The sequence below is a fragment of the Dasypus novemcinctus genome, chromosome X (assembly GCF_030445035.2).
Source record: "Dasypus novemcinctus isolate mDasNov1 chromosome X, mDasNov1.1.hap2, whole genome shotgun sequence".
In the NCBI taxonomy this organism is placed as follows: domain Eukaryota; kingdom Metazoa; phylum Chordata; class Mammalia; order Cingulata; family Dasypodidae; genus Dasypus; species Dasypus novemcinctus.
The window spans coordinates 89918025-90206382 of record NC_080704.1 but is presented as its reverse complement, the minus strand read 5'-3'; the positions used below and the strand labels follow the sequence as shown (position 1 = coordinate 90206382).

The 288358-nt window shown below is 36.8% G+C and overlaps 1 protein-coding gene, 1 non-coding gene and 1 pseudogene across 3 annotated transcripts; 1 reads left to right on the top strand and 2 right to left on the bottom strand.

Moving 5' to 3' along the window:
• Positions 1-33470: 33470 nt before the first annotated feature.
• LOC111761186 (U6 spliceosomal RNA) lies at positions 33471-33577 on the bottom strand. The gene has a single exon (XR_002794619.1). It is a non-coding gene; the product is annotated as a U6 spliceosomal RNA (small nuclear RNA).
• A 53828-nt stretch (positions 33578-87405) lies between these two features.
• Positions 87406-231319, top strand: BRWD3 (bromodomain and WD repeat domain containing 3). Of its 2 annotated transcripts, XM_058291985.2 has the most exons (41): positions 87406-87758; positions 87884-87942; positions 88150-88179; positions 88577-88636; positions 101761-101911; positions 103162-103260; positions 122849-123009; positions 126596-126817; positions 137092-137192; positions 137734-137804; positions 138373-138473; positions 140426-140466; positions 150517-150621; positions 151616-151769; positions 155868-156002; positions 157041-157169; positions 158134-158359; positions 160291-160458; positions 161952-162135; positions 162951-163044; positions 164714-164863; positions 166175-166251; positions 167699-167867; positions 168715-168828; positions 181458-181565; positions 202079-202203; positions 202890-202972; positions 205383-205494; positions 206440-206501; positions 206684-206839; positions 207662-207782; positions 208798-208923; positions 209014-209092; positions 214931-214987; positions 216172-216312; positions 217546-217620; positions 218979-219131; positions 221293-221456; positions 221809-221906; positions 222463-222621; positions 225591-231319. In XM_058291985.2, the coding sequence occupies exons 1-41, from the start codon at positions 87728-87730 to the stop codon at positions 226343-226345; spliced, it is 5406 nt and encodes a 1801-aa protein (XP_058147968.1). In that variant the 5' UTR covers positions 87406-87727; the 3' UTR covers positions 226346-231319. The 2 variants fall into 2 exon arrangements, with proteins under 2 accessions (XP_058147968.1, XP_058147969.1); XM_058291986.2 differs by lacking the exons at positions 87406-87758; positions 87884-87942; positions 88150-88179; ... (1 more) ...; positions 101761-101911; positions 103162-103260 and adding an exon at positions 110509-110635 and having other exon boundaries at positions 225591-229751.
• On the bottom strand, positions 96768-96866 carry LOC111761187 (U6 spliceosomal RNA; annotated as a pseudogene).
• Positions 231320-288358: the final 57039 nt, after the last annotated feature.

The window sequence follows — 288358 nt, the reverse complement described above, 5'->3', positions numbered from 1 at the left end:
GGTTGACAGCCTCTTAGAAGACGCCCCCCGCCCGGTCGCCCCCACCAGCTCCTAGCTCCCCTCCTTCCGCGCGTTCCGTGCCATCTGCCCCTGCTACTCAAGATGGCGGACTTCCGCCTTCTTCATGGTCTGCTCCCACACCCCGAAATGGATTTCCGCCTTCCTCTTGGCCTGAGCAGACTGCCACCAAAAATGGCGAGTTTCCACCTTCCGCCGCTGCCATGCCCCCAGCTGCTGGGCGTGAGCCTGCCCCCTGGCCCGGATTTGGGCCTCCTGGCCCTCCTCCCCCTCCTCCTCAGGCATAGCAAGGGCCTCTCGGCCATGCATAAACACTGGGGACCATCATACTTACCTACACCTATGCCTATGGTCTACTGGAAAGACCCAGAAACTAATGCCTGGAAAGGGCCCAGTCCCCTCCTCACCCAAGGGAGAGGGTTTGCTTGTGTCTTTCCAGAAAATGCCTCACAACCATTCTGGATCCCAGGCCGAAACATCAAACCTGCCACCGCAGCTGAAACTAGGGAGGAGGAAGTGCCACCGCCTGAAGGCCCTACAGCATCGGGAACCCCACAAAATGCCTCCCAGCCGCTCTGGATCCCTGGGAGAAACATCAAGTCTGCCACCGGCCAGCAGCAGGTCCCAACAACGGATGATGAGAGCACTCACCCATCGGATGGAGAGGCTGAACGTGGCCACAGATCCAGTTCATGACACCCTCCTCCTTGGACAGCTAGTACAACTTGCTGTCTGCACCTTGGCTTCAAACAAGAAACCTAAAAATCTACACTCTCTCCTGCTTTTCATGTTAGCCCTGTTCCCCTCCGCATCCTCCCCCCCCCAACGTCGAGAGCCCTGGCATATTAAAAACAAAGGGGGAGATGTGGGAGGAGGGGCACCCGGCTTGCCTCAGTGGCAAACAGTGTGGCAAGAGGTGACACCACCTCTGCCCACTGGGCCTAGACAAGGTGACCACGCGTGACTAGGCCTTTGCTGCTAACGGCTAGCCGGCACCGCCCTCCCCCTTCCTATCTCCCGCCTAGCTGAGCTCTCACTTCCCCCCTCCCTTAAACCTAATCTCTTAGTACGCTGTTTGCCCAGCAACAGCTTAAAACCACCTATCAGCTTAGTAACAGTGTCAGCCTATCAAGAGTTAACACATACTCTACTGGCCAATCACTAGCCCAATGCCAGAACATTGCCTTATATGGAAACAGAATTTGCCCTAGCCAATCAGAACCCACCACACCACTCCCCAATCCTATAAATCTGCATCCCCTTCCGCAATAAACCAGACTTGTGCCATCAGCCTGTCTCCGCAACTCCTTCCTGGGCTGTGCGCCCTCCACAACTTTGGAGCCCCCAAGGGAAGCCTCAGCGGCCGTACGAGGCTTTCTTCCCCACGCCAGGGACCCCTCTCGTCCCAAAACGGGACCCCACTCATCCTGCAACAGGGACCCCATTTCGTCCCTCAGAAAACCCTGAGAGATCTACAACAAAGCTTCTAGAACTCATAAATGAGTTCAATAAGGTTGCAGGTTATAAGATCAATGCGCAAAAATCAGTAGCATTTCTGTATACCAATAATGAGCAAGATCAGAAGGAAATCAAGAAACAAATACCATTCACAATAGTAAATAAAAAAATCAAATACTTAGGAATAAATTTAACTAAAGAGGAAAAGAACTTATACACCGAGAACTATTCAAGACTGTTCAAGGAAATCAAAGAAGACCTAAATAAATGGAAGAATATTCCTCTTTCATGGATAGGAAGACTGAATATTATTAAGATGTCTATCCTACCAAAACAGATCTACGCATTCAATGCAATCCCAATAAAAATCAACACAGCCTTATTTAAGGAACTAGAAAAACTAACTATGAAATTTACTTGGAAAGGAAAGAGGTCCCGAATAGCCAAAGACAATTTGAAAACGAAAAATGAAATTGGAGGAATCATACTTCCTGACTTCAAAACATACTACAAAGCTACAGTAGTGAAAACAGCATGGTATTGGCATAAGGAGAGACAGACAGACCAATGGAATTGAATTGAAAGTTCTGATATAGAACCTCATATATATAACCATATAATATTTGTTAAAGCCACCAAACCCTCTCAACTGGGAGAGAATGACCTATTCAACAAATGGTGCCTGGAGAACTGGATAGCCATATGTAGAAGAATGAAAGAGGATTACCATCTCACACCTTATACAAAGGTCAACTCAAGATGGATCAAAGACCTTATTATAGGAGCCAAGACCATAAAGATCTTGGAAAGCAGTGTAGGGAAACATCTACAGGACCTTGTAAGAGGAAATGGCTTCATGAACATCACACCAAAAGCACAAGCAGCAAAAGAACAAATAGATAAATGGGACTTCCTCAAAATTAAAGCCTTTTGCAAGTCAAAGGAGTTTGTCAAGAAAGTAAAAAGGGAACCCACACAATGGGAGAAAATATTTGGCAACCATATATCTGATAAGAGACTTATAATTTGCATATATAAAGAACTCCTATATCTTGAAAATAAAAAGATAAACAACCCATTTAAAAAATGGGGAAAAGATTAAAACAGACACTTCTCCAAAGAAGAAATGCAAATGGCTAAAAAGCACATGAAAAAATTCTCCAAATCTCTCGCTATCAGGGAATTGCAAATCAAAACTACATTGAGATACCATCTTACTCCCATAAGATTGGCAGCTATGAGAAAAAAAGAATACAAATGCTGGAGAGGATGTGAAGAAAGGGGAACACTCATCCACTGCTGGTGGGAATGCAGAAGGATCCAACCATTCTGGAGGACAGTTTGGCAGTTTCTCAAAAAACTAACCATAGATTTACCATATGACCCAGCAATACCACTGCTGGGTATATACCCAGCAGAACTGAAAACAAGGACACAAACCGATATATGTACACCAATGTTCATAGTAGCATTGTTCACTATCGCCAAAAGTTGGAATCAATCCAAATACCCATCAACAGACGAGTGGATCAATAAAATGTGGTATATACACACAATGGAATACTACTCGGCTGTAAGAACAAATACACTACAAACACACGTGATAACATGGATGAATCTTGAGAACCTTATGTTGAGTGAGGCAACCCAGGCATTGAAGGACAAATACTACATGATCTCAATGATATGAAATAAGCAAGCTGCCTCAGAGAGCTAGAGACTGGAAAAGAGGCTTACAGGAAATCGGGGGGTGGAGGAAGGATGTGAGCCGACGTCTGCAGGAGTGGAATCTATGATGAGCTGGCGGTAAGTATGAGCACAAAGAAGGGACAAAATGGGGGCAAGAGGTTGCCTTCAGGTGGGGCTTTCTGGGTTTGAGGGGTCTGGGGAAGGGCGGAGGGTAATATTGTCCAAAAATTGGGGGGAGGGTGGGGCAACATACGAACATAGGAGAGTGTCAGGTGTTCGTTGAGAGTAAAATGTTGAGAAAATCGAATCAAAATATAATTAGGAGGGTTACCTGTATAGGATGCGCAGGGGGGATGGTTTGATGTGGGACAGACTCCAGGGGAATAGCTGAAGGCTCATTTTGCCAGGGTGGGTTGTACCACTGGGTAGAGACCCAAGAAGTGAGAGTTGGGGTGGACCCACATCCTGGGGAGGACTAATGCCATCAAATAGAGAGAACTGTATCTCTCGTGAGAAAGGGTGGCTCCCAGGGCATTAGGGCAGTTGAGAAAGTCAGGCCCTGAACACTGCTGCAAGTATCTCTGGACATGGCTTCTTGGGAAATGGAGATTGGCTGGTGCTGTGGGCCCCAAGGGGAGGGGAAAATGGATGTTGAATGGATGGAACCAAGGTAAATGTGGGGGCAAGAGAGGAGTTGTGCGAGAGTACACGAGGATGAATATAAAACATGTAATATTACACCAAAAACATATAGGGGATGACAGACTAATAATGTAAGCCATAATGCAAAACATAGGATAACTAAAAAATTTAGAAAATTGTACATCCTAAAGTATGGACCACATTGTAAGCACAGATGTCACCTTGTTTGAAAGCTATTGTTTTGGAATCTGAACATCAGTTTTAGGAAATATGATATGAATAAGTTAAAAGATTATTGCTGTGGAAGGAAAAAGGTTTTATGGTGGATCTGTGGGAGTACTGTATATTGTATATATGAATTACTGTGATCTAAGACTCTTGTGAAGAGAAGCTCAATAATTAGAAAGAAAAGAAAAAGATAGGATGTAGAAATTTTTCCAATTCAATATGTACTCTTGATCTAACCTTTCAACTCATCGCTATATTCCATTTTACTAGTGAGGGAAACTGACATTATATTGGGATTCACTTTACAGGAAGTTTTGGATCACAGAGTGGTTCAACAATGGCGGTGGAGGAATACTGATATGGGATGTTATTGACAGGCTATATATGGTTGACAGGGAGTTATAAAGGGCATATGTCCAGGGTACATGGTAATGTTTAGATATGCTAACAGTGGAAACAATTAAAAACAACAGCTGGGGGGTACTGAGTTACTGGCCGGCGGGTCTCTGTCGTGGTACCTGGGGGAGCAGCAGCAGTCCCCCAGGTGCAACGGTAAGAACAAGGAAGGAATGAGGGCCCAACAGTGGGCTCCTGATACTAATGGCTATGCTTGTGAGCCTATATACCTGCAATAAGAACAAGGCCTAGAATAGCATTGTGCCTGGGAGTTTCCTCCTGACAGCCTTGATGTTACTCAAATGTGGCCACACTCAAAGCCAAACTCAGCATGTAGATGCAGTGCATTCCCCCCAGCATGGGACATGACACCCGGGGATGAGCCTCCCTGGCACCAAGGGATCACTACCACATACCAGGTGAAGATGCAACTAGAAAATGACCTTGAATTAAAGGTTCAATGCGGATCAGCGAATATCCCTGTCTACATATAACAACATGACTTCAAAATGCTGCTTGACCTGATGTAAGGGGGAAATGGAAAGGAGAAATGAGTTTATAAGGCTACGAGTCTCTAAAAAAGAGTCTGGAGGTTGTCAGAAGGAATGCCCTTATGCACAACAGAGCAGAGTCTAAGAGAACAGATAAAGTAGATAAAACCCCAGGTACTGGTTCTTTTGAGGGATAAAGAGACCCACGGGTTCTATGGTCATGGCAGACGGGGTTCACTGCCATGGCAGATGGCCCTTCTTTGGAGCTGGTGTTTCTGCGTGATGGAACTGGACTCAGAGGGGATCTCTTTTCAAAAGACTTGCATACTACTTTACTGGAATTTTAGTTGGTGCTGGGGTTTAAGATATATTTAAGGGATTTGAATCTCTGGACTGACAATATGATACCCAGGCCCAGAGCCTCAATGGATTTCAGCTCCTACACTCTGATTTATTGGACTTACCCCGCTCAGCTAACATGGAGTTGAAGAAGGTCAACCACCACTCCATGGAGCCAAGAGTGCCTATGTCTGAAAGCAGGAGAATTGCATCCAGCATCCATGTGAAATCTAAGCCCCCTCTTGATATTGATGTGGAGTGGACACAACCATTCCAAGGTCCACAGGATGGAAGAATAGAATATGGATTAGTGTGGACTTACTGATATTCTATTCATGAACTATTCTGATTAGTAATCGAAGAAAATGTGGCTTTGGTGTGGAGAAAGTGGCCATGGTGACTGTAGGTGTGGGAAATTGAAAGAAGAGATGAGATGTGGAGGCATTTTCAGGACTTGGAGTTGTCCTGAGTGATGCTGCAGGGACAGTTACCAGACATTGTATGTCCTCCCATAACCCACTGGGTGGAACGTGGGAGAGTGTGTGCTATGGTGTGGACCATTGACCATGAGGTGCAGCAGTGCTCAGAGATGTATTCACCAAAGGCAATGAAAGTCTCATGATGATGGAGGAGATTGTTGCTTTGGGGAAGGAGTGGGGTGAGGGGGTAGGAGGTATATGGGACCTCATATTTTCTAAATGTAATATTAAAAAAATAAATAAAGACACGGAATAAAAAGAAATGGCTGAGGTGGGACAAAATCCTGCCTCAGTGAGCTTGTTTGGGAACCCACAAAACATGAGACTGCAGGACATCGATCCTGAGAGAACCCGAGAAAAAGTGATAGCTCAAAGTAAAGCTGAAGGTTTCTGCCCCTCCCTCAGGACAAGAAGATGTGACTTTCCCTGAACCGCACTGGTCTTACAACTGCATGAAAAACTCTCTGAGAGTTGGAGGGTTCTGATTAAGGGTGGAGAGGGGTCCTACAAGTGCAGGGTCAATTGTCTGGACCACCCTTTTTGAGCTTTGAGGAGCATAGCAGCTGGCTTGAGGAGAAACCAGTAAGAGAGGAGAGACAAATCTGCCAAGGCAGCATGATTTACTTAACCGCTGTGGTTTGCCTCTACCTAAGGGAGGGGGAAAGTAGGAAGTACTTGATAGGCTTCAATATTAGTCAGCCAAAGGGGTACTGATATAAAATACCAGAAATTGATTGGTTTTTATAGAGGATATTTATTTGGGTAGGAACTTTCAGATACCACATCATAAAGCGTAAGTTACTTCCCTCACCAAAGTCTATTTGGAATGAGATGGCTGCCAATGTTTGTGAGGGTTCAGGCTTCCTGGGTTCCTACATTCCAGGGGCTTCCTTTACTCTGGCTTCAAGGTTCCTTTCTTCCTGGGGCAGCCTTCTCTTTTCCTCTGTCTGCTGACTTTTCAGGGCTCCAGTTTAAGTCTTCATCATCAAACTCCAAAATCAAAATTCCATCATTAAAAGCCCTCAAATCTGTTCTTTGCCATGCCATTTATCTGCGAATCCCCACACACAAAGGGGTGGGGCTCAAGTCCCTAATCCTAACTCAATCATGCACAGGTACAGATCAGATTACAAGCATAATCCAATATTTCTTTTTGGAATTCATCAATTAAATCAAACTGCTACAACTTCAAAAGGCATATTTAATGTTCCCAGCAAATGTGGGAGCTCTCTTTCAAAGAGACTGAGAGTCATTATTTCTGCAGTAATTTGTTTCACCAGGGTCACATTTGAATTCCCAAGGGGAGCAATCACATGGGCTTCCTGCTGCCATGGGAGAGAGGGAAGAGAGGAAGGGAGAAAGGGGTAGGGACTGATTCCTAATCAGTTTATTAAATTTCAAAGAGTGGATCCTGCACCTGGAAGGAGACTGTTTTGAGAAGCAGGTTGACCCAGAAGGAAGATTTGGCTCAATATAAGAGTTTCAGCCTTCATTTAAAAGGTCTCTAGTTCAGTTCCTAGTTCCTCTTAGAGTTGTTATCCCCTGGGATATTAGGTGCTCCTTTGAGACAGGGAAAACATAAGTATTACCCTTGTATTAGCTTCCCTTGGCTCTCTTATTTTTCCTAAATAATAGCTTAAGAGGGAAGTCTGGTGTTTTTTTGTTTTATTGATTGGATGACTACTTCCTTGAGGGTTTTTGTGTTTTTTTTTCTTGTTATCTTGTCGTTCCTTCTTTTTTTATCCCCCCATTTTTTCCTTTTATTCTCTTTTTTCATTTTTTTCCCACATAGGTGCTGCCAGCTTGTTTCTCATTTACTATGCTTCCTCATCCCCAATTTAATCTATTCTGTGTGTACTGATTCTGGCTACAAACAGTATCTCTTTTCCTTTCTACATCTTTCTACCTCCACCTTCTGTTGTTGCTCATGCATAACAACTCTATTTAGCCCCCAATTTTGGATTTTATATCAAACATGTCTATTTTCTATCTTCTATTAACTCTTTTTGCTTTCCTCTCTCCTGATCATGCTAGCTTTTATTTTTTTAATTTTAATTTTATTTTATTTATTCATTTTTTAAAAATATTACTTTCAAAAAATATGAGGTCCCCATTCACCCCCACCGCCCCCACCCCACCACTCCCACCACAGCAACACTCTCCCCCATCATGACACATCCATTGCATCTGGTGAGTACATCTCTGGGCATTGCTGCACCCCATGGCCTGTGGTCCACACCATAGCCCACACTCTCCCATGTTCCATCCAGTGGGCCATGGGAGGACATACAATGCCAGGCAATTGTCCCTGCAGCACCACTCAGGACAACTCCAAGTCCTGAAAATGCCTCCACATCTCATCTCTTCCTCCCATTCTCCACACCCAGCAGCCACCATGGCCACTTTTTCCACACCAATGCCACATTTTCTCAATTATTAACCACAATAGTTCATGAATAGAATATCATTAAGTCCACTCTAATCCTTACTGTATTCCTCCTTCCTGTGGACCTTGGCTTGGTTGTGTCCATTCCACATCTATGTCAAGAGGGGGCTTAGATTCCACATGGATATTGGATGCGATCCTCCTGCTTTCAGTTGTAGGCACTTTAGGCTCCATGGTGTGGTGGTTGACATTCCTCAACTCCATGTTAGCTGAGTGGGGTAAGTCCAATAAATCAGAGTGTAGGAGCTGAAGTCTGTTGAGGCTCAGGGCCTGGCTATCATATTGTCAGTCCAGAGATTCAAATCCCCTAGATATATCTTAAACCCCAGCTCCAACTACAATTCCAGTAAAGTAGCATGAAAGACTTGTGAAAAGAGATCCTATCTGAGTCCAGCTCCATCCTGCAGAAACACCAGCTCCAAAGAAGGGTCAATTGACATGGCCATAGAACCTGTGGGTCTCTTTAGCCCTCAAAAGAACCAATACCTTGGGTTGTATCTAGCTTTTAATTCATACTATATTCTTCTCCACATTCATTTTCCAGTTTCATTGTTGATATTCCACATTCTTATTCCAATAACTCTACACTGCTTACATGAGTATAATATTTATTCTTCTAGGACTTCTACAGTCTTCTGGTTACATTCACTATCAATACTACTATTATACTTTTTATTTTCTTAATTCTGTTGCTTTTCCTGGCCCTAATCTTTTTCCTTCAAGGAAACTCAGAATACAAGGAAAAGAATAAGAGGAACAAAGTGTCAAAGAGAAAACTTAACACACATACAAAAATAGCACTTAAATAAAACCCAAGACCTGAGGAAGAAATTAATCAACTGAACAAAACAACAAAGATAAAATGATGAGCAGAAAGCAACAAAAAATTACAAACCATTCCAGTAATCTAGGAAACATGGCCCAATTCTAAGAACAAATTTAAAAACAGTAAGAGAAGCAGAACATTAAACAACTAATCAAAGCTCTCCAAACAAATATCATGGTCTAACATAATGAAGTGAAGGGAGAGATTAAGGATATTAAGGAAACACTTGGAGAGCCTAATGAAGAAATTGTAAACATAAAAAAGATAAGGGATATGCTGATGATAAATGGCACCATTCAAGAAATCAAAAATACACTCTCAGCAAGTAACAGCAGATATGAAGAAGCAGGGGAAAGAATTAGGGATGTGGAAGACAGTACATCTGAAATCAAACAGATTGTAGATTTGATATGTAAAAGGATAGAAAAAATCCAGCAGGTGATTAGTGATTTGAATGATAACAAAAAAATGTACAAACAAAAGCACTATAAGATTCCCAGAAGGAGAATATAAAGGAAAGGGTACAGAAGGGGTGTAGAAGGGAATAATGGCTGAAAACTTCCCAAACATATTGAAGGAGATGGATGTACATGTCTTGGAAGTAGAGCATACCCCAAATAGTATAAATTCCAACAGGCCTACACCAAGACATATACTTGTCAAATTATCCAATGGTCAAGCCAAATAGAAAATACTGAAGGCAGCAAGAGAAAAGAGAATGATCATATACAAGGGAAGCTCAGTAAGATTAATTGTTGATTTCTCATCTGAAACCATGGAGGCAAGAAGGTAGTGGTATGACATAGTCAAGGTACTAAAAAAAAAAAAAATGTTTCCAGCCAAGAATTGTCTATCCAACAAAGCTGGCATTCAAAAATAATGGAAATTAAAAATATTCACAGATAAACAGAAACTAAAAGAATATGCCATTAAGAAATCTGCCCTTCGAGAAATACTAAAGGAAGCTCTGCAGGAGGAAAGAAAATAACAGGAGAGAGAGAGTTGGAGGAGAGTGTAAGAACAACTTAAAAGAAAGAAGGGAAATAAAAATAACTTATTACATACACAAATCCAAAGAAAATATGGCTAATGCAAATAATTCCTTGAGAGTAATAATACTGAATATTAATGGATTAAATTCACCTATCAAGAGACAGATTAGCAGAATGGATAAGGAAATATGACCCATCTAAATGCTATCTACAAGAAACGCACCTTAAACCCAGGGATTAAAAGTGGTTGGAAGTGAATGGCTGGAAAACAATCTTATAAGAAATAATAAAAAAGGACAGGAGTATGTATACTTACATTGGACAAAATAGTCTTTAAGTGGAAAACTATTTTGAGACAAAGATGAACACTACATATTAGTAAGAGAGGTTATATTTTAAGATGAAAGAACAATCATAAGCATTTATGCACCTAAACAGGACACCTCAAAATATGTGAGGCAAACACTGGAAAAACTAAGTGGAAGAATAGATGCCTCTATAATTATAGTGGGGACTTTAATACAGCATTATCAACATCAGAGAGAACATCTCAACAGAGAATCATTAATGAAACAAAAAATTTGAAAAATATGTGAGAGTATCTGACCTAATAGACATAAACAGAATATGTATACATGCAAATACAGTAGAATATTCATTCTTCTCAAGAACACATTGATCATTCTCCAAGACAAACCACATGCTAGGCCACAGAGAAAGTCATAATGAACTCAGAAAGATTGAAATCATACACAATAATTTCTCTGACCATGGTGGGATGAGGTTGGAAATCTGCAAGGGTTAGAGAATCAGATTAGGCACAAATATATGGAAGTTAAGAAACACACTCTTAGACAAACAATGGGTCAAGGAAGAAATCTCAGAAGAAATCAGTCACTTAAACTAATGAAAATGAAAACACAATATATCACAACTTATAGGATACAGCAAAGCTGTACTGAGAGGGAAATTCATAGCCATTAATCCATACTGCAAAAAAGAAGAAAGAGCTAAAATTGAACACCTAACTACACACTTGGAAGAATTACTAAAAATACAACACGCTAACCTTAAAGGTAGAAGAAAGAAATAGCAAAGATAAGAGCAGAAGTAAATGAAAGACAAAATAAGAAAGCTCTAGAAAAAATAAACAAAACAAAGAGCTAATTCTTCGAAAAGAAAAATAAAATGGACAAATCCTTAACTAGACTAACAAAAAAAAGAGAGAAGATGCAAATAAACAAAAAAAAATGAGAAAAGGTATATCACCACTGACTCGGCAGAAATAAAGACTACCATAAGAGCCATAAGAGGATACTTTGAAAAATTCTATGCCAACAAGAAGGAAAATTTAGATAAATGGACAAATTCCTTGAAGTACATAAGCAGCCTACACTGAGGGAAGAAGAAATTGGTGTTCTCAACAAACCAATCACACCCAATGAGAGAGAATTAGCCATTAAAAACCTCCCAAAACTGCAGACTTGGCCCAGTGGTTAGGCCATCCGTCTACCATATGGGAGGTCTGCAGTTCAAACCCTGGGCCTCTTTGACCCATGTGCAGCTGGCTCATGCACAGTGCTGATGTGCACAAGGGGCGCCATGCCATGCAGGGTTGTCCCCGCATAGGGGAACCCCATGTGCAAAGAGTGTGTCCCATAAGGAGAGCTGCCCAGCACAAAAGAAAGTGCAGCCTGTCCAGGAATGGTGCCGCACACACAGAGAGCTGATGCAACAAGATTATGCAACAAAAAGAAACACAGATTCCCGTGCCGCTGACAACAACAGAAGTGGACAAAGAAGAAGATGCAGCAAATAGACATGGAGAACAGACAACCGGGGTGGGTGGGTGGGGGGTAAGGGGAGAAAAATAAATAAATAAATAAAACTTAAAAAAAAAACACTCCCAAATAATAAGATCCCTGGGCCAGATGGATTCATAGGTGAATTCTACAAAACATTCCAGAAAGAACTAACACAGTCTTACTTAAACTTTCCTAAAATTCAAAATAGAAGGAACATTGCCTACCTCATTCTCTGTTGCCAAAATTACCATAATAACAAAGCCAAACAAACACACAATTAGAAAGGAAAATTACAAACCAATCTCTCTAATGAACATAGATGCTAAATCCTCAATGAAATACTTGCTAATCATACTCAAAAACAAGTCAAATGAAATATACAACATGACCAAGTGGGTTTCATCCCTGGTATGCAAGGATGGTTCAACATAAGAAAATCAGTCAAGGTAATACACCACATAAACAGATTGAAAGAAAAAAATCACATGATCATATATATAGATGCGGAAAAAGTTATTTGACAAAATAAAGCATCCTTACTGATAAAAACACTGCACAAAATTGGAATAGAAGGAAACTTTCTGAAAATGATCAGGGATACATATGAAAAACCCACAGATAACATCATTTACAATGGTGAAATCCTAAAATCTTTCCCTCTAAGATCAGGAACACAAGGATGCCCATTATCACCCCTCCTATTTAATGTTATATTAGAAATACATGCTTGAGCTCTGAGACAGGAAGCAGATATAAAAGGCATCCAAATTGGAAAGGAAGAAGTAAAAATTTCACCATTTTCAGATGACATGATCCAAAACATACAAAGCCCTGAGAAACCTACCACAAAGCTTCTAGAACATATAAATTATTTCAGTAAATTTGCAGGTTATAAGACCAATGTGCAAAATTCAGTAGCATTTCTGTACACCAATAATGAGCCATTTAGGGGAAATCAAGAAAAAAAAATACCATTTACAATAGTAAATAAATAAATCAAATTCCTGGGAATAAATTTAACTAGAAGATGTAAAAGAATTATTCACAGAAAATGACACCACACTGATTAAGGAAATCAAAGAAGACTTAAATAAATGGAAGACTATTCCCTGTTCATGGAGAGGAAGATTAAATATCACTAAGATATCTAACCTACAGAAAAAGATCTACAGATTTAATGCAATCCCAATAAAAATCAACATAGCATTTTTTACTCAACTGGAAAAGCTAATATGACATTTATTTGGCAGGGAAAGAAGCCCTGAATAGACAAAAAAATGAAATCATTTCATTTGAAAAAGAAAAATGAAACCAGAGGAATCACATTACCTGACTTAAATCACACTACAAATCTATAGTGGTCAAAAGAGCACAGTGTGGGCACAAGGATAGACATACTGACCAATGGAACCAAATTGAGAGTTCTGATGTAGATCCTCACATATACAATCATTTGATATTTGACAAGGTCACCAAATCCACTCAAATGTGTGAGAATTACCCCTTAAGCAATATTGCTTGGAGAACTTGATATCCATATGCAAAAAATGACAGAAGATTACCATCTCACACCTTATACAAAAATCGACTCAGGATGGATTAAAGACCTAAATATAAAAGACAAGACCACAAAGACCTTAAAAAACAATATAGGGAAGCATCTACAGGATCTTCTAATAGGAAATGGCTTCATGAACTTCAAACCCAAAGCATGAGCAGCAAAAGAAAAAATAGATAAACGGGACCTCCTCCATATTAAAGCCCTTTACACCTCAAAGGAGTTTACCAAGAAAATGAAAAGACAGCCTATGCAAAGCGTGAAAATATTTGGTAACCATATATCTGATAGGAGTCTAATATCCACATATATAAAGAATTCCTACATCTCAAAAATAAAAAGACAACCAACCGACTTAAAAAAATAGGCAAAAGAATTGAACAGATGCTTCAGGAAGAAGAAATACAAATGTCTCAAAATCACATAAAAATATGCTCACCATCACTAGATATTCAGGAAATGCAAATCAAAACTACAATGAGATACTGTCTTACAAACTTTAGACTGGAGGGCATTTAAAAAATCAGAGGATTACAAGTGTTGGAGAGGATGTGGAGGAATGGACACCCTCATCCACTGGTGGTGGGAATGTAGAAGGATTCAGCCATTCTGAAGGACAGTTTGGCAGTTCCTCAAAAAACTACCTATAGATTTTCCATATGACCCAGCAATTCCACTCCTGGGTTTATACTCAGGAGAGCTGAATAAAAGGACATGACCCAATGTATGCACACCAATAATCATAGCACCACTACTCACTATTGTCAAAAGTTGGAATCAGCCAAAATGCCCATAAACAGATGGATAAACAAAATGTGGTATACTCCTACAATGGGATACTATGTAGCTGTAAGAAGGAATACAGTACTAAATCATGGGATAACATGGATGAATATTGAGGATCTTTTGTTGAGTGAAGAAAGCCAGGCATTGAAGGAGAAATACTACATGAACTCTCTGATATGACCTAAGCTAATCAAGCTGTCTGAGACAGCCAGAGACTGGAAAATAAGCTTACAAGAAATAGGGGGAGGAGAGGAAGGATGTGAACCAATGCCCACATGGGTGAAATTGATGATAAAGTGGAAGTAAGAAGTTGTGTAGTGAAGGGATAAGATGGGGGCATAGAGATACTATTGGGTTGGGCTTTTATGGCTTGAGGGTTCTAAGGTTGGGAAGATGGTTCAGATGGTCCAAGCAATTGGAGGGAGGTTGGGGTGGCAGGTGAACACAGGACATTTTGGGTATGTTGTTAAAAGTATAATGATGAGAAAAAACTTTAGAAAATATAATAAGGATGTTTACTGGTTTAAGGTGTTTGATGGGGGCATCTGGCACAGGGTGAACATGGAGCAGATTTCTAGGGAGTGTGTGAGTGCTGATTTTATCATGGTGTGTTATATCAGTGGGTAGAGACCCATACAATGAGCAGGAAGTTGTTATGCCCCCATCCTGGGGAGGCCTGATTTTCTCAAACAGAGGGGAGTGTATCTCTCGAAGACATTGGTGTCTCTCAACAGAGGAGGACAGAATAGTGTGTTAAGACTTCAACATTGATGCAAGTATATAGGAATCTTCTACTTCAAGCAGAGAAGCATGGTTGTCACTGTGGGCCCTGAGGGGAGGGGGTAAGTGTAATAGAATAGTTGGAAGCAGAGTAATTGGGGGGTAATGGAGGAATTCTTCATGATTCTGCAATGATGGATACAGGCCATGTTAAACTTCAACAAAAATTTATAAAAGTGTACAGTATAAAATGTAAACCATAATGTAAATGAAAATGGAATCACGGTTAGTAGCTATGTTTCAACATCTGTAAATCAGTTGCAGCAAATGTAACATCCAAAGACCATTGCTGGGAAAGGGAAAAAAAGGTTTGATCCTGAGTATATATGAGGTTATACTTGAAGACACAATTTAAAAAATATGTAGACACTGAGGAAGAAATGGACAAGATTTCCTTGCCACTGTATGAACAGGGCACCACCTATTATCGTGAATGAAAAGCAAAATATCAAAATGAATTTCCTTAATGTATCTTTCATTTTTTAATACCCCAATTATTTTTCACTTTATTTTAGTTTTTCTAGATTATTACATATTCTTATAAACTTTACACCTATCATTACCATTTCACTTTCCTATTAATTGAATTTGGCAATATATTTGATCTCATTTTTGAAGAAGTTTTGGAACACAGAGGGTTTCAACTGTGGGAGGGGAGGAGTACTGATGTAGGGTGTCATTGACAGGGGATGCATGGATGGGAGGGAGTTATCCAGGGTATGCATATAGGGTATATAGCTATGTTCAGATGTTCATTGGGTATTGACATAGGCGGTAGAGTTTCACATGACAGCTGAGGGAATGTTGAGTTCCCATTCTGGGAAACTCTCATACTCCCCAAAGGAGCAGCCATAATCCCCTAAGTAAAAGGGCAAACACCAGTGAAGAAGGAAGGTCTGATGATGGGCCCTTGGTACTGATTACTATGCTTATGAGTCTGTGTTCTTGAAATTTCATCTAGACCCAGAGCTGCAAGGTGCCTAAAAGTTACCTCCTGAAGGCCTCCATATTGCTCAAATGTGGTCACTCTAAGCCAAACTTGGCATGTAAATGCATTACATTCCCCCAGCATGGGACATGACTCCCAGGGATGAGCCTCCCCGGCACCAAGGGATTACTACCAAGGACCAGCTGATGATGCAACTAGAAAAAGGCCTTGAATAAAAGAGGGAAATGGTAAAGGCAAGTGAGTTTATATGGCTAAGATACTTCATAGTGAGTTGGGAGGTCTTCGGAAGGGTTGTGCTTACACACGTCTCAGCAGGGTCTCAGAGACAGACAAAGTAGATACAATCTCAGGTAGTGGTGCTCCTGAGGACTATGGAGACACCCAAGCCCTGTGGTCATGAAAAATGGCTCTGGAGTACAGTGCCTTGTCAGTGGGCCCTACTTTGGAATTTTGCTCCTCAGCATAATGGAGTGGGACTCAGATGTGCCTTCTCTATGCATGGCTCTTCTGTCACTTTTACTGAACTTGTGTTTGGTGCTGGGGTTGGTATATGCTCATGAGACTTGAATCTTTGGACTGTCTCTGTGCCAACTGGACCCTGAACCTCAGCAGATTTTTCTCTGGTTCATTGGACTTACGCAGGTTAGCTAACAGGGAACCAAAAGAGTCTACAGCTGCAAGCAGGAGAATTCCATCCAACAGCCATGTGGGATCAAACCCCCTCTCAATTTAGAGGTGGAATGGACATCACCATCCCAGTGACTTCAGGTTGGAGGAATAAAATATGGATTAGAGTGGACTTATTGTTATTGTACTCTAGAAATATTGTGACTCCAGCAATGGAAGAAATTATATCACTGATGGGGAGACAGTGGCCATAGGAGTTGCCGAAGGCAGGGAGAGGGAAAAAGAAGTATGTTTTTGGGGCATTTTTGGGATTTGGAGAAGTTGTCCTCAATTACATTGCAAGGGCAGTTTCAGGACACTATATATTCTGCCATAACCCACTGAATGGACTGGGAGAGAATGTAAACTACAACATAGGCTGAAATTCGTGTTTGTAGCAATGCTCCAAAATGTACTCATCAAATGCAATGAATGTACCACACTAATGAAAGATGTCAATGTGAGAGGAGTGAGGAGTGGGGGGAGTGGGGTATATGGAACCTCTTATATATTTTATCCCTCCCTTTTGACTTGCTTGTTGTCCATTCTCTGTGTCCATTTGCTGTGAATTCTTCTGTGTTTCTGTATTTATTTTTATTTAATCCCTCCCCCCACATGGCTTGCTTGTTGTCTGCTCTCTGTGTCCATTCACTGTGCACTCTTCTGTGTTTTTACTTGTGTCCCTTTTTTTGTTGCATCACTTTGCTGAGTCAGGTCTCTGTGGCTCTTGCAGACCAGTGGCTCTCTGCAGCATGTGGGTGAGCCTACCTTCACAAGGAGGCCCTGGAATGTGAACCCAAGGCCTCCCATATGGTAGACAGGAGCCCAACTGATAGAGTCACAGCCTCTTTCCTCTTATATTTTTTAATGTAACATTTTGTGTGATCCATGTGTCTTTAAAAAAAGATAATGAAAAATAAAAAAAATTAAAAAGGAAGGTAATGACCAGTATGAATTATGACCATGGGACCAGTTACAGAAATAAGGATTGTGATGATCATGAATATTTTCCTTTTTTCACCTTCTATTTATTTATTTATTTATGTATTTATTTATTTTAAAGAAATTTTAGATTACATAAATGTTACATAAAAACTATAGGACCTTTCCTTTCTCCCTACTCCCTCCTCCTCCCCCACTTTCCCACATTTACAACATCCTTTGTTATTGTGATGCATTTCTTACAATTAATGAATACATATTGAAGCTTTTCCACTTACTGTGGATTATAGTTTCTATTATAGTTTACACTCTGTCTCACACAATTTTGTAAGTTATGTCAAAATATATAATGGCCTGTATCTGTCATTGTAATATCATGCAAGATAATTCCAAAGTCCACAAAATACCCCCATATTACACCTACTTTAGCTTTTCCTCAGCTGAGAGCTTCTGGTGGCAACTGACTTTATATCAGTGATACAATTTATTTCATTGCTAGAATCAGTATAAATCTATAGTAGAATAACTGTAATTCTACTCTAATCCATTGTTCATTCCCAATCCTGAGATTTTTGGATGGTGATGCCCACTCTGCCTCTAATTAAGGGGGTCTTAGATCCCATGGGGTGATTAAATGGAGCTATCATGCCTGCAGTTGCAGAATCTCTTTGTTTCTTGGGATGAGTGTTGTCCATCAGCATAACCTTGTTAGTTGTCCTCAGTTAGTTCAATCAACTGGAGAGTAAGTTTTGCAACACTGCTGAGATTCAGGGCCCAACTGGCACATGGATGGTCCAAAGATTTAAGTCTCTTGGGCCTATACCTATCAAGTATAGTATTAAGTATAGGTTCAAATAGAAGGGGTAGAAGAGCCCTGTATTCTTCCCTGTTTTCTTAAGAGTATGTTTGTATAATATATGTACACAAATCAAGTACCTTTGTTTTCTTCCCTATCTTATCCCTTTACAATATGATATAAATTTTATCATTTTCATGTTGTAGTTTTTAATTTATAGGATTTAAAGTTTAAGAATGAATACTGGGGAGTGGATGTGGCTCAAGCAGTTGAGCATGTGCTTGTCACATGGAAGGTCCTGGGTTCAGGCCCCAAATCCTCCTAAAAACAAAAACAAACAAGCAAAAAATGAAAACTGAAAAAACCAACTCAAGTAGCCCATGTGTCTCTGTGGCTGAGGCCTGGCTTCCCATATATGGGATCCTGGATTCAATCTCTGGCCATGGTACCTGACAAAAAAAAATGCTACCCAAGGAGTTTTACCCTATTCTGGTTGGGTTTAGTGCATTTCTGGTTGTATGCAAGATAGTTGGGTATGGTTAAGCAAATATATATATATATATATATAAATATATATATATATATGTCTGTTATTGATTTTAGATATTAAGTATGGTTTAATGCGGTCACCCCTCGGGCTGAAGTGTGGTTTGCTGGCCTGGCGGGGGGGCAGCCGCGGCAGGCCAAGCTGCTGCCCCCATAATAGGGTGGCTGGTCGGACTCACCGCCACCCCTGAAGGGAGCTCAGCATGGGCGCAGAGTGCCCTCGGGTCTCCCCTTCTAGGAAGCCATGCTTCCGCGGCTGCCCCTCCTCCTGGATGGCGCCACATGATGCCTGTGGGGCGGCACCCTTCTTCTTCTTTCTCCCTGCGCAGGCGCAGGGCGGAAAATTCCAGTCTGCCCTTTTCCCCTCTCCCGACAGCAGCAACAGCCAGGCGTGGGCGGAAAAATCCAGTCTGCCCTTTTCCCTCCCCCCGACAGCAGCAACAGCCAGGCATGGGCGGGAAACTCAAGTCTGCCCTCCACCCCAGCAACAGCAGCCACCAATCCCTAAACCCTGCCCCTTCCCCCAGCAACAGCGACAGCCAATCCCTAACCACCACCCCTCCCCCACCCAGCACCTCCCACTGACCTTTCTCCGGCAACCAATCAGAGCAGGGCATGGCTTCGACCGATCAGCCTTCCCCAGCCCCTATAAAACTGTTGCCTCTCCCTCAATAAAGTGGACTTGCGTGTTTACCTTGTCTCCGCAGTAGTTTTTCTGCTGTGCGCCCTCCAGTCCTGAGAGCCCCCGACAAGGGCCTGGCCTCCCTTGTCCCCAGTTCGTCGCCTGCTTCTCCGGGCGACCCCTTCATGACCGGCTTTTCCGGGCGACCCCGTCAGCAGAACCGCGCAACCCCTGTGAGACCGACCCCTCGTCTGCGGCTGGACCGACCCCTCGTCCCAAGTGGGACCGACCCCTCGTCCCAAGCGGGACCAACCCCTCGTCCAAAGCTGGACTGACCCCTCGTCTGCAGCCAGACCCCACCTCTACCGACCGAGCAAGCCGCCGCAGTTTAACGTGATGTGTGTGGCTGCCACGTTGACAAGGGGTAGACTGTAATGGTTAGGCTAATGTGTCAGCTTGGTCAGGTAATGTGGCCCAGTTGTTTGATCAAGGAAGCACTGTGCTAATTGTACTACAAAGTTATTTCATGGACTTAAATCATCAGTGAATTGACTGCATGTAAGTCTAATTACATCTACAACTCAACAGAGGCAATTGCCTTCAGCATTGAGAGACTTTTCATCTAATCATTTGAAGAACTTACAAAGGAGAAGTGATTTCAACATTCAGAGAGAGAAATCCCATCACTCCTTCAGACAGACAGCTTCTCCTGGCAAACTCAGGAAACACCTCATGGAACTTCCTGGCTTGCAGCCTGCCCTAAGAATTTATTCTCATGCACCCTCACAGTTTCAAGAAGAACTTTTTATAAAATCTCATATTTTCTGATATATTCGATCATTTATGTTTCCCTAGAGCACCTTACTAATATATGCCTCTAAATGTATGAACTTTGAGGACGTCATGTTGTGTGACATAACTCAAACAAAAAAGGCCAAATATTGTATGATCTTACTGATATGGAATAATTAGAATAAGCAAACTAAAGAGTCAGAATCTAGAATACAGAATATAGATTACAAGGGGATGGGGTGGGGACATGGAATAGGAAGTTAATGCTTAAAATGTACAGAGTTTCCATTTGGAATGATGGAAATGGTTTGGTAATGGATGTTGGTGATTTTAACACAATAGTGTGATCATAATTAATAGTATTAAAATATATATCTGCATATGGTTTAAAATGGAAATGTTAAGTTGTATATATAATTCTTTAGGACTGTTTAAATACAAGCTCATTGTATCTTTAGAGATAGTTTTACTTCTTCCATAAAATCATGATTATTTATTTTAATTTCTTGCCTAATTGCCCTAGCTTGAGCCTCCAGTATAATGTTCAATAGACATGGTGAGAAGAGACAGCATTTTCTGGTTTTTGATCATAAGGGAATAAAATTCAGTCTATCATTAAGTATGATGCTAGTTCTGGGTATTTCATAGATGTCATTTATCAACTGAGGAATTTCCCTATCATTCTTAGTTTGTTGAGGTTTATTTTTTTATTATGAATGGGTATTAGATCTGTTAAATAGTTGTTCTGCATCTTTATGAGATGATCACCGATGTTTATTCTTAATTCTACTAATATGTTATATGTATTAGTCTGGCAGAGGGGTGCCGATGCAAAGTACCAGAATCTGTTGGCTTTTATAAAGGATGTTTATTTGGGGCAAAACCTTACAGTTTCAAGGTCCTAAAGATTCCAGCTCAAGTTTGCTTTCTTGCCAAAGACATTTGTCATGTGTTGAAGCAAGATGGTAGCTGACCTCCTGGGGGATTCAGCCTTCCCCTCTGAGTTTCCACTCTCTCAGCTGCCGGTAGGCATAGGGCTTTTTTCTCAGGGCTTCTGCTTTCCCCTGGCATAGGGCTCATTTCTTCTATATCTTCTATATTTTCTTCTATATCTTCTATATTTTCACTTTCCAAGATCAAATGCAACCTATCAGACGAATGGCTCATCTCTCCCCTGGGCCCTGGGATAAGAAATGACAGAGGTCTCTCTCTTTCCACGTGTCTTCTTGAGTGAGTGTCAGTTTATATCAGCCCACCAAGGGGTGGGTTATGCCTTACTGATGTAGCCAAATCAGAAGCCTTAAATTGCTTTTATCAAACAAACTTAATCGGAGGCCCCTCACTGCATTTAATACAAGTGAAGTGTATCACACCCAGAGGAATAGTTTCTAAACATAATCTTTCTTTATGGGATTCACAAATATTCTCAAACTGTCCAGTGAATTACATTAATTTCTTTTCAAATATTAAACTTAACTTATATTCCTTGGATAAATTCCACTTGATGATGGGGTGTAATCCTTTTTTCATGTTTGGATTCAGTATGCTAGTATTTTGTTCTGAATTTTTGCATCTGTAGTCACAATAGGTTTTGTCTGTAGTTTTCTTTTCCTGGGGTGTGCTTATCTGCTTTTCATTTCAGGGTAATAGTGACTTCATTGAATGAGTTAGAAAGGGCTCCATCTTCATTTGTTGGAAGATTCTGTGAAAAATAAACATTACTTCTTCTTTAAATGTTTCATAGAATTCCAGAGAATTCTGGGATTTTTATTTGGAAATGTCTTATTACTAACTCAATCTCTTTGATTGTTATAGGTCTATCGAAAATTTCCCTTACTTTTTTTCTTTTTCTGCCATATTCTTTCTTTAGGATCACTACTTTATTTTTGCCCTTTCTGTTACATGGGATGCACACATCAGGTGTTAAAAGGTACAATGCATTCTACAATTGAGCATCACTTTCTGTAAATGATCAGGCAAAGAAATTACAGCATTTTTTAGGAAAAAAGTAGCTAAAATGGATTTAAATTGTTTAACATGATTAAATCATACCTAATATTTGATACTGCATGATTCAATACAGCTATATGGTACAATTATACAAAATGTGTTAACATCAAAAAATATAACCAAAATTAAGGTAGCAAACAAAACCTACATAATGTATTATTACCAGAAAATTATTCTGAATTATGCATGTAATTGCTCATTCTTTACTTTTAAAATTTATTTATTTTTCTTTATTTTTAAAGAAGTTTTAGATTACATAAAATTTACATGGAAAATATAGGGGATTCCCATATATTCCACCCCTTCCCTTCTCACAGTTCCCCCTATTAATAACATCTTTCATTAGTATGGTACATTTGTTACAATTGATGAACACATACTGAAGCATTGCTACTATGGTCTATATTTTACATTATGGTTTATACTTTGCACCATACAATTTTATAGGTTTTGACAAAAGGTATAATGGCCTGTATCCATCATTGCAATGTCATGCAGGACAATTCTTCAAGCAAAGTTATCATCCCCCAGGAAAAGCACACATAGCATTACTAAGCATATCCCCTAAAAGTATGCGATATGCACATTTGGAAAATACAAACCTTTAAAAAAATTGTAAAAAACAGGTGACCTTCATACTTTCAAGAATGTGAAAAAAAGTCCCATGATCTAAGTATCTTTAAATTTTTTTTAATTTTAAAAAATTTTACAAAGAAAAGAAGTACTTATTTGCACAGTTGCATAAAGAATTGTTTTTTGATGCAGATTTCATTAACTGTTCTCCAGTTGGAACCACAGTTTACAAAAACACTGTGCTTTTGAAATGAGATTACAGAACAAATGAGCATCTTAACAATATCATGTTATTAAAGTTATTAAAAAAATTTTATTTTATCAAAACATGACCCATAGGTGTGTAGGATACTTTTTCAAATTCTTTTTTTTTATTTGAGAAATTGTGAGTTAACAAAACAATCATGAAAACTATACATGATTCCCATCATCACCACATCACCAATACCTCACATTGCTGTGATACATTTGTTACAAAAGATGAAAGAACATCATCAAAATATTACTGCTATCTATAGTTTATAGCTTATATTTGATCTATTTTTCCCACAGACTATCCTATTATTAACAACATGAATTAATATTGTATATTTGCTGTAGTTCATGAGAGATCATTTTTACAGTTGTACTGTTAACCACAGTCTGCCATTCATCACAAAGATCTCCGGGTTATATGGACTTGCTCAATCCATCCAAAGTGTACACTCAGTGGCTCTCAGCTTCATCACAGAGTTGTGCTTTCATAAGTTTAGTACATTTCAGATCATTTTCTTTACTCCAAAAGGAAAAATCCCTTACCACTTATATCATCATTGATCCTTAGCATTGATATAGTACCTTTTTTGCCATTGCTGTGAAAATGTTAACTATAGTCCATATGTTACATTGGTTATATTTTTCCAATTATCTCCATATTAACACCTTGTAAAACAAGAACATTCTTGTATTTGTACTATTAACTATCACCATCATCTACCATTGAAATCACTATAAGTACCTAAATTAGCCTCTATCTTTCAATTAACATTAAGCTCCCTAGACGACCCCTTTCAGCCACAATCACATTTATAAATCAGCAGTGTTTATTTTACTCACTATGTGTTACCATCAACTCTAACCATTCCACACATTTACAATCCCCCATAATAAATATTCTACATATGTTAAGCATTAGCTCCACCTTCTCAACCCACATTTTAACTCCTAGTAACCTATGCTCTTTAATCTATCCCCATGACTTTTTTTTAATTGATTTTGTAAAAATATACATTAAAAAAACAATATGAGGTCCCATTCAACCCCACCACCCCCACCCCACCACTCCCCCCTACCACCAACACTCACTCCCATCATCATGATACATCCATTGCATTTGGTAAGTACATCTCTGGGCATCTCTGCACCTCATGGTCAATGGTCCACATCATGGTCCATACTCTCACACATTCCATCCAGTGGGCCCTGGGAGGATTTACAATGTCCGTTGATTGCCCCTGCAGCACCATCCAGGGCAACTCTAAGTCCCAAAAGCGCCTCCACATCTTATCTCTTCCTGCCTGTTTGGTTCATACTAGTGAAACCATACAATATTTGTCCTTTTGTGTCTGTCTTATTTCACTCAACATAATGTCCTCAAGGTTCATCCATGTTGTCATATGCTTCCCAAGTGCATTTCTTCTTACAGCTGAATAGTATTTCATCATATGTATATATCATGTTTTGTTTAGCCATTCATTGGTTAATGGACATTTGGGTTGTTTCCATCTAATAGCAATTGTGAATAATGCTGCTGTGAAGATCCATGTGTAAATGTCTTTTTGCATCCTTGCTTTCAGTTCTTCTGAATATATTCCCAGTAGGGAAACTGTTGGATCATATGGCAGTTCTATATTTAGCTTCCAGAGGAACCATGAAACTATACCACACAAAGGCTGCACCATTTTCCACTCCCAACAATAGTGAAGGAGTGTTGAAAGATTTTTAAAAAATTATTTCCTAGAAAAAAAATATTCAAAAGAGAGACATATTTATTACCAACTACACTCCTGCAAGATGATATCGGAGACTGAGAAGTGTATTCCCTCTCTTCTCACTGGTTGTTTTTGACCTTAGCATGTGTTAAGATGTGTGATTTCAGGTTAGTTGACTAAGCAAACTTATCACAACCATTGAAGGGGCACAAATAGGGCCTGTCTCCAGTATAGATATGCACAGATGAGTACAAACTGCCAGGAAAAAGCAATTCCCACAGCCTTATAATGTGCACTGAAAGGGCTTCTCTCAAGTATGAACCAGTTGGTGTCACTTTAATTTTGAGCTCTTAACAAAAATTTTGCCACAGATGTGGACTCTGTGACCGTGGATGTGTGGATATTTTTTTCATTGTAGAATTATCCCTGAACATCTTTGTACACTCTTCATGACAGCAGACTATTGTCCTTACAGCATCTTCTGTAATTTTCATAGGCTTAAATATAGCAAATGTTGCCAGTTGTTTGGGATCTGAGAGGTCAATGCCAGGTATTCCTCCAGAAGGAAGTTACTTTCCTGTCATGTACTCTGAATAATTAGGAGGTGAATTCTCCCAAATGATCTGTTCTTCAATCACTGTCTCATAGTATCTTTTGGTTTATTTGAGGACCATGTAGTGATGGAGAACTCACTCTCCAGGGTCTTGATCTGCACCTCCTTCTACATCCACTTCTTGTTGCCCAGCTCTGTGTGGCCACTGCCCACTGCCCAGACATGACTGCCCAGGTAACACTTTTTGTGGCCACCTCTATTTCTTTTTTCTTTTTTAGTGTGGTACATTCATTACACTTGATGAGTATATTTTGGAGCATTGCTACACAGCTTGGCTTATAGTTTATGTTGTATTTTACACTCTCTACCAATCCATTCAGTGCGATATGGCAGGATATATAATGTCTTGCATCAGTCTCTGCAATATCATTCAGGACAATGTCAAGTCCCAAAAACGCACCAATATCACATCTCTTTTTCTGTCTCCGGGCCTTCAGCAAATCCTTTGGCCACTGCCTCCACATCAATGATATCATTTGTTCCATTGTTAGAGTCACAGTAATTCTATAGTAGAATTCAATTAAATCCACTCTAATCTATATTTAATTCCTGCATCCTGAGGACCCTGGCATGGTGATGTCCACTCCACCTCTAAATCAAGAGGGGACTTAGATCCCACATTGCTGATGGATGGAATTATCCTGCTTTCAGCTATAGACTCTCTCGGGTCCCTGGTTTGGTGGTTGGCTGTCATCACCTCCCTGTTAGCTAACCTGAGTAAGTCCAATGAACCAGAGAGTAAGTGGTGCAATACTGCCAAGGCTCAGGGTCCAGGTGACATATACACTGTCCAGATATTCAAGTCTCCTGAGCATACACTAAACCCAGCACCAACCACAGGTTCAGCAAAAGTGACAGAAGAGACATGTATAGAGAGGGCATATCTGAGTCCCACCCATCACACTCAGGAGCAAAAATTCCAAAGTAGGGCCCACTGGCAAGGCATCAAACTGCAGAGTGATTTGTCAAGGCCATAGGCCCTGGATGTCTCCATAGGCCTCAGAAACACCCCTACTTGGGGTTAAATATACTTTGGTTGTCTCTGAGATCCTGCTGAGATGTGCATAAGCGTGACACTCCTGATGATCTCCAGACTCATTTCGAAGTCTCTTAGCCACATAAACTCATTTGTCTTTTACATTTCCCCCTTTTGTTCAAGGTCTTTTTCTAGTTGCATCATCACCTGGGGCTCAGTAGTAATCCCTTGGTGCCAGGGACACTCATCCCTGGGAGTCATGTCCCACATTGGGGGAATGTAATGCATTTACATGCTGAGTTTGGCTTAGAGAGTGGCCACATTTGAGCAATATGGAATCTCTCAGGAAGTAAGTCTTAAACATCCTGCAGCTCTAGGCCAAGTTCAAATTTCAGGAACACAGGCTCATAAGCATAGTCATCAGTATGAAGGGCTCATCATTGTATCATCCATCTTCACTTGTCTTGGCCCTTGTACTTGGGGATTGTTGGTGCTCCATTGGGGAATGTGAAAGAGTTTTCTGGAATGGGAAATCAGCACTTCCTCAGTTGCCATGTGATAAACTACCATCTATGTCAATACCCAATGATATCTGAACAAATCTATATACCCTATATGCCTGCACTGGAGAAATCCCTCCTAACCATGCATCCCCCACTAAAGACATCACACACCAGTGCTCCTCCCCTGCCATAGACAAACCTGTGATCCAAAACTTCTTCAAAACTGAAGTCTAAAATATTGCCAAATTCAATTAATAGAAAAATGATATAGTAATGATAGTTTTAAATATTAGAAATAGAATACCAAAGAATTTAGAAAAACTAAAATAAAGTAAAAAATAAATTGGGGCATTAAAAATGAAAAATATAAAATTTTTTGACATTTTGCCATTCATCACTGCAATAGGTGTTGCCCTGTGTGTACAGTGGCAAGGCAATCTCTTCCATTTCTTCCTCCCCATCAACAAACTCTTATTTTTATTATGTCATCAAAAAATTTTAGATTACAGTAAATCACATGTAGAATATAGGGAACTCCCATATACCCAACATAAAATCCTTTTCCCCCTTCCCCAGTAATGATCTTTTTACATGTGGTTGATACATTTGCAGCAACCGATGTACAGATATTGAAACATAGCTACAAACCAATGTTCCATTATGGTTTACATTATGGTTTACATTTTAGACTGTGCACCTTTATGAATTTTGGTGATATTTAACATGGTCTGTATCCATCATTGCAAGATCATGCAGAACACTTCCATTGCCCTCCGTTACCACCTCTTCCAATGATTCTTTTTCTCTCTCCCCTTCCCCTTTGGGCCCACAGTGAGTACCAAGCTTCACTCTTGAAGGACAAGATTCATGGATACTTGCAACAATACTGAGGGCTTGACACACTAATCTGTCATCCCCTACTGGGAGCCTCCCATGCTTTTGAGAGATACTGACCTCTCTGAGAATATCAGGCCTCCACATGATGGGATCATAACACCTTCCCACTCATTATATGGGTCTCTGCCCACTGATATAATACACTATAACATCATGAGCACTCACACACTCCCTAGAAGCCTACCCCAGGTGCACCCTGTGCCAGATGCCCTGTCAAAATCCTTAAACCAGCAACCATTCCTTATTATATTTTCCAAATAATTTTTTTCAACATTGTAGATTTGACCACATACCTGACCTTATCCCATGTTCACTTGCTGCCCCAACCCTCCCCTATATTCCTTGGACCATCTGACTCATCCTCAAAACCCAGACCCCCCTCAAACTGGCAAAACCCAACCCAAAAGTATCCCTATGCCCTTGACTTAAACCTTCACTACACAGCAACTTGCCACCACTTTATCACAGATTTTGTCCATGTGGGCATTGGCTCACAAACTTCCTCCTACCCCCCATTTCCTAAAAGCTATTTTCCAGTCTCTAGCTCTCTGAGACAGCTTGATTTGCTTAATTCATATCAGGGAGGTCATGTAGTATTTGTCCTTCAGAGTCTGGCTTGCTTCACTCAACATAAGATCCTCAAGATTCCATGTGTTACTACTGTATTCCTTCTTATAGCTGAGTAGTATTCCATTGTATGTATATACCACATTTGGTTTATCCATTCATCTGTTGATGAGCACCTGGGTTGATTCCAACTTTTGGCAATAGTGAATAATGTTGCTATGAACATATATCATTTTGTGTCCTTGTTTTCAGTTCTTCTAGGTATATACCCAGCAGTGGAATTGCTGGGACATATGGCAAATCTAAAGTTAGTTTTTTGAGAAACTGCCAAACTGTTCAGAATGGCTGGATCCTTCTACATTCCCACAGAATTGGATGGGGTTTTCCATTCCTCACATCCTCTCCAACACTTCTGGTCCTCTGTTTTTGTAATAGCTGCCAGTCTAAAAGGTGTAAGATGGTATCTCATTGTAGTTTTGATTTGCAGTTCTCAAATAGCTAGTGATTCTGAGCATCGTTTCAAGTGCTTTAAGCCATTTGTACTTCTTCTTTGGAGAAGCATCTGTTTAAATCTCTTGCCCATTTCTTGAATGGATTGTTTGACTTTTTATTTTCAAGATAGACAATTTCTTTATATATGTTGGATATTAGGCTCCCATAAGAAATATGGTTACCCAATATTTTCTCCCATTGGTTAGGTTGTTTTTTCACTTTCTTGATAAACTCCTTTGAGGTGTAAATGGCTTTAATTTTGAGGAAGTCCCAGTTATCTATTTTTTTCTTTCTCTGCTCATGCATTGTGTGTGGAATTCATGAAGCCGTTTCCTATTACAAGGTCTTGTCAATTTTTCCCTATATTGTCTTCAAAGTTCTTTATGGTCTTGGCTCTTATAATTAGATCTTTGATTCATTTTGAGTTGATATTTGTATAAGGTGTGAGATGGAATTCCTATCTCATTCTTTTGGATATGGATATCCAGGCCTCCAAGCAACATTTGTTGAAGAGACCATTTTCTCCCAATTGAGTGGGCATGGTGGCCTTGTCAAATATCAGATGACTGTATAAGCAAGGATCTATATAAGAACTCTCAATTCAATTTCATTGGTCAGTATGTCTATCCTTGTGCCTATACCACACCATTTTAACTGCTATAGACTTGTAGTATGTCTTTAAGTCAGGTAGTGTGATTCTTCTGACTTCATTTTTCTTTTTAAATATGTCTTTGGCTCTTCAGTATCACTTTCCCTTCAAAATAAATTTCAAAGTTAGTTTTTCTAGTTCATGAAATAAGCTTGTGTTGATTTTTATTAGGGTTGCATTAAATCTGTCATTCAGATTAGGTAGGATAGACATCTTATTGATATTTATTATTCCTATCCATGAGCACAGAATTTTCTTCCATTTATTTAAATCTTCTTTTATTTCCTTGAGCAGTGTTGTGCAGTTTTCTGTGTATAAGTCTTTTGCATCTTTAGTTAAATTTATTCCTTGATATTTGATTTCTTTATTTACTATTGTAAATGGTATTTTATTCTTGATTTCCTCCTCAGATTGCTCATTACCTGTGTACAGAAATACTACTGATTTTTTGCATTGATCTTTTAACCTGCGACTTTACTCATTTCTAAGTTCTAGAATCTTTGTTGTAGATTTCTCAGGACTTTCTTTGTATAGCATCATGTGGTCTGCAAATAATGAAATTCTGACTTCTTCTTTACCAATTTGGATGCCTTTTATATCGTGTTCTTGCCTCAGTGCTCGAGCAAGTACTTCTAACACAATGCTAAATAGGAGGGTTGATAGTGGGCATCCTTGTGTTCCTGATCTTAGAGGGGAAGATTTTAGGATTTCAGCATTGTAAGAGATGTTACCATGGGTTTTCCGTATATACCCTTTATCATGTTCAGAAAGTTTCCTTCTACTCCTATATTTTGCAATGTTTTTTATCAGGGAAAGGTGTTGTATTTTGTCAAATGCTTTTTCTGCATCTATATACATGATCATGTGATTTTTTTTTCATTTAATCTGTTTATGTGGTGTATTACATTGATTGATTTTCTTATGTTGAACCATCCTTTCATACCAGGGATGAAACCCAATTGTCACGTTGTATAATTTGTTTAATGTGTTGTTGAATATGATTAGCAAGTAGTGTGTTGAGGATTTTAACATCTAGGTTCATTAGAGAGATGCATCTCTAATTTTCCTTTCTTGTGTCCTTGTTTGGCTTTGATATCAGGGTAATGTTAGCATCATAGAATGAGTTAAGCAATGCTACTTCTACTTCAGTTTTTTGGAGCGATTAAGCAAGATTGACTTTATTTTTTTTCTGGAATGTTTGGTAGAATTCACCCGTGAAGCCATCTGGCCCAGAGCTCTTCTTAGTTGGGAGAATTTTAATGACTGATTGTATTTCTTTACTTATGATTGGTTTGATGAGATCATCAATTTCTTCTTTCGTAAATGTAGGATGATATTTGTTTCTAGGAATTTTCTATTTCCTCTAAATTGTCCTTCTTGTTGGCATATATTTATTCAAAATATCCTCCAATGTTAGACTTCATTTCTGTGGCGTCCGTAGTGATATCTCCTTTCTCATGTCTTATTTTGAGCATTTGCTTCTTCTCATTTTTTTCTTTGTTAGTCTAGCTCAGTGTTTGTCAATTTTATTGATCTTTTCAAAGAACCAGCTCATTGTCTTGTTAATTTTTCCTAGTGTAGTCTTATTTTTCTATTTCATTTAGTTCTGCTATGATCTTAGTTATTTCCTTCTTTCTTCTTCCTTTGGGTTTAGTTTGTTGTTTGTTTACTAATTTCCTAAGTATGTAGTTAGGTCTTCGATTTTAGCTCCTTTTTTAATGTATAAATTTATGACTATGAATTTCCCTCTCCATACAGCTTTTTCTGCAACACATACATTTTTTGTATTTTTTAAATTTTTACTTTTTAATTGCTCGGTCATAGATGAACACACATAATATGTGTATAGTAAAGTTTGTGAACTTACAGGGGCGTCATGCATCACCCCACCACCAACTCTTTGCATTGTTGTGAAACATTTGTTATAAACTATGCAAGAGCATCATCAAAATGTTACTACCAGCTATAGTCTTTATCTTACATTTGGTGTATTTTCCCCCCAACCCATATTATTTTTTAATATATTTCTCTTACAGATATTGTGAACTTGCAAAACAATCATGCCAGTTGTGTACATTTCACATACAACTCCACACCCTGGTGTAACATTTGTTATAGATTATGAGACAATATCATCAGACTATTACCACCAATCATGGTCCCTAGCACAGTTTTTCCATACACCTCCATTTTCAACATATTACAGCCTTTGCATTGATGCAAGAATATTATAGTATCACTGTTAATGACAGTCTACAGTCACATCAGTTTTAGTTTTCTCATGCTTCTCTATATTCTGATCATTCTGCAATAGTGATATACATCTGCTTTAGCTCACAGAAGGACTCTCTTGCATTTGTACCCTTAACCACAATTCTCAACCACCACTGGATTCACTGTGTTATTCAGTCCCTAGATTATTCTTTAACTTTCTTTCTATTGACATTTACTTCCCCAGACTACCTTTTTCAGCCAGAGTTCCATTTATAAAACAGTTGCTACATGCTATAATGTGTTACTATCAACTATCTCCATCTCCACATTTTACAGTCAAGTTAATTTAAACTTCTACATACATTAAGCATCCACAGTTCTTCTCAACCCTCCTCTTACCTCCTAATAACCTATACTCTGGGTTTTAATTCCATGTGTTTATTATTTGTATTTAGTTCATATTAATAAGATCATGCAATATTTGTCCTTTTGTGTCTGGCTTGCTTCACTTAGTATAAAGTCTTCTAGACTCACCCATGTTATCACATATGTCTCAATTTCATTTCTTCTTACTGCAGTATAGTATTCCATCATATGTATATGCCACGTTTTGTTTACCCATTCATTGGTGGACAGACACTTGAGTTGTTTCCATCTTTTTGCAATTGTGAACAACACTGCTATGAACATTAGTGTGCAGATGTCTATTCGTGTCATAGTTTTTAGTTGTTCTGGATATATTCCTAGTAGAGGAATTGCTGGATCATATGGCAGTTCTATATTTAGCTTCCTGAGGAACTGTAAAACTCTCTTCCACAGAGTCTGCACCATTTTACACTCCCATCAACAATGAAGGAGGTGGCGGACTTGGCCCAGTGGTTAGGGTGTCCATCTACCACATGGGAGGTCTGTGGTTCAAACCCTGGGCCTTCTTGACCCATGCGGATCTGGCCCATGTGCAGTGCTGATGCACACAAGGAGTGCTGTGCCACGCAGGAGTGTCCCCCGTGTAGGAGAGCCCCACGCACAAGGAGTGCACCCTGTAAGGAGAGCCACCCAGCATGAAAGAAAGTGCAGCCTGCCCAGGAATGGTGCCACACACACGGAGAGCTGACACAAGATGATGCAACAAAAAGAAACACAGATTCTTGGTGCTGCTGACAACAACAGAAGCAGACAAAGAAGCAGCAGCAAATAGACACAGAGAACAGACAACCGGGGTGGGTGGGGAAGAGGAAATAAATAAATAAATCTTTTAAAAAAACCGTGGAGGAGTGTTTCTATTTCTCCACATCCTCTCCAGCATTTATTGCTGTCTGTTTTTTAAATAATGGCCATTCTATGTGGTGTTAGATGATATCTCATTGTTGTTTTAATTTGCATTTCCCTAGTAGCTAGTGATATGGGACATTTTTTCATGTCCTTTATTGCCATTTGCATTTCCTCTTTGGAGAAATGTCTATTTAAATCTTTTGCCCTTTTTTAAATTGAAAGCTTGCTCTTTTATTATTGAGTTGTGTGAACCCTTTATATAGAATGGAAATCAAACACTCAGATTAGTGGTTTCCAAATACTTTCTCCCATCAACTGGGCTTCCTTTTGACCTTCTTGTTGAAGTCCTTTGAATCACAGAAAACTTTAAGTTTGAAGATGTTTCATTACATTTCCTTCTAGAAGCTTCATTGTACTTCCTTTTATATTTAGGTCTTTGATTCATTTTGAGTTAACTTTTGTATAAGGTGTGAACTAGGGGTCTTCTTTAAAATATTGAATGCTTCACAATTTTGTGTGTCATCCTTGCACAGGGGCCATGCTAATTTTCTCTGTATCATTCCAATTTTAGTATATGTGCTGCCAAAGTGAACACTGCAACCCATTGATATGTTTTGTTTCATTTTCATTAGTTTCAAGGTAGTTAGTGATTTCTTTTGTGATTTCATCCTTGACCCACAGTTAGTCTAAGAATGTGTCACTTAACTTCCATATCTTTGTGCCTAATCTGGTTCTTTGGCCCTTGCAGATTTCGAGCTTCATTTCACTGTGGTCAGAGAAAATATTTTGTAAGATTTCAATCTTTCTGAATTCATTGAGACTTTCTCTATAGACTAGCTTGTGGTCTATCTTTGGAAATGATCCATGCATACTTGAGAAGAATGTACATCCTGCTGTATTGGAGTGTAATGCTCTGTATATGCCTATTAGGTCCAGATACGCTAATATATTATTCAAAGTCTTTGGTTCTTTACTGATTCTCTGTTGAGATGTTCTGTCTAATGGTGATAACGGTGTATTAAAGTCCCCACTCTATTTCTAGAGCCATCTATTCCTCCACTTAGTTTTTCCAGTGTTTGCCTTATGTATTTTGAGGTGTCTTGGTTAGGTGCATAGATGTTTATGACTGTTCTTTCTTCTTGAAAGATTACCTGTTTTATTAATATGTAGTGTCCATCTTTGTCTCTCACAATTGTTTTGCATTTGAAGACTATTATGTCCGATATCATTATAGCTACTCCTGCTCTTCTTTGGTTATTGCTTGCTTGTAAGACTGTTTTCTAGCCATTCACTTTCAACCTCCTTGAATCCCTAGGTCTAAGGTAGATTTCTTTTACACAGCATGTAGATGGGTCATATTTCCTTATCCATTCTGCCAATCTCTTTCTCTTGACAGGTACATTTAATCCATTAATATTCTGTGCAATTACTCTCAAGGAATTACTTACGTCCACCATTTTTTTTTTGGATTTGTGTATGTCTTATGTTGTTTTTATTTCTCTTTCTGTTTTTTAGTTTTTCTTACACTCTTCTTCAACTCTGTCTCTCCTGTTTTTTTCTTTCCTCCTGCAGAACTCCCTTTAGTATTCTTTAAAGGGTAGGTTTCTTATTGGCATACTATCTTAGCTTCTGTTTATCTGTGAATATTTTGAAATCTCTGACCTTTTTGTATGCCATCTTTGCTGGATAGAGTATTCTTGTTTGGAAACTTTTTCCTTTTAGTACTTTGACTATGTCATACCACTGCCTTTTTGCCTCCATGGTTTCAGATGAGAAATCAATCTTAATCTTATTGAGCTTTCCTTATATGTGATGGTTCTCCAACTCTTTCTGCCTTCAGTATTTTCTCTTTTTCCTCAGCATTGGATAATTTGACAAGTATGTGTGTCTTGTGGTGGGCCTGTTGGGATTTATACTATTGGGGTGCATTGCACTTCCTAGACATGTCTATCCATCTCCATAATAGGTTTGGTAAGTTTTCACCCTTATTTCATCCAACACCCCATCTGCCCCCTTTCCCTTCTCTTATTCTTCTGGGATGTCTAGATGCATATGTTTGTGCATTTTTGTTGTCATTCAAATCCCTAAGTCCATGCTGGATTTTTTCTATCCTTTAAGCTATCAATTCTACTCTGATTTCACATGTACTTTCTTCCACATCACCAATTCTTTCCTCTGCTTCTTCAAAGCTGCTGTTATTTGCTGAGAGTGTATTCTTGATTTCTTGGATTGTACTTTCATCATCACCATATCCATTATCTGTTTGAGTATGTTTACAATTTCTTCAGTATGCTCTCCAAGTGTTTGCTTAATATCCTTAATTTCTTCCTTCACTTCATTAAGTTGGTCCATGATAATTGTTTGGAGAACTTTGATTAATTGTTCAATGTTCTGTTCCTCTTCCTGGTTTTTAGCTTGTTCATTGGATTGGGCCATGTCTTCCTGACTATTCGTATGGTTGTATTTTTCTTTGCCTTTTGTTTGCTTGTTTGCTTTATTTTAACAAACTTTATTGTCTTTTTTTAAAGATACATAGATCACATAAAGTGTTACTTTAATAAATATAAGAGGTTCCATATATCCCATTCCCCATGCCCCCACTCCTCCCACCTCAACAACTTCTTTAATCAGTGTGGCACATTCATTGCTTTTGATGAATACATTTTTGAGCTCTGCTTCCCTGCATGGATTATAGCATAAATTGTAGTTTACACTCTCCCCAAGTACATTTAGTGGGTTATGGTAGGATATATATAATGTCCTCCATCTGTCCCTGCAAAAAGCTTGGAATTTTTTATTGCTGTCTGGTCATCATTTTTTCTTGATGAGTTTGTTCAGTTGATTAGCTTCTCCATCTTGTCTCAGGTTTTATTTAGGTGTTGTTTTTGTGTGTGTTAAGTTTTCTCTTTGACAATTTGTTCTTCTTATTATATTTCCTTGTTGTTATTTAAGTTCCCTTGAAGGAAAAAGATTAGGGCCAGTAAAGCAAAAGAAGTAAAAAAAAGAAAAGATACAATAGTAGTATTAATAGTAAATGTTAGTAGAAGAATCATACAAGTCCTTGGATAATGAATATTAAACTCACATAAGCAATGTAGAGTTATATGAATAAATAAGTGGAGTATGTACAATGAGATGAGAAACTGAATATGGAGAAGAATATATTATGAATTAAAATGCCAGCATGATTAGAAGAGAGGGAAACAGAAAATAAAGGACAATAATATAAAAAGTTAATAAAAGATAGAAAATAGAAGTGTTAGAAATAAAAAGCCAGAAAAATTCGGGGCTGAGCAAATAAAGGTTATATTTAAGAGCAACAACAGAAGATGGAAGATTGAAATATATAGGAAGGAAAAGATAATATTGGTACCCAAAATCACACAGAAAAGAAGAAATTGAGGATGAGGAAGCTCAGCAAAGAAGAAACAAGCCAGCAGCACCTAATAGAAAAAATAATAAAGCAAAAAGGATAGAGAATAGAGAATATAGAGGAAGGAAAAGTAAAAAAAAAAAAAGAAAAAAAAAAGACCAACCCTTTAGCAAGGACTCAATGAAACATTAAGAATAACCAGTCTTCCCTTCCTCACCACTGTGAAGTTCGTCAGGTTGCTGGTGTTCACCAATCACCCTGCAGCTTTCTCACTGCAAACCTTGAAGTGGGTTTCAGTGAGTAAACCAAGCCAAATTTTGTAACAAAAGTAATCTTTTTTCTTTCTTTCTTTCTTTTTTAGAAAATTTAAGAGACTCAAGGGAAGCTAATACAAGGATAATATCTATGTTTTCCCTCCCTCAACATTTCAGCCAGATGTTTAAAATCCCAGTGGATCACTACCCTAAGAGGAGCCAGGAACTAAACCAGAGACCTTGCACAAGTCAAGGCTGAAAGTTCTCCACTGAGTCAAATTCTCCCTCTCAGTCAAAATGCTCCTCAAAATGAGTCCCCTTCCCAGGACAGGATTGACTCTTTGCAATTGAACAAAGTGATTAGTAATTTATCCTTTCCCCTTTTTCCTGTCCTCACTTCCTTCTCTGCCAGGGCAGCAGGAAACTCCTCTGAGACTCAAATGTGACCTTGGTGAACCAACTCACCACAGAAAATAATGACTCTCAGTCTCTTTGAGAGGAAGCACCCACACATTGCTGGGAACCTAAATATGCTCTTGGAGACCTAACAAGCAATTCCTACTGCTCCCTCCTACAGGTGGGTTGCACTGAACTAGTTAATTACCAGAATCCACCTTTTCCCAAACCAATTTTCCCTATCCCAGGGTGTTTAGGTAAATCAGGCTACCTCAGCAAATTCACCCCTCTCCTCTTCCTAGTTTCTCCTCAATTCTGCTGGCATGCCCCTCAAAGCTCAAAAAGGGGGGTTCAGACAACTGAACCCACACTCATAGTACACCTCAGCACCCTTCACCATAACCCTCCCACTCTCAGAGTTTGCCAGAGATTGGTGGGGTTCAGGTAATGCCAGGGTTTGGAGTTCTGGAATGCCACATTTGGGGAACTTGGGTTTGGGGGACATGGAGTTTGAGGAATGGGGGTTTAGGAATCACAAGTTTGGATAATTTGGGTTTGGGGGATGTAGGTATAGCAGTTTGATATGGATTCCCAAAATAGATACTGGATAATGTTTGTAATCTGGTCTGTACCTGGGCATGATTAAGTTATGATTAGGGCTTCGATTGGACCATGTCTTCAGGGCATTGAGTCCCCACCCCTTGGTGGATGGGGACTCACAGATAAAAGGCATGGCAAAGAACAGAGTTGATAGTTTTTGATGTTGTAGTTTTAATGTAGTAGTTTGATGCTGAAGCATTAAGGTCGAGGCCTGAAATGTAAGCTCACAGAAGGGAAGCAAGCCACAAAAAGAGAGGAACCCTGAGCCCAGGAAGAAGAAAACCCTGGGAAGGGAAGAATGATGATTCCAGAGAGAAGCAAGACCCTGGAAGGGAGGAACCCAGGAAGCCTGAACCCTCACAGATGTCGACAGCCATCTTGATCCAACACATGAAAATAGACTTTGGTGAGGGAAATAACTTATGCTTTATGGCCTTTTTTGTAAGCTCCTACCACAAATAAATGTCCTTTATAAAAACTGACCAATTTCTGGTATTTTGCATGAGCACCCCTTTGACTGACTAATACAGATTTTGTTACCGAGGAGTGGGGAAGTGTTTTGCAATTATCAAAATGCTTTTATAAATGTGGAAGGGGTATTTTTTGGAGGAATTGTGAAATGCTTGGAAGAAAAGCTCTACAGGGCTTTGAAGAGACTCTTGATAGCAATATGTATGCTAAAGAGACTTTTTATGATGCCATAGAAGTAAATGGTGAAACTATTATTGGAAACTGGAGGAAAGGAGATCTGTGTTTTAAAGTTTCAGAGAACTTAGCATAATTAATTCCTGGTGTTTTATGGAGGGGAGAATTTGGAAATGGTGGGCCTGGGAATTTAGCTGAAGAAATTTCCAAAGTAAACTTGGAGAATGTGGCTTGGATTCTGTGTGCAGCTTATAGAAAATTGCTAGATGAGAGAGATATAATGAGGACTGAACTGTAAGGCACAAAGAAAACAGAATCTAATTCTGGAAATAAAACTTCCAGATGAAAGTGCCCCATTGGATGACTTAACTAAACCTGGAACTGGTAAATCAAGATTGAAGATGCAGTTATCTAGAAAAGACTTGTGGAAAGTCTTACTGTCTGATGGCTTGGACCCCTGCTTCTTGCATGCTAAACCAACAAGGTTTTTGAGAGAACTGTTTGAACAAAACCACTGTCAGCTTGGACTAAAAGGGACATGGGAAGGAGAGATTGAAGGAGAAGCAGCTTTAAGAGTAAAACCATGGAAGTTGAGATCTGGAATTAAGACAGCACCTTGGGCCAAGAGAGGAACCCTATATATGTGTACAGAGAGGGTGAGTTTGCACCAGCAGTTGAAGAGGGTGGATGTTCCCACTGAATGTTCTGGGAGTGTTTTGTTGCACCTGAGTATAGAGTTGGAAGAGCACCTTCCCCAAGGCTTAGGGCTGTTAAAGCCAGCACATCACATGTCTGAGAGGGGTGGACCTGTTCCCCAAAGGTTAGGGAAGGCCAGGTTTTCAACTCATTGCTCTGATAGGGTTGAACCTGCATGCCAAATATTAGGGAAGGCCAAGTGGTCAACTCGCTGCTCTGAGTAGATTGAACTTGTTTGCCAAAGGCTAGGGTGAGTGTTGTCTTCATATCACTATACCAGGGGTTTTAAGACCCTAATCCAATATACTCATAGTGGAAACAATTAAAAACAACAGCTGGGGGGTACTGGGTTCCTGGCCAAGGGGGGCTCTGTCGTGGTCCCTAGGGGAGCAGTGGCAGTCCCCCAGGTGCAATGGTAAGGACCAGGAAGGGATGAGGATCCAAAAGTGAGCCCCTGATACTAATGACTATGCTTGTGAGCCTATACACCTGAAATAAGAACAAGGCCTAGAGCAGCACTGTGCCTAGGAGTTCCCTCCTGACAGCCTCCATGTTACTCAAATGTGGCCAGTCTGGAAGCCAAACTCAGCATGTAAATGCAATGCCTTCCCCACAGCATGGGACATGACACCCTGGAATGAGCCTCCCTGGCACCGAGGGATCACTACCAAGTACCAGCTGATGATGTAACTTGAAAATGACCTTGAATTAAAGGTTCAACGCGGACCAGTAGAATATCCCTGTCTACATATAATAGCAGGAGTTAAAAATGCTGTTTGACCTAAAGTAAGGGGGAAATGGAAAAGACAAATGAGTTCACATGGCTTTGAGTCTCTAAAAAGGAGTCTGGAGTATTGCCCTTATGCACACCTGAGCAGAGTCTCAGGGGCAGATAAAGTAGATACAACCCCAGGTATTGGTCCTTTTGAGGGCTAAAAGGACCCACAGGTTCTATGGTCATGGCAGATGGGGTTCACTGACATGTCATTTGGCCCTTCTTTGGAGCTGGTGTTTCTGCAGGATGGAGCTGGACTCAGATGGGATCTCTTTTCAGAAGCCTTTCATGCTACTTTACTGGAATTGTAGTTGGTGCTGTGGTTTAAGATATATCGAGGGGATTTGAATCTCTGGACTGACAATATGATAGCCAGGCCATGGGCCTCAACAGACTTCAGCTCCTACACTTTGATTTATTGGACTTACCCCACTCAGCTAACATGGAGTTGAAGAATGTCAACCACCACACCATGGAGCATAGAGTGTCTACAACTGAAAGCAGGAGGATTGCATCCAGTATCCATGTGGAATCTAAGCCCCTTCTTGACATAGATGTGGAATGGACACAACCAAGCCAAGGTCCACAGGAAGGAGGAATACAGTAAGGATTAGAGTGAACTTAATGATATTCTATTCATGAACTATTGTAGTTAATAATTGAGAAAATGTGGCATTGGTGTGGAAAAAGTGGCCATGGTGGCTGCTGGGTGCTGGGAAGGGGAGGAAGAGATGAGATGTGGAGGCATTTTCGGGACTTGGAGTTGTCCTGGGTGATGCTCCAGGGACAATTGCCGGACATTGTATGTCCGCCCATGGCCCACTGGATGGAACATGGGAAAGTGTGGGCTATGGTGTGGACCACAGGCCATGGGGTGCAGCAATGCCCAGAGATGTACTCACCAGATGCAATGGATGTGTCATGATGATGGGGGAGAGTGTTACTGTGGGGGGAGTGGTGGGGTGGGGGTGGTGGGGGTGAATGGGGACCTCATATTTTTTGAATGTAATATTTTTTTTTAAATGAATAAATTGAGTAGAATTTTGGGGAAAAAAAACAAACAAACAAAATTACACTAAAAAGGAAAAAAGACCCTAATCCAAAGATTGGGCAAGATGTTGCAATCACACCAACACTCTTGAAGGGTGAGTCCTGGAGGTTGGTCAATACCCAGATGCTTGATGAAGGCAGAACCAAGAAAAGGGCCTTTGAGCAAGCATGTGGAAAGGGTGAGTTCCCATAAGTCATCAAGGAGAATAAACCATCATCTTAAGAATGACTCTTAGACTGAAATCAAACTGAGGATGCCCTGCAGGTTTACTGAACTGTAGAGGACTCATGACTCATGTCCCCCCTCCCCCCAATTTCTCCTTATTGTAATTAAAATGTTTATCCTTTGTCAATTTGTGTATTGGAAACAGATTAATTGTTTAAGTTTCAGAGGTCTTTAGCAGACCAGACTTTTCCCCAAGACAAACTCTATTTATTTAAATTGATTGTTATATGATTTAGTACTTGCATTGTTACTGATTTAAGGTTTTTTCAAATATGGTAATGTCTTTTTGGAATTCAGAGGGTGGAGTGTAGCAGTTTGATGTGGTTACGAATTCCAAAAATAGATATTGGATTACGTTTGTAATCTGGTCTGTACCTGGGCATGATTAAGCTATGATTAGGGCTTTGGGTTTTTGATGTTGGAGTTTTGATGTTGGAGTTTGATGCTGAAGGCTTAAGGTGGAGCCCTGGGAAGTAAGCACACAGAGCAGAGAGAAGCAAGCCCCAGGAAGAGAGGAACCCTGAACCCAGGAAGAAGTAAACTCTGGGAACAGAAGAAACCTGAACCCAGAGAGAAGCAAGACCCTGAAAGTGAGGAACCCAGGAAGTCTGAACCCTCACAGATATCGGCAGCCATCTTGATCCAACATGTGAAAATAGACTTTGATGAGGGAAGTACCTCATGCTTTATGGCCTGGTATCTGTGAGCTCCTACCCCAAGTAAATACCCTTTGTAAAAACCAACCAATTTCTGGTATTTTGCATCAGCACCCCTTTGGCTGACTAATACAGTGTTGTTCTGGGAACATGAGTTTCAAGGAACGTGGTTTGGGGACCATAAATTCAGGGAATGTGGGGTTCAGGGAATGCTGCCATGTGACTAGTGGGATTAAAGGAATGCTGCCTCTACCTGTCTTTTTAAATCTAACATGTGTCTTATAGATAGCACATAGTTGCATCTTGTGTTGTTGTTGTTTTTAAATTTAGTACTGTAAATCTACCTTTTGTTTGGATTGTTTAATCCATTAACATGCAACAGACTATTGGTGTTCTTACAGAGATATAGTAAATTTTCTTAAAAAATATTTCTTCACTTGCTGTATGTTCTGAGTACAATTTTCAGAGGCTTAAAACAAAAATTTTAAAGATAATTTCACCAATTAAATGAATCTTTTGCAGTGGATAATGTCCATGGAGCTCCTTACACCAGGATTCATGCACAAATCTTTTAAAAGGAACAGTTTGAAAGTTGTTTATATATTAATTTCTCCAATTATTTTTTTACACTTTTTAAATACATTTTGTAGCAAAAGACTTCCATTGTTAAAGCTGAAACCTCCTAAAGAAGTTTAGAAAGCATATTCATCTCCAAATGCATAACTATTCAGTAGTCTTATCAAGATTCTAAAAAAATTGGACCTCCAGTAATTTTGGGGGATTGGGAGGGTGCACAAAGAAAACATAAGCTAGAAATCTGAAATAGAACCACAAGGACTGGATTTAGTGATCAACTCCAGCCTTTTATAGCTAAAGACAATAGATACCTAGGAAGAAAAAGGGACTAGGCCAAAGCCACTTAACATGTCTCTGGCAGAATTTGCCATAAAATTAGTCCAAGGGAAAATGACAGAGTATAATAGTTAAATTCATAAGCATTGGAAAGGGATAGACTTGAGTGCATATCTTGCCAATTATTAGCTATGTGACCTTGGCCAAGTGACTTTGTTTTTCTATACTTCAGTTTCCTCACCTGTAAAATGGGACTAATATTACCTTTTTAAATAGGATTAACATTCAACAAATAAAATTGTAGTTACTATTACAGTAATTCTGGCATAAAAATGCCACCATTACCACCAACAATCTCTTTAGCAGACAACCCTTCACCAAAAAATCAACTTAATATAAATATTAAATTAATTTCTGTAAGATATTGAAAATTACTTCTATAGAGATATATTCCATTTCCCCATTTTTGATTGTGATATTGTCATCATATATAGTTCATCTATAAGTGTCAAAAACATATTCTTGTAATCATTAGCTCATATCATTTTATATCTTTTAAGGAAGCCTAGAGAAAAATGGATACCTGGTATATATTTGTAACTTTTGTTAAATTAAGCCGCTTAGTGATCATTTATGCATGTCTTCATTTGTTTCTATAGATTCAGGATTCTGGATTCATTTCTTTATCCTAATACAGCTTTGTGTCCACCCACCTCCTTTGCACTATTATTGATAAATATTTTGTTTCTATGTGTTATATATCCAACAATACATTTTATACACTTTTAAAATCAGTTTAGAGATTAGAGGTAAATAAATATGCCTTTATACTTTCTTTTATAATCATATAATTACTTTTACCAGTTGTTATGGATTGATTTGAATCTCCCTAAAACAAATGTTCAAGTTCTAAACCCCTGTCTGTGAATGTAACCTTATTTGGAAATAGAGTCTTTGAAGATATTGTTACTTAAAAAAGGACCAAACTGGATTAGGGTTGACCCTAATCCAAAATGACTAGTGTCCTCATAAGAAGGGGTGAGGAGAGACAGATAAGGGCACAGGGGAGAATACCATGAGACTATGGAGACTAAAAAGAAGGCCATGTGGAGATCGAGGCAGAGATGCATCTTTTGGCCCAGGAACACCAAGAATTGCTGTCAAATTGCAGAAGCTAGAAGAGCCAAGAAATGATCCTATTCTACAGGCTTCAGATTGAGGATTGCCTTGCCAGTACCCCAATTTCAGACCTCCTAAACAATAAATTTCTGTTGTTTTAAGTAATACAGTATTTGTTATTTTCTTATGACTGCCCTAGTAAACTAAGGTACTAGTGCTCTCTGTGTGTTTATGCATGTGTGTTTGTGTAGTCACTGTCTGTAGCCACTTGTTTTCCCTTAGTATTTCTGGTAAGACAAGTCTGCTAGCAAAAAATTCTCTCAGATTTTGTTTTTCTCAGAATGTGTTTATTTCATCTTTGTTTTTGAAAGACAGCTTTGCTGGATATAGGCTACTTAGTTGACAGTTTTTTTTTCCTTTTTTTCTGAGTGCTTTGAATATATTACTCCACTTAATTCTAGTCTCCATTGGTTCTGATGAAAAGTCAGGTTTTGATCATTTGGAAGTTCTCTTGTAAGTAATGAGACATTTTTGTCTTGCTGCTTTAAATATGTTCTTTCTTTAAAATACTTCTTTGTTAAAATATTTGTTTTTTTGTGTGTGAGTTTCTTTGTGGATATATTTGCATTTATCCTACATGGAGTTCATTGAGCTTGTTGGCTGCATAGATTCTGGAACTTCCATTATTCATCTGTTGTTAGTGTGCTAAAATATGTCTCACAGGTCTCTGATGCTCTTTTCATTTTTTTAACAAATCAATTTTATTGATACATACTAATAAAGCATATATCCACCCAAAGTGTACAATGAGTGGTATTCAGTGTAATCACATATTTGTGCACTCATTACTACAATTATTCTTAGAACACTTCCACTATTCCAATAATAATAATAAACAAAAAACAAACAAAACTCTCAATCTCTCTATGCTTCCCCTACTGTATATAGCTGCTATTATTTTTCCTTCTCTCTCGTATATTTTATTTATTTTTTGTAAACACCATCTGATATTTGCAGTATCATCTATATTCGTGTTTTACATGATATTTTACTATCTTATACAGACGGGTTAAAGTTTAGTTTTCCTTCTAATAACATACATAAACTTATACTTTACCTTTCAACCACTTTCAAACCCATACAATAGCACTGCCATTTTCAAATACCATGATGTGCTTTCACCATTTCTATTCTTTTACAAAGATTCACAAACAACTTTTTTACCAATTCTGCACAAATTAACCCTCAGTTTTCCATTCTATGTCCTCATTATACTTTCTGGTGACCTATATTCTAGTTATTAGTTCCATGACTTTACATAATATATGTATTTTATTATAACACAATCATACAGTAGTTTTCCTTTTGTGCCTGGCTTATTTCACCAAACATAATGTCCTCCAGGTTCATCCATGTTGTCATATGCTTCAAAGCTTCATTTCTTCTTACAACTGCACAATATTCCATCATGTGTATACTCCACAATTTGTTTAGCCACTCATATGTATAGTTCACAGTTTGTATACTCCACATTGGTTCATGGACACCTGGGTTGTTTCCAATTTTTGGCAATGGTAAATAACACCACTGTGAAAATTAATGTACAGATGTCTGTTCGTGTTGCTGCTCTCAGTTCTTCTGGGTATATACCTAGTAATGGTTTTGCCAGGTCACATGGCAAGCCTATATTCAACTTTCTTAGGAACTGCAAAACAGTCCTGCACAGTGGCTATACCATTGTACATTCCCACCAACAGGGAATAAACATTCCTATCTCTCCACATTCTCTCAAAAATTTACAGTTTTTGGGCTTTTTAAGAGCAGCCAGTCTAGTAGGTGTGAATATGCTGTCTCATTGTAGTTTTGATTTGCATTTCCTTAATAGCTAGTGATGGTGAATTTTTTTTTTTTGTATTTTTCTATGCCATTTGTATTTCTTCTTTGGACAATTGTCTTTTCAAGACTTTTGCTCATTTTTTAATCATGTAGTTTGTCTTTTTATTGTTGAGTTGTATGATGTCTTTATATATCATGGCTATTAAACACTTATCCTATATGTGATTACCAAATACTTTCTCCCATTGAGCTGACTGCCTTTTCACCCTTTTGACAAAGTCCTTTGAAGTGTAAAAGTATTCAATTTTGAGGAGGTCCTATTTATCTATTTTTTCTTTTTGTTGCTCATGCTTTGGGTCTAAGGTTTAAGACACTTCTGCCTACCACAAGAACTTGAAGATGTTTTCCTACATTTTCTTCCAAGAATTTTATGTTTATTGCTTTTATATTTAGGTCCTTGGTTCATATTGAGTTAATTTTTGTATAAGGTGTGAAATAGGGGTAACTTTTCTTTCTTTTGGATATGGATATCCAGTTTTATAGCACCATTTGTTGAATACACTTTTCTGACTCAGCTGGGAGGGCTTGACTGTCTTGTTAAAACTCACTTGAATGTAGATGTGAGAATCTATGTCTGAGTTTTCAGTTCCATTGGTGAATCTGTCTTTATGCCAGTACGATGATGATTTTAACACTGTAGCTAAGTAATATGATTTATAAAGTACAGAAGTGAAAGTCCTGAATCTTTGTTCATCTTTTTATAAGATCTATTTGGCTATTCAGGACCCCTTGACCTTCAAAAATTTTTTGATAATTGTTTTTTTTTTCCATTTCTGCAAAAAAAATTGCTGGTGTTTTGATTTGTATTGCTTTGAAACTGTAAATCAGTTTGAGTAAAATTGATATCTTAAGGATATTTAGTCTTCCAATCCATGAACATGGAAAGTCCTTCCATTTATTTAAGTCAGCTTCAGTTTCTTTCAGCAATATTTCATAGTTTTCTGAATATAGGACCTTTATGTCTTGGTTAAGTTTATTCCTAAATATTTTATTGTTTTAGTTGCTATTATAAGTGGAATTGTTTTTCTAATTTCCTCCTGGGATTGCATGTCAGTAGTGTATAGAAATGCTATTGATATTTGCATATTAATCTTGTATCCTGCCGCTTTGCTGAACTCGTCCATTAGTTCTAGTAGCTTTGTTGTGGATTTTTTAAGGATTTTCTAGGTATAGAATCATATCATCAGTGAACAGTAAAAGTTTTACTTCTTCCTTTCTTATTTGTGTATCTTTTATCTTTCCTAATTGCTCTAGCTAAAGTCTTTAGCACATCATTGAATAACAATGGCGGCAGTGGGCATCCTTGACTTGTTCCTGATCTCAGTGGGAAAGATTTCAGTATTTCAACATTGAGTACAAAGCTAGCTGTAGGTTTTTCATATATACATGTAACCATATTCAGAAAGCTTCCATTTATTCCTATATTTTGGACTGTTCTTTATCAAGAAAGGGTGCTGTATTTTGACAAATGCCTTTTCTGCATCATTCTAGAGGATCATGAGATTGTTCTTCTTCAATTTATCAGTGTGGCTTATTATACTAATTGATTTTCTTGTGTTGAGCCACCCTTGCATACCTGGAATAAAATCCACTTGATCATGATGTATAATTATTTTAATGTGTGTATTAGTCTGCCAAAGGGGTGCTGATGCAAAATACAAGAAATCAGTTTGTTTTTATAAAGAGTATTTATTTAGGGATAGGAGCTTAGAGCTGCCAGGCCATAAAGCATGTTACTTCCCTCACCAAAGTCTATTTTCATGTGTGGGAGCAAGATGGCTGCCAATGTCTGCAAGGGTTAAGGCTTCCTGGGTTCCTCTCTTCTCAAGGCTTGCTTCTTTCCAGGTGTAGTGTTCCTCTCTTCCCTGGGCTCCAGTTTAAGGCTTCAGCATCAAACTCCATCATCAAAACACCAACATCAAAACCCTTCCAACTCTGTCCTTTGCCATGTCTTTTATCTGAGAGTCCCCATCCACCAAGGGGTGGGGATTGAACGACCTACTGACTCAAGAGGTTTACAAACATAATCAAATATTTATTTTTCAAATTCATCAATAATATCAAACTGCTACAAAGTGCTTTTGGATTCTGTTGCAAGTATTTTGTTGAGAATTCTGCATCTATATTTATTAGAGATATTGGTCTGTAATTTTCTTTTTTCATAGTATCTTTATCTGGTTTTGTTAGTCAGGAGTTGTTGGCTTCATAGAATGAGTTTGGTAGTGTTCTTCCCAGTTCAATTTTTTGGAAGAGCTTGAGCAATATTGGAATTAGATCATCTTTGAATTATTGGTAGAATTCACCTGTGAAGACATTTGTTCCCAGGATTTTGATCTTTGGGAGGTTTTTTATTATTTCAAACTCTTCACTTGAAATTGGTTTGTTGAGGTCTTCTATTTCTTCTAGGATCAGGGTAGGTGGTTTGTGTGTTTCTAGGAATTAGTTCATCTCCTCTACATTGTCTAGTTTTTCCAGAATACAGTTGTTCATAGTATCCTCTTATGATCTATCTTATTTCTGTGGGTCAGTTGTAATGTCTTCCCTCTCATTTCTGATTTTGTCTTCTCTCTTTTTTTTTTTGTCAGTATAGCTAAGGGTTTGTCATTTTGTTGATCTTCTCAAAGAACTGACATTTGGTTTTGTTGATTCTCTTGGGTTTTTTGGTTCTTGATTTCATTTTTTTCTACTCTGATCATTTCTATTCCTTTTCTTCACCTTGGTTTGGGATTAGTTTGCTGTTCTTTCCTTAGTTCCTCAAGGTGTGCAGTTAGAGTTTTAAATTTTAACTTTTTCTTCTTTTCTAATGTAAGTACTAAGGGCTATGAATTTCACTCTCAGCACTTCCTTTGTGATGTCCAATAGATTTTGATATGTTTTGTTCCAACTTTCATTCATCTCAGAATATTTGCTGAATTCTCTCTTTTTTAAAAGATTTATTTATTTATTTTATTTATTTCTCTCCCCCACCCCAGTTGTCTATTTTCTGTGTCCATTTGCTGCGTGTTCTTGTTTTGGTCCACTTTTGTTGTCAGCAGCATGGGAATCTGTGTTTCTTTTTGTTGCATCATCTTGCTGCATCAACTTTCCATGTGTGCAATGCCATTCCTGGGCAGGCTGAACTTTCTTTCGTGCTAGACAGCTTGCCTTACAGGGTGCACTCCTTGCACATGGGGCTCCCCTATGTGGGGGACACCCCTGCATGCCACGCACTCCTTGTGTGCATCAGCACTGCATGTGGGCCAGCTCCACACGGGTCAAGGAGGCCCAGGGTTTGAACGGCAGACCTCCCATGTGGTAGACAGATGCCCTAACCACTGGGCGAAGTCCGCTTCCCCTGAATTCTCTTTTAGTTTCTTCTTTGAGCCACTGTTTAAGATTGCATTGTTTAATCTCCATATTTTTTATGTATTGCCTCAATTTATTTATTTTTTCTATTTTTTTAAATGTTGCATTAAAAATATATGAGGTCCCCATATACCCCCACCCCCTTGCCCCACTCCTCCCACATAAACAACCTCTTTCATCATCATGGGATGTTCACTGCATTTGGTGAGTATATTTTGGAGCACTGAGGCACCCCATAGACAGTGGTTTACATTGTAGTTTACACTCTCCCCCAGTGCACCCAATGGGCCATGGCAGGACATACAGTGTCCAGTATCTGTCCCTGCAGTACCACCTAGGACAACTCCAAGTCCTGAAAATGCCCCCAAATCATATTTCTTCCTCCCTCTCCCTAGCCTCAGCAGCTACTGTGGCCACTTTTTCCACATCAGTACTACAATTTCTTCCATTACTAATCACAATATTTCCATAGTAGAATATCAGTCAGTCCACACTAATTCATACTCTATTCCTCCATCCTGTGGACCCTGGATGGTTATGTCCACTCCACCTCTATATCGAGGGGGGGCTTAGATTCAACATGCATGATTAATCTCCATATTTTTATGAATTTTACCTTCTTTGTCCATTATTGATTTTCAGCTTCATACCATTATCATCAAAGTGTTTTGTATAATTTCAATATTTGTAAATTTTTTGACAATTGTCTTGAGACCCAACTTATAATCTATCTTGGAAAAGGATCCATGAGCACTTGAAAAGAATGTATATCCTGCTGTTTTGAGATACAGTGGTCTATAGATTTCTCTTAAGTGTACTTCATTTATCTTATTATTCAAGTTTTCTGTTTCTTTATTCTCTGTTTGATGTACTATACAATAATGATAGTGATGTATTGAAGTCTCTATCTATTATTTTAGAGACATCTATTTTTCCCTTTAGTTTTGCCAGTGTGTACTGCATTTATCTTGGGGCACTCAGGTTAGGTGCATAAATATTTAGTACAGTTACTTCTCTTTGGTTAATTACCGCTTTTATTAACATATAATGGCCTTCTTCATCCCTTATAACAGTTTCACATTTGACATCTATTTTGTCTGATATTTGTATCATTACTCCATCTCTGTTTTGGTTACAATTTGCATGAAATAACTTTTTTGAACCATTCACTTTTGAGCTGGTTGTGTCCTTACATCTGAGTTGGGTCTCTTGTAGACAACATGTAGATTGTTTGTTTTTTTAATTAATTCTATCAGTCTATGTCTTTTGATTGGGGAGTTCAATCCATTAACAATGTTATTACTGTAAAGGCATTACTCATTTTATCGAGTTTAACTTTGGCTACCTGTTGTCATATTGTTCTATTGTCTTTCTTTTTATCCATTAATTTACCCTCCTTAATGATCTTCATTTCTCCACTCTTCTCCACAACCCTTGCTCTTGTTTTTTCCTTTCAAGGCTGCAGCACTCCTCTCTTGTAATTCTGGTCTTTAGATAACAAATTCCATCAGTTTTTTTTTTATTGACTTTGTAATAATATTACATTAAAAATATATATGTGAGGTCCCATTCAACACCACCTCCCCCACCCCACCTCTCCCCCCCCCCAGCAACACTCATTCCCATCATCATGACACAGCCATTGGATTTGGTAAGTACATCTTTGGGCACCTCTGCACCTCATAGTCAGTGGTCCACATCATGGCCCATACTCTCCCCCATTCCATCCAGTGGGCCCTGTGAGGATTTACAATGTCTGGTGATTGCCTCTGAAGCACCATCCAGGGCAGCTCCATGTCCCAAAGACGCCTCCACCTCTCATCTCTTCCTGCCTTTCCCCATACCCATCAGCCACCATGTCCACTTTTCCCAATCCAATGCCACCTCTTCTATGTGGACATTGGATTGGTTGTGTCCATTGCACCTCTATGTCAAGAGGAGGCTCAGATTCCACATGGATGCTGGATGCAATCCTCCCACTTTCAGTTGTAATCACTCTAGGCTCCATGGTGTGGTGGTTGTCCTTCTTCAACTCCATCTTAGCTGAGTGTGGTAAGTCCAATAAATCAGATTGTAGGTGCTGGAGTCTGTTGAGGCTCAGGACCTGGCTATCACATTGTCAGTCCAGAGATTCAAATCCCCTAAATATATCTTAAACCCCAACATTAACTGCACCTCCAGCACATTAGCATGAAAGTCTTATGAAGGAAGATCCCATCTGAGTCCAGATTCATCACACATAAACACCATTTCCAAAGAGGGGCCATCTGACCTGGTAGTTAACCCCATCGGCCATGACCATAACTCCCATGGGTCTCTTTAGCCCTCAAAGGAACCAATATCTGGGGGTTGCATCTGCTTTATCTGTCTCTCTGACTCTGCTCAGTTGTGCATGAGTGCAATCCTTCTGCCAGCCTCCAGACTCTTTTTTAGAAACTCGTAGCCATATAAACTCATTTCTCCTTTCCATTTCCCCCTTACTTTAGGTCAAACAGCATTTTAAAGTCATGTTATTTTATGTAGACAGGGATATTCTGCTGATCCGCATTGAACCTTCCGTTTAAGGTCATTTTCCAGTTGCATCATCAGTTGGTAGTTGATAGTGGTCCCTCGGTGCCAGGGAGGCTCATCCCCGGGTGTCATGTCCCATGCTGGGGGGAAGGCATTGCATTTACATGCTGAGTTTGGCTTCGAGACTGGCCACATTTGAGTAACATGAAGGCTGACAGGAGGAAATTCCCAGGCACAATGTTGCTCTAGGCCTTGTTCTTATTTTAGGCTTATCAGCTCACAAGCATAGTCATTAGCATCAGGGGCTCACTGTTGAACCCTCACTCCCTCCTGGTCCCCGCCGCTGTACCTGGGAGACTGTCGCTGCTCCCCTAGGGACCACGACAGAGCTCCACTGGCCAGGAACCCAGTACCCCCCCTGCTGTGGTTTTTAATTGTTGCCACTATGAGTATATCCAAACATTACCATGCACCCTGGACATATGTTCTGTACAGCTCCCTGTCAGCCATATATCACCTGTCATTGGTATCCCATACCAGTATCCCTCCATTGCCATTGTTGAAACACTCTGTGATCCAGAACTCCCCAAAATTTGAAGCCCAATATAATGTCATGGTCCCTTACTAGGGAATGGGATATAGCGATGGATTTAAAGGTTAGATAAATAACTTGGATAAAGTTAGATAAAGAACTTAGATAAAGAATGTTGACTTGAAAAAATTCTACATCCTATCTTTTTCTTTTTTTTTTTTTCCCCTAATTATTCAGTTTCTCTTCACCGGAGTCCTAGACCACAGCAATGCATATATATAATATACAGCACTCCCATACATCCACCACAAAACCTTTTTCCTTCCACAGCGATACTCTTACACCCTATTCACATCATATTTACTTAACGTGATGTACAGAGTCTGAGACATTAGCTTTCTAACAAGGTGACATCTCCATCAGTTTTTATTTGTCTGTGAAGACATTGAACTCAACCTCATTTTTGGAGGACAGTTTTGCTGGATATAGAATTCTGACGGGCAATTTTTCTCCTCCAGTACCTTAAATACATCATACCACTTTCCTCTCTCCTCCATGGTTTCAGAACAGAGGTTGGTATTTAATGCTATTAAGTTTCCCTTGTATGTGATGCTCTGCTTTTCTCTTGCTGCTTTCAGAATCCTCTCATTATCTCTGATATTTGTCATTCTGAATAGTAGGTGTCTCAGGGTAAGCTATTTGGATTTATTCTGCTTTGGGTGCATTGTCTTGGTTATTGATATTTATATCTTTCATAAGAGTTGGAATGTTTTTTGGTCATTATTTCCTTAAATATTCTTTTTGCCCCTTTTCCATTCTTTTCTCCTTTTGGACACCAATAATAAGAATATTTGTGTATTTTGCATTGTCATTCAATTCAGTGAGTCTCTGTTCCATATTGTGCTTTCTATTCTCATTCTATTCTCCTGTCTTTTCCAGTTCAGTTATCTACTGTCAAAATCACTAATTCTGTCTTGAACAATTAAAATCCACCCTTATGTGCCTCTGATGAATTTTTAATCTCATCCATTGCATCAAACCTCTAAGTCCTGTTAGCTTACTTTGTAGGTTTTCAAGGTGCTCTTTTTGCCCACTCATCATTTTCTTAACATCCTTTTTCTCTTTAGTCATATTTTCTTTCAATCCTTTAAATTGATTTACAAGAGTTGTGTGATTATCACCGGTTAATTCTTTTAAATACTGTATCTCCTCAGGATATTTGTTTTCTTTCCTTTGGCTAGGCCATATCTTCTTGTTTCCTAGTATGGCTTGTCATTTTTTCCTGATGACTAGGCATCTGAGTTATGTTGGTAAATTTACTCTGATGGCCAATTTCTCTCCATTTAGTGTGTTTTTTTCCCCACAGCTCTTCTTTGATATTTTTTCAACTTTTTCTAGGTCTTTAAAATTCCCCAGTTTAAGTTATCAAAATCAGACCAGGGACTCACTAATGGGGCACAGATTTTCTCCCAATGGTCAGGGTGCAGAGAGAATGAGAAACAGTTTTTGTCCATGCAAGTTCTAGACTGGCCAGCAGATGATACTCATCAGCACACCTTTTCACTGATATCTTTCAGTCTAGGCATCCCTGTGTTCCTGTGTTGAATATCCAGAGCAGACATTCAGAGCACGCTCTGCTGGCTGAATTCACTGAAGAAAACCCCCTGTATTACTCAGCCAAAGGGGTGCTGATGCAAAATACCAGAAATGGGTTGGTTTCTATAAAGAGATATTTATTTGGGGTAGGAGCTTACAAATACCAGGCCATAAAGCATAAGTTACGTCCCTCACCAAAGTCTATTTCCACTTGTTGGAACAAGGTGGCTGGTGATATCTGCCAGGTTCAGGCTTCCTGGGTTTCTATCTTCCCAGGTCTCATTTCTCTCTGGTTTTAGGTACTCTGTTTTCTCCATAAGGTCCACTGTAAACTATCAGGCTGGATCTGTTTGTTTCTCTGTTGTTTCTGCCATGTCTACCAAGCCATTTCTATTTCTTTGTGTTCTTCTTCTGTCTCAGGTCCTCTCTTCCTGGGACTTGCTTCTCTTTTGTCTGTGTGCTTTATTCCTGGGATTCCAGCATCAAACTCCAAATCAAAACTCCAACATCAAAATCTTCAACTCTCCTCTTTTGCCATGTCTTCTATCTGTGAGTTCCCACCCACCAAGTGGTGGAGACACAACACCATACTGACGTTGCCCAATCAAAGCTCCAATCATAATTTAATCATGCCCAGGTACAGAACTGTTTATAAACATAATCCAATATCTATTTTTGGAATTCATACCTATATCAAACTGCTATGCCCCCCAACTCCCCCTCCCTTTTCCCTTGAAACAGCTGATTGGGAGGAGGATAACTGTTCCTCTCTCAGTCAGCTGCAATGAATTAGGGGTTTTACCTCAGGTTGGGGGTGGGGGATGGGAAAATTTTCCAGCCATCATGGCTGTTTGGTAACTCACATTCCTCATTCCATGTTCTTCATCTCTCTGTTCCTCACCCTCCTGGGATTTATGTAGCACTGTCCTGGTTTGCTGAACCCCAAAGCATGTTCCTCAGACAGCTTTTGGCTCTTTCTGTTGTTTTTACAAGATAATTGAGCCCTGCCTGCTAGTCTGATGCCATCTTCCCACAATCTTCCTCTGTTCATTTTTCTTCATTCTTCTTTCTCTCTGTTCTTTGGACTGCATAATTTCTATACATATATCTTCAAGTTTGTGAGTTCTTTTTCCTGTCAGTTTAAATCTACTCTTAAGCCCCTCTAATGAACTTTTAACTTCAATTATCATTATTTTCAAGCGAAGAATTTCCCTTGGTTTGTTTTTATAATTTCCACCTCTTTATTGATATTCTCTTTTGATGTGACATTGTCATCATATCTTCCTTTACTTCTTAATCATGTTTTCCTTTAGTTCTTTAAACATATTTATAATAGCTACTTTGATGGTTTTTTAAAATCTGACATCTATCACAATCACTGGCAGTTTGTGTTGTCTGTTATTTTTTACCTCATATGTGGATTATATTTTCCTGTATCTTTTTATTTATTTCAAAAAAAGTTTTACTGAAACCTGGACATTTTAGATTACATTACAAATTGTAGCATCTCTGCATACTGACACCCACATTTGGGGCTTATTTTTGTTATTTGTTTGTTTACTTGTTTAATTACTGACTGGATTATTTTAGTGAAATCTAATTAATGCATCTCCTGACACATTGGGAAGCTTCTGGTTTTGTTCCTCAGGGGTGCATCCTTGAGGAGCTTCACTGTCCCCCAGGATGAGAATAGTTTTCCCAGGGCATTCTTTGTCTGATATCTCTATTGTTTTAAAAAATGCCCTGGGAAATAAATTGCTTCACCATCTGTTACAATCAAATTATGGCTACTTTGAGGTGATATTTCCCTAGGTCAGTGTTGCTGTTTTCTCTAACCCTAGGAGGGTTCTTCCTATCAATCTCTTTCCTCCTTTTATTTCTAGTAAACTAGCTTCCATACAGTTTAGCCTATAATTCCAACTAGTCTATCAATCTCCCCCAATTGCCATTCATAACAACCTCCCCTGTTTTTTTGGTCTTTATTCATTTATTTAATGTTACATTACAAAAAATATGAGGTCCCCATATACCCCCACCCCGCTCACCCCACTCCTCTGCCCATAACAACTTCCTCCTTCATCATCATGAGACATTCATTGCATCTGGTGAATACATCTCTGAGCACCGCTGCACCTCATGGTCAATGGTCCACACCATTGCCCACACTCTCCCACAGTCCACCCAGTGGGCCATGGGAGGACATACAATGTCTGGTAACTGTCCCTGCAGCACCACCCAGGACAACTCCAACCCCCAAAAATGCCCCCACATCACATCTCTTCCTCCTACTCCCTACCCCCAGCAGCCACCATGGCCACTTTCTCCACACCAATGCCATATTTTCTTCGATTACTAATCACAATAGTTCATGAATAGAATATCAGTAAGTTCACTCTAATCCATATTTTATTCCTCCCTCCTATGGACCTTAGAATGGTTGTGTCCACTCCATATCTATATCAAGAACCTCCCCTGTTTTTGAGAGTGCCTTTAGGCTTGAATTTATCTGCACAAATGCAAATAAAGTAAGTTCCTTTGGGGAGAGATTAAGAAATCTCTTATGTTCTGCTTCTTCCTCTGAACAAAACTTTTGAGCCACAGTTCTGCTGCATGAGGCAGGAAAATTTACACACTTCTGTGTTAGTGCCACTAGTGCTTTAGGAGCCGAGCACTTGGTTGAGAAGAGAGTTAGCAGCCCCAAGTGTCTTTATCTTAACTCTTTTGGTGTGAATTTCTCACCTCATGATTTGGGGCAAGTGTGGTCAGGGTCCCAGTGTTGTTTGGACTTCTAGCCTGAAAATTATGAGACAATAAATTCTTGCTGTTTAAGCCAACCAATTGTGTGGTATTTGTCATATCATCTCTGGCAAACAAAGACAATATTTATGTTGTTATTGATGTAGTTGGATTTGTATCTGCCATTTTCATTTTGTTTCTTTATGTCTCATGTTGTTTCTGTTCCTCTGTTCCTCCTTTCCTGATTTCTTTTGCAATAAGTGAATATTTTCTAGTGGCGCTTTTAAATTCACTGCATGATTTTTTTCTCAATTTTTAGAAGTATTTTTTTTTCTTAGTGGTTTTCTAGAGCAGGGATTCTTAACATTTTTTTGTTCTAAAGACCCTTTTGCCACTCAGGTGAAAACCATGAACCCCTTCTCAGAATGCAGAGGCATATAATTTTATGACACTCAACTAGCGTTGAGTCTAACAACTACTGTAATTTTGAAGTATGGATAAGCATAAGCAATTTTTCAAGATATGCAACAACTGTAATGTGTAATGAAATGAATACTATTGTAATTTATTGTATACATTCATAAGTGAAGGAAAAGCTTAATTTCAGTTAGGGGTCAGAGAAAATAAATAAGTTGAATTATTTCAATTCAAGCTCACAGCCTCTCTGAAATATTTTTGGATCCCTGGTTAAGAATCCTTGATCTAGAGCTTACCACATATCTCTCAAGTTATCAGAATCTACATTAATATTGTACTAATTTATTTCCTTTGAGATACAAAATTGTTACTCCCATCTAGCTCTCTTTTCTCTTCTCCCTTCTATACATCCTACACCAATGCAATATGTTAACATAAGTTATGAAATATTTTATTTAGATGTTTATGTCTTTTAGTTTCACAATTTTATTTTTTTAAAAAGCAGAAAAAAGGAGAGATCAAATATCATATTTATAGTTTTATGTGCTACTCTTCTTGTTTATTACATTAACTCTCCATCATAGGATTTTCTCTCTACTTTTTTGTCTTCTTGGGGAACCTGCTAACTTTTTAACCTGGATCTTCCATTAAAATGTGACTTTTAAAGATCCTGAATAAAACAAATGATATGGAAGAACTTATAATATTGATAAAAAGACAGTGGCCACCAGAGGTTCTCAGGGGAGAGAGAGGAAAGAAAAAGTGTAACATGGCGTTTTTGAGACATTGCAATGATGGATACAGAATATATTTTGTCAAAACCTTTATAATTGTGTGGTTCAAAGTGCAAATCATAATGTAAACTATAATCCATGGTTAGTAGTAATGCTTCAATATGTGCTCATCAATTGTAACAGATGCACCACACTAATGAAAGATGTTACTGGGAGAAAGTGGGGGATGAGCTTGTGTATATGAGAATCCCTTATATTTTCAATGTATCATTTATGTAATCTAAAGCTCCTTTAAAAAAATTAAAAAATTATAAAGTGATGAGAATAGAGTGCAGTATTACAACGTGTTCTATTACTTCTTGACTTAAATCGTCATATTCATATATTCAGTTATTTCTCAGTTTGCAACAAGTTACTCTGATTAATAAATAGCAATTAAGAAAATAGTATAAAAATTGAATTGGGAACATACTATTTAAAAGTATTATTTAGGAGATAAATATCTACTTAATGTAACAAGTAAATGCAGTGTTTTCCTATCTAAATCCATTTTTCCTTTAGTTTATGAAATTTGTCTTCCCTTCTCAATTAAGCCTTTGTTCCTAGTGTTAAAGATTGATTTTAACTGTTAAAAAATACTTCAGAGAATTAGGCTAATGCTAACCATCAAGTAAATACATTTTATGTGAACAGACATTTTAATAACTTCTGTTATTAAGTATTTATGGTTAAGAAAATGGCAGATAAGTTGTGTCTTTTTATTGATGTATTTCTTCTTATCTCCAAATTATTGACAAGTCTGCAAATGGATGTGCACAGTTTAATTTTTTTTTTCTTTTGCATTGTGGCTTTTTCAGTAGAAGGCACTGGAAAAACAGTGTCAGGAGAAAGGGTTTTGTTTCCTGCTTCTGTTGTGTTCCATGGGCAGGCTTCTCCTGCACTAGGCTCCTGAAGCTGGTGCATCTTTCTCACTTTTTCCAGTGCTTGGTTCCCATGGTGCATGGTGTCAGATGAACCAGGCAGCTTCTCCTGGTATTGTTACCAGATTCTGTCCAGGTTTTTGACTATGGTGCAGAAATGAATTTCAAGACCACATTGGGGGAAGCAAATGTGGCTCAACAGATAGAGCATCCACCTAATATATAGGAGATCCAAGTGTTCGATACCAAGGGCCTCCTGGCTCATGTGGTGAGCTAGCCCATGAGCAGTGCTGCTGTGCACAAGGAGTGCCGGTCCACACAGGGATGCCCCCGTGTAAGGGTGCTCCCCATACAAGGAGTGTCCCCTGCACAAGAGAGCTGTCCTGAACAAAACTGCATCCCACCCAGGAGTGCAGCCACACACATAGAGAGCTGATGCAGCAAGATGATGAAACAAAGAGACAGAGATCCCCAGTGGTGCTGATGAGAATACAAGTGGACACAGAAGAACACACAGTGAATGGACACAGAAAGAAGACAATGGGGGGGGATAAATAAATAAATCTTAAAAAACAAAAAGACCATGTTGGGTGAGTTAGACCAGTAATTTTTTCTGATAGGGAGGGAAGAGAAATAAGAGAAAATAAGAAATCATGGGTCCCAGGTAGAGAGAAAGGGGCTGAAAAATGATAAAGCAGTCTGATTCACAGGCCACAATTTCCCATTATAGAGATGCCCAGGTTTTACTTGTGTGTTGATCCATGTGGAGGGACATGGTAAGAGCAGGGTGAAGAAGGCAGGAACAGACACATGGACAAGCACCTGGTCAGGGCAAAGGCAAGAGAGAGTGAGTTCAGGCCTTGTGCCTGCTTTCTGAACTATTATCCCACCCCTTTGCTAATGACATAGGAGGAGCCCTAGCTATTTACTGTGTTGATTGATTATCCCACCCACCAATCCCCCATGAGGGCACAATGATAAAGAACTTGGGGAATATCCAGGACTTCTCCTGGCTTCTGGAGTAAATCTTGTTCTGAGTGGCAGAATCTTTGGGGGGGGGGGGTTTCCAGCAGCCATCTTTGGGCTACTGATGTCCACTTGGACTTCTTGCTAGGTTCCAGATCCATCTATTGATTCCCTATCTTACTAGCAAGCTTCATTCCCCCTCAGAGAATTTACACATTTATTTTTAAAATTGCTGAGGGTGATGATCATTCTTCTGTAGCTATTTCCTGCTGGTTAGGGGCAGTAGGCCCTACCTGACAAAGTGTAAAACCTTCTTGCTATTCTACCTAGGTTGCAGGAAGACAGATCTAGCATCTTGGGCAAAGCTGGATAAAATCCCCATATGGTTAACAAGATGTTGATTCTGGAAGAAATATACTTGATTAGAATTTTGAGACTATATGGTCCCACTAAGGGCATACAAGACCACAAAAGTAGAAAAGGTCAGGTGCCTGCAAAAGCTGCATTTTCCAAAGTTGGTGGGAAACAATATTCTTCTTTCAGTTATTTTATGCTATTGGTTAACTCTAGGGAGAGATTGCAATAGGCAACAGGGTTAGGTATAAATTGCCAATCCCAATTCCTATGATAGGGGACAGGAATGAGAAGAGGCATTGCCCTTTTAAGTTAAGCTACAGGAGATGAAAACAGACAAGGTTTCTTAAGGGATGTCTGGTTTGCCCTCCCTTTAGCAATAGGCTTTTGGGATCATGTTAGAGGGAGGTAACAGCTGACTTTGACACAGACCCTACTTAGCATTTTCCCTTGAAGAGGTATTTCAGGCCATCAAATGACAGCATTGTGCATTCCATTAGTTGCTTCTGGTGAGCTAGTACTTCTTTGGGCAGCTGGCTTCACTCAGGATTAGTGCACCAAGCTGGAAATTCCTTTAACTTTAATAGCTGTGGGAGTAATCAGAACTATAAAGTTCCTTCCATTTTAGCTCGAATTGAGAATGAGGCTTTTTTCTGCTAAGTTTTGATCAGAACCTGGTAAGATTGCCCATGGGCCATCTCAAAGGAGCTAAGCTGAAGTGGGTTCTTGCCACCTCATTTGCTGTTTCTCTTCTGGTGGGAACATGTTTAGCCCTGGTAGGATGGCATGTAGATCTGCCAGTCCTTGAAATGGTATGAGTGGAAAAGGTTTTGAAATAAGGTCTAGGAGGGAAAACTGGGGTAAGTATGTTCATTAACTACTTAGAAAATGAAGTTTACCAGGACTTTTAACATGTTCAATGTTTCACTGCATATGGTCTAGATTAGAAAAGATATCACTGTAGTCATCAGGCATATATCAAGAGTAGGATATAGGTACAGTACTTAATACTAATTAATGTACTACCCAATGCATAAGTTTCTCTTTGAGTTGCAATTAATAGATTCAAGTTTCAGGTTTGCAATATCTTACATGTTGTCTCTCCATGGGAGCAGGTCATAATGTCAACTCTGTTTAAGTTCTACTCACAGTACTCTGGTGATCATTGCTCAACTTGGATGTTCTTCACACAGCCAGCATGCTGAAGCACCATTGACTCAAGAGAGAAGATAGGAAGGTAGGTTCTAGTATTCCACTGCCCTGGTGCATAGCGTCCTTCAGCACTATGAAAATGTGCCAGTCTGTAGGTGATATCCATTGTACATTGGGCTATATTGATCCATTGTTGGTTGCTGCAGGAGTTTGAAACTGCAACATAGATTTTTTGACTTAAGGAGCACAACCAGAGATGTAATATATACCTTTATTGCTTTAGGGGTCTGTGACCAAACTAGCCGATAACTCATGAGGAGGTAACCTGCCGTGTGTTGAAGGTCTGGTTTGAATGCACAAGAGAGTTTGACAATGCTGATGTCTATCACTTGATTTTTGTACACTTTTAAACACTTCCAGTGCAATGTGTAACACAGCAAATGAACTTTTTAGAACTTTGCTTCTTACTTTTACACTTTTGCCATGAAAATATTCATTAGCAGGTATTTTACATTAGCAGGAGTGGAAAAACTACTTATTTCTTTTTAAAAATTGAAACTGAGGATTCCCAATGGAATCAAGGTAACTTTTTATTACCACCACATGAATATGCACATTGAGTTGGCTTCCAGACAGGTTTCACTGCTATGAAGTTACTTTTTACCATTAATATCAATTTAGGTTTCTAGTTGATAATGAGTTAGAAGATGCTTTTACAAACTCTTTATGATTGACCACAACCACATAGACTGGTTAATTTACTTTAGATTACAATTAGCAAATAACAAAATTTACTTTAGGCATTTAAATAACCATAAACAAAGGCAAGGGGTGACGCTAGGCTTGAAGTGACCATAACCAAAAGTAAGTACAGTTTAGAATTTACACTTACAATAGTAGGTTTAGTTTAAATCTACCCCATTGCGTTGTCAGTTATTCTCTTTCTGGATTTTTATAATATAAAGGCATTTATAAATTATCTTAATGCTTAATTTCTAGTAAGTTTTTACTTTAAGGTGAATTGGGTACCTTTATTAACTAAGTCACAAACTTTTTTTTTTTGCTTTTATATTCATTTTTATTTCCCTTATTTGTGAAAATCTTATACATTACAAAGTCTGGATCATTGTATTAACTTTTTTTGCTTATCTTGTGACTTTGTTTCTTTTTTTTTTCTTTTTTATTATATTTTATTAAAGGATGCATAGATTACACAAAATGTTACATTAAAAAACATAAGAGGCAAAGAAGCGGCTGGGCAGTGTTGGAGGCTCTTCGGGACGAGGCTGTTTCAGGATTTTTGCAGGTCAGGAGGTATCTGGACATCAATTTGGTGGGAAGGTAACAGAGAAAACACGTCTATAAAATATACACGGAGGTCCGGGTTGCACGCAGAAAGTTCCCTCCTTGGGTGGGCGGAGCCGCGGCATCGGGCGCTGCCATGGCAGGGGGTGCACCCACGGCGGTTTTTTTTTTTTTTTTTGTGGAGGCTCTGCAGTACTGGGGAATTCATAAGCCCTGAGCAGCCTGTTGGGGGGTTAATAGGACAGGAGGTGCTTGCAGACTGATTTGGGGAGACAAACGGGAGTTTTATGGCAAAGTGGGGGGAATTTTTGATTGCGGACACAAACAATAGCGCTTCTGCCTAGAGCCATGCCCCCCCCAAACTCGGCTGCCCATCTACAGTGGACTTAAAGTGATAGCAATAAAGAGAAGCCCCCAGGGTCTGGCAGGGTGGGAGACGTTTGGAAGCTGATTAGGGGAATATTTTGCGAAGCGTGGGAATTTTGGGTTTGGACTCTGCTATTAGTGTTTCCGGCCAGAGGCCCTCCCCCAGACCTGGCTATTGATCTGTGTCATTAAATTGGCTGCAGCCTAGAGGCACCCCCAGGTGGCCATTCTGGGGGATCACAGGGTGGGAGGGGTCCTGAAGTCAATTGGTGATATATCCACAGAATAGACCCCAGTGAGTGAGTGAATTGTGGGGTACAGAACACAGGATAGAGCTTGTGGATGTGACCTCACCCATAGGGCTGGCACACAGCTGTGGGAATTCCTGAAGGCTGTGATGCACTGTGGTGCTCCCAGGCTTCCTGTTAACCGGACTTGAGGTTGCCAGGTCTGAGTCCCCTAAACCCTGGTGACCCACACCCCAGAGACTCACACCTCTTGAGTCCTCAATATCTCAGACTTTCCATCCCTGAATCCATCACGCTCTGAGGTCCATCTGAGGTCCTTGAATGTCCTAGCCCTCAACGTTTGTGTTCTTTCTTTTTTGTTTTGTTTTGCTTTGTTTCTATTTTTATTCTATTTTTACTTGTTATTTTATTTTTTTAATGCTCTGATTGCTAACATTGCATTATCCCCTAGTCTTTTCTTGCAGCGAATCCCCCAAAGTCTTTTTTTTTTTTAAGTTATTTACGGTGATTTTTTTTATTGGTATTGTGGCTGTGGTGGTTGGTGTATATCTTTTTTCTCTTTTCCCTATCTGTTCTCCGCCCTTTACCCATCCCCTTTTTTTTTCTACCTTTCTTCTCTCTTTTTTTTTTCTCTCTCTCTCTTGTCCGCCATTTTCTTCTTATTCTATTTTAACTTAAATATACAATAGGTGCTGCAGGGAACACCTCACATTTGCTGGGTTTCCTCATCCTCCACTGCCTCATTTCTGTGTGAATAGATTTTGGCTATCTACACTATCCCCTTTCCCCTACATCTTGATAGCCTCCATCATCTACTGTCTCTCCTATATTCCACCTCCCTTTCTTTGATCCACAAAGTGTCTAACTCTTAATTTCTAATACCTTTGTTCTGTTTTCTGTCTGGTATCCACTCTTGAAAATATTACCTTTCTTTTCTCTTTCTCTCTCTCATGAAAACAATAGCTTTTTAGTTCATACCATATTCCTCCCATATTCAGTTGTCTACCTCATTATAGGTACTCTACCTACTGCTATAACGCTACATAGTTTACATGAATCTAACCTGCATCCTCCCAGATCTCATATTGTTGCTTTGTTAACATATACCACCAATACTACTTTACAGTTTTTCCTTGCTTACACAATTACCTTTCCCTGGCACTAATACTTTCCTTTAAAGTGAACTTAACCAGCAATAAGAAATTAGAATAAGAAGAACAAAGTGACAAAGAGAAGATATAACACTTATGCAAAAACAACAGCTAATTAATCTCCAAGACTACACAAAGAAGCTAAGGAACTGATTAAACCCATCAGGATAAAATGATGACCAGACAGCAACAAATATCTACAAACCAAACCAGTAATCAGGAAAACATGGCTGAATCCAATCAACAAAATAAAAATCAGGAAGGGGAGCAGAAGTTTGCACAAGCAATGAAAGATCTCAGAACATTTATCACCAACAAATTTGATGAAGGAAAGGAAGAGGTTAACAAAATGAAGACAACAGTTGCAGGGGAAATTGCAGACATACGCAAAAAGATAACAGATATGATGGGAATGAACACCACAGTTCAAGAAATCAAAAATACACTTGCAGCAAATATCAGCAGACTAGAAGAGGCAGAGCAGAGAATTAGTGATGTGAAAGACACTACATCGGAAATCAAACATATAGTAGAAGTGGTCAAAAAAAGATAGAAAAAATCCAGCTAGGACTTAGGGACTTGAATGATAATGCAAAATGCTGAAACATACGTATTATAGGCATTCCAGAAGGAGAAGAGAAGGGAAAGGGGTCAGAAGGAGTGTTGCAGGAAATAATGCCTGAAAACTTCCCAAATCTACTGAAAGAGACAGATGTACATATCCAAGAAGCACAGCGCACTCCCCTGGCCATAAACCCCAACAGGCCCAACCCAAGACATATACTTGTCAAATTATCCAATGCTCAAGACAAAGAGAAAATTCTAAAAGCAGCAAGAGAAAAGAAAACCATCACATACAAGGGAAGCTCCATAAGGTGAAGTGCTAATTTCTCATCTGAAACCATGGAAGCAAGAAGGCAGTGGTATGATATAGTCAAGGAACAAAAGGAAAAAAAATTCCAACCAAGAATACTCTATCCAGCTAAAATAGCATTCAAAAATGTTGGAGAGTTCAAAATATTCACACATAAACAGAAACTGAAAGAGTATACTAACAAGAAACCTCCCCTTCAAGAAATTCTAAAGGGAGTTCTGCAGGAAGAAAGGAAAAAAACAGGACAGGCAGAGTTGGAGGAGAGTGTAAGAGCAGCAAAAAAGACAAAAATAGAAGGAAAAATACAAAAAAATATGACAAACACAAATTCAATCAAAATGTGGCTAACACAAATAATTCCTTGAAAGTAATAACACTGAATGTCAACCGATTAAACTCACCTATCAAAAGATTCAGACTGGGACATTGGATAAGGAAATATGACCCATCTATATGTTGTCTACAAGAGACACATCTTAGACCCAGAGATTCATGGAGGCTGAAAGTGAATGGCTGGAAAACAATCATACAAACAAACAATAACCAAAAAATGACAGGAGTAGCTATATTAATATCAGACAAAATAGACTTTAAATGCGAAAAAATTGTGAGAGACAAAGAAGGATACTACATTTTAGTGAAAGGGACAATCTGTCAAGAAGATCGAACAATCATAAATATTTATGCTCCTAACAAGTGCGCCTCTAAATGAGGCAAACGCTGGAAAAACTAAGTGAAAAAATAGATGCATCTACAATTATAGTGGGGAATTTTAATACAACACTATCAAATCTGCACAGAACATCTCAAAAGAGAATCACTAAAGAAACAAAACATTTGAACAGTATATTAGAGGAGCTGAGTCTAATAGACATATATAGATCATTACACCCAAACACAGCAGGATATACATTTTTCTCAAGTGCATATGGATCATTCTCCAAGATAGACCATATGCTAGGCCACAAAGAAAGGTTTAATGAATTCAGAAAGATCAAAATCATACAAAACAATATCTCTGACCACAGTGGAGTGAAGATGGAAATTTGCAAGGGACAGAGGCCCAGATTTCACACCAAGATTTGGAAATTAAACAGCACACTCTTAGAAAAAGAGTGGGTCAAAGAGGAAATCTCAAAAGAAATCAATGACTACCTTGAAACAAATGATAATGATAACACAACATACCAAAATTTATGGGATGCAGCAAAAGCAGTACTGAGAGGGAAATTTATAGCCATAAATTCATATATCAAAAAAGAAGAAAGAGCAAAAATTGAAGAACAGCACTTTTGATGGAATTAGAAAAACAACAACAAAGTAACCCAACAGGAAGAAGAAGGAAGGAAATAACAAAGATAAGAGCAGAATTAATGAAATAGAAAATAAGAAAGCACTTGAAAAGATAAACAAAACCAAGAGCTGGTTTTTTGAGAAGATCAACAAAATTGACAAACCTTTAGCGAGACTAACAAAGAAAAAAAGAGAAAAGATGCAAATACACAAAATAAGAAATGAGAAACGCGATATCACCACTGACCCCACAGAAATAAAGACTATCATAAGAGGATACTTTGAAACACTATATTCCAACAAAAATGACAATTTAGAGGAAATGGACAAATTCCTAGAAACACATAAGCAGCCCATATTGACGAAAGAAGAAATTGATGATCTTAAAAACCAATCACATGCAAAGAGATAGAATCAGACATTAAAAACATCCCAACTAAGAAGAGCCCAGGGCTAGATGGCTTCACAGGTGAATTCTACAAAACATTCCGGAAAGAACTAACACCAATCCTGCTGAAACTATTCCAAAAAATTGAAACAGAAGGAACATTGCCTAACTCATTCTATGATGCCAACATTACCGTAGTACCAAAGCCAAACAAAGACACCGCAAGAAAGGAAAATTACAGACCAATTTCGCTAATGAACCTAGATGCAAAAATACTTAACAAAATACTTGATAATCATATTCAACAACACATTAAATGAAATATACACCACGACCAAGTGGGATTTATTCCAGATATGCAAGGATGGTTCAACGTAAGAAAATCAATCAATGTAATATAACATATAAACAGATTGAAGGGAAAAAATCACATGATTTTATCTATAGATGGAGAAAAAGCATTTGACAAAATACAGCACACTTTCTTGATAAAAACACTCCAAAAGATCGGAATACAAGGAATATTTTGAACATGATAAAGAGTATATATGAAAAACCTACAGCCAACATTGTTTACAATGGAGAAATCCCAAAATTCTTCCCTCTAAATTCAGGAACAAGACAAGGATGCCCATTGTCTCCACTCCTATTTAAGATTGTCTTAGAAGTACTTGCTCGAGCACTGAGGCAAGAACCAGATATAAAAGGCATTCAAATTGGAAAGGAAGAAGTCAAAATATCATTATTTGCAGATGGCATGATCCTATACATAGAAAACACTGAGAGATCTACAACAAAGCTTTGAGAATTCATAAATGAGTTTAGTAAAGTCGCAGGTTATAAGATCAATGCGCAAAAATCAGTAGCATTTCTGTACACCAATAATGAGCAAAATCAGGAGGAAATCAAGAAAAAATACCATTCACAATAGTAAATTAAAAAATCAAATACTTAGGAATAAATTTAACCAAAGAGGTAAAAAACTTATACACTGAGAACTATACAAGACTGTTCAAGGAAATCAAAGAAGACCTAAATAAATGGAAGAATATTCCTTGTTCATGGATAGGAAGACTGAATTTTATTAAGATGTCTATCCTACCAAAACTGATCTACACATTCAGTGCAATCCCAATAAAAATCAACACAGCCTTCTTTAAGGAACTAGAAAAACTAACTATGAAATTTATTTGGAAAGGAAAGAGGCCCCGAATAGCAAAAGACATATTGAAAAAGTAAAACGACATTGGAGGAATCACACTACCAGACTTCAAAACATACTACAAACTACAGTAGTGAAAACAGCAAGGTATTGGCATAAGGAGAGACACAGACCAATGGAATCGAATTGAAATTTCTGATATAGAACCTCATATATAGAGCCATATAATATTCAATAAAGCCACCAAACCCTCTCAACTGGGAGAGAATGGCCTATTCAACAAATGGTGCCTGGAAAACTGGATAGCCATATGTAGAAGAATGAAAGAGGATTACCATCTCACACTTTATACAAAGATCAACTCAAGATGGATCAAAGACCTAAATATAAGAGCCAAGACCATAAAGATCTTGGAAAGCAGTGCCGGGAAACATCTACAGGGCCTTGTAATAGGAAATGGCTTCATGAATATCACACCAAAAGCACGAGCAGCAAAAGAACAAATAGATAAATGGAACTTCCTCAAAATTAAAGGCTTCTGCACCTCAAAGGAGTTTGTCAAGAAAGTAAAAAGGGAACCCACACAATGGGAGAAAATATTTGGCAACCATATATCTGATAAGAGACTTATAACTTGCACATATAAAGAACTCCTATATATTGAAAATAAAAAGATAACCCATTTAAAAAATGGGAAAAAAATTTAAACAGACACTTCTCCAAAGAAGAAATACAAATGGCTACAAAGCACATGAAAAAATGCTCCAAATCTCTAGCTATCAGGGAAATGCAAATCAAAACTACAATGAGATACCATCTTACTCCCATAAGATTGGCAGCTATGAAAAAAAACAGAGGAATATAAATGCTGGAGAGGATGTGGAGGAATCGGAACACTCATCCACTTCTGGTGGGAATGCAGAAGGATCCAACCATTCTGGAGGACAGTTTGGCAGTTTCTCAAAAAACTAACCATAGATTTGCCATATGACCCAGCAATACCACTGCTAGGTATTTACCCAGCAGAACTGAAAACAAGGACACAAACCAATATATGTACACCAATGTTCATAGCAGCATTGTTCACTATCGCCAAAAGTTGGAATCAACCCAAATGCCCATCAACAGATGAATGGATCAATAAAATGTGGTATATACACACAATGGAATACTACTCAGCTGTAAGAACAAATACACTACAAACACAAGTGATAACATGGATGAATTTTGAGAACCTTATGTTGAGTGAAGCAACCCAGGCATTGAAGGACAAATACTACATGACCTCAACGATATGAAAGAAGCAAACTGCCTCAGAGAGCTAGAGACTGGAAAATAGGCTTACAGGAAATTGGGGGGTGGAGGAAGGACGTGAGCCGTCTGCAGGGGTGGAATCTATGATGAGCTGGCGGTAAGTATGTGCACAAAGAAGAGATAAAATGGGGGAAAGGGGTTGCCTTCGGGTGGGGCTTTGCGGGTTTGAGGGGGACTGGGGATGGGCAGATGGGTAATATTGCCCACAAAATTGGGGGGAGGGAGGGGCAGCATAGGAACATAGGAGAGTGTCAGGTGTTGGTTGAGAGTAAAATGCTGAGAAAATCGTATCAAAATATAATTAGGAATGTTACCTGTTTAGGATGCTCGGAGGGGATGGTCTGATGTGGGACGGACTCCTGGGGAATGTCTGAATGCTCATTTTGCCAGGGTGTGTTGTACCATTGGGTAGAGACCCAAGAAGTGAGAGTTGGGGTGGACCCACATCCTGGGGAGGACTAATGACATCAAATAGAGAGAACTGTATCTCTCAAGAGAAAGGGTGGCTCCCAGAGCATTAGGGCAGTTGAGCAAGTCAGGCCCTGAACACTGTTGCAAGTATCTCTGGACTTGGCTCCTCGGGAAATGGAGATTGGCTGTAGCTGTGGGCCCCAAGGGGAGGGGAAAATGGATGTTGAATGGATGGAACCAAGGTAAATGTGGTGGCAAGAGAGGAGTTTCGCGAGAGTACAAGAGGATGAATATAAAACATGTAATATTACACTAAAAACATATAGGGGACGACAGACTAATAATGTAAACCATAATGTAAAACATAGGATAACTAAAAAATTTAGAAAACTGTATATCCTAAAGTGTGGACCACATTGTAAGTATAGATGTCACCTTGTTTGAAAGCTATTGTTTCAGAGTCTGTACATCAGTTTCAGGAAATATGATATGAATAAGTTAAAAGATTATCGCTGTGGAAGGGAAAAAGGTTTTATGGTGGATGTGTGGGAATACTGTATATTGTATATATGAATTACTGTGATCTAAGACTCTTGTGAAGAGAAGCTCAATAATTAGGAAAAAAGAAAAGAAAAAGATAGCATGTAGAATTTTTCCAAATCAATATGTACTCTAGATCTAAACTTTAAACTCATCGCTATATTCCATTTTACTAGTAAGGGAACCTGACATTATATTGGGATTCACTTTACAGGAAGTTTTGGATCACAGAGTGGTTCAACAATGGCGGCAGAGTAATACTGTTATGGGATGTTTTTGACAGGCTATATATGGTTGACAGGGAGTTATACAGGGCATATGTCCAGGGTTCATGGTAATGTTTAGATATACTAATAGTGGAAACAATTAAAAGCAACAGCTGGGGGGGTACTGGGTTCCTGGCTGGGAGGGGCTCTGTCATGGTTCCTAGGGGAGCAGTGGCAGTCCCCCAGGTGCAATGGTAAGAACCAGGAAGGAATGAGGGTCCAACAGTGGGCTCCTGATACTAATGACTATGTTTGTGAGCCTATACGCCTGCAATAAGTACAAGGCCTAGAGCAGCATTGTGCCTGGGAGTTTCCTCCTGACAGCCTTCATGTTACTCAAATGTGGCCAGTCTCAAAGCGAAACTCAGCATGTAGATGCAGTGCATTCCCCCCAGCGTGGGACATGACACCCGGGGATGAGCCTCCCTGGCACCAAGGGATCACTACCAAATACCAGCTGAAGATGCAACTAGAAAATGACCTTGAATTAAAGATTCAATGTGGATCAGCAGAATATCCCTGTCTACATATAATAACATGACTTTAAAATGCTGTTTGACCTAATGTAAGGGGGAAATGGAAAGGAGAAATGAGTTTATATGGCTATGAGTCTCTAAAAAAGAGTCTGGAGGTTGTCAGAAGGATTGCCCTTATGCACACCTGAGCAGAGTCTCAGGACAGATAAAGTAGATACAACCCCAGGTATTGGTTCTTTTGAGGGATAAAGAGATCCACAGATTCTATGGTCATGGCAGATGGGGTTCACTGCCATGTCAGATGGCCCTTCTTTGGAGCTGGTGTTTCTGCATGATGGAACTGGCCTCAGATGTTTTCTCTTTTCAGAAGACTTTCATGCTACTTTACTGGAATTGTAGTTGGTGTTGGGGTTTAAGATATATGTAGGGGATTTGAATCTCTGGACTGACAATATGCTAGCCAGACCCTGAGCCTCAACAGACTTCAGCTCCTACACTCTGATTTATTGGACTTACCCCACTCAGCTAACATGGAGTTGAAGAAGGTCAACCACCACACCATGGAGCCTAGAGTGCCTACAACTGAAAGCAGGAGAATTGCATCCAGTATCCATGTGGAATCTTAGCCCCCACTTGACATAGATGTGCAATGGACACAACCAATGCAATGTCCACAGAGAAAATATGGCATTGGTGTGGGAAGGGTGGCCATGGTGGTTGCTGGGTGCGGGGAATGGGAGGAAGAGATGAGATAGGGAGGCGTTTTCAGGATGTGTAGTTGTCCTGGGTGGTGCTTCACGGACAACTACGGGACATTGTAGATCCCCCCAGGGCCCACTGGATGGAACGTGGGAGAGTGTGGGCTATGATGTGGACCATTGACTATGGGGTGCAGCGATTCCCAGAGATGTACTTACCAGGTGCAATGGATGTGTCATGATGATGGGAGAGAGTGTTGCTGTGGGGGGAGTGGGGGGTGGGGGCGGTGGGGTTGAATGGGACTTCATATTTTTTTAATGTAATATTTTTTAAAAAAATGACTAAAAAATTAAAAAAAAAAACATAAGAGACTTTCATATACTCCACTCCCCACCCCCGACTCTTCCCACATCAACAACCTCTGTCATCAATGCAGCACATTCATTGCATTTGATGAATCCATTTTGGAGCACTGCTACAAAGCATGGATTATAGTTGATATCGTAGTTTATACTCTCTGCTAGTCCAATCAGTGGGTTCTAACAGGATATATAATGTCCTACATCTGTCCCTGCAATATCATTCCGGACAACTCCAATTCCTGAAAATACTCCCATATCACACATCTTCTTCCCTCTTCCAGCCCTCTGCAATTCCTGTGGCCACTGTCTCCACATCAATGATACAACTTTTTTCCCATTACTAGAATCACACAGTTCTACAGTAGAATACCAGTAAGTGCACTCTAATCCATTTTTCATTCCTCTATCCTGAGCATGTTGGGATGCTTATGTCCACTCCACCTCTAAATCAAGAGGGGGCTTAGAGACCACATAGCTGATGTATGGGATTCTTTTGCTTGCAGCTGTAGACCCTCTCATTTCTCTGGTATGGTTGTTGAACATCCTCACCTTCCTGTTAGCTGACCTGAATAAGTCCAATGAACTGGACAGTAGTGTTGCAACTCTGCTGAGGCTCAGGGCCCAGGTGGCACATGGACAGTCCAGAGAGTCAAGTCTCCTGAGCATACATTGTTGTAGAATTTGAGAGAAGTTCAATTATTTGAGTATAGAGAGGCCAGGACTCAGGAATGATTTTGAGAAGGAAAAATGGTTTATTGATGGCCAGCCAGACTCGGGAGCTTTCTGTTTGAATCCCGAGCCCTGAACAAGATTTTCAAACATCTTTTATACAGAGAGGAAAGGCCGAATGGTCCCTTTGTTTCAGTTCTCAATAGGCTTCAATTAGCATATATATCTTCCACATCTTAGGTAAGCTTTTAGCATGTACTCCAGATATTCTAGATAAGCTTTTAGCATATTTGGTTTTTGCATTTCCCCTAAATACTTAAAGTTTATAGCCCTTGCAATGTTAAACTGTCTCCTGGGACTGGAGCCATTGCCATTGTCCCTAAGGGCAGGACTGCAGCCTCTTACCGTTCCTCACCCACAAGTCACAGATAGTTTAGATTATCTCTGAAGAGACAAAGAGCCTGCCACCCATAGCCCACATCATTTCCCCCCTTTGCCAAAGTTTAACTTGCTCAGCTTTGGCATAATTACTGTTGGAGCTATGAGGTGGATGGCTGTTTGTTGTTTTGATTGATTATTTATCAATATTTAATGTAGCATCCAGGACTGTTTTTAAGAGTTTAGAAGATTTCATTCTGGACAGCAGAATCCTGGGGCGGGAGCCTCCTGCAGTCATCCTGCGGCCACTGGCGCTCACATGGATTTCCAGTCAGGTTCCAGATCCATCTATTAATTTTATTTTACCCTCAAAGAGTTTACACCTTTAATTTAAAAGGGGTGCTAAAGGGAGATGGATCTTTTTTCTGTAACTGCTTCCTGCTGGCCATGGGCTGTAGTCATTGCCTAATAAGGTGTAAAACTCTTAATTTATTCTAACTAGAGGAAGATGGATCTGGCATTCTGTACGAAGTTGGATAAAGTTTTCTTATTAACTTTAATAACGTTTAATAACGTTAATAAGATGTTCACTCTGAAAGAAACAAACTTAATTAAAAATTTGGAATACCCATTTTTAAAAGAGGACACATTGGATTACAGAGATAGACAAGGTTAGGTGCCTATAAAGATGGCACTCCTTAAAAGCTGGTGGGAACAGCATATATATTCTTTTTTAAGTTATTCATCTTTAGAGAGAAATTGCAACAGACACTTAGCTTTGTCTGAAGACACATTCCAAGCTGTTCAATGATTGGCACTCATTCACTCTGTCAGATGCTCCTGGTGAACTGGCACTCCTTGGGCAACTGGCTTCACTCAGGATTAGAACACTAAGTTGGAAATTCTCTTCATTTTCACCTGTGAGATTGATCAGAACTAAAGAATAAAGGTTTTTTTACACCTTGGTTTTAATTGTACAATTTCTAGCAATTTTGACTTGTTCAATAGGTGACTCACCATCAGCAAGCAAGCCTCACCTTTGCTACACAGCAGAGTACAGTAGAATATAGAAGTTGACTGAGACTGGCTGAGACTGCCACCTTATTCTATAGACATGTTATTAACTGTTTAGAAAATTATTTTACCAGGAATTTAACATGTCTAATATACTTCTGCACTTGATCCAAAATAGAAAAGATAACATTACAATTATTAGGCATATATTTAGTACAGGATAAAAGTACAGCACTCAATATTAACTAATGTATTACTTAATGCACAAGGATTCATAGTTGCAATCATTAGTTTTGAGTTTCAGGTTTGTAATACCTTACATGTTATCTCTCCATGAGAGCAGGCCATAATGCCAATTGTGTTTAAGTTTCACTTACCGTATCCTGGTATCATGGCTCCACTTAGCATGTTCTTCAACGCAGTGAGCAAGTTGAAGCATCCTTCATCTTAGAGAGATTTTCCAGTATTCTACTAGCCTGGTGCATAGTGCTCTCTGGCACCATGGAACAGTGCCAGTCTGGAGGCGATATCCATTGTACACTTGGCTGTACCGAGTCATTATTGGCTGCTGCAGGAGCTTGAAACTGCAATATAGTTTCCATCGACTTCAGGAGCAGAACCAGAGACTGATATAGCACATATTTTAATTGAGGGGTCAGTGATCAGCCTAGCCAATAACTCACATGGAGAGGCCACCTGTAATGTATTCAAGGCCTGGTTTGAATGCACAAGAGTTTGACAATGTTAAAGTTTATTCTTTGTTTTTATATATATTTTAAACAACTTAATGCAACACATATCAAATGACTGTTTACTTACACAATTTTACTATGAAGATAACAGTAGGTACTTTACTTTACCTACTGAAAAATAAAATATTATTTTTCATTGTTAAAATGAAAACAGAATATTTCCAATAGAATCAAGACAACTTTTTATTACCATTTACTTAAATGTGTACTTTGCAGTGGCCTGCAGACAGGTTTTATTATCACAAAGTTATTTCTGCTACCAATACCAATCTAAGTTTTTTAGTTAACAATGACTTCTACAACTAGAACTATTTAAACATTTTCAGTTTGGAAGATGTTTTACACTCTTTATAATTGACTATAACCACATTGACTAGCCACCTCATGTTTAAATAAACTTACTAAATTACAATTACCAATGAAAGAAATTTACTCTTTATTTAAGAGAGCATATCTACAATCTTTTTCCTTTAGCCTAATTTCACCAATGTGAACTTACAATTTTCATTACTGTAAAGATTTTGTACATATAATGTTAATTTAGTTTATAAATTAACTATGGGAGATTACACTCAAGTTAAATAAAATTGAAACCATTATAGTTTATGCAAGGAATGTTCTCTTTTTCCCTTACAGGAAGCTAAAAACTACTTTTCTTTGTTTAAATTATGAAAATTAATGATTTAAAAGCATACTGACTACCAGGTTTTAAAACACATTACACAATTATTTAATTTTTTTTTAAATCATAACCCAGGAAAGATCTCTCCATAGTTTTTATGGACTTTCCTTTACTTACTGAAATTTGTTAATAGATCCACTAATTACCTTTATTTTGTTGGAAAGAAATCTTCTGAAAGAAAATAAGGCTCACCAGATTGTGGAGAAGAATTTATTCCCAATCTTGTAAGAAAGTGCGCAGAGCCAGATATGGCTGGTGCCCCGAACAAAGAAAAATGACACAATTTATACCCCTAAGCCTAGCATGCAAGCTCTTCCTCTGTTTTTCCATAGATTGGATACTTCAGAAGTTACAGCTTATCTGAGATCTAACCTTCCCATGCAAAAGTTTGTGATTTAACTGCTTCCTCTATCACATTCCAACCATTTTAGTTTTTACCTGCTCCCCTTTGTCAAATAAGGAATAGAATTTAGTGCTGAAATGGCATCGACTTAGTCCTTCTTGGGCATCCTTCCACTGCCCATAGGACTGGCCTAAACTGGTCTCCTCCACTGCTGTCCAACCCGGGAGTGGGAGACTGAGGCAGCAGGCCGCCAGGTTACACCAATCAACAATTTTTTTTCTTTACGTGAAAATTAACCTAATCTTTTATTTATTTATTTATTTTTTATTTTATGGCTGACTAAAGGTTTAAACTGGGAAATTACAGGGCAAACTGATTCTTAATTCCCTAGCCTAGTAGATAGGTTTAATCTGCCACACCTAGTCTTGCCTTTAAAGCTCTTGCAAAGAGGAGGCCCTTTCCCAATTGTTTCTATAATCAGATTTCTATGACTTTTTCATCCTGCTTTAGTTTAATTTGGGCTTTAAGAATATTTACAAATATAACTGCATATTTAATTTTTAACAATTTGAATAGAGCTCTTTTAAGAATTTTTATTTGTTAATTTGATATTATCCTGATGTATGAAGACACACTGAGAATTTTTTTAAAAATGGGCAGACAGAGAGTTAGACACAAACACAACTCATTGATATTACTTATAATTTGCATTATTTTATATACTGTTTAGCTTAATTAATTAGGGGTCCAGAAATACATATTACTTATATAACTGCATATTTAACCTCAACAATTTCAGTAAATAGGCAGATATAAATAGTTTGAGACAAAAACATAACTTTAATTACTTTAAACTTCTAATCTTTACAAAACAAGTGTGACTGCAAACATTTCAAAGACTCCTGAAACTTTCCTTAATTTGCACTATGACCATGCAGTTTACCACAAGAATTTTCCTTCTTACTTAATGGATTGTAATAACCAAAATGTTCTCAATGCTTTAGCACCATTTTGTTTTAGAACTTTATATTTTACTTTGAAATTAGCAGAATTTTGGATAAACAACAAGATTAATCTTATATATTTACTGAGGCTATTTGAAGACTCAGGGAGACAGACGTTTCTCTCATGAATTGCCACTCTTAGGGACACTGACCATCCAGGCAGGAGACTTCTCCCCCTCCACCCCTCTTTTGATTTTGGAGATAATAAAATTCCAGTGGTCATTTAACCTTATTCCATCAGGCAGCAGTTTAGTTCACACTTGAATTCATGAGAGAAAGGGTTACTAATACCAGGACAGGAGACAGTGATGTCCCAGCTCTTCTCTGGCCTATAGGGGCAGAAGCTATTATGAAATAACCATAGGCAAAGGCAAGGGGTGAGGTTAGCCTTGAAGTAACCATAAACTAAGGAAAGGTAAAGTTTAGAGTTTACACTTAACTAATAATTTCAGGCTAAATTCACACAGCTATAATTTCAGTTATTACCTTTCCACTGTTTTATAATATAAATGCATTTATAAATGATTTTAATGACAAAGTCATCTTCTGTTTCCTTAACAATAAAAACACATTCCATATATCCCACATACTACGTTACCAGGCAAACTTCTTACAACATATAATTGCCATTAATACTAAAAAGCTTATTAAAATAATGAACTTTTCTTCACTTTAAATACTTAGCATGTAATACCAGAAACAGTTTCTTTGGAAGCAAGTTGGCAGGGGAGGCTGGCTGCCAAATAAATTTGTTATAAAATTACCTTTTATTATTATTATTATCAATTCAGTTTTTGTTTAATAATGACTTTCTGCAATTTTCCATTTAAATACCTTAATTTAAACAATGGCTTGTAAAACCTTTATAATTATTTATACCTTTAAGACAAATTTTACCTTCACAGAACACATTCTCTTACTTAAAGTTACTACAATACCTTCTAAGAACCTGGGCAGAATGCAAACGTATTTTGGCTTTGACACCCTAAGGACGGAACTTTACTGCATTTATTCTGATTCTGCTTTTCATCCCCTTCACTTCCCCCCCTTCCAGGCAGTCGGGTGCACAACAAACAGGAATGCGGCTTATGAATAGAAGGGTGGACTCACTGGAAAGGGGCAAGCCGCTCCCCCCTTTCCAGCTTTCAGCCAAAATGGGCAGACAGAACCTACTCAAATTTGGCAACTCTCCCGAGGACCCAGCCACCCTGACTGGGACATCCCCAACAAACTTGGGTGCGTGGCGTGGACAGAGATGGCCTCCAAGCCCCAGCAAAGGGCCAGACCAGAGACAAGACAGTAGAGCATGCACAAACATCTAGACTCCGCAAACATCCAGACTCCTCAGCTTTTGCCCCAGAATCATTTCACCCCCTTGCCAATGGCAAGGGAGGGCTCCAGCTCAGCTGTAATTCTACTTTACATAAGGACACAACTCCAACACTAGCATTGAGCTGACACAGACAGAAGCACAAAGGTCACTAATCTGACCCACAAGTTTATATATTTATTTTCACCATGGCTGCCCCCACAGCCATCACAAACCTCAGAACACTTAACATTTGGTATAAAGCGAATTCATTCACAAATTAGCACCACAACAAAAGATTTCAGCTAGACTTTTCCACTGTTTAACTTTACACCCAGACCAAGCTCCACTAGAAAAGCCGATCCATTTTTCTGTAACCAAGTTTGTTTGTTTGTTTGTTTAATCCAGACCAATTTCCAGGACATTAGGACTTGAACCTATAAACAGCCCTTCCTATTAAAATCAAGCCTCCACTCCATTAGTGGATATAAGACTAGTACCAGATTCTAACATGCAGTTAGACAAACCCAAAACACCAGGGCTTTTTCCTGGTTTTTCTCCAGGACATTAGGACTCGAACCTATAAATAGCCCTTCCTATTAAAATTGAGACTCCACTCCTTTAGTGGATATAAGACCAGTACCAGATTCTAACATGCAGTTAGACAAACCCAAAACACCAGGGTTTTTCCCTGGTTTTTCTCCTTTTCCCAAGCCTAGAGAGAACAGCTTCCCCCCAACCTTCTGGGGCTACTAGGGTTCTCTCGGGAGGTGATCAGCCTCCCCTTCCTAGCAATTAAAGCTAGGGCTTTCCAGACTCTGCTCACCCGGGGAGTCTTACCTTCTTCCATGTTTGGAGTTCTTTTTCGTTCCCAGAATCTTTCTCTTCAGACCTTCCATTGCCCTCGATTTTTGTCGGGAAGATTCTGGTGGAGCCCACATCTTTTCTGGATTAAATTTAATCCAGGGGCGCCCAGATTTGGGGTTCACCTGAGTCCTCCTGGCTTCCTCGGGGATTTGGAAGGGGCAGCAAAATGCTACCGTCTCTGGCCTTTGTTTGTTGTCCCATCTGGGTTGCCAAAAATGTTGTAGAATTTGAGAGAAGTTCAATTATTTGAGTACAGAGAGGCCAGGACTCAGGAATGATTTTGAGAAGGAAAAATGGTTTATTGACGGCCGGCCAGACTTGGGAGCTTTCTGTTTGAATCCCGAGCCCTGAACAAGATTTTCAAACATCTTTTACACAGAGAGGAAAGGTCAAATGGTCCCTTTGCTTCAGTTCTCAATAGGCTTCAATTAGCATATATATCTTCCACATCTTAGGTAAGCTTTTAGCATGGACTCCAGATATTCTAGATAAGCTTTTAGCATATTTGGTTTTTGCATTTCCCCTAAATACTTAAAGTTTACAGCCCTTGCATTGTTAAACTGTTTCCTGGGACTGGAGCCGTTGCCATTGTCCCTAAGGGCAGGACTGCAGCCTCTTACAGTTCCTCACCCACAAGTCACAGATAGTTTAGATTATCTCTGAAGAGACAAAGAGCCTGCCACCCATAGCCCACATCAACATCAACCTCAGTGCCAACCATAGGTGCAGTAAAAGTGATAGAAGAGGCATGTGTAGAGAGGTCACATCTGAGTTCCAACTCCATCACATTCACTGCACAAATTCCAAAGTAGGGCACACTGGCAAGGCACTGAACTCCAGAGTCATCTGCCATGACTGTAGTACATGGGTGTATCCATAGCCCTCAGGAGCACCATTACCTGGAGTTTTATATACTTTGGCCATCTCTGAATTCCTGCTGAGGAATGCATAATTGCAACCCCTCTGATGAACTCCCAACTCATTTTGAAATAGTGAAAACAGCAGACACAAGAATTTTATAAGGACAAACTTGTGAATTTTTTCTGCTTTTCCAGCAGTTGAATCAATTCCACTTGTGATTTATACATTAAATCCACTCACAAGACAGTATTGATATTTAAAGACTCATTTTTAGGTTACCTTTCACCATTATCCAATTTGTAACAGGTGAACAACAAATCTGATTTCCTAGGCATAAGCAAACTGACAAAGTTAAACACAGATTAGAACTTTATACTCTTAGCATTTCTGGGAACTCTTTGATTTTAATTGATGGCACATGAGGTTTCACATTTTCAAGGAGTGGTTTAGTATCCAGTTTGGATCTTGATCTCTATTCACACCTTTTATAGGCACAGCTGAGTTTAAACTGAGAAGGCTATTTCTAACAGGGCGTTAGTCAAAGTTTGAGGTTTATTTCTTCATTTCCTTAAAGAGATATAACATGAGGTTTCTGGGTCTCAGATCTATCTTTCCTCTTTTCTTACACTGATTTAACTGGAATTCAGATTTTAATACAGAAGCCCTGTAAGAAGCACAGTAAGCTGGTCTTGGCTACTGTGGTCCTATAGACCAGCAGTAGACAGAATTTCCTGATTCTTGGAAGACACTCCTATGGGGAATTTGCTGGTATGCTAGAGGCTGTGCCCATTATTCTAGGAAGAATAAAGAAGTACATTTTAGGTAACCAATCTGGTGTCCCAGAGTCCTAGTCTGACTAAAGCTTTCACTCCTCCACATAATTTGGAGATGATGCTCTCTTCTCTGTATCCTGAGAAATAAATTTCAGAGCCTGGCCTACAGGCATCTCTGTGGGTGACTTAGGTCCTGATGGATGTACGATAATTATGGATTTCAGACCAATGTGGCCAAACAGAGTTGGAGGGAGACGTTCTGAGCTGTTACCCCAAATCAAAGTGCTTGAGATAAGTGTAAGGGAATATTTGGCTGCCCACTCAATGTAAGGGCCCAAGGAATGGGGGCCATTCAGAGTTTACTGCTATGGTTTTCAGCACTGCTGACATTCCAGGGTCCGAGACTGGCTGCACTGTTATCCAAACAGAAGTGTCTGAAATCTCAGGGAATGTTTGGCTGCTCTCTGAATCCCGCCACCCTGGTAATCACAAAGCCCCTGCTGTCAGGTGTTTCTGGGCAGTTCTGAACTTGGAAGTCAGACCAAATAGATTGGATATCTTTCAAGCAGAATGTCTCCTTCCTCCTATTCTCCCAGAGGTCTTAGAGTCCTAGTTTTATGACTTTACTGTCTAGGAATTTCCCAGTTAGGCCAGCCATTAAAAGGCCATTAAGTGATTAGAAATCAATTGTTCTAGCTAACAGGCCTTGGGGCACTGAGGCAATCACTTCCTTGGTAGCAAAGGCATTTTCAGTTTTAGTTTTTGAGACATTCCAAAGCAATCTAACATAAATCTCTAGTGAGAAATTTAATAGCAAGAAGTAGGAACGTAAAAACATGGCTAAAATTAATTATACATGGGTATCCTGGCCTGTGACCCCTGGGAAATGGAACTCCCATGGCATCCATCTTTGGCCCTGCCCTCCCCCTCCGAGAGAGGTGGGCCTGCAATGGCATGGACACACAAGCCCTGGGCTCCCTGGCTCTCTGACACTGTCTTGCACATCCTAGGGAAGAGAGGGGGAGAAGGCAATGGCCACCAGCCCTGAGGGCAGAGCTTATTGCTACTAAAAGTGCTTGACCCCACTTGACATAGATGTGCAATGGACACAACCAATCCAATGTCCACAGAGAAAATGTGGAATGGGTGTGGGAAGGGTAGCCATAGTGGCTGCTGGGTTTGGGGAATGGGAGGAAGAGATGAGATGTGGAGGCGTTTTCGAGACGAGGAGATGTCCTGGGTGGTGCTTCATGGACAATTACAGGACATTGTAGAGCCCCCCAGGTCCCACTGGATGGAACGTGGGAGAGTGTGGGCTATGATGTGGACCATTGACTAGGGGTGCAGTGATACTCAGAGATGTACTTACCAGGTGCAATGGATGTGTCACGATGAGGGAAGAGAGTGTTGCTGTGGGGGGAGTGGGGGGTGGGGGCGGTGGGGTTGAATGGGACCCCATATTTTTTTAATGTAATTTTTAAAAATAAATAAATAATTTAAATTTAAAAAAATAAATAAAAGTGCTTGAAAGAATGGTGCACTGAGCCCCTGCCTTTTGCCCCAGCCCTCCTGGCTGTGGTCAAATCTAACAAGCCTGGGTTTGCAGCACAGATGCAGAGAGTTCCAGTGACACAGCCTCTTCACTCCTGGGGTTGCATCCTGTGGGGCTCATAGGCAAATCCATTTAAAATGGAGAACCAAAGGAAGGTATTAAACAGGTGATAGGCCATTGTTTCACTCACCAATAACCTGGGTGTGGCTCACCAAATATGTTACTAGATTTTGTCTAGGTTCTTGACTATGCTGCAGAAATGAATTTTAAGAGCATGTCAGGTAAGTTAGGCCAGTAATTTATTAAGATGGAGAGGAAGAGAAATGGGAGAGAATAACAGATCATGGGTCCCAGGTTGAGAGAAAGGGGCTGAACAGTGATAAAGCAGGCTGATTCATAGGCTACAATTTCCCATTATAGATTATAAATGCCCAGGTTTTACTTGCATGTTGATCCATGTAGGGGGATATAGTGAGAACAGGGTGAAGACGTCAGGAACAGGCACATGGACTGGCACTGGGATAGGGCAAAGGCAAGAGAGAGTGAGTTCAGGACTTGTGCCTGTTTTCTAAACTGTTAATTATCCCACCACTTTGCTAATGACATAGGAGGAGTCCAAGCTGTTTACTGTTTTGATTGATTACCCCACCCATCAATTCCCCATGAGAGCACAATGATAAAGTCCTTGGGGAATATCCAGGGCTTCTCCTGGCTTCCAGAGGAAATCTTGTTGTGAATGGCAGAATCTTGGGGGTGGTCTTCCAGCTGCCATGTTGGGCTTATTGATGTCCACATGGACTTCTTTCCAGGTTCCAGGTCCATCTATTGATTCCCTACTTTACTAGCCAGCTTCAGTCTCTTCCCTCCTGCTGGTTTTGTAGTACACTGCCTCTGATGAGACACCTCCCTGTGAATATCTTTCCCAGGACCCTTAGAGGGCAGATTTCAGAGGGTGGGTTTCTAGTAATTACCAGAGGGTGGACTTCCAGCAATTTCCAGAGGTTGGAATTTCAGGAAGCTCTGACTGCAAGGCACCATAGTGTCTTTCCTGCCATCCAGTGTGCCTAGGCTCATTGTGATGTCTCCAACAAGGTCGGATTCTTATCTCTGGACAGAGAATGAAGGGGGAGGGTGTTTTATCTCAGGTCTAGGAATAGTGGAAATTAAATTTTATTATATCTGATATTATAGTACATATTGTAACTGCTATTCCTATTTCTTTAGAGTTTAGTCTTCATTAGCTAATCCCTGATTACTCTAATCTCCTATTATTATTAATCATTCTCTTAAGCTTTTCCTGTTCAAATTATTGGGTGGTTTTTCTCTCCTGAATGCTCCCAGACAGATATAGATGTAAACACTGTTATAACAATACTACATAAATTTTGAAATAAGATGCAAATATATTCTCCCATTACTTTCAGCAATTCCCATGAACTAGGCATGGCAAGTTTATTTCATTTTACAAGTGAGGAATAAGGCTCACAGCATTTAAGTGACATGCAAAGTCAGTCATCTTTATCATCTGTAAAATGGGGATAATAATATATCCTACCTCCTAGGATCCTTGTAAAGATTAAATGAGGTAAAATGCTCAGCACATGGTAAAAGCTGGACAAATGTTAACTTTTATATATGCTATGCTCGAACTGTACAAATTATTTAGGCACTCTGGAGTTTTGCTAAAATACATGCATTGAGTTACTAGGTCTATATATCTTTCCATTATCCAATTTTTTTCTATAATTATATTAATTTTATCAAATACCATAGCATGTAACCAAAGATAAAGCTATCATTTCACAATTACCTTATGAGGTTTTTGTTCCTTAAGAGAAAAAAGTGGCCAGAATGAGAGCCAACCAGTGGAGGCTAAGCTTACAAGCGCATAATGGAATTCTAGGTCCACTGTGGTCAATTGCGAGCTGAGAGTGAAGAAATCAAGTTACTAAGAATACAGCCCTATATTTAGAAGGTGATCTGCAAGTTTGAGTATTTCACCATAAATAATTTCAGCTTAATCAGCGTTTCTAGTCTTTTAAGAAGATGTTTCTAGTCTTCTATTAATTACTTATTTTGATCAAGGCTAAGATGGGAACAGGATATTAAGAGGAATTAGGCCATCTGATCCATCCTCTCTACCCTAGCTCCCCTCAAGCCTGAAAATGCCCACCCAAAGTTATCCCTAGATGCCCATCTTACCCCTACCCTGTAAAAATATTTACCTCCACTTTATCACAGCTTTCACAATCTAGGCGTCAGCTCACAATACAATGCGTAGGAAGGTGTACTCACATCCTGGGGAGGCCTGATGTTCTGAAGTAGAGGGATCTGTGTCTCTCAAGAGAATTGGTGGCTCCCAAAGGGGGAGGACAGTCTAGTATGTCAAGTCCTCAGCATTGTTGCAAGTATCTGTGAATCTGGTCCTTCAAGTAGTGAAGACTGATTGTCACTGTGGGCCTTGAGGGGAGGGGAAAACAAGTATAGAATAGATGGAAGCAGGGTAACTGGGGGGCAAGTAAATTGTTCCACAACATCATGCAATGATGGATATAGGACATGTTAAATTACATCAAAAATCTATAAAAGTTTATAGGCTAAAATATAAACCATAATGTAAAACATAAGGTAACTGAAATTTAGAAAATTGTACAGTCTAAAATATAAACCATAATGTAAACCGAAATGGAACCATGTTTGATAGCTATGTGTCAATATCTGTACATGAGCTGCAGCAAATGTAACATGAACATGTAAAAAGATCATTGCTGGGGAAAGGGGAAAAAGGTTTGATGTTGGATGTATGGAGTCCCTTCTATTGTTTATGTGACTTTACTGTGATCTAAAACTTTTTTGAAGACAAAATTAAAAATTAGAAGAAAAAAAGAAAGATCGTAGACACTTTGGAGGAAATTGCCTTGCCACTGTACATACACGGCAACGCCTATTACAGTGAGGAAAGGCAAATGTCAAAAACAAAATTTTACGATATTTTTCATTTTTTAATACCCCAATTTATTTTTTACTTTATTTTAGTTTTTCTAAATTAGTATGGGTTCTATTTTTAATCTTTAAGCCTACCATTACTATTTCATTTCTCCTATTAATTGAATTTGGCAGTATTTTAGGCTTCATTTTTGAAGAAGTTTCGGACCACAGAGGGGTTCAACTATGGCAAGGGAGGAAGGCTGGTGTGGGTGTTATTGATGGGGGACACATGGTTGAGAGGGAGTTCTCCAGGGTATGTATATAGGGTACATAAAAATGTTCAGATTTTCATTGGATATTTTCATAGTGGTTACATTTACAAATGACAACTGAAAGAGTGCTGAGTTCCTAGCCAGGAGAGCTCTATCACATTCCCCAAGGGAAGAGCAACAATCCCTGAAGTGCAAGGGCAAAGACCAATGAAGAAGGATGGTCCAATGATGGGCCCTTGATATTGATGATTGTGCTTATGTGCCTGTGTACCTGAAATTTGAACTAGGTCTAGAGCTGCAGGGTGCCTAAGAGTTACCTCCTGAGAGCCTCCATGTTGCTCAAATGTAGCCACTCTCTAGGCCAAACTCAGCATGTAAATGCATTAACTTTCCCCCAGTGTGGGACATGACTCCTGGGGATGAGCCTCCCTGGTGCTGAGGGATTACTACCAATCACTAACTGGTGATGCAACTAGAAAAAGACCTTGAACAAAAGGGGGAAATGTTAAAGACAAATGAGTATATATGGCTAAAAGTCTTCAAAACAGAGTTAGGCAGTCATCAGAGGGGTTGCACTTGTGCATGTCCCAGCAGGATCCCAGAGACAGCCAAAGTAGATACAACTCCAGGTACTGGTTCTCCTGAGGGCTACGGAGACACACAGGTTCTACGATTATGGTGGTTGGCTCTGGAGTTCAATGCTTTGTCAGTGGGCCCTACTTTGGAATTTGTGTTCCTGAGTGTGATGGAGTTGGACACAGATATGAACTTTCTACGCATGCCTCTTCTGTCACTTTTACTGAATCTGTGGATGGCATACACCCAGGAGACTTAACTCTCTGGACTGTACATGTACCAGCTGGGCCCTGATCCTTTGTAGATTTGCAGTCCCCACTCTCCAGGTGTTTGACTTGCACGGGTCAGGTAACAGGTATGTGAAGATGGTCAATCACCACACCTGGGAACTGAGAGTGCCTACAGTTCCAAGCAGGAGAATCACATCCATCAACCATGTGGCATCTAAGCCCCCTCTCGATATTAAGGTTGAGTGGTCATCACCAACAATGGTCCATAGGATGGAAGAATAAAATATGAATTAGAGTGAACTTACTGGTATTCTAGTATAGAACTATTGTGACAAGTAAAGGAAGAAACTGTAGCATTGATCTGGAGAAAGTGGCCATAGTAGTTTCTGAGGGCAAGGAGAGGGAAGAAGAGATGAGATATGGGAGCATTTTGGAACTTGGATTTGTCATAAATGGTATTGCAGGGACAGATGGGGGAACTTATATATCCTGCCACAACCCAGTGAATGTACTGGGGTGGAGTGTAAACTACAATGTAAACTACTATCCATGTGGTACAGCTGTGCTCCAAAATGTACTCATCTAATGCAATGAATGTGCCACAATGATGAGGGAGGTTGTTGATGTGTGAGGGGTGGGGTGAGGGGTGCTGTGAGGGATAACTGGGAACCTCTTATATTTTTTAATGTAATATTTTTTATGATCTCCATATCTTAAAAAATACAACTTAATAAAAAGAGGAATTAAGGAAGGAAAGAGAACCAGTTTATTATATCTGTGCCAATTATTCTGCAGACCATTTAGATTTTAGTGACCAAATATCTACAAAGTGCTTGGGGTATATATTGAACAACAAATGTAGGCCCAAACCTCTATAAAACTATCTCACATAAAAATATGAAATTGTATCTACATACATATATATACAAACACATATATAAATACCTGGCTAACGTACTTGAGCAGTATTTGAAAATACAATTGACAATTTTCCTACAGGATTGGGAAGAGTTGTCATGTGTTACACTTTATGGCTCACTGAAAATTTCTCATGCAACACTTATCAGAATTGAGGGAAATCTTTATAAGTACGGTTTCTCTTTATCAATTTGAGCCTTGCACTCCGGGACGGTAAGGTACAGCATTTTATTTGGTACAAAATTCATTTTAAAGAGAAACAAATGAATAAGTATGGGCCTGTTTTCCTCCCTTGGCACAAAACCCTTTAGCAGGCAGCCTCCATTCCATAAGGGAGGGGGAAAAAACCGCTTTGCTCTGAAAAAAACGAAGTGGGCAACTGTGTTAAGCGAGGCCCTCACAAATTCCCCAAGCTCAGGCCCAAAAGAAGAGTCCTCAACCGGAAGGGGCCCGACCGCCCCCACAGGAACGGGAAAGCTTCGAGGAGAACGCCACCACAGAGTTTTATGGCATTTGCCAGAGCGTCCTACGTCAGAGTCTTCCCCCTCCCCTTCCCCTGAGCATTACCACGGCAACAGTCTGCCCTCCGCGAGAGCCGAGGCCAGGCAGCTACATTAGCGCCCCTGGCGGCTGAAGACCAGCGCTGCAGATCCCTCTCACCATTTTTATCCCTCCCCTCTCTCCACCCCCTCCACCGCCCCTTTCAGCAGCTCAGTCACTTTGGCTCCTCCCTCCTCTTCTCCAGCTCTTCTTCCTCCTCCGCCTCCTCAGCTCTGGGGCTAAAAAACCTATGGGTCGAAACGTGATGCGATGAATCCGAGAGAGACCGAAACTGGGACAAGGACTGCGGCGGCAGCGGCGGGATTCCTGGACATGGGGGCTTAACCACAATAGAGGCAGTTCACCCCCGCCCCCCGCCAGTCCCTCCAGAGCGAAGCCCCCAAACCCACTCGGGAAAAGGATGGCGGCGGCCCCTACCCAGATAGAAGCCGGTAGGTAACTGTGTCTAGGGGTTATGGGGATGTGACTTAGCAAGAAGACTGTCAGTTTCTTTTAAAGAAGCTTGCATTTCTCTTCTTTACCTCCCTCTTAACCTCTTTTTCCCCCTCTTTCTCAGAGCTGTATTACCTGATCGCTAGGTTCTTGCAGTCCGGACCGTGCAACAAATCCGCTCAGGTGAGGGGGAGAAGGAAATCTTGGAGTCGGGGGGAATGGTCCCAATGGGCAAAGAAAACAAGGCAGCGGGGTAAACGGTTCCTCTGAGGTTGAGGGAAAGGCCGGCCTTGACTAGTCCTGCCGTCAGCGGCCGGGTTCGAAGTGGGGAGGGAAGAACGGGTTGATGGCCTGAGTTGCTTCTCATATCCTTGTTTCCCTTTTGCTCAGGTGCTAGTGCAAGAGCTCGAGGAGTATCAGGTACGAAATCCCTTCGGATAGGGCTGGGGAGGGTTGGGGAGATACTGGAGGAAGGGGAGGGCAAGTCAGGGTGGACGGCAGGATCTGGACACCTATAGCTGTTATCACTGAGATGAACTGCCTTCACTCAAAAGCCTTGGACAACGCTGGGGTTTTAACTTACCCTTATGCCTGTAGGAGGTGTTTTTTCAGGATTTCCTTCCCCTTCAGCACCCCCCCCCCCCCCCACCACACGCACATACACTCCTCCAGTTCTGAGGCTCAGTCGCTATCCGGCCTAGGGAAATAAAGACTTAGAAGGGTCTAGGACCGGACCCAGGCTGTGTTGGGTTGATAGGAAGCGGAGGCTTCGCCTTTATCGTTTGCCCCCTACCCCTTTCTTTTCCCCCGGCCCCAGCTGATTCCGCGGCGCTTAGACTGGGAGGGGAAAGAGCACCGAAGAAGCTTTGAGGATCTGGTGAGTAAAGTTTTCATTTCACCTCAGTCCAACTCTCTCTATTCCCTCCGCACCTTGTTTCCCCAACCCGCTCCTGATCCCTCAGACCGTACCGCGATAGAACTCGGTGCCGGGCCCAGGAACGACTGCCCCTTCCCCCCCTCCCTGCAAGGAGAAAGGTTACTTTGCCCTCCCCTAGGCCTTGCATGATTCCACCTGAAAACTTTGAAGAATGTGAGTTCCTTATCAGAGGTGCCGAATTGTGGATTATGAATATGTTACAAACGTCGGGGAAGGCCCATTGTAGGGGGAAGAGAGAAACCCGGGGGTTATCTTGGGGCACGTACCAAGGACTGACGCTGACCAATGACAGCGTTGGTAACAACCTGGAGTTCCGGATCTGTGGAAGAAAACCGGTTTCTGGTTGGTCCTGGCTTGAAATACGGGAACTGAAGCCAGGCTTGGTCTTTATTTGGGGGGGTGGGGGGGAGTGGTGGTTCAAGAGCGGAGTTGATAGACCCAGGGCTGGGAAAAACGGCTTAATTCAAAATAATAAGAAGCTTTTAGCAAATTACACTATTTACAAGTTTTAGACGATAGACTACCGAATAAAAGCAAAATCGTATAGCTTAGGTCTTATAAAATAGCTTATTATCCATCAGTAAATTACATTTGTACAGATGCATTTTTCACTAAATAAAAGCTATGTATTATGACCTTTTTGAGAATTGTGAAGCACGATTTTGGGTTTACAAAGAGACAACAATGGTCATATCTTAAAATAGAATATACTTTAGTAAAGGACCAAAAGCATTGGATTGGCTGTGTTGTTTCTCTGGCAAATGTAATGGTATAAATACACCTTCAGTTTATTATTGATATATCAAAAAAGGTGATTTCAATTTATTTTTTTGAGTTGGCTTGTGTGAGTCTCTGGCACAGTGAATTGGAGGGAAATGAAAGGAGAAAAAAGTGATGTTAATAAAACTTAAATTCAGCTATCCTTCAAATAAGACAGAATAGGGAAAGTTAAGGAGAGTTTGGAGGGGTATGGTAGACTTTAAATGTAAATAAAATTATTTAAAATTTGCAATAGATTATTTAAATTCCTTTGGTGTTTCTTTTGATATTTCTCTTTGTATTGAGAGTGAAGCCACATATTAATATATCTACTGACTAATTTTTTTCTTATTTTTGCAAATCATAGAAAATGGTATAATTATTGTGATAAGGATAAGTTTGATTGTGATAGTAATGGTAAAAATTACTCAAATGAGTGAAAATTATTTTGAGAAACTCACATATATTGCCAGGTTATTTTAATATGTAGTCCAGACTTTTTGATGAACTTAAGTCCTCCAAAAAAAAAAAGGCAAAGGCATCAGTACCTACCAATAACTGTTTTTAACACTTTATATTTCTAACTTGATTTTGAAGATACATATAGTTTTATATTGAGTTGTTTTGAAAATGTTTTTGTTTCCCTTTGTCCATATCACAAACTACAAGTATCTCCAGGGAGACAGTGGCACACATTTAGGCAAGTGACAAAAGGAGAGTTAAATTTTTTTTTTCAAAAACTAAGTTGACAATGATAAAAACATAAAAATAAATGAACATCAAAATAGTTAAGATACAGAGGCTCCTTACCAACACTTGGTTTACTAAACTTTTCCTTTCCTTATGTTGTAAAGGCATATTTTTACATAATTTTAACCAATGTCTATTTTATGTTCTATATTTTCTTAATGTTTTTATATATACTTATCTGTGCATTTGAATAGTCATTATTATAATGGCAAGTTGTATTAAGATGCTATAATCTAAATGTGGCTAAAAGGGGAAATTATTAGTTGTACTAGAATAAATCTATGGAACTACACAGCGTAAACAGTGAACCCTAAGTTAAATCATGGACTATATAGTTAATAGTACAATTATAAAACTGTACTATTATCAGTTTTAACAAATGTAGCACACCAATGCAAGGTATTAATACTGGGTGGTATATGGTAATTATGTATTTTATATATTTATTGTTCTGTAAACCCATAAATTCTCTAATAAAAAAAATGGAAACCCCACCCCCCAAAAAATAGATTTTCAAATATATAAATCATTGAAAAATACATATTTATTTAAAAAATTCATTCTTTAGGACTAATGTGCCTGCTGGATGAATCGCATATCTTTTTCATAACATTGTAGTATAAATTATCTAAGAGGAATTAGAAGTAAAACACATATAACATATGTGCAACAACAGTTGTAAAAGTCCTGCAAAACTCAATAAATTTAGGGATCGAGGGTGGCACAAGTGATTGGGTGCCTCTCGCACATGGGAGGTCCTGAGTTCAGTTCCCAGTGCCTCCTAAAAAAAAAAAAAAAGATGAACAGAGAGCAGACAATGAGTGCAAACAAGAGGAGGTGGGGGTGGGGAAGAAATAAATAAATTAAATCTTTTAAAAACAAAACAAATTAAAAAAACCAATACATTTGATATTTTGGAAGATTTTACTCACCCCAAAACTTGACTTCTTAAATTCCTTTAAATTTGAAAATTGTATTTTCCATTTAATGTTTGTATAAGATCTGTTGTATTCTCCATTAAATGCTTAACAGGTAGTATTCTAATCTTCCCCATCACCATACAGAGTAGGTGTCATCATTCCTATTTTACAGTAGGAAAAATTGAAGCTCAGAGAAAAAAATGCTTGCTGGAAGTCACACAGTTAATCAGCAGCAAAGCTGGGGATCAAACTCAAACTCTTTGCATTTACCATGCTGCTTCAAAGCTGTGAGGAATAGGTTCTGGCTGACTCTATTTATGGGAAATCTAAGATATAAATAAGTAAATTAAGTGAATTAAAGTATGTTTTGTCTCTATAAAATGAAAGATGCTATCTTAGATTTGAACTCAACTTCCATGTCAGTGCTTTGGTTAATTCTAATTTTTCACTAATATCTTTGTGTAGTTACGTGGTCTTTTTCTTCTTTTTTCCTTCACTTTTTTTTTTCATTTTATTTTCTTATTTTTTTTAAAGATACTTAGATTACATAAATGTTACATAAAAATTGTAGGGGATTCCCATATGCCCCACTCCCTACCCCTCCCACACTTTTCTATATTAACAGTATCCTTCATTAGTGTAGTACATTTGTTAAAATTGATGAACAAATATTGGAGGATTTCCACTAAGTGTGGATTATAGTTTCCATTATAGTTTAAACTCTCTCCCTCACAATTTTGTAAGTTATGATAAGATATATGATGACCTGTATCTGTCATTGGAGTGTCATTCAGGACAATTCCAATGTTCGGATATTGCCCCCTTATGACACCTGTTCTTCCCTCTCCCTCCCCTCAGAACCTCTGGTGGCCACTGCCTCCAAATCAGTGTATAAGTTCTTCCATTGCTAGAATCAGAAGTCCGTGACTGAATACCAGTAAGTTGACTCTAGTCCTTCGTTCATTCCCCAATCCTGAGACGGGGCTTAGTTCCCATGGCACAAGATAGATAGGACTATTTTCCTTGCAGTTGCATACTGTCTCTGTTCCTTGGGAAGGTCGTTGTGAATCATCTTCTCCTTGTTAGTTGTCCTGGGTGAGTCCAATGAACGGGAGAGTAGGTGTTGCAACTCTGTTGAGATTCAGGGCCCAGCTGGCACATGGACAGCCCAAAGATTTAAGTCTTTTGGACATACACATATCAGCTCTAATACTAACTATAGTTTCAAATAGAAGGGGCAGAAGAGCCATAGGTAGGGAAAACACAACTGAGTCCAACTCTGTCACAGTGGGGAGCATGAATTCCAAAGTAGGGTTCCCAGACAAGACCCGAAACTCCTGAGCTGTCAGCCCTGCCTATAGTATATAGATATCTCCAGAGCCCTCAGGAGCCCTGCTATTTTAGGCAATATTTACTGTGTCAGCCAGTGAGATCCTGCTGAGATGTCTATAAGCATAACCTCTGAAAAGACCTCCCGATTTACTTTGAAGTCTCTTAGCTATATAAACTCATATGTCTTTACCCTTTCCGCATTTTGGTCGAGGTCTTTTTCCAGATGCATTTCTAGTTGGTGTTTGTAGTAATCCCTCCGTGCTGGGGAGCCTCATCCCCAGGAGTCATGTCCCACACCAGGAGGGAAGGTCGTGCATTAATATGCTGAGTTTGGCTTAGAGAGAGGCCAAGTTTGAACAGCAAGGAGGCTCTCAGGAGGTAACTCTTAGGCAACCTATATACTAGGCTAAGTTTCAATTACAAGAAATCCTGGTCTTTATTCCTTAAAGAGGAATTACCAGGTAAAATGGGCTCATCAGTTTTATTGCCTTTGTCATATATTGCGGATTATGCTCCAGAAGATGATACTAAGTTTTAATGTCACCATTTATGCACTTAGTGTGGGTTTTTTAGTGTTTTTCATCTTTTATTATGGCTTCAATAAGTGACAATAGCCCTAGTTGACTTAATTACCATTTTTTTATTAGTGAAGCTAAACTTTAGCTAATTATTTTTTAAATTATTGTTAATCCATTTGTATGTCTTTACATATCCTGTATTTTAATACTTTATCTTTTCTAATTCTTTTTTGTTTTTAAATTTTGTTGTATGTACTTATTATTTTCTTCACCCAGAGAATTTCTTCTATTGTTTGAACATTATCTGCAATTGCGATAAGTAGTATCTTTTGTTTTGTTTTTGATTTTTATACTGTACCCTTAGGTTTTTATTTTTGCACATCAGTATTCATATTTTCTAGGATTATACCTATTTGATCACCATGGTCTGTTTTTAATCAAATGTCTGTTTTCTACTTATAGATCTTTTTTTTTAAGGAATGGTGGGGCAGGGTTGCATGAGAATCTGAACAGAAGGAAAAAGGGAAGTATAATGACTGAGAATTGAGTGTGCAGTGTTAGATTGATTGTTAGATTCATCAGTTGAATTTTTAATTAAAATTATTTCACATCTGACCTCTGGTTTTGAGTGCCTTCATTGTGAGAGAATTGGAATTTTCCTTTGGTTAGGTATTTTTTAAAGTGCTGATAGAATAATGGATTTATACAATGTGATTTTTGATTTAGCTACATGCTTTGGGTTGAAATTTAGGGCAAAGTATTAATAAACAGTATAATCTTGATTTATTTAATGTATTATGTTATAAAGTATTTCAAACTTAATTGGTGTAAGTTTAAAACAGGAAGAGTACAAATACATAATTAAGAGGTGAGGGAGTGTAAACAAGGATAACAGCATGCTGAATTGGGGTTGAATAGTGGCGGATACTGCATATTTGAAATAAAAATTTTGCATTTCTGTCCATATGTATATTTTCCACTCATTTGAATTGATTTTCATACCACTTAACTTATTTATCCAGAAGAATACTAAGATAAAGGTAAGTTGGATTTCTTCATTACTAGTTAATATTACATATTCTAGAAAACTCCCACTTTTCTTTCTTAAATGGTCATCTGATTTAGTGTTTTAATTATAATTTAGAACACAAGGGTTGGTGCCTTTTTAATAAAGCTACTGGCAAGCAAGTATTGACATTAAGATCTGAAGTGCCTTTAAAAAATTGAGTCCATACATGGTTGTTTTTTTTTTTTTTCAGTTTGTTTGAACTATAAGGCTTTTGATTATGGCTTTCAAAATAAAACATTGTAAATTAGTTTTCAGAAGTTTAAGTAACGGTATAGGGAGAATGTTGAAATAGTGGTATTGTTTTTGGAGTTTGGTTGGAGCATTTTTGCTTTATTTTCTTCTCCCTAGTTAACTGTTATTGACAGCATAATAGAATCAGATTTGCTTGTTGCAAATAATATTAAGGCAGATATTTTAATAATTATGGATGGTCTTTCATTTATCATGACTATTGAAGTGTTGCCTATTTTATTGCTTCCTCCTTGGAGATTTATTGGGGACAAGAAACAAAGCAATCAGGGTTATGTGTGTATTTAGATGAACAATTTTGTTCATATATAAATTTTATAATTTGAAATGATTTGGAAACTTCTTTTCAAGACATTTAAAGAACTTGGAATCATTTTAAGGGGACTCTTATTGTAAGACTGAATCAAAGGCATAATTATCTTTAGTTGTAGTATATATTTTTACATTTATTCAGCATTTTTCACTCAGATTTGAAAATACCAGTTTGTGCTTACATTTGGAATGACATAGATTTTACTGCTCTTGTTTTGCATATAAAATATTTGAAGCAATTTTATGTCTAATTAAAAAAAACTATCCAGATTGTATATTCATTACTGACTTTAAAAGATTACATTCATCTATGATGACAGATGTTATATGAATTTGCATCTGCTTACGACACATTCAAGATTAAAAGTCTTTTCACATTACCTCATTTGATACTCACCATCAACTTTAAAGTACTGTATTTAAATTGCAGACATACCTGTATGTGTTTTCTCTTACCTAGCTACAGCTGTTTTTCTACAATTTTTAGTAACAGCTTAAATTGTCTATTAGAACAGGGGCATGATCTTTGAATGCTGTTATCATAGATACTGCATTCATAAGTATAGAAGAAGTTAAAGCATGTAAGACTTATTAACTGCCATGTGCCATAGTTGAGGAGAACAAAATATATTATGGGAAAGCAAAAAGCCTGTGCTTTACAATCCCAGTTCAGTACAGTATAGCTGATAGGTATTATGGCAGAGAGTACTGACTACTGACTTGCTTGAACCATGTGTACACTCTGGCTTTTATCTATTTTTCTGGATTAATCCTTAACTTTTTTTCTACCACACTTGAGGTCTAGGTACATACCTTCAATGATTAAAATTCTTTACCATTAGTCCTTGGAAAACTGGTATCTCAGTGCAAATGAAATGGTATTATGAGAGTGAAGAGAGCTGCTTTTAGGGAGAAATAATTTGAATTGGGTGAATTTTCCTTAAAGAAATTTAAGATGAAATTCTCTTTATTACACTTGTATATTAGAGGGTTTTTTGTTGTTTTGGTTTTTTCTAATGTTGATTACTGGTTGATTAATAACATTTTTTTTTCTTTTGTAGTACTTTAAGGCAATTTAGTGTTTGTGTCATATTTTAGAGATGTTCTTCTTGGACCTTTTGCACAATGGGATTTTGTAAGAGGTAGAAAAGACCATAAGGTTTATTTTGGAAGATAGTCTTTAACTTACTGAGTACCTCTGGGGAAATTCTTAACTTCTTTGAGATTCAATTTCCTCATCTATAAAATGAAAATTCTTACTTGTTTTACAAGGTTGTTTTGTGTGGACCAAATGAGTTAAATGTGAAAGGATGTATTTTATTAATTGTATAATGCTGAGCCAATGAATTGGTTATTACATTTTAAAGGTAGGACAGAGAAGTTGAATGGCTAGCCGGGAAATCTGGAGAGCTATGATCCCAGAATTTATATTTTCTTAACTAGCTAGTTATCACTTAATTTTCCTAATATTTTTAGAAGATGAGGAGCACATAAAACAGTATTATACTGGAGTCAGTGTAGCTCAGTGGTAGCACTTGCTTTGCATTTACAAGGTCCTGATAACTCCTAAAAAAACAAAACAAAACGAAACAAAACAAAAAGTAAATAAGAAAGTATTATAATCAAACCCAAAATGAGTGTTTTGAAATGCTTCTGTGTTCACTCAAATAAAAACATATGATCGTATGTCAAAAGGTATTTAGTGTTATTTGTATTTTTATAGATTTTGTAAAAATAAGCTATTCAAGCATAGTGTTTACTTCTTTTTAAAGAAGTGGTAGGTCTTCAGTGTGAGTCTTTCAGATTTCTTACTGCAGCGATCCTCAACTCTTCTGATTGATCTTTTTTTCCTGCAACTTATTCTCTATACATTATTATTTAAAAAAAATTTTTTTTTGACAGTGAGTGTAACTCAGTGGTTGAGCACTTGCTTCCTATGTATGAGGTCCTGGGTTCAATCCCTGGTAACTTCTTAAAAATTTTTATTAAAGAAGTTATGTGTTCATAGAAGAATCATGCGTAAAATAAAGGATTCCCATACACTTCACCACCACCAATACCTTTCATTGGTGATGAACATTTGTTACAAGTGAAGAGAGCACTTATTAATAATTGTACTTTTTGTTTTTTACAATAGTCGTCAATATTTATTGAGAGATTCTAAAAATAAGGAATGCTTCATGAATTTATCCTTGCTCAGGGGCCATGCTAATATTTCTGTATTGTTCCAATTTTAGTATATGTGCTGCCAAAGCTAGCATTATTTTGTATACAAAATCGATAATTATTTTCTTGTACTTTAAATTATATTATTGAAGTTATTTTCCATGTACTTTAGTATCTACTGTGGTGCTTTTTATAATTAGTAGGCTCTCAATTACTATTTGTTCAAAACTCTTAACTTTTGTTAGAAGCATTTCATGATATATTGATATTTTTAGGCTTATTTAATCTGCTCTTATACTGAGTTCTTTTTTTTTGGTGGGGGGGGCTTTTTCTACTGAGCCTTTTCTGGAATATGGGTAGGTTCCCCGACCTTGAACTGATTCCACCTGCCCTGAAATTAGTGCCCTGAGAGTACTTGAGTCTAGGTGGGTTGCTCTGGCTATCTCATTTCTGGGGAAATTTTAAAACTAAAAAAAAGAAACAGAAAAGCTTTGAACAGTGATTAACATTTTCAAAGTCTTAAAAGTATTAACACTTTGTGGCCCACCTCTGCTAACCAGTAGTATTACTAAAAAAGAAATTCCTGCCTGTTCTCTTTCCCTTTCTTCCCATTTGTCCCCTTTCCTTCAAATTCAGCACACATTAAAACCCAGCATTAAATTATAAAGATGTACTAAGATTATTTAAAATAATATTTTACTGAAGACTACCAAGAAAATAAACAGTAAATTTGTTTTGCTTTCTTCTTGTCTTGTTTTTTTGTGCAAACATGTATTTTTTTCCCTTCAAAATTAGACCATACTCTGGATAGAGTTTTTAATTGCTTTTAAAAAACAAAATAAAACCAAAAAATACCTTATAGAGTAGCACTTAAACATTGTGGAGTTCTTATGTGCTAGACATTGTGCAAAGTGCTTTTACTGGATAGGGATGCTATTTTCTTTGCCTTGGAATCCCTTTGTCTCTCTTGTGAACTACTTATCCTTCAATTGTGAAATTGGACATGAACCCTAAATCTGAATTAGGTACTGTACTTCTTTGCTTCCTTAATTCTGTGTAGTAATCTCTGAGTACTTAGAGGTTTGATTTTTTTTTTATTTATAATTTTTTACCCCTATTGTGATTGTTAGTCCCCTTAGGGCAGCAGTTTCACCTTTCCTTTACATTCCTGTCCTCTAAATGTCTGAATGAATGTGCGTGAATGAACGCTTTTGGTTTTGTCCTAACCAAATCATATGAGGTGGTTATCATTACCCCTATTTTACAAATGAAAAAGCTCAGGCTCTGAGAAGTTAAATAATCTTGCCAGAGGTCACCTTAGGAACTGGACATGCTGGAACGATTTGAATCTAAGTCTGGTTTCCCCTATATTATCTTTCCATTATATCACAACTGCCAGGAAAGAATAACAGTAAATTTTAGAGCCTGAATAATTCAAGCTGTCAGACTTAAAATTATCTGTGCTTCTCTAAACTACACTGATATTTATATATATTAAGCCTTACTCTAGTTTACTAAATCTGTTTTGTTTTCTGTTCCTAAAGATCAAGAAATCATGTGACTAACTTTTTGTGTGTGCTTCTTCTACATTCCCCCCAAGTAAAAAATCTCTGACAAAAATGTACGTTCCATTTTATTTGTATATGATCCCAGTTTGATTGTTCATCCCCTAACTCTTTGGTCATGGTCCTAGTTAGAAAACAAATACATACACACACATATACACACACACAATATTCTCTGTTATATTTGTTTTTCTGAGTTACTTTTCAGACCCTATTATTTCTGAAAACCAGGGTAAAAATGATATTATTTCCATCTGGAAATTAGTATTTCAAATGTAGCAGCTGGTGTAGGCCTGGCCTCTTGGGATTGGGTACCTTTTGCATTTTACTCAGTGTTCATCTTAGTTCCCTTTAGCTGGTTAGGATGAGTAGGATCAACTTAGTGAGCTAGCTCTCGGGTCTTCTGATTTGTCATAATTATTCTGAAGTGTGGTTATTCACTTGTTAGACTTGCTTTTTAGGTTAGCCAATCTTGGTAGTGAGGAGGCTTTTAACCTAGTATTCATTTAATTTATTTCAGTTTATTCAGATTTAAAGTTTTTATGTCCTCACAGTCTGTATTCATTATCGCTACCTTTATACTTATTCACCTACCCTTAATAGGGTAGTAGTGGAAAGAGCAGTGGGCACACAGATCCAGATTCCAGTCCCCTTATTGTGACAATTGGACAAGATTGTCACTTCTTGATTTCTTTTCCTTTCTGTAGAATGTGGAGTTAGGTTGATTATACATAAGGATCTTTCCAATTTCAAAGATTCTATAATTTAATTCCTCGGAAGTGTTTTATAGAATATTATAGAAGTTTGTGTTCTACTCTTGAGCTTTGTTTATAGAGAATGCTTTCCTTCTGCAGATGTCAAAGCTCTTGGTGTAGGTGTTACTTGTTGGCCATTATATTCCAGAGAGAAATATGGTTAAATGACTTGTCCTTGGCCAGCATGACACACTAAGTTAGAAGAAATTAGAATGCTGAGTTTTAAATGAAAACAGTGGCTTCTAATATTAAACCATACATTTTAATAGAGGATTTAAAAATATATACTTTATATTATATATTAGATTTATAAACAATTTTAATACAGAATTATAAAAAACTTGAAAAGTAACTGAGTGGCTAAGAGTTCTTATGCTAGAAAAGATCACTTTAAAAAAAACTCCAGCTTTAATCAAAAGCAAATGGATTCAAGTAAATGTTTACCACTTATAAGTTCTGAAGTTCGATTTAGAAAAAACTGTTATTGTAAGAACTATACCAATATAGTCTAGAAACTTGTGAATGTTGTTTAAAGAAGCTAGCATGTTCAAACTCCAAGTATTATTTCCATTGTGCTGATAGAATTTATGTTTCTGTAGTACTATTTTGTAATCACATTTTTATTGATTTTAGAGGAATGTACTTTTTGAATGGAACTGCTTAGAAATTGAGCACTTTTCTATTATATAGTGTGGAAATAAAACTTAAGAAATTTATTGACTATGGTTTATAAGACAGATCTTCAAGGAGGATCATTTAAGAGTAGTTAAACCTTATTTTAGTTGCTAAAGATATAGATTGATGTATAACCATTGATGATTCTGTCCTTTTGATTTATTACTGAGAAACTAATGAAAATTTTATATAATTAACTGAAAATCAAATGTAATTTTTCCTATATGATGAAGTAAGGGAGGTGCCTTTAAGATTTCATTTAAAATGCAGTTTTGACATGTGTTCTATGTTGGATAATTCTGAAAGTTCTAATTTGAGAATTCTCATTTTCTGGATTATATATTGGAGATCTGTTACAATTTTCTAGTTTAATTAGTTCTTTTGGTAGCAATTTAATAACTCTTGGGTTGGTTAGGGAATGAAGAAAAGAAAATAGAAGAAAATTTCCAGTAAAAATATCAACTACCACTGTATGAAAAACTCTCATCTAGCATTTACTTGCTGAAAAAGTAATGGCTGAAATCTATAGTTTAATTTATCTAAGACAGTATTGGGGAAGAAAGGCATAATCTATAGATATTAATATACAGTATTTTAAGGCTTTTTCTTTAATCTATTTTCATTTAAGAGTATTAATTATTTTTGTATATAGGCATATTTAGGAAGTGCTCTAATGTGGCAGTTATGAATTGTGCACTAAAGTTTTAGTATAGCAGTATCTGTAGGTACATGAAATGTTTTTTAGATTGACCCATCAGCTGCTTTGATTTAAATGTTACCTGTATATATTATTGAAAGATGGTTCTATATAGTTACTTGCTTAGAAAACAAAATTAAAGTTGAGAAGTAATTGAAGTAATTTGCTTGATCCTCCATCCCTGTCTAGAAGATAAACCTCATAGATTCAAGTCTAAAATAATCAGATTAAGTTTCCATTTTTCCTGAGCATCAAGACAATTGCCAGGCCCGGGTTATTTCAGTAGACTAAAACTGTTTTACTGGAGGAACTTAACAAAAGATAATTGACAGGAAATAATGAAAAATAAATGATATTTAATCACGATATATTTACTTCCTCCCAAATACTGAGTACATGTTAATTTGTAGTTGCTTGACCAGTGTTCTCTAAGAAGAAAAATGCATCCTGATCTGTGAATCTTAAGATCTTTCATCTATGAATTGATATGATAGAATTGCATATAGTTCGACTTCATTTTTTTATTCATTCATTGATTCATTGATTCATGCAACAAATAATTATTGAGTACCTAATTTATACCAGGTCCTTTTCTGGAGGCTAGGCATAAAGCAGTGAAAAAAAAACCGCGAAATTTCTTCTCCCATGGTCATCACTAGGGTTGAGTTATAGAATTAGAATTTTGTGTTATATTGTTTTCTCCACCTGGTGATAGTATATTGCTCTGCGTTCTCTGTGATGGTAAACATTTTTGTATTTTACTGTAGCACTTATAAAAATTGACATTTTTGGCAGAAGTAGATTTCAGGACCATATATCAAGATAGGAATGTGGATGTTCTTTTCAGCTTGCCTTGTTAACATTCTAGTTTTCTCTATTTACTGTTTTAATAATTAGTTATTTATTAAACACATCAGGAATTTGAACATTAGCTCAGATAAAAAATGGAAAACAGTTTTTTGTTGTTATTGTCTCATTCCTATTGATATATGTAGCCCATCTCCAGAAATTGACTTGTATTTTTAAAAAATGTATTCATGTTACAATGAATTTTGGCTATATAACTCAGTTTTTCAGAGCATGGTATTTCTAAAATCATGAAGTGCTGTCATTTCAATGTACTTAATTCTTATAGCTGTTACTCAACTTTGGTTGAAGTATTAAATGCTTAAAATTTTATTATCCTGATTCCATATTTTAAAATTGTGCTTTGCTCCATGATGGGATAGTTTGGTAGTGGAATAGACTAATGTTTTTAAACCAAATTTTTTTCCTATGTTTTATTTATGCTTTTTAGGTGGCAGCCAATGCACACATTCCTCCAGACTACCTCCTTAAAATCTGCGAGCGGATTGGTCCCTTACTAGATAAGGAGATTCCTCAGAGTGTTCCTGGGGTACAGACATTGCTAGGTGTTGGTCGGCAGTCTCTATTACGGGATGCCAAAGGTAAGAGTTTCACAGTTCTAAAGCATAGATATTAGAGGAAGGCATGGAGAGCAGCATATTTTAAAGTGAATGTTCCCATGTCTTTCTAAATAATCATTTTCTTCTAGTTTTTATTTTGATAATTTGTTTTTTTAGCATATAAATAAATTTTTAGAACTTTAAAAGCAGCCTTTCCTTTGAAACAGTGACTACTATTTCAGGTAAAGATTAAAATCCCTTTGCAACACTGAGGAGTAGAGATCTCCACAATTGCTGCTTTGATTACTATAGTATAAATGCTTAAAAGAGTTTTTCATTACATTATAATGTTCTTACTCTTTATGAGTCCTCATAATACCATCTTACAATACCAATATAGTCACATTGCACATTTCAAAAGAGGTAAATCTCTATTCCTGAACTTTTTAATCTTTTATGTATTTTTTCCCAAAATTTTACATGGAACCTCAGTATGTAAAATATATAAAGTGCTATTTCATGAACATAAAAATGTGAAATTAGGATTTAAGGATTTCTTTTGGAGTAATAAATACTTCAACTGTAACAACCAATTTGTATCTATATTTTGTTTTATTAGTGTGATATTTTTAAAAATCCTAATTCACACAGATAAATAGTTGCATAAATGAAAAATTTTTAAACATCTCTTTTTGTAATTTAAGGAAGTTAAGGAAGGGTTAGTGGTATGTTTGTTTCAAAGCTGAATATTTAATGTTTGCTTGGATTCTTGGATAGAAACATAAAAGTGAGACAAAAAATATAAATACAGTCAAGTATCATCGGACATACATTGTCATTACATGTTACATATGGCATGACTAGCAGGTACTCTGTTACATGAACATATACCAAGTATAAGTTGACTGAATTTTGCCTGGCACACTTGTACTTTAAGTAGTCCTTGCTTAAACAGTTTTATATTAGTGGGCATATATATGTCTAAAGATCAAAAGGACCAATGCAAACTTAAAACCTAATTAATCAGTGATATATGATTCACATGCATGCATAAGAAAAGCCTTAATTTGAGATCAATCAAGAGATAAAATATCTGGTGATATGTTAAGGTGTTGTTGGATACTAGTCATAATTTGGGTTTATATCATGTTTAAATGTATGCATGTTATTTTTGTTGTGGTTTCAATAGTTAAAAGTATATTTCAACAAATGAAATTACTGTCAAACTAAAGTACAATTATAAAAAAGCAATACTACTGTTTTCTGACCTAACTTTTAATAATTTTGTGTAGACTGTAAGAATATACTATGGAATGGGTCTGCTTTTGCCGCTCTTCATAGAGGCAGACCTCCAGAACTACCTGTAAATTATGTGAAACCTCCAAATGTGGGTGAGTAATAGCCATGTGTTTTAAACATATTCTCGATTCATTCCCTCCTGAACTCACTAGAAAGCCAAAATAGGTTCCAGAATTAAATGAAGAATAAACAAACTGCTTACATTCTTGAGCAATTTCATGGCCTATATTTTTAAAACATTTTTACTTAAAGCAAATGTAATCATGGTTTTGTAAAAGGCAGCATTTTTTTTCTTTCTTAGCAAAAGCATTTCCTTTTTTATATAGTACATGTATTTGTAAACATGGATGTCTGTTTACTTCTCAAAGATTTTATAGGAAAGTACGTAAAGATAGAGTTCAAAAGGAAACCAAAGTACATTCTACTTTTATGTTTGCTAACTTTATAATAATCTTATACATTTGTAATAAGGTTATACATTTGTATTTATCTTTATTAAAAAGCAAAGTTTTGTAGAGTAGTATTGGTTTGAAAACCTTGTAATTACAATAAAATTTGAAAGTAAACTGCAGCTGAGCTAGTTTGTCAGTTCAGAAGTAATTTGTAAAGTGTTTCATGTCTATTTGAAATATATATTTGGAAGAACTGGTATTGTAACTATTACCCATCATTTAAAAGTTTCAAAAGTTTTCTTAATTATCATATTCTAAACAATTTTTGAAAATTCTTCTTAGAATTGGCAACAGGATGGCTTGTTTCTTCTAATTTGAGACTGACATTATACCTCGGGAATTAATATATATGCATACTCTTCTAAAGTGACTCAAGGGCATAATAATAAATAATAAAGACTCTGTTTTTAAAATTTTTTCTCTTTATTTTCAGTTCAATTGACATATAGCCACGTCCTATAATTACTTAATAGGTCTGTAATTTAGGATGCATACAGCTCAGTAGTCTTATATTAATTCTAAAAACAAGTTAACATTTACATATTCCCTTAAATTTTTATTTAGCATTGATTGGCTCTTACTAACCTTTGTATGGTTATTTGTCACACTTAAGGTAAGAATTCACTTGGAAGTAGGAAACCTTTGTCTCTAGTTAATATGCAAATATAAATTGAACTAAGATTGTCTAATTTAAACTCTTTTTATCTGGCTGAGGTGACTGGGTTTGTACCAGGAATAGTTCGTCATTTTCCCTCTGTAATTTTGTATAGATTCTATATTTTCCCCATGAATTACTCTTTTGCCAGGCCTTGCTTTTGCTTGTCCACCTCACTAAACTTAATACCTTCCTCCTTTTTATACTCACATAATTGTGCTTAAAACAAGTTGCTTCTGAAGAAGTCATTACTTTTATCTATCTTGAGAGGAGCAAGGGATGCTTGTCACACCTACAAGTAATTAGAACTGGAATATAAACTCAGAATCATCTGTTTTATAAAGCTGGTATGAGTTTCTTGCCTCTACATCCATTCTGGAATCAATATTACATTAATACTTAGGATTAATAAGTTTAATATCTTCATTTGAAAGAAAACATTTTATTATATGGAAATTATATAAAAAGTATAATGAAAGTATAATGAAAAAATATTTTATCTGTTTAGTCCTATTGTGAACGTTTTTTCCATTCCTTATTACTCCTTGTCAGTCTTTTAGCTTTTTCTTTCAACATATTTATGGAACATTTATTTATATTCCACAGAGGGAAGCTATGAAACAGTACTCGGTTTGTTGTAAAAAGCATTCTAAAACTTCTGTGTAAAAGAACCAAATCAAGTTAGAATGTTTAGAAAAGGATAGAAGAATATAAAGATTTGGGATATTTATTTCGAAATTATTTTAAGCAAACCTTGCAGAAAGGGTGTTTTTTATTTTTATTTTTGGCTATAGTTTAATTAATATCCTAGCAATTAATATATTCAATGTCATGAGTATCAGTAGCCTTGTAGGACATACAAGTGCTATTTATCTTGTTCTGTAGCTATGAGTTGTGAGTTGGGATTGGCATCAGTCTTGAAGACTGTAAAGCTCTTACTTTGTGAGGTTAAATTTTGAGAGACATAATTTGATCCATAGTAGCATCATAACCATGGAAGAGATAATTCTTCTGCTTTGTGCTTTCCTGGAATTTTCAGGTTTTACTCAAATTCACTTTTGCTTCTTTTCTGGCTTATAAGATTTTAAATCTATATTAATTTTTTTTGATGATAGATCCTTTTTGGGAAATCCCTCACCAAACATCCCACAGAAAAACCTACTAGACATAATAAGTCTAGATTTAATGAGTCACTTCCCAGTGTTTTTGCCATAGTTAATTTCTTAGTCTTTTATTTTCCTTTGTGCTTATAGGAGCCAATATATTTACTGTATTTTAACCAGTCAGAAGGTTGCATATAGCTACTCAATTTTCTGATTTAAAATTAGTAAACTAAAACAATGTTTTCTATAGATGAGAAAATACTAAACTAAGATTATTTTAGGCCTGTTAAGGATAGCTTGTCTCCTGACATTTCTTTGTATCTGAAGGTGAGGCTATTGATAGTGATAGGTATAGTGCAAGAAGCCTGCCTGATCTGTGAACAATATTCTTTTCTGCCCTTTATGTATAAAGTCTTAAGACTATTATTTGGTCAGTAGTTATTTGCTGAGCCTGATACTATTCTTGATTCACTCTTTTTTTTTTAAGTAAACTTTATTTCAACTTCAAAAAAATAAAAGACAGAAGGCAGCTTAACAAATTATGGAAGCATTACTTTTAAAAATTCTGTCCAGGCACATTTATTTTTTGTAATCCTAAAAAGAAACTCAATTGTTTCTCCAATGAGGTGTCCCATAGAACATTATTTTGGTACTCCTGTGTCCTTCATTCCCCTCATAAAGCTGGCCTAGCAAAGTTGGGTTGATATTGTTCTTTGAAATAGCCTTTTTGGTTTTCTAAAGCCTTTTTGGTAGAGACTTTGAAATTTTCTAGGTTGTTTCTGTCATACTGACTATCTAAAACAATATTTGAAAGCAAATTTATTCAAGCTTAAAACACAATATAGTCTTATTTTTTATCTTTTAACAAATGAAATATGGCTTTTATAGATATGAAGTTAGCTTGACCTATGGATAAAACAATTTAAGTTCTTACCTGTGAAAAGAAAATCTAGTTTGTCTTTCAATGACATTTACCAAAGAACTGTAAATATTCTATTATATATGTATAATTCATATTAAAGTTTAAAAATTAAAAGTCAAGAAATTACACAAGAATTGATGAACACTGGGTTTTGCACCATTTATTATTAGGTTTTGTTTGTATCTTTCAAAGGTAAAATTGCTTAAGATTCATGTGACTCATATGTATCAAAAAATCAGATACCACCGGTTTTTTATACTTTATTTTTATCTGAAACTTGGTTCCAAGTTGATGATAAACTCTTTTTTTTCCAGTAGATATGGTAGTTACCACTTTTTGGTTCAGTACTATATCTCTTAGCATCATTGATTAGAGTATTTTCTGTGATATAAGCAATGCATTTCAGTGAGCTACTCATCTTTCTTGACAGTGACTGTATCTTGTATTTAGGGATGTTCTGGTTTAGGCTCAGTGTTGTCCATTGTGCTTTTGTCAATACTAAACTGCTGAATCTATTGTGTAATTTTTTAAAAATGCACATTGTTAAAGCCTAATCAGCTGAAGACCACCAGGGACTAGTTTATAATATGACAAAATCAGATTTATTGATTCACACTGAGGGAGTCTACTCCAGAGGGAAATGATTTTGTAAGGTTTTATCTACCACTGAAGGATTCTGAGGAGCATGTCACGGCAGGCAGCATCTGGATCAGTGGCTCTTTCTGAGGCAGATTGGGAGACCTGAGGATTGGCTAGGAATTGAGTGCTGTCGTTAGGCAAAGGCAGTTTAGGAATTGGGTATCTTCAGAAAGAATGAAAATAGCAAAGCAAGTCTTGGGGGTGTTACTGGTAAGAAAGTAGAAATCACTCAACAAGGGGATCCCTATGACATTTTAAAACTGCTACGTGACCTTGGGAGAAACAGTGTTTCCTGTTAACTTCACAGATTTCTTTATCTATGTGTATCTTCCCAGTCTGATTAATGGCAGGGCTGTTTTTTAATTTTCAGTCCAAGCTGGTATTCACTCTTTCAGTTCTGACTAAGTTTTAAATCTTTCAACATGTAGTCTAATCTTTCAGAAACACTTGGTCAGTATATAATAGTTTGTTATTAATAGTATTTAAGAACTTTTTTGGATGTTTATAGTACATTGAGTTTAAAATATGTTTTAGTCTAGAAATATTTTCTGATACCAGTTCAAAGTTCCATGCCTATGTAAAATAGTTTTAATACAGGTTTTTCTCCACTGTAAATAGAGAATGGATGGAATAGACTAGTGGTCTAAAAACTCTGATTTGACCATCTTAGAATACTTTCGGGATCTTAGTGAACTTTCCAGTGGAACCCAATTTTGTAGCCACCAGAGTTTCTGTTGATTGTGTTAAGTGCCTTTTGAGGGTACAAGTAAGATCGAGGGATATAATATGGAGTTTTTGCTGTTAAAGTTATTTTCTTCTTCAGGCTCATTGCAGATTGTTTTCTATAAAGTCATTAAGTAGACAATGTTGAAAAGTGGGAAGAATACTGAACTAGAATCAGGAGACCTAAATTGAACCTAGGCTCTGTCATTTATTGGTCCTTTGATGTGATGCAAGACACTTAGTTTCTTTGGACCTTAATTTCCTCATTTACAGTGAAGAAAATGATTGTCTTCAAATCTCAGATTACTGTGAACTCAAATGAGGTGAATTACAGTATAAGCTTTAAAATGTTATACAAATTACATTTGTAATTATGGCACATACTGATAGTAATGTTTCTTATGATAATAAAATCCAATATTTGATTTATCTTCATGAAAAGACTATTTAACTCACATGTAGCTATAGTGGGGTTCTACTTTAATTTTCAAACTTAATATTAGATCAAAGTCTTTTGCCTCCAAATCCAGTGTTCTTTCCACTAAATTACCTCAACAGATCAATTAATATGCATTTCATAGTTGTCATAATGGAATCTGTAGTCAACCTCATATATTATAAATATGTATATTTATATACACATATTTGGTGCCACTTTTCCAAGTAGTTTTGAGCCACTTATTTATGTTTAGAGTCACAGTTTTTACTTTGTTATATCTGTTTATATAAGACATGATAGAATATGGTGAGAACATGTAAAAGCTATCATTTTATTCTATCATTTGAGCCCCAACTTTATTAGGTACAGACCCTTGAAAAATAAGAGGTGTTTTTTTTAAAAAGAGAAGGGCCCTCTTTGCACTATGTCCTGCAGCCTCCTGAAGGCACTTCACAAGTGACTCCTACGAGCTGAGCCAGTACCAAGTTCAGCACTTCAGAGTGACAGTGAAGAACAAGAAAAATTGCTGAAGAAAAGCTGTATGTTGAATGCCAGAAATCTTTCCTTTTACACAACTGAAGAACAAATCTATGAACTTTTCAACAGAAGTGGTGACATAAAGAAAATCATTGTGGATCTGGATAAAATGAAAACAAAAACAAAAAAAGCACGTGTATTCCGTTTTTGTGGAGTACTATTAAAAAGCAAATTGAGAAAATGCCATGCATACATAAATGGAAATCTTTGGATAAAAGGATAATTTGCATAGAATGGGACTAGGCTTTAAGGAGGACCTGCAGTATACCCAGTGCAAATCTAGGGGGGAAATCTAGTGGCCTGATATGAGTCAACTATCTGCAAGACTGATCCTGGGAGAGGAGGCTATGGAAAACTGACACAAAACCAGTGAGTGGGTAAGATCCTCGTTAGTGAAAAACTCTCTTCTTGACCTGCAAACCAGCCCATATCTACCATTCTTTGATCAATGTCTCTACCAAGCTAGAAGCCTGATTTTTTTAAAATTTTGAGTTTGTATAAGATAAAGTTTAATAAATGGAGTTTTGCTATGTAGTGTATAGCCTTACTCTACATTAGAAACAGCTGTTTGACAACTGAGTTTGTTTTCTATGTTGAATTTCTAATCTTTAAAGGCAAACTTAGAGTCAACAGACCTATCTAAATAGTTGGTACAAAAGTTAGCCTTAGACAGTCCCCAGGTGATACCACTTACTTCCATACTTTATATGGTCCATCAGGAAGTTGAGGTGCACTACTTGAAGGGTTTTAACCAAAAATGTTTTTCAAAAGATGCACAACTTATATCTAAAGCTAAAGAAAGCAAGAGTTCATATTATCAAGAACTTCAGATGCCCCAAATTGGGGGGGTTGGTAGGAATTGTGATGAAATAACAAGGGATGAGGGATGAGTTAAAACATTGCCTTGAGATTATGAAAGTTGCTGTGAGGGCCATCAGATTTAGTTTTTTCATTTTCAGGATGATATTGGGAATGGAGTGTGTTTAAAAAGAACTAAAAAAATGGAAGAAATTGTATCATTGATATGGAGATAGTGGCCACTGAATGGACTGGGGGAGAGAGTAAAATACAATGTAAACTATAATCCATGTGGTGTTGCAGTGCTCCAAAATGTATTCACCAAATGAAATGGACGTGCCACAATGATGAAAGAGGTTGTAGATGTGAGGGGGGGCGGAATATAAGGGAACCTCTTATTTTTTAATGTAACATTTTTTTGTGGTTTACATATCTTTAAAGAAAAAAGACAAATTAAAAAAATTAAAAAAAGAGCTTGAAGATGGAAAAAATTACTTAGCAAAAATGAGCTTCCCTCAGGAAATGACTTTTTCAGCCAATTCTTATATTGGAAATATGTTTTGTTTTTATCCCATATCAAATGAATTGTTCAGAGCCTTAATAGTGAGCTGATGTTCTCTACAGAGAGGGAAGTCTAGAGCATTTATTATGCATTTGTGAGGCAAGAAGTGATTTGTCTGTAGTACTCTGTGTGGGCTGTTGCTCACTTGAAAACATTAGTATAGTATAGTTTTCCCTGATAAAGGTGGAAGTGATTTGTGAAAGTTGGGGGGCTAAAGTAACTTAATGTGAACTTCTTTCTTACATGTTACAGTAACTTAGGTTTTCTCATGAAATTCAAACTGTTTATTGAATTTTTAAAAGAGTGATAACTAGTTGTTAAGTGCTTAGGAAGAAACCATTTGCAAACATTTAATTTAATGAGGATATACTATTTGTTTTTCTAATTTCTCTTTACACTATAGTTTCAATTAATGTATTTTTATATTCTTTTGTAGTAAGCATAAATCAGATTTCTGCAGGCCTTAAAACCACAGAGTGGTTCCTATTTGAATTATCTCTTCTGTGACAGGTCACCTTTCAATAAAGTTGGACCAACTTATAAAAAAATAAAAAAGAGAGAGAGAGAGAAGGGCCTCTTTGTTGAAGTTTGATGTGATAAGAGCCTAAAGTTTGTGGTGGGAGATGAAACTGGAAAGGTAAGTGGAGGCCCAATTATTCTGAAACCTCCATATCGGGTTGGTGAACTTTGAATAAAGGGCGAGATAGTAAATGTTTTCAGCTTTTCAGGTCATTTGGCTCTTTCACAACTGCTCAACTCTGTTATAGTAGGAAAGCAGCAAAAGACAATATGTAAATGAATGGGGATGGCTATTTTCCAATAAATCAATTTACAAAAACAGTTGGTGGGCTGAATTTGATCTGTGGGATTTTATTCAGGATTTTAGATTTTATCTTGTAGGTACTGAGAAACTATTAGGTGTTTTTGAATAGGACAGTTATATGGTCAGATATTTATTTTGAAAACATAACTCAGGTGACAGTATAGTTTAAACTGGGGAGGAGAGAGACTTGAGGAGAAAGGCACTAAATCAAAGGGGAACCTATTATTATAGATATAGACAGGGGATGATAAGTCTGGTAGCAGTAGAAATGGAGATTACTTCATTGATTATAGTGAGAATAGAATTTGTTTGGACATGGGACATAAAAGAAGAAGAATAAAAATATAATCTGGAGTTAGTAACAAAAGCTGAGGAGAGAAGGTATATAGGAAGCTTTTGATGGAAGGATAATAAGCTTGATTTGAGAAATCTCCTACACTTGTGGTAAATCCAGGTAGAAGAGATGGATATCTATTAGATAGTTGAAAATGTGGGCATTTAACTAAGGTGAAAGGTAAAGGTTATAGATAAAGATTTAGCATTAATGTGTGAGTAGGTATGATCACTCAGGGAGAAGGTGAAGATGGAGAAGAGAGCCCAGGATAGAATTTGAAGAAACCATCATCATTTCAACAAAGGTAGGTCAGGATAGATAAAAAACAATATAAGAAACTGAGAGGCAAGTTTAAGAGAGGCAGGATGTGAATCAGGAATGATATATCTTAAGAGAATAGATTTGAGCAACATTCCCCATAAAACTTTTTCTACAGAATTTATAGTATCAGTAATTGGAAGGTGAAATGATAATCAAAATTACTTAGCTTTCTAAAAATACATTTTACTCAATTTGGCAAATACTTGTTGAACACTAAATATATGCAAAGTATTTTTCATAGTGTTGAGGGTAGTCTTTGCTGTCAAGGAATTTATTATTTGATTGGGGAGGTTTAGATAGAGGCACAGATGTGATTATAGTACCGGGCATAAATTAAGTGATTTATTGGAAATATGGAGTATAATAGGTGTTCAGGAAGGAGAGATGAAATTCACTAGAGAAACAAGGAAAGACTTTAAGGAATAAATGGCCTGAGAAAGGAACTTTGAAGTGTTAACTATAACTTGAGGGTTGGAACATTCCAGGTGAAAGAATATAAGGGTAGGTCAGAGAAGAAGGTATGTTGGATTTCAAGTGGAGAATTTATGTCTTAGAGGACTAAGAATTATTGTTGGCTATTTTAAGAAGGGTCCAGATTAATTAATTACTTAATTGCCCTTTGCCTCCAAGGAACTGATTTAGTCAGTACATGATACATGAGACAACAATCCCTGTGCTTAAAGTGCTTAAAATCTCAGAGAGATCAGAGATATGCACAAGTAATTAATTACAAGGTGGACCATGATAAGGTCCAGAAGTGAAGCAGAAAAGTTCACTTTTGATGAAAGTGATTAAGAAAGGTTTTATAAAAAAAGGAGATACTTTTAAGCTGTGCTTCAAAGAATAGGAAGGTTGTTTTCAGGGTGAAATGGCAGAGGTGGGGTAAAAGGCTAAAAGAATAGCACAGCAAAGGTGTGGGGATGGTAAACTTGGAGAACTTTGGTTTAATAAGACTCAGGAGACTGCCTGTGGTCATGTCAGATGTCCTCAGTTTTATTTGTACTTATTTTGTGTGTGCATGTGTGTATGCATTCATACTGAATTCTATACAATTTTATAACCTGTATATGCATCACCATGGTAAAACTAAAGTACAGTTTCATCACCACAAGGATCCCTTATGTTACCCTTTTATAATTATACCTAACTGCCTGCTGTCTGATCCCTCTACCGAGTCCTGTCAAATAGTAATCTGGCATCAATTTCTATATATTTGTCGTTTTGAGAATGTTATTTAAATCGAATCATATAGTATCTACCCTTCTTTCATTCAGTAATTCCCTGAAGATTCATCCAAGTTGTTGAGTGTTTCAATAGTTCATTCATTTTTTATTACTGAATAGTGAATAGTCACTAATTGAAGGATGTTTGACCTGACTCCAGTTTTTCAGTATTATGAATAAAATTGCTATGAACATTCATTATGTATTTTTGTGTGAATATAAGTTTTCATTTCTCTAGGATAAATGCTTCAAAGTGCAATTGTGGGTTGTGTGATAACTACATGTTTAATTCTTTAAGAAATTTCCACATTGTTTTCAAGAGTGGCTACAGCATTTTACATTCCCAATGTCATTGTATGTGTAATTCAGTTTCTCTACATCCTCACCAGCATTTAGTGTTGTTACTATTTTTAATTTTAGCTATTCTAATGGGTGTGTAATGTGATTATCTCATAATTTTAATTTACATTTCCTTGATGACTACTGATATTGAATGGATCCTTTCATATACTTATTTGCTGTTTGTATATCCTCTTTTGTGAAATGTTTATTCATGTCTTTCATCCATTTTCTAACTGAATTGTCTTTTTATTTTATTGTTGGGTTTTACTATTTCTTTATATATTCTAGATACAAGTTCTTTCTCTTTTGATCTTCTTTGCATAGGCTTTCACAGAACAAATGTTTTTAATTTTGATGATTCCAGTATCAACTTTTCCTTTTATGGCTCATGCTTTTGTTGTCAAGTCTGAGATTTTTTTCCCTAGTTCCACATCCCAAATATTTTTCTATGTTTTTTCCTACAAGTTTATAGTTTTATGTTTAAAATTTTTAAAAAAATTCCTCTACTTTTATATTTTATGTTTTCTTCTATGATCCATTTTCAGTAAATTTTTTATAAGATGTGAAATTTAGGTGAAGCTTCATTGTTTATTTGCCTATAATGTCCTGTTGCTTCAGCTCCATTTGCTGAAAAGGCTATCTTTCCACCATTGAATTTGATTTGCCCTTTCGTCAAAAATCATTTGAGAATATTTGCTTAATCCTCTATCCTTTTTTAGTTTATACCCAAGTATTTAATTTTCTTTGGAAAGATCGTAAATGGTATTGTTTTTAGTTTCAGCTTCTGCGTGCTCATTGTAAGTATATAGAAATGTGATTGGATTTTGTGCTTTGATCCTTTTTTTCTTGTGACATTCAAGCCTTTCTTGAAAGCATATTCCATCCTGCTTTTTAAAGTACAATTCAGTTTTTGGATTATATGATTTGGCAGATTTGTGTTCTAAATTGGTTTGGCTAGAATGTAACACTTGGGATGAAACCTGTGTTAGCCATTGGGGAAAATGTTAATTTAAAATTTTTCTCTCATTTTCAGAAAAGCTATTTTAGAATATTGTTTAAGAGATTAGCCTTTAAAGCCAGATTTTCTTGGTTTGAATCCTGGTTCTGCTACTTACTAGCTTTGGGATCTTGGGCAGTTTACTTAACACCACTATGCCTCAATTTCCACATCTATAAAAAAGGAATAATTATAGTACCCACTTCATGGTGTTATATAAATTAAACATGTGAAGTACTTAAAACTTTCTGGCACATAAATAGCCATTTTATTATATAAAAATGGATTTTTTAGACTCTAGTCAGTGAAATATGATTAAGACTTTTCTATAACTATTTTATCATTTCCTTTTGGATAGGGAACTGTATCCTATAGGGTCACCAGTCTAATATTAAACAATAATCTCTTCCCCACCCTTTGCCCCCATACTAGAATATTAGAGAACTGAGACCATAGAGACGAAAGGAAAGGGATGAGGAACAGAAACTAAAGCTTTAGTGAATGAGTACCTGCTGTGCTAGAAATTCTACAAAATTCATTTTCCTTAATTCTCAAGATAAATGATATTAGGCCTATTTTATAGATAAGAAAATTTGGGCCATTTATTATTTTCTCTGTACTATGTTGTGTTTTTACTTCTCCATTCTTCCAAATAGGGGAAATTATTAAAGCCAGAGGCAATTCTGCTAGGATTATTCTACTCTTTCCTATTGGCCTACTTGCCTGACACTTTGATTTTCCCAGAGGATTTCTATGTATTACATTCTATGCCCTACCCACATCGCCCCCGCCCCACACAAACTTACAATCATGTGCCCAAGATTTAGCATTTAATATTGAGTCATGTAACTGCTTGGTTGTGATAAACACTGCTGGTATATTTAAACATAAAGTACTGACTGATAGACAGCTATGATATAAGAGAAAGAGCATTGGATCCAAGACCAAGCCCCTTCTCTGTCACTTATCACCTGTTAGGCTTTGGAAAACTTGTTTCACCAGTATGTACCATGCTTTTTTTATAAGTGAAAGGAGGATGTTTTAGTTTGCTAAAGGCTGCCAATGCAATATACCAGAAGTGAGTTGGCTTTTACAATGGGATTTATTAATTTACAAGTTTCAAGTTCTGAGACTGAGATAAATGTCCAAATTTAAGGCATCAGGTGAAGCTCTCTCCCTGAACTTTAGCTGCCAGCAGTCTTGGACTTCTGCCATGTGACAGGGCTCTGCCGCTCCCTGCCTTCTCCTCTGTGCAGTGTTGCTTTCAGCTTCTTGCTCTCATGGCACTCTCTCTGCTTCTTGGGTTCCTCTGTCTTTGTGGCCTTCTTTCTTTGTCTGTGACTTTTTATTCCAAGGTTTATAAAAGATTCCATTAAGAGGATTAAGACCCATACTAGGTCATGGCCTACTGAAGTGATCTAATCGAAAGGAAGGTCCCCTAACTGAATCTAATAAAAAAAAGTCCCATCTGCAATATGTTGACATGCACAGAAATGGGTTAACAGGATTTTCTGTGGTCCACAGAAGACCCAAACCAGCACAGAGGTTTTGGACTGAAAATTAACCTTTAAAATCTCTTGGTGCTCTGGTACAATTCTGTAACAGTTCCAAGAGAGAAAGAGAGAAAAATATTGTTTTTTGTAGATTGTTTCCAGGAACCACAGAAATGCTGATTAGCTCAGAATTTTCGCTAGTGTTGGTTTGCATTTTCTTATTGTCTCAGTCAGCTGTATATCTCATCTCCTGTATTTCTTACCTTTAGAATTAAATAGCAGCAAAGCTTAGTTACATTTTAAATGTAAATATTAGAAATATTGAATTTCTAATTGTATCTGTGGGCAAATATCTCTACATGTGGTTTATTCAAATTCCTGTTTGAACCTATGCTTTCTTAAAAAGAGGCCTTTTCTAATGCACTGTAAGTTTGGATACTGTTATTTATAGTTGTATCCCAGCAAAAGATGATATGGAGTATGAGATTCTATAAGAAGTACTAATTTTATTTTTAGGATGGAAGCTTTTTGACTTTTTTTAATAGATGAGCAAATTGACTAGAATTCTTAATATACTGGTAAAAGTACCCAGTTTAAAAATAATGACATGCAAGATAGCAGGTATAACATAGAAATCCAGATCCAGAGTAGAGGAAGTGACTAGTAATTCGCAAGAGAAAACATCAGGGGTTGGGCAGAATATTTATATTAGGTATAATACAACAGAATGAACTAGAAAATATAACATGACGAGATATAGAACTTTGGATGGGATTAATGATTAAAATATGGTAAGAATGGCTATATTTGGTCTTAAACAGATCTAATAGAAAGGTGAGAAGTAGCAAGTTAAATGTATCTAGACATCCACAGATGAAAATGTGGCTATACAATGAAAACAGTGAGTAGAGATAAAAGGGAGTGAGAAATCTGTATGAGATTATACTACAGACTGACTGAATGAACAGTATGGATGATGATTTCCTAATGGAGAGGCAGAGAAACAGGATACCCAGATCAAACTATACTTGATACCTGCCCCCCTACAATATTAGCTGTTATGCTGGGCCATATGAAATTGCTGTTTTTATAGGTAAAAAAAAGTCAATATTGGAAATTTCATATGGTTCAACCCAATAGGAATACCTGAAAGGAACTTTAAAGTTCTAAATAGCATATAGGGAGGGTTCCTATAGATTTATTATATGAAAATAGATGGCATAGTATTTATAGGTAAAATATAAGACCTAGAGATAGACATATTTTGCTTTAGTTGTTTTTATCAAAGAGAGCAGTCTATAAAGAAGAAGGGATAGAGCAATCATGGTTAAAGAAAACAAACACCAAGGTATACAAGTACTAGTACTTTAAGAGGCTCCAGTCAATTAAATATTGGTGTACTGAAATGGTATTCACTGGAAGATATTCTCGGTGAAGTAAGAGTAGATGGAAGAAATGCAAATAATTCAATGAGCAAGTATGAATTTAGCTTTAACCCTAGGCAAAATTGTAAGCAGTCTTTAATGTCAAATTAACTGTATTTTCTCTATTTGTTCTGATCATTAGATAATATAAGGCAGCTGTTTTAAGAAACATAATGCAGTCTTTGCAATCTTGAGCTGTATTCATACTAGTGTAGTCTTCTGATCGAGGGAAGTCATCCACTGTACTCTGTCGTGATCATACCACTTAAATATTTTGCCTGTTTCTTGTTATTTTAAGAAGATCAGATATTGGTGAATTAGAGACTTCCTAGAGGAAAACAACCATGGTAATGGTTATGGTGAAGAAGTGTTTTTCTTATGGGGTAGTAGGAAAAAGAGGTGTCTATATATTATGCCTGTGAGTATCTTCACATATTGAGAGGACTAAAGGAGCAAATGATAGCTATCTTTTAATATTTCATGGGTTACCAGGATTACCATGAAACAAAGAAATTTAATTTTTTTCTTTTAAAATGTAGCACCCAAGTGTAGAACCTGTAAAACTGTCTGAAACTTCCAGGAAGAGAGAGAAGCCCAATTGAAGGTAGAGTCTCCTAAAAATTAGAGTGGCTCAACAAATGAATTAGTCAGTCTTGAAATATCAGTCTCTTCTGTACCAGAATAGTTTCGGCAGAGGCCAGATTAGGTAAAGAAAGGATATTTTTTTGGGAAGAAGGGTTGGACTAGAACTGGTGGTTCCCAAACCTGGCAGAGTATCAGGATCATGTGGAAAGCTTATGAGAAAAGCACATTTTGAGAGCTGTATATATTTCTGTAGATCACTTTTCCCTATTAAAGTATTTTACTCATTCCTGAAATGGGTAAGTGATACAATCTTTACCAAGTAGAATGCAAATTCTATGAGGAATCTTAAATGACTTGTTTATAAGATAAAACCTCCAGTGTCTAGCACAGTGTCTTACCTCATATGTTTAAAGAAAGCAATTATTTCTTTGATAGCTGTTTATTGATCTCTATGATTTTACAGATTTGTAAGATAAACACAATAAATGTATTGTCCTTTTCTTGAATCTTTAAAAATTTTGGTCTGTCACTGAAATTAAATGGGTCATATCTTATATCCTGTGGTTGGTTAGAGAATAATTTAGAAAATCAACCTACAAAACTATAAAAGAAAAAATAGGAGACACAATGGATTATGAATGGAATATTTCCTGCCTAAATACATTTTATACATATATAAATGTATACATATATAAATATATAAATTTGACTAATTGAGTTAAATTTGTCAACATTGCTAAGTACAAAGAAGTATGTCTTGACATCAAGACTTAAGTTACTTTTTCTCAATAGGAAAGTTCTAATATTTTAAGAAACATTTGGGTGGTATCTCTACTCAAGGGAAAACATTCTGTAGCTAATGGTTGGAACATAACTGTAATCATCTTAGCTTCTTAGACAGAAAGGAATGATAACTATCATTAACTATAATGTACTATTTTTTTTTAGGTACTGAGACCAGGGATTGAACACGGGATCTTGTATGTGGGAAAGCGGTGCTCAGCCACTGAGCTATACCGGCTCCCCTGAATTCTTTTTTTCATTTGTTTGTTTTGCTTTTAGGAGGTACCATGGATCAAACCCCGGGCCTCATACATAGGAAGCAGGTGCTCAACCACTTGAGCTACATCTACTCCCTTATTATTTTTTAAATTTTTTATAATGGTAACAAAAATACAACATAAATTTTCTCATTTAACTTTCAAGTTTAAAATTTAGTGGTATTAATTGCATTCACAATTTTTATGGTACTTTCACCAACCTCCATTACCAAAACTTTTTCAACACCCCTCTACCTTTTTGGCAGTTGCTCCCCACTCCCTCCCTCTTTAGTGTACTATTTTTCAAAGATTGCCAAGTCCTAACAACAGTAAATGGAGAAACAGGCTTTTTTTTTTTTCCTAACTGAAATTTTGCTCATTGGTTGCCCTATTTTAACCAATGCTTTTAGAGTTGTATTGGCATTTTCTCTTTTTTATATTGTGGAGCTAAATTCCTCAATAAACAGAGAACAGGATAACATTATGTACCCTATATTGTGCTTTGGAAATAAATAATTAAGGTAATTAATTATATATTCTAAAACTCTTGTACTAATTACATAATCATAAAGAATTACTATAGATTTTAATGGGTTTAATAGCGGGAATATAGTAATAACATTATAGTGACTGTAGCAGACATAAGGTTGTGGATTTTTATTCCTCATTTATTTGTAGTTATTTTCCACGCTAATACTCCATTCTCTTTTGTTATGGTGGAAGTTAAATTGCTTATCTCTAAATCTGCATGGTGCTTATAATAGAAGAAACTATTCATTCAAATAGAACAATTGTTGGAGACAATACAACATGATAATGTTTTAGTATGCCCGTTTGTGTTTCCCTTTATTTTATTGTTACTTCTGAGAAAAGGAAAAATGGCTTTGAGCACATACCCCTTTCCCAAAGGAGCTATATAGTTTTTATGCTAAAAGAATTAGATCTACTTCTTCCTAGTCAAATATTCAAGGGTTGGTCAAAAGTGGACCTTTTAAAATTATATCTATATAGTCAGTTATCAGCCATTAACAATTGGGGAAGATGTTCTTGAAAAAGCACTTGGATTATTCATTCTGTTATATATGTGAGTAAAGCAAAAATCTGCAGTACTGAAAAATAATGGCTAAATGAAGAATCCATGCAAAAGAGTATTGACGGAATTCCTTAGTGTATGGCTCATAGGGCTGTAGACATTACCAAATAACTGAGAAAAATATGTAGATATTATTTCAGGTGCTGGATTGCTGGATGAATAAACAAAAAACTCGTGGAGGTGGGAGAAGATATATTTGTCAATGTTTCTGTCAAATATTCAGCAAATCTTACATTAGATTATTTTGAATGACTGTTAGCGATGACTAGGGAAAACCTAATAGAAAACATGTATTTCAGAGTGTTAAGTGAAAATTTACCTATGTTTTAAATACAAAACAGTTTCATTTCTTGTTTCTTTCTAGTATTTATCCATATATTTATGCATATTTTTGCATTATTTAAATCATAGTATACATATAATTTTGTGTTTATACCTTTTGCAGTTTAATTCCTAAATTTCCCAAGCTGCTATAACTTTCATGTTTTAATAAGTAATGCCTACATAATAGTCCATTGAACATTCCATAATTCAATTAACCATCTCTTGGCCTTGCACTTTTAGGTTATTTGCAAACTACTGATTTTATAAATAGCATTCCAGTAGATACTTTGTACGTGCAACTGTTTTTATTTTTGTTTTGTTTAATTTTTGTTTTGCTAATCAATTATGTCCCTAGGATAGAGTCCCAGGAATGGGGCAATGGGTGTGCATATTTTCATGTCTCTTGAAATGTATTGCCAAATTATTTTCCAAATGGATCATATCACTGTTTAGTGGTACTAGAATGTAGGTATATACTAGTTTCCAGTTGTAATTGTCAACATTAGGTTTTAGAAATTTTAAAATGCTAATTTAGTGGTTATAATGTTGTGCCTCATTATTTTCATTTGAATTTTGTTTATAACTAGTAAAAAAAAGTTGAACTTTTTCTCTGATTCCATTTTTATTTGTATTTCCTGTATGGTGACTTATCTGTAATTTCCTTTAACCACTCATTTGTTGGGAATTGATGGTGTTCTCATATCTGATAAGTTTTATATGTATTTTAAGATATTGACATTGTCATATTTATTGCAAATATTTTCCATTTTTTCTTTTCAATTAATTATTAGTTTTCTTTGTAAAGGACTTTTAAAAATTATATACACTATAAAGATGCATAGTATTTTAGTAATTGTTACTGATTTAACCGTTTTGACCTGAGATACTAATTCTTAATGGGGTAAAGTGGATTTTGATTACATACTAAGTTGTGTTCCTTTGGCTATTAAGGGACTCAGATATTGGTTGGATGAATGAATGGATTGATTTCCCTTCTGGTAGCTATTTACCTCTCCTCTGTGTCTTTCTCTTGCTCTTTCTCTTTTTCTGCTATGCTTCCCAAAGTTGTTTTGTTTTGTTTTTCCTTCTTTTTGATGTTTTTTTTTATATCTTCAAGCAGTCGTTCTCAACCCAGGGCAAATTTCCCAAGAGATATTTTTGGTTGTCACACTTGGATTCTGTGTGTGTATTACTGACTTCTATTGGGTAGAGGTCAGGGATCCTGCAAAACCACATACAATGGATAGACACCCCCTTACAACAAGGAATCATCTGCCCTACATGTCAATAGTTCTGCAGTTGAGAAACTGTGCCTTAAAATAACACACCTTTTCCTCCATCCACCTTTAGAGTGTGGATAGCGCATAATAAAACAATAGTAATGGTTGTTTGAAGGTACTCAACAATAAGAAATATTTGACTGGAAAAAGAAAATTATAAAGGCCCAGCGTTAGGGTACCTGCTCTTCCCATCGTGGACTTATAGAAATTTCTAAGGATTGAGATGGGGAACAGCTACCAAGAAGAAATCCTTTTAACCTTTCAATGACACTTAGACATAGTCAACCATTATTTGCTCAGCATCATGCAGTATTACAAAAATACTCAGATCTCTAATGTGTTCTTATGATCTGCATTTAAGGTTTTGCTTATTTTGCTATTTATCCCTCAGTTTTTCTCATTTTTGTCAGTTCAAAATGGTCAGTGAACCTACTTTTGCCTAAGAATTCATTGCTCTTAATATTGTGAGATGTTGAAAGGTCTCATACTTTTTATTGTGGCATGGTTCTAATTGTACTAATGTAGCTAGAACTCAAGTTTTGCCTTAATTTTGCCTTGCTTAAACATAAAGCTATTATTACTTATATTATTTATGAAGTGAGATAAAATGTCACATTTCATGAACGTGACTTTGAACATATAAGGATACTATGTTTTTGTTAAAATATAAGGTGTGTGGTGTATTTTCAATGTATAAGGGAAGATTGGAGGTAATTTTCAGGGCAAGTGAGTGGTTGGAAATCCTTACATGGGGTTTAAAATCTCCAGTTCAGGGAAGTGAGCAGCATCTAGCTGGTATTTTGAATAGAATTTTGCAGATTTATTCTGGATTTCTGGCTGCTTTTTAAGAAAATTAAGAAAAAGCCAGAACAAACAAATAAAAAAACAAGAGAGAGAATCTAAGATGAACTTCTAGGAGATGAGACTTCCAAAGTTCATTGATGTCTAAAGGTAGAGCCTCCAGATTCAGAAACCAAAAAAACAAACACACACGCACACGAACAAAAAAAACAAAAACAAAAAGAGGAGAGCTTACAAGCAAGCCTAGAAAGGATTGTTTGCTACTTAAAACTGAAGTGGTGCCATAACTTCTCTTCTCTTTTTACTGTAGAGGTCTTTTGTATTATTCTCTTAATTTATAGGGACAACTAGGTATGGGGGTGAGGGGCTGAGACATGAGTTCTTAAAATCCCTTATAATTTTTAAGATGCATTATATTCATCCAAATGTAGTTTTTATTTCCTTATGGTGCAGTAATATTTATCTATATATTTCAAGTGTCAGTGTCTTGTGACCATAGTGAACCAAGAAAGACAAAAAATGGGGATATGTTTAGGAAACCACAGTAAGGCAATCAGAAAAGTCAGGCCCCTGGGATTTAACAGAACATAATTCTTTGGAACAGTGAACTTGAGTTTATCAAATCATGAAATTTTAGAATTTAGACTTCTCACAGGATAGAATTGCTTTGGTGTGTACACCTGGTTTTGCCTTATCTTAATATACACTTAACTTCATTAAGTTGGTTTTACTTTTAGGTTTTAAAAAGTGAATCTCCTATTTTTTCCCAGTGAATATCACCTCTGCCAGGCAGTTAACCGGATGCAGTCGCTTTAGTCATATTTTCCCTTCATCTGCTTACCAGCATATTAAGATGCATAAGAGAATTCTGGGGCACTTATCATCTGTCTACTGCGTAGCATTTGACCGAAGTGGGAGAAGAATTTTTACAGTAAGTTTTAAATTTATGATACTTTAGCACGTTAGAGATTTATAGTGATTGAATCTAGACATTATGGCCTTGTAATATATATATATATTTTTTTTTCCAGTTTATCAATTTTTATTTCTTTCATTGCTTGTTCTTTGGTTGTGAAGTCTAAGAAATCATAACCTACTAGAATTTTTTGAGGATATATCCCTATTTATTCTTTTAAGGAGTTGTATAGTTCTGGCTTTTACATTTAGGTGTTTGATCTGTTTCAAATTAATTTTTTTTCTTTATTTTCTTTTAAATGTTACATTAAAAAAAATATGAGGTCCCCATATATCCCCCACCCCCCTCACCCCACTCCTCCCACATTAACAACCTCTTTCATCTTTGTGGCACATACACTGTACCTGGTAAGTACATTTTGGAGCACTGCTACACCACATGGACAGTGGTCTACACTGTAGTCTACACTCTCCCCTAATCCACCCAGTGGGCCATGGCAGGACACACAGTGTCCGGCATCTGTCCCTGCAGCACTTCAACCTTTTTGGACATATGAATGCAGAAAAAGATAAGTGGAAATTGAAAATCTTTTTTTTTCCATTCTGTGTAAGTAAATGTGTGAACCATGAGGTCCACTATCTTTGGGGAAATTTAATTTAAAAACGTAAATCTTCAAAGAGCTTCGTATTCCAGAGATGTTTGATTTTTATGAAACAAGTTAAATTTCTCAATTTTGTTTCATTTCATCAAACATTTATTACAATGCATTTTGCATTTGTTGCTTAGTATAATTCCTGCCAGTTTTGCTTAATTAATGATTATATTATCCTTATGATTGAATGGTCGAACTATACAGTAATAAAGATTAGTTATTTTATATATTTTTCTTTGGTTTTAGTACTGCTTTTTTAGAAATTTTATTTTGAAAGAAACTTTAAATTACATGAATGTTACATCAAAAGTATTGGGGCATTCCCATATACCCCACCCCCTCCCTCTCCCACACTTTCCCCCATTAACAACATCTTTCATTAGTGTGGTACATTTGTTACAATTGAACACATATCGAAGCATCGCTACTAACCATAATCTAAAGTTTACGTTATAGTTTACACTGAGCACCACACAAATTTATAAGTTTTGAAAGAATGTATGATGGCCTGTATCCATCATTGTAGTGTCATGCAGGATAATTCCAGTGTCCCCAACGTGACCCATGTTAAACCAATTTTTTCCTCTCACTCCCATCAGAACCACTGGTGGCCACTGCCTTTATATCTGTGTTACAAGTTCTTCCATTGCTAGAATAATAAGTCTACTTTCATCTATAGTTGCATTTTCCCCTTATGTTTGCTCATTCTTCAAACTTGATGATTTGGGGATAGTGATGCCCACTCTGTTTCTGATTGAGAGGGGGCTTAGACCCCGTGGGACTGATGGATGGAACTGTCTTGCTTGCAGTAGTAGATACTATCTGTTTTTTGGGATGGGCATTGTCCAGCATCATCCTTTTGTTAGTTGTCCTGGGTGAGTCCAATGAACTGGAGAGTAGATGTTGTTGCAACTCTTTTGCAATTCACGGCTCAATCAGCATATGAACAGACTGAATACATCTGGGACATATATTCAATGAGTAAAGTGCTAAATATAGGATCAAATAAAAGGGGCAGAAGTGCCATGTGTAGGGAAATTATAAATGACTCTTACTCTGTTACTTTGGGGAATGTATGTTCCAAGGTAAGGCCTACTAACAGGTTGCCGAATTCCTAAGTTTGTCCTGCCTATAGTTTCTAGAAGTCTCTACACAAGATCTTAAGATGTCTCAGGAAAGGGGGCCTGAGGCATTGTTTACTGTGGCAGTCAATGAGATCCACCTGAGACTTGGGTAAGCATAACCTTTGGAATGACCTCTCCATACACTTTGAACTCTCCTAGCCATAAAAATTTATTTGCATTTAATATTTACCTCTTTTTGTCAAGGTCTTTTTCCAAATGTCTCTCTAGTTGGTGCTTGATAATCACCCCTTGGCGTCATATCCCACGGCGGAGGGTGGTGGGGTAGGGAGTACTGCGATTATATGCTGAATTTGGTTTAGAGAGAGGCAAATTTTGAGCAACAAAGTGGTTTTCAGGAGGTAACTCTTAGGCAATATATAACACTAGGCTAAGTTTCAATTTTACAAGAACAAGGTTCATAAGTACAACCATCAATATCAAGGGCCTGCCATATTGATGGTTGGCACTTTCACTAGGCACTCGCCGTGTACTTGGGGGATTCTTGCCACTCCATTAGAGAATGTAGCAGGACTTCCCAGGATAGGAATACAATATTCTTTCAATTATTATGTGGGTCTCCACCCACCAATGTACCACCTTGTGACCACTTGAACATATTTGTATGCCATAGAGGCATCCCCCAGGTGCATCCTTCCTCACACATCCCCCCAACACCAACACCAACACCAACACCCCACACCAATGATCCTCCTCTGCCATGGTTGTGGCCCTTCTGCAATCCAAAACTCCTCAAAATGAAAGCCAACAAAAAGTAACAATAATAAAATAATTAAACAAAAAAAATTAAATTTTTTTCTATTGTGTCTTTCATCACCATAAGATGTTTGTTATGTACAGTGGCAGTTTCTTCTGTATGTTCCCCAGTCTCTTATTTTTTTTTTTGCTTTATTTTCTAAGAAGCTTTAGGTGATAGAAAAGTTACATAGAAAATATAGGGGATTGTCATATACTCAACTCTATCCTCCTTTCCTACTCTTTCCCCTATTAATAACATCTTACATGAACTGTTTATTTTTTAAATTGGGTTTTTATTGATAAGATCATGCTGTATGCTTTGAGTACAAAATTGTAGCACTCTAATATTTCTAAGAGGCTTAGTCTCATTGTTTCAGTACTATGTTAACAGAAGTATGGGTAATGGCATAATTTTATTTTTATATTTTTATTCTACAAAAAATGAAATGGTTTGTACTTAGGGAAGTTATGACTCCTCGTCATGATTCCACATGGCAGCACCTCAGCAGTTGGATGTTAGTGATGATAACGAGGATGATGGTTGCCATCTTTTTAAAACAGATAATTATTAAATAACTTATTCAGGATATTAGGGTGGAATTGCTTTTAACTTTTTGAAACTTTTGAAATTCTCAATATTTTTACCAGATATTATTAACAGCCTCATGTTTACTGAGAAATGCATATAGTCTTTAGATTATAGTTTTTAAATGTTTGTAGAGAAAAATTTTCAAGTTTTTTATAAAAACAGGATGTCAGGCCTAAGAAAGGAAATAATCAGAGATATTTAGTGGCACATCACATAAAAGTGAGTTAAAATATTTTGATTGTCTGCCTCAGTAGTAGTTCTGAGTTGTTCTTCTCAAATGCATTGTCAGTTTGGATAATGCCTTGTAAGTGCTATCATTTGGGCATCATTTATATTTAGCACTGGATCCACGCTATAGACAGAGGAAACTAAAAAGTAAAGGCTTATAAGTAAAATGAAATCCTTCCTTTGTCTCTTTTCTTCGGTGGGGGAGGGGTGATCTATGCTTCACCGTAAATCTGTCCTTTTGTGTTACTATAGGGTTCAGATGACTGTTTGGTGAAAATTTGGGCTACAGATGATGGGCGCCTCCTTGCTACACTTCGAGGGCACTCTGCTGAAATTTCTGACATGGCGGTTAACTATGAAAACACTCTCATTGCCGCAGGCAGCTGTGATAAAGTTGTAAGAGTGTGGTGTCTTCGAACTTGTGCACCAGTTGCAGTCCTTCAGGGACATTCAGCTTCTATTACTTCAATACAGGTAAGGAAAATGAGAATATACCTCCCTAACATGTATAAGATGAAAATTCTCTCAGTTGTATCAGTCAGAGTCCTTCAGAGAAACAGAACAAACCATGTGTATGTCTGTGTGTGTGTGTGTGTGTGTACTAAGATTCATTATAAAGAATTTGCTCATAAGTTTGAAGGGCCTGGCATATCCAAATTCATAAGGCAGGCCAGAGCCTGGAAATTTTGGTGTGAGTGATGAATTCTTAAATCTGAATTTCTTAGGCTGTAACCTCAGGAAGAAGTGGAGGATATACTCTTGAGGCAGAATGCCTTGTGGTCTCTTGAATGGAGCCCTCAGTTCTTGCTAGACCTTGGACTGATTGAATAAGGCCTACCCACATTGCTGAGGGTAATGCCCTTTACTTAAGGTCAACTGACTGTAGATGCTAATCCCATCTATAAACTAGGCCAATATTTGACCAAACAACTGGATGCCATAACAGCCAAATTGACACATCAAATTAACCCTCACAGTAGTGCAAAGAATAACAACAGAGAGATGTTGCTTCCTTAAGGGCTTTGCTCTGATCCTGTAGACAGATTTTTTTTAAGTTCCTTTTCCTATAAATCTATTCCCTTTAGAAATAAATAAAATGGTATGACAGAAGTTCTTCAAATTTAGCGTGAAGCATGTATCTCATTTGACAATTTGCCAAGAAGGGAGAAGACTTGTAAATGCCTTAAGGAGTGCACTAATACCTGTTTGTCAGGTTATAAACAGGTTCAAACTTGAATATTAGCATATTTTGTGGTAATATTTAATGCAAGAAGTTTGTCAGTCACATTTGGTGAGTGTGTGTATGTGTGTCTGTGTTTCTGCGTGTGGATTAATGATAGAGAAAATTTTATTAGTTTCAGTGATTTCATATTTTAACTTGCTGTTTGACATACAATATCATAATGTAGATACATTAGTTTCTTTTAAATACTTGTCTCTTTAGTGTTTTTATCACATGTTGACAATGAAAGTCCTGGATGCTCTCAAAGAACTTATATATATATATTTAATTTATTGAAGTCTATCACTCATCATAAGCATACATAAACAATAAGTATATAATAATAGTTGTGAACTTACAATATAATCATATATAACATCATACGGACTCTCATAACTCACCCTACCACCAATACCTTGCATTGTTGATAAGCCTTTTAAACTGATTAAAGAGCATTGTCAAAATATTACTACTAAACAAAGTATTTCCCCCCAGCCAATCCTATTATTATTATCTTTATATCATTTATATATGAATATACATAAACAATTAAGTGTATGGTAAAAGTTATGAAATTACTAAGCAAACATGCATAACATCATACAGGGGTCACATACATCGACCCTCCACAAAGACCTTGCATTGTCATGAGATATTTGTTACAAATTATGAAAGAATATTGTCAAAATCTTACTACTAATCATAGTCCTTATCTTACATTTGGTGTGTTTTTCCCCTAACCCACTCTATTATTATTTTTAAAATATATTTCTTAAAACAGAAGTTGTGAACTTATAAAACAATCATGCTATGTACAGAATTCCCAAACAACAACCCTCCATCAACACACCACAATGTGGTGTGTCATTTGCTACAGAAAAAATAATATCATCTGATTTTTAATATGTCCATAGTGTACATTTGGTTCACATTTTACATACTGCCTCAGTATCAACACAGTACATCTTTCGCATATTATATATTATATTATATTGTATTATATTGTATTGTATTATATTATATTATATTATATTATATTATATTATATTATATTATATTATATTATTATTACTAATATCCACAGTCCATAGGTCACTCCAGCTGTATTTTCCACCTCTTCTCCACATGCCCAACACCCTGCAGTAGTGATATGCATCTGCTCTAGCTAACAAAGGACACTCTTGCATCTGTACCATCAACCACAATTCTCATCCAACTCTTGGTTTACTCTGCTGTTCAGTTCCTAGATTATTCTCTAGCATTCTGTCAGTTGGCATTTATATAATTAGACTACCATTTTCAGTCACATCCCCATTTATAAACTAGCTGTTACTGACTGTGTTACCATCCATGCTATACATGTCCACACTTCTACAGTAAAGCTAATTAAAATTTCTCACCAGGTCTTGAAAATATTTTCCAAAAATTTCTTCTAGAAGTTTTATGGTTCTTGTTTTATTTTTAGTTTTTTTGATCCATTTTGAGTTAATTTTTGGATAAGTTGTGAAATAGGGGTCCTCTTTCCTTCTTTCAGCTGTGGATATCCAATTCTTTCAGCACCATTTTTTGAATGGATTGTTCTGTCCAAGCTGTGTGAATTTGAAAGGCTAGTCAAAAATCACTTGGCCATACCTGTGAGGGTCTGTTTCTGAACCATAAATTTGGTTCCATTGGTCTATTGTGTCTGTCTTTAGGCCAGTACCATGATGTTTTTACCACTATAGGTAGGTATTATGATTTAACTCTGGAAATGAAGGTTCACTTTTCCTTTTTATGATGTTTCTGGCTATTCAGGATTCCTTAACCTTTCCAAATAAATTTAATGATTGTGTTTTCAATATTTTCTTTAATGTTGGTGGAATTTTTATCAGAATTGCATTAAATCTGTATATCAATTTGAGTAGAATTGACATCTTAATGATATTTAGTCTTCCAGTCACTGAGCATGGAATGTTCTTCCAGTTATTTAGGCCTTTTTTGATTTCTTTTCACATTGAGTTGCAATTTTCTGAATAAAATGCTTTACATCATTGGTTAAGATTATTCCTGACTTTGAGTTTTATCTGTCCTATTTTATTTTCACCACACTTTTGACACTTTTAGTTACTTTTATTGATATAATCTTCATTTCTAGACTCTCTTCCAGACCCCTCTCTCCTGTCTTTTCTTTTCAGGCTCTAGCACACCCATTAGTATTTCTTGAAAATCTGGTCTCTTGCTTAGGAATTCTCTCAGTTTCTGTTTATCTGTGAATATTCTAATTTCACCCTCGTTTTTGAAAGACAGTCTTGCTGGGTATAAGATTTTTGGCTGGAAGTTTTTCTCTTGTAGTATTTTTAATATATCAAACCACTGTCTTCTTGCCGGCATGATTTCTGGTGAGAAATCAGCACTTAATCTTATTGGATATCCCTTATACGTTAAGCATTGCTTTTCTCTTGCTGCTCTCAGAATTCTGTTTGTCTTTGGCATTTGACATTCTGATGTGTCCTGGAGTTGGTCTATTCAGATTTGTTTCTGAGGGGAGTACGTTGTGCTTCTTGGACATGGATATATATGTCCTTCAGTTGGGTTGGGAAATTTTCTACCATTATTTCTTCAAATTTTCCTTCTGCCCCTTTTCCTTTCTCTTCTCCTTCTGGGATACCCATGATATATATGTTTGCATGCATTTTGCTGTCATTTAGTTCCCTGAAGCCTTGTTCAGTTTTTTCCATTCTTCATGTGTTCTTTTGTATGTTCACTTTCAGAGGCCATTTCTTCAAGCTCATCAATTCTTTCTTCTGCTTCCTCAAATCTGCTATTATATGATTCCAGTGTTTTTTAAAATTTTTTATTCCATCTTTCATTCCCATAAGATCTGCTATTTAGAAAAATATATATGCTTTCAATTTCTTCTTTGTGCTCATCCAATGTTTTCTTAATATCTTTAATCTCTTTAGCCATCTCATTGAATTTATTAAGGAGATTTGTTTGAACATCTATTGATTAGTTGTATCAACTCCTTTAAGTCATCTGGAGGCTTATCTTTTTCCTTTAACTAGGCCATAGCTTCCTGTTTCTTGGTGTGGATTGTAATTTTTTGTTGGTGAGTCTTTGCATCTGGCTTACTAGAGTATATATTCTGGGTGCAGTTTTTCTCTTTAGTTTAGTACTTCCTGCCCTTTCTCTCTTGCTGGTTGTGCAGTAGGAGCCAAGCATGTAGTTGGTGTTGTAAGCTGTGGAGACTCAAGCTGCCCTCATTGCACAGGGTACCAAAGAAGCTTCTTCCAACTTTCTCCCTTGCTAGGATAGGGACAGAGTCACAGCTGTGTGGAATAATCCAAGTGCAGGCCTAGACTGTAGTTGCCCAGAGAGACTGATGAAGCTTCACATCCCTTTTTCCCTCCCTGGGGTGGGGATGAAACTTCAGGTGTGGGCAGCCATCTATGCAGTGCGGATCCAAGATGATCACAGTTGCCCTGGTAGACTTCTGATTTTCAGTCTATGCCAGCCAAAGTTACCTGCATTTGCCTGGATATGATGGTGCAGGGCTACTCAGCCTCCTCCCTGCCAGAGGCGGGGAAGCCTAGGCTAGGGCTGCAGGCTGATCTACCTGAAAGAAACTGGTTCTTGTGGACACTGAGAGTTTCAGTCAGCCCAGCTTCCCCTCAGGCTGGGGGTGGAGTCAAAATGGTGGCTACTGACCTCTTTCTAACTTGGGCTGATTCACACTGCCGCTGTTCCCAGAGTTATATCCTAGCCAGCCAAGTCTACCAATCAGTAGCCAAAATCAGCAGCCAACCGTCTCTTCCTCCCCTGTTTCTGGGAAATGGAGCTTCCAATTCCAGCCACAGAATAGCTCCTGGGGCAGCTCGTGCCGCCAGAGCAGGATAATCACCAGCCTCCTTGGCTTGGCCGGTAATTTCCTGGAGAGGCAGGCGCAGGTCCCCGCAGCTTCCTCCCTGCTAGATATGGCACTGGAGCCTAGGCTAGAGTTGCAATCTGTTCTGGATGGAAAGATGACAGTCCCCACCAGCACTGTGATTTTCAGTCTGCCCTGCTTCCCCTTGTACTAGGTGCGGAGTTAAGATGGCAGCTCCCGGCTTCTTTCTGACTTGGGGAGGCTCAGACTCAGCTGTTCTCAGGATTATACTTCAGCCTGCTGAATTTTCTCATCAGCCACTGAAATTGTTGCCCAACCATCTCTTCCTCCCACATTTTGGGAAAGTGGAGCTTTCAATTATAGCTGCGGATCAGCTCCCGAGGTGACTTGTGACTTCAATGAATGTTGGGCACTGGCCTCCGGGGCATGGAGCGCTCTACTTATGAGTCTTCTCTCTAGATGGGCAGTCTCCTCCTTCACTCTTTCAAGGATGTGGCAGGATGCTCTTCTGGTCTCCTGGAACCCCCAAACAGGTGCTTTAGTTTGCTCCAGAGAACTCTGGGTGTTTGCTAACTTCCCTGTAGCAGGAGCTGACTTTAGGAGCTCCTTACTCTACCACCATCTTGCTGGTTCTCCTTTTAAAGAACTTTTATTCAATAGACCTAGCTAAGCAGACCTTTTGTCCTCTTTGTGTTGGGAGCAAAACAGAGGAATGCTCTTGAATCTCTTTCACTTTGGTCAAGGAGACTGCTTCTGTGGAGAGATAATTACTCCCACTGGTTTTCCTTGTTTTTTAGTTGAGAATAGGTATGCTAGTCAATTTTTAATGTATTATTTAAATAACATTTCACCTATTTATTTGTAGCTAGCAAGAATTGGGGTCAGTGTATTTTGAATTTGAAAAATGTCATGTCAAAATTTTACCAGCTGAAATTATTTCATGGATTTTGTTTTGGGAGATTACTAGTCACTTGTCTGTTGACCATCCCATCTTTTTATTTCTGGAATTTTGAGATAGTCTCATACAACAAAAAAAAATTTATTTGATTATACTGAAAAATATTTGGATACTCTTTAGCTCCTTCACTGTTTAATTAGCTGGTTTTATCTCATTTTGTTTACCTCTATACAGAGTTTAAGTATTCTAGTCCCCTAGAGATCCATGGACTTTTTCTCTGTCACACTTTCCCTTAGTGATTTCGAATCTTATAGCTTTAAATGTCATTTATTGGCTGATCGCTCTCCAATCTATAGCTCCATCTTGGACCTCTCTTTTAGCTACATATTTATGTATTTATCTGCCCAATAGGCATCATCACTTGTATGTCTATTAGGCATCTCAAATTTAACATATTCAATTTTTTTTTGTTTTAAATTTTATGAAATTTTCAAACATACACAAAAGTAAAGAGATTCTTAAACTTCAATGTAATCATCATCTACTTTCAGCAATTAACGTTTTGAAAATCTTGTTTTATCAATCTCTTCCCCTACTGTTTTATCTCTGGAATATTTTAAAGCAAATCCCGTACCTCATTTTATTTATTTTACCAGATGCATTTTATAATATCTCATATATATGGAAATTTTATTTAACAACAATGCTACCACATTTAACAAAATTACCAATATTTCTTCATCATCATCTAAAACACAAATCATGTTCAGATTTACCCATTGTCTCAAAAACATCTTTATAATGTAGATTGGTTTTAACTGATATCTAAAGAAGGTCCACTCATTGAATTTGATTGATGTTTCTTAAGTCCCTTTTAGTTTGTAATCTTTGACTCCCCTCAGCTTTTTCATGCTTTTTATTTGTTGAAATAAATTGTTCAGTTGTTCTGTAGAATTTACCACACACGGAATTGGGATAATTGTTTTTTTATGGCATTTAATTTTCTCTATCCCCTATTTTTCTTGTGACCTGGTAGTTAGATCTAGAGGATTGGTCAGATTCAGTCTGAATTATATTGGTGTTACTTCCTACTGCATCACATCAAGAAAATCATAATGGTTGTTTACTTTTTAGTAATGCTAAGTTTGGTCATTGGGTTCAGTAACTATCCATCTGGTTCAACCATTATGCTTTACATTTTAAAAAAATCATTGTAGTGACATACAAGATACAATAACCCATTTTAACCACTTTCTTGTGCACAATTCAGTGATATTAATTACATTCACAATATTGTGCTATCACCACCATCTATTACCAAAACTTTTTAATCACCTCAGATAAAAACACTGTGCCCATTAATCAATACCTCCCCATTAACCCTATTCCCTTTAGCCGCTGGAAACCTCTAATCTACTCTCTGTTTCTGTGAGTTTGCTTATATTAGATATTTCATGTAAGTGAAATCATACAACATGCATCCTTTTATGTCTTTTTTTTTTACCAACATGATATCTTCAAGATTCATCCATGTTATAGCATATATCAGAACTTCATTCCTTTTTATGGCTGAATAATATTCCATTTTAAGTATATATCTCATCTTGTTTATGCATTCATCTATTGATGGACACTTGGGTTGCTTCCATTTTTTGGCTATTGTGGATAATGCTGCTATGAACATTGGTGTACAAATAACATTCAAAATTGAACTCCTTATCTTTCTTTCATAAAACTAACTGCTCCTTCCAAAGCTTCCCACTTCTTAGGGAGACTTTCTCTAACCACCGTACCAGTCTATTTTAAATTCTAACTCTCGGAAACGGACTTGGCCCAGTGGTTAGGGCGTCCGTCTACCACATGGGAGGTCCGCAGTTCAAACCCCGGTCCTCCTTGACCCGTGTGCAGCTGTCCCATGTGCAGTGCTGATGCGCGCAAGGAGTGCCCTGCCACGCAGGGGTGTCCCCTGCGTAGGGGAGCCCCACGCGCAAGGAGTGCGCCCCATAAGAAGAGCTGCCCAGTGCAAAAGAAAGTGCAGCCTGCCCAGGAATGGCGCCGCCCACACTTCCCGTGCTGCTGACGACAACAGAAGCGGACAAAAGAAGCAAGACGCAGCAAATAGACACAGAGAACAGACAACCAGGGGAGGGGGGAGGGAATTAAAATAAATAAATAAATCTTTAAAAATAAATAAATAAATAAATAAATTCTAACTCTCTCCCCTGTCTCCCTGAACACTGTTTTTCCTTGTTTTAGTTTCCCTGCTGCTAAAACAAATACCATACAATATGTTGGTTTAACAACAGGAATTTATTGCCGTGTGATTTCAGAGGTTGGAAGGGTTGCTTCCTCTCAGTTCGGTATCTTCTGGCTGGCTAGAAATCTTTGGGATTGGCTTTCCTGTCCAAGGGCAATAGACATTGCAGTGTCTTATTTCTCTTCTGGATTCTTTTCACTTCCAGCTTCGGGCAGCTCCTTGTGGCTTTTCTTTCTCTCTGTGTCCGAATTCTGTGCTGCTTATAAAGGACTCCAGTAAAGCATATTAAAAAAGCACAAAATGGTTCACTTAGGTTACACCTTAACTGAAGTCACATCTTCAAGAGTTCCTATTTACAGTGGATCTACATACAAAGGACCAGAGTTTGGGACCTGAACATGCCTTTTATGGGGGAGGACATCTTTTAGTCCCCAATACTACCTTTTTCTGCTTTATTTTCTTCCATAGTAATGATCACCATTTGTCATACTGTATGATTTCCTTATTTATTTGACTGTCTCTATTAACATTATGGTATATTATCCTTCTAGCTGCTTTCTTTCTCTTTGTTTTCTTTCTTTCTTTCTTTCTTTCTTTCTTTTCTTTTTTTTCCTCTTCCTTCCCTTTCTTTCCCTTTTTTTCCCTTCCCTTCCCTTTCCTTTTCCTTCTTTCCTTTCCTTTCCCTCTTTCTTTCTTTCTTTCTTTCTTTCTTTCTTTCTTTCTTTCTTTCTTTCTTTCTTTCTTTCTTTCTTTCTTTCTTTCTTTCTTTCTTTTCTTTCTTTCTTTCTTTCTTTCTTTCTTTCTTTCTTTCTTTTCTTTCTTTCTTTCTTTCTTTCTCTTTCTTTCACCAAATTGATATATTGTGGTAAAATGTTAATGATGGTTACTTCTGGGGGTGGAATTATAAGTAGTTTTTGTTCTTTTTTGCATATTTCCTAAATTTTCTACATTAAATGTGTATTAATTTGTACATCAGAAATGAACACAAATAAATGTTTTTTTTTCCTTTTCTAACATAATTTCTCATTTAAAAACAACCCAATTAAGGTACATTTGAATGGGCAAGGCTTTCCCCCACTGCAATTGATGAAGCACTTTAAATATAATGGGGATAATAAAAGTTTCAGCATTTCTTCTAATTTAATAAAATTATTTTATTTCACATTTAATTGTCTCATTCCTATAGATCAGGGATTAGCAAATCTATGGGCCAGATAGTAAATATTTTGGATTTTGTGGGCTATATGGTCTCTATTGCAACTGTTCAACTCTGCAGTCATAGTGCAAAAGCACCCATTAATAATACTGTAATCTGGCTGTGTTCCAATAAAACTTTATTTAAAAAACAGGCAGCAAACTGGATTTGGCCTATGGAGCATAATTTGTAGATCTCTGATGTAGTTTATGAATTAAGGTTTCTAATGCAAGGTTCTCTATATTAGAAATGAAAATATAGACCCACTACCTAAGTAAATTTTTTTGCTGTAAATATATTGTTAATGGATAATATTAATTGACAATTTTTGTTTGAATTCAAGTCTGTAGTCTTTAGAGCTTGGGTTTACAAAAAAGAAAACTAAGTAAATAATAACTAATCTATGAAAATAGTTTTCCATTGATTTGAATTGGAAATGCATTCAAATCTTATGTATCTGGATCCTTTATCATCATTTCAGTGGAAATTGTTCATTATCTCTATTTGGGATCTTTAAAAATCCAAAACTCAGCATACTATAGAGCCTGGTATAAATTTAATGTTTTTCTTGTCCCAGGTATCAGAAGCCCTGTGCTCTTCCCTCCTGTGATTCTTGTCTGAAGAAGTATAAAATATCTAGAATCAGAGTCTGACAACCTTGCTTACATGATAAAGGCCATGGTTCAACAGGGGTATAGTAGCTCCTTTGAGTTGTCAATTGAAGTGTATTTTTTCTTAATCTATTTTGTCCATGATGATATGAACAAAGATTTGACCTATTTTATATTATCCATGAAAACAAATTAAAATGGGCTAGATTTAGAAAGGACAAAGTTATTGTCATATCATTGCAATGGAGTTTCAGAATAAGATTAAAAGATATCATTGCAGTGGGGTTTCAGAATAAGATTAAAGCAATTAACTTCCTAATCATTGTTTTAAATTTACTTTTGATGACATATCGTATGAACTATAAAAATTCCAGTTATTGCTCTATAAGTTTTTATTTAATTATTAGTGACTTTATATATTCTCCATTAACAGTAGTGAGACAAAAATATTAGTGTGGTGTCAAGTGATTTTACAATAATTATTTTTTAGGACTAAAGTATTTTATCCTAAATTCAGTTATTGACTTATTAAAAAATTATTTTTGAAACATTATCATTAATCTAAGAAAGTTAAATTCCTAATCCCTTGAAGCTGAAATTCTTAAATAAGTTATTTAAAATATGTATTAAAGTTATTATAATTTTAAAGCATGGTATATTTGAGATGTGTTTTAACATGAAAGATTTCTTCTTTCTTAAGTTTTGTCCATCAACTAAGGGCACAACCAGATACCTCACTTCTACTGGTGCTGATGGAACAATATGTTTTTGGCAATGGCATGTAAAAACAATGAAGTTTAAGTAAGTATGGAAGTAGTTTAGAAATTTTCGGAAATATCAGGCATATCCATTTTTCTTTAGTACCTTGAGGGATTGTTAATAGTACATGTATTTTAATATAAATAATATATGTATGCGTGTATATATTTATTTATATATCTATATATAAATTATATATTTCAATTGGAAATAGAGATTTTCGAATAAAATTTTTGTGAAATCAATGTTGAAGAGACTTATTTATATATAAAATTTTCATAAGGGGTATTTGTTTCATTTCTTACTTTGGTAAGAAGACTTTTTTAATTTCTCATAATGGTAATGGTAAGTAACATGGTAATTTGTTTGAAAAGCTGTAGTAATAATACTAATGTTATAAATTATACTTGCAAGGTTAAATGCATTTTTTAACCTGCTAGTAGTAATTATAACTATTGACCACTTCAGGTTTGTAATTTCTGTAGTAGTGATGCTAAATCTGTTAGTATCAAGTAATGTGCTAACATTCTTGCCCATTAGATGAGAATGATGAAAAATAAAAACAACTTACTTTTCTCTTTAGAGATCGCCCGGTGAAGTTTACTGAGAGATCCAGACCTGGAGTTCAGATATCTTGTTCGTCTTTCAGTTCTGGTCTGTATAAAAATTGAATGTTTCTAGTGCCTAATATATAATTCAGTTGTAAAAGAGATTTTTCAATTCTTTGAAGAAAAAAATACACGTTTGAGTGTTAATGGAAGCATACCAAAGTGGAAACCATACTTACAACTTTTTTGAATGCTAATTAATATATAATAGCAGTTTAGTTTTTACACTCAACTACTGTAGCCACTATAAAGGGGATTTTGGATATGGGATATCGTAAAAATAATTTTGAATCCTTACGTTTTCATATAAAATATAAAGAAATGAATTTCTCAAGGCTGTGTGTGACCTTTAATGCTTATGATCCAAAGGCCTGTGTTTAGTATATACTTGGTGGATTTGTTGGGGGAATGGTAAAGTTGTCCCTTAAATATTTCTCTTTTATTTCTTGAATTTTATTACTTTTTTCTCTGAAAACTTAGTATACATTTACTGGTTAGAGGACAGTCTTGTGTTTAAGCCCTTTTATTTATATAGGGTAGCATACAACTAGAAAAGCAATCACATAGTTTTTACAAATCCTTCACATTCTTTTTTTTTTTTTTTAATCCTCCAGGTGGTATGTTCATTACAACAGGTAGCACTGACCATGTGATTAGAATATATTATTTGGGTTCTGAGATCCCTGAAAAAATTGCTGAATTAGAGTCACATACGGTAAGAACAGAATGAGAAACTTAAATATATTGTTTTCTTTTTTTAACATACCTGGAAATTAGGTTCATATTTCTTTTTTTTTTCTTTCTGATATGTACACTTCTTTAGTATAGTTCAATGTTAAATGCTTTATGAGAAGATTTGTGTTTTTTTTTAATTAATGAAGGTAAATGTGAAATTCTGGGTTTAGTATTGGATTTAGTATTGAAAATGAGTTCAATTTGTATGGAGAAGGATTATTTTTCAGGAAACTTGGAGCCACTGTTGCTTAGTTATATCCCTGTCTTTCATATCTCTATTCTGCTTTCTTTCATTTCCTTTTTCTCCAAATCACTTCTTTGTTGTGAGTTTTGGGAATATTTCTATTTCATCTTTCTGTACATCTCACATGCCACATTGTCAAAGCTTTATAGTCAGGTATTCAGAGTACTCAGCTTTGCAAGTCCTAATGTTACTGTTCTAATAATTGTTGACACTTCATTTGCAATAGTTTACTGCACATTAATAAAATACATTTTCCTTGAAATACAACTTTAACAAAAAATATGGTTTTTGAATTGCACAATCAACCATGTTCTTGACAATTATGTTAAAATAGACCCCTAACAGGAATCTAGAGATTTTTAGAAAGAGTCTCCTGTTCTTTGTCTTATCATAAAAAAATAATTGGACAATCTTTTTATGAAGACTTACCAAGCCCAACTGGTCTTTTAACTTGCTTTTATTTATTCCTGAACACTAAAATCCTGGAATGTCATTTAAATTGTGAAAGAGGAAAACTTAGGAAATATTTAAAGATCTTGATCTAAGACAGTCTAGTAGGAAAAGTTCATTTGTGATAGAGCATGCAAATGGGGGCATTTTTGCAATTACCACCTAAGCAGTGTGTGTGTGTGTAAGTTTGTGTTTGAAAGTGCTATCAAGTCTTTTGAAAGCTGAGAGAGATGAGGGGAAAATTGAATGGGAAAGAATTGAGTGATGAAGGATCAAGAAAAATTGGTAGAATTTTATTTGCACAGTTCTACCTAAGAAGGCAGAAAAAGTAAACACTCCCTGTTGGAATTAGTAGCTGTTGTTAGTGACTGAAAATAAGATTTCCCTTCAGAACATCTAAAACCAAACATTGCAGCTGGCACAGAGAATCCAGAATCTCTCAGATGAAGTACCACCGTAGTGTCTTAGAGCAGTAAGAATAATAGATACCTATGAACATATGTAAACACTGTAATAATTTTTTAAAATGAAAAATAAATATTAAGATATTTAGTATGTGAGCTTTTTATTAAAAGTTAAGTTCAAATACAGTTCAATAATTGAATTTGTTCGAAAATGTGTCCAGCATTTGGGGATAGGTTTTAGCTTTATTATCTAGCAATAAAGCAAAGGAAAGTGCACATTTTGGTTTACACTTTTATCTTCTCACCACAACTGTATATATCATATTTTTAAAGGTCTGGGTTAATCCTTTTAAAAGAAGATTCAAAAGCAGTATCTAAACTACAATACCTACATACTGTCAGATGGATTCATTGTAAAATAATCAAATCATGTGGAAAACAGTAAATTTGATTTTATGAAGTTTATAAAAACTAAGTCAAAAATTTAAATACTGTTAAATCTGTTGTTTTAAAGTGGTGTCTTAGATTAGTGTGCAGATTTATTATGGGGGATGGAGCAAGTTAATACCTATTTAGAATCATCTGGCTCTTGAGATTATGGTTTCAAGGCAGGTCTACTTATATGGTTCGTCTCAAGTTATTCTTGGTTAATTAATGCATTGTTTAAGTGTTCATTAAAATTCATTTTTAAAATTAGAGGCTTTTTAACAGAAAATTTTAGCATTAAAAATATCTGCTTCATAATTTTACATGTGAATTTGAGGCAAAAAAAACACTTGATTTGGTTTACAAATAAATAAATTCTAACAAAAAATATGTTGTTTTATGTCTTAGGACAAAGTTGTTGCTGTTCAGTTCTGTAACAATGGAGACAGGTAATTATGTAGTATATATCTGTTTAAACATATGTTTGACATGTTTTATGACACTGTTCCCTCAGAAGTAGTTCACTCTGCTATAGGCCTTATTTCTGTCTAGCCATTTAGGCTCAAAGGCCTCGTCTTTCTTTAATGACATTCTTAGGCCATCCCTTCCAAACTCCCATCCCGTTCAAGTAGTAATATAAGTCCTACTTTCTGATTGATTTTTGATTGTTTGTTTATTTTTCTCTTTCAGTTTCTGTTACCATCCACCTTTGTCAAGGACTCCATTATTTAACTCATGGGATAATGTCCTAGCTTCTTTGCCTTCAGTTTTCTTTCCCCTTCTGATGCAACCTCTCCAGCTCTGCCAGATCAATATTCCTGAAACATTGCTCTGTTCAGAAATCTGTGGTGACTCCTCTTTGCCAATGGAATAGAATTTAAATGTTTTATCCTGGCATTCAGAGTTCTCAACAACTTGAAATAAATCTGTATGGTTTTCATTTCTACTATTCCCCTATATGAATCTTTAGATCCAGCCTTTTTGATTTACTCATTGTTCCTGTTACATCACATGTCTATTTTCTCATCCATTCCTTTGCTTATTTATTTCCTCATACCATTCTTTCCCAGAAATGCCTTTCCCTACCTTTTCCTTCTCTCCTTCTCTTTTCCTCCTACTTTTTGTCTCTTCCCTTCCCTACTCTTTCTTTTCTTATATAATGCATATCTTCTTTTAAAATTCAAGCCCTACCTGAAGCCTTACCTGACGGCTCTAGCTATTAGCTATCTTGTCTTCCTTTGAGCAGCTGCATCACTTATTGTCTCTGCTATCCATTTGACACATACTTCCTTTATCTGTAAAATTTCAGAGGTTATATACAAATATCCATGTACCTTAAAAAAAATCTCTTATCCCAAAAAGGTGATAATCTTCTGCCCTGGGCTAAAAGTTTGCCTAGAATAGACCTAAAATCTTAATCTCTTTACATGAATTTGTATCCATAAATATCTATAAAAACATTTTGTGGGTGAGCATGTATTTTAAATTTTTAAAAAAATTTTTGTCTTGTCTTTATTGGAGAAGTTGCAGGTTTACAGAAAAATCTTGCATTAAATACAGAGTTCCCACATGCCACCTTATTACTAATACCTTGCACTAGTGTGGTACACTTGTTAAAAAAATTAATGTCCTTTTTTTGATACTTGGATTACATACATGTCACAAAAAATAGAGGGGATTATTCCCATATGCCCCACTCCCTATCCCTTCCACATTTTCCCATATTAACAACATCTTTCATTAGTGTAGTACATTTGTTACAATTGATGAACACATTTTGGAGCATTACCACTAAGCGTGGATTATAGTTTACAAATTATGACAAGATATATAATGACTTGTATTTGTCATTGTCATGTCATTCAGGACAGTTCCCAAGTCCCAAAAATGCCCCTATATTACACCTGTTTTTCCCTCTCCCTCTCCTAAGAGCCTCCAGTGGCCACAGCCTTCACATCAATGATAAATGTTCTTCCATTGCTAGAATCACAATAAGTCTATAGTAGAATAACAGTAAGTCTACTCTAGTCCATCATTTATTCCTCAATCCTGAGGATTCTGGCATGGCGATACCTACTCCACCTCTAAATAAGAGGGGACTTAGATCCCATGGGACAGATGGATAGGCCTATCTTGCATGCGGTTACAGACTCTGTCTGTTCCTTAGGATGGTCGTTATCCATCATCATCTCCTTTTAGTTGTCCTGCGTGAGTCCATTGAACTGGAGAGTAGGTGTTGCAACTCTGTTGAAATTCAGGGCCCAATTGGCATGTGGACTGCCCAAAGATCGAAGTCTCTTGGACATATACCTATCAAGTATTGTACTAACTATATATTTGAATAGAAGGGGCAGAAGAGCCATGTGTAGGTAAACCACAACTGAGTCCAAATTTAATAAAATATAACATTTAAAATTTAATAAATGTGGGGAACAGATGTAGCTCAGTAGTTGAGTGCCTGCTTCTCAAGTACAAGGTCCTGGGTTCAATCCCTTGTACCCCCAAAAGAAAAAAAAATTAATAAATGTTAAAATTTAATAAAAGAACATTTTCAAAATTATACTTTTAACTATGGTTCACCATTTACAAAAGGTTTCATTGTGTTGTGCAGTCCTATTGTTTTAAAAAACTTTATTCTAGTAACAGTACAACCTAAAATTTCCCCTTTAACCTCATTCAAGGATATTATTCTGTGCTGTTAATTACTTTCCCTATGTTGACTACCATTGCCACCATCCATTTTATTTTTAAATATTATTTCCAGGAAGTATGGTGAAGACAATGATGAATTTGTTCATCTTTATTAAATGCTGGTAGAGTAAATCATGATGGTCCACAAAAAGTGGTGTTTATGTGAGGAATGAGAAAACCTTAAGTAATTTTTAAGATTGATTTATTGCAATGCTTTGAGTACACTTGAGGGCTTTTATAGCTATTCTTTTATGGAGGACTCTGAATTTTTAAATTTCTTACCTCCTTTCCAAAGGAAGAAATGCATTATTTTACCTTTATTTAAGGGGGAAAAAACCCCACTAGTTTCACTAATAATCAAAGGAATGCAAATTAAAATAGCAGTAACATAATTTTTAAAAATAATCCAATATACTAAAGAATAATATACAGTATTGCCAAGGGTTTAGGGAAAATAGAGAATTTCCTACAATTTTTGATGAGATTATGTAGTTAAAATTAAAAAAAAACTTAATGATAATAATTTGATATATTTATCAAAAGGCTAAAAATATGCTTACCCTTTGACTCAGCAAAGATATCTATAGGGTTGTACAAAGATATTTACAAAGATGGTGTTCACAGCATTTTTTGCAGTTGTAAAGACAGGAAACAGTATGAATATTCATCATTAGGGAATTTAATAAATAAATCTTGGTATTTATGTATAGTTGATCCTTTTTAAAAATGATTGTAAAGAACTGTGGGAAGACAGCAGTGTAAGAAGTTCTAGGCTTCTGTCTTTCTACCATAACAACTATTAAACAGATAGGAATTGTCTGAATCAACTTTTTGAAATGCCTAGAATCAAATAGAACACTGTATAGCTTCCAAAGAAGAACACAAGGAAGATTATGGTAAATTAAGGTAAATAGCAGTGAATTGCTTTCTACAAACTGTGGTTACTGGTGCCCAATCCCTACTCTCATAGCAGGCCACAGTGGGGTCCATCCAGACCCTGGCATAATTTGCTGATTCCAGAAAAGAAGATAAAAATCCACATACACAAGAATTGGGGTTGGCATAGGCTGATGACAGCTTTTAGCTTCTTCGCATCTGTTGGGACTTGACTCTTGGGGCAACCGTTGTTCCAACCCACCCTGGGCAAAGGCAAAAGGAGATTTAAATATGGTGTGCTTCCTCAGAGCTTCAGAGGACATTTGAAGGTCTGCATTTGCTGGACAGGTCAAGAAAGCACCAATTTGGGGAGCCCAGAAAGAAGCTCCTTGTTCCCTGCCTGATTACTTCTTCATTCCCTCTCCAGGACAATTTGGAGCCTGCCTGCAGTCCCTTTGTGGGTCCCTGGCCTTGTTCCCACTGGTTAACACTAACGTGGGAACCTCCTCTCCAGCTCTCTCCTCTCTTCCCCTGAATTTATCCTCCAGGCAAAAGCAGCTTGACATAAGGAAACAGTAAGAAACAATTGGGGAGTTGCTGAAGGCAGGCAGAGGGAAAAAGAAGTGTGATATTTGGGCGTTTTCAGGACTTGAACTTGGAGTTGTCCTCAATGATATTGCAGGGACAGATGCAGGACATTGTATATCCTGCCATAACCCACTGAATGGACTGGGAGAGAATGTAAACTACAACATAAACTATAATCCATACTCTGTAGCAATGCTCCAAAATGTATTCATCACATGCAGTTAATGTACCACACTAATGAAAGCAATTGTCGATGTGGGAGGATTGGGAGGTGTGGGGAGTGGGGTATATGTGAACCTCTTATATTTTTTATAGAAACATTTTATGTGATCTATGTATCTTTAAAAAAAAGAATAATAATGAAAAAATATGGAAATCACAATGGATTAGGAAATATCTTAAGATCAATGAAACATAACAGCAAAACTTACGGGGTGCAACAAAAGGCAGTAGAGAAGGAAATATATAGCTCTAATTGCTTACATTAAAAAAGATGAGGGAAGTGGATTTGGCCCAATGGATAGGGCGTCCACCTACCACGTGGGAAGTCCAAGGTTCAAACCCAGGGCTTCCTGACCCATTTGATGAGCTGGCCCATGGACAGTGCTGATGTACGCAAGGAGAACCGTGCCATGCAGGGGTGTCCCCCACATAGGGGAGCCTGAAGCACAAGGAGTGCGCCTCATAAGGAGAGCTGGCCCGGGTGAAAAAGTGCAGCCTGCCCAGGAATGGCACTGCACACATGGGGAACCAACACAGCAAGATGACACAACAAAACGAGACACAGGTTCTGGGTGCTGCTGACAGAAGTGGACACAGAAGAACACACAGCAAATGGACACAGAGAGCAGACAACTGGGGGGCGGGCAGGGAAGGGGAGAGAAATAAAAGAATAAATCTTAAAAAAAAAAGAATAAATCTTTAAAAAAAAAAGAACAATGATATCAAATCAGAGGTCCTACCTCAAAACTGGAAGAATTAGAAAAAAGAAGAGTAAAGGTGTAAAGTGAGCAGAAGGAAGGATTTAAAGATTAGAGCAGAGATAAATTTATAGAGAATAAATAATAGACATAACCTATAGTTTGTTCTTTGAAAAAATCAATAAAATTGACTAATCTTTAGCAAGACTGACAGAGAAAAAAGAGGACACACAACTAAAATCAAATGAAAAGAGGAGCATTATTGACCCCTCTGAAATATAAAGGTTTATAAAAGGATACTATGACCAACTGTACACCAACAAATTAGATAACCAATTTGAAATGGAAAAATTCCTAGAAATGTAAACTACCTATTCTGAATAAAGAAAACATAGAAGATCTCAACAAATCAGTAATTAGTAAAAGAATGAATTAGGAAACAAAATCTCCCAACAACGAGAAGCCCAAGATCAGATGGCTTTATAGGGGAATTGTACCAAACGTTCCAAGAAGACTTAACTCCAATTCTGCCTAAACTCCCAAAAAATGGAAGAGGTGTTCCAAATTCGTTGTATGAGGCTGTCACCATCATTCCGAAGTCAGATAAAGATACCATAAGAAAACTACAGACCAATATCTCTTAGGTATATAGATGCAAAATCCTCAACAATATAATAGCAAAATGAACCAACCTATTAAAAAATTATACACCATGATCAAATGGGATTTATTCCACGTATGCAAGCATGGTTTAACATAATAAAATCAATTCATATAATACATATTATACAAAAATGAAAGAAAACCACATGATCATTTCATTTGTGTCACAAAAGACATTTAATATAAACTAGCACCCATTCTTGGGGGGAAAAAAACACTTAGAAAACTAGAAATAGAAGGAAACTCTGTCAGCATGATAAAGGAGCTTAGTGAAAAACACACAGCTAGCATCATACTTAATGGTGAAAGACTGAAAGCTTTCCCTGTAAGATCTGTAATAAAACAAGGGTACCCACTGCTACCACTGTTCAACATTGTACTGGAAGTTCTAGTCAGAGGAATTAGGCAAGAAAATAAATAAAATTTGGAAAAGAATGAGTGAAACCTTTCCAATTTGCAGATGACATGATCCTATATACAAAAAATCTTGAATAATTTACAACAAAACTCCTAAAACTAATAAATTCAACAAAATGTTAGGTACAAGGTCAAAACCCCAAAATATCAGTAGTGTTTCTTTATATTAGCAATGAACAATTACAAGCAGAAATCAAGAAAACAAGTCCATTTATAATTGCAACTAGAAAAATAAAACAGGAATAAATCTAAGTAAAGACTTGTAAATAGACAACTGGAAAACATTGCTAAAAGAAATAAAAGAAGACCTAAATAAATGGAAGGGCATCCTATGTTCATGGATTTGAAGAGTAAATATTATTGATAACAGTTCTATCCAAAGCAATTTAAAGATTCAATGCTTTCTCAGTAAAAATAGCAAAAAACGTTTCTTTACAGAAATGAAAATTTCAGTCATTAAATTTATATGGAAGGGTAATGGGACCTGGATTGGTAAAGACATCTTGAAAAAGAAGAATAAATTGGAGGACTCACACTTCCTGATCTTAAAACTTTTTATAAAACTCCCAGTAATCAATTAGCATGGTATAGGTACAAGGACAGGTATATAAAACCATGGAATTGAATTGACAGCTCTGAAATCAACCCTCACATTTATGTCCAACTGATTTTTACAAGGGAGCCAAGGCTACTCAATTGGGGAAGAGTGGTCTCTTCAACAATGGTGCTGGGAAAACTGTCTCCATTTGCATAAGAATGAAGGTGGACTCCTATCTCACACATACACAAAAGTAAACTAAAAATGGATCAAAGACCTAAATATAAGAACCAGAACTATGAAACTTCTAGAAGAAAACATGAAGGAGCATTTTCAGGACCTGGTGGTATTCAGTGGTTTCCAGCAGCGACAGAAAAAAATATTTACATGGGACCTCATCAAAATTTAAAACTTTTGTACCTTGAAGGAGTTTATCATGAAAGCAAAATGACAACCTACAAAATGGGAGAAAATATTTCGGCTTAATATCCAGAGTATATTAAAAAATCCTTCAACTCAACCAAAAAAAAACAAGCAACCCAATTAAAACATGGGCAAAAATATATAATTGACAAAAAAAGCACATGAAAATATGCTCAACATCGTTAGTGAAATGCAAATCATAACCACGAGATATCATCTCATAGCCACTATCATGGCTACTGCTTAAAAAACAGAAAATTTCAAGTAGATATTTACAAATTTACAAACTGGAGAAGATGTGGAAGAAATAGAAACAATCATTCATTGCTTGTGGGAATGTAAAATGTTGCAGCCATTATGGGAGATATTTTGGCAGTTACTTAGAAAATTAAGAATAGAATTCCCATATGACCCAGCAGTCCCTCTTCTAGGTATATATACTCAAGAGAATTGAAAGCAGGAACTTGAACATTTGTGCACGCATGGATGTTCACAGTGGCATTTATTCACAATTGCCAAAAGATGGAAGCAACCCAAGTGTCCAACCTAAGAATGTATAAAAAAAATGTTTATACACACAATGGTATATTATTCACCTATGTAAAGGAATTAAGTTCTGATATATGTGACAACATGGATGAACCTTAAGACATCATGTTATGTCAAATTTGCCAGCCACAAAAGGAAAAACATTGTGTGAGCTCACTGATAGGAAATACTTAGAATAAGGAAACTCATAGAGTCAGAATCTAGAATATAGATTACCAGGGGATGGGGTTGGGATAGGGTATTAAGGCTTGAGTTTCCACTTGGAACTATGGAAATTTTTTGATAATTGATTGTGGGGATAGTAGCACAACGTTGTGAATGTAATGATATCAACAGTGTAATATATATCTGAATTTGGTTAAAAGGAGAATCATTCTATTGCATATATGATACTAGAATAAAAATTAAAAAGAAAAATCCATGGAAATGCACAACGCAAACACTGATCCCTAAGTCAAATCATAGATTATACTTAATAGTACAATTATAAAAATATGCTTTTATCAATTGAAACAAATGGTCCACACAAGTGTAAGATGTTTATAATGGGGTGTTATATGAGAATCCTGTATTTTGTGCATGATTGTTCTGTAAATCTACAACTTCTTTAATTTAAAAATATGTGATAGTATTTACTGCAGAGGGTGGTCCTGGAGACTGAATGAGTAGCATTCTGCAGTTAGTAATCAGTCAGGAAATATCAGCTGTTTCCTCATTTTTCTGTATTTCATTTATCAAAGATCTGTAGAAATGGCAATTAGAATTCCAGTCATCCAGTAGAATTAGTGCCTCACAGTTTTTCAGTTATGTCAGAAAAAGGAAATGTTTTATTCTGTCTGTATAGCTTTATTAATAAATAAAAGTATTTTTTCAAAAAAGGTGATGGTAGTTTTTGTGCATCAGAGAATATCAAGAAAGTCAAAAGACAACATATAGAATGGGAGAAAATATCTGGAAATCATATAATCCATAAGGCTTTAATATCCAGAATATATAAGGAACTGTAAATCAACAACAAAAAGACAACTGAATTAAAAATGGGCAAAGAACTTGACTAGACATTTCCGCAAAGCCAGAAAGTACATGAAAAGATGCCCAACATCATTAGTCATTACAGAATGCATATCAAAACCATAGTAACATACTCCCTTATACCCACTACGATAGGATGGCTATGATTTAAAAAAAAAAAAAGGAAAATAGGTGTTACTTAGTATGCAGAGAAATAGGAGCCCTTGTATATTGATGGGAATGTAAAATGGTGCAGCCGTTGTGAAAAAACAATTTGGCACTTTGACGATAGTTCAGCATAGAATTATCTATGACTTAGCAATTCAGTGTCTAGGTATATACCCAAAAGTATTGAAACAGGAACTCAAAAAGATGTTTGTATACCAGTATGTTTGTATACATACACATACTATGTATGTGAATGTACATAGCAGCATTTTTCACAGTTGCCAAATGGCAGAAGCAACCCAAGTATTGATTAACAGATGAATGGGCAAACAAAATGTGTTGTATACGTACAAATAATATACAGATATAAAAGGATGAAGTACTGGTACGTGCTACAAAATAGATGAACCTTGATGACATCTTGTTGAGTGAAATAAGCCAGATGCAAATAAATATTATATAATTTCATTTATATGAAATACATGGAATAAGCAAATACGTAAAAGCAGAGAGTGGGTTACAGGTGTCAGCAGCTGGGGATGTGTAGAAATGGACATTTATTTTATTGCTTGATGGTTACAGAATTTCTGTTTGGGATGATGAAAGTTTTGGTAATGGTGGTATTGGTAGTACAATATTATAAATGTAATTAACACCACTGAATTGTATACATGGCAGTGGGTAAAATGGGAACTTTTGTATTGTATACATCTTACCACAATAAAATAAAAAAAATACAGTGATGGTAGTTTTATGCTTTTAAATGTAGAAATATGTCTACAAAATACATTTGTTAGGGAAAAACAAAACATGCCATATAATCCCATTTTCTATAGGGAGAATAAGTATATTAATGTATTTTAATAAAGTCGGAATGAATAGAAACTAAAGTGTTAACTGTGATAGAATTATGGGTAATTTTCCTATATTCTGAGTTTTTTGCAATAAATACATTACTTTTTTGACAATAGCTTCATTGGGATATAATTCCCATACCACATAATTTAAAGGTTTTTAGTGTTAAGAGTTGTACATCCATCACCATGATCAATTTTAGAACATTTTCGTCACCCTCAAAAGAAAGCCGATACATTTAGTCATCACTCCCAATCCTTCCACCTTTCCCACCCTTAACTCTAGGCAACCACTAATCTACTTTTCTATATCTTTAGATTTGTCAGTTCTTGACATTTTGTATAAATGGAATCGTTGAATATGTGGTCTTTTGTGACTGGCTTCTTTCACTTAGATAATGTTCTCAAGGTTCATCCATGTTGAATGAATGAATACTTCATTCCTTTTCATTGCCGAGTAATATTCCATTGCATAGATGTACCATATTTTGTTTGTTCATTTATCAGTTGTTCAATTGATGGGCATTAGGGTTTTTTCCACTTTAAGGCTATTATGAATAATGCTGCTATGAACAGTTTTTGTATGGATATGTATTTTCCTTACTCTTGCATATGTATTTAGGATTGGAATTGCTAGGTCATATAGTACTTCTATGTTTAACCTAATGAGGAACTGCTAGACTGCTGTCCAAATTGATTGCACTATTTTACATTACCATGAGGGTGAATGTATTACTTTTATAATCACAAAATTACCATTTTGACAAAAAATAACAAGGCTATTTCACTTTTTCTCTCCAGTTTAAGATTTGTTAGTGGAAGTAGAGATGGAACAGCAAGAATATGGCAGTATCAGCAACAAGAATGGAAGAGTATAGTGCTAGATATGGCTACTAAAATGACTGGGTAAGATTGGATATTAGATATTTCAGTAGTTCTCATATGGTATATTATCTTTTAAATTATTGAATTATATTTTAAAATAAGCATAAAGATTATATTTTACATTACTGAATAGTTTGAAATTAATTGGCAATTAATGTTTGCCTGTGTATTCAGTCTCTGGATGTACTTTTGCTTTTGACTGACAGACTAGATGGTAGGAACGTGCTGATTGATTCAAAATTCTAATCTGTTGTGACTCAAATATCTTTCTCTGCTTTGCTGATGCCCATGAAATCTTTTCTATAGGTCATTTTAAAAATTACCTTCTACTTTCTACCTCAGGGGTTGTCCCTGTTAAATATTATATGTTTAAGAATACCTTTATAATATTTCATAGTGTTAACATTCCTACCCAACTTTATCTGTACACTTAATTAGTATTGTTTCATCATATTCACTATTGATTAGACGATATATAATTATCTCTTTAGGATAATTTCTTAAGGATGTGGCCCTGAAATTAATTCTCTTCCTAGTTAGAATAATGTAGAGCTGATTTTGTAGTCATAGACATATTGATAACATATTAGATTAAAAGAGAAGTTACTGAATTTCTTACTGCTTTTTTATAAGGCATGCCATTTAAAAATATATTATTTAAGAAAATATGGACATCCTAAGTTTCCATATTTTCTAGTTGTTACCATAACCATGTTTTACTTTTTAAGGTATTTGTAACTTTCTTTCTAGTTTCCATGTTTTATACTCAAGGAATTATTTAACAAGCAAACTGTTGTCATTTTGGTTCTTTTTTTCTCCCTGAAATAAGCTTATGGATATTGCCCCATGTGGGTAAATTTATTTTTTTATTTTATGAGTACTTAAAAGTACAGCTTAGGCTTTTTTCATCTGAACAGCTGCATGCTCCTGGAGAAATTGTCATAATTTGCTATTTTAGATGCATCTTTGCTAAAAAAAAGGACAAGGTGTGAATATTTAAAATTATTTTGTTTAGGAGTAATTTGCCATCCGGAGAAGATAAGGTCACTAAACTTAAGGTGACTATGGTGGCCTGGGATCGCTATGACACCACAGTTATTACTGCAGTGAACAATTTCCTTTTAAAAGTATGGAATTCTATTACAGGGCAGCTTCTTCATACTTTATCTGTAAGTATTCTATTTTTAGAGTAATTGAAATGGTCACAAAGGGATTTATTTTATGAGACAGGAAATTTAAGTTCTAGTTCACTTTCTTTAACTTACTAGCCCTTGGTTACTTAACTTCATGGGACGTCTGTTGGCATTTCTGTAAAGTAGAGATAATGTATGTAGGTATCAAGGAAACTTTTTGAGGCCCTTTCCTAGACAAATGTTTATTATGGTATAAAATACAGTCAAGAGTATATAAGTTATTTTGTTTTTAGCAGGAATTGGGTATTTTTGTTGTTACTACTGTTTTGGAAGTGAGCTAACCTTATATAACAAGCGTGTCTTTTATATTCTTCCTTCAGGGATTAGTATGTGCAAGAAGTAGAGCTTAAGAAGAAGAAAGTTGCCTTTTCCTGTATTTTTAAAATATATTTATTTGTCATAGTTAAAAGCTATAATATTTGTGATTTGAAAAGTTGGTGAGGATTAGTAGAAATCACATGAGTGGTGTTGATTGTCAGTTTACCATTAATATGGGTTGACTTTAAGTTAAATTCCATTTAAAAGCTTTATTTCCTTTTTGCTTCCATTATTGATTAATTAGCATTTTAAAGAGAGAGACACTAAGTGATTACAATATGTTTTATTCAGTAGTAGGTGAAAGGGTTTAGGCAAGAGCCCAATTTTCATGGCTCTTAATTCTGTTTTTAGTATACCATGGTGCCATCTTCATTTGACTCCTAGATGAGATAATCTTAGCCTAAGGCCTTTGAGATTTCTAAAAAATTGTTTAATTTTAGGGGATTTCCAGTTTAGCTTTATATACCTCCCAAGCCCTCTTTCCTATATACATTCCTAGCACTGTGCTAGTGGAGTCCTAGATTCTTCCTTTTATCTATTAAGCCAATGCTTACTTGGTTCTCTTTTTCCGTATTCCCTGATCAGTTTCAATTAATTTGTCTGGAAAACCTGTATTGTTTGTTGACTCTTTATCAGGAAATGTTTGTATAAACACTGTCCAACAGAAATATAATGCAAGACATTTGTAATTTTTATTTTCCTAGTAACCATAATAATAAAATAAAAAGAATTATGTGAAATTAATTTCATAATATATCTATCTAAAATACTAACATTTCCACATGTAATTAATAAGAAAAACTATTAGAGATATTTTACATTATTTTTTGTACCAAGCCTTTGAAATCTAGTTTGTACTTTATACTTATGGAGTATCTCTACTTGTACCTGCCATATTTCAAATGCTGAATAGCCACATGTGCTACTACTGTATTGGACAGCAAAGAGCTATACCTCTAAAATCACAATTTCAAAGGCCATATTGTAGCCATTGTTTTTATAAATCCATGTGAAATTCAGTATTAAGTATTTTAAGGTAAAGTCCTATTTAGTGGTATTCTTTCCCATGGACTGACTCTTGGGTCATCTGTTTTCAGTGAATTTTATTGAAGAAATTTTGGAACTGAGTAATTTTAGTCCTTGTGACAGGCACATCTACTTAGTTGTATTGTAACAATTTGTACATCAGGGTCTTAGTGTAGTATAAAGTTCTTGCATTTGACAAATACTTACTGAGCATGTACTATGTTCCAGACACTGAGCCATGTGTTAAGAATAAATGTTAAATTTGTTTAATTGTCCCTATCCTGGAGCTTATGATCTATTAAGCGATTTTTTAAAAAATACTTTAATCAAATAAGGGCTAAGAAAGTAAAGAAGCAGTTGAAGTTTCTAGCAGTGCAGCCTAATCTGGTCTGGGAGAGTTAAAACCTTCCTGAGGAAGTGAAGTTTGAGTTAAACTTTGAAAAATGAGTAGAAATTACCTAAGTCTCAACTTAAATGTCACCTTCTTGACAAGGCCTTCCCCAAACTAACAGGCTAAAATAGCTTCCCAGTCTTTCTCTTATTATATCACCTTGCTTTATTTTCATCCTAGTATTTATCACTACCTGATATTTTCTTTGTTTGTTTACTTTATATCTCCATGTGGCAGGGACTCACTAAATATTTGGTGAATTACATATGTGAGGAGGTTAACAGGTCCTTCCAAGAAGAGGGAACAGCACGTGCAAAGGTCCTGAGGTAGAAGGGAACTGAAAAAAAATCCAATTTGGCTAGAGCACAGAGAGCAGAAACAGTGCTACCAGATAAAGACTGAAGAAGTGGACAGGGGCCAGACCATTCAGGGTCCTGTAAGATCTATCCTAAGACCAATAGGAAACCATTAAAGCATTTAAAGCAAAGGAATGACATGTGAGTTTTCCTTCTGAAAAATACCTTGTAATTCTGGCTACAGGGTAGATAGAATAGATTGGAGCAGGATTAAGAATGACTGTGGATAAACTGTGTAGAAGTCTGTTGTAGTAACCAGGATGAGATGTGATGATAATTTGGATTTGTCATCTGTTGGTGGAAAGAGAGGCATGCTTTATTAAAAAGAAATATTTTTTGAGAAAATTAAGATAGTAGTTCTTGGGCAGGGTAGGGGGTTGGTATGATACACAAGAAACTTTTAGGGTTTAAAAAAGACCAGTACTTTGAGTAAAGGAATAGTAGAAAAGATAAATAAAAATATCACAGATGATATATTTTAAGAGATTACAGATTTTTACCAGGTTTTGTAACCTATGATCCAGTGCTTATGCCCTCATCCTAAGGCATGTAACCAAAATATAAAACTCCCTGTTTAAAAGTCACTCTTTGTCGATGTTCACTGAAGTAGTTGCATCATTTGAAAAACATGAACAAAGTAAACGATGCTTCCCTCTGTTTACTGTAGCAATAGATTTCCATTTCATTATCCTTAAGTTTAACAAAGTAATTATGTTGTTTATCAGATGGGAACCTGAGAAAATATTTGCCAAATCAAATTGATTATTCAGTGAAGAGTGTTGTTATAACAAATAAAGAACTTTTTCAGTAGTAATTGGGTAAAGAGTTTTGGTATATTTTCATTTGTAGTGGGATTTTATCTACTCTTAATACTACATTTTGAGTCACTCTACAGCTGTTTCTTAATAAGCTAAATTTTTTTCTATAGTGGTAATATGGTAGGATACTGTATTAGTCGTTTTTTTTCCAAACAATGATTTGGGTTAAAGTGCCATTTTGAGGTTCATAGTATATGGTCACTTATACAAGCTCCTGATATATATAATGTGCTGATATTTTCCTAAGTGAAATGCAACTGCAGGATGCTCTGTGTGCTTTTTTCAGAGTGTGTCTGTTATCAATCATATACTTTCTGGCTAGGAATTAAGTCTTATGAAAATTGGCAATGATCTGAATTTGGAGTTGGTAAACTTTTTCTGTAAGAGGCCAGATAAGAAATATTTTGACTTCGCAGGCCACATACGTCTCTGTTGCATATCTTTGTTTTTCATATCCCTTTAAAAATGTAAACATAATTTTTAGCTCACAGGTTATACGTACAAAAATATCTGGGACCTGGATTTGGCCTGTATGCTCCAGTTTGCCAACCCCTGATCTTGGTCTCTATACACTGATATACCTCGATTGATTGGGAGGGAAACATGAATCAGAACATTGGTTTTCAAGCTAATTTTTTTTTAGCAGCAAATCCAGTTTTCAGATAGCATCTTAAATGGAACCTTCAAGTAAAAAACTGATATAGAGCAGAACCACTGTGCTTTGCCCCAGGAATGTATCATGGGGCTTCCTAAAATGCAGTTTGATTACCAATGATAAAGAGTCCTGGGTGAAGAACAATGAAGGTTTGCCTGTTTTCCCTGTGGCAGAATTGGATGTTATTGAAAGTTTCTGGTTGTTAACATTTTTTTGTGGCCCTTTAAATAGCAGAGTCTTAGAAATACTAGTTCTACTTCAGCAGCCTGGTTAACAAGCTGTGACTGTTTGTACTAGGCTGTCTATTGATACTTTATAAAATCAGCAGTTATGCTTATAAATAATTCTAACTGAACTATCCTTTTCGTGTCGTGCCCATGTAGTAAATGCTGTTGAATTGGTATGCTTGGATTCGTCTGAACCAAGTTGATAACACTTCCAAGATCTTTTTGACCAAATAAACCAGATGCTTGGTGTTACTTTTCATTTTTAATATTGATTTTATCATAGGGACATGACGATGAAGTATTTGTTTTGGAAGCACATCCATTTGATCAAAGGATCATACTTTCAGCAGGTCATGATGGAAACATTTTTGTTTGGGACCTTGACCGGGGGACCAAAATTCGAAATTACTTTAACATGGTAAGGAAAATTTGTGTTTTAGTTCATATTAAAACCGACTTCTCTTATGTGAAAACTTGGTAGATTAAGTATACCTACTGCAAAGGAACCTCTTGACTTCTGTGTTTAAATCTGTAGTGTAACTCAGAAAATAAGTCAAAACTTTAAGAGTAAAGTGTGTCCAGGATTAAGACTTTTCAGGGTGACTCTTTATCTTGGCATTGTTAGCATTTTCCAAGTTCTGACCCTCAACTTTCAAACTCCAGAAACTGAAATTCTTTAAACATTTGGAGCTAATATTAACCAAACTTTTAAAAGTATTAACGTTTATACTATAATCCTAATATATGAATGGCAACAGTGACTGTCATACTTCTGTCTGCTTTAGTAAACCCCATGTGGCTTAATCAGTAATTAGAAGGTTGTTTGATAAGTGGAATTGGAGATATAGATACTTTTAAAATATATTTCATGCAAACTATGGAAAAATCTGGTAAGCTATCTTTTCTCCCAGTAGAAAACCCTTCTGTGGTGATGGGAATAGACATGTTCTCCATATTTTGTATCTCTCTGACAAACAGTTCTGATGAACATTTCTAAACTGTTGCCCTTTGAGCTCCCCTTTATAAGCTTTATACAGATCCAAAGTGTTTACACTTGCTGTTTTACTAGTAAAATTGTTTTTTGTCTTTTGTGTAAATTTTAGGATGATTATTTTAAAAGTTAATTTCGTTATAGCTTTAGATATGAGTATAATAACTTTGCTGAGACAGCACCCTCATCAATTTTATTCAGTATAGGTCTTTTAAAATCTCAATTCCCATTTACTATTTCTTGAGGTAAGACATTGCTAGTAATGACTGATGTCATCCATTACATTTTGATTCTCCCTAATCTCTCTCAGAGCTTTTCAGACAAAGGGTCTGGCTACAAAAGCCAGAGAGTATGTTGGAATTTTAACGTATCATAGAATCCAAAGTATTAGCAAGGAGAAGCTATTACCTATGTATTATTTGAAAATTACTCGTAAGATGACTTAGCGAAACTCCTGAATTTCAGATTGAAGGTCAAGGCCATGGTGCGGTGTTTGATTGTAAATTTTCACCAGATGGAAACCATTTTGCCTGTACTGATTCTCATGGGCATTTGCTTCTGTTTGGTTTTGGATGCAGTAAATTCTATGAAAAGGTTAGTATATTTAATCTTTGTTTTAGACTGCAATTAGGGATTGTATCTTTTATTTCTGTTTGAAGCCTTCCAGTTTATTTGGGCTATTATATATCAATATATGTGTAAAACGAAAATTGCCTTTCTTGGTAAATTTTTCCATCACTGCCTGCACACTGGGCTTGGAGTGGGAGTAACTCTTAACCTTTAGGGTGGTGTAGATATAAAAATTCATTAGGAAATAATTTTGCTTAGAACAGATTCCCTGGACCACTTTCAAGTGTAATAGGGAATGATTCTGTCAGGTTGCATCCTTTGCTTACAATAATTTGTTTGTATGGGAATAAATTTCTGGTGACTCAGTATATATATTTTCTTGCTTGGCCATTTTACCTAATACTGATCCTGTTAAAATAATTTGAAAGGTACCTTAATTAGTTCATCGTATTTTTTTTCTTCATTTTTTCTTCTATTTTTTTCCCCCTTTTTTCTTCTTCTTTTTTGCTTGTGTTTGTTTTGGTTCATTATATTTTATTAGCTGTGAGTATGTTACAGAATTTTAGAATCTTAGAGTTGAAAGAGAACGCAGAACCATGAATTCAGCTCAATGCTTGTATCACCTGTTAGGAGTTTTGATGTGATTATTATTGGCTTGTCTCACCATTTATAATTCATCTACCATTATTTGAATAAAAATAAGCAACAAAAACATGTTTTTGTAGTTTTTGCAAAAAATAATGCCTAATTTTATTCACTGTGTTATTGCTTTACTTCATCCTATCACATTTGGAGAAATATACTCTAGAGCCAGAAAATAATGCAAATTTTAGGATTTTGTAGAGAAAATATAGGGCTACCATCTAATTAATTAACATCTTCTTAGGAGAATAGCTGATTTGGAAAACACATATTCTCTAGTAAAGAAAATACATGCTTATCTATAAACTCCTGTGTATGTTAAATACTAAAAAAAAATGTCATTAAGATTCCAGATCAGATGTTCTTCCACACGGATTATCGACCTCTTATTCGTGATGCCAACAACTATGTATTGGATGAACAAACTCAACAAGCTCCTCACCTCATGCCTCCCCCATTCTTGGTAGATGTTGATGGAAATCCTCATCCCACAAAATTCCAACGGCTAGTACCAGGGCGGGAAAATTGTAAGGATGAACAACTTATACCACAGCTGGGATATGTGGCTAATGGTATGTTATCTCCAAAATTAAATTTAAAACATTTTAAAAAATGTTATGCTTGCTGCTGTTATGATGTAAGCCCCCCCTTGCTAAACTCAGGAGTAGGTTATAATACATTTTACTTAATATTTGCATTATTTTCAATTGTATAGTACTTTTACCTTACAGAGTACTTTTATATTGTTTATCTTACCTGGACACAAATAAGCAGGTTCGGACAAATATGTATATGCTCAATCAGAAAATATAGTGAGCTACTTCCTTAGAAACCCTGAATATATGAGTCTGTTGTCCCCTATAGAGTTCATGTCTAGTAATGATTAAATGAACTAACTTTAACATATTAAACATTTATTATTGGTCAAATTCCATTACTCCTGGTATTGGTATTTTATTTGAGAGAGAATATAATAAATGAATGTGCATCATTTTACCCTATAGAAGTCTGGTAAAGAAATAAAATTCCATGTGCAAATAAATAATACACCACTTCATACCTGGAAGCAAACCTACAAGTAACAAACTAAGACATGGAAGTATTCTATGGAAGTTGGGAGTGGGGCTTGTGATACAAATATGGAAAAATATGTCCATCAGAAGAGTTCAAGATGTTTTGATATAGAACAGCTTATCCAATGTCTTACTCTACTATTCTCCAATCATGCATCACACTCATTTTGCTTCCTCAATACTCCAAGATTGAGTGTTATTACACACTCACAAGTCCCTAGCCAACATTCATTTATTATATTCTCCCTTACAAAGGGATTATAGAGCAATGAAATGGTATTGAATCATGAGCTAATAATTACTCTGATAGTGTTTGTCATATTTATTAAATGAGGAGGAAAAGTGTGAAGTATTAAATAAAAGATGAAATTAAGGGAAAGAGGCTGTGGCCCAATCAGTTGAGCTCTTGTCTACCATATGGGAGGCCCTGGGTTTGCGTCCCAGGGCCTCCTTGAGAAGGCAGGCTCACCCACTCACCATGGAGAGGTGTAGGCCCACAAGCGCTGAGGAGTGCCACCAGCCTGTAAGCACCCTGGAGAGCCGACTCAGCAAGGTGACTCAACAAAGAGAGAGACAAGTAAAAAAACAAAACAAAACAGAAGAGTGTGCATTTGAATGGACACAGCAAAGCAACGAGCAAGTAGCAAGAAGGGGGATAAATAAAATAAATCAGACACACAGAAGAACGCACAGCAAATGGACACAGAGAGCAGACAGCAATCAAGATGCAAGGGGGGAGATAAAAAAAATAAAACTAAAAACATCTGAATGAAAATATCTGTAATTTAGCACACTTAAATTTTTGTAATATCTTATCTCTTGGTTACTCTATCAGATACCGTTAGTCTGACTAGAGGACAAGGTGAAAAATGACTCTAAGATACATTTAAGAAAGAAAAGAATCATAGAAGTTAATAAAGTTTTTATTCATAAATAATTATTAAATTTCAGTGTATCATAAAAACTAATTTTTCTATTCAGAAAAATACTGAGGTCTTACCAAAACATAATATTCAAAAGATCAATATTTTGACATATTTCAAAAAGGAAAGTCTCAAGCAAGAAAGATGTAAACCATCTTAGGTATCTGTGTTTGAACTTAATTAAACCTTTCTTGAATCTCTATTCCTGATTTATAACTTGTATTTTACCATGGAGAGAAAATTAATTTTAACTTCAGTAATCCTTTTGTACAATGAGAAGGCCCCTCAATAATAACTAATTTGGGGTTAGAAGGGGTTAAATCAAACACACAATGTGACATATCAAAAATTTTAAAGTTCTTTAAGAAATGTTTTGTTTGATATATATTTTAATTTTAAACCTGTTTTGTAGTTATTTGTCTAGAAATTAGTAGATGTGTTTGGTTTTATTTTAGGTATATTGTAGTGTACTTAATTTTGTTGCTTTATGTTTTTGGTCTTGTTAAGGCGATGGTGAAGTGGTAGAGCAGGTAATTGGACAGCAGACCAATGACCAAGATGAGAGTATTCTTGATGGACTAATCAGAGAGCTACAGAGAGAACAAGATCTGAGACTAATGAATGAAGGAGATGTTCCACATTTTCCAATTAATAGATCTTATTCTGTTAATGGTGGTAAGTGTTTACATATTTGTTAAATGTATGATGAATGTGCTCTAATCATTTTACTTGTATCAAGACATTACATATGAGGAATATTTTATATTTTTAAATAAAAATAACAGGAAACAAAACTACAGAGTTTTCTAAATTAAAACCACCTTAAATCTAGAAATTACTACTAAAAAATATACCCTTAATTGTTGAGAAGAAAACAGGATATCTCCCTCCTCTCTTGAGTTTATAAAAATACATTGGAAGACAAAAAGCTTTCTTAAGAAATGCAGAGGGAACTTATCAACTGATTTTCTCAACAGTTTGATCTTAATACCAGTAGAGATTATTATATAATTGATTGTTCTATCTACAAATGAGTAATTTATTGCATTTCTTCCTTCACGTTGTATGAAATGTACCCATGCAGCTTTTATATAAATTATAGTGGAAGAGCTGTTAGTTCTACTTTAAAATGTAGTCTATTTATTGAAATTTGGGTAGATTTGTTTCCTTTTGCAAATACATAATTGGAGTCATTTATTTGATTTTCATTTTTGGTCTACAGAAATGAATAAGGCAAATTTTAAATTCAAGGTGTTTTACAATGTATTCTACTCACTTCTTATTTCTTCAGTATCCCATAAAATTAAAATTGAATGGCTTCTTTGTTCATTTGGAGCACCTAACTCAGATAAGCCTTCCTGAACTTGGAACAAAATGAAAAGTGGACTCATATCCCCATATATTCAGGCTCTTTGTTCCTAAGAAATAATATCTTAGAAGCCTGATTTTGAAATCCATTAATGAAGTCAGACTTTCAGCTCTATGTTCAATACTGAGTTTCTGAGGATAGATTTGTAATGCCCTTAGTCAGAGGAACCCGTTTGACTTCTATTTACAATATTCGATTTTTATTTTCAGTTTTCATTTTTGTTTCATTTACAAACTAAATTGGAAAAATAAATTAAGGATCTTTCTGGAGGATTAAAAATAATAGTAAAAGTTTTATTACTTGTTATCTTTCATTTTTTTACCAATCTTGAAATGAAATTTTGATAGTTCATATTTTTTGTTTATAATTTTTCTCTTAACTATTTTTGAAAAGTTTTATTATTTAAGCTTTATTCAGATACCATTTAATGGAGTAAAAAGAAAAAGAAGCTTAGATTAAAAAACCGCTTCCTGATTGTCTTAGTGAATTCTAGTACTAGTAAACATTGAGAATCTCCCAAACATGTTAAATACATATATTTTTCATTCTTTGTGGATTTAGTACATGACAGATATGAAAGTGCTTTGATAAAAATTAAAAAAACTTTCAACATTTATTGAGTGCCTGCTTCATTTATAATACTATAAAAACTAAAAAGGGTTGCAAAAATGTAGAACAAAGGAATATTAATATTGTCCAGCAGTACTATCATTGAATCTTCTATTTTACTTAGAGATCTGATCTGTAAAGTGTGGTGCCTTTGCTCAGAAAGTGGTACCTTTCTTTGTTTTTATGTTAGCTCTGAGAAGTCCAAATATGGACATATCTTCTCCCCCAAATATCGGACTCCGACGTAATGGCCAAATTGAAGGTGTCCGACAAATGCATAATAATGCACCTCTGAGCCAGATGGCCACCGAACGAGATCTCATGGCATGGAGCAGAAGAGTGGTGGTTAATGAACTAAATAATGGGGTTAGTAGGTGAGTCAATAAGATAACATTCCTAAGAAAACTTAAAGCTTTATTTTTTAGTAAGTAAATTAAAGTGAACCTTATTAACTAAGGCAGTTCTTTATCCAGATAAGTTGTACATTAGAATCTCCACATTATTGCCATTAGTTCATTAAGAAATGTTTAATGATTATCTTCAATTTATGCTAAATGCTTTAGGGGATACTGAAAAATTCAAAACATGGTCTCTGTTTTCCATGAGTTTGTAGTCTAGAATACAAATTTTATTAAGAAAGAACATGAGATCATATGTGATTGAATTATGTGAGTCATATATGGATCCCAAATTCAACAGGACACCAACTCAGTCTTGAAGCAGTATGGAAGTGCAATATAGATCTGTACTTAGGGGTATGTTTAGAAATGGCATTTAATTTAGACTTATTGGATGATGGGATTTCATTAGGATAAATTCCAAACTTAGAATTCTATCCTTATTTGTAAACTTTAACATGTTTTGTAAAATCAACTCCAGATAATCCATAGCAACAGGAAATAGATTTAGAAGAGAAATATGTCTCCCAGTCAACTCTTCTACTTGTAGCAAAATTGATTTGGTTTCATCTGTTCTTTTTCCTGTAGCAGTAGAAGCAGTAGGCAGCAGTCATAAGAGAAAAGGGGACATAGCCCATTTATGAACTAAATACTAACCCCTGGCAGTAGAGCAATTTAGAATTTTTATTTTTTAATCAAACTTTAAAAGTATTTTTGTTATCTGGCTCTTAGACTATGGGATGCTTTATGATGATTTTCTGTTAATTATGTTGAACTTTGATTATTATTAGGGTTCAGGAAGAATGTCGAACTACAAAAGGTGACATAGAAATTAGTCTTTATACAGTTGAAAAGAAGAAAAAGCCATCTCATACTACTCAAAGGGTAAGTTTTGTTTTACAGTACTTTGGGATACATTATTTCTGACAAATACCAGGTTTTTGAAGGTGGCACTTGTGTAGATAAGGGACTATTATTTTGTGTGTTGTAGATGTCTGCATTTAGGAAATATTTTTTGAACCCCAGGCTGAGGTATATGTTTATTATTAGTAAGAAAATAATTATACAAAGTCATGGCTAGCCCCCAAAATCTAGGAAATGTTGTTGTTATCTTCAGTATAGGATATTGTATTAAAATGCCATTATTTTAAACTTTTTTTTTAATGGAGAAGTTTTAGATTTACTTTCACAGAAAAATTTCATGAAAACTATAGAGAATTCTCATATAACACCCCACACCCACATACATGGATGAAGTAGAACCTTAAAAATATTGCTCATCACAAATCACAAAATAAAACACATGCTTGTCAGAGGTTGGCAAACTCTGGTCCATGGGCCAAATCTAGCCTGCTACCGTTTAATGAAATTTTATTGGAATACAGTTACACTTATTTGTCTATTGTCTATGGCTTCTTTCATGCTATAAAAATAGAGTTGAGTAGTTGCAGATATTTACTATCTGGCCCTTTGTAAAAAAAGTTTGCAGACCCCTGCTCTGGGTCCATCCTGGCCTACCTAATCATACAGGAACAAAATCAGATTTATACATTGGGAAGTACTGGAAATTAGAAACTGCTTAGCAAGGAGCAGGATTTTAGTGCTCCATGGGTCCTCGTAAGCTGCTGTCTGGAACTTTTGGATTCACCAAGCTAAGGGCATAAGAATGTATACTTTCGCTCTCAGATATAATGATAACTCTTGAAGAGTTAACTTGGAGAATCTAGTATGATTTTATTAAAGAAATCTAGGCAGTGGACCCTAGTTTTAAATTATTTTTCTGTATTAAAAGCAATATGAAATATTTATATATAAGAATATGTCCAAATGTTCTTAGATAATTTTGATGCTTGCTTTTAAAATTTCTGTTGTGACTTTGTTGGCTCTTTTGATATTTTCTGATAAAATTATTTTGTAGGGATTTTGAAAGTCATTCATTATTTTTATCTTTTTTTTCTTGCTAAATTGATTTGTTAAGGATCAGACTTGATTGAGGTGATGGACAAGATAGTTAAGGTCTGTAGACGTTTGATTTATATTGAGATGAGAACCATTTACCTATAGGATAAGAAATTGGTCTCTGACATTGATTTAAAATAATTAAACTTGATTACTTCCAATGTAAACATGTTTACTTCTAACACTTAACAAGTTCTCCTAAAAGTTTTTTTTAATAGAACTAAAGAATTACATATTATATTAAGAAATATATATACACACATACACACAGATATAAATATCTGGCTTCTTCCTATAATAATTATGAATAATACAGTATTTTAAAATTCTGAGTGAGTCAACCTATAGCATAGGTTTTCAGCATTGTCTTTAATTTGATCACAAAATTCTCAAAAATAAGAAAGCGATCAATATTAATGGAAGATGGGTTGGATATATATATATAAATCCAATTATATTTTGGCTTTTTTTTTCTTTTTAATTTATCCCTAACCCTTACCTTCCCATCAACTTCCCTTTAATTGATTGACTTTGTGTAAGTTTGTTTAATTCTTGATTTTCATTACTTTAAATATCTTTTTCTTCTCTTTTACAGAACGATTATCAGCCTAGTTGTGGGCGGTCTTTACGAAGGACACAGCGTAAGCGTCAGCATACTTATCAGACACGTTCTAACATAGACCATAATTCACAAACACCATGCCAAAATTCAGGGATACAAGAAGATTCAGACAGCTCTTCAGAGGTTAGATATCTGCTGTAATTTATTCAATGTAATTTTTTTCCCATTTGGTATCTTCAAATTGGGTTTACTTTTAAGGGTCACTCTTTAACAGAACATTACTTTAGTCCTTTTTTTATGAAAGGTTTATTTATTAATAAAGTATTTAATAGAAACATTAGAGCATCATATTAATTCCTTTATACTTTTTACATGATGTGTACCAAAGATATTATCTTGGTAAGGGTATCAAACAAGCCAGCAAAAGTTTGCCTTTAGGAAAGTGAGAAGACAGTGAAGAGCAATCTGCCTAGAAATGGAAATTAATGGAATATAAACAGCGGTAACAAGTTATAGGAGTCCCAGAAGTGGTTGGCTCTATAATCAGTATAAATACATATTTTCTGTTATTGTTTTTACCAGTCATGGAAATTATTGTTTATAGATTTTTCTCAGTTCTACCTTTTTTATATTAGTGGAATAAAGGTGATAGCAATTCTTTCCTTTCTGTTCCTCTCTTCTCCAGTCCTTTCCTTTTGTTTAGTTAACAACTTTAGTTGTCAATTGCATATTGAGTGTTTAATTATGCATTGACAATATATGGCACTCTCATTCTTCTCCTGCCATTTACAATTCTTAAACTTATATAAAAGATGCCCCCTATATGAAAATCTTGATCTTAAAGAATTTCATGTATTCAGGAATTGATGGTATTTTTGTAATGTAATAATGGTATTGTGGTTGTGATTTTAAAAGAAAGCATCCTGATCATTACTAAATAAAAATTTATTATGGGTAAAATGATTTTTATCTTGGATTTGCTTCAAATTTCAAAATAATCCCTAGGGTGTGAGGCACTGGAAAAAGGTGTAAATTAAGACAAGATAGGCCAATAGTTAATGGTCTAAGCTGGATATTGTATATAAAGGGTTTATTATTTATCCTCTTTACTTTTATATATGTTTGAAATTTTATATAACAGAAAAGTTATTTTTTCATGGATAGTAAGTATTTTAACTTGGTGGAGGCATATAACTAATTTTAATGCAGTGGTTTTGGCATTTAAGAGGGCTTAAGGAGTTTCTTCAGTATTTGAAATAATAAAATATATCTGTTATCAGTAAGATATTATATGCCAGAACTTTTTATAAGCTTGATAGGCTTCCTTATGAGTCACAGGTATATTTATAAAAATGATTTGTGTACATTTTAACAAGAATGTTTTGTTTTAGGATGTAATATATAAAGTGAATAAATAAGGAGTGTTTGCTAGTTAATAATTTGCTAATGAATAATAACCGTACATGTGTCTTAATTGTCTGTACTTTGTTGCAGGAAGATGAAACCGTTGGCACAAGTGATGCTTCCATAGAGGATCCTGTAATTGAATGGCAAAGCGATAGTTCCTCCAGGTACTTCTAATATTTTCTGTTTGGTTAAAATTAGTCATCAAGAAAATTATGTTCGAAGGGCGGTGGACTTGGCCCAGTGGTTAGGGCATCCGTCTACCACATGGGGTTCCGCGGTTCAAACCAGGCCTCCTTGACCTGTGTGCAGTTGGCCCCATGCGCAGTGCTGATGCGCACAAGGAGTGCCGTGCCACGCAGGGGTATCCCCCACGTAGGGGAACCCCATGCGCTAGGAGTGCTCCCCTTAAGGAGAGCCGCCCAGCACGAAAGAAAGTGCAGCCTGCCCAGGAATGGCGCTGCACACATGGAGAGCTGACACAACAAGATGATGCAAAAAAAAGAAATACAGATTCCCATGCCACTGACTGACAACAGAAGCCAACAAAGAAGATGCAGCAAATAGACACAGAGAACAGACAACCCGGGGGCAGGGGGAGGGGAGAGAAATAAATAAATAAATAAATCTTTAAAAAAAAAAAAAGAAAATTATGTTCTTGGGGATTTTGGTAAAGCCAGAGTTAAAACAGTGTGGTATAGTACAAAGAGTACTGGGCTGTAAGCCAGTAGATCTGTTGTCTTATCCTGCTCTTTCGATATGTTTTTAGGCATGTCACTATGGGCTATTTTCCCTCGTTTATAAAATGAAGTTCTCTTTTTAAATTCATGATTCTATGTCTTGGCAGGCTGTATGTATTTATTTGAGTTTTTAAAAACTACATTGAACCTTTTCCAGAATAAGGTTCATCTTTATTTAAAGAAACTTTTGTGATTTGGATAGTAATTTTAAATGTTGTTCTTGGAAACCAAGCATATACTTTGTCAAGAAGCATTTTATTAAAATCATTTAGGGGAAACGGACTTGACCCAGTGGTTAGGGCATCTGTCTACCACATGGGAGTCCGCGGTTCAAACCCTGGGCCTCCTTAACCCGTGTGGAGCTGGCCCATGTGCAGTGCTGATGCACGCAAAGAGTGCCATGCCACGCAGGGGTTTCCCCCACGTAGGGGAGCCCCATGCACAAGGAGTGCGCCCCCGTAAGGAGAGCCGCCCAGCGTGAAAGAAAGTGCAGCCTGCCTAAGAATGGTGCCACCCACATGGAGAGCTGACACAACAAGATGATGCAACAAAAAGAGACACAGATTCCTGTGCCGCTGACAACAACAGAGGCGGTCAAAGAAACAAGACACAGCAAATAGACACAGAGAACAGACAACCAGGGTGGGGGAGGGGGAAGGGGAGAGAAATAAATAAATACATAAATCTTTAAAAAAATAAAATAAAATCACTTAGATAGCTGCCAAAAGTCTCTTGATTATTTTTTTCCTTACGTTGAACAAAATCAAACCGTATCATTTATATTGTTATTTGGTTACAAAATGATCATCTTTCAATTATAAGACAAACTATTCTTTTCTATACGTAGGTGTTCATAATGTTGATTTAATTACAGTGATTCATCAAGTGAATATTCTGATTGGACAGCAGATGCTGGAATAAATTTACAGCCTCCAAAGAGACAAACTAGACAGACAGCACGGAAAATACTGAGCAGCTCTGAGGAAGAGAATTTGAAGTCACTAGAAGAAAGACAAAAGAAACCTAAACTGATTAGAAAGAAGGTCTGTAATTTTATAAATCTACTTCCTTTGATACTTGAATATTTAACAGTAACATGACTTTTTCCTAAAAATAGCATTCCATCTGTGAAATTAAGTACAACTCATTATTAAATGACTAAAATATAGGAATTTTTGAAATTTTTCTGTTACCAAATTATAAGGTAGAATGTTTTTTCATTGAAAATTTAATTGCCATTATATTAAAGCATATTGATAATTCTTTATTAAAATGTGGCCACTATAGTATTTAAAAATGTTATTCTTGTTCATGTCACCATTCATAAACTCATACATTTTTTACATGAAAGTGGGAGAGTATGATAATTATATTGAATCGGGCTCTTCTTCCATTTCTTTTGTTTTCATTTCATTCAAATCACTCTTTGCTTTACCCGCTATTTTATTTAGGTGAAATACTTAGTCCACTTATTTCTTTTTATGTTCATTTAAAAATTTGTCATCATTGCATTCTGTATCCTGTTGCTGTAGTAGACAAGATTATCTTCTTGCTTGTCACTATTATAAGCAAAAAAAGTTACCATGTAATTTTATTTGAATTCATGTCATATTCTAGGTATACAGAGTAAAATTTATGGTTTTTAGATAACATATAGTATCAAATAATTATCTGTCAGCCAAAATTGATGAATACACTAAAGAATTCACTTGATTATTTTATTGTTATGAAAGTTATGAATAATAAATTGTTAAAGGAAAATGTTTAACATCTGTATATTTTAGGTTTTATTGTAAACTGATATTTCTAATGCTCTCTGTTATTTTTCATACTACTGTTCATACTACTGTTCATGCACAAATACATATATATTTGTGAACTATGTTTTAGAAAGGAAGACTGGTTTCTATGGCAGGTGAACCTAATGAAGAATGGTTGGCCCCTCAATGGATCTTGGATACCATCCCGCGGCGTTCCCCATTCGTCCCACAGATGGGAGATGAGGTAATTATTACCTATTGTAACATTTTTCTCTTGAAACCTCAATAACACTTTAATCAGTCTTAAGGCATTTATATTTTAATTCTATTATAGTTATGTATATACATAGCTTCTCTGCTCAGTTGTATATTTCTTGGCAACAGTGACTGAGTCTTATTAAACTTTGTATCCTTTGTGAGCCTAATACAGTGTCTTTAATATGGTGGCTATTCAATGAATATTGAAATAAATTCATTTGCTTGTGAAGTCATGAAAATAATTATCTTTGTTTTTAGATTAATTGCCATTTACTAGAATTGAATGGTATTTTGAGTCCTAATTCAAATCCTAGCATCATCGTTTTAAAAAATTCCCATGCTCAATCCCCTTTCATTCAGTGCATATGGGAATGTCATTTCATAAAAAAGTCATTCCTGTTGAGCTTATGATTGAACATAAATTTCCATTAGATTGTTCAGTCAAAAATCAATTAAGGTTCTACCTGGTGAAAGAAGTCTTAACTTTCATTTTCTTATGGAAATTTTGGTAACATCCTAGAATATTTGACCTCCAGTTGGCTTATATAGCCTCTAATATATCTACTAACCGTTAATTTTTATCTAATTTTTAGAGAAATTATAGCTTGACAGAAAAATCATGCATAAAATACATAAAATAAACAATTCATACATACCACTTTATTATTTAACAATTTGCATTAATGTGATACATTTGTTAAAATTCATGAAAGAACTTTATTTTAGCAAATTTTGTTTTAATTCTCTTTTTTTAAAAAGACACTTAGATCACAAAAAATGTGGCATTAAAAAGTATGAGGTTCCCATATACTCCACACCCACCCCACCCCACCCCACCCCTCCCACATCAACAACCTCTTTCATCATTGTGTCATATTCATTGCATTTGGTGAATACCTTTTGGAGCACTTTTAAACTGCATGGATTATAGTTTACATTGTAGTTTACACTCTCCCCCAGTCCATTCAGTGGGTTATGGTAGAATGTATAATGTCCTGCATCTATCCTTGCAATATCAGTTAGGACAACTCCCAAGTCCCGAAAATGCCCCCACATCACACCTCTTTTTCCCTCTCCCTGCCCTCAGCAACTCCTGTAGCTACTGTCTCCACATTCACGATACAATTTTTTCCATTGCTAGAATCACAGTAGTTCTATACCAGAATACCAGTAAGTCCACACTAATGTATATTTTATTACTCCATCCTGTGGTCCCTTGGATGGTGATGTCCGCTACGCCTCTAAATCGAGAGGGGGCTTAGATCCCACATGGCTGATGGATGTGATTCTCCTGCTTGCAGTTGTAGATACTCTTGGTTCCCTGGTGCTCATCAACAGATGAATGGATAAACAAAATGTGGTACATACATATAATGAAATACTACTCAGCTGTAAGAAGGAATACAGTACTAACACATGGGATAACATGGATGACTCTTAATGACTTCATGTTAAGTGAAGCAAGCCAGGCATTGAAGGACAAATACTACATGACCTCTCTGATATGAATTAAGCATATCAAGCTGTCTCAGAGAGCTAGAGACTGGAGAGTAGGCTTACAGAAAATTGGGAGGAAGAGGAAAGTTGTGAGCTTATGCTACAGGGGTGAAATCTATGATAACGTAGAGGTAAGTAGTTGTGCGTGAAGAGATAAGACTGGGGCATAGGGATACTATTGATTGGGGCTTTGCAGGCTTGAGGGCCACTAGGGACAGGATGATATGTCAGATCATCCATGGAATTGGGGGGAGGGTTTGGGAGAAGCAGGTGAACATGGGAGAGTGTCAGGAATGTGGTAATAATGTTGAGAAAACTCTTTAGAAAATATAATAATTAAGGGTTACTTGTTTTGACGGGGGGCATCTGGCACAGGGTTCACCTCGGGCAGGCTTCTAGGGAGTGTGTGAGTGCTTATCTTGTCATAGGGTGTTATATCATTGGGTGGAGACCTATACAATGAGTGGGAATGTGAAAGAACTTTTTTATAATGGTACCATCATATATAGTTGATCATTTGTAATAGGGTTCACTGTTTGTGTTGTATGGTCCTATGTTTGTTTGTTTTTTAATATTTAGTAACATTTATACAACTTAAAATTTCCCATTTTAACCACATTCACATATATAAATCAGTGTTGCTAATTACTTTCTCAATGTTGTACTGTCATCACCACCAATCATTACTAAAACTTTACAATCAACCCAAGTAGAAACTATACAATTTAAACATTTTCTCCCCATTGCCTACTTCCCAGCCCAGCCCCTGGTATATATTCTAGACTCTGACTCTATGAGCTTGATTATTCTGATTGTTTCATATTAGTGAGATCATATAATATTTACCCTTTTGTGTCTGGCTTATTTCACTCACAATGATGTCTTTATTACAATTGATGAAAGAATATTAAAACATTACTATTGGGGTTCCTGGAAGATGGCATTGGATTAAGCAGGTAGGACTCAAATCGCTCACAAATACAGTGGAGAAGCAGCCAAAAGCTGTCCAAGGAAGCAGCTTTGGGGGTCAGCAGACCAGGACAGTACAACACATCTTCCAGTAGGGGGAGGGACAGAGAGGCAAAGAACCCCAAACCGCAAATGGGAGTTATCAAATACGCATGGCATCCAGGAAGGGCTTCCATCCCCACCCCCAAGATACAGATCCTGGATAAAACCCCTGGCTCACTGCAGCCAGCTGAGAGGGGAACATGTATTCCTCAGTTTCAGCTGTTACAAGGGAAAAGGGAGGGTAAGTGAGGGACTTCTCTTCAATAAACTTAGCCAGCAAAGCCTACTTTGTTTTTTTTTTGTTTTTTACTTTTTAAAAAATTTTATTTTTCCTTCTTTATTTTTTTTAAATGTTACATTAAAAAAATATGAGGTCCCATATACCCCCCACCCCCCTCACTCCACTCCTCCCACATCAACAACCTCTTTCATCATCATGGCACATGCATTGCATTTGGTGAATACATTTGGAGCACTGCTGCACCACATGGATAGTGGTTTACATTGTAGTTTTTACTCTCCCCCAGTCCACACAGTGGGCCATGGCAGGACATACAGTATCCAGCATCTGTCCCTGAAGTACCACCCAGGACAACTCCAAGTCCTGAAAATGCCCCCGCATCATATCTCTTCTTCCCTCTCCCTACTCTGAGCAGCTACCATAGCCACTTTCTCCACTTCAATGCTACAATTTCTTCCATTACTAATCACAGTAGTTCCATAGTAGAATATCTGTAAGTCTACTCTAATCCATACTCTCTTCCTCCAGCCTCTGGACCCTGGGATGGTTATGGGCAGACCAAAACAGAGGAAAGTGGAGATTGATTGATTGGAAGAAAAACCCCCATGGAAAGGTGTGCCAATAAGTGTCCCTTGCTGGCTGGTCTGGAAATTGCTTTGGGAAAAACTGCTCTTTGATTTCTCTTAACCTGAACTCCTGGGAGAAAATCTGAGTCCCAGCATTGAGTCCCTGGCCCAATTTTGATAACTTAAGCTAGGCAATTTTAAGGACTTATAATAAGTTGAAACAAATATAAAAGAAGGATGGTAAAAAAATAGGCAAGAGAGAGAAAATGACCATCAGAGTAAATTCAATGACACATTCAGATGCCTAGATATCAAAAAAAATTACATGCCATACTATGAAACAGCAAGAGTTGACCCAGCCAAAGAAACAAACCAAATATCCTGAAGAGATACAGGATTTAAAACCATTAACCAATGATAATCACACAACTGTATTAAGTCAATTCAAAGAATTTAAAGAAAATATGATTAAAGAAATAAAGGATACTAAGAAGTCTCTGGGTGAGCATAGAGAACAGTTTGAAAGCCTGCAAAGAAAAGTAACAAAACTTATGGGAATGAAAGACAAGATGGATGAGATTTAAAATATTTGGAAGAACATAAGAACAGATTTGAATTGCTCAGTGACAGAATTAGTGAATTGGAGGACCAAGCATCTGAACTGGAAAAGACAGCACAGAAAGAGAGTAGAAAAAATGGAACAAGGACTCAGGGAATTGAATGACATTATGAAATGCACAAACATACGTGTTATCAGCATCCCAGAAGGAGAAGAGAGTGGAAAAGGGGTAGAAAGAATATTAGAGGAAAATAATGACGGAAAACTTCCCAACCCTTATGAAAGACATAAAGATCAATATCCAAGAAATACAATGCACCCCAAACAGAATAAATCTGAATAGACCTACCCTAAGGCACCTACTATTCAGAATGATAAATATCAGAGATAAAGAGAAGATTCTGAAAGCAGCAAGAGAAAAGCAAAATATCATATATAAGGGAACCGCAAGATTAAGCACCAACATCTCATCAAAAACCATGGAGATGAGAAGAAAGTTATGTGATGTAATTAAGGTATTGAAAGAGAAAAACTGCTAGCCAAGAATTCTGTATCTGGCAAAACTGTTCTTCTAAAATGAGGGTGAGTTCAAAGTCTTCACAGACACAAAAACACATAGAATATGTTACCAAAAGACCAGAATTATAAGAAATCTTAAAGGGACTGTTGCTTCCTGAAAAGAAAAAAAACAAGTGCTGGAGATTTGGAGAAGAGTGTAGAAATGAAAATTATGAAGAAGGCTAAATTAAAGGGTAAAAAGGAAAACAATAGTAAGATAGGAGAACAGAAAGCCAAAGGATAAGCTGAATGAAGTAAGTAATGCCTATACAGAAATAACACTGAATGTTAATGGCTTGACCTCCCCAATCAAAAGACATAGACTGATAGAATGGATGAAAATAATAATGAGCCATCTATATGCTGTCTACAAGACAATCACCACAGACAAAAGGACAAAACTAGGTTAAAAGTGAGAGGCTGGAAAAAGATATTCCATGCAAATAGTAACCAAAAAAAGAGCTGGAGTAGAGAATTTAATATTGGACAAATAATTTTTAAATGCAAAACTCTTAAAAGGGATGAAGAAGGTCATTGTATATAAATAAAATGGGCAATTCACCAAGAATAAATAACTATACTAAATTTTTATGCACCTAACATGGGTGCCCCAAGATACATGAGGCACACACTGGCAAAAATGAAAGGAGAAATAGATGTCTCTACAATAATAGTTGGAGACTTCAATACATCTCTCTCAGTATTGGATAGAACATCTGGATAGAGGATAAGGAACGAAACAGAAAGCTTGAATAATATGATAAATGGAATAGACCTAACAGGCATCTCTAGAGCATTGCATCCCCAAACAGTTATATATACATTCTTTTCAAGCTCTCATGATTCCTTCTCCAAGATAAATCATATATTGGATCAAAGACAAGACTTGATGAATTTAAAAAGATTAGAATTATACAAAACATTTTCTCTGATCATATAGTATGAAGCTGGAAATCAATAATGGACAGAAAAACAGAATATTCATAAATATATGGAGATTAAACAACACATTCTTAAAGAAGTAATTGCAAGAGAATTCAGTAAATATTTTGAGACAAATGAAAATGAAAACACAACATATCAAAACCTATGAGATACTGCAAAGGCAGGGCTGAGAGGGGAATTTATAACCGTCAATGCTGATGGTGACATTAAAAAGGAAGAAAGAGCTAAAATTGAAAGTCTAACTGCACACTTAGAGGAACTAGAAAAAAGAACAGCAAACTAATCCCAAATCAAGCTGAAGGAAAGAAATAGTAAAGATCAGAGCATAAGTAAGTGAAATTGAGAACAACAACAAAAAAAGAATCAATAAAACCAAATCCTGATTCTTTGAGAATATCAACTGTATTAGTCAGAGTCAACGGGGTGCTGCTCATGCAAAATACCAGAAATGTGTTAGCTTTTATAAGGGATATTTATTTGGGGGTAGCTTACAGTTACTAGGCCATGAAACGTTAAGTTACTTGCCTCACCAAAGTCTGCTGCCACATGTTGGAGCAAGTCTGCAAGGGTTCAGGCTTCCTGGTTCCTCTCTTCCAGGGACTCATTTCTCTCTGGGTTCACCTGCTCTGCTCTCTCCACAAGGCCAGCTGTAGGCTATCAGGCTAATTGTGCATATCTCTTCCTGGAGCCTCTGCCCTGTCTAAAGGGACCCTCTCTCTTTCCTCACATATCTGTTTCTCTGTGTATTTACTTCTTGGGGCTCCACCATTAAAACTCCAACTTCCCTTCTCTGCAGTGCAGTTTCTCTGTGAGTTCCTGTCCACCAAGGGGACGGGGACTCAAAATCCTACTGAAGTGGCCCAATCAAAGCCTTAATCATTTTTTAATCAAATAAAAGTAAAACCTCTGAATCCAATATACACCAATATGCCCAGAGGAACAGACCAGTTCACAAATATAATCCAATATCTATTTTCGGAATTCATAAACAATATCAAATTGCTAAAATCCACGAAACCGACAAACTCTTAACTAGACTGACAAAGAAAAAAGAGAAATGATGGAAATAAATAAAGTCAGAAAGGAGAGAGTGGGGACATTTCAACTGACCCCACAGATACAAGAGTTACCATAAGAGGATACTATGAACAACCACATGCCAAAAAACAACAAGTCCTAGAAACTCATGAACCATCTACACTGACCCTAGAAGAGATAAAAGACCTCAACAAACCAATCACATGTGAAGAGGTTGGAATAGTCATCGAAAACTTCTCAAAGATTAAAATCCTAGGACAAGATAGCTTCACAGGTGAACTCTACCAATCATTCAAAGATGATCTAATACCAATTTTGCTCAAGCTCTTCCAAAAAATTGAACAGTAAAGAATGCTACTAAACTCATTCTTTGAAGCCAACATCACCGTAATAACAAAACCAGATGAAGATACTACAAAAAAAGAAAATTACCAACCAATATCTCTAATGAATGTAAATGCAAAAATCCTCAACAAAACACTTGCAAATCAAATCCAAAAGCATTTTAAAAGAATTATACACCATGATCAAGTGGGTTTTATCCCAGGAATGCAAGCGTTCAACACAAAAAATCAGTTAATGTAGTAAACCACACTGATAAATTGAAGAAGAAAGATCACACAATCCTCTCAATTGATGCCAAACTGGCATTTGACAAAATTTAGTACTCTTTCTTGATTAAAAACACTCCTAAATATCGGAATAGAAGGAAGCTTCTAAACATGGTAAAGTGCATATAGGAAAAACCTACAGTTATCATTGTCCCTACTGGTGAAAGATGGAAAGCTTTTCCTCTGAAATCAGGAACAACATATGGATGCCTACTGTCAACACTGTTATTCAAATTGTGCCAGAAGTTCTAGCTAGATCAGTTAGGCTTTATAAAGAAATAAAAAGCACCCAAATAGGAAAAGAAGATGTAAAACTTTCATGATATGCTGATCACATGATCCTATATCTAGAATATCCTGAAAACCACTGCAAAACTACTTTGACTAATAGACGAGTTCAGTAAAGTGGTGGAATACAAAAGTAATACAAAAAAATAAACAGTGTTTCTATACACTACTGATGTGCAATCTGGAAAAAAAATTCATTTAAAATAGCCACAAAAAGATCAAATATTTAGGAATAAACTTAGGAACAGAAAGGACCTATATTCAGAAAACTACAAAACATTGCTAAAAGAAACAGAAGAAGATTTAAATAATGGAAGGACATTCCATGTTCATGGATTCTAAGACTAAATATTAAGATGACAATTCTGCCCAAAAAAATGATTTGCAAATCCAGTGCAATCCCAATAAATATCCCAAAACCTTTTTTTTGCATGAGTATAAAAAAGCCAGTCATCAAATTTATTTGGATGGGTAAGAGGCCCTGAATATCCCAAAAAAATCTTGAAAAGGAAGAATGAAGTTGGAGGCCTAACATTTTCTGACTTTAAATCTTATTACCAAGCTACAGTGGTCGAAAGAGAATGATCCTGGCAGAAGGATAGCTATATTGACCAATGGAGTTGAATTGAGAGTTCGGAAATTGACCCTCACATCTATGGCCAACTGATTTTTCACAAAGCTGCCAACTCCACTCAATTGGAAAAGAAAAGTCTTTTTAGCAAATGATACAGCAAGAAATGGATATCCATATGCAAAAAAACGGAAGGGAATCCCCTTTACACACCATATACAATTAACTCAAAACGTTGTAATCAAAGACCTAAATATGAGAATCAGGAGTATAAAACTTCTAAAAGAAAATGTAGGGAAGCATCTTCTGGATCTTGTGTTAAGCAATGGTTTCTTAGACTTTATATCCAAATTACAAGCAGAAAAAAAAAGATAAAACATAGATAAACAGGACCTCAGCAAAATTTAAAAACAGACCTTTATCATGAGAGTAAAAAGACAACCCATTCAGTGGAAGGAAATATTTGGCAACCACATATCCAATAAGGGTTTAATATCCAGAAAATATAAAGAAATCCTACAACTCCAATTAAAAATGGGCAAAAGACTAGAATAGACATTTCATCAAACAGGAAATACAAATGGCTAAAAAGCATATGGAAAGATGCTCAACATCGCTAGCTATTAGGGAAATGTAAATTAAAACTCCGAGATATCATTTCACACCTACTAGAATGGCCACTATTTTAAAATGCAGAAAACTACATGTGTTGGGAGAGGATGTGGGGAAATAGGAACACCCATGCCCTGCTGGTGGGAATGTAAAATGGTGCAGCCGCTGTGGAAGACCGTTTGGTGGTTCCTCAGGAAGTTAAGTATAGAATTGCTATATGATTTGGCAGTCCTGCTACTAGGTTTAGACCCAGAAGAACTGATATCAGGGAAAGGACGTTTGCACATCGATGTTCATAGAGGCAAAATTCACAATTCCCAAGTGTCCATCAACCAATGAATAGATAAGCAAAATGTGGTACAAACATACACTGGAATATTATTCATTTGTAAGAAGAAATGAAGTCCTGATTCTTGCAACAACGTGGATGAACTTTGAGGACATTAAGTTGAGTAAAATAAGTCAGAAACAAAAAGACAAATATTGTATGATCCCACTAATATGAACTAATTATAGTGAATAAATTCATGGAATTAAAATCTAGAGTATAGTTTCCCAAGAGATAGAATGAGGGTAGAGTATGGGGATCAAAGGCTTAATTTGTATGGAATTTCTAATTTGGTTGGTTGTAAATGTTTGGAAATGGCATAGAGTTGATGGCAGCACATTGTTGTGAGCATAATTAACACTGACTAGAGTGTGAATGTTGTTCAAAAGGGTAGTTTAGGGTTGTATATGTCACTAGAAAGCTAGGGGATAAAACATGGGACTATAAACTCAGTGAACCCTTTTGTGGACGATGACTGTGGTGAATTGTTACAAATATAAGAATATTCTTTCATGAATTGTGACAAATGTACAAATATAAGAATATTCTTTCATGAATTGTGACAAATGTATGTCACTATTACAAGGTGTTAAAAATGGTGGTATGCAGGAAAATATGCCTACTGCAAACTAAGGGCTATAGTTAACTGTAATTTTTTAACCCCTATATTGAGATATAATTCACATATCATATCATAAGATTCACCCATTTAAAGTATACAATTCTTTAGTTTTGGTATATTCACAGATCTGTGCAGCCTTCACCACATTTTTAGAACATTCAGAACATTTTATCACCCCAAAAAGAAAAAAAAAAGCCCTGTTAGGTCTAGTTCATATAATTCAAGTGTTCTGTTTCCTTACTGATCTCTGTCCAGATGTTCTATCTATTGATGAGAGTGGTATATTGAAGTCTCTAGCTATTATTTTAGAGGTGTCTATTTCTCACTTCAGTTTTCTTATTGCTTGCCTCAAGTCTTTTTGGCACCATAGTTAGTTGCAAAAATATTTAAGATGGTTATTTCTTCTTAGTGGAGTGACTCTTTTATTAATATACAGTGTCCTTCTTTGTCTCTTTTAACAGCTTTTGACCTAAAGTCTATTTTGTCTGATACTAGTATACCTAACACAGCTCTTTTTCTAAATTACAATTTACATGGAATTTTTTTTATCCTTTCACTTTTAAACTATTTGTGTCTTGGTTCTAAGACGAATCTCTTATAAACAACAAATTGTTGGATTGTGTTTTTTTTATCCATCTTTAAAATCCATTCTGACACTTTGTGTCTTTTGATTTGGGAGTTTAATTTTTTTTAGGAGATTCCAAAAATCAAACCTGGACCTCCCATGTAGGAGACAGAGGTCAACTGCTTGAGCCACATCCAAATTAATTCTTTGTTTGTCCCCCACCCTAGAGATGGCTCCCTAGGCTTCCTGTTTGTTGTTTCCACTAGTTGTCTGTTCATCTTCTTTAGAGGGTACCGGAAACTGAACCCAGGACCTCCCATGTGGGAGATGGGTACTCAAGCACTTGAGCCACATCTGCTCCCTGCTTGTTGGATCTGCTCATTGGGTCTGCTTGTTGCATCAGCTTATCTTTTTTAGGATGTACTGGGAACCAAACCCAGGACCTCCCATGTGGGAGGCAAGTGCCCAATGGCTTAAGTCACATCTGCTCCCCTCCTTGTTTTTTATATGGTCAAGTCTTTGTCTGTCTTTTCCTTTATTGCAGCCTCCTTTTCTGTATAGTTGGTCTATGTGATGTATTTATCTGATCCCTTTCTCATTTCTGTTCGTGTATATGTTTAAAAATACTTTCTTTGTGGTTAACCTTGGTTTTGTATACAGCCTATGTCTATACTATAACGTACTAATTTGAAAAGATACCAACTTAGGTTCAGTTGCATAAACATTTTTCTGCTTCGTATTCCTCTGTTTCCTCTCTTTAAGATTTTTTTTTGTCCAATATTGCTTCTTTATATATTATGTATCTGTTATTAGGTTATTATGGCTTTTTCTTATTCAATTGTATTCTGATTCTGATAGGAATGAAATAGAAGAATGATATATTTAGGATACGGTCCTATTGGGTTTTGCATTTACCCAGTTAGTTAAACTTAACTGAATATCTTTACTTTTTCACACTGCTCCAAGCCACTCTCTCCTGTTTTTTTCCTTTCAACCTAAAGAACACAGTTTAGCAATTCTTGTAGGGCATATCTTTTGTTGACAAACTTTGTCAGTTTCTGTTAATCTTTGATTGTTTTATATTCTCCCTCATTTTTGAAGGACAGTTGTGCCAGATAAAGAATATTTGCTGGTAGTTTTCTCTTTTAGTACCTTAAATGTATCATTCCACTGCCTTCTCACCCCCATGGTTTCTGATGAAAAATTGGCATTTAGTCTTATTGAGGATCCCTTTTATATGATGGATATCTTTTCTGTTGCTGCTTTCAGAATTATCTCTTCATCTTTTGAATTTGACCTTCTTCTTAGTATGTGTGTTAGAGTAGGTATATTAGGCTTTATTTTGTTTGGAGTACTGTACACTTCTTGGATACATATGTCTTTCCTAAGAGTTGGGAAATTTTCAACCATTTTATTCTCAGATATTCATTCGCTTCCTTTTCCCTTTTCATCTCATTCTGGGACACCCATGTTGTGTATGTTTGTCTTTTTCATGCCATCACTCAAATCCCTGAGATGCTGCTCATTTTTTTCTGTTCATTCCTCTTTCTGTTATTATGCCTGCATGGTTAAATCTGTTGTATTCCTCTCTTATATTTTTTATCTCCATTATTGTGCCTTTCATCCCCATAATTTCTGTTATGTTTCTTTTTAAGGTTTCTAATTCTTCTTTTTAACCATAAAGTTGTGTTTATATACTAAGATTTAAATATTTTTCATTTTCTACTATTTTTAACTTTTAGAAATTCCAGTTATGGTGATTGGTAGCTTATGTTGGTGTATATTTTTTTAAATGCAGCCTCCTTTTCTGTATAGTTGATCTTTGTGATGTATTTATCTGATCCCTTTCTCATTTCTGTTCGTGTATATGTTTAAAAATACATTCCTTGTGGTTACCCTTGGGTTTTTTTTATGTTATTTTCTTCTAGTTATTAATCTCTACCACCACTTTAAAAGTATTGAGGAAATTAACCTTTTTTATTGAATTGAGAATATGGTTTTAGATGCTATCTTATAGGTGTAGGGTTTTACCAAATATTTGAATTTATTTTCCTTCGATGCTATGCCAGTTCTGACATGAATTCTTGAAACAGAAAACTTTTAACTTAAGTCTTGAAATTTCTTCATTTAGTATTCTTTGATTAGGGCTATATATATATATGTGTGTGTGTGTATATATATGTGTGTGTGTGTGTATATATATGCTCTGTGTAAATTAATTTTTAAAATGTTGATATTTAGAATATCATTTGCATTTGCAATATCGTACTTTAAAATAGGACCAATAGTTTACATTTTTTACAGTGTGCATTTGTCATTAGTCTTTTTCTTCAGCTGATTTGTGAAGCTGCTGGAGAAAAGGGACTACATGTGTAGTATTTATATTGTGTGATACTTAGCACATGACTACATAGGTTTGAGTACGCCATGATGACCATCACTAGAATATGAAAAGCTCCTTTCTTATAAAATTTTTATCAATTATAATTATTCATTTCTGTTGCAAACAGAAGAGAATGTTTGTTTGAGTATATATATATATATGATATATAGGATTATCAAGTAACATTTTGCTACTTAATACCTTATATTTTTTGTTTTAGCTCATCTATTTCAGGCAAGGGCATGAAGCTTATGTGCGGGCTGTAAGGAAGTCAAAAATATACAGCGTTAATTTACAAAAACAACCATGGAACAAAATGGACCTCAGGGTAAGTTTGCCAGATTCATATGCTGTTCCTTTTAAGTAGCTTTGGAATTAAGTTACTTACATATAGGGTTTTTTTTCTCAGTTTCATATAAACTTCACTATTGGTTGCGTAGTGCAAGATGATGTACAATTCTCTCAGCAGCTAAGTATTGTGGGTTACATTTTATATTTTTTCTGAAATTTATATGCCTTCTATTCTCTTGATTATTTGACCTCATTTCTTTTTTTTTCTGAAAATTTTTATTAGCATAGTTGATGGTTTACAGAAACATTATGCAGGATGTACCCATATATCCCCCCACACACACAGTTTACCCTATTAATATTATGCATTAGTGTGGTGCCTTTGCTATAATTAATGAAATAATAATATTATAATTATGCTATTAACTTTAGTGCACTATTTCCATTGTTTTATACAGTTCTGTTTTTTTTGCATGTGTAGTAAATTATATACAACCTAAAATTTCCCTTTTTTCTCCTTTTGAATATAAAATTCAGTGGTATTAATTATATATTCAAAGTTGTACCTCCATCCCCATTCTCCACTGCCAATGTTTTCCATCATCCCAAATAGAAACTGTGTATGAATTAATTAATTCCATAATCCCTTACACCCCTCGATAATTGGTAACTGACTTCATGAATATGCTTACTTTGCTTATTTCATATAAGTGAGATCACACAGTATTTGTTTCTTTATTTCTGGCTTATTTCAGTCAGCATGATGCCTTCAGTGTTCATTCCTGTTATAGCATGCTTCAGAACTTCATTCCTCTTTATGGTCAAATAAAATTCCATTCTGTGTATGTGTATAGTTTGTTTATCCATCCATCTATTGAGGGACAATAAGATTACCTTCACCTTTTGAAAACTGTGAATAATGCCACTGTGAACAATCAGTATTCAAATATCTGTTCAAGTCCATTCTTTTGGGTATATACCTACAGTGGGATTGCTGGGTCATATGGCAATTCTATACTTAACTTTTTGTGGAATCACTGTACTCTATTCCACAGGGGCAGCATCATCTTACATTCCCAAGAACAATGTATGAGAGATACTGTTTCTCCATATCCTCTCCAAGACTTCTCGTTTACTGTTTTTTTTTCTTTCCTAGTAGCCATAAAATGGGTGTAAGATGATATCTCATTATAGTTTTGATTTGCATTTCTCTCATGGGTAATAAATTTTTGCACCTTTCTGTGCGCTTATCAGCCATTAGTATATCTTCTTTAGAGAATTGTGTATGCAAGTCTTTTCCCCATTTTTAATTGTATCATGTGTCTTTGTTGTATAGTTGTAGGACTTCTTTATAAATTTTGGATATTAAATGTTTATCATACATATAGTTTCTAAATGTTTCCCACTAGATTGTCTTTTTACTTTTTTGATAAAGTCCTTTAATGCAAAAAAAATTGTTAATTTTTTAAATTAAAGAAATTGTGAGTTTACAAAACAGTCACCCATAAAATATAGGATACCTGAATACCACCCCACAACCAATACCTTGCATTGGTGTTGAACATTTATTAAAATTGATAAGAGCACTTTTTTAATAATTATACTTTGTTTAAACAGTAGTTACCTTTGATACAATTGATGAAAGGTTATTTTTCTAACTATTCTCCATTATTTACATTAGGTGTATTTTTCTTCCTATATACCAACCTATTATTACTACCTTGTAGCAGAATTGTACATTTGTTATATTTCATGAAAGGACCTGCTTAAAATTATACTATTAACTATAGCCCATCATCCTCAATAAGATTCACTGTGTTGTACCATCCTTTGTTTTATCTATTTTTATTACAACCTGCCCCTTTTCCCTTCTCTTCTCCTTTTGGGATACCCATGACACCTATATTTGTGTGCTCCATGCTGTCATTCAAATTCCTATGGTCCTGCTAAATTTTTTCCATTCTTTTCCCTTTCTGTTTTTCTGTTTTATAACTTTTCAATTGTCCTGACTTCTAATTCACTGATTCTTTTTTTGTGTGTTAAAATCTACTGTTGTATGCTTCTAGTGGGTTTTTAATCTCTTCTGTTGTACCTGTCATTCCTGTCATTTCTGTTATGTTTCTTTTTATACTTTCAAATTCTTCTTTATCACAGCAGAGGGGGTCTTTTTTTTTCCTATAATAACATATTTTACTTTCAGAAAAGGTTTAGATTTACATAGAAAGTATAGGGAGTTAACATATAATCCCCCCCAAACACACACACATAATTTCCCCTATAATTACCATCTTACATTAATCTGGTATATTTGTTACAATCGGTGAAACAATATTGAAGCATTGCTACTAACCAAAGTCTATAGTTTATATGATGGTTAATACTTTGTGATGTGCAGTTTTATAGGCTTTGAACAAATATATAATGCCATGTATTTGCCATTAAAGTATCAAACAGTAGTTTCACAGCCCTAAAAATGCCCTGTGTTCTACCTATTCATCCTTTCCTCTCCCCTCTGAGCCCCTGGCAACCACTCTCTTTATATCAATGTTACATGTTACTCTGCTAAAACAAGTTAATAGATACAATAACAGTAAATCTACTTTGGGCCATGGTTAAGAATCCTCCTCTCTGTTTATTCCTCAGTCTTGAGGGATTCATACTTTCAAATTCCTCTTTATGATCAGAGTGTCATCTTAATATCCTTTATCTTTTTCGTATTTTCCTTCATCTCTTTGAACTGATTTAGGAAATTTGTTTGAATATATTTGATTAGTTGTTCCAAATTATGTGTCTCCTTTGAAGTTTTAATATTTTCCTTTGATTGGGCCATATCTTTCTGTTTCTTAGTATGTCTTGTAACTTTTTGCTGGTGTCCAGGCATTTGATTATTTTGATGATTTTACTGTGAAGATCAGTTTCTGTTTCTTGCCTAGAGTTTTGTTTTTGGTTAACTTTTCATTTAGGCTCTTTGACTCTGAATTCAACTTATTTTAGACCTTTATAGTAGCCCACGTTTAACTGCTCAGACATTCTCAAGTCTTCTGCACCTGTTTCATGGCCTAGATATGTGTAAATTTTTGAGATTGTACTTTTTTACAGTTGTTTCATGTCCAGGAGAAAGCATCCTTTCCTCTCTTCCTTCTCTGGGAATCTTGGTCTGTTCTGTTTTTTTGTTTTTTCTTGTTTGTTTCTTCTGTATTTTGTCTCTAGCTCATTTTTCTTGTATGACTATTCTGGAAGGAGGGTCACCCTTTTCCTTAGTCAGTATTTCCCTGGGATCCGTGAAGGGGACCAGACTGCCTCCAAAGTATCGTAAGGAGGAGGTGAGAAAGGATACCAAAAGCCTCTTTGACAGCTACCCAAAGCTCTGCAAATACTGCTCTCCTGGCCCATCCAGCAGAGACCACCCTTCAACAAACTGTTACTCTCCGCCTGAGGAGGCACTGTGTCTTTAAATGGCCACAGCATCTTCACCTGTATGGGCAGGGTTGAAACTGGCTGCTTCTACCTTTGTCCAAGGCAGGCTGAAACAGTAGCTCAGAGCCAGGACCCAGCAGCTCAAATTTGCTAATCAAAAGCCATAGTCATTGCTTGGATATGCCCACCCCTATTCTTATAGAAGAATATTTTTATGTTCCTTTGTGTCAGCAGTAGCTAACCAGCGACTGGACCCTAAGGGAGACTGCCAAAAGAGTGGGGGACAGACTCGGGTAGCTGTATGCTGAGAGAGTTACTCACTATTCCTTATTGTAGTTTATCAGTTTCTTCCTCCTGCTCTTCCCTCGATTCTGAATAGTGTTCCTCTGGTGTCTGTTGCCTCAGAACAGTTGTTTCAGACAGTTCCTTCCTGTTTAATAGCTGCTTTGGTGGCTGGAATGAGCCGTAGAGCTCCCTATTTCATCTTCTTACCAAGAAGTCCCCTCAGAAGTTTTAATTTGGATATCATCTCATTTATCTATTTTTCTCTTTTGTTGCTCATGTTTTTGGTATAACATCTAAGAAGCTACCACTATCACAGTTCCTGTAGATGTGGCCACATGATTCCTTCTAGGAACATTATAATTTCAGTTCTTATATTTAGGTCATTGATCCATTTTGAGTTAAATTTTATATATGGTGTGAGGTAGAGGTCCATCTTTAATCTTTTGCATATGATTTTCCATTTCTCTCAATACCATTTGTTGAAGAGACTGTTCATTCTCTACTGAGTGGACTTGGAACCTCTGTGAAAGATCATTTGACCCAAGTTGTGAGGGTTTACTTCTGAACTCTCAGGTTAAGTCCCTTGGTATATATGTGTATATGTCTGTCCTTGTGCCAATACCATGCTGCTTTGATTACTGTAGCTTTGTAATAATTTTTAAAATCATAAAGTGAGAATCCTCCAACTCTGTTCTTCCTTTCCTAGATGGTTTTGAGAATTTGGGGTCTCTTGTCCTTCAATATGAGTTTGATTGTTTTTTCCATTTCTTGGAATAACCCTTGTGGAATTTTGATTGAATTTTTGTTGAATCTGTATATTGCATTGGGTAGAGTTAATATTTTAACAGTACTGGGAAACAGATGTGGCTCAAGAGAATGGGCTCCTGACTACCATATAGGAGGCCAGGATTTAATTCCTGGAGCCTCCTGGTGAAAGGCAAGCTGGCCTGAGAGGAGGGCTGGCCTGCACAGGAGGGCTGGCCCATGCAGAAAGTTAGCACAGCAAGATGTCACGACAAAAGGAGACATAGAGGAGAGACAATGGGAGACTCAGCAGATCAGGGAGCTGATATGGCACAGGGGACTGAGCACCTCTCTCCTACCCTGAAAGGTCCCAGGATTGGTTCCTGGTACTGCCTAAGGAGAAGACAAGTGGACATGGAAGAACACACAGAGAGCAGACAGCAAGTGCAAAAATAAAAATAGGGGTGTAGGGGGCGGGGAATAAATAAATAAATCTTTAAAAAACGAAACAAAATAATGATGACATTACGTTTTCCAGTCAATGAGTCCAGAATATCCTTCCATTATTTGATCATTTTAAATTTCTTTCAGCAAATTTTTGTAGCTTTTCACATACCAATTCTTCATATCCTTGGTTAAATTTCTTCTTCGATATTTGATTCCTTTATTTGCTATTGTAAATGTAATTGTATTCTTTTTTTTTTCTTTAAAATGTTTAATTTTTTTTGGACTTTTTTAACTCATGTTTGAATTTTTTCTTATTTTTAATTATATTCAGAAAATATGAGGTCCCCATATACCCCCCACCCACCTCAACACCCTCCTCTCCCCATAGCATCAATCTCCTCCATCATCATGAGACATTCATTGCATTTGGTGAATACTTCTCTGAGCACCGCTGCACCTCATGGTCAATGGTCCACATTAGAGCCCACACTCTCTCACGTCCCATCCAGTGGGCCATGGGAGGACATACAATGTCCAGTAACTGTCCCTGCGGCATCACCCAGGATGAAACCAAGTCCCAAAACACCTCTACATCTCATCTCTTCCTCCCATTCCCCACACCCAGCAGCCACCATGGACACTTTATCCACACCAATGCCACATTTTCTTTGATTACTAATCACAATAGGTCATGAATAGAATATCAGTAAGTACACTCTAATCCATATGCTATTCCTCCATCCTGTGGACCTTGGAATGGTTGTGTCCACTCCGCATCTATATCAATAGGGGGCTTAGATTCCACATGGATGCTGGACGCAATCCTCCTGCTTTCAGTTGTAGGCACTCTTGGCTCCATGGTGTGGTGGTTGACCTTCTTCAACTCCATGTTAGGTGAGCAGGGTAAGTCCAATAAACCAGAATGTAGGAGCTGAAGTCCATTGAGGCTCAGGGCCTGGCTATAATATGGTCAGTCCAGAGATTCAGATCCCCTTGGTATATATTAAACCCCCCCACCAACTACAGTTCTGGTAAAAGTAACAGCAGACGCTTGTGAAAAAAGATCACATCTGAGTCCAGCTCCATGACACAGAGACACAAACTCCAAAGAAGGGCAAACTGACATGGCACTGAACTCCATCTGCCATGACCATAGAACCTGTGGGTCTCTGTAGCCCTCAGAAGAACCAGTACCTGGGGTTGTATCTACTTTATCTGTCTCTGGAACTCTGCTGAGGTGTGCATAAGGGCAACCCCTCTGATAACCTCCCAGCTCTTTTTGGAGACTCATAGCCATATAAACTCATTTGTCCTTTCCATTTCCTCCTTGATTCAGGACAAAAAACGTTTTTAACTCCTGGTATTATATGTAGACTGAGATATTCTGCTGGTCCGAGTTGACCCTTTTATTCAAGGTCATTTTCTAGTTACATCATCAGCTGGTACTTGGTAGTAATCCCTTGGCACCAGGAAGGCTCATCCCCAGGAGTCATGTCCCATGCTGGGGGAAGGCAACGCATTTACATGCTGAGTTTGGCTTCGAGACTGGCCACATTTGGGCAACACGGAGGCTCTCAGGAGGTAACTCTTAGGCACCCTGCAGCTCTAGGCCTTGTTCGTATTTCAGGTGCACAGGCTCACAAGCATAGTCATTAGTATCAAGGGCTCATTGTTGGACCTTCATTCCTTTTTGGTCTTTGCCGTTGCACTTGGGGAATTGTTGCTGTTCCTTTAGGGATTGTGATAGAGCTCCCCTGGCTAGGAACTCAGCACTCCCTCAGTTGTTGTTTTTACTTGTATCCACTATGAAAATATCCAAACATTTTTATGTACCCTGGATATATGCCCTGGTGAAATCCCTGCCAACCATGTGTCCCCTGTCAATAACATCCCACACCAGTATTCCTCCCCTGCCATTGTTGAACCTCTCTATGATCCAAAACTTCCTGAAAAGTGAGGCCCAATATATTGTCAGGTTCCCTTAATAGTAAAGTGGAATATAGCAATGAGTTTAAAGGTTAGATATAGAATACTTATTAATTTGGAAAAATTACAGTAAAAGTAAATTGGGGTATCAAAAAATTGTCTACGTTCTATATTTTTCTTCTCTTTTTTCTAATTATTAAGCTTGTCTTCACAAGAATTTTCGATCACAGTAATTCATATATACATTATACAGTACTCTCAATATCCAACATAAAACCATTTCCCTTCCATAGCAATAATCTTTTTACATATTCATTCTATATTTACTGAAACTGATGTACAGCTATTGAGACAATAGCTTTCAAATAAGGTAACATTTGTGTTTACATTGTGGTTTATATTTTAAAATATAAAATTTTCTAAATTTTAAGTTATCTTATGTTTTACATTATGATTTACATTTCAGCCCCTCAGCCCCTATATATTTTTGGTGTAAATTTACATATCTTATATCCATCCTTACGTACCCTGGTGAAACACTTCTATTGCCCACACAGTTACACTGGTTCCATCTATTCAATACCACTTTACCCCTCCCATTAGGACCCACAGTGACAGTCAATCTTCATTGCTTGAAGGGCCATGTTCAGAGATACTTGCAACAGTGTTGAGGGCTTGAAATGCTCAATTGCCCTAATGCACTGGGAGCCACCATTTCTCTTAAAGAGATACAATTGCCTCTATTTGATGGCATCAGTCCTCCCCAGGATGTGGGTATACCTTCACTTTCATTATATGGGTCTCTATCCAATAATATAACCCACTCTGGCAAAATGAGCATTCACATATTCCCTAGGAGCCTGTCCTGCGTCAGATTATCCCCTTTAAACATCTTAAACAGGTAACTTTCCTTATTATATTTTTGAAAAGATTTTCTCAGCATTATTCTCTCAACCAAATACCTGACAATCTCCTATGTTCGTATGTAGCCCCAACCTCCCCCCAATTTCTTGGGCAATATTAACCATCCTACCTTCCCTAGCCCCCCTCAAGCCCGCAAATCCCCACCCAAAGGTAACCCTATGCCCTCATTTTATCCCTTCCTTGTACAAATACTTCCAGCTTATCATAGATTTCGCCCATGTAGGTGTCATCTTACTTCCTTCCTCGACTGCCCAATTTCCTTTAAGCCTATCATCCAGTCTCCAGCTCTCTGAGGCAGCTTGGTTTGCTTATTTCATATCATTGAGGTCATGTAGTATTTGTCCTTCAATGCCTGGGTTGCTTCAGTCAACATAAGGTTCTCAAGATTCATCCATGTTATGACATGTGTTTGTAGTGTATATGTTCTTAAAGTTGAGTAGTATTCCATTTTATGTATATACCACATTTTATATTTCCATTCATCTCTTGGTGGGCATTTGGGTTGATTCCAACTTTTGGCAATAGTGAACAGTGCTGCTGTGAACATTGGTGTGCATATATCGGTTTTGTGTCCTTGTTTTCAGTTCTGCTGGGTATATATCCGGCAGTGGAATTGCTGGGTCATATGGCAAATCTATGGTTAGTTTATTTGAGAAATCGCCAAACTTTACTCCAGAATGGTTGGATCCGTCTGCTTTCTGACCAGCAGCGGATGAGTGTATCCATTACTACACATCCTCTCCAGCATTTGTAGTCTTCTCTTTTTCTCATAGCTGCCAATCTTATGGGAGTGAGATGGTATCTCATTGTAGTTTTGATTTGCATTTCCCTGATAGCTAGAGATTTGGAACATTTTTTCATGTGCTTTTTAGCCATTCATATTTCTTCTTTGGAGAAGTGTCTGTTTAAATCTTTTTCTCATTTTTTAAATGGGTTGTTTATCTTTTTATTTTCAAGATATAGGAGTTCTATATATATGCAGGTTATAAGTCTCCTATCTGATATATGGTTACCAAATATTTTCTCTCATTGTGTAGGCTCTCTTTTTACTTTCTTGACTCCTTTGAGGTGCAGAAGGCTTTAATTTTGAGGAGGTCCCATTTATCTATTTGTTCTTTTGCTGCTCATCCTTTTAGTGTGAAGTTCATGAAGCCATTTCCTATTACAAGGTCTTATATATGTCCCTACACTGCTTTCCAAAGTCTTTATGGTCTTGGCTCTTATAATTAGGTCTTTGAATCATCTTGAGTTGATTTTTGTATTAGATGTGAGATGGTAATCCTCTTTCATTCTTTTACATATGGCTATCCAGTTCTCCAGGCACCATTTGTTGAATATGCCATTCTCTCCCAGTTGAGAGGGTTTGGTGGCTTTATCAAATATTATATGTCTGTATACATGAGAATGTGTATCAGAACTCTCAATTAGGTTCCATTGGTCTGTGTGTCTCTCCTTGTGCCAATACCATGCTGTTTTCACTACTGTCACTTTGTAATATGTTTTGAAGTCAGGTAGTGTGATTCCTCCTATTTCATTTTTCTTTTTCAATATCTCATTGGCTATTCGGGGCCTCTTTCCTTTCCAAATAAATTTCATAGCTAGTTTTTCTTGTTCCTTAAAGAGTACTGTGTTGACTTTTATTGGGATTGCATTAAATGTGTAGATCAGTTTTGGGAGTATAGACATCTTAGTAATATTTAGTCTTCCTATCCATGAACAGGGAATATTCTTCCATTTATTTAGGCCTTCTTTGATTTCCTTGAACAGCCTTATGTAGTTCTCTGTGTATAAGTTTTTTACATCTTTAGTTAAATTTATTCCTAGGTATTTTATTTCTTTATTGACTATTTTAAGTGGTATTTGTTTCTTGATTTCCTCCTGAGCTTGCTCATTATTGGTGTACAGAAATGATACTGATTTTTCTGCACTGATCTTATAACCTGCAACTTTACTAAACTTATTTATGAGTTCTAGAAGCTTTGATGTAGACCTCTCAGGGTTTTCTATATATAGGATCATGTCATCTGCAAATAATGATTTTGACTACTTCCTTTCCAATTTGAATGCCTTTTATTCTGGTTCTTGCCTCAGTGCTCGAGCAAGTACTTCTAAGACAATGTTAAATAGAAGGGGAGAGAATGGGCAACCTTGTCTTGTTCCTGATCTTAGAGGGAAGGATTTTAGGATTTCACCATTGTAAATGATATTGGCTATGGGTTTTTCATATATACTCTTTCTCATATTCAAAAAATTTCCTTGTATTCCAATCTTTTGCAGTGTTTTTATCAAGAAAGGGTGCTGTATTTTTTCAAATGCTTTTTCTGCATTTATAGATATAATCATGTGATTTTTATCCTTCAATCTGTTTATGTGGTGTATTACATTGATTGATTTTCTTATGTTGAACCATCCTTGCATACCTGGAATGCATCCCACTTGGTCATGGTGTATAATTAGTTTAATGTGTTGTTGAATATGATGAGCAAGTATTTTGTTCAGGATTTTTGCGTCTAGGTTCTTTAGAGAAATTGGTCTGTAATTTTCCTTTCTTCTGGTGTCTTTGTTTGGCTTTGGTACTAGGGTAACGTTGGCATCATAGAATGAGTTAGGCAGTGTTCCTTCTGTTTCGGTTTTTTGGAAGAGTTTCAGCAGGATTGGTGTTAGTTCTTTCTGGAATGTTTTGTAGAATTCACTGTGAAGCCGTCTGGCCCTGGGCTTTTCTTAGTTGGGATGTTTTTAATGACTGATTCTATCTTTTTACTTGTGATTGGTTTGTTGAGATCATCAATTTCTTCTTTCGTCAATATAGGCTGCTTATGTGTTTCTAGGAATTTGTCCATTTCCTCTGAATTGTCATTTTTGTTGGAATATAGTTTTTCAAAGTATCCTCTTATGATAGTCTATTTCTGTGGGGTCAGTGTTGAAATCTCCTTTCTCATTTCTTATTTTGAATATTTGCATCTTCTCTCTTTTTTTCTTTGTTAGTCTAGCTAAGGATTTGTCAATTTTATTGATCTTCTCAAAGAACCAGCTCTTGGTTTTGTTTTTCTTTTCAAGTGCTTTCTTATTTTCTATTTCATTTAGTTCTGCTCTTATCTTTGTTATTTCTTTCTTTCTTCTTCCTGTGGGGTTACTTTGTTGTTTTTTTACTAATTCCTCCATATGTGCAGTTAGTTCTTCAATTTTTGCTCTTTCTTCTTTTTGGATGTATGAATTTATGGCTGTAAATTTCCCTCTAAGTACTTCTTTTGCTGCATCCCATAAGTTTTCATATGTTGTGTTATTTTCATTAGTTTCAAGCTAGTTATTAATTTCTTTTGAGATTTCCTCTTTGACCCACTGTTTTTCTGAGTGTGCTGTTTAATTTCCATATCTTGGTTTGAAATCTGGCCCTCTGGCCTTTCCAGATTTCCAGCTTCACTCCATTGTGGTCAGCCATTTTATTTTTATGATTTTGATATTTCTGAATTCATTGAGCCTTTCTTTGCGGCCTTGCATATAGTCTATCTTAGAGAATGATTCATGTGCACTTGAGAAAAATGTATATCCTGCTCTATTTGGGTGTAATGATCTGTATATGTCTATTAGATCCAGCTCCTCTAATATACTGTTCAAAGTTTTTGTTCCTTTAGTGATTCTCTTTTGAGATGTTCTGTCCAAAGTTGATAGTGGTGTATTAAAATCTCCCAGTATAACTATAGAGGCATCTATTATTTCACTTATTTTTCCAGTGTTTGCCTCACATATTTGGAGTCACCCTTGTCAGGAGCATTAATATTTATGACTGTTCGTTCTTCCTGAGAGATTGTCCCTTTCACTAATATATAGTATCCTTCTTTGTCTCTCAAAACTGTTTCGCATTTAAGTCTATTTTGTCTGATATTAATATGGCTTCTCCTGCCTTTTTTTGGTTATTGTTTGCTTATAAGATTGTTTTCCAACCATTCACTTTCAACATCCATGCATCCCTGGGTCTAAGATGTGTTTCTTGTAGACCGCATATATCTTGTAGACCGGGTCATATTTCCTTATCCAGTTTCCCAGTCTGTATCTTTTGATAGGTGAGTTTAATCCATTGACAATCAGTGTTATTACTTTCAAGGAGTTATTTATGTTAGCCATATTTTGATTGGACTTGTTCGTCATATTTTGTTTGTTTTTTTTCCTTCTCTTTTTGTCTTTTTTGTTGCTCTTACACTCTCCTCCAACTCTGCATCCCTGTTTGCCTGCATAGTTTCAGATGAGAAATCAGCACTTGTTCTTATGGATATTCCCTGGTATGTGATGGTTTTCTTTTCTCTTGCTGCTTTTAGAATTTTCTCTTTGTCTTGAGCATTGGATAATTTGACAAGTATATGTCTTGGGGTGGCCCTGTTGGGATTTATGGTGTTTGGGGTGTGTTGTTCTTCCTGGACATGTACATCCATCTCTCTCAGTGGATTTGGGAAGTTTTCAGCCATTGTTTCCTGCAACACCCCTTCTGTCCTCTTTTCCCTCTCTTCTCCTTCTGGGATGCCTATAATACATATGTTTGTGCGTTTTGCATTGTCATTCAGGTCCCTATGTCCTTGCTCGATTTTTTCTATCTTTTTATCCATCAGTTCTACTATCTCTTTGGTTTCAGATGCACTGTCTTCTACATCGCTAATTATCTCCTGTGTATCTTCTAAAATGCTGCTATTTGCTGAGAGTGTATTTTTGATTGCTTGAACTGTGGTGTTCATCTCCATCATATCTGTTATCTTTTTACGTATGTCTGCAATTTTCCTCTCCAAGTGTTTTCTTCATATTGTTAATCTCTTCCTTTACTTCATTAAGTTGGTCTCTAATATATGTTTTGAGATCTTTAATTAGTTGTCCGATGTTCTGCTTCCCTTCCTGGTTTTTAGTTTTTCATTGCATTCAGCCATGTTTTCCTGAATTTTGGTTTGGATTGTAGTTTTTTGTTGCTGTCTGGTCATCATTTTATCTTGACGGGTTTAATAAGTTCCTTAGCTTCTTTGTCTAGTCTTGGGGACTAATTAGTTGTTGTTCTTGCGTAAGTGTTATGTCTTCTCTTTGTCACTTTGTTCTTCTTACTCTATTTTCTTGTTGCTGGCTACGTTCACTTTGAAGGAAAATGTTAGGGCCAGGGAAAGCAAATGAGTAAGAAAAGAAAATGTATAAAGTAGTATTGGTAATAAATGTTAACAGAGCAACAATATGAGATCTGGGAGAATGGATATTAGACTCATGTAAATTGTGTAGAGTTATAGCAATAAGTAGAGTACCTATAATGAGATAGTCAACTGAATATGGGGAGGAATATAGTATGAATTAATAAGCCAGTGTTTTCATGAGAGAGGGAAAGAGAAAAGAAAGACAATAATATCAAGAGTGGATAAAAGACAGAAAACAGAACAAAGGTAATAGAAATTAAAAGTCAGACAATTTGTTGGCCAGAAACAGGAGGTAGAAAGTGAGACAGTACATGATGCAGGATAGCAAGATGTGGGGGAAAGGGGATAGTGTAGGTGGCCAAAATCAATTCACACAGAAAAGAGTTGGAGGATGAGGAAACACCCAAATGTGAAGCGCTCCCTACAGCACCTATTATATAAATAAAATAAAATAAGAAGAAAAGGGGGAAAAAAGAGAAGAAAAAAGGCGTCAGGCACAGAAAAGGGAGGGAAACAAGCAAGAAAAGAAATGGAGGGGGAAAAAAACTAAATGAACGAGAAAGGACGTTGGGGTATAAAATGGGAGAAAAGACCAGGAGATAATGCAATATTAGCAACCAAGGAAAAAAAATGAAAAAAGAAAAAAAAAACCGCAAACCACCGAGGGCTAGGATAATCAAGGATCTCAGATGGACCTCAGGGCACTGTGGATTCAGGGACGGGGAGTCTGTGATATTGCAGACTCAAGGTGTGTGAGTCTCTGGAGCGTGGGCCACCAGGATTTTAGGGGACACAGACCTGAGAACCACGCATCCGGTTAACAGGGGACCTGAGAGCACTGCAGCACAGCACAGCCTTCAGGGATCCCTGCAGCTGGGCGCCAACCCTAGGGGGTTCCCACCCGCAAACTCTGACCTCCATGTCAGAAACCCAAAATTCCAACTCTCACAAGAATCTCTTCTGTCACTGTCTCACCAAATTGACATCCAGACACCTCCTGCCCTGCAAGCCCCAGAAACAGCCTGCTGGGGGTGCCACTGCACTATAAAGTGTTCAGGGACCACCGCGGCCTGGCCGCCAGCCCTAGGGGCAGGGGCTCCAGCCAGAACCTCTGACCTCTGAGTCAGAAACCCAATATTCCACCTCTTGCAAGTATCTCCTCTGTCACTGTCTCACCTAATCAACCTCCGAACACCTCCTGCCCTGCAAGCCCCTGAAACAGCCCGGTCAGGGCTTGGGAACTCACCAGCACAGCAAAGCCTCCAGGAATCGTCGCTGCCAGGCTGCCAGCCCCAGGAGGAAGCATCCCACACTCAACCCCGACCTCCCTGAAAGAGACCCAAAATTCTACCTCTTACAAGAATCTCCTCTGTCACCATCCCACCAAATCGATGTACAGACACCTCCTGCCCTGCAAACACCCAAAACAGCCCTGTCCAGCAGACTCCAACCCTACTCAGCTACTTCTTTGCAGGAGAGATTGTAAGGAGCACTCACTCAGACGCCATCTTGCCCTGCCTCCTAATTTTATTCTTGATTTCCTCTTCTTATTGTTTATTCCCAGCATATAGAAACACCACTGAGTTTTACATGTTGCTCTTACAGGCCCCTGCTTTTCTTATTTTATTACCTCTCCTTGCTTAGTTGTGGGTTTTTCAGGATATTCTGTGTATAGTATCATAAGGAAAGTTTTATTTCTTCCTTTTCTATTTGGAAGACTTTTGTTTGAATTTCTTGCCTGGTTTCTCTGGCTGGAATTTCCAGTATAGATTTAAAAAGCACTGGTAACTGTGACCATTCATGTCCTTTTCTTGGTCTTAGGATAAAAGCTTTCAGTCTTTCACCATTGAGTATGATATTGCTTTGGGTTTTTCATATATATCCAGTATCATGTTAGGGATTTTGCCTTCTGTTCCTAGTTTTCCAAATGTTATTATTAGGAAGAGGTGCTGAATTTTTTCAAAAGCCTTTTCTGCATCAATTGAAATGATCATGTCTCTTTTTTATTCATTTTATTATTGTGGTATAGTACATTAATTTATATTCTGATAGTGAACCTTTCTTGCACAACTCAGATAAATCCCACTTGATCCTGGTGAATAATTCTTTTAATGTGCTGTTGGATTCATTTGCTTGTTTTTTGCTGAAGATCTTTTGCATCAATATTCATAAGTTCTATTGGTCTAAAATTTTCTTTTCTTGTGATGTCTTTATCTGGCTTTGGTATTAAGGCGATGTTGGCCTCATAGAATGAGTTAGGGAGTATTCTGTTCTTTTCAATTTTTTGCAAGAGTTTGAACAGTATTGGTATGAAATCTTTAAATGTTGGATAAAATCAACCAGTGAACCCATCTGATCATTAAATGGGAGAGTTCTGAATTACTGACAATCTCTTTACTTGTTATTGGTCTTTTCCTTCTAGAGTCAGTTTGGGTTGTTCTTAGGTCTCTAGACAGTTTTCCATTTTATCTAGATTGTCAAAATTTTGGCATACAGTTGTTCATCGTGCCCTCTTATGATCCTTTTTATTTCACTTCTGTCGGTAGTAATGTCCCTCCTTTCATTTGTAATTTTAATTATTTGCTTCCTCTGTCTGTTATTCTTCATCAGTCTAGCTAAGGTTGGTCAATTTTATTGATTTTTTTACTGGACCAATTTTTTGTTTTGCTTATTCTCGATATTGTTTTCTCTATTTCATTTATTTCTGCTCTAAGCATTTTTATTTCCTTCCTTCTGCTTGCTTTTGGTTTAGTTTACTATCATTTTTCTAGTCCCTCTAGTTGTGTGATTAGGAGTCTGATTTTAGCTCTTCTTTTGTAAAGTAAGCATTTAAGGTCATAATTTTCCCTCTGAGCTCTGTCTTCCCTGTGTCACAAAGTTTTGATATGCTGTGTTCTCGTATCCATTTGTCTCAAGATAGTTCCTGATTTCTTTGCCGACCCTTTGATTGTTTGAATGTGTTGTTTGACTTCCAAATATTTTTGATTTTTTACTTCTCTGTTACTGATTTCTAGTTTCATTTCATTGTGGTTAGAAGATATGCTTTGTATAATTTCAGTGTTTTTAAAATTTTTATGAGTTGTTTTGTGGTCTAACATGGTTTATCTTGCATAATGATCTGTGTGCAATTGTAAGGAATGTGTATTCTGCTATTTGTAGGTGCAGTGTTACGTATATACCTGTTAACTCTAGCTCATTTCTCATATTGTTCAAGTTCTCTTTTTCTTATTGATCTTCCCTCTAGATGTTCTTTACACTGTTGAAGGTGGTATATTGAATCTCCAACTATTACTGTAGAGGTGTCTATGTCTCCCATCAGTTTTCTTATTGTTTGCCTGATATTTTGGGACATTGTGTTCAGGTGCATAATATTGTTTTGATAATTTTTCTTGGTGTATTGATGCTTTTAAAAAATATAGTCCCATTCTTTGACTCTTGTAACAGATTTTGACATAAAGTCTGTTTTGTCTGATATTAGTATACCTACCCCAGCTCTCTTTTCATTATTATTTGCAAGGAGTATTTTTTCCATCCTTTCACTTTCAACCTATTTGTATCTTTAGGTCTAAGGTGAGTCTCTTGTAAACAACATGTAGTTGGATTGTGCCTTTTTATCCATTTTGCCAATCTGTGTCTTTTGATTGTGAAATTTAATTTGTTCACATTCAGTGTTATTACGGATGAAGCAAGATTTACTTTAGCCGGTTTGCCATATATATATATATATATATATATATATATATATATATATATATATATATATTCATACATATTAATTCTTCCATCTTTTTTGTCTCTTTTATTCATTTACTGCAGCTTCCTTTTCTATATAGTTAATCTTTTGAGATGTAACTGATTGATCTCTGTCTCATTTCTGTTGCTGTGTATCTTTTAAATACTCGGTTGTTTCCCTGAAATTTGTATCAAACAGCATAATTCTATACCCAAATAGTTTGAGAAGATACCAGCTAACTTCAGCAGCATATACAGAGTCTCTGTTCCTATATCTCTCTTTTTCCCTTCTTTATGTTTTTTTCCCCACACATTAGTCCTTATATTTTGTATGTCCATTACATAGAAACATTATTATTTATTTTAAACTGTATTTTAAATCTTACAGGAAATAAAGGGTAGAGAAAAGTAGTAGAACTATGTATTGATGATACAGTCCTGTAGGGTTTTGCAGTTACCCTTCTAATTATCTTTACTAGAGACCTTCTCTTCATACTCCTCCAAGGAGTATTGTCCTTTCCTTTCAACCTAAAAAATTTACCTTTAGTATTTCTTCTTAGGGCAGTTCTTTTAGTGATGAACTCTCTCAGTTTTGATAATTTGTGAATATCTTAAACCCTCCCTCATTTTTGAATGACAAATTTTTTCTGGATAAAGAATTTTTGGTTGGCAGTTTTTCTCTTTTATACCTTCAATATCTACTTTTTTGCTGCCATGGTTTCTGATGAGATGTCAGCACTTAGTCTTATTGAGAATCCTTTGTATGCGAAAAATCATTTTCCTCTAGCTGTTTTCTTTTTTTTAAATTTTTTATTCATTTTTAAAAAATATTACATTCAAAAAATATGAGGTCCCACTCAACCCCACTGCCCCCACCCCACCACTCCCCCCACAGCAACACTCTCCCCCATCATCACGACACACCCACTGCATTTGGTAAGTACATCTCCGGGCATCGCTGCATCTCATGGTCAGTGGTCCACACCATAGCTCACACTCTCCCACGTTCCATCCAGCGGGCCCTGGGAGGATCTACAATGTCTGGTAATTGTCCCTGAAGCACCACCCAGGACAACTCCAAGTCCCGAAAACGCCTCCGCATCTCATCTCTTCCTCCCATTCCCCGCACCGAGCAGCCACCATGGCCACTTTTCCCACACCAATGCCACATTTTCTCTGTGGACCTTGGATTGGTTGTGTCCATTGCACATCTATGTCAAGAAGAGGCTTAGATTCCACATGGATATTGGATGCAATCCTCCTGCTTACAGTTGTAGGCACTCTAGGCTCCATGGTGTGGTGGTTGACATTCTTCAACTCCATGTTAGCTGAGTGGGGTAAGTCCAATAAATCAGAGTGTAGGAGTTGAAGTCTGTTGAGTGTAGCTGCTTTCAAACTCTGTCTTTATCCTTGGCATTTGATATTTTGACTAGTATGTGTTTTAGAGTTGGTCTGTTAGGGTTCTTCCTCTTTGGAATGGTTTTTGCTTCTTGGGCATGTGTATCTTTCATGAGTTGGGAAATTTCAACCATTATTCATGTTTTTTTCCTGCACTCTTTTCTCCTTCTTCTCTCCTTATTTTCTCCTTCTTTTCTCCTTCTAGGACTCCCATAATGCGTATATTGATACACTTCATATTGTTCTAGAGGTCTCTTAGGTTCTGCTCACTTTTGATATTCTTTTCTCAGTCTCTTCCTCCAACTCTTTAATTTGGTTTTCCTGTCTTCTAGTTCACTGATTGTTTTTTCTGCCTCTTCAAATCTGCTGTTTATGACACAAGTGTATTTGTAAGCTCCATTATTACGTTTTTTATCTCGCTAAATTCTGTTATGTTCTTTTAAAAATATTTTCTAATTTTTCTTTGTTACACACATTGTCTTCTTAATATCCTCTGGCTCTGTAGCCATATTTAGTTTATTTCCAACCACATTTTCCTTTTGCTCCTTGAATTTATTTAGAAGATTTGTTTGAACTCCTTTAATTAGTTGTTCCAAATTTCTGTATTTCCTCTGAAGTTGTAATCTGTTTCATTAAATGATCCATATTTTCTTGTTTCTTTGTATGTCTTGTGATTTTTTTGCTGATGTCTGGGTATTTGATTATTTTGATGTACTAACTCTAGGCGTCTTTTTCTCCTTCTTGTCTAGGGTTTTATTGTACATTGGCCTTGTGTTAAGGCTCTTTTAAACTCTTGGTCTAGCCTATTCTGAACCTTTAGAACAGCCCATGTTTAAAAGTTCAGATTTTCACATGTATCCCCTGCACCTGTCTCTCATCCTGCATATGCACTGCAACTCTTTTGAGTAGCCTATTATGTATAACTCTTTCTTTTCTTGGAGATTTCCATTCCTTTTGTTCATTCTTCTTGAGTCCTGGGCTGTTCTGCTTGTTTTTATGCAATTTTTCTTCCCTAGCATCTATGATTTGCTCAACTGCTCTCCCAAGCTCAGGGCTGCCTTTTCATTACATTTTTAAGTTCTCGTTTCACTCTACCTTACAGCAGTTCAGTTTTTTCCTTTTTCTTCTGTAGCTTTTCTGCCTCTGGTAACTTCCACTTTAGGGTATCCCTCCTGAGGAAGCCAGGCTGATAAGGACAGCATTCAAAAATGACATTTTTACATTTAGGTGCACCAGCAGTTAAGGAGTGTGCACCATTTTTCAACAGTTCTGTCATGAATCATCTCATTTCTTGTTTCCTGGGGGCCACTTTGAATGCAGGTGCTCATTTGAATGCCTGGGTCTATATGGCCTTGGGTCTCCATGACTGAATGTGGAAGGCTCTTTGGTCAGCAACCATAGCAGGAAGTTCCCAGTTACTTTGACTCTTAAACTGTGGGAGACCAAGTGTGGGGAAGGGGTCTTGACTAGCATATCTGAGTTGCAAATCCCCTCCTTCCTTTTTGATGTTTTTTTTCCCTTTTGATTCATCATTTGTGGAGTTTTTATCTAGTCTTTGTCATCCTCCAGAGTTCCAAGCAAGTGGAATATGCCCTTTTATTTAGTGTCTCTATAGGAAAAATTTCTCAGGGATGTATTATGCTGCGATCATAATGACATCATTCCCAATGCAATTTCTTTTATACTTAACATCCTCTAGTAGATTCCATTCCACAATTAGATCAAAGCAGACTTCTTTCATCTGGATATTTTCCCTATAAGCAATCTCATACATTCTCATTGCTCTAGAACTGACTGGGTGTGCAGAATATTTAAACACCCTGAAGATTCTGATGGCTGTGGGCTACATTAAATACCATAAATCCTAAGAAGCTCAGTTTTGTCATCTGTTAATATGTGTAATAATAGACTAATGTGAAGAGCTATTGTATGATAATATTCTAGGCCAGGCTTTCTTAAAAGGGGTTCCATGAGCTTGAATTGAAAATCAAAAAAACATTCTTCTTGTGGGGACGTTTATTAAATAATATGCAGTGTAATATGGACTTAGTAAGAGGCCTGTAGTTTTCACCTGACTGGCAAAGGGGTCTATGGAACAAAAAAGGTTAAGAACCCCCGTTCTAGGCCTTCAAAAATGGAAGTAATCTCCCTAAACACATACATGGACATGTACCCCTGCATAATTACATACTTTATTTCTGCTACAGAGGTGATTCTTAACTAGGGAGACCTACTGAATTAGATTCTGTAAGATTAGGTAGGGTTTATGTACATGAATTTTGAAGAGGTTCCCCAGGAGATTCTGCTTCTTATCCTTGGTTTAGAGCCTTGCACTAAACTGTAACCTCCAATTCAGGGGGAAGAGCCATGTCTTATTACATTTAATACTTGGTTTAGTGCCTAGCACTTCGTAAACATTCAGAAAATTATTAAATAGTTCAGTTATTAATGAAATATAATTTGAATGGTAGGCATATTTATATTGAAAATAATAAATTATTGGTGTTCTCATCAATAGGAGCAAGAGTTTGTTAAGATTGTAGGGATCAAATACGAGGTTGGACCACCTACACTGTGCTGCTTGAAGCTTGCGTTTCTGGATCCCATTTCAGGCAAAATGACTGGGGAATCTTTTTCCATTAAGTAAGTAGTTATCTCACATTAAGTGCATATTTGTGTGTGTATTTTAATACTGTATATTCTGCAGAGTATAAGGCTTGATGAGAGAAGAGACACTACAGACTTTAGGGTTATGAAGACTGGTGTTTAATTCAGGTTTCTCCACTTACAGGCTATTTCACAATGAACCAGTTATCAGTTACTCAATATCTCTGAATCTATTTCTTCATCTGTAAAACGGGGATGCTAATATCTCAGAATAATTGTGAGGAATAAAAGAGAAGCCTTTATAAAGTGACTAGTAGTGTGCTTGAAACGTGTCTGTTGCTTTTATTTTCTATTAAATAATAGTAATAATAATCAAGGCACATTTCTTGAAGTTTAGATGAACTCTAGGGAAATGAAAGAACATCAGTTCATACCCTAATTGAATCCCTTTATAAAAAGACTTTTATGTAAAATAGCATATATTAAGCTTTAAGAGTTTTCATTGGCATCTTTATATTATTAAAATGATACAACAGTAAGCAGGGTACTCCCAAACAAATCATACCAGATGGGGTTTAATTTAAGTAAAGACATTTTTAGGGACTGTGAGTGTTTCAAAATTTTACTTGATGGCTCTACAGCAAAATTATGTTGTTGTAAATAAAGTAAAGTATATTTTTATATCTCTTTTTTGAGTCACATGTGCCTTATTTTCTGTACAGGTACCATGACATGCCAGATGTCATTGACTTCCTTGTGCTGCATCAGTTTTATAATGAAGCCAAAGAAAGGAACTGGCAGATTGGTAAGTAGATAATTGTTACTTAATAACTTAAATTTGAAGTCCAGTAAGTAACTTTTTTACTCTCATTTAACAGAAGGAAGCTAATTTAACAGGTAGCTGGGAAAAGCTGTCAACCAAATTAGAAAAATTGAATTTTCCTTTTCAGTTATGGTTCTGTTGTTTTATGTACATTGTGTATGGCATATAATCTCTAAGCCTTCTACGAATACCTACTCTATTAGAATACAAATCTGAATAGAAAATAAATCCATAAAAGTGAACCACCACACAAGGGAGCCAAGAATGCCCAGAACTGCAAGTAGGAGAATTACATCCATCATCCGTGTGGAATCTAAGCCCTCTCTTGATATAGAGGTGGAGTGGACATAACCATCCCAGGGTCCACAGGATGGGGGAATAGAGTATGGATTAGAATGGATTTACTGATATTCTACTATGGAACTATTGTGATTAGTAATGGAAGAAATTGTAGCATTGATGTAGAGAAAGTGGTCACGGTAGCTGCTGAGGGTAGGAAGAGGAAAGAAGAGATAAGATGTGGGGGCATTTTCAGGACTTGGAGTTGTCCTGGGTGGTACTGCAGGGACAGATGCTGGACATTGTATGTCCTGCCATGGCCCACTGGGTGGACTGGTGGAGACTGTAAACTACAATGTAAACCATTATCCATGTGTTGCAGCAGTGCTCCAAAATATCTTCATCAAATTCAATGAATGTCCCATGATGACAAAAGCAGTTGTTGATGTGGGAAGAGTGGGGTTGGGGGTGGGGTATGTGGGGACCTCTTATATTTTTTGAATGTAACATTTTTAAAAAATTAAGAGAAAAATAAAATAAAAAGAATCAAATTAAAATGATCTGGGGCAAAGGACATCCTGCATTAAGTCACAATAGAGAACCTAGGAAGGGGTGAAAGTCTAAGAAATAGAGGGGACATTCAAACTCCTGTAATCTGAAAACGGGAATTTCTAAGGCTACCAGCAAGCAAAAGCTCAGGAAAAGAAGTAGGCTCCAGTGCTCTACACAGGATCAGATAAGACCTAGAGGACCCTGAATTTTCCGTTTGCATTGGGCCGATCTTCTTTGGAAGTAATAGAATAGTTTTGGTAATGGATGGTGGTGATGGTAGTACAACATTTTGCATGTAATTAACACCAGTGTATTATCCATTTTATGTGGACAAAAGGAGAAATTTTAGATTATATTTGTTACTAAAATAAAAATTAAAAAACAGTACTGTACAATACAAACAGTGAACTCTAATGTATACCATGGACTATAGTTAATAGTACAATTATAATAATATTTTTCATCAGTTGTAACAAATATGCCACACTTATGCAAGGTTTTAATTATATGGCAATTCTATTTTCTGCATGATATTTTCTGTAAATCTCCAACTTTTCTAATCACAAAAAAAGTTCATGCTAATATCAGGCAGCTAATTTTCTAATTTCATAGCATAATTTGGCTTTTACAGTCTCCATATCAATTGTAAAATGAATATTTTGCTTAAAACAATCAATCTTTACTCTAAAAAAAAAAAGAAAGATAAAGATACCTGGCGCATAGTAAGCACTATGTAAATGTTGCTCTTAGTGATTTTGGTTCTTTTTTCTTATCTGTAAGAAACATTTTTGTCCATGATGGTTTGGTTTTATAATCTTATAAAGCTAAAAGCAGAGAAGACAAAGAAGAAACAACTGTTTTTTTTTAAGATTTATTTTATTTATTTATCGCCCCTCCCCTCCCCCCCCATTGTCTGCTCTCTGTGTCCATTCGCTGTATGTTCTTCTGTGTCTGCTTGCATTATCCTGTGGCACTGGGAAACTGTATCTCTTTTTTGTTGTACCATCTTGCTGCATCAACTCTCCAGGTGTGCAACACCACTCCTGGGCGGACTGCGCTTTTTTCATGTAGGGCTTCTCTGCTTATGGGGCGCACTCCTTGCGTGTGGGGCACGGTACTCCTTGCGCAGGGCAGCACTGTGCGTGGACCCGCTTATCACATGGTCATGAGGCCCTGCTTATCGAAACATGGACCCTCCATATGGTAGATGGATGCTCTATCAGTTGAGCCATGTCCACTTCCCTAGCAACAACTGTTTTAAGATACATACGGTAAAATAAGGAGGATATCTAATGATGTTCCACATAATTGATCAAAGTTAAATTATGTTTGGTGGCATTTATTTAAGAAGATATGGAAATATGTGATTTATTTCAGGATAATTTCCACCACTTGGAAATCAAAAGACTTGGAAGAGGGTAAAATAGAAAACTCAGATGGAAACCTTTGATGAAGCTAGACATAGTGCTCCTTCTGTATGCAAGCAATAGTAGTACCTTAGTATGAGGATAAAGCTAACATTCTCAAGAGCATCCTTTTAAGAATTCTTCAAACATTATAGGTGATAGATTCCGCAGTATTATCGATGATGCCTGGTGGTTTGGGACTGTGGAGAGTCAGCAGCCTTTTCAACCAGAGTATCCTGATAGTTCTTTCCAGTGTTACAGCGTTCAGTAAGTGTGGCATTGGTCTTTTATGTCTGCTATAGTACTGTAATCGTGCATGGGCTTTCTGTAAACCCTACCAGGAATACCTCTTTATTTGCCTTATCTAGTCTTCCAAATGTACCTGTAAGAAAGGAATTTGATGATATCCCTTTTGATTCCTTATGCATGCTAATATAAAGTCAGAATTGAAGAATTACTACTACCTCTTCTCTGTCCTTATTTTTTCTTAAGCATTTCTACTTTAGACAAGAATTGCAGCTATTTTTTTCATGGAGAATACTGAAATTAACTCGATGTTTAAAGTAATTGTTATAGCTGAAATATAGCAATAAGTGTTAGTATTTGGTATTTTATGGTATGAATTTAAGGTAGAGGTGATTGCATTATTTTCGTAGGTACTACTTATCTATAACATTTGGTATAATTCTTCATTAGGTCCCAGAATTCTAAGAGTCCTAATGAATGAAGTATATCTTCTCAAGCATGATAGATGAAATGTGTATTCTATAAAGATTGACTTTCATCTCCATATTGCAGATCAAATGGGAATAATAAAATTTTTAGAGGTTCTTTAATAGTTAAACTATATAGGTAAATTAGATTATTGCTCAGAAGTAATCTATTAAATTGAATCTCTTAAACTGAAATATATTTTCCATGGGATCTTTTTGTTTTTTTCCTCAGGCCTAATATTGAAATATGCTTGATGATTGGGAGAAAAACCATTACAAGTAAAACTAACAGTAGGCTTAATGCCCTTTAAGTTTCTTATTGTTGTACCACGTTTTCTTCGTTAGAGAATCATTGCTATGTTTTTGTAAGCAGCAGTGTACTTTAAAGAAAATATTTATGCCTCTTTCCAAATTTCACCACCCAAAAGACACAAATAATATTATTATATAAAAGCAAGTGTCATTTGACTTTGATTTGCCTCTTGTTATTTTTTAATAGTTGGGACAATAATGAGAGAGAAAAGATGAGCCCCTGGGACATGGAGCCAATTCCAGAAGGAAGTAAATATACTTTTTAAAATGAATTATAATTATTTTTTAAAAATTTATTGAAGTATCATACATGTAATATAAAATTTGCCATTTTAACCATTTTGAAGTGAGTAATTCAGTATATAATTCTTGTAAAATTAAAATGGCAGTAGCATGATATTGGAAACTTCTAATTTTTATTTTATACCTAGCTGCCTTTCCAGATGAAGTTGGTGCTGGTATTCCCGTTTCCCAGGAAGAACTGACTGCTTTGCTATACAAACCCCAGGAAGGAGAGTGGGGTGCTCATTCCAGAGATGAGGAATGTGAACGGGTTATTCAGGGCATCAACCACCTTCTTTCCCTGGGTATGATGTTGAATAAGAATATTAGGAGGATGTAAGGGAGCTAGGAAAACCAAAAGAGTTTTAAGTTCTATAAAATAAAATGTTTTTTCACTGTACACCTCAATTTTTTTTCATGTTATCCATGTTGCAATTTTATTTTGATACTAGTGCCAAAAAAGGCCTGTCCTTTAGTTTTCATTTGTAGTTTCTACTTGGACAACTTGCTGATAATTATAGTTTATTATTTACATACTTCTTACTCTTTCCACTTATAAAAGGCTGCTCCTATTTTAACTCAAGAGGCACAGTTGTTCTAGTTTTAATATTAACATTTTTATATGCTTGAGCAAAGTAATGACTAATAAACTTTTCACACTCTGAGGTCTGATAGTAAAGACAGGCACACAGGTATCTTTTTCTCAAGTCATTTTTGCTCTGTAGCTATTCCAAGAGCCTGACTTTGGATGGGATCATTGACAAAGACAGTGGGCTGAATAATGTATTTTACTTGCATGAATAATTATATTTCCTATAGCATGTCACTTTAGAAGTTTGGCATTTGTCCAGCAAAGACATACAATTGTGAAGTTAAACACAGTACTCTTTTGGATTTGTGTTGTTTTACCTGATTTGAATCAATGTATCATGCATGATACATAGATTTCATGTCCAAATAAAAAAAGCATTAAAAAATATTGGTCCAACATGTGTACAATTGATTCATTTTTATAAATGTAGCATATTGGTTTCCCAACTTGCTTTTATTATATATGAATTTGTGTTTGTTAACATAAAATGTTAACACTCTTTATAACTACCTTTTTTATTTTGGTAATTTTGTAGATTTTGCCAACCCTTTTGCTGTTCCAGTGGATCTTAGTGCCTACCCCTTGTATTGTACTGTAGTTGCCTATCCAACTGACCTCAATACCATCAGGCAGAGACTTGAAAACCGCTTTTACAGGTCTGTTTAGTTTAATCATTTAACATAAAATTTACAGCTTCATGCCATTAGCTTTCCTTTTTTGCAGTGATAAATTAAGAACTGTTTTCATAGTATAAAATAATCATTCAAAAGACTGACTCCAGAATTTTTCCTAAAAATTTGTAACTCTAATTTCTCTTTGTTGAATCAATTCTCTATCTTCCAGGATAAAATGTAGGTAGGGAAGAAGGACAGGGAAGTAATTATGGATGGCATAATTCTTACTTAAAACAAAATTACAGTTAACTTCAGATTATTAAGGGCAGGTTAAGTGGTTTGTAGATTCATTATGATAAGGGTGCTACAGAGACTTGGAGCATGCTTAAGTCCCTTGGTGGAGAATTAGGCAGCAGTTATTAAGATTTAATTGAAAGCCCCAAAATGTGTATAGGAAAATAGCCAAGCTATGTTTTGCTTGGTTTTGATTGGGACCAATGATTATGGGTAGGTTGTAGAGGGCAGCTCTTAGCTGCTCTCTCAGGTTCATTATGTCATAACCACAATTATTCCAAGAACATCATTTAATATGCCTCTTTTAATTGAGAATTGGTTGTATTTTTGTAACATTCTGTATGATTTCATTCAGAATAAAAATATGTAGATAAAAAAATCTGTCTTTTCCTTGCTATTAATGTCTCTTTTCCTGAAAATTAAACATTCTCTTGACTTTATAAAAAAATTTTGCTTTTCTTTTTCTTACTTTCTTTTTTTTTTTTTGGTCAAATTACTGTTTATCCATAATTTTCTTAATCTGTTTTATTGTAGGTTTTATTATACAGTCCAGTGGTTCTAAATTCTTGCCTGTGCTTCAAATAGTATGATTATATCATCTCTCTTTTATAGTGCATTTCAGTCTCACACACACACACACACACACACACACACACACACACTGTGACTTATTGTAAGTGCCAGTTGTCCTATGTTGCATATTCCTAGAATATACTTTAAATATATCAGCCAAAACTAACAGAGGGTGTCTTTTATTTCACAGGAGAATATCAGCATTAATGTGGGAGGTGCGGTACATTGAACATAATGCCAGGACTTTCAATGAGCCAGACACTCCTATAGTTAAGGCAGCCAAAATTGTAACTGATGTCTTGCTTCGCTTCATTGGGTAAGAAGTGGTTTTGTCTTCCATAGGGGCTAAGTTCTGATTTTTTTCTTTTAATTATTGAAATGTATTTTCAATTATCTTGTTTCTTAGGGATCAGAGCTGTACTGATATATTGGATACTTATAATAAAATTAAAGCAGAAGAATTAAACACTACTGATGCAGAGGAGGTAAGAATCACAACATAATTAATAGGAATGAATTTCTTTACTGTTATCTGAAGTACAGTAACTATCACATGTAAGTGTTGTAATTGATTATGAAGTGAAGCTGATTTCTGAAGCCTGGCTAAAGACCTGCATCTTTTTATATTAAACTCTTTAATTTGTATTTAGATGACCTATGCCAAAAATGCAGTAGTGCTTCAGTATTTTATCAGACAGGTGGCCAATCATTCTATTTGATTCAGTGGGTTTCATTGATGAAAAAGGAACACTATTTTTCAGTCCTTAAAAACAAAACAAATCATTCAATATTTTAAGAATGTTTAGTTGATGTGAATTCCAATATGAATTTAATTGTCTATGCATTGTATATAAAATGTTAAAATATTTTAAAATATATCTGAACATCTCAGTTTTTAGTAGTTTAATGAGTTGCTACTTGATTTGCTTTTTGGAAATTTCTAAACATATGTGAGTCTTTTCTTAATATAATGGAATTAGTACTGTCAGCAGACCCCACATATCTGATTTCCCCACCTATCTATAACCCTAAGGTAAATAAAGTTAGTTTTGACTCGATGCTGCAATGTAGAGAAGCAAAAAACTAAGATGGTGGAAAAGAATGGCAAGTGGTAATTCAAGAACTCTTAGAGGAAAACAATTCATGACAGGGATGAATGACTCAGATATCTAGACATTCTAGATTTTATTGCAGCATCATGAGATATTTTGCATGTTTATATTGTCTGTGTTGTCAATTTCCAGAAAAGTATACAATATTTTTTTACTATTTCATGAAATCGTATGTTACTATGAAATGTTGTATTATTGGATTTAAATGTTGTTTACATAATAATAATAAGGGAAACAGATATACCAATTATATATTATCCTCCTAAAACCTATGGAAAATATATTATTCATGTTCTTTATAGTTTCTCTGACCTTTCACATAAATGCATTTTGACATAGGATTTGATGTGGCAAGAATTTCTCCTCAAAGTAGTACTACTCAGGTTAGAATAGAAAATTAAAGTAAAATATAATTCAATGGTTTTATTTTATTAGAAAGGAGTTCCGATAACTCATGAGTAACTTTTATTTTCACTTAAGCATATATCTTATAATTTGAGTTGCCATCACCAGATGAATAGTGGTGCCAGGGTTTTGCCTCGTTACTATCAAAAACTTATGCACAAAGACAACCAGCAAGATGGCGGCAGAGTAAGGAGCTCTTAAGAGTCATCTCCTGCTACAGGGCAGTTAGTAAACACCCAGCGCTATCTGGAACTAGCTGACGCACCTGTTTGGGGGCTCTGGGAGACCAGAAGAGCATCCTGCAACATCCTTGAAGGAATGGAAGGAGGAGATTGTCCATCTGCAGAGAAAATTTTTTAAGTAGAGGGCTCCATGCCATGGAGGCCAGTGCCCATCCTCCACTGGAGGCACAAGCTGCCTCAGAAGCCATTCCATGGCTGGAATTGAAAGCTCCACTTCTCAAAAACCGGGGAGGAAGAGACAGTTGGGCACCAACTTCAGCTATTGATGAGTAAATTTGACAAGCTAAAGTATAATCCTAAGAAGCGCTAAAATTAGAACCTGTCCAAGTCAGAAAGAGGATGGTAGACACCATCTTAACTCTACGCCTGTCACTAGGGAAGCAGGACAGACTGAAAATCACAGTCCTGGGACAAACCAGCTTCTTTCAATCCAGATCAGATTGAAGCCCTAGCCTAGGCCCCAGAACCACCTCTGGCAGGGAGGAAAATGGGGGAACCTGTTTCAACCCCTCTGGGAAATTACTGGCCAAGCCACGGATGCCAGTGATTATCCTACTTTGGCAGCACAGGATTCCCCAGGAGCTATTCTCTGGCTGGAATTTGAAGCTTCATTTCCCAAAATCAGGGGAGTAAGAGACAGTTTTCCACAAATTTCAGCTACTGATGGGTGAATTCAGCTGGCTGGAGTATAGCCCTAGGAACAGCTACAGTATGAACCTGTCAAAGTCAGAGAGAGGTCAGTGGCCACCATTTTGACACCACCCTCAGTATAAGGGGAAGCCGGGCTGACCAAAAATCATAGGGAAGGTAAGAAATGGTTTCTTTCACCCAGATCAGCCTACAGCCCTAGCCTGGGCTTCAGTCCCCCCTCTGGCAGGTAGGAGGCTGGCAAACTCTACAGCAGCCTATCCAGGTCACTGCAGGTACATTTGATGGCACAGACTGAATAATTTGAAGTCTACTGGGGCAACTGCAGTCATCTTGGAACCGTCCTGTATAGATTGCTGCCCACACCTGCAGCTTCATCCCCACCCCAGGCAGGGGAGAAAGAAGTGTGAAGCTTCATCAGTCTCTCTGGGCAACAACAGTCTAGGCTTGCACAACTTGGATTATTCACACAGCTGTGACTCTGTCCCTACCTCTGGCAAATGAGAAAGTTGTGAGAAGCTTCATCAGACCCCAGGGCTATGAGGGCAGGTTGAGCCTCCACAGCTTATAGCATCAACCACATTCTTGACTCCTACTTTACAACCAGCAAGGGAGAAAGGGCAAGACACCCTAAACTAAAGAGAAAAACTGCGCCCAGAATAAATACTCTAGTAAGCAAGATGCGAAGACACCAACAAAAAATTATAATCCACACCAAGAAACAGGAAGCTATGGCCCAGTTAAAGGAACAAGATAAGCCTCCAGATGACTTAAAGGAGTTGAGACAACTAATCATAGATGTTCAAACAAATCTCCTTAGTAAATTAAATGAGATGGCTAAAGAGAATAAGGATATTAAGAAGATATTGGATAAGCACAAAAAAGAATTTGAAAGCATACATAGAAAAGCAACAGATCTTGTGGGAATGAAAGGTGCAATAAATGAAGTTAAAAAGATTGGAATCGTATAATAGCAGATTTGAGGAGGCAGAAGAAAGGATTGGTGAGCTTGAAGAAATGGCCTCTGAAAGTGAACATACAATGGACAGATGAAGAAAAGAATGGAAAAAATTGAACTAGGTCTCAGGGAACTAAAGGACAGCAAAAGATGTACGAACATACATGTTATGGGTGTCCCAGAAGGAGAAGAGAAAGGAAAAGGGGCAGAAGGAATATTTGAAGAAATAATGGTAGAAAATTTCTCAACCCTATTGATGAACATAGATATCTATATCTAAGAACCATAACATACTCCCATCCGAAAAAATCCAAATAGACCAATTGCAAGACATATACTACTCAAAATGTCAGATCCCAAAGACAAAGAGAGAATTCTGAGAGCAGCAAGAGAAAAGCAATGCTTAACATAGAAGGTATACCCGAAATGATTACGTGCTGATTTCTCACCAGAAACCATGGAGACAAGAAGACAGTGATATGATATTTTTAAGATACTACAAGAGAAAAACTTCTAGCCAAGAATCTTATATCCAGGATGATTGACATTTAGAAATGCAGGTGAGTTTAGAATATTCACAGATAAATAGAAATTGGGAAACTTTCTAAGCAAGAGACCAGAGTTCCAGGAAATACTAAAGGGTATGCTAGAGCCTGAAAAGAAAGGACAGGAGAAAGAGGCCTGGAAGAGATTCTAGAAATGAATATTATATCAATAAAAGTAACTAAAAGTATCAAAAGAGTGGTGAAAATAAAATATGACACATAAAACTCAAATGGGCAGAAGTAAACTTAATTATGTAAAGCACTTGTAGTCAGAAAACTGCAACTAATGCAGTGTTAAAAGAAATCAAAAAAGGCCTAAATAACTGAAAGAACATTCCATGCTCATGGATTGGAAGACTAAATATCATTAAGTTGTCATTTCTACTCAAATTGATATACAGATTCAATGCAATCCTGATTAAAAAGTCCTCCAGCATTATCAAATTTATTTGGAAGGGTAAGGGATCCTGAATAGCCAGAAGCATCTTAAAACGGAAAAGCAAACGCTCATCTCTAGACTTTAAATTATAATACCTAGGTAAAATAGCAAAAACAGCATGGCACTGGCATAAACGCAGACACATAGAAAAGTGGAACCAAACTGATGATTCAGAAACAGACCCTCACATGTATGATTAAGTGATTTTTGACTAGCCTGTCAAACCCACACAGCTCGGGCAGTACAGTACATTTGAAAACTGGTGCTGAAATAAGTGGATATCCATAGCCAAAAGAAGGAAAGAGGACCCCTATCTCACACCTTAACCAAAAATTAACTCAAAATGGATCAAAAACCTAAAAATAAAAGGAAGAACCATAAAGCTTCTAGAAGTAATTGTAGGAAAATTTCTTCAAGACCTACTGGCAGGTAGTGGATTCTTAAAGGAGATAAGAGGAGGACTGAGATGGACTACTGATATTTACTGTATATGGAAGTTTTAGTTAGCTTTAATGTAAAAATGTGGAAATGTATAGCGTGATTGGTAACATATAGTGCGTAACAGCTAGTTTATAAATGGGAATGTGGCTGAAAATGGTAGTCGAGGGATGTAAATGCCAAATGACAGAATGCTAGGAACTGAATAGCACAGTAAACCAAGAGGAGAATGAGAATTGTGGTTGATGGTACAGATGCAAGAGTATCCCTTTTTAGCTAGAGCAAATGTACATCACTATTGCAGGGTGGTGGGAATGTGGAGAAGCATGGGAAAAATACAACTTGAGTGACCTATGGACTGTGGCTATCAGTAATAATATAATATTCTTGCATCTATGCCAAAGATATACCGTGCTGATAATGGGGCAGTATGGAAAATGTGTGCCAAATGTACACTATGGACGTGGTAACAATCACATGATATTATCTTATCTGTAACAAATATTCCTCCACAGTGTGGTGTGTTGATAGAGGGCTATTGTTTGGGAATTCCACACATGCGCGTGATTGTTGTATAAGTTTACAACTTCAGCCATAAACATATATTTTAAAATATTGATAAGGTGGGTTGGGGGAAAAACCCACCAAGTGTAAGATGAAGACTGTAGTTAATAGTAAGATTTTGACAATATTCTTTCATAATTTCTAACAAACATATTACGACAATGCAAGGTGTTAGTGGAGGGTTGATATATGGGACCCCTGTATGATGTTATCCATGTTTGCTTTGTAAGTTCACAACTTTTACTATACACTCAATTGTTTATGTGTGTTCATATATAAATGATATGAAGATAATAATAGGGTGGGTTGAGTGAAAAATACTTTATTATTAGTAATATATTGACAATGCTCTTTAATCATTAGTTAAAATTGTTTAACAACAATGCAAATTATTGGTGGTAGCCTGAGGTACGAGAGCCCTGTATGATGTTATATTTGTTTTGTAAGTTCACAACTATTACTATATACTTATTGTTTATGTATATTTATATATGAGTGATATACTCAATAAATTTTTTAAAAACTTATGCATAGAGGGATATTTACCTGCAATATAGATTGTAATATGCATTTATTTTCCCTATAAAATACTTATTTTTTAAAATAGCAAAGTATTATTCATGAGTAATTCATGTTATATGTTAACTTAGTATATATCATTTAGAATAAATTAAAAATAAACTAACACTTATGTAAATGCAACTTTAGCAGATACCAGTCACCACACCTTTTCCCTCCTTTCCTATTCTGATTCAGAAAAACCTTGTTCAAGTCTTCTTCTCTTGGTGTATTTTCCAGCTTATATGCAGTGTCTTGGCAGAGTTTGGAGTTAGACATTCTCCAGACTTTGTTCTGCTCCCTGAGAGAAAGTTATTTGTAATTATGTTTGCTATTTATTTGTAAATGTCCATCTAACCTGTAAAACTTTAAATGTAACTTAACACATTCTCCCACCCGCCTTGTTAATTTTAGGATACAGAAATGGTTGATTTAGATTCAGATGGTCCTGGAACTTCATCTGGAAGAAGGGTGAGTAAATAAATTACTGCTAAGAAAAAATATTTTCAGACTTCTTGTGTTGGGAGTCACTAAGACCACTCTTATATCTGGAGAGTCACTAGAAGGATTCACAGGATTTAGTATATAGCTAAGATTAGTATATATTATAGCTAACACTATATAGCTAAAACTTTAGTATGTATATATTAAGTATATATGGCTAAGATTTATTACAGCAACATAATAAGTGTATACAGCTAGATCATAAGGGAAAAAGATATAGGTAGATCTGGAAGAATCCATTTGTTGGCTTCCTTATGCTCCCTCATATGAGGGGTCACATTGAGCACACTTTCCCCCCGGCTATAAAAACGCAGTGTCATGTGTCATGTGTCTGCCTAAAGAAGTCCATTAGAGATAATACCCATGATTTTTACTAGTGATTTGTCACATTGTCACCCTCCACTTAACATTCATCAAAACTTCAGACTCCTGAAAGGAAAGCAGGTATTCAACACTAAGCATGTTATTTGTACAGCTGAGGCACAGTAAACTACCCTCATCATTTAGGAAAAAGCTCAAGAACCAAGATTCCAGATGCTAGCTGAGGCCAATCTTGCAAGCAGGCCCTTCTAAAAATAGGAGCCTCAGGCCTGCTATGTTAACTCTTTTCTGTATATGTCCTCTTTATGTTAATTAATTAGACATACAGTTTTTCTTTTTTTCAAAAAGAGCTTCCTTTGAAATACTTAAAGAGGTCATTAAACAAAAGAAGGCATCAAATGGTAAAGACCAGATTTTTTAACATGACCACAAAAGTTTGACTTAAAAAAATATTTTAAGTATTGTTTTAAGAAAATTACAGTACCATTGTCAAGTATCCTTATCTACCAGCAAATACTAAAGCTTTATAACTGTTAATCTGGGGGAGCAAAAGGCATTTTGCTTCTCTATTCTTTTTTTTGAAATTCATTTCTTTTTAATGAAAATTCAGAATGTTAGCATTCTTGCCATTTCCATGAATGCAATGTCTAGGTTTTGTTTATATTTTGGGAGGGACAATGTGTCTAATCTAAATGTAATCTAAAGTTTAAATAAACTTTTCAGTAGCAGTCTACTCTCTCAGATATATTAGCATTAGGAACACATGAGAAAATCAATGTGTGAAAAGTTAAGGAAAGAAGATTTAGATATAATTCTATTAAAATCTATAGGTCAAATGCCGAGGCAGAAGACAGTCTTTAAAATGTAATCCTGATTCTTGGAAAAATCAATGCACAGAACTTTTGAGCCTCATTTATGAACGTGAAGACTCAGAGCCCTTTCGCCAGCCAGTTGATCATCTTTTTTACCCAGTAAGCATATAGTTGTTTAAATAATTGCCAATACCATATTTTTACGTAAATGTGCATGCTTAAGATGTAGTTAAGAGCCATTTTTTCCTTTCTTCCTTCTTCCCTCCCTCCCTTTATCTCTTTCTAATTTGTGTATCTCTGAATCCTAAACTTTAAAAAATGTCTGTCATGTACTAAGTTTGCAAATTATACAGTTGTAAACCAAATTTTGATCTAAACTTCCTTGCTATTCTTTCCTGCTTTTATTTCAGATATTTGTTTAATACATTTTTTTAAAAGACTTATTTATTTTTTTTAATTTCTCTCCCCTTCCCCGACCCCCCCAGTTGTCTGCTCTCTGTGTACATTTGCTGTGTGCTCTTCTGTGTCTGTTTGTATTCTTGTCAACGGCACCCAGAATCTGTGTCTCTTCTCGTTGTGTCAACTCTCAGTGTGTGCAGTGCCACTCTCCTTACGGGGCACACTCCTTGTGTGTGGGGCTCCCCTATGCAGGGGAAACACCTGCATGGCATGGCACTCCTTGCGTGCATCAGCACTGTGCATGGGCCAGCTCATCACATGGGTCAGGAGGCCCTGGGTTTGAACCTTGAACCTCCTATGTGATATAGGCAGACACCCTATCCGTTGGGCCAAATCCGCTTGCCTAATACATTTTAATAACTTCTAATACACTGTTCTACTTACCATAGCTTGTCAGTGACATGTATTAGTCCTGTTTAATTTGCACTAGATATGTAACCCAATATAGTCACATAGAGTACCAATGTACCAATATTATGATATTATTTTTCACCAAATAGCAAAACATCTGAGAGCTTATAGTATTACTTTTCTAGATGTATATCTATTTATATGTTGAAGTACCTTTTAGTGAAAGTAGCAAATAAACTTTTACATCAGGCCATCCTCTGAGTTTAGTGCACATCGGTATTTTTCTTTGCATAATACAGGTTTCAGTTGGATAAAATTGTCATTCAAATAAAGAAAAAAAATGTTCAATAAAGCTTGTTTGTTTGTTTGCAGGGAGTTTGGATAGAATAAATTAACTTGCGTTTTTCATATAAGAGAATGGTAAATGTAGAATTCCTTCATCTTAAAGCATAGCCAAAAAAACCCACAAAATTTCTATTTATGGACCTTTGAGCCTTAAATCATAGTCGTGTTACAAGTCTGATATTTTTGAATTTTGTTGTGGTGGTTTGAACACAAAATATATACTCCTTACCCTAATAGGGCCATCAAGAGCAAGAGGGAGAATCCTCAGAGTCAGGTGTTCCTGAAAGACAACAAGATCCATCCCTTTCTGAGGTAAGCCTAGTGGTGTCTTAAAAGACGTATACTAGTTTTTTTTTTCTTTTTCTAATCTCTGTACTGTAAATGACCTTTTTATAATGTGTTAAAATTGTATTTCAACTCTGCTTATTGTATTTTTTACCCTTGTTTGGCTTTTTTATTTTTTGTTTTTTAAATCAGCATCTTTTCTCAGTAATGTTCTTTGTAAGATCCACATAGATATTTATTTGTTTATTTAGATCTAAAGCTAGTACAGCAGAGTAGAAAACATAGGTTACAACAATATAATTATGTCTGAATTGCAGCTGATTTTTCCCACTGGGACTTCAGTCTTTTGACTTTTGACTATCATGTTGCACCAGTTCCAAAATATTTTTTCTCTGGAAATTTTAGTGTTTCCTGAGCCATACTATGTTGTAATACATCTTTGTTTTTTCTGGTTTAAGCAAAAACTAAGATGTATTTAGATCAGTTGTGGTTTTTCGTACTTTGAAAAATATTTTCTCTTTTTATAATACCTTTTCTCTCCTCCTCCATCTGTCTCATTGGCTTTGTCCTCTAAGGGAAAATTGGTGATTTTACTTCTTAATAATTCTAAGAAGAATGAGGGATTTAATACTAATGATAGTTTTCACCCCAAAATATGTTTATTTAGGGGTGCAGTATATACAGGTATGTATTTCAGTTGTAATTTCATATAATAACACTAGGAATATCTTAACTAGACTTGAAAGATTTAGGTTAAAATAGACTGTCCCCCTCCTGTAAACAAAATGAAACCTGATTCTGAGTCTTTGAGACTAAAGATCTTGTATGAAGCAAAAGTGTCATGTTGATTGAAAAACACAAAAAGATAGGGGAGGGTCACAGGTATGGCCAATTTGACCTTGGCCCGCAACTAGAAACACTTTAGGTAGAATGTCCTCATAACTGGGAATGTTTTAGAAATATATATATATATATTTGTGGCATGTACTATTTAACTGTATGTGAATAATCTCATTTTATAGCTTTATTAAGCACTTTGCCAAATTGGGGCTTACATCAACCTTTAAGCAAGAACCGGAATTCGTATTTTGGATCCTAGGAAAGGAGCCTGTGGCTTTGGATTTTCTATTCTGTCCATCAGAGTCATTTATGGTTATTGATTGCAGGGCAAGAACTAAAGTTCCCCCACAGACCCCTACTGTTTTCCTGATTCCCAAAAGAGCTTTAAATGGATGGTTCAGGTTTGATGGGTAGTTGGTGAATTGAAAAGCAAAGTGTTAATTTCATTGTAGATTGTAGCAACAGGTGATGCAAATCTCAGTCCCATTGTATTATTTAGTATTGTTACCAAGCTTGGGGATTTAATAACACATTCTTCTTTGTAGGATTATCAAGATGTTATAGATACTCCTGTGGACTTCAGCACTGTTAAAGAAACTTTGGAAGCAGGAAACTATGCTAGTCCGCTGGAATTTTATAAGGATGTTCGCCAAATATTCAGCAACTCCAAAGCTTATACCTCTAATAAAAAGTCAAGGGTATGAGAAAACAACCAGATGGGTTAATTATCTGAGCAATTAGTTATATATCAGGTGGTTTTCTTGTACTACTTTTAAAACTGCGAAAGTATATATTACAATTTTGACGTAGTTACTGAAGTTTGAGTTTCATTATTTTCTTTGCAATACGACTTATTAGGCATGCATAAAGATGCAATTAGCATAGTCATTCTGAATTTAAGCACCCCTTTCTTCTAACTGCCTCTTCTTTAGTCTTTACTAATACTTATCTCTATCAGAGAATGGTCAAGGAAGGGTGAGGTAGTAATTTGAGTACCCCTTTCCCCCCCTTTATTAGAGATGTTACGGGTTTACAGAACAATCATGCATAAAGCACAGCATTCCCATATACCACCCCACTACCAACACCTTGCATTGGTGTAACATTTGTTAAAATTGACGAGAGCAGATTTTTATTATTGTACTATTAATTCAATTCCATGGTTTAATTTAGCATTCACTGCATAATGTAATTCCATTGATTTAAAAAAAATATTTTGATACCATATATACAACCTAACATTTATCCTTTTAATCGTATTCAGATTTTTACTTCAGTGCTGTTAATTGCATACCATTTAATATGTGCAATAAATAATTTGATAAATAAAGGTTGTTGACAGTGTTAATTTATATGAAATATTGGAATTAACTTTGAATACTCCTATTCCCTTTATTATACAAATAGTGAACCATATTGGGGAGATATAACTGTTTATTCATACTCACATTTAGCAATTTTTCTATGTTTTGTTAGAACATAAATATCTTGAAAACAAAAGAATTCTAATAACAGTTTTTGTGTTTTGAAATCTCTGGTATCTGAATATCAATTTTTAACTTTATTTTTAAAGAAATTTTAGGTTACAGAAAATTTACATAGAAAAAGAGGGGATTCCCCTATACCCCACCCCCTCCCCTTCTCACAGTTTGCCCTATTAATAACATCTTACATAAGTATGGTACATTTGTTACAATTGATGAACAAATATTGAAGCATTGCTATTAACCATGTCAGTTGCATAATAGGTATATACTTTCTTACTTCCAATTCATATAAACTAAATTTTCACTAGTTTCTGCAGGCATACTTTTTTTTCACTTTTTCTTTTTCAAACCCCTTGATCCTGATCACTAAAGTAAAAATATTTTCACTGAAGAAAGTGTGTGGAAATGCAGATAAATATAAAGAAGAAAACAAAAATCACCTGTACATTCCATGACTTGTTTTTTAAAAACTCTTTAACACTTGAAATACTTTCAAACATACAGGACAATCGCAAAAATAATGCAAAAACCATACAGCAAACTCCAGCGTATACCCACCCAGATCCACCAACTTTTAACTTTTTTTCATTTGCCATATCATTCTATATATCTATCCATCTATCATCCATCCATCCTATGATTCGTTTTTATTTAGTTAATATTTAATGTATATACTTCCAATATTTTCTACACATACATATATATTTACATGTTTTTGTGTGTAAATACATATTCTTTAAAATAATATGTTTCATATTTTAAAGGCTTTTTAGAAAATATATGCATTATGAACATTTTCCCTTGTCATTATGACTCTCTTAAAGCAGGATTTTTTAATGGTTGCATAGTATTCTACAGTGTGGTAGTTTTATATATTTAACCAGTATCCTGTTGCTAGAGATTTAGGTTTCTAGTTTTTCACTTTACATGAAATAATGCTTTGGCTAACATCTTTAACATCCACAAAACATAATTTATGTGTGTGTGCAATTCTCTGATACTGCCTTAAGATAAACTCCCAGAAGTGAAATCATTGCCAAAGAATGTGCGTATATTAAGGTTTTTGGTACATGGTGCCACATTTTCCTTTAGAATGTTTCCTAATTTAAAATTTCTACTGGCAGTATATGAGAGTTTTTTTCCCTATTCTCCCAACATTGATATTTTCTTTTAAATAATCTTTATTAAATTTTAGATGAAAATGGCACCTTGTTTTAATTCTGCAGTTAGAAATTTTCAAGTGTATGAAATGGTACATATATTTTGTCTGGAATGATATAACTCATATTGTTCCAGGCATGTTGGTACCTTTCCTTTTTTTTTTACAACTGAAATTGTTGGTAAAACAAGACTATAATTTCCACCTTTTCAGATCTATAGCATGACGCTGCGATTATCTGCCTTATTTGAAAATCATATTAAAAATATCATCTCTGAATATAAGTCAACACTCCAGAGTCAGAAGAGGAGAAGACCACGGTACCGAAAACGTCTAAGAAGCAGCAGCAGTTCCTTATCTAGTAGCAGAGCTCCTAGGTATATTACATTAATGTAGCATTTTATATTTTCAAGTGTTTTGTACACATTACCTCATTACTTAAAATTTATGAATAATTTGAGGGAATTCCAAGATATCTATTTTCTTAGGACCTGTGTGTCTGTGTAAAGATAGAGTTAGTAACCCAAAGCATTGGTTTTGTGATTTTAGTCTATTAAGATTCTTTTTCTTTTACAATTGAAATTTTACTTTGTCAAACTACCAATTTGAGATACTTTATTTGAATTGTAGAGTATTTCTTCTTTGGTCAACTTAAGCATTTGTATAATACTGTCATAATATATTATTAACATAGAGAAAATACTCATTTTTACATCTTTTTACTTGTAGTCCAAAAGGAAAACAGAAACAAGTAAAGTTGCAGCCTAAAAATGACCAGAATACCTCAGTGTCTTATGTCAGAACTAGCTCTCCTTTCTCATCTCCTGGTAAATATGTCTTTTATTTCTGGTATTCTGTATCTCAGTTTAGTACTGATATTAAAGATTAGAAGAGGAGCATGTTTTATAGTGCAAAGAGCAATGGATTTGGATTTAGAAAAATTGTGTTTTAGTACTAATTCCTCTTGCTAGCTGTGTAGTCCTAGGTAAGAAATTAGGCCTTAGGTCTATAACTTCTTCATGTATTAAATGAAGATATTTGACTAGGTGAACTTTTAAGTCTCTTCTATTTTTAAATTCTGTAACTTTATGATTTTTAAATATTTCAGGACACTCATCTATAATATATTTTCCAGCATGTGAATTGGGGATTCATTTTGTGTGGAGATGGATTCCTTGAACAAGTGTTTCTGACACTTCATGCTTAAAAGTTTGTGATGATAAACCATTTGTTCTCAAAATATTCATATTTTCTTCCTAGAGCAACTTGGGTAATTGTGAAGTAAGAGTAAAATAATTAAAGCATACCTTTAAAAATAGAGGATGTTTAACTTTTCTGAAAACATGATAGTTATATTAACATTACAGTCCTTTTAAACATAAGTTTCAGATGCTCCTGAAGGGCTTTCTCTATATTTACTGGATGATGAACTGGATGGGCCATTTTCTTCATCAAGCTTCAGTGAATATAGCCGAAGTGGAAACAGCCATGATCCAGGGAAAGCCAAATCATTCCGGAATAGAGTTTTGCCAGTTAAAAACGGTAGGAAATAAATATGGACAGGGTACTTAGACTTTGTTTTGAGTACAGATGAGTCATTTAAATTCTGATATATTTAGATAGTAAAAATCTATCATGTCCTTATGAAGATTTTAATATTGTGAAATTTTAGTTCAGTAGGGTTTCATATGCACAATAAAGAAGAGGCTGCTAGCAGATTTCTAATAACTATTTTCAAACATATTTTAAGTCATTTAAAATAAAATATAAAATGAATAGGGAGGAAAAAACTAAATGAACAGTTCTTTTTCCAAGCAAATAAGAACCAGACTGTTAGATACATTTAGGATTTTTTCATATATTAAACTATATTAATAAGAATGGAAAAAAATTTCCAAAGTCACCTTTAAATACTACTCATTTGTATGGGCTACCACCACAAACAAGGGTTTGGGTTGAGGAATGAGCCTAATTTAAGTCACCTCCCACTTCTACTACCTCTCTTTGGTTTTCCAGTTACATAGCTCAGATTCTACCATCCCTAGAAACCTGCTATAGAACTACTTCAGTGGCTTTCAGCCTGTGCCTTGCCTGTTTCTAGGGGATACACAGAAGTACAGATATTTTTAGAGGAATATAGATTTTATTTTATATGAATTTTTAATGAACAATCAAGTAACTTAACTATTGTTATTTAAGCATCAACTAACTTTAAAATAGACTTTCCAAAGCTATATTTTATGTTATGTGAGATATGTCATTGAAACGTATCTGATTACTTTAAAATAATTAGTGCCTTTAGTTTTCCCAATTTGTATCCCACTCTCTCTTGCTGCACTTTGCACTCATGCCACCACCTTTCCTCATTTTGCCTTTCCCTTTATTGTCAAGCTTTTAGAAAGAGTAGCCTATATTGACTGCCTCTGTTATCTTTCCACCCTCACATTCCTTCATCCTTTGCTGTCTGACTTTTGTCCCCACCAGTCTCTTCTCTGCAGAATCACCAATATTCTTCAGTGCCAACTCAGTATCCATTTCTTAGTCCCTATCTCCTTGATCTCTCTGTATCATTGCATGCTGCTCACAACCCTTTCTTGAATTTTTACTTCCTGGCCCTATAGTCTACTGATTCTCCTATATCTTTGTTACATTCCTGTTTATTTTTCTTTGGCCTCATTTGCTCCCTAGTTTCAGTGTTTCTCACCTTTTTTTCCAACAAAAAAAGGAATCTAATGATTGTAGAAATCTTCTTTACATTTATGACTCCCCAAATTTATATATCCAGCCATAACATCTCTATTCTACTAGTATCATTTTTAATTGCTTCCTAAAAAGAATTTTCCTTGGGTTCTTATTTCTGTCTCCAGTTTGCTTCTTTATTTTCAGGCACTATTTTAGTTAATGGTACCAGCTTCTTCTTAATTGCCCACTTTAAAATGTTGCACTGTGTTATGGTTCTCCCTTTACCCCTCACATACAGTCAGTTTCCATGTTCTGTGAATTCTACAACTCTTTAATCATCTTGTCTATGGTTTCTAATGACATCAACTTAGTCTATAGCCTGTACTATTTAAAATAATCTTGTAATAACTGATCACCAGAAAACCCTCATCTTTTTTCCTTGAAGTTCTTCTAATCCACTCTCCTGTTTTCCTTATACCTCACTGGTCATTCTTTCTCAATTATCTTTGTTGATTTTTCTCTTTAAATGTTGCCATATCCCAGTTCTCAGTCTTCAGCCACTTTTTTTCTCTTTACTTGCTCTCTCAGTGAGCTCACCCAAATTCTCATGGGCCCTAAATATTTAATCTTTACTGAAAATTGCCAAAATTATATTTCCATCTCCCCTAAGCTCCTTGACTGCTATATCCACGTGCTTTTTTTTTCTCATGCCTCTACTTGGATCTTCAGTAGCATCAAAAGCTGGAATTTTGTTCTCACCACTGCATTGCCCAAACTTGTTCCTCCTCAGTTGTTCATCAATTTAGCAAAATTACTCACAGGCCATAAAACTATGGATTCACCCTTAATGCCATTATTCACACTTGATAGCCAATCCTCCTGCAATTCCTATCATTTTGACTTTTAAAATTAAGATTAGTTCTTGTGACCCCTTTAGAAGGAAATACTCCAAATTAATCATCACTTTCCATCACTTCTATTGGTATATCCATCCTTGTGTCTTAACTAACTACTGCTATAGTCTCTCAACTTGTCGCTGCTTCCAATCTTACTCACTTGATGATTTTCTACCAGAGTACTCTTAAAAATGTAAATCAGACTCTGTCACTTTCCAGCTTAAAAGACTCCATTGGCAGTCTTCTCCTACCATTCCCTGTTTTTGTATTCCACTCTGACCACATCGGCCTTCTTTCTTTTCCTTTGCTGGAGTGTTCTTTTCCCAGATTTCACTTCATTCAGTTCTTTGCTCAAATACCACTTCCACAAGAATTCTTCCCTGTCTAAAATATATCCTCTTCTCTCCCCATATACTCACACTCTCTTTTTAGCCCTCTTTTTTTCATAGTACTAAACACTAATAGAAATTATTTAACTTATTTATTTACTTGGTTATATATCAGTCTTTCCCAACTAAAATATAAATAATAAGAGGAGGGAGTTTGTCTCATTCATCTTCATATTCAGAGCTTCTAGAAATGCCTAGCCCATTGTAGTTAGTCTGTAAATACTTGTGAGTGAGTGAATGAATGAATTCTTGTTCCCAGACTATTCTTCCTAAATTTCAGTCTTTAAAATTTCTGCGCAACTCCCTCATCATCCACTACCCACCCTCCCCCAATAACCCCCCAAAAGCAGACAAAAAAACAAAACTTTAGTATTTCACATTTCCTACAAATTTAAGTTCATGCTCCTAAACCCTCCATTAGCTTACCCCATTTATCTTTGGGCACTAAATTAATTTGGATAGACTACTTATTTTACTTTTGAACCAAAATAATCATCTTGTTAATGTCAACATTAACCTTTAAAAATCATTCATCTTGATTTAGATCACTCCCTTGATGGACCCCTTACAAACGGTGATGGCAGAGAGCCCCGGACAGGAATCAAGAGAAAACTACTTAGTGCATCAGAAGAAGATGAAAGCATGGGAGGAAAAGAGAAAGAGAAAAAAGAAACAAAAGAAAAGTCACATTTATCCTCCTCAGAGAGTGGAGAGTTAGGATCCAGTTTAAGTTCTGAAAGTACCTGTGGTTCTGATTCTGACTCTGAATCAACTTCCAGAACAGATCAGGATTATTTAGATGGAGACCATGACTATAGCAAATTCATACAAACCAGACCTAAAAGGAAACTCAGAAGACAACATGCCAATGGAAAAAGAAACTGGAAGATGAGAGGCACAGGAGGAAGAGGCAGATGGGGCAGATGGGGTAGATGGAGTAGAGGAGGCAGAGGCAGAGGTGGCAGGGGGCGAGGGGGTCGAGGAAGAGGTGGAAGTGGCACAAGGGGAAGAGGGAGAGGGAGAGGAGGAAGAGGTGCTTCTAGAGGAGCCACCAGAGCCAAACGTGCACGTATGGCTGATGATGAATTTGATACCATGTTTTCGGGACGTTTCAGCAGACTGCCTCGAATTAAAACAAGAAACCAAGGCAGGAGGACTGTTTTATATAATGATGATTCTGATAATGACAATTTTGTATCCACGGAGGATCCTCTGAATCTTGGTACATCTAGGTCAGGCAGAGTGCGTAAAATGACAGAAAAAGCCAGGGTTAGCCATCTTATGGGATGGAATTATTAACAGTTGATAAATTTAGAATAATTTTAAAAATTCAATGGCCTTCTACTGCAGGGAATTTACCAGGAAATCTATGAAGCAAGTTGTGTGGGGACATCTGCTTCCTTTCACATTGGTGCTTTTCCATTATGCCAGTATATATTTGTTTCAAGACTTCAGATCTCCACACTTCATTCATTCAAATAAGCCTTACTCATTAGGCCTTAAATTAAAAGAAATTCCGCACACAGACACATACACACATATACAACATACAGACACACTACAGATTTACTACATTAAAGGAGCATCTGCTTCTTAAGAGTAGCATGACATTTTTATCTCAATGGAATATCAATATCCCTCTTTTGCTTTTGTATTACAAAAGTATAGCACCTTCTTACAGAGTTTTATATAGTTTGTTTTTGCCATTTTGATTCCTATACCCAGTAATAATAACTTTTGCACAATACACCAATCCTAAAGGCAGCTATTAAATGTTTACAGTTTCTATATTGTAAGAACGATCTGGATTATTTTACTCTTCCCAGGCCAAACTTTCATGAATTGTACTGAACTGAAGTATGTATTTATACTACAGTTTGCTTTATTTTGGAGGGTGGGCCTTGATATGCTTTTCATTGATTTGCTTAATTCATGTTAAAGGTGAGAAAGGGTTGGTGCCTTGTAAATATGGAGCAGATCTTTGTGATGTGTCCTGAAGTGTGCATTAACTTTATTAAAAAAGAATACTTGAGGTATCAATCTAGATAAGGTGCCAAATGCAAAAGTTTCTTACATCTATTTTCTTTTTCCTTTTACATTTTATTGCATTAATAGAAATTGTGTAGCTTAAAGAAAATAACTTAAACTTTTGAAAAATCCTCGTCCACAAAGAATGACTTCCTTGAATAGTAGCTCAGCTACCTCTATTAATTACAACTACTGGAAACATTAAGGAAAATAGATGCTGTTATTCATTACTGACCAAGGAAAAATAGAGCTTGGTAGGAATGAATACTTTTAAGCTGAGGGGTTGTTAATAATCATATTGGCTCATAAATTAATAGTTGTAATTACATACTTTCATAAGTATAGTATGCTCTACCTTAGGCTTTTATTAGAACATATTTGTATAAGTAGACTTGAACTACTGCTTATATATCTCTGCTACCATTTTTTAACAGCTGTGAGTTGCTGGTTTTCCTTTGAATCTTAAAATTTTAAAAAGTACCTAGTTTGAGTTGGAATGTATCTGCTAACTAATATTTTAAATCAACTTTAATAGGCTCTGTTCATACCATTCCAAAGGGTTCTTCTGTATAGTCTTTAGGAAAAGAACCTTGTTGTATTGCATACTGATATTTTGAATCATTGTTTTGTAGATGAAAAAAATCTTAAAAACCCTTATGGTTATGTTTACAACAGTAGAATGCACATGGTTCCATAAGTGAGCTTGAATTCTAAGATCATTTTACTTCTCAAATTTGAGAGATTGTGGATAATTTGTTATAACAAGATACTTAGATATTTGAGGTGAGAGGGATAATATTGATCTCTGTTTTCGTTTTAGAGATTTCTTGCAGTTAGATCAGACTTACAGGATGAAACAAACTTTTTAATGTATACCTAGGCATCCCAGAAATATTTCTTGAGCTAATGTGTTTGTCTCATACTTTTAATCATTTCATGCATCTGAAAATCCTTAAGTACAGAGGAAGTAGTATACACATAACTTTGCTTTTTCTGGAGGGTGAGGGAGTAGGAATTATTTTTGAACTAACATCTTTAAGCTGTTTTCACTTGCAGTAGAAATGATGTTCAGGCTTTAAGAAAGTATTGTGAACTGATAATGGCACTAATTTCTGTTACTGGACTGTAGACAAAGCTTATATTTTTTGTTATAGTCTTTTTTTTTTTTTACTAAACCAAAACTACTTCTAGTTGTAACTCAACTTCTATTTTTTAACCATAGGATAGACTAAGAAAGGTTTCATATTTGAAACTCTGCATTTGATTTTTGCTAAAACATGCTACTTCAGTTATTCATCTCTTGGGCATTTACACTAAATTGTGCCTGTGTTTTCTTGTAATCAATAACACTTTGGCCTACCCTAATCAAAGTAACATAGTTACTTAAATTCATGGTTCTACCCAAATGTGTATCACGTGAATCATTTTAGTGTGAAATTTTTTTTACATTCTTCTATGAAGAGCTGACCTCTTGAAATATAGAAGAATTGACATTTGTGTGATTTTTCCTATCTGGAGCTTTATTTATAATTTATTTTCAAGAATATAAATGCCACATATATTCCCCAAATGTTAAGATTTCCTAGGTTTAGATAATTAGAATAAGTTTGAAGACATTTTTAAACTTATTTTATATGTAGTGAAATACTGTGAAAATACTAGTGAGAACAGCATTTTGCTGTAGTGTTGATTTTAGTTATTAGGATTTAAAAGTTAGTCATCAGGGTATGTTGGATAGCAAATTATCATTTATTATAAAACAGATAATTTTCTGTTTGCATGCAAATTATTTTAATAAGTGTGAAAATAAAAGTTTGGAAGATAGTATTTTTACTTTTATATCTGGGCGTTTTTGTTTTTCACTTTATATATTGTTTTGTTTTTTTGTAACTGCCTCCTGTGAATGTGTCATAATTTGTATCACATTTAATACTTTATCACTTTACATTTTTAGAGGCCTTTTAAACTTAAATAAGATCTTGGTTCAGCCATAGCAAAACTAGTAGAAATGAGCTAGGAATTTTGAATAAAAGTCTCTTTGAATTGCTAAGAAAAACCACTGTTACTTTTAGGTCCATGAGCGCATACACATGTTTAAGTCTAATCCTATGCTAGATATTAATAGTCAGTGAGCTGTAATGTTTCTCATGAATGATATTAATGTTTAAATTCCCAGCTTTAAGAACTTAGCATGTGTATATGTTTATGAAAACTGAAGTGTGTGTTTCATCAATACTATGGCTTGCTCCGTGTATCCCTTCCAGCAATATTATGCACTCCAAAACTCTCATTAGCCTACTAGCCTAATGACTAAATCTGTGTGTGTGTGCATGTGTGCGTCCAAGTAGGATTTTCCCCAACTTGACACAGTTGATCTCAGACATTTAAAAATAAAGAATATTTTATATGGAGGGCAGCCATATTCACTGTCTACCAGTTCTTTGCCTCTACATTACTCCTTGCCTGTAAATACACTGTGTGATCATCCATTTCATAATACCTTCTAGATAACCATTCTAGTTTTTGTTGTATACCTGTGTCCCTCTACTCTTATAACTTCGTTTGCCCTTTTATTTGATTCTATTTCTTTTTCCTTCCCCAGTGATTAGGCTTGTTCTAGAATTCTTCTGTACACCCAGAGGCTAAAGAAACAATAAAATTCACAAATCTCATTCTACACAACTGTGTGCTCAATATCTAACTCAGCTTTCCAATACTTTGAAGTAAATTTGAATGATTTATCCTTATTGGTTGATTTTGCTTTCATTTTATAGATAGTTTGTCATCAGACAAGAACAGAGTGATTGAAAGAGAAAGATGTGAATGCCACTTCTAACTTTTTGATAAAAAACCTTTTTGAGCATTTTTCAAAATTTGTATGTTTGTGGTAATGATAAAGAAAACACTTTATTGCTCACTTATATATTTTGGGAATCATTTTATGCACAGTTACCAGCTGGTACTTATCCTCAAAGTTGGAATTTTCTTATCCACAAAAAGATTTTATCATGTTTATTACCAGTATACTTTATGTCCAGCCTTTTAAACAATTCCAACATTTTGAGTTCTGAAATGAATAATTTTGTTCTGGGAGAAGGATTAGAACTTTTGAAATTTAAATTTCATTTTTAAAAATACTAACCTTATCCCCAACATTTTGTGGTACATGAAGCTTTGTGTAAATTTTATGGAAAATAGAATATTCTAAAATCACTTGTAAGGTTTGTACTAAAAATTAGTGTGAAAATATTTTGATGTTTTTTTGCTTTTCATCTCTTAGCAAAATTTCTCTTTCAGCTTGCCAAGTTTTGATTAAATTCCAATATAAAGTTAAAATTTTTCATGGTGCTGTGTTTTGGAGAATATGGATAGCACTCAGGTTTCCTGATATATATTTCTTATATAAACTTATCTTTGATTATTTCCTTTTCAATCTTTGCTCCACTGCTTACTTTTATCCTCACTTTTCATTCTGCAATAAAAACTGCACCTTAGCATTCTTCAACACTGTCAATTTCTGATTCATTAATGGGAGGAATACAGCAGTAAGGCTGTTTAAAGCATTTTAGATTTCTTTATTTAGATGTATGCCCATTTGTTACCTTAGTTAAATCTGGAATGTAAGACTTTGACATAATAAAGCATGACAAGTATTTTCTAAAAAATTAAAGCTATCCATACATATTAAAATTTCCATTGCTAATTGACTTAAAAATCACATACACAAACTTTCAGAAACCCAACTGGAAAATGTCTTTTTTATATATGTCACCAAACATACATTAAGCAGTACAGAAGATGTTAATTCTTTAAACAATACTGTGGTGATGGCAATCAGTAATTTATTTCTTTGTCCTGTGATTTATCAGTCTTGTCCTTTGTAATCCCTTTCACAGTATTAACAAAACTGTACCTTATGTTCTTAGTATCCATAAATTTTATGATGGAAAATCAGTTATTAGTTGATGTAATGTTGTATATATGGGCAAAACGTCCATTAAATTTCAGTAAAGAAAAGTAAACTAAATTGGCTTGGTTTATAAAAAATGTTTTGTTTGGCAGTTGTCAGTCACTAAGCAATTATCTTCAAAGAAAAAACTGGACTAATTTGTTGCCATTCTTTATGAGATGTTTACAATAAAGTTCCAAGGTGTTTGGAATCAGTTGCATTCTTTGCTTTATGCCTTATCTCATGTATAGGAGATAAATGAACAAGAATAAAGAAATACAGTTATTTTTCCATTATCCAGCTTTAGAGATTGTTTCATGTAACTCTTAGGACTTTCATTTCTGGTGTTTTTTGTTTGTTTGTTTGTTTGTTTGTTTTTTGTCATACAGTATTTTTTTTTAATCAGACTAGGGTTTCATCTCATCAAAGAAAATTAAGTTTGTTTTTTTTTGCCTTTCTCATTGCAGATATTCTTCGGGGTAATTTAGGGAATAATTATGTTAAGACTTCAAATGTGGGCTTCTTGGTGTGTTAAAAAACAGCCTGCAAAGCATTAATCTATACTTGGTAGAGCATTTAGAAATTAATAGGGTTTTTTTTGAAACCAGACTTTTTTTTCAAGATTTATTTTTTTTAATTTATTTCTCTCCCCTTTCCCCCCCACCCCAGTTGTCTGTTCTCTGTGTCCATTCACTATATGTTCTTCTGTGGCCGCTTCTATCCTTATCAGCGTCACCCAGAATCTGTGTTGCTTTTGGTTGCATTATCTTGTGCCAGCTCTCTGTGTGCGGCGCCATTCTTGGGCAGGCTGCAGTTTCTTTCACGCTGGCGGCTCTCCTTATGGGGGCGCACTCCTTGCGCATGGGGCCCCCCTAAGCGGGGGACACGCCTGCGTGGCACGGCACTCCTTGTGTGCATCAGCACTGCGCATGGGCCAGCTGCACATGGGTCAAGGAGGCCTGGGGTTTGAACTATGGACCTCCCATGTGGTAGGCGGATGCCCTATCCATTGGGCCAAGTCTGCTTCCCTTAATAGTTTTCTAATATCTTTATTTATGTATTGTAAGTTTTACCAGCTGAGCTATGTACCTCTGACATTTTTTTATTTATACTGAAATTGCCTATAGACTGGTGATAAAATTCAATGTATGTGTGTGAGGGAGGGGAGAAGTGGGCTGAGGTGAATTTTGAGTCAAAAACTGCAAGACCCAACAGGAACATACATCCAGATTTTAACTATATGGCTTCCCACAGTTTACCTCCCAATGGAAAGAATTTGACTGGCTTCAAGGTAAATAAGCTGGCCCAAGACATTACTGTGTGTTTTATAAATATACTGTCTGTTTTATGTACTTATAATCAAGAAATAAGGTGTTTAGAAAAATATTACCTCTATTTCTGGCATCATATTCAATGGCTATCAAAATAGACTAATCTTTTCACAACATTTGGAGATTGAGAGGTAGAGATACTTGGTTTATTGTTTAGTTGGTAGGTTGGTTAAAGGTGTAAAAATGTTACATTAAAAATTCTTTCTTAGCAGGCTTTGACATTTTCTTACCAGGTATTTTTCAATAGGAAATTTAGAGCACTTTTATGACAAAACAGAGCAATATTCAGAAAAAGATCCATTTTTCCTTAATTGAGGAGATCAAGGACAAAGCGCCCTCTGCCATCTTTCTCAATTATAATATCCCAATATTTTGAAGCTATCTAAAAATGCACAAAATAAATCAAAACCAGTATATTAAACACGTGATTTGATTTTCCTGGTATATTTAAGCCCATATATTTACAGTTTCTGTTGCAGTCCTTTACATATAAATACTTAAAAGATTTTTCCATGGTACATAGTGCAGGCAGACCAAATACAATATTAAAAATGTACTTTTTTATAATATGAGCAGTTTTTTCCCAAAGTCTTGGAGAAATTTTTATTCTTTCTAATTTTACCAGCTTTTCTTTTTCTAGCTATGGTAATTGCCTTAATAAAGTTACTTCTTACCTGAAAATTACAAACATAGAAGAGGTTATTTTATCAAAGTTATGAAATCTTTAATATAATATTGGAGATTTTTAAAAACAAATTTCTGAAGCTAATATCCTTTCATTATTTGTAAATTTTGAATTGGTAACTTGCCCTGCTCAGCATCTTTATGATTCCCTTCAATTCTGTAAGTGTCGTAGTGAATATATGAAAGAATAAAAAACACTTAATTGTTTCATTTAGGTTACTAGTATTAATTTGTGGGGTTAATTCATTTTTAGAAATGATTTTGTGTTTGGCTTTTGTCATGTTGCAATTCTATGTAGGATTTGTATGAGTAAGTGTGTCAAGTAATTTAAAACCTTAAAACGCTTTTAAATTGTTGTTTTGTTTGAGCTAGGGGGCTTATTTTCATTTAAAAAATTATTGAAAGATATCATTCATACATGAGCATGCATAAACAAAACAAAAGTTTAGACTATCAGGCAAAAAGGAGATTCCCAGCCCAAGGTTTACAATAATTTTGAGGGACATAGTTTGTTACCATTGATATGTCATCTAAAATATTAGCAATGAAGTGCTAATTGTTCTGAATTATTCCCAGATGTTAAATTTTAATTCATAAATCAGAGCAAACCATGTATATAAAAACTCAATTTTCTAATTTGACTCATTGGACTCTATGGAGCAGGAAATGCCATGCTCTTGACTCTCCTATAGCCACATTACCAAAGTAATCCATTCATTTTTGGGGTTGGTATTCATTTTTATTCTAAATGTAGATAGTAGTTGTCATGATAAAGAAAAAATAATTAGGGGAAATCAACACTTCAATTAGATAAATTTTTGCTTACCAATTCCCTAAAAAATTTAAGACTGGTGAATGCAGTCAGTTTTAATACTATAAAAATACTAATCAGAAATTGTGCTAGAGAGTAATCTTCTGAAATGAGTCAGATTCTTTCTCCAGATATGAATATCTCAATAAGAGAAGATATTTACCAGTCGTGACTTATAGCATATATTCTGTTTACATCAGTGATGAAGAGATGGCTAAAGAGAGACTAGGACTATTCCTTCCTATTTTTTTATTCATTCATTCAACATTTACTGAGTACCTGCATTGTGCCAAGCACTCTAAATTTATGGAGTGCTTTACAGTTTGCGAAGTATTTTTCTTGAATATAGTGTGGGAATTATCACCAGTATGACACTATCAGTAAATTCCATTTTTCAGTTCAGAAAAAATGAATTTTGTGAAATCAAGTTTGCTTCAAGCCACATGACAAAAAGGCCTTGATGCATCCAGGATAACTGGTTTCAGGTTTCTAAAGTGTTAGCTTTTATATGTTCTTGTTGATAGAATGATGTTCGGTTCTATTGTTCTCCTTCCCAATCTCCATGAAATCTTGAAGACCACTATTCCTTTTGCATACAGCTAAGATTTAATAGAAAAGACATTGAGATGTACATCTTCATGCCTTTGGGGAGGTGGTAATTGTTTGTGTGTGCATGAAAATATTTAAAAATATCAGGTTCAGAAGTAAAAGAATGAAGTTTTTCAAGTGTATCTTTTTGTTATTTTTTTCTTTATTTTTTTTTATTAGAGCGGTTGTAGGATTATAGAGAAATAATGCAGAAAGTACTGAATTGTCATTTACCACCTTCCACAATTGTCTGTTATTAACGTTTTGCATTAGTATGGTATCTTTGTTTCATTCATCAAACAATATCATTATAATTATATTATTAACTGTAGTCCATCATTTACCTTAGAGTTTACTCTTCATGTTGTAGAGTTCCATGGTTTTTAATTTTTTTTTTATTCTGGATTTTAAAACTTTCTCATTTTAACCACTTTCAAGTATACAATTCAGTGGTGTTAATTACTTTCACAATGTTGTGCTACCATTACCACAATCTGTTACCAAAATTTTACTATCACCCCAATGAGAAGCTCTGTACCAATTAATACAGTTTTATTTTCTAACATATGCCATGTGCCATATGGCATGTCTGTAAATTTTTTTTATTATGTGTTCTGTATTGAGACTTCTGTGGCCCCCAGAAAAATATGTTCTTAAGCTAATTCAGTTAAGGGACTTTTGTTGTTGTTGTTGTTGTTGTTGTTGTAGGTATTGGTGCCAGTGATTGAAACCGGAAACTTGTATTTTGGAAGCCAGTGCTCAAATACTGAGGTATATTGGTTCACCAGGGACCTTTTGGTTAGATCACCTTTGATTACATTTCTTTAGTTAAGGGCCTTTGATTAGATTGCAGGGTCCAGGGTAGGTCCTAATCTTTTTACTGTAGCCATTTATAAATGGAGGAGAACACAGAGAAAGAGCTCTGCCATTTTACTCTACCTTGTGAGAGAAGACTCCAGGATCACCTACAGCTTCAGAAGAAGAAACCCCATGAGGCTGAAAAAGAGGCCAGAGGTTGGAATTGGCAGAGAATTTAAAGCAATGAGGTCCCCCAAGGAGTTAGGCCCACAGTTCAAACCTGAAAGAGAAGGTGAGCCTGAAGGAGAAGGCAGAGAGAGACTGACAGACCTTTTGTCTTGCCATGTGGGAGTAGACCAAGATCCAGCAGCCAAATTTTGATGAGACAGCGTTTCTGATGATGCCTTGATTTGGACATTTTCACAACCTATAAGATTTTACCCTAGTAAATGCCATTATAAAAACCAACACATATCTAGTATTTTGTTCCCAATAACTTTAGCAAACTAAAACATTGCGGAAGTTATAAGTTGGCAGAAAAATCATGCAAAAATACATAAAATAGAGAGTTCCCAAATACCTCCCCATTTACCTTGTGTTAGTGTGGTATATTTGTTTTAATTCCTCTATCAATTATGTTGCCATCACACTGTATGCTCTTTTGCCTGTTGGCAGAACCTAGAACTTTTTTCCCTTTTGAGTTCCAAAGGGTTATGGGTACTGTTCTTAGATAATATAGCAGAGTTCCCTTATTGATCTGTTTAATTTAATTTTGGATTGTTTTAGATTTTTTTGGCTCCTCAAGCACATACCATTCAATGGTTTGAGCTAAACATTGGGGATTTACCAGCTCATAATTTTCAGGCTAGAAATCCAAACCGAGTCATCATCAAGGTGATGGTTTCTTCCAAAAGACTGGCATTCTTGGTATTTCTTCTGGTGAGCCTTGTCCTGGGCTCCTCTGTCACATGGTAATGCACATGGCAGCCTTTCCTGACCTTACCTTTCTCTTCTGGATTCCGTTGATAATCAGCTTCTGACTGCTCCCTCTGGCTTTCTCTCTACCTGTCAGAATTTGTCTGCTTATAAAGGTCTCCAGTAATAGGATTAAGATGATCCTGATTGAGTTGGGTCACACCTTAACTGAAGTAAACCTCATTCAAAGAAACCTACTTACAGAGGAGTCACAATCACAGAAATTGATTTTTTATTAGGGAATTTATGGGTTTATGGAATAATGTATGCAACAAAATATTCACATTTATCACCTTTTATTAGTGTGGTTCATTTGTTATAATTGATGAATGCACGTTTTTGTAATTGTACTACCAAACATAGTACCTGGTTTAACTTGGTGTACACTGTGGATGAAAGTTCCATGATTTTTTTCCTATTACCATATGCACAACCAAACATTTCCCCTTTTAACCACATATGGATATATAGTCCAGTGCTGTTAATTACATTCACAGTGTTCTACAATCACCACCATCCATTACCAAAATATTTCCATTGTTCCAAATAAGAACTCTGTGCATTTTAAGCCACAACTCCCTATTCTGTATTCCCACCTCCTCCCCATTAAACTATATTCTAGATTCTGGCTATGAGCTTGCTAATTTCAATGTTTCATATCAGTGATATCATACAATATTTGTCCTTTTCTCTCAGTTCTGGGTATATACATGGCAAGTCTATATTCAAATTCCTTAGCAACTGCCAAACAATCTTCCACAGTGGCTGTACCATTCTACATTTCCACCAACAGTGAATAAGCATGCTTATCTCTCCACATCCTCTCCAACATTTACAGTTTTCCAATACTTCAATAGATGCCATTCTAATAGGTGTGAAATGATATCTCATTGTAGTTTTGATTTGCATTTCCCTAATTGCTATCACTATCAAATGTGGAACATTTTTTCATGTGATTTTTCACCATTTGTATTTCTTTGGAAAAATGTCTATTTAAGTCTTTAGCTCATTTTATAATCAGGTAGTTTGTCTTTTAATTGTTGAGATGTATGATATCTTTATATGTTATAGATATTAAACCCTTATGGGATATGTTATTTCCAAATATTTTCTCCCATTGAGTCAACTTCCTTTTCCCCCATTTGACAAAGTCCTTTGAGCTACAAAAAAGTATTTAATTTTGAGAAGGTCCCAATTATCTATTGTTTCTTTTGTTGCTTGTTCTTTGAGTGTAAGGTATAAGGTTTATTATACCACCACATACCACAAGATCTTGAAGATGCTTTCATTTAGGAGTTTTATGGTTGTCACCTTTGCATTTAGGACCTTGATTCACTTTGAGTTCATTTTTGTACAAGGTGTGAGATAGGGATCCTCTTTTTTTTTTTTTTTTTTTGGATATGGCTATCTCGTTTTCCCAGCACCATTTATTGGACTTCACAGCCTTGTTAAAATCACTTGACTGTAGATGTAAGGGTCTATTTCTGAGTTCTCAGTTAGGTTCCATTGGTTAATCTTTCTTTATGCCAGTACCATGCTGCTTTTACCACAGTTTGTTTTTGTTTTGTTTTTTTAAATTCTACTCAGTTTATTCATTTTTTAAAAAATATTACATTCAAAAAATATGAGGACCCCATTCACCCCCACCGCCCCCACCCCACCACTTCCCCCACAGTAATACTCTCCCCCATCATCATGACACATCCATTGCATCTGGTGAGTACATCTCTGGGCATCGCTGCACCCCATGGCCTGTGGTCCACACCATAGCCCACACTCACCCACTTTCCATCCAGTTTTTACCACAGTTTGTAAACCATATGATTTAAAGTCAGGAAGAAAGAGTCCTCGAAACTTCATTGTTCTTTCGAAAGACATTTTTGGTTATTCTGGGCTCCTACCCTTCCAAATAAATTTGATGATTGGCTTTTCCATTTCTGCAAAAAAAAAATGCTGTTGGAATTTTTATTGGAATCTAATGGGATTTGTAAATCAGTTTGGGTAGAATTGATATCCTAATGATATTTAGTCTTCCAGTCCATGAACATAGAAAGTCCTTCCATTTATTTATATCTTTGTCAGTTACTTTTAGTAAAGTTTTGCAGTTTTCTGAATATAGGTCCTTTATGTCCATGTTAAGTTTATTCCCAAGTATTTTATTCTTTTTGTTGCTATTATAAATGGATTTTTTTCTGATATCCTCCTCAGATTGTTCATCAGTAGTATATAGAAACATTATTGATTTTTGAATATTAATCATATCCCACCACTTTGCTGAACACCTCTATTTATTCAGTAGCAGTTTTTTGGGGGGAATTTTTCAGGATTTTCTATGTATATGCTCAGATCATCTATGAATAGTGAAGGTTTTACTTCTTCCTTTCCTATTTGGGTGCTTTTTATTTCTTCATCTAGCCTAATTGCTCTAGCTAGAACTTCTAGTACAATATTGAGTAACAATGGTGACCATGAGCATTCTTGTCTTATTCCTGATCTCAGCGAGAAAGCTTTCAGTCTTTCATGATTGAGTGTAATGCTAGCTGTAGGTTTTTCATCTAGGCATTTTGCCATCATGAGAAAGTTTCATTCTATTCCTAACTTTTGGAGTGTTATGATCAAGAAAGTATGCTGTATTTTGTCCAATGCCTTTTCTGTATCAATTGAGAGGATCAAATGACTTTTCTTCAATTTATTAATGTAGATTAATAAAAATTGATTTTCTTGTGTTATACCACCCTTGCAAACCTGAGATGAAACCCATTTGATTGTGGTGTTTAATTCTTTTAATATGATTTTTGATTCAGTTTGCAAGTATTTTATTAAGTGTTTTTGCATGTTTATTCATTAGTGATATTGGTCCCTAATTTTCTTTTTCTCATAATATCTTTATCAGTTTTGGCACTAGGTTGATGTTGGCTTCATAGAATGATTTTTGTATCATTCTTTCTTGTTCAATTTTTGGAAGAGTTTGAGCAAGATTGATAATAGATTGTCTTTCAGGGATTGGTAGAATTCACCTGTGAAACCGTCTGAATCCTGAATTTTCATCTTTAGGAGGATTTTGATGACTCTTTCAAATCTCTTCACTTGTGATTAGTTTTTCTATTAGGGTCAGTGTAGACGATTAATGTGCTTCTAGAAATTTGTCCATCTTATCTATATTGTCTAGTTTTTGGCATACAGTTGTTCACAGTATCCTCTTCTGACCCCTCTTTTTTGCCTGGTCAGTAGTAACATTCCCCCTCTCATTTCTGATTTTTTTTTTTTGCATCTCCTTTTTTTCTTTGCCAGGATACCTGAATGGGCCAATCCACTAGGAAGATATCACAGTTATAAATATCTTTGCAGCTAATCAGAGTGCCCCAAAATACATGAGACAAACTCTGGCAATACTGAAGGGAGAAATAGACATCTCTATAATAATCATTGGAAATGTCAATATCCCACTCATGTCTTTAGATAAAACAACTAGTCAGAAGATCAGTGAGGAAACAGAACTTGAGCAATATGACAAATGAGTTAGACCTAACAGACAGATAGAGAATGCTGCAGCCAAACTCAGTGGGTTATATATTCTTCTCAAAGATCTCATGGATCTTTTTCCTGTATAGACCACATGTTAGGGAAAAATGCAGCTCTCAATAAATATGAAAGGGTTGAAATTATATGAAGATTCTTCTCAGATCATAATGGAATGAAACTGGAAATCAATATTAGACAAGAAAAAAGTAAATTTCCAAATGTGTGGAGACTGAAAAACACACTCCTAAATAATCAGTAGGTCAAAGAAGAAATTGCAAGTGAGATCAGTAAATATATTGAGACAAAAGAAATGAGAACACAATGTATCAAAATTTATGGGATGTAGCAGAGGCAGTCTTTAGAGGGGAATTTTCAGCCCTAAACACCTATATTAAAAAGAACGAGTTGAACTCAAAGATTTAACAACAATAAGAGAAACTAGAAAAAGAACAGCAAACCAATCCCAAAGCAAGCACAAGGAAAGAAATAATAAAAATTAGAGCAGAAATAAATGTAATTGAGAATAAAAAAAAATAGAGATAATCAACAAAGCCAAAAGCTGGTTCTTTGAGAAGAACAATAAAATAGACAAACCCCTAGCTAGACTAACAAAGAAAAAAAGAATATGCAAATAAATACAATCTGAAATGAAAAGGGGAAATTACAACTGACCCCACAGAAATAAAAAGGATCATAAGAGGGTATTGTAAGAAACCATATGACAACAAACTAGACAACCGAGATGAAATGGACAAATTTCTAGATATACACAAACAACCTACATTGATCATACAAGAAATACAAGACCATAACAAATCAATCTCATTTAAGAGATTGAATCTATCATCAAAAATCTCACAGCAAAGAAATATCCAGGAACAGATGGCTTCACAGGTGAATATTACCAAACATTTCAAAAGAATTAACATCAATTCTGTTTAAACTCTTCAAAAAAAAAAAAACTGAACAGGAGGGGAAATTACCCAACACATTTTATGAAGTTAATATCACCCTAATATAAAGCCAGATAAAGATACTACAAGACAAGAAAATTACAAACCAATCTCTCTAATGAACGTAGATGAAAAATTCTCAAAAAAAAAAAAAACCCTTGCAAATAGAATCCAACAGCATCTCAAAATAGTTATACATCATGACCAAGTGAGATTTATTCCTGGTATGCAAGGCTGGTTCAACACAAGAAAATCAGTCAACATAATGTGCCACACTAACGAATTGAAGGAAAAAAACCACACATGATCATCTCAATTGATTTAGAAAAGGCATTCGACAAAATACAGCATCCTTTTTTGATAAAAACACTTCAAAGATAGGAATAGAAGGAAAATTCCTCAATCTGATAAAAGGTATATATGAAAAACCCACAGCCGACTTTGTACTTAATGAAGAAAGGTTGAAAGCTTTCCCTCTAAGATCCAGAACAAGACAAAGATACCAATTGTCAACATTGTTAGCCAATATTTTACTAGAAATTCTAGTTAGGACAATTAGACAAGAAAAAAAAGTATCAAAATAAAAAAAGAGGAAGTAAACCTCTCACTGTTTGCAGATGACATGATCCTGTATTTAGAAAATTCTGAAGTATCCATGACAAAACTACTTGAGCTAATAAATGAGTTCAGCAAAGTGGCAGGACACAAAATCAACATGCAAAAATCGGTAATGTTTTTGTACACTAGTAATGAAAATTCTGAGGAGAAAATCGGGAAATTCCATTTACAATAACAACAAAAATCCTCAAATACCTAGGAATTAATTTAACCAAAGAAATACAGAACCTATATGCAGAAATCAACAAACAATGCTGAAAGAAATTTTTAAAAGACCTAAACAAATGGGAAGACTTTCCATGCTCATGGATTGGAAGAATAAATATCATGAAGATGTCAGTCGTACCCAAACTGATTTATAAATTCAATACAATGCCAATCAAAATTCCAACATCCTACTTTACAGAATTAAAAAAAAAGGCAATTACCAAATTCATTTGGAAGGGAATGTGCACCTGAATAACCAAAAGCATCTTAGAAAAGAAGAGCAATGTGGAGGAATTTCACTGCCTGAACTTGAAATATATTACAAAGGTACAGTGGTAAAAACAGCACAGTACTCACATAAAGATAGGCACATCGATAATTGGAATAGAATTGAGAATGCAGAAATTAACCCCCACATATATGAACAAATGGGTTTTGTCAAAGCTACCAAGTACATGTTAACCAGACAAAACTGTCTCTTCAACAAATGTTGCTGGGAGAACTGGATATCTATAACCGAAAGAATGAAAGAGGACCCCTGTTTCTCTCCCTGTACAAGAATCAACTCAAAATGGATCAAAGACCTAAACATAGAAGCCAGGACCATAAATCTACTAAAATAAAATGTAGGAAAACTTCTTCAAGACCTTGTAGTAGGTGGTGGTTTCTTGGATCTTACACCAAAAGCATGCACAACAAAAAATAAATGAATCCTTCTCAAAATTAAACACTTTTGCACCTCACAGGACTTTGTCAAAAGGGTGTAAATGCAACTGACTCAATGGGAGGAAATATTTGGAAATCATATGTTCAATAAGGGCTTAATATTCAGGATATATAAAGAGATGTCACAACCCAAAAACAAAAAGACAAATGGCCCAACTAAAAAATTGACAAGTATGGGATCAAGGCCCCCTCTCAATTAGAGGTGGAGTGGCCATCACCATTCCAGAATCTTCATGATTGGGGAATAAAATATGGACTAGGGTGGGCTTACTGGTATTCTACTATAGACTTATTGTGATTCTAACAATGGAAGAAGTTATATCATTGATGTGGAGGCAGTGGCCAATAGAGGTTCTGAGGTTAAGAGGAAAAACAGGTATAATAAGGTGGCATTTTCAGGAAATGAGATTGTCCTGAATGACATTGCAATGACAGATTCAGGCCATTATATATCCTGTCATAACCCACAGAATGGAGTGGGAGAGAGTGTAAACTACAATGTAAGCTATAATCAATGCTGTATGGTAATGAAGCAAATGTGTTCATCATTTGCAATGATGAACTCTAATGAAAGAAGTTGTTAATGTAGAGAAGGTTTGGGAGGTGTGGGGAGTGGGGCATATGAGAATCCCTTATATTTTTGTGTGTAACATTTTGTGTAATCTCTTTAAAAAAATAAAATACATATTTTTAAAAATGGGCAAAAAACTTGAATAGACATTTGTCCAAAGAGAAAATACAAATGGCAATAAAACACAAAAAATGCTCAATATCACTAATAATTAGAGAAATGCAAATCAAAAGTACAATGTGATATCATTTCACACCTATCAGAATGGTCACTATTAAAAAGACAGAGAGTTACGAGTGTTGAAGAGGATGTGGGAGATAGGAACACTTATTCACTGTTGGTGGGAATACATAATGGTACAGCCACTGTGGAGGACTTTTTGGTAGTTCTTAAGTTGAATATAGCTTTGCCACATGAACCTGAAATACCACAAAAGGGTACATACCCAGAAGAACTGAAAGCAGTGACACACACACACAAACATCTACACACCAATATTCAAAGTGGCATTATTCAGAATTGCCAAAAGATGGAAATAACCCAGGTGTCCATCAACCGAGGAATGGATAAACAAACTGTGTTGTATCCACACAATGGGATATTATGCAGCTGTAAGAAGAAACTAAGTTGTAAAGCATATGACAACATGGATGACCCTGGAGAACATTATGTTGAGTGTAGCAAGTGAGTCACAAAAGGACAAATACTGCATATTTTCAGTACTATGAACCAAACATATTGTGTAACATATTGTAAGATTCAAAAAACTGTATATGTATCAAGTACATTTAAAGTATATATGGAAATGTAAAGTATGCAACAAAAGAGTACAAAGCAAAGAAACAGGAAATAATGACCCACCTGAAGGAACAAGATAAAAACACAGAAACTGTCACTGAAGAATACCAGTCTTTGAACATACCAGACAAAGGCTTTACATAAATGATCCTCAATATGCTTAAGGATGCTGCAGGAATGAAAGACTCACACATCAAAATTCTTATGCAGGGAGGGCCCCATCTGCCTTATTTCTCTTGCTTATATATCATGTGTTTTTGTATTTGGTCAAGGAAAGTGGTTAAAGTTAAATTTCTCAAGGATGTTTTGTCTTGGAACAAGAAACCTTGTCCCTAGACTCACATTCTATCTAACAGCAGAAATGCAAGAGGAAGTCATTTTCAAATTTCAAACAAAAAGAGAAAGCTTGTGCAGAGATAAGTAAGGACAGAGCTATTTTTGCTCTAAAGCAAGAATAGATGAGCTTTAACAAATCATTTAACCATGACCTTGCTGAGGTGGTGGAACTAATCCCCACATATCCCCCTTTTCTTTTATGGGCAGTTGGTTCTATTTGAGTAGCTGTATATACAGCAGCCAGGTACTCATAGCATTGTTTGGTATATTGCCATAGTTGGAAGAAGCATCAGCATCCTATAAATATAACAAGACAGAGACAAATTAATCTTCCTATTGTTGCCCACCATTTAAAATTTAGATCGGAAAACCATGTTGAAGTGTTCAGGCACTGCAATTCTTCAGCTAAGATTTTTAGTGTGGATTGTTGAGTTTGATTTTTTTAAGTTCCATAATTGCTGCTCTAATTGGAGATGGAGAGCCTCCACTTTCTCTGACACATGAGTGGAGAAGGCACTTCAAAGTGACACAAGTGTTGCTGTGGGGGGAGTGGGGGTGGGGGCGGTGGGGTTGAATGGGACCTCATATTTTTTTAATGTAATATTTTTTTAAAAAATGAATTAAAATTTAAACCCCCCCCCCCAAAAAAAAGTGACACAAATGCTAGAATGCCTCCAGTCACAATTTAGTTGCTGTCTTTCTCCCAAACAGAGCACTGCAGTTTCTAAGGCATCAAGCCTAGCTAGTATGTCTTGATTTATGGAAGTTTGAGTGATCATTTGTTTGGTAACATTAGTCATTACTACATTGATGGTATCAGCAGTATTTACACATTGAACAGGAGCTGTTGCAACTATTCCAGTGGCAATAGCAATAAGAATAGCAGAGGTAATGCAAGCTATTAAGATTCCCAGAAAACATTTATGTTGCACTTTTGATAAAGCTCCTGTGAAATACTCTAAGGAAGAAGATCCTTCCCAAGGAGATGTAAGGTTGACAGGCACCCAGATTTGAGCTTTATGTCTGAGCAAAAAATAGCTGTAATATTAAGGGTAGTAATGCTGTGGTATGCAATACATGATGAAAGGTAGGGAGCTGTAGTGGTGATGTTGAAAGACATACTGTTATGTAATATAGAAGGAGTATCTGTACATAGCATATATGCATATGGATATGTGGTACATATCATCACTGAGTCTGATTGTAAGGTTCATGGTATAATTTGAGGAATGGGTATAGTTGCCATGAGAAATATTATGAGGAAAGAAAGGTAAACCAATTCTCCAAGATTTAGTGTTCCATGGACTGAAGTGCTTTAGAAATTTTACTGATATAACAGGGCCAGGCATTCCTCCAGCAGTCTAAGTAATGAAGTGGCTAGAGGGTGACAAAATTGATAACATGATAATTAGAAGTTAAATGTCCATAAGGCCCATAATTAATCCAAGTAGCATTCAAAAGGAAACCACATTTAGGTTTATTGCTATGACAAGATATCCATATAGCGCCCTTCTGATTGGGATAGTTTTGAACAAAAACTTTACAGAGGGGCGCATTTGGAGTTGTAGTATTTGGACAATTGGAATCATTAGAGAAACTAGTAGAAATGGCAGAGGTAAAAGTTAAGTTGGCAGTAGCACTTTGTTCTTTTAGGACTGTAATGCAAATGCTACATAGGCTGGACTGGTATATGGTATACAAAAGCTGTTGTTAGTGATTTCTTCAGTGAAACAATGGGGGAGGTAACGAGGTTAGCAAGGTATAAGAACTATTTACGTGCATCCAGTCAATTTCATTTATTAGTTGCCCTGCAGGAGGAACCCAGTATCCTCCTGTACATGTTGAATCACTTGAGGATAATGGAGGCACAGGATCCCACCAGGACATGAGAGCAAATAGGGGTAGATCTGTTATATGGGCCCAATAGGTGTGATTAGCATAGGTATGATTAGCAGTGCAGAGGTTAAAAGACATACGGATGAGCAATATGTACATTTTCGATGTTCTCACCTTAGCAGAAGCAGTAGTGACTACTGCCAAATAAGCTAAAAAAGTATTTTCAGGTGTCTCAGGACACCTAACTTATGCCATAAGAGCTTGTGCTTGGTTGACCAATTTTTTAACCGGTTCACCTTCTTATGTAGTCCTCAGGGGATGTTGATTGACTGCAGTTTGAGTGCTTTATGGTTTTATGTGCTTTGCTGGAAGTTAAAGAGGTCCTCCTGGGGAGAGAACACATGCATACCCTTGTCGCCAGTTTAGCAAATTAACAGGCCCAGACCACGTGTTTGTCAATATGTTTGTATTAAACTCGAGGGTACACTTTAGGAAGTGATGCAGAAAATTGATGCTCCGCCGGTGTATACCCATCTTTACCTCAATTTAAGAAATTTAAAGTATAAGTAAGTATAGCAATAATATCTTCAGGTGTAGTTAATCCTAGGGACATATTCCCTTTTATTTTGTTTAGGAAGCAATTGTTTGATTGTGTGATAAGTGCGTTCAATAATAGCTTGACCTGTAGAATTGTGAGGGATTCCAGTAACATGTTTAATATTCCAATGTTGTAAGAATAGTGAAAATTTGTGAGCTGAATAACAAGGTCAATTGTTTTTAAAGTTTTGGGACAGCCCATTTGGGCAATAGCTGCTAGAAGATGTTGACAGCTTGTGTGGCTTTTTTCCCCATTGATGATGTAATTACTACAAATTGGGAGAAGGTATTTTTAATGACATGGACATATTTTAATTGTCCAAATGATGGAATATGTGTTACATCAGTTTGCTAAATTTGATTAGCTTGTAACCCTCATGGGTTAATTCCCATAGGTATATTTGAGGAGGAGTACATTTGACAGTTGGAACAGGCTTTAATAATTTGTTTGGCTTGTGTTAATGTAATTCCAAACTGTTTGTGTAGTGTTTGTGAGTTTTGATGGAAAATTTTGATTGTTGTGCTTGTTCAAATGTTAAAGTTGCATTGACTTGTAAGTCAGCTTGTGTATTTCCTTCAATAAGTGGTTCAGGTAAATTAGAATGAGAGTAAATATGGGTGATATATAAAGGATGAATGTGTTTCTCTAATAGCAACTGTAATGTCATAAACAGGATAAATAAATTATCATCTTTAGGAGGATTAATTAAAGTTTGAGGAATATTCTGAATAGCATACACTACATAAGCTGAGTCACATACTAAATTTAGGAGTTCATTTTGGAAATGTTGTAGAACCATAATTGCAGCCCATACCTTGGGTTTTTGAGTTGAAGTATGGTGAGAAGTGACCATGGAGAGACAGTTATTATTTTATTTCCAAACGAAGGCTGCTTTTCCTGTTTTTTGGACCCATTGATAAATACCATAACTGCTCCTGAGATAGGCATGGAAGCAATTAACTTGGTAGGTTTATATGACTCCTAAGGATGGGAAGCTGCTTCAATAATTTTTCAGAGAGGAGAAAATGGGTGATTTGTCCTACATAATCTGCTAAAGCTGCTTGTAAGGTTAGTGGGTAAGGATAATTGTATTTAAACTGTTCTGATGAGACAGGAATGTAGATAACATCAGGGTCATACCTGGTTAGGGCTTGGACTCATGTATGACATTTTAAAATGAAAGTGATGATGTTTTCAAGATATTTATTTATAGTGCATTTTCCACTATGTGGACAAAAAGCCATTCTAGAATAGCTAATTGAGGAATCAATTGTTCAATAATTCTTGTAGGGGTATGTGGTGTTTGAAAGATGAAAAGCCAAATTGGGTGATTTAAGTCTCATCTTTCCAACTGTCTTTTGTGTAACATGGATTCTATAATTTTTAGTTCTTCTGATGCTTCTGGGGTTAACTGATATTTGGAATTTAAATCTGCATTTCCTTTTAATAATTTGAAAAGGTGTGTTAGCTGGTGAGTAGTAATTCCTACGCAAGGACGTACCAGTTTATAGTGCCTAACAATTTTTGTAGATTATTTAAGGTTATTTCTGATGGAATAGTTAACCTAAATTTTTGAGGCCAAATTGTTTGATGGGTAATTTTAAATCCTAAATATAGCCATGATTCTCTTATTTGAATTTTTTCAGAAGCAATGATAAGGCCAGTTTGAGGTAATTGCTGTTTTGCAGCAACAAACGTTTCCTTAAGCATGGATTCAATGGGAGCAGCTATTAATATATCATCCATAAAATGGTAAAAGTAAGCCTGAGGTAGTTTCTGTTGCAATGGCTTTAAGGCTTGGGCCACATGGTGTTGGTACATAGTAGGACTGTTCATCATGCATGGGTGAAGGATTTTCCAGTGAAAACATTCAGCAGATTTAGCATTGTTAATGGTAGATTGAGAGAAAGCAAATCATTCTTTGTCTTTTGGATGGTAGAGGTATGGTAAAGAAGCAGTCTTCTAAGTCAGTAACAAATAATGGCCAATTTTTTGGAATAAATAAAGGTTGAGTGATACTTCCTTGTAGAGGACCCATGGGTTTCATGGTTAAATTTATTTATTTAAGATCATGCGATAGCCTCAATTTCCCTGACCCCTTTGGAATTACAAAAATAGGCGTGTTCTAGTGGCTAGCTGAGAGTTCAATATGGCCAAGTTTTAATTGTTCTGCAACTAATTATTTGGTTTGAATCAGTTTCTCCCCTGTTAGGGGCCACTGCTCAGCCCAGACTCAGTGGTCTGAATGCCAGTTAATGGGAAGGGGTTGAATTTCATTAGTGACTACTAGGGAAAAGGTGGTGTTTTAATTAAGAGTCCCCACTGTTTTAGTAAATCTTGACCCCATATATTGGCAGGCAATTGAGGACAAATGGGTGAAATATAGCTAGACATTTGTCTGTTCCTATGCAGTGTAATATTTTTAAACTTCGCATGGTTGGTTGTTGACCTCATATACTTGTAAGATGTTGTTTAGCAGGTATGAGTGGCCAATGAGAGGGTCATGCATCAGAAGATATGATTGATATATCAGCTCCAGTGTTTAAAAGGCCATTAAACCAAAGGCCATTTATTTGAATTCTTAAAGTAGGTCTGTCTTCATTAATGTTTTGTGCCCAATGTATTTGTTTATCTTCTGTACTATGAAATCTTTGATCTGACCTACTTCTTGAAGAGGCATTAGGAACCTACTAGGGTAAAAATAGCAATTGTGTAATGCATGCTTGGGCAGGAATAATTTGATAAGAGGAAACAGTAAGCAAAATTTTAATTTCTCCTTGATAATCTCAATTAATAACTCCAGGTAATATTTGAATTCCCCTAAAAGCAATACTGGATCTTCTTAATATTAAACGAACATGACCCTTTTAGACAGGTTCTCATACACCAGTGGTTGCTATGAAGGTTTTGCTTTGCTCATTTATTTATTTTAATTTTTAATTTTTTTATTTCAAGCTTCTTTATTTTTTAATTCTCTTTTTTAAAGTTAATAGATCACAAAAAATGTGACATTAAAAAACATTAAAAGGTTCCCATATACCCCACTCCCTATACCCACACCCCTACTAGTTTTTTTAATTGTATTTTTTGAATATTCATAGATCACAAAAAATGTTACATTAAAAAATACAAGGGAATCCTATATACTCCTCACACCCCCACCTAACTCCTCCCATATCAACGACCTCTTTCATCATTGTGGCATATTCATTGCATTTGGTGAATACATTTCGGAGCACTGCTGTGCCACATGGATAATAGTTTATATTGTAGTTTACACACTCCCCCAGTACATTCAGCACATTGTGGCAGGATATTGAATGTGCAGCATCTGTCCCTGCAATATCATTTAGGACAACTTTAAGTCCCAAAAATGCCTCCACATCACATCTCTTCTTCCCTCTCCCTACCCTCAGCAACTACCGTGGCCACTTTCTCCGCATCAATGCTACAATTTCTTCCATTACTAGTCACAATAGTTTAATAGTAGAATATCCGTAAGTCCACTCTAATCCATACTTTATTCCTCTGTCCTGTGGACTCTGAGATGGTGATGTCCACTCTACCTCTATATCAAGACGGGACTTAGTTTCCACATGGATGATGGATACAATTCTCCTCCTTGCAGTTGTAGGCACTCTAAGTTTCCTGATGTGGTTGTTGACCATCTTCACCTCCCTGTTAGCTGACCTGAATAAGTCCAATGAACCAGAGAGTAGGAGTTGCAACTCTGCTGAGGCTCAGGGCCCAGCTGGCACATGGACAGTCCAGACATTCAAGTCTCCTGAGTATACACCAACCCTAGCACCAACCACAGGTTCAGTAAAAGTGAACAGAAGAGGCATTTGTAGAAAGGTCACATCTGAGTCCAGCTCCATCACTCTCAGGAGCACAAATTCCAAAGTAGGGCCCACTGACATGGCATAGAGCTCCAAATCCATCTGCCATGACCATATACCCTGTGGGTCTCCATAGTCTTCAGGAGAACCAATACCTAGGGCTGTATCTTCTTTGGCTGTTTCTGGGGTCCTGCTGAGGTGTGCATAAGGATGACCCCTCTGATGACCTCCCAACTCTTCCTTGAAGACTCTTAGCCATATAAACTCATTTGTCTTTGCCATTTCCCCCTTTTATTCAAGGTCAAAAAGCAGCTTTTAAGTTTATTTTTTACATTTTTAAATTTATTTTTAATTGTCTTTTTTAAAAAGAAACATAGATCACAATAAATGTTATATTAAAAAAATACGAGGGGAAACGGCTATGGCTCAATCAGTTGGGGTCATATCTACCATACGGGAGGCCCTGGGTTCACATCCCAGAGCCTCCATATGAAGGCAGGCTTACCTGCACACTTCAGACAGCCACTACCCCACAAGCTCCACAAAGTGCTGCATGGACTACAAGTGTGGTGGAGTGCCATGGGGCTTGCAAGTGCCATGAAGTGCCACCCAGCCCGCAAGCACTGTGGAGTGCCACTGGCCTGCAAGTGCCATGGAGAGCCAATTCAGCAAAGTGATGCAACAAAAAAGGAGACAAGTAAAAACACAGAAGAGTGCACAGGGAATGGACACAGGGAGCAAAACAACAAGCAAGGTGCAAGGGGAGGAATAAAACCAAATACAGACACACAAAGGAATGCAATGTGAATGGGCACAGAGAGAAAACAGCAAGCAAGTTGCAAGGTGGGGGGTGGATAAAAAATATATAAGAAGTTCCCATATACCCTCCACCCCCCCACTTCTCCCACATCAACAACCTCTTTCATCATTGTGGCACATTTATTGCATTTGGTGAGTACATTTCTGGAGCACTACTGCACCACATGGATTATTGCTTACATTGTAGTTTACACTCTCCCCCAGTCCATTCAGTGGGTTATGGCAGGATATAATGTCCAGCTTCTGTCCCTGAAATATCATTGAGGACAACTCAAAGTCCAGAAAACGTCCCCACATTACACCTCTTCTTCCATCTTCCTGCCCTCAGCAATTACCGTTGCCACTGTCTCCACATCAATGATACAATTTCTTCCATTGTTAGTGTCACAATCGCCCCTTTTGTGTGTGTGTTTTCATTTTTTTTATTTTTTGTTTTTTTAAAAGATACATATATATTAAAAAATTATATTAAAAATATAAGGTTCCCATATATCCCACATCCCACACGCCATTCCTCCCACATCAACAATGTCTTTCATCGTTATGGCACATTTTTTTTTTTTATTGACTTTGTAATAATATTACATCAAAAATATATATGTGAGGTCCCATTCAACCCCGCTCCCCCACCCCCCCCTCTCCCCCCCCAACAACACTCGTTCCCAACATCATGACACATCCATTGGATTTGGTAAGTACATCTTTGGGCACCTCTGCACCTCATAGTCAATGGTCCACATCATGGCCCATACTCTCCCCCATTCCATCCAGTGGGCCCTGTGAGGATTTACAATGTCCGGTGATTGCCTCTGAAGCACCATCCAGGGCAGCTCCATGTCCCAAAGACACCTCCACCTCTCATCTCTTCCTGCCTTTCCCCATACCCATCAGCAACCATGTCCACTTTTCTCAATCCAATACCACCTCTTCTATGTGGACATTGGATTGGTTGTGTCCATTGCACCTCTATGTCAAGAGGAGGCTCAAATTCCACATGGATGCTGGATGTAATCCTCCCATTTTCAGTTGTAATCACTCTAGGCTCCATGGTGTGGTGATTGTCCTTCTTCAACTCCATCTTAGCTGAGTGCGGTAAGTCCAATAAATCAGATTGTAGGTGCTGGAGTCTGTTGAGGTTCAGGACCTGGCTATCACATTGTCAGTCCAGAGATTCAAATCCCCTAAATATATCTTAAATCCCAACGTTAACTGCACCTCCAGCACATTAGCATGAAAGTCTTATGAAGGGAGATCCCATCTGAGTCCAGATTCATCACACATAAACACCATTTCCAAAGAGGGGCCATCTGCCCTGGTAGTTAACCCCATCGGCCATGGCCATAACTCTCATGGGTCTCTTTAGCCTTCAAAGGAACCAATATCTGGGGGTTGTATCTGCTTTATCTGTCTCTCTGACTCTGCTCAGTTGTGCATGAGGGCAATCCTTCTGCCAGCCTCCAGACTCTTTTTTAGAAACTCGTAGCCATATAAACTCATTTCTCCTTTCCATTTCCCCCTTACTTTAGGTCAAACAGCATTTTAAAGTCATGTTATTTTATGTAGACATGGATATTCTGCTGATCCGCATTGAACCTTCCGTATAAGGTCCTTTTCCAGTTGCATCATCAGTTGGTATTTGATAGTGGTCCCTCGTTGCCAGGGAGGCTCGTCCCCGGGTGTCATGTCCCACGCTGGAGGGAAGGCATTGCATTTACATGCTGAGTTTGGCTTCGAGACTGGCCACATTTGAGTAACATGAAGGCTGACAGGAGGAAATTCCCAGGCACAATGTTGCTCTAGGCCTTGTTCTTATTTTAGGTTTATCAGCTCACAAGCATAGTCATTAGAATCAGGGGCTCACTGTTGAACCCTCACTCCCTCTAGGTCCCCGCCGCTGTACCTGGGAGACTGTCGCTGCTCCCCTAGGGACCGCGGCAGAGCACCACTGGCCAGGAACCCAGTACCCCCCCTGCTGTGGTTTTTAATTGTTGCCATTATGAGTATATCCAATCATTACCATGCCCCCTGGACATATGTTCTGTACAGCTCCCTGTCAGCCATATATCACCTGTCATTGGTATCCCATACCAGTATCCCTCCATTGCTATTGTTGAAACACTCTGTGGTCCAGAACTCCCCGAAATTTGAAGCCCAATATAATGTCATGGTCCCTTACTAGGGAATGGTATATAGCGATGGGTTTAAAGGATGGATAAAGAACTTGGATAAAGTTAGATAAAGAACTTAGATAAAGAATGTTGACTTGAAAAAATTCCACATCCTATCCTTTCCCCCCCCCCCCTAAATATTCAGCATTTCTTCACAGGAGTCCTAGACCACAGCAATGCATATATATAATATACAGCACTCCCATACATCCACCACAAAACCTTTTTCCTTCCACAGCTATACTCTTACACCCTTTTCACATCATATTTACTTAAGGTGATGTACAGAGTCTGAGATATTAGCTTTCTAACAAGGTAATATCTGTGCTTACATTATGGTGCATACTTTAGGATACACAGTTCTTTACATTTTTAGTTATCCTATGTTTTACATTATGGTTTACATTATCAGTCTGTCATCTCCTATATGTTATGGTGTAATATTACATGTTTTATATCCATCCTTGTGTACTCTCAAAAAACTCCTCTCTTGCCCCCCTTTTACTTTGGTTCCACACATTTAACGTCCATTTTCCCTTCCACCTTGGTGCCCACAGTGACAGCCAACCTTCGTTTCCTGAGGAGCCACTTCCAGAAATAGATGGAATAGTGTTCAGGGCCTAACTTGCTCAACTGCCCCAATGCCCTGGGAGCCACCCTTTCTCTCGAGGGATACAGTTCCCTCTATTTGGTGGCATTAGTCCTCCCCAGGATGTGGGTCCACCCCCACTCTCACTACTTGGGATTTTACCCCATGGTGTCACCCACTCTGGCAGAATGAGCATTTAGGCATTCCCCAGGAGCCCGTCCTGCATCAGACCCTCCCCTCCGAGCATTCTAAGCAGGTAACCCTCTTTATTATATTTTGATATGATTTTCTCGGCATTTTACTCTCCACCACCTCCTGACCCTCTCCTGTGTTCGTATGCTCCCCCTCCCTCCCCCCACTTTTGGGCAACGTTACCCAACCATCCCTCCCCAGCCACCCTCAAACCCGTAAAGCCCCAACCAAAGGCAACCCCTTGCCCCCATTTTATCTCTTCTTTGTGTTCATACTTACCACCATCTCGTCTTAAATTCCCCCCCTGCAGACATCGGCTCATATCCTTCCTCCACCCTCCGATTTCCTGTAAGCCTATCATTCAGTCTCTTGCTATCTAGGGCAGCTTGTTTATTTCATATCATTGAGGTCATGTAGTATTTGTCCTTCAATGTCTGGGTTGCTTCACTCAACATAAGGTTCTTAAGATTCATGGATGTTATCACATGTGTTTGTAGTGTGTTTGTTCTTACAGCCGAGTAGTATTCCATTGTGTGTATATACCACATTTTATTGATCCACTCATCTGTTGATGGGCATTTGGGTTGATTCCAACTTTTGGCAATAGTGAACAATGCTGCTATGAACATTGGTGTACATATATCGGTTTGTGTCCTTGTTTTCAGTTCTGCTGGGTATATACCCAGCAGTGGTATTGCTGGGTCATATGGCAAATCTATGGCTAGTTTTTTGAGAAACCGCCATACTGTCCTCCAGAATGGTTGGATCCTTCCGCATTCCCACCAGCAGTGGATGAGTGTTCCCCTTCCTTCACATCCTCTCCAGCACTTGTATTCTTCTGTTTTTTTCATAGCTGCCAATCTTATGGGTGTAAGATGGTATCTCATTGTAGTTTTGATTTGCATTTCCCTGATAGCTAGAGATTTGGAACATTTTTTCATGTGCTTTCTTGCCATTTGTATTTCTTCTTCGGAGAAGTGTCTGTTTAAGTCTTTTTCCCATTTTTTAAATGGGTTGTTTATCTTTTTATTTTCAAGATATAGGAGTTCTTTATATATGTAAGTTATAAGTTTCTTATCAGATATATGATTGCCAAATATTTTCTCCCACTGTGTGGGCTCCCTTTTTACTTTCTTGACAAACTCCTTTGAGGTGCAGAAGGCTTTAATTTTGAGGAAGTCCCATTTATCTATTAGTTCTTTTGCTGCTCGTGCTTTTGGTGAGATATTCATAAATCCATTTCCTATTACAAGGTCCTGTAGATGTTTCCCTACACTGCTTTCTAAGGTTTTAATGGTCTTGGCTCTTATATTTAGGTCTTTGATCCATCTTGAGTTGATCTTTGTATAAAGTGTGAGATGGTAATCTTCTTTCATTCTTCTACATATGGCTATCCAGTTCTCCAGACACCATTTGTTGAATAGGCCACTCTCTACCAATTGAGAGGGTTTGGTGGCTTTATCGAATATTATGTGGCTGTATATGTGAGGTTCTATATCAGAGCTTTCAATTCGATTCCATTGGTCTATGTGTCTCTCCTTATCCCAATACCATGCTGTTTTCACCACCGTAGCTTTATAGTATGTTTTGAAGTCAGGTAGTGTGATTCCTCCAATTTCGTTTTTCTTTTTCAGTATGTCTTTGGCTATTCGGGGTCTCTTTCCTTTCCAAATAAATTTCATAGTTAGTTTTTCTAGTTCCTTAAAGAAGGCTGAGTTGGTTTTTATTGGGATTGCATTGAATGTGTAGATCAGTTTTGGTAGGATAGACATCTTAATAATGTTCAGTCTTCCTATCCATGAACAAGGAATAGTCTTCCATTTATTTGGTCTTCTTTGATTTCCTTGAACAATCTTGTATAATTCTCGTTGTATAAGTTCTTTACCTCTTTAGTTAAATTTATTCCTAAGTATTTGATTTTTTTATTTACTATTGTGAATGGTATTTGTTTCTTGATTTCCTCCTGATCTTGCTCATTATTGGTGTACAGAAATGCTACTGATTTTTGCGCATTGATCTTATATCCTGCGATTTACTAAACTCATTTATGAGTTCTAGAATCTTCGTTGTAGATCTCTCAGGGTTTTCTATGTATAGGATCATGTCATCTGCAAATAATGAAATTTTGACTTCTTCCTTTCCAATTTGAATGCCTTTTATTTCTGGTTCTTGCCTCAGTGCTCGTGCAAGTACTTCTAAGACAATATTAAATAGAAGCGGAGACAGTGGGCATCCTTGTCTTGTTCCTGAGTTTAGAGGGAAGGAGTCTAGGATTTCTCCATTGTAAACAATATTGGCTTTAGGTTTTTCATATATAGTCTTTATCATGTTCAAAAAATTCCCTTGTATTCCAATCTTTTGGAGTGTTTTTATCAAGAAAGGGTGCTGTATTTTGTCAAATGCTTTTTCTGCATCAATAGATATAATCATGTGATTTTTTTCCTTCAATCTGTTTATATGGTGTATTACGTTGATTGATTTTCTTATGTTGAACCATCCTTGCATACCTGGGATGAATCCCACTAGGTCGTGGTGTATAATACGTTTAATGTGTTGTTGAATACGATTAGCAAGTATTTTGTTAAGTATTTTTGCGTCTAGGTTCATTAGAGAAATTGGTCTGTAATTTTCCTTTCTTGTGATGTCTTTGTTTGGCTTTGGTACTAGGGTAATGTTGGCATCATAGAAGGAATTGGGTAATGTTCTTTCCGTTTCAATGTTTTGGAATAGTTTCAGCAGAATTGGTGTCAGTTCTTTCCGGAATGTTTTGTAGAATTCACCTGTGAAGCCATCTGGCCCTGGGCTCTTCTTAGTTGGGAGATTTGTGATAACCAATTCTATCTCTCTGCTTGTGATTGGTTTGTTAAGATCATCAATTTCTTCTTTCATCAATATGGGCTGCTTATGTGTTTCTAGGAATTTGTCCATTTCCTCTAGATTGTCATTTTTGTTGGAATATAGTTTTTCAAAATATCCTCTTATGATAGTCTTTATTTCTGTGGGGTCAGTGGTGATATCACCTTTCTCATTTCTTATTTTGTGTATTTGCATCTTCTCTCTTTTTTTCTTTGTTAGTGTTGCTAAAGGTTTGTCAATTTTGTTAATCTTCTCAAAAAACCAGCTCTTGGTCTTGTTTATCTGTTCAAGTGCTTTCTTATTTTCTATTTCATTTAGTTCTGCTCTTATCTTTGTTATTTCCTTCCTTCTTCTTCCTGTTGGGCTACTTTGTTGTTGTTTTTCTAATTCCTTCAAATGTGCAGTTAGTTCTTCAATTTTTGCTCTTTCTTCTTTTTTGATATATGAATTTATGGCTATATACTTCCCTCTCAGTACTGCTTTTGCTGCATCCCATAAATTTTGGTATGTTGTGTTATCATTATCATTTGTTTCAAGGTAGTCATTGATTTCTTTTGAGATTTCCTCTTTGACCCACTGTTTTTCTAAGAGTGTGCTGTTTAATTTCCAAATCGTGGTGTGAAATCTGGGCTTCTGTCCCTTGCAAATCTCCAGCTTGACTCCACTGTGGTCAGAGATAATGTTTTGTATGATTTCAATCTTTCTGAATTCGTTCAGCCTTTCTTTGTGGCCTAGCATATGATCTATCTTGGAGAATGATCCATGTGCGCTTGAGAAAAATGTATATCCTGCTGTGTTTGGGTGTAGCGATCTATATATGTCTATTAGATCGAGCTCCTCTAATATACTATTCAGATGTTTTGTTTCTTTGGTGATTCTCTTTTGAGATGTTCTGTCCAGAGTTGATAGTGGTGTATTAAAATCCCCCACTATAAGTGTAGATGTATCTATTCTTTCACTTAGTTTTTCCAGCGTTTGCCTGACATATTTAGAGGCACCCTTGTTAGGGGCATAGATATTTATGATTGTTCGATCTTCTTGACAGATTTTCCCTTTCACTAAAATGTAGTATCCTTCTTTGTCTCTCACAATTGTTTCACATTTAAAGTCTATTTTGTCTGATATTAATATAGCTACTCCTGCCTTTTTTTGGTTATTGTTAGCTTGTATGATTGTTTTCCAGCCATTCACTTTCAATCTCCATGCGTCTCTGGGTCTAAGATGTGTCTCTTGTAGACAGCATATGGATGGGTCGTATTTCCTTATCCAATGTCCCAGTGTGAATCTTTTGATAGGTGAGTTTAATCCGTTGATATTCAGTGTTATTACTATCAAGGAATTATTTGTGTTAGCCATATTTTGATTGGATTTGTGTTTGTCATATTTTGTTTGTATATATTTTTTTGTCTTTTTTGTTGTTGTTGTTGGTCTTATACTCTCCTTCAACTTTGCCTTTCCTGTTTTTTCCTTTCTTCCTGCAGAACTCCCTTTAGAATTTCTTGAAGGGGAGGTTTCTTGTTGGTATACTCTTTCAGTTTCTGTTTGTCTGTGAATATTTTGAACTCTCCTTCATGTTTGAATGCTAGTTTAGCTGGATAGAGTATTCTTGGTTGGAAGTTTTTTTCCTTTAGTACCTTGACTATATCATACCACTGTCTTCTTGCCTCCATGGTTTCAGAAGAGAAATCAGCACTTAATCTAATTGAGCTTCCCTTGTATGTGATGGTTTTCTTTTCTCTTGCTGCTTTTAGGATTTTCTCTTTGTCTTGAGCTTTGGATAATTTGATAAGTATATGTCTTGGGGTGGGCCTGTTGGGGTTTATGACTTGTGGAGTGCGCTGTGCTTCTTGGATATGTACATCTGTCTCTTTCAGTAGATTTGGGAAGTTTTCAGCCATTATTTCCTGCAACACTCCTTCTGACCCCTTTCCCTTCTCTTCACCTTCTGGAATGCCTATAATACGTATGTTTGAGCGTTTGCATTGTCATTCAGGTCCCTAAATCCTAATTGGATTTTTTCTATCTTCTTATTGACCCCTTCTACTATCTGTTTGATTTCTGATGTACTGTCTTCCACATCACTAATTCTCTGCTCTGTCTCTTCTAGTCTGCTGATATTTGCTGCAAGTGTATTTTTGATTTCTTGAACTGTGGTGTTCATTCCCATCATATCTGTTATGTTTTTGCATATGTCTGAAATTTCCCCTCCAAGTGATGTCTTCATGTTGTTAACCTCTTTCATTACTGCATCAAATTTGTCGGTGATAAATGTTCTGAGTTCTTTCATTGCTTGTGCCAAGTTTTGCTCCCCTTCATGATTATTGGTTTGTTGATTGGATTCAGTCATGTTTTCCTGATTATTGGTTTGGTTTGTAGATTTTTGTTGCTTTCTGGTCATCTCTTTATTTTGACGAATTTAATCAGTTCCTTAGCTTCTTTGTCTGCTTTTGGAGGTTAATTAGTTGTTATTTTTGCATAGGTGTTATATCTTCTCTTTGTCACTTTTTTCTTCTTATTCAAGTTACTTGTTGTTGGTTAAGTTCACTTTAGAACAAAGTATTAGTGTTGGGGAAAGGCAATTGTGTCAGCAAGGGAAAAGTGTAAAGTAGTATTAGTAATGTATGTTAACAAAGCAAGAATATGAGATCTGGGAGGATGGAGGTTAGATTCATGTAGATTGTACAGAGTTATAGCTGTAGGTAGAGTACCTTTTATGAAGTAGATGACTGAATATGGGCGGAATATGGTATGAACTACAAAGCTATTGTTTTCATGAGAGAGGGAAAAAGAAAAGAAAGGTAATAGTTTCAAGAGTGGATAACAGACAGAAAACAGAGCAAAGGTATTAGAAATTAAGAGTTAGACACTTTGTGGATCAAAGAATGGGAGGTAGGGGTTGGAATATAGTAGAGACAGTAGATGATAGTGGATATCAAGATGCAGGGGAAGGGGGATAGTGTAGGTAACCTAAATCAGTTCACACAGAAATGAGGCAGTGGAGGACGGGAAAACCCAGCAAATGTGAGGTGTTCCCTGTAGCACCTATTGTGTACTTGAATTAAAATAAAATAAGTGGAAAATGAGGGACAAGAGGGAAAGAGAAAACCAAAAAAAAACTAATTATAATAAAGAAAAAAGAAAGACAAGAAGAAAGGAAGAAAGAAAAACCTCTTTTTCTAAGTAAACGGTGGGGAACAGATAGGGGGAAGAGTGATACAGGTATACACGTGTCACATTTGCAACACTATCTAAAACAACAACCAAAAAAACCCCTAAATAACTGTATATAAAAAAAAAAGGACTTTGGGGGACACGCTAGGAGAAAAGACTAGGGCATAATGCAATATTAGCAATCAGGGCGTCAAAAAGAGTAAAAAATAAGATAAAGTGAAAATAAAAACAAAACAATATGAACCAATATAGATAAAACACAAACGTTAAGGTCCAAAGCACTCAAGGATCCCAGGTAGACCCCAGAGCGTGATGGATTCAGGGGTGGAAAGTCTGAGACACTGAAGACTCAAGAGGTGTGAGTCTGGGGTGTGGACCGCCAGAGTCCAGGGGACCCAGACCTGGGAACCTCAAATCTGGTCCACGGAAAGCTTAGGAGCCCTGCAGTGCAACACAGCCCTCAGGGATCCCCGTAGCTGGGTGCCAGCCCCGTGGGGGAAGCCAGATCCGCGAATTCTAAATTGAATGTCTAATCCCTGAAATTCACCTACTCCTCAGGGTATCAGCCTTTGGACAGCTCGCTCCCTGTGCTCCCATGCAACGGCCACTTGAGGGCGCCTCTACACCACGGCCCGTTCAATGACCCAGATCCCAAGCCCCACCGGGTGGGGTGGGCTTCAGCTGGAAACGCGGAAAACAGACTCTAAGATCCGAAATCCCAAACTTCGCAAAATATTCCCCAATCAGCTTCCAGACGTGTCCTCCTCCTTCACTGCACCCTACAACAGTCTCCCAATTGTGTCCCCTTATTGCTCAAAATCCAATTCCGTTGCAGATCGGCAGCCGGACCTGTGGGGATGGGGCTCTAGGCGGAAGCGCTTTCCCCCCTGTCCGGCGACTAAAACGTCCCCCGCTTCACAAGAAAACACCGTCTGTCTCCCCAAATCAATCCGCCAAGGAGTCTTGTCCCAACAATCCCCCACCATCCAGCACAGTATCCGCGAATTTCTCAGCACCGCAAAGCCTCCAGATAAAGGGAAAAAAAACAAAAACCCTGGCCGCCGCGGCTCCGGAGCTGCAAGAGCGCCGCTACCGCGGCTCCGCCCACCCAAGGAGGGAACTTCCCGCGCCCAGCTGGGATCTCCGTTTATGTATTATAGACGTATCCTCTCTGTTACCTTCCCACTGAATTGACGTCCAGACACCTTCCAACCAGCAAAAATCCCCGAAACAGCGCGGTCCTAAAGAGCCTTCAACTCTGCCCAGCCACCCCCTGCAGAGACACTACCAGGCAAGCTCACGCAGCCACCATCTTGCCAGCCTCTCTGCCGTTATGGCACATTTATTGCATTTGTTGAATACATTTTGGAGCACTGCTGCACTGCATGGATTACAGTAATTGCTGCCAGTCTAATGGGTGTAAGATGGTATCTCGGGGGTGGGGCAAGATGGTGGCTGAGTGAGTGCACCTGAGATTCTCTCCTGCAAAGAAGCAGCTGGACAACATTGGAAATTCTTCGGGACCAGGCTGTTTCGGGATTTTGCAGGGCAGGAGGTGTCTGGACATCGATTTGGTGGGAAGGTAACAGAGAAAATTCGTGTACAAGATAAAATTGAGACTCTATTACACGGAGGTGGGAGCTGCGCGCAGGACACTCCCTCCTGGGGTGGGTGGATCTGTGGCACCAGCGCTGCAGCAGTGATTTCTGGAGGCTCTGCGGTACTGGGGAATTCATAGCCCTGAGCGGGCTATTGGGGGGCTAAAAGGACAGGAGGCCTTCGCAGACCAATTTGGGGACACAAACGGGAGTTTTATTGCGAAGCGGGGAATATTTGATTGTGGACACAAATAATACTGCTTCCGCCTACAGCCCCACCCCCCCAAGGCCGGCTGCCAATCTGAAGCAGCCTTAAATTGTTCACAATAAAGACACATCACCAGAAGACTGTTTCAGGGCCTGCAGGGTGGGAGACGTCTGGAAGCCGATTAGGGGAATGTTTTGCGAAGTGTGGGAATTTCGGTTTTGGACTCTGTTATCAGCATTTCCAGCTGGAGCCCCACCCCCGGGCCTGGCTACTGATCTGCGTCATTAAATTGGCTGCAGGGTAGAGGTGGCCCCAGGTGGCTGTTCTGGGGGCTTACAGGGTAGGAGGTGTCCTGAAGTCGAATTGGTGATACAGCCACAGAATAGACCCGAGTGAGTGAGTGAATTGTGGGGTTCAGACACATAGGTTAGAGTTTGCGGATGTGACCTCTCCCATAGGGCTGGCACCCAGCTGCGGGGATCCCTGAAGACTGTGTTGCACTGCGGTGCTGCCAGGCTCCCTGTTAACCAGATTTGAGGTTGCCAGGTCTAAGTCCCCTAAACCCTGGTGGCCCACACCCCAGAGACTCACACCTCTTGAGTCTTCAATATCACAGACTTTCCATCCCTGAATCCATCACGCCCTGAGGTCCATCTGATGTCCTTAAATGTCCTAGCCCTCAACGTTTGCATTTTTTCTTTTTTGTTTTGTTTTGTTTTATTTTTATTTTATTTTTTATGGTCATGTGATTTTTTTTCAAATTCTACTCAATTTATTCATTTTTTTAAAAGATATTACATTTAAAAAAATGAGGTCCCCATTTGCCCCCACCGCTCCCACCCCACCACTCCCCCCACAGTAACACTCTCCCCTATCATCATGTCACATCCACTGCTTCTGGTGAGTACATCTCTGGGCATCGCTGCACCCCATGTCCCGTGTTCCACACCATAGCCCACACTTTCCCACGTTCCATCCAGTGGGCCATGGGAGGACATATAACATCTGGCAATTGTCCCTGGGACACCACCCAGGACAACTCTGAGCTCCGAGAATGCCTCCACATCTCTTCTCTTCCTCCCATTCCCCGCACGCAGCAGTGACCATGGCCACTTTTTCCACATCAATGCCACATTTTCTCGATTATTAACCACAATAGTTCATGAATAGAATATCATTAAGTCCACTCTGATCCTTACTGTATTCCTCCTTCCTGTGGACCTTGGCTTGGTTGTGTCCATTCCACATCTATGTCAAGAGGGGGCTTAGATTCCACATGGATATTGGATGCAGTCCTCCTGCTTTCAGTTGTAGGCACTCTAGGCTCCATGGTGTGGTGGTTGACATTCTTCAACTCCATGTTAGCTGAGTGGGGTGCGGCGGCTTGCTCGGTCGGTAGAGGTGGGGTCTGGCTGCGGATGAGGGGTCGGTCCAGCTCAGGACGAGGGGTCGGTCCCGCTTGGGACGAGGGATCGGTCCCGCTTGGGACGAGGGGTGGGTCCGGCAGCAGACGAGGGGTCGGTCTCACAGGGGTTGCACAGTTCAGCTGACAGGGTCGCCCGGCGAAGCCGGTGACGAGGGGGTCGCCCGGAGAAGCAGGCGACAAACTGGGGACAAGGGAGGCCAGGCCCTTGTCGGGGGCTCTCAGGACTGGAGGGCGCACGGCAGAAGAACTACCGCGGAGACAAGGTAAACACGCAAGTCCACTTTATTGAGGGAGAGGCAACAGTTTTATAGGGGCTGGGGAAGGCTGGTCGAAGCCATGCCCTGTTCTGATTGGTTGCCGGCGAAAGGTCAGTGGGAGGTACTGGATGGGGGAGGGGTGGTGGTTAGGGATTGGCTGTCGCTGTTGCTGGGGGAAGGGGCAGGGTTTAGGGATTGGTGGCTGCTGTTGCTGGGGTGGAGGGCAGACTTGAGTTTCCCGCCCATGCCTGGCTGTTGCTGCTGTCAGGGGAGGGGAAAAGGGCAGACTGGAATTTTCCGCCCTGCACCTGCGCAGGGAGAAAGAAGAAGAAGGGTGCCGCCCCACAGGCATTGTGTGGCGCCATCCAGGAGGAGGGGCGGCCGCGGAAGCCTGGCTGCCGAGAAGGGGAGACCCGAGGCACTCTGCGCCCATGCCGAGCTCCCTTCAGGGGTGGCGGTGAGTCCGACCAGCCACCCTATTATGGAGGCAGCGGCTTGGCCTGCCGTGGCTGCTCCCCCGCCAGGCCAGCAAACCACACTTCAGCCCGAGGGGTGACCGCAGTGGGGTAAGTCCAATAAATCAGAGTGTAGGAGCTGAAGTCTGTTGAGGTCAGGGCCTGGCTATCATATTGTCAGTCCAGAGATTCAAATCCCCTAAATATATCTTAAGCCCCAGCACCAACTACAATTCCGGTAAAGTAGTATGGAGCTTTTGTGAAAAGAGATCCCACCTGAGTCCAGCTCCATCATGCAGAAACATCAGCTCCAAAGAAGGGTCAACTGGCATGGCAGTGAACCCCATCTGCCATGACCATAGAACCTGTGGGTCTCTTTAGCCCTCAAAGGACCAATACCTGGGGTTGTATCTACTTTATCTGTCCCTGAGACTCTGCTCAGGTGTGCATAAGGGCAATCCTTCTGACAACCTCCAGACTCTTTTTTAGAAACTCATAGCCATATGAACTCATTTGTCTTTTCCATTTCCCGCTTACTTTAGGTCAAACAGCATTTTTAACTCCTGTTATTATATGTAGACAGGGATATTCTGCTGGTCCACATTGAACCTTTAATTCAAGGTCATTTTCTAGTTACGTCATCAGCTGGTACTTGGTAGTGATCCCTTGGTGCCAGGGAGGCTCATCCCCGGGTGTCATGTCCCACGCTAGGGGGAAGGCATTGCATTTACATGCTGAGTTTGGCTTTGAGACTGGCCACATTTGAGTAACACGGAGGCTGTCAGGAGGGAACTCTTAGGCACGGTGCTGCTCTAGGCCTTGTTCTTATTTCAGGTGTATAGGCTTACAAGCATAGTCATTAGTATCAGGGGCTCACTGTTGGACCCTCATTCCTTCCTGGTCCTTACCGTTGCACCTGGGGGACTGTTGCTGCTTCCCTAGGGACCACGACAGAGCCCCCAACCAGCCAGGAACCCAGTACCCCCCATCTGTTGTTTTTAATTGTTTCCACTATGAGTATATCCAAACATTTCCATGCACCCTGGACACATGCCATGTATAACTCCCTGTCACCCATATATTGCCTGTCAATAACATCCCATACCAGTATTCCTCCACTGCCATTGTTGAACCACTCTGTGATCCAAAACTTCCTGAAAAGTGAAGCCCAATATTGGCTCAGAAAGTGGCCACATTTGAGCAACATGGAGATTTTCAGGAGGTAACTCTTAGGCATCCTGCAACACTAGGCCAAGTTGAAATTATAAGTGCAATAGGCTCATGAGCATAGTCATCAGTATCAAGGGTCCATCACTGGAGCATCCTTCATTGGTATTTGCCCTTGCACTTGTGGGATTGTTGCTATTTCCCTGGGGAATGTGTCAGAGCTCCCCAGAATGGGAACCCAGGACTTCCTCAGTTATAGTAAGAATCTTTACCCACTGTGCCAATACCCAGGGAACATCTGAACATATCTGTATAACTCTATATTCATGCCCAGGCAAACTCGCTCCCATGCATTCCCCATCAATGACACCCCAAACCAATGCTCCTCCCCTGCCATAGTTGAGCCACTCTGGGATCCAAAACTTCTTAAAAAATGAAGCCTAATATATTGTCAAATAAAATTAATAGGAAAATGAAATAGCAGTGAAAAGTTTAAACATTAGAAATAAAATACATAATAATTTAGAAACAATAAAATAAAGCAAAAAATTGGAGTATAAAAAGTGAAAAATATTTTAAAAATTTTTTATGTTTTGCCATTCATCACTGTAATAGGTGTTTTCCAGTATGTACAGTGGCAAGACAATCTGTTCCATTTCTTCTTCAGTGTATTAACTCTTTTTTTCCCCATTATGTCTTCAAAGAAGTTTTGGGTCCTAGTAAAGTCCCATTCAGAATGTAGGGGATTCCCATATACCCAACATCCTCCCCCTTTTCCCCTTTCTCCACCAAAGATGATTCCCAGATTCCACACATTTTTCCTTATTAACAACATCTTTCATTAGTGTGGTACATTTGTTTAAATTGATGAACACATATTGAAGCATTACTACTATCCCAGTCTATAGTTTATATTATAGTTTACACTTTACATTATGAAATTTTATACGTTTTGAAAAAAGGTATAATGACCTGTATCCACCATTGCAATGTAATGCAGAATAATTCCATTGTCTACAAAATATCTCATGTTACACTTATTCTTCCCTCTTCCTCCCCTTAGAACCTCTGGTGATCACTGCCTTCATACTGGTACTATAAGTTTTTCCATTGCTAGAAGAATAATAAGCCTACCATAGTCCATAGATGCATTCTCCCTTATGTTTTTACAATCCTTAATCTTGAAGAACTTGGGCTGTTGACTGCCACTCTGTTTTTGATAGAAAGGGGTCTTAGATCCCATTAAGCAGGTGATGAAACTGTCTTGCTTGCAGTGGTAGATACTCTTTTTTTTGGGGGGGGGCATTGTTCATCATCATCCCTTTGTTTGTTGTACTGGACAAGTTCAGTTAACTGGAAAGTAGTTGTTGCAACTCTGCTGAGATTGAGGGCTTAACTAGCATACGCATACACCGAAGATTTAAGTCTCTTGGACATATATTTTAATGAGAATAGTACTAATTATGGGTTCAAATAAAAGGGGCAGAAAAGCCACGTGTAGGGAAATTATAAATGAGTCTAACTCTGTTATATTGGGGAACATACATTCCAAGATAAGGCCCACTAAGAGAGCGCCAAATTCCTGAGAGTGTTTGCACTCCATTTTGTGTGTAGGTGTATCTAGAGCCCTCAGGATCCCCAATTCTTGAGGTACTATTTACTGTGGCAGTCAATGACATCCTCCTGAGATGTGCATAAACATAACCTCTGGAATTACCTCCCAATTCACTTTGAAATCTCTTGCCACTGGGATTGCCTTGCCACAGTATATGCAGGGCAACACCTATTACTGAGATGAAAGGCAAAATCTTCAAAAAAAGTTTTATGACATTTTTCATTTTTAGTACCCCAATTTATTTTTTACTTTATTTTAATTTGCTTTTTCTAAGTTATTGTGTATTCTATTTCTAATCTTTAACATGTCAGTACTATTTCATTTTCCTACTAATTGAATTTGGCAATACATTAAGCTTCATTCTTAAAGAAGTTTTGGAACATAGAGGGGATCAACTATGGCAGGGAAGGAGCACTGGTATAGGTGGCATGGATGGGGGATGTATGGGTGGGAGGAAGCTCTCCAGGCCATGAATAGATGGTATATAGATATGTTCAGATATTCGTTGGTTATTGTCATAGTGGATAGAATTTCACATGACAGTTGAGGGAGTGCTGAGTTCCCATTCTGGTGAGGTCTGTCACATTCCCCAATGGAACAGCTACAATCCCCCAAGAGCAAGGATAAAGACTAGTGAAGGATAGTCCAATGATGGGCCCTTGATACTGATTACTGTGCTTATGAGCCTGTGTGCTTGAAATTTCAAATAGGCCTAGTGCTGCAGGGTGCCTAAGAGTTACCGCCTGAAAGCCTCCATGTTACTCAAATGTGGCCACTCTCTAAGCCAAACTCAGCATATAAGTGCATTACCTTTCTCCCAGCATTGTACATGACTCCCAGGGATGAGGTTCCCTGACACCAAGGGATTACTACCTTCACAAACTGAAAATGCAACTAGAAAAAGACCTTGAAAACAGGGAGGAAATATTAAAGACAAATGAGTTTATATGGCAAAGAGACTTCAAAATGAGTCAGGAGGCCATCAGAGCGATTGCGCTTATGCATGTTTCAGCAGGATAACAGAGACAGCCAAAGTACCAAAGTAGATAAAACCTCAGGTACTGGTACTCCTGAGGGCTATGGAGACACACAGGTTCTATGGTCATGACAGATTGATGGATGGCTCTGGAGGTCATTGCCTTGCAAGTGGGCCCTACTTTGGAATTTGTGCTCCTGATTGTGATGGAGTTGTACTCAGATGTGACCTCTCTACACATGCCTCTTCTGTCACTTTTACTGAACCTGTGATTGGTGCTGAGGTTTGTGTGTACTCAGAAGACTTGAATATCTGGACTGTTCATGTGCCAGCTGGGTGCTGAGCCTCAGTAGAGTTGCAAAGCCTTCTCTCTGGTTCATTGGACGTACCCAGGTCAGCCACTGGGGAGGTAAGAATGGTCAACCACAACACCAAGGATCCAAGTGTGTCTACAACTGCAAGGAGGAGAATCGCATCCATCAGCCATGTAGGTACTAAGACCCCTCCCAATTTAGAGGTAGAGTGGGCATTAACATCTTAGGGTCCACAAGATGGAGGAATATAATATGGATTGGATTGGATTTACTGGTATTCTACTATAGAATTATTGTGATTCAAGCAATGGAAAAATTATATCATTGATTATGGAGACTGGCTACATGAGTTGCTGAGGGCAGGGAGAGGGAGGAAGAGGTGTGATATGGGGCATTTTCAGGACTTGGAATTGTCCTGAAAGATACTGTAGGGACAGATACAGAACATTGTTTATCCTGCCATAACCCACTGGATGGATGGGGGGAGAGTGTAAACTACAATGTAAACTACAGTCCATGTGCAGTGGCAGTGCTCCAGGGTGTATTCACCAAATGCAATGAGTGTGCCTCAACTGATGAAAGGGGATATTGATGTGGGAGGAGTGGGGGGGGGGTAGTGGGGTATATGCAAACCTCTTATGCTTTTTTTAAAAGATTTATTTTATTTATTTCTCTCCCCTTCCCCCCCCCCCACCCCAGTTGTCTGTTCTCTGTGTCCATTTACTGTGTGTTCTTCTTTGTCCGCTTCTGTTGTTGTCAGCGGCATGGGAATCTGTGTTTCTTTTTGTTGTGTCCTCTTGCTGTGTCAGCTCTCCGTGTGTGTGGCACCATTCCTGGGCAGGCTGCACTTTCTTTCGCGCTGGGCAGCTCTCCTTATGGGGCACACTTCTTGTGCATGGGACTCCCCTGTGCAGGGGGTACTCCTGCATGGCAAGGCACTCCTTGTGCACATCAGCACTCCACGTGGGCCAGCTCCACATGGGTCAAGGAGGCCTGGGGGTTGAACTGTGGACCTCCCATGTGGTAGACAGATGCTCTATCCACTGGGCCAAGTCCGCTTCCCTCTTACACTTTTTAATGTAACATTTTGTGTGACCTATTTATTTTTTTAAAAATGACAATAAAATTTTAAAAAGTAAAAAAAAGTTGCATTTAAAATCATTTGTATTTAATATTTCCCCTTTTTGGTCAAGAGCTTTTTTCCAAATGCATCACTAGATTGTGCTTGGTAATAATCCCTCAGTGCCAGAGAGGCTTATCCCCAGGTGCCATGTCCCACACTGGGGAGATGACAATGAGTTTATATGCTGAGATTGGCTTAGAGAAAAACCATATTTAAGCAACAGTGAGGATTTCAGGATGTAAATCTAAGGGAATATGTAATACTAGGTTAAGTTTCAATTTCACAAGAATGAGATTCATAAGTACTACCATCAAGTGCATGGTGTATTGTTCTGTCCACCATTGCTACCCAGTGTTTCTTTTTGTGTGTGTGTGTATATATATTTCATAACACTTTTAAAATTAAAGTTAATAGACCATACAGGGTGTTATATTAAAAAAAATAAGAGGTTCCCTTATAACCCACCTGCCTCCCTGCCACCCCCATCATTTTTGTAAATTATATTTTTGATGATACATACATCACAAAGAAAGGTTACATTAAAAAAACATAAGAGGTCCCCATATAACCCCACCCCCACCCCATTCTTCCCACACCAACAACCTCCCTCATCATTGTGGTACACTCATCGCACTTGGTGAACACATCTTGGAACACTGCTGCACCACATGGAGAATAGTTTACCTTGCAGTTCACACTCTCCCCCAGTACATTCAGTGGGTTATGGCAGGATATATAATGCCGAGCATCAGACTCTACAATATCATTTAGGACAACCCTGAGTCCCAAAAATGCCCCCACATCACATCTCTTCTTCCCTCTCCATGCCCTCAGCAACTACTCTGGCCACTTTCTCCACATCAATGCTACATTTTCTTCTATTACTAGTCACAATAGTTTTATAGTAAAATATCAGTAAATCCATTCTGAACCATATTTTATTCCTCCATTCTGTGGCCCCTGGGATGGTGATGTCCACTTCACCTCTAGATCAAGAGGGGGCTTAGATTCCACGTGGATGATGAATGCAAATCTTCTGCATGCAGTTGTAGGCACTCTTTGTACCCTGGTATGGTGGTTGACCATCTTCCCTCCCTATTAGCTGATCTGGGTAAGTTCAGTGAACCAGGGAGTAGGAGTTGAAACTCTGCTGAGGCTCAGGGCCCAGCTGACACATGAAAACTCCAGAGATTCAAGTCCCCTGAGTATACACTTTCCCTAGCACCAACAAAAAGCTCAGTAAAAGTGACAAAAGAGGCAAGTGTAGAATGGTCATATCTGTGTCCAGCTCCATCACTCTCAGGAGCACAAATTCCAATGTAGGGCCCACTGACATGGCACATAACTACAAATCCTTCTATTATGACCATGTACCCTGTGGGCCTCCTAGGAGAACAAGTACCTAGGGTTGTATCTACTTTGGCTCTTTTAGGGGTCCTGCTGAGGCGTGTGTAAGTGCAACCACTCTGATGACCTCTGACTCTTTATTGAAGACTCTTAAACATATAAACTCATTTGTCTTTACCATTTCCCTCTTTTATTCAAGGTTAAAAAGCAGTTTTTAACACATGATCATACATATACACTGAAATATTATGGTGGTCTGAGTTGAAGCTTTTATTCAAGGTCTCTCTCTAGTTGCATCACCAGTTATTGATTGGTAGTAATCCCTCAGCACCAGGGAAGCTCATCCCAGGAGTCATTTCCCATGCTGGGGGGTAGGTAATGCATTTACATGCTGAGTTTGGCTTAGATAATGGCCACATTTGAGCAACATGGAGGCTCTCAGGAGGTAACTCTTAGGCCCCCTACATTTCGAGGCCTAGTTCATATATCAGGCACACAGGCTCATAAGCATAGTCATCAGTGTCAAGGACTCATTGTTGGACCATCCTTCCTTGTTGGTCTTTGCCATTGAACTTGGGGGATTATTGCTCTTCCAGTGGGGAATGTGACAGAACTCCCCAGCATGAGAGCTCAGCATTCCTCAATTGTCATTTGTAACTGTAACAACTATGAGAATACCCAACATATAACAGAACATTTTGATGTCCCCTCTATTCATGCCCTGGAGAACTCCCTCCCAAAAATGTGCCCCCCATCAATAACACCCCACATCAACATTGCTCAGCTGTCATAGTTAACTCTCTCAGTAGTACAAAACTTCTTCAACAATGAAGCCTAATATATTGCCAAATTCAATTAATAGGAAAAACGAAATATAGTGATGAATGTCCTGTCATGGCTCACTGGGTGGGCTGGGGGAGAGTGTAAACTACAATGTAAACCATTATTCATGTGGTGCAGCAATGCTCCAAAATCTATTCACCAAATGCAATAAATGTTCCATGATGATGAAAGAGCTTGTTGATGTGGGAAGAGTAGGGTAAGGGGGGTGGATGGTATATGGGGACCTCTTATATTTTTTAATGTAACATTAAAAAAATAGAGAAAAAACAAACAAACGAAAAGATTAGAAATATACCTACTAATTTAGAAATACTAAAATAAAGTAAAAATAAATTGATGTATTAAAAGAATGAAAAATATGAAGCTTTGTTTTTAAAGTTTTGCCTTTCATCACTGTAATAGGTGTTGCCCTGTATGGACAGTGGCAAGGCACTTTCTTTCATTTCTTCCTCAGTGTCTACATATTTTCTTTTTATTTCCTAATTTTTAATTTTGTCTTCAACAACGTTTTGGATCACAGTGACTCACATATACAATATAGAAGACTCCCATATATCCAATATCAAAGTCTTTTCTCCCTTCCCCTGCAATGATCTTTTTATATGTTCATGTTATATCTGCAGCTGATTTTGAAACATAGCTATCAAACATGGATCCATTTTGGTTTACATTATGGTTTATATTTTAGACTGTACAAATTTCTAAATTTTCTATTTCCTTATGTTTTACATTATGGTTTACATTTTAGCTTACAGACTTTTATATATTTTTGGTGTAAGTTAACATGCCCTATATCCATTGTTACATGATCTTGCAGAGCACTCCCATTGCCCCCGAGTTACCCTGCTTTCATCTAATCTATACTTCTCTACCCCTCCTCTCAGGGACCACAGTGACGATCAATCTTCACTACTTGAGGGACCAGATTTACAGATACTTGCAACAATGCTGAGGGCTTGACATACTAGACTGCCCTAACCCATTGGGAGTGACCAATTCTCTCGAGGAACAAAATTCCATCTGCTTGAGAACATCAGAACTCCTCAGCATGTGGGTACACCTTCACATTCATTTTATGGTCTCCACATGATGATTTAACAAACTATGACAAAATGAGCAGTCACACACTCCCTAGAAGTCTGCCCTTGCGCCAGATGCCCCCCTTAAGGACCTTAAACATGTAATACTTCATTATTATATTTTCTAAAGAGTTTTCTCAACATTAAAGTTTCAACCGTATACCAGACAGTCTCCCATATTCAACTGTTCACCCCAGCCCCTGCCCCCTCAATTCCTTGGGCCATCTGACCCATCCTCCCAACCCTAGGCCCCCTCAAGCCCACAGAGTCCCACCCAAAGGTATCCCTATGCCCCCATCTTATCCCTTCCCTGTACAAATACTTACCTTCAGCTTATCATAGACTTCACCCATGTAGGCATCAGCTCACAACCTTACTCTCTCTCCCAAATTCTTTTAAGCTTATCTTCCAATCTCTAGCTCTCTGAGACAGCTTGGTTTGCTTAATTCATATCAGAGAGGTCATGTTGTATTTGTCCTTCAATGCCTGGCTTGGTTCACTCAACATAAGTTTTGGAGCACTGCTGCACCACATGGACAGTGATCTACACTGTATTCTGCTGTCTCCCCCAGTCCACAGAGTGGGCCATGGTAGGACCTACAAAATCTAGCATCTGTCCCTGTAGCACCACCCAGGACAACTCCAAATCCTGAAAATGCCCCCACATCATATGTCTTCTTCCCTCTCCCTGCCATCAGCAACTACCATGGCCACTTTCTCCACATCAATGCTACAATTTCTTCCATTACTAATCACAATAGTTCCACAGCAGAATACCAGTAAATTCACTCTAATCCATACTCTATTCCTCCATCCTGTGGGCCCTGGGATGGATATGTCCAGTCCCCCTCAAAACAGTCAAACTGTCCTCCAGAATGGTTGGACATGTCTGCATTCCCACTTGCAGTGGATGAGTGTTCCCATTCCGCCACATCCTCTCCAGCACTTGTAGTCTGTTTGTTTGATAGCTGCCAGCTTTATGGGAGTAAGATGGAATCTTTTTGTAGTTTTGTTTTGCATTTCCCTAATAGTTAGTGATTTTGAGCACTTTTCGTGTGTGTTTTTTTAGCTATTTGTATTTATTCTTTGGAGAAGCATCTGTTCGGATCTTTTTCCCATTTTTTAAATGGTTTGTCTTTTTATTTTCGAGATATAGGAATTCTTTAGATATGCTAGATATGAGTCTCCTATCACATATATGGTTACCAAATATTTTCTTCCATTGGATAGGCTGCCTTTTCACTTTCTTGACAAACTCCTTTGAGTTGTAAAAGGCTTTAATTTTGGGAAAGTCCCATTTATCTATTTGTTCTTTTGCTACTTTTGGTGTGAAGTTCATGAAGCCATTTCCTATTACAAGGTCCTGTATATGCTTCCCTACATTGCTTTCCAAGGTCTTTATGGTCTTGGCTCTTATATTTAGGTCTTTGATCCACCTTGAGTTGATTTTTTTAATAAGGTGTGAGATGGTAATCCTCTTTCATTCTTTTGCATATGGATATTCAATTCTCCAGACACCATTTGTTGAAGAGGCCATTCTCTCCCTGTTGAATGCACTTGGTGGTCTTGTCAAAATCTCATGATTGTATATATGAGGATCTATATCAGAACTCTAAATTTGGTTCCATTGGTCAGTGTGTCTATCCTTGTGCCAATTCCAATCCATTTTCTCTACTGTAGCTTTGTAGTATGTTTTGAAGTCAGGTAGTGTGATCCTTCCATTTCATTTTTTGTTTGCAATATGTCTTTGTCTATTTGGGGTCTCTTTGCTTTCCAAATAAATTTCATAGTTAGTTTTTCTGGTTCATTAAAAAAAAGCTGTGTTAATGTCTGATATTAATATATTTACTTTTGCCCTTTTTTGTTTATTGTTTGCCTGTAAGATTGTTTTCTAGCCATTCACTTTCTTTTTTTCAGGGTATTTTTTTTTCAGTTTTTTTTTCTTTTTTTATTGACTTTGTAATAATATTACATTAAAAATATATATGTGAGGTCCCATTCAACCCCACCCCCCCACCCCATCTCTCCCCCCCCCCCAGCAACACTCGTTCCCATCATCATGACACATCCATTGGATTTGGTAAGTACATCTTTGGGCACCTCTGCACCTCATAGACAATGGTCCACATCATGGCCCATACTCTCCCCCATTCCATCCAGTGGGCCCTGTGAGGATTTACAATGTCTGGTGATTGCCTCTGAAGCACCATCCAGGGCAGCTCCATGTCCCAAAGACGCCTCCACCTCTCATCTCTTCCTGCCTTTCCCCATACCCATCAGCCACCATGTCCACTTTTCCCAATCCAATGCCACCTCTTCTATGTGGACATTGGATTGGTTGTGTCCATTGCACCTCTATGTCAAGAGGAGGCTCAGATTCCACATGGATGCTGGATGCAATCCTCCCACTTTCTTGCCATTCACTTTCAATCCCTTGAGTCCCTGGGTTTAAGTTGTGTTTCTTGTAGACAGCATATAGATGGTTCATGTTTTCATATCCAGTCTTCCGATCTGTGTCTCTTAACAAATGACTTTAATCCATTGACATTCAGTGTTATTACTTTCAAAGAATTACTTATATTACACATATTTTCTTTGAATTTATGTTTGTCATATGTTGTTTGATATATTTTTCTCCTTTTGTCTTTTCAGTTGTTCTTACACTCTCCTCCATCTCTGTCTCTCCTTTTTTATTTCTTTCCTCCTGCAGAGCTCCTTTTACTATTTCTTGAAGAGTTGTTTCTTCTTCATGTACTCTCTTAGTTTCTGTTTGTCTGTGAATATTTTGAACTCTCCATCATTTTTGAATACTAGGTTTGCTGGATAGAGTATTCTTGGTTCGAAATTGTTTACTTTTAGTACCTTAACTATGTCATACCATTGCCTTCTTGCCTCCATGGTTTCAGATGATAAATCAGCACTTAATCTTATGGACCATCCCTTGTATGTGTTCTCTTTTCTCTTGTTGCTTTTAGTATTTTCTTTTTGTCTTGCACATTGGATAATTTGACAGGTGTATATCTTGGGGTAGACACTTGGGATTTATGCTGTTTGGGGTGTGTTGTCCTTCTTGGACATGTCCATGCCTCTCCCTCAATAGTTTTGGGATATTTTCAGCCATTATTTCCTCTGACACCCCTTCCCCTTTCCCTTCTCTTCTCCTTCTGGGATGCTTACAATGCTTGTGTTTGCACATTTTGCATTGTCATTCAGGTCCCTAAGTCTCTGCTGGATTTTTTCTATCTTTTTATTGATCAATTCTCCTATCTGTTTGATGTCAGATGTACTGTTTTCCACATCACTAATTATTTCTTCTGCCTCTTCAAATCAGCTATATTTGATTTCTTGAAATTTGCTGTTCATCCCCATCATATCTGTTAGCTTTTTTTGTATGATTACAATTTCTTCTGTATGCTCTACAACTCTTCTCTTAATATCCTTGATCTCTTCTTTCACTTCATTGAATTGTTCCATGATATATGTTTTGAGAGCTTTAATTAGTTGTTTGATGTTCTACTCCTCTTCCTGGTTTTTAGTTTGTTCATTGGATTGGGTCATGTTTTTCTGATTATTGGTATCATTTGTAGTCTTTTTGTTGCTGTCTGGTCATCATTTTATTTTGTTTCACTTATTCAGGTGATTAGCTTCTTCATCTTGGGGTTTAATTAGTTGTTTTATGTGCATGTTAAGTCTTCTCTTTGTTACTTTTTCTTCTTATTCTATTTCCTTGTTGTTGGCTAAGTTTCCTTGAAGGAAAATATTAGGACCAGAGAAAGCAAAAGGGTAAGATAGAAAAATATAATAGTAGCACTGATAATGAATGTTAGCAGAGGATTCAGGTCAGATCTAGGAGAATGGATATTGAACTCATTTAAGCTGTGTAGAGTTATAACAGTAAAAATGTGGAGTACCTATAATGAGATAGTAAACTGAATATTGGGAGGAATACTCTATGAATTAAAAAGCAAGTGTGTCCAGGAGAGAAAGAAAGAGAAAAGAAAGGACAATAATATAAAGACTGAATAAAAGATAGAACACAGAATAGAGGTATTAGAGAGAAAAAGTAAAAAATATTGGGGGTAAGCAAAGAAAGGTGGAGTATAAGTGAAACCATAAATGGTGGAGGATAGAAAGATGTAAAGGAAAGGGCATAGCAGTGGTAGCCAAAATCTTTACACACAGGTAATAGGAAATTGAGGATGAGGAAGCATAGAAAATAAGAAATGTTGCCTGCAAACACCGAGTATAAAGAAAAGAAAGAAGAAGGAAAAAAAGGGGAAAAAGAAAAAAGCAAACAAGAAAGAGTGTGGAAAATAGAAAAAAAAAGGGGGGGCCATGGGGGGATAATGAGAAGGAAAAACAAGAAAATAAACCAACATAAAAGACCAGACAAAACCTCAAGCAAAGAATCCTCTTTGCAATTGAATAAACTGCTTAGGTGCCTGACCTTCCTCCTTTCTTCCTTCCTCACTTCCCTCTCTCCCAGGGCAGTAGAAAGGCTGTGTGAGGAGTCCTGTAGGAGATTCAAATGGGTCACTGGTGAACCAATTCACCTCAGAAAACAACATCTCTTAATTTCTTGAAAGAGAGCACCCACCCCTTGTCAGGAACCCTAAATATACTATGGGAAAACTGCAAAGCACATCCTACTGTCCCTCTCCCTTCAGTGTGGTACAGGAGAGCTAATTAATTTTCTGACTCCATGTTCTCCCAGACCATGTTTCCTATCCCAGGACATTTAGGTAAATCGGGTTCTCTCAACAGATTTCCCTCTCCTTTCTTCCTAGTTTCTCCCCAAGTCAGCTGGTATGCTCCTCCAAACTCAATAAAAGGGAGGTCCAGAAAATTGAATTGGCACTCCTTGGGCCCCTCTACACCTCCCACCTAAACCCTCCCACTCCCAGAGGTAGTCCAAGAACAGAGGGCTAGGGCAATGCTGGATTTCCAGGAGTGCTAGGTTTGTGAAACAGAGGCCCGGGAGTATGTGGACTCGGGGTACTTGGGTCTGTGAAATGTTGGTTGCAGGGGTTCAGGGAACATGGACTTGGGGTCCACACATTTGGGAATACAGGGCTTGGGAACTCTGCCATGTGCCTGGCAGTTCTCAGGGAACATGGCAGCCCTTAACCCTAGGGGGAAGGGATTTACCTTCCCATAGCTTCTGAGTGCAGAGTTAGATACTCACAGTTTTACCTTGATCAAGCACTAATTTTGTCATAGCCTCTCCAGATGAATGTCTAGACACCTCCTGCTTTGTAGGTTCCTGAAATAGCCCTCTCTGACAGGATTCTGCCACCACTCAGCTCCTCATTTGCAGGAGAGATGACGATGGTGTACTTACTCAGACACCATCTTGCCCCACTTCCTCCCAAGTGTTTTCTTGATAACCCTTATCACTTCCTTCATTTAATTGATTTGATTGAAGATATTTATTTGTACATCAGAGATTAGTTGTTCCATGTTGTCAGTCTCATCCCACTTTTTAATTTGTTCATTCAACTGGACTATGACATTCTATTACTTATTATGACTTGTAATATTTGCAGTTGTCTATGCATCTTGTTTATCTTGATGGGCTTATTCAGTTTGTGAGTTTCTCTTTCTAGTCTAGGGCTTTTTTTGTTTGGTTTCATGTTAAGAATCTCTTTATCACTTGGTTCCCCTTATTCTATATCCATATAGTAGTCTATAGTCAATTGAAAAATAGTAGATCCACAAAAAAGGAAAGAAAAAAGAAGAGACAGAAGAAAAAAGAAAAAGAAGGAAGGTAAAGAACAAAAAAGAGACAAAAATGGGAGAAATCATAAAAAGGATTGAAAATTTAAAAAGTGAAAATCAGAAACAGGAAAAAGTAAAAGAAAATAAGATGCCAGATAAGTGAGAAGGGAAGGAAGATAAAGAGAGCAGGGGAAAGGCAGGAAATAAGAAAAGAAGAGGGAAAATGACAAAAAGTTAAAGAAAAATTTAAGGAAGAAGTAAAAAGAAAAAAGAGAAAAAATGGGTGATAATAATAAAAAAAAGGTAGAAAGGGATAAAAAGGGAAAATGAGACTAGAGAAGTGGGAAGAGAAGAAAGAAAAGAAGAAAATCTGAAGAATAAAGAATGAAAATGAGGGAGAGGAGAAGAAACAAATAAGCCAAACAAAACAAAATGAAAGGAATAAAAAAAATCTGGGTCTCCCTTTCAGACCACCAGGGCTGACTAGGCTCCTGCTCTTAGACAGATTTGGCCAGTTCGTCATCCCCCAAACACACACACAAACAGGCCTCCCTCACTGGCCAGCTCACTAGTATACTCTCTTTCCAGCTGATTGTACCTGCCATTCAACCCCTCCTCCACAGCCAGCCTCTCCTACAGTAACTGGATAAAGAATATATATATATATATATATATATATATATATATATATATATATATATACACACACATACACACACACACACACACATATATATAATTTTTGAAAGGAAAAGAAAAAAAGAGACAAAAACTATCAACCTCAGCCTAAATTCCTTCAGTTCTTCCTGCACCTTGCCTGTCTCTGCCTACCCAAAGCAGGGTGGGCACTGGCCTGCCTGTGGTATTTCTCCTCAGCAGGCCCTGTCTCCCCCAGAACCAGCTGTGTGGCATCCCCTCTCCCTGGACCACTACATGGCTTCCTCTTCTCCAGGGATTGCTGGGAGATTTTCCTCTCCTCCTGGGCTGGCTGGTATGTGCCCTTTCTCTTCAGGGCCAGCTGGTAAGCTCTGTTCTTCTCCAGGCTGGCTGAACAGCTCCTCTTTTCCCCAGTATCCAGATGGGACTTCTCCTTCTCCAGCTGCCATCTCCTATCATTCCTATGACACCTAAGCTTTCCTTATGCCTGGGAAGACTGCCCACCTTCCCATAGTTTCTAGAGGAAGAGTGCAGCCTGCTATTCCCTACCCTGCCATCTTGGATCCCCCTTCAATTGCTCTTTGACAATGGTGCCAAGACAATTCAATGAGGGAGAGAAAAACTTTTCAATCTGGGATAACTGGACATCTATATGGAAATGAAAGAAGTTAGAACCCTACCTAACACCACATTAAAAAATTAATTCAAAATAAGAAAGAGACCTAAATATAAATATAAGAATTAAAACTATGAAAGTCTTGAACAAAAACATAATGTAAATCTTTTTTACTTTATTTATTTTAAGTATACTTTTTATTTTTTAATAAAATTCTTAGATTACATAAATTTACACAAAAAATAGGGGAATTCCATATGCCCTGGTCCCTAGCCCTCTCACATTTTCCCACATTAACAGCAACCTTCATTACTCTGGTACATTTGTTACGATTGATGAAAACATTTTGGAACATTGCCACTAAGCACGGATTATAGTATACATTGTAGTTTATACTCTCTCCCACACATTTTTGTAAGTTATGATGAGATATATAATGGCTTGTACCTGTCATTGCATTGTCATTCAATTCAATCCATAAGTCCCAAAAATGCCCCTAAATTACACCTATTTTTACCTATCCCTCCCCTCAGAACCTCCACTGACCACTGCTGCCACATCAATGAAAAATTTCCTCCATTGCTAGAATCACAATTCTATAGTAAAATGACAGTAAGTCTACTCAAATTCATTGTTCATTCCCCAATCCCCAGGGCTCTGGGATATTGATGCCCACTCCACCTCTAATTGAGAGAGGGCTTAGATCCCATCAATGAGATGGGTGAGACTATCTTGCTTGCAGTAGCAGACTCTCTTTTTTCCTTGGGATGGTCAGTGTCCATTGTCATCACCTTTTTGGTTGTCCTGAGTGAGTTCAATGAACTGGAGAGTGTTTCAAATCTGTTGAGATTCAGGGCCTAACTGGTACATGAAACCAGTGCATCTAAGAATAATTCATTCAGGAAAATTTATATTGGTCAACTCACCTATCACAGCATAATAATATAAAAATCCTAGTCTTGATCTTTTATCAGGTGTATGCTGGATCCTATTGACATACTGTGCTGGAGGTAAAACTAAAAATGATATTTTACCTGTATCACTGGGTAATATTAGGGAAAAGAGTTGTGATATGATGCTATCAGTTGGTCATTCTGTTTTGTTTACTAATTAATCAAGTGAAACTTTTTAGTCTTTGAAAGTTCTGCTACAGGAAACCTGAAGACATTTTTTGAGGATATCAAATTTTATGTTTCAAAGCATCATACAATTCTACAGTGATTAAATAGTGTGATTTTGGCATAAAGATATATATTTAAAAGAAAGTAATAGAATTGATACTCCAGAAATAAACACATATATCTATGGTCAATTAATTTTCAACATACTTGCACCAAGGTCTTACACTCAGGAAAGAATATATATATATATTTATTTATTTAAAGATTTATTTATTTTTTATTTCTCTCTCCTTCCCTCATTGTTTTCTCTCTGTGTCCAGTCACTGTGTGTTCTTCCTTGTCTGCTTGTATTCTTGTCAGCAGCACCGGGAATCTCTGTCTCTTTTTGTTGCATCATCTTGCTGTGTCAGCTCTCTGTGTGTGCGGCACCACTCCTGGGCAGGCTGTGTTTTTTTTTTACACAGGGCGGCTCTCCTTATGGGGTGCACCCCTTGCATGTGGAGCTCCCCTATACAGGGAACACTGTTGGGTGGCATGGCACTCCTTGCAGGCATCAGCACTGCATGTGGGCTAGCTTACCACACCAGTCAGGAGGCCCCGGGTTTGATCCCTGGACCTCCCACATGGTAGGTTGGCACTCTATCAGTTGAGCCTATTCTGCTTCCCAAGGAAAGAATATTGTCTTCACCATATGACAGTGGAACAACTGAATATGCACATGCGAAGAATGAATTTTGATCCTTACCTTACAATGTTTCCAAAAAGTGAGTAAGTTAGAGGGGTAAATGTAAGAGCAAAACTATAACACACTTACAAGTAAATATAATGGCAATTCTATTAATTGGATGTGGCAATTGATCCTTTGATATGAAGTTAAAATAATGAAACAAAAAAGAAATAAATTGTATTTCAAAAAATTTAACAACTTTTCATCAAAGGACCCTCTAACAATGTGAAAAGAGGCCTTGGAGTTGTCCTGCATGGTACTGTAGGGACGGATGCTGGACATTGTATGTCCTGTCATGGCCCACTGGGTGGACTCGGGAAGAGTGTAAACTACAATATAAATCATTATCCATGTGGTGCATCAGTGCTCTAAAATATATTCACCAAAAGCAATTAATGTGCCATGATGATGAAAGAGGTTGTTGATGTAAGAGGAGTAGGGGGTATATGGGGACCTCTTATATTTTTTGAATGTAACATTTAAAAAAATAGAAAAATTAAAAACAAAATAAAAATCCCTTACCACTTAACAAAAAGACAATCTAATGAGCAATGTATTTAAATAGACATTTCTTCTAGGGATAACTCCTGCTGGCTAACAAGCCCATGAAATTATGTTCAAACTTTTTAGTTATTAGGGATATGCAGATCAACACCACAATGTGACATTACTTCACACCTATTGGTGGGATAGTTATATATATATATATATATATATATATGTATATATATATAATATAAAATATATAAAATCTAAAAGAGCTCTTGGTGAGGATTTGGAGAAATTGGAATCATTGTACATTGCTGATATACATATGTGTGTGTATATATATAATGGTGCAACTACTTTGGAAAATATTTGGGCACTTCTTCAATAAGATATACACAGAATTGCTTGATGATTCAGTAATTCTCTTCCTTGATATATACTCTAAAGTTAAAGAGAGATATTCAAGTAATTGTACAAAAATATTCATAGAATCCTGAGGATGTAACACTAAGAAGTGGACATTTAAGTGATCAGAAACAACACTAAGAAAATATAAGTGATATCATATAATATTTGTCCTTCTGTGTATGGCTAATTTGATACATGATGTCTTCAAGTTTCATCTACATGTTAGTGTGTATGAGAATGTCATTTCTTTTTACAACTGAATAATACACCACGTTTTGATTATCCTTTCATCTGTTGATGGACTTTTGGGTTGCCTCTACATTTTGGGTAAAGTGAAAAATTCTTCTATAGACATTGATAATCAATCTATTTGCAAAGTTGTTTTCAATCTTTTGGGTATATACCTAAAAGAGAAATTACCAGGTCATATGGGAAATCTATTCTCAAATTTCTATGAAAATTGCAAACATTCCTACAGTGGTTTCAGCATTGTACCTTGCCACCAGCAATTTACAATATTCCTTTTTCTCTGTACTCTTACCAACTCATTACTTTCCAATTTTTAAACCATCTTAGTGTTTGTGAATTTGTACCCCCATTGTGGTGTTGATTTGCATTTCTCTTATGACCAATGATGTTGATCATCTTTCCAAATGCTTATTGACAAATTGTATATGTTTTTAGAGAAATGTCTATTCTCATATATAGCACTATATTTTATTATTTATTATTTTTAAAAGATATTTACATTACATAAATATTACATTAAAAGTGTAAGGGGAGGAGGTGTCTGGACATCAATTTAGTGGGCTGGTGACAGAGGAGATTCTTGCAAGAGTGAACTTAGCCAGTAACAAGAACATAGAGTAAGAAGAACAAAGTGACAAAGAGAAGACAAAACAATTATGCATGAACAACAACTAATTAATCCCCAAGACTAGACAGAGAAGCTAAGGAACTGATTAAACCCGTCAAGATAAAATGATGACCAGACAGCAACAAAAAACTACAAACCAATCCAATAAACAGGAAAACATGGCTGAATCCAATGAACAACCTAAAGACCAGGAAAGGGAGCAGAACATCGGACAAGTAATTAAAGATCTCAAAACATATATTAGAGACCAACTTAATGAAGTAAAGGAAGAGATTAACAATATGAAGAAAATATTTGGATAGGAAATTGCAGACATATGCAAAAAGATAACAGATATAATGGTGATGAAAATCACAGTTCAAGAAATCAAAAATACACTCTCAGCAAAAAGCAGCAGATTAGAAGAGGCAGAGGAGAGAATTAGTGATGTGGAAGACAGTACATCTGAAATCAAACAGATAGTAGAACTGATCAATAAAAATAAAAAATCCAGCTAGGAGTTAGGGACATGAATGACAATGCAAAACGCACAAACATACATACTATAAGAATCCCAGAAGGAGAAGAGAAAGGAAAGGGGACAGATGGGATGTTGGAGGATAATTGTTGAAAACTTCCCAAATCTACTGAGAGAGATGAACGTACGTGTCCAGGAAGCACAACACACCCCAAACACCATAAGTCCCAACAGGCCCACCTGAAGACATTACTTGTCAAATTATCCAATGCCCAAGATGAAGAGAAAATTCTAAAAGCAGCAAGAGAAAAGAAAACCATCACATACATGGGAGTCTCCATAAGATTAAATGCTGATTTCTCATCTGAAACCATGGAGGCAAGAAGGCAGTGGTACGATATAGTCAAGGTACTAAAAGAAAAAAAAATTCCAACCAAGAATACTCTACCCAACTAACCTAGCATTCAAAAATCATGAAGAGTTCAAAATATTCAGAGATAAACAGAAATTAAAAGAGTATGCCAACAAGAAGTCTGCCTTTCAAGAAAAACTAAAGGGAGTTCTGCAGGAAGAAAGAAAATAACAGGAGAGACAGATTTGGAGGAGTGTGTAAGAACAACAAAAAGGACAAAAAGAGAAGGAAAAAAACAAACAAAATATGACAAACACAAGTTCAAACAAAATATGGTTAACATAAATAATTACTTGAAAGTAAAATAACACTGAATGTTAATATATTAAACTCACCTGAAAAAGATTCAAACTGGGAGATTGGATAAGGAAATATGATCCATCTATATGTTGTCTACAAGAAACACATCTTAGATCCAGGGATTCATGGAGGTTGAAAGTGAATGGCTGGAAAATAATCTTACAAGCAAACAATAACCAAAGAAAGGCAGGGGTAGCCATGTTAATATCAGACAAAATAGACTTTAAATGCAAAACAATTGTGAGAGACAAAGAAGGATGCTACATATTAGTGAAAGGGATATTTTCTCAAGAAGAATGAACAATCATAAATATTTATGCTCCTAAAAAGGGGGGCTCCAAATAGGTGAGGCAATCACTGGAAAAACTAAATGAAAGAATAGATGCCTCTATAATTATAGTGGGAGAATTTAATACACCACTATCAACTTTAGACAGAACATCTCAAAAGAGAATCACTAAAGAAAAAAAGCTTTGAATAGTATATTAGAGGAGCTGGACCTAATAGACATATACAGATCATTACACTTGAATACAGCAGGATATACATTTATCTCAAGTGCACATGGATCATTCTCCAAGATAGACCATATGCTAGGCCACAAAGAAAGGCTCAATGAATTCAGAAAGATCAAAATCACACGAAATAATATCTATGACCACAGTGGAGTGAAACTGAATATCTGCAAGGACCAGAGGGCCAGATTTCACACCAAGATATGGAAATTAAACAGCATACTCTTAGAAAAACAGTGGGTCAAAGAGGAAATCTCAAAAGAAATTAATACTTGCTTGAAACTAATGAAAATAACACAACACATGAAAACTTATGGGATGCAGCAAAAGAAGTATTAGAGGGAAATTTATAGCCATAAATTCATACCTCCAAAAAGAAGAAAGAGCAAAAATTGAAGAACTAACTGCACATTTGGAGGAATTAGTAAAAAAAAAACAAAACAAAAAAGTAATCCCACAGGAAGAAGAAAGAAAGAAATAACAAAGATAAGAGCAGAACTAAATGAAATAGAAAATAAGAAAGCACTTGAAAAGGTAAACAAAACCAAGAGCTGGTTCTTTGAGAAGATCAATAAAACTGACAAACACTTAGCTAGACTAACAAAGAAAAAAAGAGAGAAGGTGCAAATACACAAAATAAGAAATGAGAAAGGAGAGATCAACACTGACCCCACAAAAATAAAGAGTATCATCAGAGGATACTTTGAAAAATTATATTCCAACAAAAATGACAATTCAGAGGAAATGGACAAATTCCTAGATATACATAAGCAGCCTATATTGATGAAAGAAGAAACTGATGATCTCAACAAACCAATCACAGGTAAAGAGATAGAATCAGTCATTAAAAACCTCCCAACTAAGAAGAGCTCAGGGCCAGATTGCTTCACAGGTGAATTCTACAAAATATTGTGGAAAAAACTAACACCAATCCAGTTGAAAATCTTCCAAAAAATCAAAACAGAAGGAACATTACCTAACTCATTCTATGATGTCAACATTATCCTAGTACCAAAGCCAAAGACACCACAAGAAAGGAAAATTACAGACCCATTTCTCTAATGAACCTAGATGAAAAAATCTTCAACAAAATACTTGCCAACCGTATCCATCAACACATTAAACGAATTATACGCCATGAACAAGTGAAATTCATTCCAGGTATGCAAGGACGGTTCGACATAAGAAAATCAATCAATGGAATACACTATATAAATGGATTGAAGGAAAAAAATCACACAATTATGTCTATAGATGCAGAAAAAGCATTTGACAAAATACAGCACACTTTCTTGATAAAAACACTGCAAAAGATTGGAATACAAGTAAATTTTCTGAACAAGATAAAGAATATATATGAAAAACCCACATCCAACATCATTTACAATGGTGAAATCCTAAAATCCTTCCCTCTAAGATCAGGAACAAGACAAAGGTTCCCACTATCACCTATTCTATTTAACATTTCTTAGAAGTACTTGCTCGACACTGAGGGAAGAACCAGATATAAAAGGCATTCAAATTGGAAAGGAAGAAGTCAAAATTTCCTTATTTGCAGATGACATGATCCTATACATAGAAAACCCTGAGAGGTCTACAACAAAGCTTCTAGAACTCATAAATGAGTTTAGTAAAGTCACAGACTATAAGATCAATGTGCAAAAATCAGTAGCATTTCTGTACACCAATAATGAGCAAGCCCAGGAGGAAATCAAGAAACAAATACAATTTACAATAGTCAATAAAAAAATCAAACACCTGGGAATAAATTTAACTAAAGATGTAAAAAACATATACACAAGGCTGTTCAAGGAAATCAAAGAAGCCCTAAATAAATGGAAGAATATTCCCTCTTCATGGATAGGAAGACATATTATTCAGATGTCTATCCTGCCAAAACTGATCTACACATTCAATGCAATCCCAATAAAAATCAACACGGTATTCTTTAAGGAACTAGAAAAACTATCTATGAAATTTATTTGGAAAGGAAAGAGGCCCCGAATAGCCAAAGACATATTGAAAAAGAAAAACGAAATTGGAGGAATCACACTACCTGACTTCAAAACACAATACAAAGATACAGTAGTGAAAACAGCATGGTATTGGCACAAGCAGAGACACACAGACCAATGGAACCGAATTGAGAGTTCTGATATAAATCCCCATATATATAGTCATCTAATATTGGATAAAGCTACCAAACCCTCTCAACTGGGAGAGAATGTCCTTTTCAACAAGTGGTGCCTGGAGAACTGGATATCCTTATGTAAAAGAATAAAAGAGGATTACCATCTCACACCTTATACAAAAATCAACTCAAGACGGATCAAAGACCTAAATAAAAGGGCCAATACCATAAAGACTTTGGAAAGCAGTGTAGAGAAGCATCTACAAGACCTTGTAATAGGAAATAGCTTCATGAACTTCACACCAATAGCATGAGCAGCAAAAAACAAATAGATAAATGGAACTTCCTCAAATTAAAGCCTTCTGCACCTCAAAGGAGTTTGTCATGAAAGTGAAAAGAGAGCCTACACAGTGCAAGAAAATATTTGGTAACAATATATCAGATAGGAGACTTATATTCTGCATATATAAAGAATTCCTATATTTTGAAAATAAAAAAGACAAACAACCCATTTAAAAAATGTGAAAAAGATTTAAGAAGACACTTCTCCAAAGAAGAAATACAAATGCCCAAAAGCATATGAAAATATGCTCCAAATCTCTAGCTATCAGGGAAATGCAAATCAAAACTACAATGAGATACCATCTTACTGTCATAAGATTGGCAGCTTTGAAAAAAACAAAAGACTACAAATGCTGGAGAGGATGTGGGGGAATGGTCACACTCATCCACTGCTGGTGGGAATGCAGAAGGATACAGCCATTCTGGAGGACAGTTTGGCCATTTCTCAAAAAACTAGTCATAGATTTGCCATATGACCGAGCAATTCCACTGCTGTATATCCCCAGTAGAATTGAAAACAAGGACACAAACTGATATATGCACACCAATGATAATAGCAGCATTATTCACTATTGCCAAAAGTTGGAAACAACCAAAATGCCCATCAACAGATGAATGGATAAATAAAATGTGGTATATACATTGAATGGAATACTTCTCACCTTTAAGAATGAATACACTACAAACACACATGATAACATGGATGAATCTTGAGAACCTTATGTTGAGTGAAGCAAGCCAGGCATTAAAAGACAAATACTACATGCCTCAATGATATGAAATAAATAAACCAAGCTGCCTCAGAGAGCTAGAGACTGGGTGATAGGCTTAAAGGAAAATGGGGTGTAGAGGAAGGATGTAAGCTGACACCTACATGGGTGAAATCTATGATAAGCTGGAGGTAAGTATTTGTACAAGGAAGGGATAAAATGGGGGCACAGGGTTACCTTTGCATGGAACTTTGTGGGCATGAGGGGGGCTAGGGATGGAAGGATGCATAATATTGCCCACGAAACTGGGGGGAGTGTGGGGTATCATATGATGATAGGACATTGTCAGGTATTTGTTTGAGAGAATAATGCTGAGAAAACTTTTTCAAAAATATAATAAGGAAGGTTACCTATTTAAGATGTTTAAAGGGGATAATCCGACACAGGACAGGCTCCTAGGG

Coding starts and splice junctions, on each gene's coding strand:
- BRWD3 (XM_058291985.2), top strand. CDS start 87,728: ATGGCGGCGGCCCCTACCCAGATAGAAGCCG. Junction 88,180..88,576: donor AAGAGCTCGAGGAGTATCAG/GTACGAAATCCC, acceptor CCCCGGCCCCAG/CTGATTCCGCGGCGCTTAGA. Junction 216,313..217,545: donor TTGATCATCTTTTTTACCCA/GTAAGCATATAG, acceptor TTACCCTAATAG/GGCCATCAAGAGCAAGAGGG.